Genomic DNA, 288,358 nt, shown 5'->3' on the forward strand with positions numbered 1-288,358 from the left:
ATAATAGTCATTAAATCTTTTAATGTCAAAGAAATAATCCTGAATAAGCCGTAGACAAAAATGACATAATTAATTATTTATTTTAAAGTCCATAAATAATCTATATCCAAAACAGTTAGCTTAGTTAGTAAGTCGCTTTCCAAGCAAAGGTTACTGATTTTCAAAACATAATTTCGCAAATCCGGGTTTTATTTTCTGGCAACAGTAAAGTTCCGATTAAAAATCGGAAAATGTAGCAATAATTTTCCACAGACCGCATAAAGGAAGTAACAGACCGACGCTCCTCAATCATATATTATTTCATTTACCATTGGAACGGCGGCTGCGTGCGGCCGATAAGTTTTAACGGCCTACCAAAAAGCTCGTTGCCAAAAAGCGTAAGCGCTTATTATTCATTTATGACAAAATAAACGCTATAATTTTCTGCTCTTTAAATATTGCGATAAACGTCTACTTATCGCAATATTTAAAGGCTTAAATGAGAAAAAAGATCAGAATATTATTTAAAAAATGTTTCTTTTAATATAATATAAATAAACATTATTATTAATAAGCTTATAGCGTATTCATTATTATTAAGCTTATAGCGTTATGGTTGATGGTAAACGGTAATGAAACTAAATAAATTTATTATGTTAAAAAAAAACTTTATTCAACTTTCTCGAAAATACCTTTGATTTCATATTTTGGATAAATTATTTAACAAAGCTTTACCATTTCACTGTATATGTACTAGTGTATGAATCTGGTATATTATGTATGTGACATAACATCTTAGTTTCCAAAGGTGTCAGTGTGTGTGTGGTTAAAATTTCTTACAGTGCCAATATCTATAGGCATAGTTGATCACATACCACCAAATAGAGCATCTACTAAATATATATATATATATATATATATCATAAATTAGAAGCAAGTTTAGAGCTTATTCCACCACGATACAATAACCGCATTGATGGTGGAAATTGTTACAAAATATATTTGTACTGTCTAGTGAAGCAGTTTTATATATCATCAAAATAAAGCACGAGAACCCACCAATCACGTTTTGATATTTCTTAAGGATTCGGCTTTAATGTGCACTTGAAAAATTCACCCATACAGTGATCACAGCTTTAGTGTAACGATCATGATTATAAATACTATGACATTATATAAATTGTAATGGCACGGAAAAATCATTCATCTATATTTATTCTCCCGTATCGCACCGTCATAATAAATAAACAGAATTGTTCTCAGACAGTAGACTCCATAGTTGTTACTTAAAGAATAGTATCATATTATTTTTATCACAGTCACAATAAAGTCTAGAGTACACTCAGCTAGAAAACTATTGATGTAACGTAAACACACGTAAAATCATAATATAAACACGATATTTCTTTGTTATTTTCGTATATTTATATAGTAAGTACATTTACATTACATTGAAACAAATATATTATTGATTTTAAATATAAAAATAATTTAATTTTTGATGGAAAAATACTAATATTATATTTTTATTTTATTGTATAATAAAGTATGAGACTTATAAAGAGCAAATTAAAATTAACTGCAAATGTTCTTTATAGAAGATAATTATAATCATATTGAACTGTACACAGTTCAGAGATACTTTTGAATTATATCACGACTCAAAAACAATTGCGAGTTATATTTTAGCTTCAAATTATATAGAAATCAATAATATATTATTATGCATTGACGTCATTGGGTTATACGTGTTATTATATGTATACCTGAAGCCATTGAATCCTGAGATATTCAGATATCCAACGTACATCTTGATTAATGCCTCCAGTCTCTATTGTGTAGAACGCCTACGATAATCGTGATTGTTTTAACCATTGTGTACGTACCATAATCACGATGGCGGTGCGTTAGTTTCTGCTAACAATGGCGTTGAGGGTCCTTCCGCAGGATCATCGTACCGCATAATGGAGTCGCCGCAGCCAAGAATTATTTCTGACACGCCGCAATTTTTATATCAAAAATGTACTTGCTTATTGTGTTCATTCTTTGTTTATACTTAGATTTAGTACATGATATATGCTGGCACTGTATGAAACTCGCCCTTATTAAAATACACAATTATACAAAAATATATTTCACACAGAAAAGAAGAAATCTTATTTGTGTAGAAATAACGCACCCAAACTGCTGCGAGTTTGATAAGACTTACTTAATAGTTTATTCCCTAATAAAATTGAAGAACAATTAATAAATTTTACCCTATAAAATGAAATAGTAGCTGCCAATGAAAAGATCCCAATCTAAGCCCTACGCAACATTGTCAGTTATACTTATCTAAGTAAAACACCCTTACGATACTCACAATGCACAGAAAGAACTGTAAAACGTTCCTAGACGAAAAACCTTGAAAAATAATTCAGCGTTCATTTTAAGAGAATTACTCTTTGAATGGCTCTCTACAGAAACGATGGTGCTTTTTAAAGAAGTTAATAAGGTCTAATTACTCTTTGCTGGCAAAGTGCAGTGGCAACTGAAACCGTAAAATGTTTTACGATTGTTGCATAAAAATGTTCTTTTTATTGTACTAACAAGCGTTTTCTTAGTCTGTCATATCTGTAAGAACCATAGGTGTCTGAAATTCACATACATCCTAACTAATATGATGTCACAAAATACAACAAAATATTACTTGAGAATATTATTCTTCTGCTCCTGCTACGTGTTATATTAATAAAAAAAATAACTAACTTCAAAAACATAAAAGGTTCTCAATTATTCAGCTAATTGTTTCAAGAGCACTTACAAGTCAATAATAACTTGTATATAAGATGTAACTCTATATAGGATGTAACTCTATAAATACAATTTGTGAGTTTTATATATTTTCAAATTTATTAAGCTCACTCTTTCACTCGTATGCGTGTTCATATTAAAATATAAGTAGTATAAGTTCATAATTCAGACAATATTAATCTTCATTCTCTATTTTCAATTCATTGATCCACCTAATTAATAATAAATAATAATATCCTGGGACATTTTTCACACACGGCCATCTGATCCCAAATTAAGCTTATACAAAGCTTGTGCTATGGAAACCAGACAACTGATATACTACGTATACTACTTTTCTTTTGTAAATACATACTCATATAGATAATTACACCCAGACTCAGGACAAACAGACATGTTCATGCACACAAATGTCTATCCTGGGTGGGAATCGAACCCACAACCTTCGGCGTAAAAGGCAAGTATCTACCAACTACTCCAACCAGCTCGTCGTAATTGATGGGAACTCCACGATGCGTTTGACAATCCGCGGTCTCTCCTCTAAGATTCGCCAGCGCCAACGGTCATTGGCCATTTCACTTCATTCTGCCAATTATACAAGCTTTATAGGTTACTCGTGCACTTCTCCGAAAATTGTTTTTTCAAAATTTCATCAGTCACGGGTAAATTGAGCATTGCTCGTTCCATAGCACATTGAGCGATGTTTAATTTATAGATAAATCCCGCAATTAAAGTTTATGTTTCGTATGTGCTGTTTAAAGACTGTTTCATATCTTATTAAAAAAAAAAATTATACCCTTACTTTTACTTAAAAATTTAATACTTAAATCTTAAACCACATTTAAACTCAAGTAGCGGATTCAAAGTTATAAGCAGTTAAACCGAATACTTTATAAAGAAGAAAGATTGGAACATTAACAAAATTAGCTTTATTAGAATGAGCGGGATTGTGCGTGGAATGAATTACCATTTCCCCTTTCGTCTGTAATCGTGATTCAACCGGAGTAATAAAATTTCATTATAAGAAAATTAGCTTATGTAACATGGAACCTGGATGAAATAATGGTACGTGCATGGCTTATGTGCATTAAAAAAATAATTACATATAAATTATTTTATTTCAAAGTAGTTTTGGAGCGTTTTTGAAGTGAAACATGATGAAATTAATATATCAATGTGTTATGTTTCGATAGAACGATTATGATGCAAAAAAAGAATCAATACTGTCTCATATACATTATTAACAGTAAATAGCCAACTGTGTAAGTGGTATTATAGTGCATAAGTTAGTGCGCAATCACAGGTGAACCATCTATTTCCTCACTCTTATCCATTGGGAAAGACTAACAGGATCGGAGAGAGGTCAGTCATTTTAACACCTAAATAAAAAACAATAATATCTATTTTTTAATAATTTATTTTATAGAGCGGAGTAAAGGCAACATCAATAGATATTTTTTTCGACCATAGACACTGACACTGTAAAAAACATAAGTCTTCTTACACCATCAATTTGCTGCCAACAACAGAGACTAAGATGTTACGCGCCTAAAATTATACTGGCACACTCAACCTCTTTGGATCTTGAGAGCGCAAGTGTGTACCTAACCGGAACACAGCAATAGAGACTCTTACTAATAATAGTGGTAAAAAATGTAGAGTCGTTAAAAGGTACCGTCCACACTCAGACGAGATTGCACAAAGCTTATAATAACACATATTATAATAATAATAAACTCCAATTAAAATGCATAAAGAAATCTCCACGTCCTGATTTACATATAAAGCGAGATGCATTCGACCAATTTTTCTCTTCTCATTCGCGTAGGTATGACGAGTATGGAAATGCTGCTATCAATATTCATTGACGGCAGCATCAATAATTGAGTCTTCTATCACAACCAACGTCGCCACGTAACTTAACGAATCGTATTTAAGTTTATCGTTGAACTTTTATTACAGTCAAAGTCACACTTTGTTATAAGTATAATAAATAAAACAGATACAAAAATAACTAAGTATAAAATATATGATTGTCATAAAACAGATTTATTTCAGCACATCCAAGAAAAAACATATAGATAAATAAGAACGACGCTAAACACATAAAAAGTAACAGTCAGTACATGTCCCACAGCTGGACTAAGATCCCTTACCTTAACGTTCTCTCTTTGATAAGGCTAAGAGCTTACGCTGCTCGAAAGCAGTTTCGTAAACACAAGTATAGTCATACAATATCTAATTAAAATGTACAATAAGATAATTAATCTATCATTTAATATGAAAATACGAGTAGACATAGTGCGATTAATACGTAACAGTTCATTCCATAGACTTGCTACATTAACAATTAAATTGTAGGAATGAAAAAGGACATTGGAACAATAAAGATAATAATCATCAGGTTGATCCAAGAAAGAAAAACGCATAAGAAATTCAAAAGATTAAACGAGATACTGTAAAGAATTTTCTCTTCGTGGGATGAAAAAATACTTTCGATACACATTTCGGTTATACGTTATATGTGTATTTGTTAATGTGATTATACTAGTAATATGAGCTGTGCTTACAATTCGTAAATAATAATTGTAAGCAATTGACAAATCAATTTAACATTACAGTTATACGACATATGCAAATGTGTGAGTGTAAGTTATGTGCAAATTTCCTCGATTGTTGTAGAAAGTTACGATGTGTTGTAGCAAAAACGTAATTCATAAATTCATCGATACAAAACGACTGACTGTAGTTGATAAAATTTGGTAGCAGTTTGTTTTGCTATTTATATAGTATAACTTTTATTTCATATTCATTATTGTTTGCACAATATATACATGCGGCCTGTAAGTCATTGCGATATTGACAATTAAAGCGTAAAAAGCCCCTGATGACTCCATGTGGACTTATTAATCATAACAATCAGTTTAATCACTTTTAAGTCATATAAAAATTCTTGAATATAATACAATAGTATAATAACATTATTAAACTTAGCATATCATATCATTAACAGCATCAGGTTAATATTAAAAAAACGTTATGTCTTAAAACAAAAATTTCAAAGATCGATGAGTTTAAAATTCGAATACAATTCCAAGTCCAAGGTCTTGCTCATAATGGTATTTTTTTTAATTTCATTTGAAATTTGACGAAGGAAAAATAAGTAGACAACAAAATAAAACAAAACAGAACTTCTAATAAAAGAAATGTATTTAAATTCACATTGGGTTGAAGTTTGAATTTATTTCTCCCTTTTAGTATATGGCGAACGTACACAAAATCGCAATCTTCATAAATCTTAAGGGACTTGGTATTTTGTCTTTGCCCTCTTTCCGGGGATATAAAAAATTCTTTAAAGATCTTAAAAAACTGATTCTTATACTAAGTAAATATATTTAAACTTATTTTACGTATGTGTAAGATGACGTTGAAGAAAAAAAATATCTATTAAGTAAAATTTGATGACTGATGACGACGACGGCAATCATTATGTTTATACAAATATTACAATAAAACGAATATTTATATAATAATCTATCCAAGCGTTCTATCTGTGATCTGTATTGTGCTAATACATGTTTAGCATGATCCTAATATTTGGTTATTTAATAAAGTATCTTCTATTTCTAAAACGACTAGTTTAATTGTAATATGTAAACGCCAATTTGAATTAACAGAAAATTAATTATAAATACATATATACAAATTATTCATAATGATAAATACATTGAATCATTGTTAATGGTTTCATTTCATTTATTGAAACACAATCAAATTACTCTTAAGCCGGAACATAAATATATATAACTCCGTGATCGTGAATAGCACCTTTAACATATAGAATTAATATTTATCATACCACAGACTATAAATATTCTTAGACGATCGATCGATATATTTAAAGTTTATTTTTCTCGTACGCCGCCCTTTCGCTCGCGACTCTTCGTATTTTCATCTGTCAGTGTCCGCACTGTTAAAATTATATGGCTCAAAACTTATATGATTTGATACACAATATTACAGACGCTTATATTTTAAATGACACAGGTAAATAGAATTTCACATTATCTTTATCTGACGTACTATCCAAGCGATCTATAAACAATTATTCAATATATTCATTTTCAATTTCACGTACGAAGCGAGCTTATCACTTGACGTTATAAAGCCAACAGTAAAGATATTCTATAAGAAAAAAACCAAAACTCAGCGCTAAGCATGATCTATACATTACAGTAAGTAATATGCGACATTGACTACAATAGTAAGTACATGGTTTTCAATATTTCACAAGAAAGGTTGGTACGAATATTTGTTACGGATTATCGCTTATAATAAATAAAAAATATCTCGTAGTGTAAACGCCAATTCAGAGATATGATATATATTTCGGAATATAGAATATTATATTATATTTCCATAACAAACAAACGAGAAATTTATTATTTAATATATCTTTATAAAGAATAATCTTAAAGAATAACAATTTAAAAAGCTAATACATTGCTAAAATATTTCTATTTAGAGGCCAATAAAATACAAAACGACCATCTCCTGCTTAGTTTCGTGAGCAAATCGTCCATAAAGGCATTCTTTGAGTAACCATTTCATTAAAATCTTCCAACTACGATACCCTTGACGCGCTGCTTTTTAATTAAAACAAGCAATTTTGGCACTCGCTGCCAGGCTTTAAATGACTTCAGGTTTCTTTCTATTGCTGTAATTTATTTAAGCACGATACATTCAACATGATATCATAAATTTCTAATTATATTTTTTAACAAAATTTGTAATGCTATTTAACTTATAAATTCAATTTAATTAATCGTCGAAGGTTTAAAAAACAAAATACTTCAAAATAGGTTTTTATCTCTTGTATTTTTCGGTTTAAACTATAATAAGGTTTATTTTTGAAAAAGGCACAGACTTACTTGAACTTTAGTACAACCAGAAGACAACTCTACTTTCACTTGAAAATTTAATGCGGGTATCTAACTTTGAGGAAAAAGTTTTCAGCGCAGTCACAACAAATAGATAAGTAAAGTTTTACGAGAAAACAACATTTAAGAAACGCTTGTATGCACAAGTATATATTTAATGTTTATTATATATGTATATAAAATGTTATAGATAAATTCTATGACTATTATAGCTTGCGATCTCTCCAGTACTCACTCGACCAGAACGCAATTCCTAATAATTTGTCGACCACTCACTTATTTTGTTAAGTGTTCTTTCAAATTTAAAATAATGTTATTTAAAAATGTACTCCTTTTTGTGTTCAAATACAATATACATACAAAGCAATATACATTATTATTAGTTTCTTAGCTAGCTTGATCAAAATTTTACTTAAAATCGTTATTTTTTCATTATCCCATACATGCTTTTGCATAAGTAATAGTAATAAATTAACATTCTGTGAATATCCTATTCACTTCTTAAGCTAAGCTGTCCTTTGCTCTTGAGAATAATCACAATACCTTGTGTATTGTGATTATTCCACTACAATGCTCTTATGCAGGTTGGATACAACTGAAGTATAGTTTCATCTCACACCTGCATAGGTTTCTCGAGTTGTTTTCCTTTATCACTAAATACAAGATGAAATTTAAATACAAATTAAAAATATGGAAGTTTAATATTTTGATAATAATTAAGAAATCTGTGTTATAATTATAATAAGATAATGTCCTCTAGACCTATTTCGGCCACGGCCAATCTCGAGACAGATTAGCCAACTGCGCAGGAGATATTATAGTGCACAAGTGTGTGCGCAAACATAGGTGCACTCTCTATTCCCTAACTCTTATAATCCGATGGGACGGTAATCCGACACGACCGGAAAGAGTTCAGGCGTAGGACCAACGGCTTTACGTGCTTTTCGAGGCACGGGAGTGTCCACACTTCCAAAATCCAGACTCCAGGCTGCTACTGAGAATTTTCTGACAGAAAAACCCAATGACTTTTTATTTGCCCAACCTGCAGGTCTGTGGCCTTCATCAACTGCCGATATCGAGCTATTAGACCAACGAGGCAGTCATCAGAAATCTGTCAATCAATCAACAGCCAATCGTTGTCCACTGCTGAACATAGGCCTCTCCCAAGGTGCGCCAAAGCTCCCTGTCCTCCGACTTCCGCATCCAGTTGGTGCCCGGCACCTTCTTAAGGTCGTCGGTCCACCTGGCTGGAGGGCGCCCTACGCTGTGCTTGCCGATTCACGGTCTCCACTCTAGGACTCGTCTGCTCCAACGGCCATCGGTCCTACGACATACGTGACCAGCCCACTGCCACTTCAGCCTGCTAATTTTGCAAGCTATGTCGGTGACTCCGGTTCTTTTCCGGATAATCTCATTTCTGATCTTATCCTTCAAAGATACTCCGAGCATAGCTCGCTCCATAGCACGCTGAGCGACTTTGAATTTGTGGACTAGTCCCGCAGTTAGTGTCCACGTTTCGGCACCGTATGTCATGGCAGGTAAGACGCATTGGTTGAAGACTTTCGTCTTCAAACATTGCGGTATAGACGACTTGAGGACTTGACGAAGGTTGCCAAATGCTGCCCATTCCAAGCGAATTCTTCGATCGGCTTCCTTCTCGGAGTTGTTCCTACCGACTTGTATTATCTGTCCTAGGTAGGTATATTCACTAACAATTTCGAGAGGTTTCCCCTCGACGTATATCGGTCCCGGCACGACATGCCTATTGAACATGACCTTGGTCTTGTCCAAGTTTATACCGAGACCGACACACCAGGAAGACTCGCCTAGGCTACGCAGCATTTCGGGGAGTTGTTCCAGCGACTCTGCTATGATGACGATATCGTCGGCAAATCGAAGGTGTGAGATGTACTCGCCGTTTACATTGACTCCATACCTAGTCCAATCCAGCGTCTTGAAAACGTCTTCCAACGCGTTGGTGAACAGTTTCGGGATATTACATCCCCCTGTCTCACCCCTCTGCGCAGTTGGATCGCCTTCGTCTTACAGCCCTGGATGTGGACAGTCATTGTAGCGGCGTTGTACAGACATCTCAGTACCTCGATATATCTCCAATCGATATGACATCTCTGCAATGAGTCGAGCACTGCCCAGGTTTCGATGGAGGCGAAGGCTTTCTCGTAGTCTACAAATGCCATACACAGCGGCTGATTGTACTCTTCGGTCTTCTGCACAATCTGCCGGACAGTATGGATGTGGTCCACGGTGCTGTAGCCTAATCGAAAGCCGGCTTGCTCTGGGGGCTGGAACTCGTCAAGTCGTCTGGCGAGACGATTCGTGACGACTCTTGAGAACAGCTTATACACGTGACTCAGCAGGGAGATTGGTCTGTAGTTTTTCAAGAGGGTTTTATCACCTTTCTTGAAAAACAGTACCACCTCACTCCCGCTCCACGTTTCCGGGGTCTTGCCATGTTGGATGACGGAATTAAAGAGGCTTGCTAGCTCTTTCAGGACCGGAGTCCCGCCTGCCTTAAGTAACTCTGTTGTGATTCCGTCATCTCCCGGAGCTTTGTTGTTTTTAAGCTGTTCTAGAGCCGCCCTAATCTCGCCTTGGTCATCGACTGGGAGCTCCTTGGAGTAATGGCGCATAAGAGGGGCGCGCTGGTCATCAATACTGATTACCACGGGTTTATCCGATCTTGAAGAGAACAACTGCCCATAAAACCTCTCTACTTCTCCGACAATCTCAGGCCTAGAGCTAACGACCCCACCATTTTCAGTTTTAAGTTTTGTCAGACGTGGCCTCCCAAATTTGCGAGCGAACACTTTCGATCCCCGATTTTGCTCAATTGCAGCCTTGATGGCACGGGTATTGGAGCGTCGGAGATCGCGTCGCGTCAGCATTTTTATTGTTCGATTTAAGGCCTTATCTGACAAAAACGATGGTAGTTCTCGTCGTTTTCTCATGAGCTCGAGTGTCTCAGCAAAGAGTTTTGGTGCGTTGTCTCTTCTCTGTGGCGGAAAACACTTGCGGGATGTGTTTTGCAGTATTTTGACCAGCGTGTCGGTTTTCTCATCAATACTGCTTACGGTTTCCAACGCGGTGAATTCATTTTGAAGTTCCATTTGGAACTTTTCGGAGCCTTGAGCAGCTTGGAGCATGGTAGGTCGGAGAGTAGACCTCATCATTCTCGATCTTTCGGCTTTTAAGTCGATATTTAGAGTGCCTCGAACCAAGCGGTGATCACTTCCGGTATTAAACCTGTTGATCACTGAAACATCTCTAAATATGTGCCTTTTATTCGAAATGATAAAGTCTATCTCGTTCCTTGTCACGTTATCGGGGCTTCGCCAGGTCCACCTCCTCTGAGGCTTCTTTTGAAAGAAAGAATTCATCAAAAAGAGCCCCTGCGCTTCGAGAAAGTTTACCAACATTTGCCCCCTGTGATTTCTGCAGCCCAAGCCGTAAGGTCCGACTTTCGATTCACCGCTATCTTGTACTCCCACTTTAGCATTAAAGTCTCCCATAACAACATTGTAGTGGGCCTTCGAGGTGTCGTTGAGGGCCTTTGCGATGTCCTCGTACATCGCTTCGACCACATCATCAGAGTATGTCGAAGTTGGCGCATATACCTGTACGACCTTCAGGGAGTACCTGTCGGAAAGTTTTAGGACAAGGTACGCTACCCGGTTCGACACACTACTGATTTCCACAATGCTGCTAATGAGATCCTTTTTGACTAGAAAACTGACACTACCCTGGGAGAGGTTATCACCTTCGCGGAAGTAGAGTAAGTTACCGGACTCTAGAGTTATCGTGTCCTCCCCCTGTTTTTGGACTTCAGATAACCCCATTATATGCCAGTTTATATGACTTAACTCTACTTCTAATTCGGCGATGTGATGGTCCAGCCTCATCGAACGTCCATTGTACGTTGCCATGTGCAGTCGTTTTATACGGTAGCCTGCCGTGAACCGGTGATTCTTAGCACCCCCTGCCCTGCCGATACCGCGCCGCTACCTTGGTCGGGCCTAGCGGGCTTGCCGGTAACTGGGGGCCTTTTTTTGGGCGCATCTGCCATTAAGGAGGGTTTGCCCATACTCGCCGCGCTGGGCAGGCGTGTTGGCGAGCGCAGTAGGGGGGTGAGATGTTTATGGGGGGGGGACGCTGCTGCCCATCCCCCCTTTTCCCCGTCCCTCAGTCGCCTCTTACGACACCCACGGGATGAGATTGGGGGAGTACTATTCTAAGCCGGTACTCCACGGCAACAGAAACGGCACGGCAGAAATCTGTATTAATGCTATATTTAATCATTTACGGTCTTATTTATACACGTTGTTTTTAGGGGGATTAGTTAAACAGTGCTGTAACTTCTTCTTTCGTGTGTCAAATAAATAATGTCAGAAAGACTAAAATCACTAAACAGTCGCTAAGCAACGTTTATAAATAAGACTCTCTTATCTTTTAATCTTTAGGAAATTAAGATTATAAAATATAAAAAATTAAAGCAAAATTATTCATCAAGTACATTTATAAATTAATTACTTAGCATAAAATAATAATTTAAAATAGAATTGAAATCATCAATTTGAATTCGATTAAATTTAATATAATTTGATTTCACGTTTATAATAGGCATTAAAGTTAATACGTTTGAATTTTGATATCATCTCATTTATTTTAACTATTTATTACTTCAATAAATATGTTTCAGTAATAATGTATTATAAACATTAAATAAAAACATAAATATTTGTATAGCTTAATAGTCATATCGCTTTTTATAGTAAAACTAAAAGTTATTGTTCATCTGATATGTCTAAATATGGGTATAATTCATAGCATAATTTCATAATTCGCTTTTCACATATTAAAAGTCCAATTCTTAGGTCCGTAACTATTATTAAATTTTAATAAAATTTAATGTAAAATTGGTTTTAACGTGAAACAAAATACGAATAACATACAAACTACTAATCGCAAAAGATAATTTAATAATTATAGAATACATTTAAAAAAAATAAACTCCTAAATTGCATAGATAAAAACACTCTTTCACCGTTATTCCTACAGGCTCTCAAAATAATCAAGGATAATCGCTTTTGCCGTACCTTGAAGACTTTATGTTCATCTATAGCAGTGACAACTAGAGCGCTCTTTGGTTTGAAAAATAAAGGATTTGTTTCCGAACTGCGAGTACGACGATTCTTAAGCCTTTTCATTTATTTTAGTGCACAACGTTTAATGGTGAAGAAGATGTAAACACAGATATATGACGCAGATTGCTTGACGTAATCTCAAAGTGTATGAAAAACGCGAACTTATCGAGATTTCAATGTTATTAATTTGGATAAACTAACTGCTTCGTAAATTAAAGTGGTTTTTAAATTTAAAGTTGTTTTTTTACCATCATAAACATTGGCGATGTAAGAAATATTAACCATCCGTACATTGCCAATGCGCCACCAATCTTGGAATCTAAGATGTTATGACATTGTGCCTGAAGCTAAATTACTTAATACACGTAGAAGTAACTAAAATTAGTATAAAGCATCCCTCGAATACTTGACAGTAACAGTACAGTAACAGCCTGTGAAGGTCCCACATTGTTGGGCTAAGGCCTCCTTTCCCTTTTTGAGGAGAAAGTATGGAGCTTATTCCACCACGCTGCTCCAATGCGGATTGGTTGAATACACATGTGGTAGAATTTCAGTGAAATTAGACAGATGCAGGTTTCCTCACGATGTTTTCCTTTACCGTATAGCACGAGATGATTTATCACAAATTAAGCGCATGAAAATTCAGTGGTGCTTGCCCGGACTCGAACTCACGATCATCGGTTAAGATTCACACGTTCTTACCACTATGCCATCTTGGCAACTTGAATACTTGAATAGCTAGTAAAATCAACTATAAAATGAAACCGAATTTAACGGTCAACTCCATACGATTATTCAATGAATATAGATAGATCTTTCTCAATGTCTCTGTTGGAAATTAATTTTAATTCGATGTATAAATCATTCAAAATCGAACAGACGATGATAAATTAATGAAACATATGTGTATCGCCCAGCAACTTGTATTGGTACAAATAAAATATTTTATACACATACACCTCATATGTATATAAAATATGATTGTAATTTATTTTAATACTAGCTGTTGCCGGCGACTTCTGCGTGAAAGTCGGTTTTATTATGATATATTAAGAAATGCATTTACGTATTCTGTTACAAGTTTTTTGTCGCCTACACTCGTTTTTTGATTAACAAACACACGGTTTTTACAGTTTTATTACATATATAGAAGACTAAATTAAAATTATATTGTAATGACGATAACTTTTTTCATTGTCATCCGATTTCATTGAAATAATCCTTAAATGCTGATCCAAGCTAAGCTTAATCTATCTAATAAAACCTTAACAAAATCCATTAAGTAATTAGCGTGTCCATATAGACAGACAAAAAATTAAAACATGCAATTTCGTGACCTTTTATTCTTTTTTATCGCTCACGCTGTTTTTTGAATAATTTATTTTATGTACGGACACGCGGTTTCTACTAGTTTATTATATGTAGAAATAATAAAGTTTTTATTGTTTTTTTTTTAATTATGTAGGTGTAGCATACTGAAGTAAGGCAATAGAAACATGTATCATTATACTCTGATTCATATTTTACAGAATAAAAATAAGTAACAGCCTGTAAATTTCATATTCCTGGGTTCTGGTTTCGTCTAGTTCCAAGGAGAAGGCTTTGTACTTATTTCACCACACTTCCAGTTCAGGTTGAATGACCATGTTATTAATTTAAAAAAATTTCAATGATAATTTAGAACATTAGTATCAATAGAAATAAAGACTTATTTCAATAAAATGAATGATCACATTTGTTAGTCTATGTCAATATGGGTAAGCTTCCAAGTAAAAAATTAAATAATACTTACAATTTTCATGTTCCAAGTAATTAAAGTCACATAGCTTTCTGAGAATTGTTTTCTAATAGCCCTCGGGTTTGCGGCAGCCATACGTAGAATCCAGTCTTATGCGCAAGCACACTGCAGCAGTAAGAATGTTTGACTTTCATAAACCTTTAGTGAGGCTTTAGTAGTTAAAAGGTGGTAAATATGAATAAAATGGTGCATAAAACCGATATAGTATAAAGTGTAAAAAAAATAAAAAATCCCAGATAGTATGTAAGGGTACTCCCCACCTAAAATGATCAAATCATACATCAAAATCATCATACAAAAATGGGAGTCATATATTATTTTTTATTTTTTATGAGATTTATCAGATATAAAATATATAATGAATCATTCAATTATTAAGATACAAATTATTAAATACGCAAAAAAATTTGAGAAAAAAAAGCATGATTTTAAAGTTAGCAAATAAAATAAATAAATTAAAAAAAAAATCGGTTAATACCCTTAAAATTTTATTTTTAATTCAATATTTTATAAAAAGTTAATGTTTATTATGCGTCATATCAACAACATGGAAATACGTTTGTATTTAAACCACGTACCTCAATCTAAGTTATAGCAGAAATTCAGTCAGTTAGCTCAAATTTCGATTTAAATGCTTGTTTCGGTGGACTAATATACTGAACGTAAATCTCAAACCGAGGCTTGTCAATTTGCATTCAAAACATATTACATTCATTGAACTTTTCTGTCCTCGGTCACGTTCATGGGGCGAATATGCAAATGAAACTATCAATATTCATCGATGTCAGCGCACTAATTGAGTCTTGCATATCCACCACTCGGCGTGTTAAAGGCCGGCTTTGCGCTGAAGTATCATTTTGCGTTTACTTCTGCAAAATAATTTGCGCAATTAAGCAACGTGCAAATATCCAAACACAAACATTGACTAATCTAAAAGCTAGGTTTATGAAATCGATGAATTATCAATAATTGGAATGTTTTTTCAGTTTTATTATAAGAGCCGACATGGTACTTACAGTGGTCACGTGAAACTTAACCCGAGCGCTACTAAATTTTCATATGCGTTGAAGGAAAATATCGTAAGGATACATCACACCTATATGTATCGAATTAAAATTTGGCACACAATCAACCATCTTCTCCTCAAGAGAATATTGTGTGATGTGGTGTTTTATTGTATGTGTGTGAGTAGATTTTTTATCACCAGTCGTCAATATCTTCTTACCTTTATTATATAACTTTTTTTTTAATTATCTTCATCTTAAATCACAGGCGGATTAACATTTTATTTCACATATCCCAGCTTAATATATGACTGAGATTGGGATGAAAGCCGGACAATCCTACTGGATGTTATTTATTCCTATTAACTCTGTCCGAGCGTCTCGCCTCCAACTCGTATAAAATATAAGCAACATTATTTCCCCTATACTAAGGCATTTCTGGATTAGGATTTGAAAATATTTTGCTAGGATATTGCTTTTCTAAATAATTTTGAAAAGGAACGCAGTTTGAATAATGCAAATAAATATTTTCATTTTACTTAACATGAGTAGAAAATATTATTAATTTATACAATTCTGACTGAATTGTATAAATTAATAATATTTTCTGCTAATATTACCAAATTAATGAATAACAATAAATATAATAATAAATAAAGGCAAGCGTGATGCCACTGCAAAAGTTAAACTGGCAATAATTAGAAGGATGATAGATATATATAAAAGATGATATGAAAAAAAAACATTTTATAATGAAGTTCTAATGCACATGCACAGTATGTGGCGGGTCTAGTCACCATACAATATAAAAATTAGACCATCGTAAGACGTGTGGCAGATATGAGACATTGAAATGTATGGTTATCGAAATAGATATAGATTAGAGAAAACAAAAAAATACAAAAATAGAATTTCGTTACTAGAATATGTAATTTTTTTCATAATTTTATTATAATTCTAGCTATCCGTTCCGGCTTCGCAGGGGTAGAATAATGTTACGAAAAACGTTTAACGTTAACATTTTTTTTGCTCGGAACCCTCTCCAATCTAATACACAGTTTACGAGCTCATGAAGGACAAATATACAAACATACAGAATAACTAAAAATAAAAAAAAAAATTTTTATTCATACACGTACTTCTTAAGTCCTGTGGCCATGGCTCTCCGGCGAAGGACTAATTACGTGAAAACTCGACGGGAAAACCCAATTACTTTTCATTGGTCTGCCCGGTGTCTGAATCCAAGACCTCGGCGCCTACAGCCTTATAAGATAACCAGAAGACCAACAAATCAGTTAATACTTACTGTGTATATCAAACAGTAGTTAAGCATCAGTGATCGGAACTAATACAGAATGTCATTAGACGTCCTGCTAATAGAGCCACGGGCCTGGAACAGATTACGGGATGCAATCAACCGACGCCGACTGAATTCATATCTGAAGATACCAACATAACCTCAACCTGTTCACATAATAGCAGAGCTAATTGATTATCGCTTTAATTATATTAATTAGAATGAAATTTATAAATATATATATATACATTTTTCTGTACGGTACAAATCTATGCCTTACGTTAACAACCTGTACCCAATATTTTTCGCTAGCTCATTTTCAGAATAAGCGTCAGCTTATATATGTAAGCAGAAAATAAAATATATATAGTAAAAGTTTAGAATAGCTTTTATAACCTTAATAGAATTAATTAAATGGAACCTTCAATAACTTCATTGATTCGCATTTGGTTCATTTTATTAAATTTTGACTTTGTACAGTTGTCAGCACTTGTGTGAAGGTCCAACAAAGTTATTTATTTAATTTAATATATAAAATTAAGTGTTGGTTTATCTCTTTGTGATTAATAGACTTCGAGATATATGTATTTATATGGAACTTATATGCATTAACTTTATTATTATTATTTTTATGTTATAGGCAGACGGACGAGCAAATGGGCCACCTGATTCTAGTGGTCAGAACCGCCCATAGACATTGGCGAGGTAAGAAATAATAACTATTCCTTACTTCGCCAATGCGCCGCAAACCTTGGCAACTGATATGATATGTCCTTTGTTCCTATATACCATCTGCTTTGTTGCAACTACAATATCGGAACGAATTAATTATTATTAAGATACGTGATTTATAGATAAGTACCGAGATGGCCCAGTGGAAGTACCGAGATGGCCCAATGGTAAGAAAGTGTGAATCTTAACCGATGATCGTGGGTTCAAACCCGGGCAAGCATGTTTCATGTGCTTAATTTGTGATTATAATTCATCTCGTGCTTTACGGTGAAGGAAAACATCGTGAGGAAATCTGAATGTGTCTAATTTCAATGAAATTCTGCCACATGTGTATTCTACCAAACCGTGTTGGAGCAGCGTTGTGGAATAAGCCCCAAAACCTTCTCCCCAAGAGGGAGAGGAGGCCTTAGCCCAGCAGTGGGACATTAACAGGTTGTTACTGTACAATGTAATTATATTACAGTTTAATAATAATTGACAAAATCCAAGTTATCTTCAAAGTGTTGAATTTATTTAGATTAAAATGAAACTTTTTTTTATAACATTATTTGATAAGATTCTATCTTTATTAATATTTGAAATATAGTATTAAGATTTAAAGTATAAAATCACATTTAATTCCAAGATATCTGAAGACATTAATAAATTCGTCATGAAGCGTATCAAAGCTTTAATTAAGATACGGTCGGCACCGGTTCCTCAGAGAGCAACTCAACTTGAGCAGTTTACCGTTTGTCTTGGACAACTCGGACAGTGAAGTAACTACACAAACAAATTGCTACTTCGCCTGACTATTGCCATGAGCTCAGATTTACTTAAATGAACTTGTATTAGAATAATGATTATTTATAATATTTTATTTAAGCTATTGTGTTAAATGTTAACAAATAAATGCATAGGATATTTAATAATCATGTGTCCAGAAATTAAAACGAAATAAATAGTTCTTATTATTCATAAAATGGGACTCAGTATATTGTGAACGTTATACAAAGAAATATAACATTTTATACAGAGAAGATAATAATGTTTACGGTCTCATATGTGGAGCCAACATTTACTTTTCATTACGGTAGCTACGAGTCGATTATGGGCCAAGATAAACACTCACTTAAAAATGCAACAGTTTATTTAAATATAGAACTTGTTCTTTATGAAATTTATCTTTGTTCAAATGTGAACAAATAGAACTTTTAACGCTTAATATATGAGCCGGTTAAATCGATTCAATAACTATATGCGGTAAAAAAGTGTTTGCATCATCGCCAGCAACAACTTAACTAATTCTCGAGTAAAGTTCTTTAATACTTTGCAATACTTTAACTCGCACAGAATTAATTTAAAATAGTTAAGTGAAAATAAAGTATCAGAAGGGATATTTTGTTGTAAAGGGTTCATTTCATTAAACGTTTCTTTGTGAAGTTTTGAAGTTCGTTCCACTGTGCTTGTCTAATGCGGGTTGGTTTCCTTCACCGCCAAGCACAAGATGAATTATGATCACAAACTAAACACAAGTAAACTGGTGCTTGCGTGGACTTAAAACACAATATTCAGTTAAGATTCACTTGTTCTAACCACTGGGCTATCTTAGCCCAACTTGATATAAATGCATTGTTTCATATAAAATGTTCTAAAAATATATAGAAAACTAAAACAAGTATTTCTTGTTTTAGTTTTGTCACATGAGCGCCTCTATCGATCAGCGCTACGAGTATGTAACCAGAACGCATTAGTCTTTTACTGTCAGGTGCGCCGTTGGGGACGCATTTGCGATACTATTTTTAACTTTTATATTGCAAACTTGCCTCTTATTTTTATTTAAACAAAATAACTTGTGTATTTAGTTGATGGATGTGCATTTGATGTAATGCGTTGATAAAGTCCCTTTTGTAAATAATCATGACGTCATGCATAATTCTTCATGTAATTTTTAATAGAATGAAACCCTACTTTGTTTTCACTGGTGTCAGGGGTACTGGTTTATTTGTCGCCCCTCGGAATTGAAATTACGTTTCACCGAGGAAATTCTGCTAACATTCTTGCCACCATTCCAAGCGTTCGTGATTTGTACAATAAGGATGTTGTTGTTATAAGTATATATAATAATATAATTAAAAATTACTTTTCTTTTATATTCATAAACGTCCTAAACTAAATATCCGTGCCCTTGTTTAACCTTTAAGCTAATTATTTTATAAATTGTTTGCATTTTTTAATGGAATTGAATCATTACTAGCATTAACTATAATAACCTATGTGAATGAAGTCCATTTTTAGGGAGGTTAACTGTTTAATATCGCTCCTTAAGGTTCCAACAAGCGCACTATTATGGTCTATTCCCTGGCACGTATAAATGTCGTTATAAATACTGTTTACTTTTTATCAAAAGTGAAATGATGCTGTTTTATTTCAGATCGAACCCAATATTAATTTACCAAAACAGATCTAATGTTTCTTTGTATATTATAAACTTATTCACAGTATCATTGACGTGTCTTCCGCTCTCCAAATTGAACATTTCGTACTTAAAATACACATTTGTGTGACGAAAATCGCTGTAGTACACCGCTGTTTTTATTTCATTGCAATGCAGAACATAAATTACCGACATTATTGCGGATAAAATTCATGAATTTAAAGTTTAAATTGCTTTCATTTAACTTTGCCATGTTACACGGGTAACATATGTATTCCTATGTAACCCCTTCGTGTTCTGAGCATAAACTCGAAGTAAGAAGTTCGTTCGTTCGTTGATACTAACTTATTCTGTTCGACCGAGAGTTTATCTTTATGCTAACATTTTAAGATGTTTGTTTAATTAAAACTCATTTAAATCAGTTCAATTGACTGCTACCAGCTTCACATGGTTTATTTTACATATTGAATTTCTTCATATCTTCTAGGATTCTAACTAAACATTTTTTGAATAAAAATCGAGTTACTGCTACGTAATATGCTAAACTACTCCCCGCTTCTTCATACATATAGCATGTCCTTAATCGTCCTATTGTTGGGCGAAGGCCTCCTTTTACTCTTGAGATTGTTCGATCTTGGGATGATTTCATAAAATGAATTTTAATGGTAATTTACCCTTTGGAATCATTAAATTTAGCATAAATATATATAATGTCTATTATATATATAATGTCTAGTAGTTGAAACGTGAGTCGTACGGCCTCTATTCTTTAATTGTCACAGCTATTAAATTGAAATGGTCATTATTAATTATTTTATAAGAATTTTTCGGTTTCTTGTACTTACTCAAAATATTTTTATGATTTTTTGAAATATCCCGTTTCAAAAAATTACAATTTTACATTTTTTTTTATATTTATAAAGATACAAATTTAAATGCTCCACTGCAAAACGTCACACTGTCTGCATTGACTCTGACTTAGCTATGCTTAGTTATTACAATGCTGTAACGAGATCTTATCGATTCGGTCGGTGGAGACAAATGTATTGGCTGCGTGTTTGCAGCGAGCCGTGCGCCATCTGACGTCCATATTTATGTGTTTAATCAGACACCGTATTGCCTGGCAGCACCATGCTTTAGATACCAAGATTTATGTTACTTTAACAGTACAGTTCTTAAAATTAATTAAATAAAAATAATGTTTTAACTGTTGTATATTTAAAAATAAACGATGTTATTTTTATTAACATCATATTTTAAATGTACTTTACCTTACTTGCATTCTTTAGTTATATTTTTCGAAAAAAAATATCATGTGCAGACATGATAATTTTAAAGATTTTGACGACGGCAGCCATTTTTAACGACGCCTAGAACCATGTAACCTGCGTAGGGTACATGTATGTACAGGTACAAAAACGTCTGATGGGACAGCAATCCGAAACGACTGGAGATTTTCAAGTGCAAGACCAACGGTGACAGTACGTGCTTTCCGAGGCACAGGTGTATATCAATTTCAGTTTTATAGCACGGAATTCACAGCATTTAATTTTACTTACCCGACCTGGAATTTCCTGAGACCTGTGAATTCGGGTCTTCGAGAGACATAACTATTACATAATAAACAAATTATAAATACATAACTATTACATAATAAATAAATTATATTGCTAAAATAATTGATTTCTGAAAAAAATAATCAAAGTAAGAAAAAAATAAAAGGTTTAAATAAACATTGCTTTAACATAAGTATTTGCTCGGTCCGAAATCCGTTTATTCGCCAAGTTAAATATGAAGTAAATTCGTAGTTGCCTTTACTTCGAATATAGTATTTACTTTTTTAAATTTTAAAAATATTTCACAGCTTAATTATACATATTCCGAAATAAAAAGAAAAAACAAAATTAAGGCGCTCGGAGTAAATAAACGTCACACTGCCTCGTAATTTAGATTTTTAGTACAAAAACTGTTGAGACGGTATAATTGTCTCGTACCATTGTGTATGAATACTTAAACAGAGCGCCGTCTTATACAAACACTTTATATATATTTAGATTACCGAAATTATATCTATATATGTATTTAAAAATAGTTGTTGGTTGCAGATTACTCCAGTAGATTTAAAATCGATATAGATATATACAGTAGAGTAACAGCTTGTGAATGTCCCACTGCTGGGCTAAGGTCTCCTCTCCTTTTTAAAAAAAAATATTTAAAAATAAGCCTAGATGGCCCAGTGGTTAGCACGCGTGAATCTTAAACGATTATCGTGGGTGCAAACCCATGTGTTTAATTTGTTTTTATTTCATGCTTGACGGTAAAGGAAAACATCGTGAGAAAACCTTGACGAGAGAGGATCCTTCGGCCGCACTTCCGACAAGTGTATGCGCCCCCAGATGGGCGGGGGTTTGAAGCCCGCTCATGACGCCTAGTGCGTTTTTCTTTTAGTAATTTACACCAGGCATTGTCATGCTTTGATTGACCTTCGTGAATAAGGCGTCGCCACTTGGCACGGTCCTCTGCCAGTTCCTCCCATCGATTGCTAGGGATGTTAAACGCAACCATATCACGTTTAGCGCAATCTTTGTAATGGTGCATAGGCCGCCCAACAGACCTCTTTGCATCCACAACCTCTCCCAGTAGTATTTGCCTTGGAAGACGAGTCTGCTCCATTCGATGCACGTGTCCCAGCCACCGTAACCGTTTTTTTTTTTAGAATGACCATGATGCTAGGCAGCTATGCCTGGCCTAGAACAGACTCGTTTGTCACGCGAACCTGCCATGTGATGCCCAGAATGTTCCGAAGACATCGCAAGTGAAATGTGTTTAGTCGGCGTTCTTGTTTTGCGTACGTTGTCCACGTTTCTGCTCCATACAAGAGTGTGCGTCGGACACATGATTGGTAAACAAGCATTTTCGTTTTTACCGTAAGGTGTCTGTTATCCTAAGCCTTTGTACAGAGCCTCCCGAACGTAGAGGCTGCTTTGCCGATGCGGAAGTCGATCTCTGCATCAAGCGAGAGATTGCTCGACAAATGCGACCCAAGGTAGTAAAATTTGTTAACCACCTGTAAAGGTGCGCCGTTAAGCAAGATGACTGGTTGCTTTAAACATCCTTGCGCTAAAATAAAGGTCTTCTTGCAGTTTATGGACATTGAAAAGAGGTCGCACGCTCTGGCAAATTTGTCCATTAGACTCTGGAGTTGAGCTTGGTCATGAGCAACGAAGGCAGCGTCGTCAGCGAAGAGGAGATTATCTACAAATAGGTCCTCCCTGTGGCGTTTGGACTTGAGCATTGATATGTTGTACAGCCTACCATCGGTTCGCGTGTTTAAGTGGACGCCTTGCTGTTCATCTCCAAAAGCAACCTTCAGAAGCACCGAGAAGAATATTCCGAACAAGGTGGGGGCCAGTGCACAGCCTTGACGAACACCACGGCGTACTTCGAATGGCGTGGATGTGTTGCCATTGTGCAGGACGGTGACTTCCATATCTTCGTGAAACGATTGCACTATCCTTAGGAGTTTTGGGGGGCATCCAATTCTGACAAGAACCGAATACAACCCCTCTCTGCTCACGGAGTCAAAAGCCTTGTTTAGGTCTACAAATGCAAGGACTAGGGGTGTATGTTGCTCCCTACACTTTTCTTGTAGCTGTCTGAGTGAAAATATCATGTCGACAGTTGGACAGTTGGGACCTAAAACCACAGTGTGCCTCGGTCGGCGAACCTTTGTAGTTTGCCTAAAATGGCCCTAGCAAAGGCTTTGCCGACGATGCTAAGAAGAGATATTCCGCGGTAACAGTTGCAGTCGCCACGATCGCCTTTGCCTTTATAAAGAGTGACAATGTTAGCATCTCGCATATCCTGAGGGACGTAGTTCTCTTCCCAGCACTTAGCCAGGTGGTTATGAAGGATGGGCAATAGACACTCAAGCTTGACGACTTCGGTGACAACATCGTCTTTTCCGGGGCTCTTTCCGCATTTGAGCTTCTTGACGGCCAGATAAAGTTCCTCTACTGTGGGTGCAACGTCTAGCTCGTGCCAAGTTGCCAGATTCGGGACAAGCTCCACTGCTTCTGGTTGAATATCCACTGGGCACGAGTAGAGCCCCTTGTAGTATTCTACTCATCTTGCCATCTGACGGGTTCTGTCTGTTATAACAGAACCGTCAGTTTCCTTGAGAAGTGCCGTCTTTTTTGGAGTAGGTCCAAGAGCTTTTTTGATGCCCGCGTACACCCCGCCAATATCCCCCGCGTTTGCGTACGCTTGGATGCTTTGGCTAAGCTCTGTCCAATACGCATTTACAAAGAAACGCCCCGCTACGCTGGAGTGAGGCTTTTGCCTTCGTGAGATCTTCACGCGTCGCATCGCAAGGGTTAAGACGAAAATTTAAAGCGGCTTGGCGTTTTGAGTCAATCAAAGGAAGTAAGTGCTCCTCGTTTTCCTGAAACCAGTCGTAAGATTTTGCTTTTTGATAGCCAAAAACCTTGCCTGCAGTGTCATTGAGAAGAGACTTGACTTTTTCCCATTCGACTCCCGCTGATGCCGTACTGTCCCAAGTTGCAACTTCTTCGCGGACGAGTTCCCCAAATGACTCCACTACTTCCATGTCATGAGTCTTGAAAGGATTTATCTTTTTTTGACCGAGTGGCTTGGAAGAATAGACTCTCCTAGGGACAAGTCGGACTTTAGTAGCAACGAGGCTGTGATCGGTGTCGCACTCGGCACTGTGAAACGCTCGCGTGTGGTGCGTTTCCCGTAGATCCTTCCTTCTTGTAAGGTCTTATTGGTGCCAGTGTTTAGATCGAGGGTGCGTCCACGAGACTTGCCGCATCATTTTGCCTTTAAAAAAAGTGTTGGTAACACACAGCTGGTGCCTTGAGCAAAACTCCAACAATCGTTGTCCGTTGTCGTTAAGCTTGCCTATGCCGTGTGCACCGAGGCATTCAGGCCAAGCTGATGTGCCCTGACCAACGCGGGCATTAAAGTCACCCAAAATGTGACTGTCTGTCAGTTGGATTCACCCTGCGCACTGTCTCATCAAGCTGGCCGTAGAATTGATCCTTGGTCTCGGGTTTTGAACTAAGCGTCGGTGTGTAAGCGGAAATTAGCGTGACAAAGCCGCTTTTTGTATTTAGACGCCGCTTTTTGTATTTTGTATTTAGAAGACCATAATCCGCTCAGAAACGCTTACAGGTTAAACGAACCGCGAAACCTACACCATGCTCTCTAAGGAGTGTTTCTAAGGAACTCTTGCCCTTCCAGTAAAAAGTGTAGTTAGCTTCACGCAAAGACCCTTCGTCTTCAGTTCTGGTCTCTTGTAAGGCTACAATATCGATATTGAGCCTTTTAAGCTCCACGTCGATACTGTAAGTTTTGCGCAGTTCTTGGGCGCAATCGGAGCTTCCGTAGGTGTTCGGGAAGCCTGTCCTCATCGTTCGGATATTCCATGTCGCAAAGCGCATGTAAGCAGCGTTGGTGTGGGTTTTGAGATTTTTGTTTCTTTGAGCAGGTTGTTAATGTCACAGCGTCAACGTCTAGCTGTAAGGCTTGTGTTCCGTTCACCCAGGCGGAACAAGTTAACGCTGAGGCGGATCAGTACCTTATTGATCGGGGGCTGCCCGACTTAAAGCAGGCGGTAGCTGATCAATGGATCTACGATGGATCCTCCTACTGTCAATAGTGGCCCCTGGCGTCCGCACTTACGCCTATTCGTGCTGACTTATAACCGGTGACTGCCACTCTCCGTGTTGTTTTCCATCTGCAAGACAGGTGAGCGAAGTGTCCTCTCCGTGGATGCTGCTACGCCTGGGCCAGGCGACTTTATGGCAACACGGGCTTGCCCAGTACCCATGCCACCCTCTCCTCCTCCCCAGCAGGATCCGCAGGAATGACGAGTCAATACGTGTGGTGCTGGTTTGGCCGCAGGTAACTGGCTTACGCCTAAACGGAGGCACCACTCCGGGTTTAATATTAGTTTTCCTTCTTTTTTAGAGACTCGGTGTTGACGTCTCTGCCGTTGGGACGTGGGACGTGGGAGCAAGAGCATGACGCTGGGAAAATTTTGGGAAACAGCGTATCAAGGAAAGGGGTGAGGATACTGTGATCACGGAAGATACAGGAATGTGATACTATTAGCTAGAGCAGTCCGGGGTCGCGTACCCGTAGTGATTCCAACCAGCTATCGGACAGATAACTGGTAGATCCACCCTCTGGACAAAATGTTTATTATTTTATATATAAATAAGTGGCTTGTGCACTTCAAAAGGTGTGAGTTTCAACAACAAATGTTGGAAATACCTCAACAATTTACTTACAAGATTGATTATAGAAATCGGAATTGTAGAAGCGCTCAAATTTATTCAAGAACCACAACTAATGTAACACAATTACAGTCAAACCAAGCTATTGTTTAGAATATAAAATTACGGTCAATTCTCTTGTCTTGTTTCCATTCAATTAATTGTAATCCTCTGAATCAAATTTACTTAATTTTTCTTTGCAGTGTTCAATAACATCTATTATATTTACGTCTGAAAATTTCCAAAAAGATATTATTATTGTCGGACTAACATAAGATGAGCCGAGATGGCTTGGTGGATAGAAAACATATTTTTTTACCGAAAATCACGGATTCATATTGTGTCTGTTTTCATGTGTTTTCTTTGTATTCAAAATTCATCTCATGTTTTGTGGTGAATTAATATCGTAGAGTATGTTGGATATAATTTTGTCAGTAAATCCACAGACATGCTGCGGAGCAGCAAGGTTGAATATCCTAATGACCAGCCACGTTTGGCCAGTAGTTGGACATACAAGCAATGTTACTTAATGACGTCATTTTGAATGACAACATTCTATTGGTCTATTCAGATAGGTCGGGCAGGTCAGTCTAAACTTCAAATGATATATTTAATTATTATTATTTGTTTTTGCTTGTGCAACGTATACAATATAATTATCATAAGAAGGTTTCTATCCGTTTTTAGATTATATTTCTTGCCTTTCTGCCTCGCACAAACACTGTGAAACAAGCTGTCATCGACGGTTTTTGCAATCCTACCCAAGGGCCTTTAAGTAAAAAGCTTACATAACGCACCTATAAGCTCTCCAATGTTGCAGTAGCCATGGACAGTTGTAGTCATTTTCCATGAGCGTTTGCCGCCTAAATCTTAAAATACAACATAAAATAATTAAGAATACATACTAACTATGCAATTAGAATTACGAACATTAAAAATAAGCAGTAATACTGTCTACTTTTTTTTAACTATATACAGTATAATATTTTTTATTTAAAATTGCTCTCATATACCTCTATATTTGTGTGAACACAAAGAAATATTTTTAAGAAAAAAATATTGATAGTCATGTCGAAAATAAAATGATATATCAAGCTCGTAACTTATTTTGTTGAAAGTGCTTATTTTGCGTTCAAATTTGACACGGGATAGACCTCTGTCATTTAAATGTCAAATTTTGGAAATTAAATCAGGATCCAGAACTTTAGTTTGAATATTTCGCCCGAAAAATGTTGATTGTAAAGATTATTATTTAACTAATTGAACCAGCGACGATTTTTATATTTCTTAAAATTTTTTCGTAAGCCTTACAAATAATAATAATATAAATATTTGTTGATCAACTTATTGTACATGAAATCGATTGAGTGCTGTATCTGTATATATACAAACTATGAAAAAAATATTGATAAATGAGCTTTTAGTTGGTATTCGTTGATTTTTATACAAGATATAGTATATTGTATTTGATTATTACATGTATATGATTGATGAAAACTAGTAAATATCGAGTTTCTTGCCTTTCTTTTCGTGACATTCAAATCCAGTAGCTGTACATTAAATTTAATCTTATATAATCAAGATTTAAAATTGCTTACAAGAGCTTCTTTAATAAGTATATTTTGGTCTTGTTTGTGCTTTTAATGATCCATAATCGAATTTAACGCAATTAAACAAGGTAAATATTGCGAATAAGAATGAAATGAAGTAAGTTTATTTATAATACATCATAAATACAATAAAAACGATTTTATCCGTTCAAAGGTTAAGGATTATTCCTTTTGAAGCACAACATTATAGTGGTTTTATCAGAACGCTTTCTCTGATGTACGGCTTTGAGAACCGCCCTCCACCTGTTTCATTGAACTTTAAATTCCCACCTGAATCCGCCCTTTTAATACAGTTGTATCCACAGATCGATACATATTAGAAGTAGCTTTGATCATATTTATTAATTGAACGAACTTAGTAAAAGCCAGGTACCACCAGGTTGGTAGGTACCACCCACTCTTCAGATTTTCTACAGGCACAAAGGACATAACATCTTAATTAGTATCAAAGTTGGTGACGTATTAATTATGTAAGGAATGGAATATTTCTTACATCGCTGATGTATTTGGGCGGTGGTGACCACTTACCATCAGGTAGCCCATATGATCCGCATACCTATAACATAAAAAAGAACTGAGATTCAAAATATAATAATTAGGTACACCTTTTGGTTAATTTTCATGGTATATTTTTACCACTAAGAATAAATTAAATATAAGTAACGAAAAGTATATTGAAGTACTAACACGATTGATAGTATTGAATAGAATTAATTTGGATATATATACGTGAAGTATATTGATGATATTTCTGTCTTAACTTCTGTTCTGAGACAATAGTGGAATAAATGCGATAACATCATAGTTTATCCAACATGAAATGGCAATACTGACTTGCTTAAGCTTGGTTTAATCTTAGAACGTTAAGCAAGTGTTCTGTATAAATAATACTTGAAAATTCCTTTGTTCCCACTCAGAAGGAAACCAGAACGCCAGCTGGAATGTGGAAATCACAACAATGTTAGATATTTATAATTGCTAGGACAGAACTTGAGATAAGTTCTTTTTAAGAATGAACACCGAAAGAAAATATGGAATACTTTTAATGGGGAATCTAGAGTAATAGTTGAATTGAAAACTATTGTTATAAACAATAAAGTAAAGTAAAGAATATTGTATTATAAAAAAAAAAACAACGATATGCTATAAAACTGTATAAATAAAAAATATATATTTATCATCAATATCATCAACTCAATCCTTAAAAAATAAATATATACATATGGTTTTGAAGTAAAACTTCTTTGATCAAATTTATGTCAAGCATATTTATATGTACGTTACATATTCTCGAGATAAATTTTGCAAAAAGGTTTCACTTCTGTCAAATATATTTAACACACGTAGGCGTTATTAAATTAAGCTTTGAAACATCTGAAGTTTTAATGAGAATAGACAACGGTTTCATGATGACATTCGTTGATATAAGGTACATACCGTGATACCATATATGTTATATTTTGTATAAATGCTATTGAAAAATTGGGTTATTTGCCCTGATTAAAACTAGCATTTACTTCTCAATACAATAAAATCAGCCTTTTGTCTAATATATATAAAGCCGGTTAATGCTTAATTTCACATGTCTCTGAGTCTTATATTGGACGGAAATTGCTAAGGGAAGATATCTGGCAATCTTGCAGGATCTTATTTATTTTTATTAAGTTTGTCCAAGGGTCCACGGACCCATATAAACTACGGGAGTGACAATATTCCTCGAGAACGTAAATGTTATTTACAGAAGGATTTATTGCTACGAAGTGTCGGGTTGTGAAAACTTTGTTACGGAAAATATTATTATTTTAGATATATTTTTATCTATACAGCTGTAGAAAGATATTTTTTTGGAATATGAATGCATATTTTTTGAATTCTAAACACTCGTACATAATTTTTGGCCACACCACTACTGTAATATTTTAAGGTAAGCTGACGGTGACGGTAAGCGCTCTTAAACGGTAAATCTCTTTCAAAAGTTATGAGATCTATTTTGCTTAAAGTATTTATGCTGTATATGTAACAGCCTGTGAATGTCCCATTTCTGGGCTTTGGCCTCTTCTCCTTTTTTGAGGAGAAGGTTTGGAGCTTATTCCACCACGTTGCTCCATTGCGGGTTGGTGGAATTATACACGTGTCAGAATTTCAGTGAAATTAGACACATGCAGGTTTCCTCACGATGTTTTCCTTCACCGCCAATAGATGAATTATAAAGACAAATTAAGCACATGTAAAGTGGTGCTTGCCTGGACTTGAACCCACGATCATCGTTCACGCGTTCTTTCACTAGGCCATCTCGGTTTTAAGTATTTATATAAACAACATTTTATTCGTGTCAATGCTAATGTTATGTATCGTACTTAATATTAGGTCCTTACATATGAAATTGGCGTTTTGAACGGGAGGAATATAAAGTCTTTTTTTTTTTTGTAAAATATATTTAATTAATCAAAGTATGCACCGTTGTTATCTATGCATTTTTGGCATCTCATAGGTAGTTCATTGATCCCTTTACTAAAAAAACCATGGGGGCGAGAATCAATAAACTCTTTGAAGGTGGTTTGGACTGCCGCATCGGAGTTGAATTTTTGTCATTGTAAGAAGTTGTCCAAATTCCGGAAAAATGGTAATCTGTTCGAGGATGAATGTCGCAGACATTCCAATTGTAGCTCATCTAACTTAATAGTTGTTTGTTGTGCAGTGTGTGGTCTTGCGTTGTCGTAAAGCAGCAGTGGCCTAGAGCGATTGAACATACTCGGTTGTTTTTTTGCAGTTGCTGACAACTGATATCTGCCGTAATCGTTTGGCCAGATTTTAGAAATCTGTAGTGAACGACACCGGCGCTAGTCCAATAAACACTTACAAGTAACTTTTTCTAAATAAATTTTCGTATAGGGCAGGATTTGGCTGGGTCTCCAGGGTTCAGCCATTGCGACGAGCGCTTTCGATTATCGTACAGTATCCACTTTACATCACAAGTAATAATTCGATTTAAAATCCCTTCATTATTGAGTCGGTTGAGCAAAGTGACACGGCAGTCGACGCGTGTTTGCAAGTTCGATTCACTCAATTCATCAGGTACCCAACGTTCAAATTTTTTTACTTTCCCGATTTGCTTCAAGTGGATTAATACAGTTTTATCACTTACAACGAAGCCTGCAGCTATCTCTAAAGTGCTTTGTGATGGATCCGCTTCCACAATAGCCTTTAATTCTTTATTTTCCACTTTGGTCTCCGGCCGTCCAGGGGGTTGGTTCTGAAGATCGAAATTTCCAAAACAAAAACGTTGAAACCAAAAACGTACCATGCTTTCTTTAGCGACATCATTTATCCTTCGAACTGTTTCTGTAGCACTGGTGCCACGGTAGAGCTCGTACTCTTAAATATACCGATATTTCATGTTTTCCATTGTGCGGTAATAAGCGCCACCAAAGAAAAAAATAATGAGGAAAAAACAAATAAATGACTGTTTTCAAAACTCAAATGTACCGGCTAAATGGATTTATAAATTTTAATTTGGAATTCTTAACCAAAGAGGAGATATTTCAGATCAAAGGGTCAGTACCACAAAACGCTAATTTCATATGTAAGGACCTAATATTATAAATATTAAAGTTTGTGTTTTTGCTTGCCATTCAGTCATACTCGAATGGCTGTACTGATTGTAATGGAATTTGGTAAAAACTTTAAGTTCAACGATTCTATGACATACATTTATATAATTTACGATTAATGAAGTGAATTTTATTTTTGAAAAGTCGCGATAGAAATATTCAACATTAACACATTTCTTTATATTATTAAGTATATTCTAAAATTCGTAACATTATAGTATGATAAAATTAAACAAAAAAGACCAAAACGAGCCCTAATATCGCTTAGGGCTCGTTTTGGTTATATAAGAAGGACGCAAATATTATTAAATCATCATAAACTACCAACGATTACATCAGACGCTTACTAACGAGTGAGATATTATGAATGGGTTAATTGTGTTGGTTCACCAGCTCTGAGCAGACACATTTTGAAGAGCAAGCATACAGTGATTGCCACGATCAATACCTATCAAATTAACATTTTGCCGCAATTACGTTAATGAGATACAACAACTGAAAACACAAATGTCCTTTTAATTTCATTTGCGTATTCATTGTTCGCTGTTTTGTAATGTAAAAAGTAATTTAAGGTGGATGTTATATTGGTTACTTCTTTATAACATACCTTTGTTGACTTCGTTTGACGTAAGCTATACATATACATATTAAAATCCTAACTAATAATGTGAATTTGAAAATGAGTTTGTTTGTAACGATTTCAACTACTCAACCGATCGTCATGTTATTTTGCATACACATTGTCAAGTATATGTACAGTAAAGGACATACGGTATCTAACATCTGACTTCTTTCCCTTTAACAAGCAAAGCCGCGGGTGGTACCTAGTGCTATATAAAAAATAAAATACTGAAAAAAACATTTATATTATTCGAAAATAACACGCAGAAACAAAAATCCTTTTATATGTTTTTAATAAAAAAAATTTAAAGCGAAACGTAAAGTTTACGCTTTGTTCGTGTTGTTGTTGTTCCGTTCTGGATTATTTAACGTACTTTACGCAACACAATGAAACTTAAACGGAAATGAAGTACATTTTTAGAGAATCGTATTAAAAATATACATTATGTATGAAATTAATATAAATAACAAAAATAATGTATTTTTAAAGATTATTTCGATTAACATAAAACTGTTATAAAATAAATTATACTTTCATCAAGTAGATTCTTACAACGTTCGAAGCTATTCCAGTTCGAAATGTAGATTCTACCAAGAAGAACCTGCAAACTAAGTTAATCTTTTTCATTAATCGTATTATCTTATGTATTATTCATAAATTTATATCTTATATAAAAATCAGCGAATACTAACTCATCATTTACATAATCTTGTATGGATAGTATGCTTGATTATTATTTTTTAAATAATACTAACGTATATCTGTAAATGTAAAGTAATCTGCAAGATCTTAATCATCGCCAATACTCAAATTATACGAAGGATGTATTGATTTTGCGTGTTCATAGACCTGTATTACGAGTGTATCTTTATTACTCCCTTTTTTACAATGATCAGACATTCTACCGCCAAGCAATATTTAGTATTCTCGTGTTCCTGTTTAGAGAGTGAGCCCGTATAATATTGATTAATATAAAGTGTCCTAAATAGTTTCAAATATATTTAAGACAATGTATATAGAAAGTGCAAATGCAAATACCATAGGCATACAAGCAACTACTAACCAATTGGCATACTAACAAAGTCAGGGCCGATTGCTAAATTACATAATGAATACACTAAGCTAATTGCTAATTGCGTTTGCTTGCAATAGCTTTGATTTCCATGAATCTGTTTATTTATTCTTTACTGACGAGTAAAAAATATTACATAACATTTTAAAAATTTCCGTTTTCCTACTTTTCTTTACATATACTCAATAGGCCAAAACTTTTCTATACTGCTATTGGCTCTACAGCAACTCTCAACGGCCCGGGGCGATCTGAAATTTTCAACCCACGTACGTAGTTGGAAACAAAACTCGATATTGTTCAAGTCAGTTCACGAGTTGTCCAGAGCTCTCGGTAAAAGGTGAACAGACAAAGTGAACTAAAACTTTTATGAACTGTCGACTCTTTGGTATTTAAAACTAGTGAAGGTATTTATAAATGGTTTTGACTTTTCTTTCACCTATATCTGTTTGACCAACTACCGCGAAAGTAGGTACATAATATTATGTATTAATTCATGGAGATAATTTTTTTTAATATCTATTTTGTAACTAACTAGATGGCGCTGCTTTAAAATCAACCTCTATAACGTTCAACAATCACCATGACAGTCTCTGTGTATAAGAGAGAATAACGTTTGCCGAGTTAGCTAGTTTTGGTTAGTTTTTGATAAATGTAAAAAAATGTTAAAGCGTTTTAAATTAAAATAATATCTATATTTCAAAATTGTATTCACAAAATATACACAAATACTGCGTGGAAATTGAACTTATTTAGAATGTTACAAGGAAAAAAAAAATTCTGTACCTGATTAACGGCCAAGGACCAAGTTTTTCTGTCCCAAATGATAAACATATGATGCTCTCGGGAAGGTCTTCTTACCTACACCCTTTAAAATGATTCGAATTAAACAATGTTATTAGTGAAAATGAGTTAAGAAAATTAGTAACCCTAAATAATGATAACTTTATACAAATTTAATAATACACTATACGTAAATCACTACAATATTTTTTACAGATTAGTTTATCGGTACTCGTTCCTAATTAATGAAGCATTGCCATTTTTACAAACAGCCCTGGGTTGTCTGTCTTTATAAAAACATCCGAATCGACCCAGTCACTCCTCAACCTTCTTTAAAAAGCTCAAAGGATTGTCGAAGCAATTATTTATAAGCACTATTTCACTTGAATCCCCTAGTCGTAAAAGCCAGCGCCTTTTTCTAGTAGAAACATAAGAGCCCGGTTCAAACATTTTGTGCACGTCTTGAATGATAAATACGATAAATAGAATAGCCAATGCTTTGCAGGGATGAAACCGACAGACATCAGACCAACAAAATAGCCGTTGGCGGAAATGAAGTCCCCGGTTTGAGTAGCCATGTCGATGGACGATGACCGACAACATATAAACCGAGGTGCGTTCTCGACAAAAGACACCATTAGAATGTTTAAATCCCCTTTCTTTTGACTTGGTACATTTTACAATTTTAATTTTAATTTAAAGCTATCACCGGTTTCGACTGTAGACAATACCATGAGGAACCGGTAAGAAAATCCGTAGTTACTCTTTTTAACAATTAAAAAATACGTATTATGTATCCCGTATGAATATCAAAGGACGCTAACTTCAAGCTCTTCTATCATTTATATAATAATAATAATATCGCGGGACATTATTCACACACGGCCATCTGATCCCAAACTAAGCAGAGCTTGTGCTATGGAAACCAGACAACTGATATACTACATATACTATTTTTCTTTTGTTAATACATACTTATATAGATAATTACACCCAGACTCAGGACAAACAGACATGTTCATGCACACAAATGTCTGTCCTGGGTGGGAATCGAACCCACAACCTTCGGCGTGAAAGGCAGGTATCTTAGCAACCACGCCAACCGGCTCGTCGTATATAATCCTGCACCTGTATATCAAGTCTTATTATTTTCAATTTTTTTTTGCATGAGTTTTAAAATTAGTTATAATTGGTAAAGGTAAAATGGTCTGCACAATTTTGTTATAGAATCGAATACTCTGCCCCAGGAAGGATGTATTAACTTTGTGAAGTCGAAAGCTGTTATAAATTTATTTTTAGTAAAGTAAAGTAAATTTTATCTTTAGTGCTGAAAGTTTTATCCACAAATTCCGAAAATTTATAGTTAGTATATAATAATAACGTTTCATACATATCTGTAATCAGATTATAAAGTTAAAGATATAGATTTTACTGGGTCGTCTGGTTATGTGCCATCCACTCATCGGATATTCTACCGCAAAAGAGCAGTACTTGGTATTGTTGTGTTCTAGTTGAAAGGTGAGTGAGCCAGTGCAATTAAAGTTACAAGGGACATAACACCTTAGTTCCCATGGTTGGTGGTGCATTGGCAATATAAACGATGGTTAACATTTCTTTCAATGCCAATGTCTATGGGCGGTGGTGACCACCTACCATGGCCCATTTGCTCGTCCGCCTACCTTTTGTACAAAAAAAAGATAATAATGAAATGTAAAAATATTTTATGTATGAAAGGAAATTTAAACCAGCAATGGAAATCCTTCTTTGTCCTATCCTCTACCAACCGAATGGGACAAAGACAAAACACCAACTTCCGTAAGATGAATGGAGATTGCGACTTTATATCAATGTGTGCCACATATTCTTGAGAATATATTTTATCTCAAAGTGAAACAATATGTCTTCTGAAATTTTTGCATCTTATCTCGCTTTTTAGTTGACTACAGTATAACAAAAAATAATTATGTATTTGAGCTAAGAAAACCAATATCCTTATAACTATACTAGTGGTAGAGCTTTGTGCAAGCTCGTCTGGGTACCACCCACTCATCAGATATTCTACCACAAAACAGCAGTACTTGTTATTGTTGTGTTCCGGTTTGAAGGGTGAGTGAGCCAGTAATTACAGGCACAAGGGACATAAAATCTTAGTTCCGAAGGTTGGTGGCGCATTGGCTATGTAAGCGATGATTGACATTTCTTACAATGCCAATGTCTAAGGGCGTTTGGTGACCACTTACCATCAGGTGGTCCATATGCTCGTCCACCTTCCTATTCTATAAAAAAAAAACTATATATATTTTTAGTCTTACCTGTTTTTCATGTCGAAGCTAACGTCAAGTAATAGTATGCCTGTTTAGTGCCTCATGCCGCTTACAGTTACAGTTCAAATGCAGTTTTATAATTCGAGGTTTTTGATGTCTAAATATCTGTCCGAGAATTCGAGCGTCAGATGATGTCAGCGTAAGATTTGTTTTTGTCAATGTGTGCTGGAAGTAATGTTATATAAATATATTGTCTAAATAGTAGATGTTATGTCATTCGCATTATATGTTAGCCTCGTTATTCAAGTGGCTAGATATATGGCTGCAGATCCCGAGGTCCTGGCTTCGAAAACCAGGTCGGGCCGAAAGAAAATATTGGGATTTTCTGTTGAAAATTCTCAGTAGCAACACGGAGTATGGAAATTGGAAGTGTGTACACTACCATGCCTAGGAAAGCATGTTTTAGTTTATTCATTGGTGTTATTTCATATCCCAATTGTTATTTTGAATTTAACCACCCAAACTATAATTTAAAAAATATTACAATTAATATGAATGCTATCACGACATTATCTGAGAAAAAATTTAATGAGAAATGATCTTCTATATGTTACTGAAGTGAAAAACAAATTTCAGGTTAAATTTGAGGCTTTACTAAATTAGAACGAATTAATCATTAAAATAAATATTTTATCAGATGACAGCGAGCATGGGGTTGAAATATCTGGAGTTAAAGATTAAAAATTATGTAAAATATTAAGTGCCTACATAAAAAAATAAAAAATATTTGTTCATTTATTTATTTGCTGATCGTTCACCAAAGCAAAATCGCCTCCAAGCTGGCTGTATGTATAATATACGTCCAAAAGTTTGGAAGCGCATTAATTTTCATACAAACAAAACATCGCCGACAATATGCGGTATAATTAGTAATAAAATTTAAAAAGTTCTAGGAACTTTTAGGATTTTTAACATAAAAACAAAGGGATTATCATATCGTTATATATATTATTCTAAGACCTACTTACACGTAAATGTTTGTGAAGATATTTTACTTGGACAGGATAGTTAAAATCTACAAATATAAGTTTATTTTGTTTCACTCGTTATTGAGTACCTAAACAGCATTCTGCATAAATATCAACCACCAAAATACATTAAACAAATTAAAATGTATTGAGCAATGCCTTCCAACTTGTTCATGCAGATTCCTCTGTGTCTCATGTAGCGTAAAAGAATAGTAACTGTGCAATATGGCTCTTAAAGATATTAAAATAAGGTTTAAATTTGTTTTCACTGTCTATAATAAATAGGCATAAGCCCGCATGGTGCGGTTAATCATACTGAATGTACTTGCAGGTATTATTTACGTGGCTCTGAATTCCAACTGCGCTCGTTAAGGTACTTGCAAACACTGCCTGTCTAAACAACACTAAATACCATTTAATTATAAGTAATGTTTGAATAAAGGACAAAGATGATATAGCATTATAATAATTATGATTTATATTTGGTTCCCTATTGTCGACAATTTCCTATGTATACACACTTGATTTGGTTGTTCGAAATTTAATAGACTTGGAAATGTCAATGAATTGACCTGATATGGAAAAGGGACTAGAACACGTTAATTTGAGATTAAGTTAATAAATCAAATTCAAACTTGATCAAGACTCGCTGCATTTTCATGTATGCACTGATTTGTGTTTATAGTTCGTCTCAAGTTCAGCGGCGAAGGAAAACCTATACATGTGTAGGATGAAAATATGGCACATGTATGTCTATCTATCCGCATTGGAGCAGCGTGGTGGACTAAACTTCGATACCTTCTTCTTAAGGTTAGAGAGGAGGCGTTTGACCAGCAGTAACATGTGTAGGCAGTAAATGTTAACAAACTTTATTATACTTACATATACATACCTATATATAATTGGTTTACCTGTATATAAGTGAGTCCGTCACCTATGTCAAATACCCGATATATCCTTGAATAAAGACCGAGAATTTGCTAACGTAATGTAAAGCCAACTTAAGCATCAATAAATGGAAGAAGCTGACGGACCCGACTGGATGCGGAAGGCCGTAAGCTTCGTCACATTCTGAGACAGACCTATATCCAGCCGTTGACTGCAATAACCTGTAGTGTTATTGGGTGTAAATTCAAATATTACAAATACAATATTTGTTTTAACATCATTTCATGTTTAGTTTTAAAGTTTGTAAGGATATTATCCTACTATATATGACAAGCGTTTTCATATCATTATTAGATATTATATAGTTTACTCTATTATTATTAAAAAATGCAAATTTCTACGAAAATAGCACGAGCGAGCAACACCACAACCATCGTACGTTGTAGCGCAGAAATACTAGGAATGCTGACCCTAAATAAATTAGGATAATAGTCGAAAGAACGAAGAATAAAAAAGTTATACCAATGTGGTTAAAGTCTAGTTACTGGTAAGAGAAGGTGAAAATAAGAGTTAACTTGAAATAAGGAATCCGATGAATAAACATAGCATTTACTGCTGTCCTAAAGGTACCTTATATAAATCCGATCCTCGGCTTTAGATATTATTAGGAAACTACTATTAAAATTACTTTGAAAATATTTTAGAGTACCGCAAGTAAATTTGATGTTTTAAAATTTCAATATGACCATGTTACCGTCTGAGAATATTTCATGCAGAAAACATGAAAGAATTACAACGTGTCTGCGATCTCGGCTCCGTTGATTTATGAATTTCGTTTCAGTTGAAACAAGTGTATTCAAGGTTTTCTCTTTTTCAAGCTAAATGGCATAACGAGCATCTCGGCTTGATAATGAAACAGCGGGGATTACAGTTGCATAAAGAATGGCTGCTGCAAAATTGAAATCGCAAACTTTTTAATTTAGCGAAACGCTATATTTCCTGCATTTTCGCTATTTAGTTTCTTTTGAAGGAGGTGCGATAAATGAAACTCCGATAGCGTACGTAATTTATTAAACAAGTTTTTTAACTCGTATTTTAATAACCTTGCATAGCTGGAAAATAACTAAAAGGAATGTTTTTAAATTAAATTTCATTTTCATCTTCTCAATACCATAAAACAATTACTTTACACAATATAGTATCAAAATATTAATAGAAATAATTTCTTTCTACACTTGATAACTTGATTTTCATAATTTAATTTGACATGGTCCAATATAAATATGCAGATAGTTAAAAACCACAGATTTATTCTGTTAGAATGAAATCAAAACTCAATGCAGAACTATCACGTAGTAATATTAGACATTAACGGCCGAATACTGAGTGCTAACTTTGAGCAGCTCCTAAATTTAACTGGAATTTTCAAACGTCACTTATAACTCAAAACAGCATATCACCGTAAGTCGATTTTTAACATTTTACAAGTGAAGTACAGAATAAGCTCTTACAGAATAACACTGCTCTTTTAAATGTTATATGAACAAAGTCGAACAGACTCATCTGGTGCTCTTTTGTACTGCATCCCAATTATACGTGTGTCTACATTGGGCACAGAGTGCAATAGTTCTGACATTCGTAGCGAAATTCGTAATATGCGTGCTCGAAACTGTAGGACCAACAAAGGGAACGTCAGTGTAGAAATGAATGCGTTGCCATTTATTTCTTATTTTTCATATTACTTTATTTATTAATTGATATATTTGTTTAATTGAGTAAATATATTATAACTACACAACATATTTTAATATTGTAGAGTTTATGGAAACGTTCAGTTTATATAATTATATCCAATATACGTAAACTTCTATATTCATATATATATATTCTAAATTTGAAACATATTATAAATACCTGTTATAGAAATTTGAAGTCGCATAGCAACATTACAGCCTAAAAGACAGTCTTATGTTAAGCTTTTAGGTTTCCACATAATAAGCTTTATGTTATAATAAGGAAAATTAATTATCTCATTAGCAACAACTTTCATTACAAAGAAAAAGCTTTGTTGCTTTATTTACGATTCACGCAAGGACAACAACAATAAGATTGAAGTATTGTTGGTATGAATTTTCATACTATAATTGCTTAGTTTATTTCGGTGATAAAGTAAAAGAAAAAAAATCAAATCAAACAATCCCAAAATTATAACAAATACATGGAGACTATGTACCTAATATTTGGAGATCTCTGAAATATTAGGTTTTGAAACGTCGAGCAGAATTTCATAAAAGCATTAATATGTATCCCTTAATTAATTTTTTTTTTTTGGTTTCTCCTTTTTTATATAAAATAGGAAGGCAGACGAGCATATGGGCCACCTGATGGTAAGTGGTCACCAACGCCCATAGACATTGGCATTGTAAGAAATGTTAACCATCGCTTACATCACCAATGCGCCACCAACCTTGGGAACTAAGATGTTATGTAAGGGACATAATTTTGCCTGTAATTACACTGGCTCATTCACCCTTCAAACCGGAACACAACATTACCGAGTACTGCTATTTTGCGGTTGAATATCAGATGAGTGGGTGGTCCCTACCCAGACGAGCTTGCACAAAGCTCTACCACCAGTAAGTTGTAGTTAATGATTAAGTCATATTCGATATCTTAATTTCTGTTTATCATTCACACAACAATAATCCTTATCATAATGACATAATTATTATTAATGATCCTATCCCGATTTCATACGGATGAAAGGAGAAATTTTATTTTAAGATACTTTTTAACCAATTAGCTGCCCTGTATATTATTTTATTTTACTTTGTTTTTTTTATTTATTTTTTTTATTTTTATTAGGTTTGATATGTGTGTGTGTGTTTTATTTATATATGTTAGTTTGTCTAGAGTTTATGTTTGTTAGTTTAAGCATCATCCAAACAAGCAGGCTTATGGGTTTAAAGAATAAAAATAAACATTATTATTTATATATATATACGGACTAAAAATCCCTTAATAAATTTGAAAATTAAAATAACATTTCTTGTTTTTCTCGCACCATATTTAATCAGATTAACTCTCAACTACGTTCAAAGCCAAGTCAGATTAAAATCGTGAATACCAACGCCAGAAGCGCACGACTTTAACTCTCGGACGACCAATGCAACATACCGTAGCTGCTTATTTGAAATTATTAATTCTGGAATATTTTGACCAACAATCATTACAATTATTTTTAAAGCACTTTTATAAATATGTTTATATTTATTTAGTCCAACTGTATAAATAATATTTGGGCATACTATTATGTAGTTGATTTATTATTTTAAGGAAATTAACACCTAAAATTCAATAATTTACACACCAAGCAAAACACTCTTGAAGGTTTGAAGTAAACGTGTATAAATATTTAGCATATTCAACATTTAATATCTTGAGAGCCCACTCACAGCGATCGTCTCAGATAGTAGACGAGAGCGTGTCACCTGTAAGTCCTATATTTCCTTAAGTATGACATATTTCTTATTTATGGCTCATAAGCCACATATTTATACAAAAAAAGACCAATAAGTTTTACATTATAATTACACACACGGTGATAAGAGTTTGTAAAAATTCATCTTGTTAGATACCACCCATCTTTTTTATACCGCAAATTATAATACTTTGAATTGCTGAATTCCGGTTTGGATAGTATATGAGTCAATTGTTTATGGACACAACACAAAGACAAATTATATAATATGATGTTTTTTTTTTATGTTATAGGCAGGACGAGTGAATGCGACATCACCCGATGTCGCATTCGCTCGCATAAATGGTTATAGCCGCCCATAGATATTGGCGATGAAAGAAATAATAACCATCGCCAATGAGCTGCCAACCTTGGGAACTGAGATGTTATGTACCTTGTGCCTGTAGTTAAACTGGCTCACTCACCCTTCAAACCGAAATGCAATAATATTAAGTATTGCTGCTTAGCGGCAGAATATCTGATGAGTGAGTGGTACCCAAGACAAGTGTACAAAGTCCTACTACCAGGTAAGTATTACCACCAGGTTGGTATTATTATACATATGCATATATGAATCTAAAAGCCTGTTCTAAATATAAAATCTGCCTTCATGTTCTAAATTTAAAAATAGTCAATTAGAAAATCTTAAACTATTTAATAAGTAGTAACGGACCAGAAGAGAAAAAAAAGTAGCAATGGAATAAGTAAGCAGTTTAAAAATTTGTATGATATCACTCTTATTTATACACAAAACCGGGCGCAATGTCTAGTTTTTTTTACCTGAAACTGTGCATTTTTAATGAATATTTACCTCGGTCCGCATTCGACTCGTTACAGCCGTAATGAGAAGTAAATGTTGGCTTATCATACAGTTTCGTAAACACAATTATCTTCAATGTTTCAGTTTTATTTATAAAACTTTGTTTGTGATTTAAAATGAACAATAAAATTTGCAAGAATTTTTTATATGATACTTCTTCGGTCACAATGGGCGTAAAGTTTCAAGGTCGGATTTGAGAACAATGTTCCTTTTGTTTTTATTTGGTTAAGTTTACAATGGTCCTATCGATTGACGAATATTTTTTTAGCAAAAATCAACAATGTCCCATACCAAAGAAGTTAAATTAGGCCCGTTGGGCAAAGAAAATCATCGAAATATATGATAGATTGACTTTTTGATGTCTTATCATTTGAGCTACCAGTTAGTATTAACTAAACAGGAATCGAACTAAACTAAGATAATATTTAAATAGATTTATATAAACATTTTGTTAAAACGAAATTTTTATTTGAATTGTTTTGTTTGAATATAACGTTAACAAAACAATAAACATCATTATATGATGTTTATTATGACACAAGACCAAGCCTTTGGATTCCATACTTTGGATACCAGTCGATATCGGTTTCAAATGGAATATCTCAACGCTAATCTTATAGAAACTGTTTGCCATTCCAGGATTATGGTTTGGTCTAGGAAACTTTCCACATTTCAAAAATAATTTGCATATAGTCTGCAAGGCAATATTTCCGCTGCGGACCGCATTTGAATATTGCTGACAAGAGGAAGAAAAAGATCTATCTCAATTTGATGCTTGGGATAGGGCAAACTGCAATGGGATGGGATGGTGCAGCCTTTCGCAGTTTCGAACAAATGCGATGATAGCAAATATATTTCTTCTTAAACTTAAAATTAGTTTGAGAAAATTTTCCGTTTTTATTTTACTTTCTTATTTTCTATACATATATGTACATTATATCTATAATTATTGTAAGCATGAAGATGTCAAATGTTGTCTTTTGCCGTTAAAATGTTTAAAGTTCAAGATCTCACTTAAATACATATAATTTGATGTACTTATTTATTTTAAGTTGCATAAACTTGATTAAATGTTTACTTTTTTAAATAATTTTTCAAAATTCAGATTATACATTGTAACCCCTATAAATTTTAATTTTTCAATATTTTAATTTTTATTAAAATATTATATTTATTTTACCTAATCTAACCGGCTTATAAAATAAATTACGGTTATCGAATCGGCATTCTTTATGTCATTACATTACATTACATTTCTTTATGTCATTACATTTATCATCTGTTCGGTTTGAGAAAGTTTAAAAGTTAACTTTAATAACCTCAATTGTCTAACTTATTATTTGGTTTTAATAACTTATTTTTAGGACCATCTTAGTAAGTATGTCGTTTTGTTCACAGGGAGTGTTTATTTTTTTTAATTTGATATATACTTTGTATATTACATTAAAAAGTAATATAATATTGTTCGGTGGACTCAAACGAGAAATTGTTCCTGATTTAGAGCTGTTGGAGGCTCTGCTGTTTTGTGCAGGTGAGGCTGCTTGTCCAGTGGCTTGCTGTTGCTGCTGGTACTGTTTTCTGCTTCGCACAGCTCTTATTTATTTGCTCACTTATTGTAACACTGCTTTCAGGGTCACTATCCTGCTTATCTATTTGAATCTATCACTTAATTTTAAGCGATGCCAACTCACCTACAACTACAACTCACTTATAATATTTTATTTTATTAGTGTGAACTTAATTGACCAGATATTGTCAACGGCACAACTCCTGATTTTTATGTTGTAAATTTTATAATTAAAATTTTATATGACGACTTTTATTAACATAACACGTGGTCTTGGTGGAACGATCTCCTTACACACGTGACAACATTTAAAAACAAACGCAACGAACATTTATCTGGACGGCAATGGATTTTATTTTATTTCATTTGAGAAATGTTAAGTGCTTAGAAATTTTTGGTCTTACTTATAAACGTTATTAATCGAGTGATTAGTTAGACAATGTTGTGTCTCATTAAATCATAATGACGAAAAGAGAGAAATTACACTAATAATCGTTTATAAGTGAGGCCGTTGGACGTCACCACGTATTTGTCTTATAGATAGTAATGCAGCGTACGCTAATCATTATTTACTGACTTTCGCCTAGTTATCGATAGCTTTAAGTCCAATTATTTGATAAATAATGCTAAGGCCACCAACGCACCTGCAAGCCGCCAAGGTGTTGCAGGTGTCCATGGGCGGTGGTAGTCACTTTCCATCAGGTGAGCCTCCAATTCCTGCCCTCTTACATAAAAAAAGCTTATCGAAATTAATAACGTATTAGTTTTAACCACTAACACTTACAATTTAGACTTGTTATTATATACAGATACACTTCCAAAACATTAAAAAAAAATTACTTCCAATTGCTTGAAAAACTAATAACATATGAATAATTAGTAACAACCTGTAAATGTCCCACTGCTGGGCTAAGGCCTCCTTTACTTTATTTGAGGAGAAGTTTCTTAGAAGAAGCTTATTCCACCACGCTGCTCCAATGCGGGTTGTTGAAATACACACGTGACAGAATTCAGTGAAATTAGAAACATGCAGGTTTCCTCACGATGTTTTCCTTCACCGTCAAGCACGAGATGAATTATAACACGAATTCAGTAAATGACATACACATGAAAATTCACACTGGGCCATCTTGGCTATATAAATAATATTTAAATATAAATATAATAATATAGATCCATTATAAGGAACAATGTTATTTTTAATTTAAGAATCTATGTACCGACATTTTTATAAAATACAAAATTAAAATAAAAAGAACAAAATACACATTACAAATTTAAATCAAAAACACGCCATCTAAAAGATTGTCCTGTGGCATTGTATCCAAGACGCTGGCACTTTTGCCTCTCTGCACCACTAGACTCTCAACCTTTGGGCTAAATAAGCGCGAGCCCTTGGGTCTCCAAAAGTGTGGACCAGTTTCTTAGAAAAGAAATAGATCCATTAAATATATTAATATAGAATCTAATTGAGTTTTTCATCTTTTAAATGCATTTTCGAAAGTTTTGAAGTTGGTATATATATTTTTTTATTCGTTATAAAGTGTGAATTTAAATACGACACCGCCTCCAGCATCGGAAAATTAATGAACGCATTTCCAACAAAGAGATAAGGGAAAATGTTCGTTGCTTATTTCCCTTAGCAAAATACTTAATCCAGTGGATAAAGGAACCACTCTCCTTTCTAATTCCTTTACAAACAATATTTAAATGTTTCGGCTAATGAAAATGGTCCCAGAAAAACTTGCTTAATTCTAAGTGTTTTTAAATTTGAATGATAATAAACGGTTTTTCCAACGGTATTTTTAAATAAAATGTCTATTAGGACGTTCTATATAATGTTTAAAAACAGTAGACAATTCCCATTTTATAATGAAAAATATAAACCCTGAGTGTTACGTAGTAATAAGTCCCTTTCCGAGCAACGGGATTTAAAAAATAAACACTGCCAGCTTCCAGACTGCTACTGAGAATTTCTACACTAAAAACTCAATAACAATTTACTGGCTAGACCAAGACCTCAGAATTTGCCAATGTAGCCACTAGATCAATAAGCTAGATAGAAATAGAAAACACAGACAGATGCTGAACCAAGCCATCATCAACTTTGAAAAGTAGTAATTTAAATGAATGTCTTACAAGTATTACTCGCTATATTTAGACAACATCGTTTTGTCCACAGCTAAGTTTCCTTGGCTCGCCTTTCCAACGTGATCTTATTTTTCTAAAAGAAGCAAAAACAAATATTTATTTAAAAAATATATATTATTTTAATAACTATAAGAGTTATTTATAGTAGAATTAAAGTTATAGGGAATTATGACCAATTAGTAATAATTGCAATTACTAAAAATTTCCTGATTACAAAGAAAACCTAGATAATATAGTTTATTTATGCAAGCAAAAGCAAAAGACCTTTGAGAAAATGAATCTATGTCTATTTATTCGGTACATTTTAATAAAGCTAGTTTAGTTGTAGCATAAAACGTACGTGTCTTGTTTCAACCCTAAATTGCTCTCGCGACGTCATAGTTGATAACAAAAAATGCATAAGTGCTCGCTTAATTTTTCATTCAATTTGATGCACTTAAGGTGTCTTCACTGTCTCCACATTATGTATCTTCAATAGTTATTATTATACCTAAATAACCATATGATTGAAAAATTCAATAAGAATATATAACGGCTTAAGAAGTCCACACTCAAGCTAAAGACAATTCGATAAAAAAAATGTTGGAATCAATTAAAAATCGGCGAAGATGACATGGAATTATTATACACAATTTATTATACACACGACAGGGTAAACTTCTTAAAGTATATTTCTTCAATAAAAAATAATCATCAAAATTGCTTTACAATCACTAAAATAAAAAAGACATGAACATATATTCCGCCGAATTGTAACCATTTTTTTAATCCATCTTCAAACAGATAGGTTATTCTTACGACTACGGAAAATGCTAAACCCTTAGCATACATGACAGTGACACCATGTTTAATAAAGTTAGTTCAAATCTTTTAGCAATGTTATTTGTAAAAGAATTTCTTCAGAACGTGTCCAAGCATCGGGTTTGAACTAAATCTGATCTCTAACAATCCACAAGCGAAGCCACGCTTTGTTTGTCTAGTTACTTCACCGCCCGCGTTGACCAAGACAAACGGCAAACTGCTTAACTTGAGTCGTTTTCAGGAGAACTGGTGCCTAGCGTATATTAATTAAAAATTAGGTAAAATTAAATGAAGATTTCACAAATATGTAATGATTTTTTTTACGGACAGTGACAAATAAGCTGAAATTAAAATCTAAGTTTTGTTTATTATTCCAAAATTATCAATGCAATTTTGGTTTACTTACAGGCTTTGCTTTACTTTTCATTATTTTACATACTTATTTGAACAATTTATTCTCCTAACATGATGTAAGAACGGCATATTTTAATCTCTTTGATATAAGCTGCAGGTATGTTTGAAATGTTATTAGGAAATATAATCTAACAATATTTAATGCAACAACAAGCAAATAATATATTACCAGAACAGAAATGTTAACGAATTATATAACAAATAAATTTACAAAAATTAAACAGACTTGAAAAAAAAAAATACACAAAAAAATGGACGATAATTTTATTGCTATTTTATTGAAATATTTAAATACGGTACACGTGCAATAAAGATGCCTGATAACAAATATAGCAATAACACACAACGACTGCTTCACTATTCGTTTATTTTTTAAAAGGCAAGATTTTAAACGAACCGTAGTCTCCTATTCTATTATTTGTTAATCCAAAAATCTTGGTTCACAGCTGCAAATGGACGTTTAAACAAAGATTGAAATCACTTCGTGACAAGCTCAAATCCCACCGCATCAACGTTGGGCTCGCACTCAAGCGGACTCAGACTAAGCCGAGAATACTGTAGTCCCAATATGAGCCAACCTTATGTATCCATGAAACATATACAAATTAGAATATTTTAAAATTTGAAAAATGAAGAACTTGTAATTCTCTTGACAAATTAAACCTTATTGTCTTATTTCAAAAAATATTTTATATAATTTTATTCACCGAAAGAAACGTTAAAATAATTATCGAGCCATAAAATATTACCGATCACAAAAAGCATTTCGTTAAAAACATTACGAATTGATTAAGACGGACACACTTATAATATTGTAAAGAAGTCTGCTTTTTATCTATTTGCCATTAGTCTAGAGTTTCGAAATTGAACAGACTATGTAACGTTAGGTTTAGGCTTTTTGTTGATTTTCGTTTGTGGAAATATAGCTTTGTTCAAAATTTGTTTTTGTCTTATATATTGTATATTTGTTTGCACATATTTTTATGTCCAACAACAAAATTTTTGTTTGCACAAAGCTGGGTACGTTAAAATATATGTATTTTTTTACTACAGACATCAGTCTCCCAGTAAGGTTACTGAATCATGCCGTATTTTATTAGTAACATAATCCAATAATCTTGTATCAAATATTTTTTTGAGAGAAAACAAATAAATGATTATTATTTAAATTGTAGAAGCTTCTGCCGACTTCTGTAGTGCGATCGAAACGCTGGATGGCATGAAAGTTGAAATAGTCGAAAGCACATTTTTATTTTTGTTGATTAGTCACAATGACCGTATAAATTAATAATATCTCGATTAATTATTTATTATTATCGGTGACGCTTAACATCTTTCAGTGTATAAAGATCTATCGTTGACGTAACAAACTACTAGGTGGCTTATACTGAAAGAATTAATTTACCTGCGATACTGTAACAGTGACAGCCTGTAAATGTCCCACTGCTGGGCTAAGGCCTCCTCTTCCTTTTTGTGGAGAAGGGTTGGAGCTTATGCCACCACGCTGCTTCAATGCGGGTTGGTGGAATACACATGTGGCAGAATTTCAGTTTAATTAGACACATGCAGGTTTCCTTACGATGTTTTCCTTCACCGAGAAGGACTATAATCACAAATTAAGCACATTATAAACTTCATCGGTGCTTGCCCGGGTTTAAACCCATGACCATCGGTTAAGATTCACGCGTTCTTACCACTGGGTATACCACAATACACTACCTATCACTTTCTTAAAATATTGTTCATAATAAATAATCTTACTATAACTTAATTGTACCCGTAGCATACACATACAGTAACAGCCTGTGAATGTCCCACAGCTGGGCTAAGGCCTCCTCTCCCTTTTTGAGGAGAAAGTTTGGAGCTTATTCCACCACGCTGCTCCAATGCGAGCTGGTGAAATACACATGTGGCAGAATTTCAGTGAAATTCGACACATGCAGGTTTCCTCACGATGTTTTCCTTCACCGTCAAGCACGAGATGAATTATAATAACAGATTAAGCACATGAAAATTCAGTGGTGCTTGCCCGCGTTTGAACTCACGATCATCGGTTAAGATTCACGCGTTCTTACCCCTGGGCCATCTCGGCTTTTACACATACATATAAAATATATTATATTATAAAAGCATTACAATAATTTTCTTAACTTACAAAATTATATTAATTAATCTATGCATATGTCTCAATATACGACAAATTTAATTAATATTGAATACAGTGAATGTTCACCATGAAGAGTTTATTTCGATCAGTAACACCATTTTTATTTTAGTTCATATAATTTAAACTTACTAGAAAAAATTTAATCCACTAATAATAATATCAACAATGTTAGTATGGACTATAAAAGCAGACTGTTATAAGCTTCCTATCTCAGTTTGAGTTGGCACTGTAGTAAGTTTTGCAACTAAAGTATCTTCAGCAAATATTAATTGAAGAGGTAGTTCTGCCCCCATTCGAAGACAAATACTTAGGACGTAGTTTGCGAGTGGTATTAGACTTCAAACGCTAAACTATACAATAGAATGTATAAGTTCCCATCTACATACTTAATAAACTATTACAGTATAATACAGTATAGAATAGGGCTTAGCTGATATTTTAAACGTACGAAACGTAATAACGTAAAACGTAAATTCGAAACGTTTTCTTTGCACATCATATTAAAAAGCATATTTCTAAAGTAAAATAAATTTTACTGTTTAGTAAAAACGATCATTAAAACCGTGTGTCTAAAAAAGTTTTCTAATTAATTTGGTTAATATTATAGGTTTAAGTACTACTTACTTTTATAATTGTATTATAAATAGACAAACAATAAAAATGGAAAATTTTCTATTTTACTTGACTCATAATTTTTCCCTTTTATCTAATCGAAGTTGATAATTTGCTACAAATAATTTTAGTGATATAATGTGGTACTGAGTCATTTCCTTATCTATTATCACCACATTATCTATAAATAACAGTGAATTGATTCATTCGTAGAACGAAAAAAAATCTGAATAATGATATTCTTAAGAATTTTTAATAATAAAGAATATTATTATAAGTAGAATAAATAGTAGAATATTAGCTTGTTTCTCTTTTTTCATCTAATGCTGTGTTAATTTCTATGAGCGTAATAAATATACATAAGCGCATAATGTAGATTTTAATTGAAAAGCAAGTTATAGTGGGGTACGACAGTGCAAGGACGAATACGCGAAATTAATTTTAAGACGAAAGAGAGCGCAGGAATATGATTTAAATATCGAACAGCCAAATTTTGAACTTTACCCGCGCCTCCCATACATACCTGTGTGCGATGACATTATTACGCTTCTACTACAACGAACGGCAATATTATATTTATTTATTTTTTGATGACGTTTAAATATAACATAATAATTAAGACGTAACGATTGATTTAGGACACAAGCGATGTATGACGATGTTTACAAATATAGTTAAAATCATATTTCACCGACATGACGTTTTGGCTTTAGCCGTTTTTCTTCTAATTTAATACCATTTATATTAAGGCAGGTAAAAATATTGAAATGTCGAGTCGTCTTTTAGGAAGAGGTAAAAATTTTGAAGTTAGATATTTCAATTTGCAGTTTACAAACTTATCACCTTAAAGCCATGGCGCATTTTTCTTATCTACCAAATCATTGCAGTAATATGCTTATAAATCCATAGTTTAAATGTTTTCTTTATGTAATATTTGAATTCAATATTTACAGAATATCATTGTTAGGTATGTGCACAAATTCTAAGAGAATATGAGTTTATATATGTATTCTAAAATATATTTATGGCATTTTATAATAAATTTGAAATCAAGCAGTGGAAATATTTCAATTTTCCTCAGACAAACTTTTCTTAAGACGAACTCTGAGAGTAATATAAGTATTTGCTGAAAATTTTCAAGCGGGAGTGCAATCAAGAGCTGTTCGATGGCTCAGGTTCAAGTTTCCGTCTGCGAACCCAACTTGTGACCCGTGGTCTTTTTTTCCTACACACCGAGACTTTGATGAAATTTTGAAACTTTTCGAAGGAAATTGATTCCGTATTCCGAAATGTCAATTAATTTTTAATGATGAACAATGTTATTTAGAAACGGAACAATTTTAGAATTGCATTCTTAATAAAAAGTGGGCAAATGAGCCTTGACCAAAGATATTATCATTGCAAGAAATATTAAACCTTATTAAGAACGCCAATGCACCATCAACTCTTGGATTAAATGTTATGTCCCTATTACCTGAAGTAACACTGGCTCACTCACCCTTCATACCATACACATTACATATGCCATAGCCCAGACGGGCTTGCATTTCAACAAATTAAAGAGTGCTAGTAGACAATTGCTATCCCTCAAAGTAATATATATATATATATTATATTTAGCATCATGAATTGTTTCAATCATTTAACGAGACAAATTTTTTGTAAGTAATACCATGACTTAGGCCAGGTAATATACGAAAATTATATGTCGACGTAAAATCATAAAACTCTTTCCTAAATCTTAATTATGTTGATTATTACTAAATTAATTTACAAGTTTATTTTACTAAGTAATGTTATGATTAAAATGTATGATTTGACTAGGTAATATTAAAAAGAAGATGTAATGGTTCAGTATTCTTTTAAGAGACGAACAATTACTCCTTATTTGTTAAAAAGTTAATCATTAAATTAAAAATTCAATTGTACAATTATTATCTGGATTTATAAAAAACAACACATCATTGTTTAGCTAATTTGTATACATTTAAGTAAATAAGTTGCATTATTTAAGATATCATAAAACGGCAAGTTCCGTTAAAATCGTTAGTTGTTTTTAAAGATGTTTTGCTTATTAATTTTACGTTCTAAATTAACAAAATGATTGCTAAAATTAAACTTACAATTTATAAGTAACAATGGTTATTTTTGTTAATGAATTTCTGTAACATCAAAAGTAATAGTTTTCAAATTTACTCTCAGCCGGCAAACTTTGTTTGTAGTTTTAAAATGTTGTTATTATTAGTTTTATATTCTAAAATTCTAAGCAGTGTTTAAATAATTCTTAAAAATGGTTTCATAATTTAATAAATTAAAATTGGGTTGCAATAACATTCTTAACTTTAATTTCATTATTTTAAAACTGAGTGACGGCCATCTTGAGAAAATAGTCGTCGCTGAGCGCCGCAGGCGATGGCTGCTAGAGGGGTCAACGGGAATTCGAGGATTTTACTTTCTGGGCAACCATCGTCGAGGCAAGGTGTGGATTCACTGTGTGAGTACAACTCAGATTTTATTAAAAATTGTTATACATTGTCCGTGGTTTTCATTAATTATTTTATTAAATTCTTATTTTCTTAAATTCACATTTTTATTAAATTCTCATTTTATTAAATTTATAATGGATAAAGCGGGTGAGGTTAGCTATGCTGACAGCACCGTGTCTGAAGATTCGGTTGGAGATCCTAATCCGTTATATATAATTATATAATATACAGTTAAATTTCTAATAATACAGATCAAATATTATTATTTATTCAGCAAAGTTATTTTATATTGAATTTCTATATCTATATTAAAAATGATCAGCAATTTCTTCAAATAGCGTTCCGTTATTGCAAACGATAAGTTATCATGCAACATGTATATCTAACTTAACTGTGACGCCAGATGCAACTGACATAACAATCGAGCTTATTATTCTGCCGTATTATCGGTATCTAAACTTACACAAAAGTGATCTTCAATCTTACTTATTATATTAATATGAAAGTTGTTTGTTTTGTTTGTTTGTTATGTATGGCATGAAATATATTTTTGTAGTTTTAGTAAAAATATATCTATAATTTACGACGAGGTTTTAAATAGTTATAATATATTCCAATCGAAGGAGTAAAGATAAACTAACCTTAGATTTACATATTCTATCCGATTTGATAATAGCTCGTCTATATTATGCACTTCGAACAGCTCTTGATTGATATATCTTTATTTATAATGCAACACCATACTAGTTCTTTTTCCTTTAAGTACTTCTAAAGTTTTGATAGGATCTTTACATACATTTAAGACGCCATTTTTTCGAGAATCCATAATAAAAGTCATAGATTTTATTATTCAAGATTTCAATCTCGGATAACGATATCGTGATAATTCGAATAATGAAAATATTGTTAATTTGTCTTTACTCCTCTTCCGATTGAAATAGGCTATGGCTTATAACACACCAAACCGATTGTCTCACTGCTGGGAAAAAGGATTTAAAATGTCAAAAACTCAGTATAGTAGACAATATATATTTTCCAGTTTAAGTTTCAATTGTAAGTTGCTGTAAATTGAGAACTAACAGCAAAAAAATAAAATGTGTTCACACTTCTGGGTCACCAAGAGACCCTAACTCAAAGATCAAGCCTCAAAGATCAAGCAGCGCAAAGATATAGTTGCTCCAGCGTCATACACACAATGCCACAGGACAATATTAGACAGTGTATTTTCCATAATTGGTATATGTTTCTTTTATACTCTTAAGTATATATTTGTCTTTTAAAATATCATAAATCGTAAACCAAATATAAATTTATCTTAAATGACCATTATAAAGATAAAGTACTTTAAAAAAAGACACTTCAAATATTCGATCATAAACGAATTTATACAATACGAGCACGGCAGTTGTACAGCTGTCAACTCAGTGGTCCACATTTTAACTCGCTTGGTTGCAAAATAACGTAACACAACTAAAAAGTTTTGTATAAAATAAATAAACATTTTCAAGATGACGAATTGAACCTTAAAATACATTTGCTTAAAATATATTTTTACTTTTTGTATTGTATTTACAATTGTCCTGATTTTAATGTTCAATACCTGGAAAATGTTGCTTGTTTGTTTTTTTACCAAAACTGGAAATCTTGGCTTGGCAATTGATATGGGATGTTCCCACATTCAAACACGGAGTGCCGTACTTTGTAAACATTTCAAATAGTTTGCATACTAAAGTCATGTTTGTTCTTATATTTAATTTAAGGTTAAGCGATTCTATAAATTTTAAAATCGCTACTCAGACAGGAAGCCAGATCGAAATCGTGGCGGTCTGGAGGAAATTGCTCATTCTCACGCGAACGACCTCCCTCGAGGGAATGCGCTCTAATGGAAAAAGTTAAAAAAATATACAAAACTTTTTTATTACAATGCCGACGGTTTCATCGCGGATGTAGTGTAACTATTCTGTGCCAACGAGACCGCGAGAGTTAGAGGTTTGGAATATTTTTCTGTTTTATTTTTTTAAACCGTAATTGCTTTCCCTGTTTTCACCTCTCCTAGTATTTCTGTTCAGGCATGAAACTATTGTTATATAGTATTTTTAAAATATTTATTTTTTTAATTAAATAAGAACACATAATATTTAAAATTCTCATTTTAAATATTATGCGTGAAAGTTGTATAATATGGGTTTGAAATTCTGTTTGCTTTTAGAACGATGCACGAGTTATTACAATTACACGAGTAATATCTAATATATACATACGAGTAAATATGAGTATACATATTACATGCCCCGTTGGTGTATTGGTTGTCAGATAAGGCAGAGCCGCAAATCTCGAGTTCTGCTTTAAAATAACGGGTGGGGTGTTGGCCCAGAATCTGGATTTCTGGTAGTGTTTACTTGCCTCGGATATATGTAAATCCATAGGTTCTGCCCCTGAATTATTTCCAGCTCTGTCAGATGCCGTCCCATCTAATTAGATTGAATTACTTTGATAGTTATCAAATAGAGTGCACTTTGATTTTGTAACTAATTATGGACTATAATGTAGTTTTAGTTTGTAAATTTATTTCACCTCTATCTAGAAGATGCGTGATGATGTCAACATCAACATAAGTAACGAATTATTCCATAATTAACATTTGAATAACATTTAATAATATTCATTTCGAGACAGTACTTTTGTTATATTTTACAATAATATTCTAATTATATTTCTGATGTTGTATGCCTCACTGATGACATATCATTACTTTTTATGGTTAACAGACAAAACACTTATAGTGACGATGTACACAATTTATGTTTCCAACAAATAATTTCGTCTTAAGAGAATGTGTTTTGTTTACTGAGCTACTAGCTACTAGCTAGCTACTGATTATATTGATAATACATATCTTAGTGTAACTGAATCCATAGTATTTTAAAGAATTACCAATTAAAGAATTACCAATTAAAGAATTATTAATTACTTTACTTGTAACGCTTTCACGTTCTAACTAATCAAACAATCATCATCATATATATTCGCCGGGAGGGCAAATGACTCTACTCCACCTGAGTAAACTCCAAGTGGTAGTAGAGTCCAAACGCGACGACGGCCAGTACAGACGGGAAAAACGTTCTGCACTAGCCGCCTTCGCCTTGCCGGGCCGCTAGATGCCTCTTCACGCCTCGTTTGAAGGAACCCGGGTTGTAAGAGGAGGGGAACACGTGAGCTGGTAAGGAATTCCAATTTTTTGGAAGTGCGACAAAGAAAGGAGTTGCCAAATTTCTTTGTTCGCGATGGAATTGATGTCACAGTTAGGCGGTGACATCGAGAACCAGCTCGCGTGGACTTAAGAAGGAAGGGGATATATCCTATATTGAAAGGAGCAAACATATTTTATAAAATTATTCCATGATGTAATGTACTCGTAAGTGTGTTTACTTTGTTGGAGATCCTTAATAAATAAATATACACATTGTCATGGTTACATAAAAGGACACAGGGTATCAGAAATTCCCCCCCCCCCCCTTACAGGCGGACAAAGCTGTGGACGGAAACTGGAATAAAATAAAACATAGGCTTATTATGACTAATTATATTACTTATAGTACGTTATAATGGTGGTAGGGCTTTGTGCAAGCTCGTCTGAGTAGGTACTACCCACTCATCAACTATTCTACTGCAAAACAGGTATTGTTGTGTTCCGGTTTGAAGAGTGAGTGAGCCAGTGTAATTACAGGCACAAGGGACATAACATCTTAGTTCCCAAGTTTGGTGGCGCATTGGCGATGTAAGCGATGGTTAACATTTCTTACAATTCCAATGTCTAATGTATGGGCGTTTGTTGACCACTTATTATCAGGTGGCCCATCTGCTCGTCCGCCGACCTACTGTATAGAAAAGAATACGATTATATATGTAAACGTATTTTTATCATCAATATGATTTTGTATATTAATACAAGATTATATTGATTTTATTTAATTTAGTGATACTAAAACAGGCGAGATGTATGACCATAAAACATACTCATATTAATCATACACTAGAGTGGCTGGAATCACTAAGAGATAGGTAAGGTTGCTTTTGTAACGCATCATTTGTGTCAATTAAATATCGTTGGTTGAACATGATGGATATTTATTAAAAAAACAGGAAATAAAAACACATTTCAAAATTATTTTAGGAGAAATTTAATTAAATTCTGTAAAATCATACTTCAATAAAGTTTATTCTGATTTAGACATTTTTATTCGTTATATCCACTTATATACAATAAAATAGTTGTACGTTAAATACAACAAAATAATAGTTAGTTGATTACTTAGAAAATTAAGGCAGAAAAACTCAGACGTCATATAAATAGTTATCACTTTATGTATTGCAAACAATGGGTACGTATTTGCTAAGAAAAAGTTATACCTAATATGCCACTTGATGGTAAATGGTCATCTTTGTTTATATAAATCGGTAAATTTTTTATGATGGTGGTTTTAGTTAAGACTCGAAAGCGTAACAAACAAATAAACTCACTTTCGCAATTATAAGTAAGGATAAAAAACCTTTCATTCAAATAGGCTCTTACAAGTAATTTTAAATCTTAATTATACAAGATTATCATGTCACTAACAAGTCAATCTATTACCTTCCAATTTCAATTTGGATTCTACAGAAAACAATTTGCAAGAAACTTAGCAATTACTCTTTAATACAAGCAACAGCATATCTAGTACCTAGTAACAATTAAAATGTAGCGTAGCATATCAACGAATACAAATTCCGCACTTTATATCACATCTACAATCTAATATCGAATATGTAATATTTTGAAGCGATTGCTATATTTTTTTCAACAATATTTGAGAACAATTCTGAAAATGTATAATATATATTTAAAGTTATCTAATTATTATCGCAGCTTTGATTTATAACACATTCACGTGCCTTTACATGCCAATGAAGTTATCGTGCGATATGACTAAAATTCGTTTTTTCGATCAGTCGTACAATCCTATAGTTTCCGCAAAGTGACACAACTGAAATTAAACTATTTTGTTATCAATATTTTTTTTGCACATAATGTCATCACCACTGATATGTTCCGAGATTTAAAAATATATTTATGATTATAAAATCTAGAAATATATATATATATATATATATATATATATATATATATATATATATATATTAATTAAATCCATACTAATACTAATAACATTATAAAGAGGTAAAGTTTGTGAGGTTGTAGTGGATAATCTCTGGATCTACTGAATTGATTTTGAAAAGACTTTTTAATGGTAGTGGTATTTGCAAAGTAAGTCAGATACGATGCCTTACGATGAGAGATATATGATTAAGTTCAAGAGAAAAGTTGTAGAGCTACATATAATGCCTACAAAAAAGTCAGCGACAGCATATGTCTAACTTTTCAATTTAAGTCGCAAAAAGTAGTTTTTTTATATTAAAAAAATAATTTAAATCGCTAGGTTATGTTTATTGGACATATTATCAACAATTATGAATTCTTATCAAAATAAGTAAACTTAATGTTTTAAGTGCTTAAAACAAAAGACTTTTCACTTTTACTGCACATAATTTGAACCAATGGTTAAAAGGATAATACGACATAGGTATGGTACCGCGACCGTGTCGTAATCTATTAAGTAATATTTCTATTAGATGGTTTTTTCGTATACAACACGTCAATCTTATTAAAAATAAATTGGAAATTTTATTTTGATAAAATTTATTTTTTACAGTTTGTTTTTTTTTTGCATAGTTTAAGAGTGTATGCAATATAATATCAAATACGCAACAATTTTATTAATGTTTGGCTAATCCATCACAATTTACCGCCCAACGAAGTAGGCTCGGGTCAGCTAGTATCAAATAAATTAAAAAGTATAGAAATGTTAGCAGAGTAAACAAAATAGAAGATTTTTAATTACGCAATCAACCAAAAATAAAGTTAAATATCTTTTAATATAAATATCATTCGCTCACTCGTACCAGTACCTCATCTACTTTGAGCAAAAAAAAAATACTTTAAACGCTTTTCTAGCTTTTCACCAATGGGATATTAAAATTAATCCATTGATAAAATCAAATGATAAGGACGAAAAACTTAATAGGTTCCGCAATAGCTCAATACATATATTCGGTCCGTCCAGCTAGATCATAATCGTATTCATTCTTAACAAAAACAATATTTTTATTTTGTCAAAATTAGACTGGCAATAATCATTTATATTTCTTAACATGTATTAATGCAATTACTTGGAAATATATTAATGGTAACACCATTTGTTTTATTATATAAACCAAAATAAATTCCATTCATAAAAAACACATTATTAAAAACAATAAATTTTCTGACTTACGTCAATTTTGCATGTAGATACTGTTTTCGGAATATCTCATATATTCTTATCTACCTAAACATTATTTTCAATACTCGCCAACAATTTAGTAACTCGTGAAAGGCACTAGTGATAGCACGTGACATAAATCAACTCAAAATGTGGTAAGTAATATTTAACTAAAAACAATATATTAGTCATGTTTGCATTTATACGTATCTAAACAATACAGTATACACGTTTGTTGTATTTCTAGACAATATTAACATATTTGCAATATTATATTGTAAGAGATTTGTCTTCTATCTCTTTCACTCTTATCAAGGCGACGACCTGTTTAACCGTTACTTCGGTACGTGCCGTGGGTAATGCTTTGTACCAGCTCTAAGGAAGGTCGTTTGCATTTATTTTTTTCCATCGTTTTATATTATAAATTTTACTATAAGTAACGAACCATCATATCATGCAAAAATATAACTACTATGCATTCGTTTATGTTATAATCTTAATTTTAATTCATCTCCATGTTTGAATCGATCATTTATTACTTCGCTTATATTTAATTTAAAAACAATGTAAGTATGTGAAGAAAAGTATAAGTAATCTAACATGCTATCGACATGATAATGATCATCGTTCCCATTCTTAACGGAGATAAGTCAATAGAATAGAACAAATCTGCGACTGAGAATTTTATGACAGAATTGACAGATAACTTATCAGGAATTCATTGATATATCAATCTTTCGAATCTGTAACCCCACGATTTACAGTCGTAACAAGCTAACCATTAATTAGCAGCTTACGTCATACGTGACACTAACAACATAACGGAAAATTGAAACTTAATAAAAACTATTTTCAGATTATTTTAATTTTAATAGCATTTTATACTTTCTTTATTTTAAATAGACAACAATAAAATATTAAAACAAATAAAGTAACACAAAAAATATATTATGTATCTTCTTGGTCATTTGTATATAATTATATTTGTATTTAACTCTGCGCTAACTTTTGCGAAACAATTTGCATAGTTAACGATGTGTGTAAACGGCTACTCGTGCAAATCTAGAATAACGATTTACGTTTGTTTGTATGTAATAATTTAGACTATATATATATATATAATTCTAAAATAATATAAAAATAGTTCATATTACAATATAATGTTACCAACCTTTGCAACAATTTCAACGATTGTTCTATTTTCGTATGTGATCGTCAGTATGGTAAATCTACCCATCTAAAAGTTTTAAATTGGTTAGATTAGATATTAACGCAAGCAAACTTCTAAGCTTGTACGAGCAGAACGTTGCACGCGCAAATCAATTTGTCCTAGTATGTATAAAGCTAGTTTTTTTTTAATATAAGAACAACACGTAAGGCGTAAACAAATAAATTCGATATTATTACTTGATACGTTCTATATTATTATTTGTTTGTGTGCGTTAATAATAAATTGTCTAAAACTTTTTACTTCGCTGGCGACGTCACCCTCATGTAAAGAGATGGTGTTAAACAGACTATGTCTTAAACCAGGATATAAGTCATCTTTATTAAAAATTTTATTCGAATCTATTTAACCGTTTTTATGTGATTCAGTAACAAACCTCCATCTATTTTTTATGCAACTTAGTATAGTTTATATAGAATAAACTATGTTTATCCTAATTAAACCATACCAAGTTCTTAATATGAGATTCTTGAGTATGTATTGTAGGGTCGTACAATCCCATTTCATATCTCACTCGTGAAATATTAAAAACGCTATTGTGATGACTGTATGATACCAAAAATAATATTTATTACTATGCGACATTTAAAAATCGTGATCCGCGGTTAGCTCTAGTTTATTCTTACTTCAGCGAATGATTCATGCGTTAATTATTTTTTATGCTTATAGATTTCCATTTTATGATAAAACGTGATTATAATTATGATTATGATAACTGTTACAATTGATCGAGAATAAGTCACGTGTCTTTTATCATTTCACGTGCAGTTATTAATAAAAGTATTTTCGTCGACGATAATCCCACTCCGTATCAAAATCAGATTCTAAGACATATCTGACAGCCATTCTATTTACGTTTATAGCCTGTGCAAGATATATTATTATGCTCAAGTATATCCCGTTGTGCACTCTCCGAAATTATTAGGATTATATAGATATATAGGATTTTTTGTCATTAAAATTCACAGTGGCAGCCTAGTATTAGAAATTAGCAGTATAGTAACAGCCTGTAAATGTCCCACTGCTGGGCTAAGGCCTCCTCTCCCTTTTGAGGAGAAGGTTTGGAGCTTATTCCACCACGCTGCTCCAATGCGGGTTGGTGGAATACACGTGTGGCAGAATTTCGATGAAATTAGACACATGCAGGTTTCCTCACGATGTTTTCCTTCACCGAAAAGCAGAAGATGAATTATAAACAGAAATTAAGCACATGAAAATTCAGAGGTGCTTGCCCGGGTTTGAACCCACGTTCATCGGTTAAGATTCACGCGTTCTTACCACTGGGCCATCCCGCCTTTTTTTTTTTTTTAGCAATTGCAATTAGCAGTTTTAATAATTTCAATTAGCAGTGTTGTTGGTGAATTTCCGTCGGGTTTTGAGAGGAAGGGATCACCGACATAATCTTATGAGACGGCAATCTGACACTAATAAACAGAATTCAGCCGCAACACCATTGGCTTTACGCGCTTTCCGAGGCACGAGAATATTAATACTGATCACTTCCAACGTTCGGGCTGCAGATGAAAATTAATTGACAGAAATATCCAAAAAAAATTTAACAGTCTGACCCAGGATTTGAATACAAAAGTTCAGAATCTCCGACCTCATAATGATGATAAACATTGTAAAATGTCTTGTGTTACATTTAAACATACATGATAATAATATCGTTCTGAGTTCTGATAGAGTTTCTGCCAAAGCGGCCAATCTCAAGACTAGCTATTTGTGCAAAAGATAGTATAATGCACAATTTTATATGCGAACTTAAGTGCATTATTTATTTCCAATAGTATCATAGTCCAATGAGCCGTTAAGTTGACACGACCAAACCGTTTTTTCTTAACTTGTTTACCGATTGAGATAAAGTGTAACTTAACCTCCAACACCCCAGGATAAAACTCCAGGCTGCTGCTGAGTATTACTGTACAAACCGTTAAATTAAATTATTGTCCCAATCCTGATTATAGCACGCGACCTCGAAATCAGAACAAAGTTGTCACTACCCAACACTCAAGATAACGATTATATCAAAATGCCTTGCCTAAATAAGTCCCAAAAAGTATATGATTCACACAGTTGTGACATAGTTACATATTTAAAAATTAGTTTATTCAAGTAGGCTTGGCTATAGTACAACAAGCACTTACACATCGTAACTTTTCAAGATAATACCAAAATATTGATGCAGTAGACTTACATTATATGCCATAATAAATATTGTAAATCTACCGCACAATTCGATAAAAACCGGTAACAAACTGAGTATTCACTCTTTTTTTCTGTTTGTCTTTGTGAGTGTATATTTCATATAATATATAAATTATGACTCGTGCGTGAAAATCATATACATATAAACTGAAAGCATTTATAACATTGTTTTAAAGCAACTTCGATGACCCTATAATAACCTAATACCTGGATTCGGTATAGAGTATTTCACAATTTGTCGTCACTATACCATTTTCAACTTTATCAGTTTGATAAGATAAGATATAAAGATATCATAAAGATAGATAAACATGTTAGTTTGAAAATCAATGCTAAATACTGAACATGTAATTATACATAAAATAAGTTTCAGTAGTCACTTATAACTCAATTATTTTTTTCATTTATTCTTAAATAGTTATCGATAAACTTACTTGGAAAATATTTAATTTATAATAAAATAAGACATTAATAAGGAATTAATAGTATTATTAAGTGTAGTTTTATTTTATTTTTATGCAGGTAACATTTCAAGTATGACCCTTAACTTATTAAATAAACAAGAATATTTAAAATTGATTTTAAAATAAGTAAGAATTTTTTTTCTTAAATTATAGTTAAAGCAAATAAGTATTATACAGGATTTATTGAACTTCAGTATGATTGGATCAATTATTACAACCGATTTTTTAACTGAAACTTTGCATATAGCCGCCGTGCTATTTTGTAACAACTCACTTCATTACTCAGCCGTAAAATGTTGACAATCGACTTATGGTTGATATACTATTTTGATGTCTATGTCTATGTCAATGACGCTTATCACTTTCTAACACTTCACGACCGTTTTCTGCGGTGAATTTCGAGTTTGTTCCGTCAAAAAAGCCCTACTGGTGTCAATATAGTATATTAATTGTATTCGTTTTAGTACATGTATTCAATTAATGCTGCTTTAAAAATTAATATATCGATTTTTTTTTTACATATATCTACTATTCAATTTGGTTTTCTCCTTTTTTCAGTTTATCTTGTGTCTGCAGTCTTCTATGCAAAATCATCAGTTTATTCTTTTCTTTAATAGTCATAGTGGGTATAATCCTACTTATATTGTGGGCAACAGGAGTGATCTTCAAAGAGGTAATACAATTACTTATATACAACTTTTTATTATGTAGTATAATATTGTAAATGTACGTGTCTACATAAATTCAAACTATTTATATTTAAAATGTGAACCTTATGAAGCTTACTCAACTATGTGTGTGTCGTTGGATCAGTGTGTGCCTTACTTATTAACAAAATAGCAAACAATTAAATAGTAAAAAATCGCACTTCAACATAATTGGTATTCGTTGCCTTAACAGCCTTAATACTACAATAGTGTGAATAAGCCATTAAAGTGTTTTGTGAATCGAATTTACATAAAATAAACGCTATGGCTATGTATTTTTGGAATATGGTGATGGCTATCATCATCATCAATACGATGGTTCGTTGTTTACCTTACTTTACGACACATTTGTCTATTTTTCTCCTCGATGCTTCGCCATTGCGACTGCATTATCACTCATATACGGTTTCTTAGTAAATGCACCAGCATTTTGCATGTGGAATATGTTACAATGTGACGTTTTTGAACGTATCCTTCCTATCTAGTAAATTTAGAAGCATATATATCAATGGATGGAGTACTATGTACTGTACTTTCTTCCAAATTAAATGTAAGCTCGCCTATCAAGCTCAAATAGCCCAATAGTTTTTGGGATTACATAAGTGCGGCAAAATAACACAATTCGTTTTCCCTTATTATGTTATTTGTACTTGTACCGTATTGAGTAAGTCCACCATATACAAGCCCTTATAAAACGTTCGCGCATCTAGGATCGCTGGTCATAAATAGTCTAGCGCATCAGATTAATGTGTGATGGATTAATTACATGCCGAAAGGTGTGAATATCAATAACGATTGAGTAATCTTTTGTAATCGTGGATTCCCCTGCTATAATGGCTTGTTCAAACTACTATATAATAGTTCGCAGTGGATATGGATATGCATAGTTGATCATATTTCAAAAATCTACTAATTCTAGTAGGCTAAAATATTTTGAATATTTAAATTACTTTACAAAATTATATTAAATATAAAGCTACAACCGGTTCGTAATGTTGAGTGACAGCCTGTGAATGTCCCACTGCTGGGCTAAGGCCTCCTCTCCTTTTTTTTTTGAGGAGTATTTGGAGCTTATTCCAACACGTTGCTCCAATGTGGGTTGGTGGAATATACATGTGGCAGAATTTCAGTGACATTTCAAAATTTCAGTGATCTACGTGTCCAGTGGGCGATCTAAGCTCGAAAGAAATGAATTTATGTATGCACGTTTTATTTCAAAGAAATTATTTAAGCACCTTTCTGTACTATATTATAAGCATAACTTTTAATAATTGTTTTTGTCATTATGTACATTTTACTTATTACATACCTCGAATGGGAACCGGCTTGTTAATTCTCTATAACCGCCACAAAACATAATTTTCACTAATATTTTTATATTAATAGGACGCTGATGAAAATGTGAATAATGTATTAAGAAGCACTCTTCGATTGGGAAATGGAGCATAACATACAAGAAAAAAGTACGAGATGCGTGATATACCTAATCTAAGTATTTATAATAGACTTAATATTTAATTTTAAGCGGATGTAAAATACTATTGATATGTAATCGGTGATAAAAAGTTTTCGCTGTATTAAATGAAATATAATGATAAACTAATTGCCGTCACTGTCTCTAATTAGTACAAATTAATTATAATACTAATAAAATCTTAAAACTTAATTGTTCAAGCAAACGATTACTATCAATGTAACAGATATGATTTTTTGAAAAGAAAATAGTTAATTGTGAAGGTATAAATAACGAAATGTATTTCACCGCTTAATGTCTATCTTCCAATAATCTTGATATTTCCGATACTTTTTCTTCACAATTATTTAATTATTAAACATACTACTTTTATATTGTATAAATTTAATGTATAGTAATTAATCAAATACATTTTTTTATTTTATTTTTTGTCTTAATATCCTATGTGATTTTCTGTTTTTTTAAATAATTAATTGGTTAAATTACTTGGAACAAATGTCCCAAGGAAAACCCGTTGCAAGGACATATACGTACAAATATATAGACACATAATGCTTTCTCCATAACATTGTTAAGATTAATTTCTAATACAAAATATGTTTTGAAACCAATAACCGTTCTTAGCTTCAATATTTATGAAATACCAAACATCTGTATATAAATAGGTTGTGTATTAAATACATAACACTTTTGTACCGTTTTTAAATCTATTTTCCAAATTAATTTCTTTGTTTTTTGTTTGGTAGCTAGGGATGAGCTTTAGTTTTATCTAAAAGATAAAAAAAAACATATTCTAAATATGTCCATCAAATTTTCAATAATGACTATGTTCAAATTTCGATTACTAGGCGAACAATAGTATAATATCTTTTTTTGCTTTATAGATGATAAATTATACTAACCGTAATCAATATTTTTACTCTTTATTTATTGACATGACAAGGCAATTTATTCTAAGCGATATTTGACGTAACATAAAAGAGTAATTTTCCGGCCTTTGATTACAAAAGAATTCGCCAAACATTTCAATTGAATCTTACTAACATTCAAATAAAAATATTTTCTGACTGTTTTGCAAAGAAATTTATATACATAGTTTTAGTTAATACACTTAAAATTGTTTTGACAGTGTTCTAATATAAATACGCGAACAAAGCAATACTGTAGCATCAAAATAACGCTGAACGAAATATTTAAGGTATTTCACTATTATGATTGGTGTTTTCTACACTGTTTATTTTATAAATAAGCACATAACATAGTACCAAAGTTAAACTAGTAGCTTGTTAGTGTTCTAAAAAGTGAGACTCATTTCATAATTCTTTTTTATAGGTGGGTACAGCTACAGAGCCAGGTTCACTAAACATTACCGAATATACATGGTACAAAAAGTTGCTCACGATGTCTTCCTGAGCCAATAGAAAGCGATTTTTAAAATTACTGCTTAAAAACAAACAACCGATTACTGTTATCGTTATAATCGAAAATTTTAGATATCAATTTGAGAGTTAACTACGAACAGATACAGCAGGCAAAACGCCGCAATGCGCAATGTCATCAAAATAGCTAGGTAGTAAATACTAAGCAGATCGCTACAATTGCAATTTGCAAAATACAATCTAATAATAGTCATTTTAATAATTATAATTTTTATAATTATATTACTTAGCTAACAATGTACGAGTATAGCATATAAAGCATACGGTGAGGCTTAGATTTCCAACCATTTATCTATCATATTCTTATCTATATTGATTTGTGCGTCAACGATAATACAGTTGAACCGATAACAGTAATCGATACGAACAATTAAATTAGGTTTTTTAGTTCGTTTTTTATTCGATTGTGAAGGGATATAAATAGAACAGACTAACCCAAAACGTCGGGGCTCTACGCCCATGAAGTTAAAATATATTTTATAACGCGGTACTTTTCTAATCACAAAAGCCTGTGTAACCAAATATTAATTTGATGCATTTTTTCAAAGAAAAAATTTCTTTCTCTAACATGCTTCAATCCTTGAACTAAGATAATTATACAAAACTCTTCAGTCTAACACACTGGTCAAAAGTCAAAATTGATTGATGATGATGATTAAATATATAACAGAAATTTAAATTACGATTTTCTCTTAGCAAATCTTATCTTTTACTATAATTGGTTTACAGTATTTCATACGTATCGTAAGCTTAGCTCTTGAACTTACTTTTATAATAATATTCCTAATTCACATTCAGGTGTATTGGGAACGCAGTAAAGCTGCTACTAAATAAGAAAATACATGCCTACTTGAAATTAAATGAAATATCATTATTAATTATAACATGTGGTAAGTGTTACCTTAGTATTAATTTAGTTCCATACATTCTAATCTATCCTAGTTAACATAAAATGAGTACCATTTTCAAACAAAACAGTGTTGTACACTTTATTTGGCAATACAAAAGTTTATTTTTCGTAGCCAGATTTGGCGATTATTTATCCAAGGGTACATATGTATAAGAATTTCTTCTGAAGCGGGTAGTTTTCCTCTTGATGTTTAACTTGACTGCTGAGTATTAGTTGTAAGGTTCATTATACTATGTAATAGAACTCGGCTTAATATTGATATATAATAAAACATATGTGAGATAATAACGTGTACTACTAGGCAAATCTAATAGAAGCGGAAATGGATATTGCCAATAATAAAGAACATCAGATTGATTTGCTCCAAGGCGTAAGCCATTCTCAGCAGAGACTAGCTAACTGCGCAGGCGCACTAATGTATGCACAAACGTAATGCACTGTCTATTCTCTTCTATTAAGATGGGATGTCACATGACAAAACCGGAGACAGTTCAAACTCAATACTTTATATACTTTCCGAAATGCACTATATTACTTCTGCAAAACATTTCCTTCACAAGATATAAAATAAGTTGAATCAACAAAGGTACCTAAACCTAAATACCAACTTTAATACAAATGCTATATATGTACATATATACTAAATCCGATATACTAGAGATTGTCTAATTAAACAAACTAAGTGATATTTTTTTCAGCTGTATATGTTCAGTAATTTTCCAATTTATTAGCCTTGGAATAATGATAGCTTTTTTCGCTGCCATAGTGGGCTTAATGTATTTTGTTGCTGACTATATTAACCGTAAGTATTATTAAGTTATAAGTTTTATGGATACCATAAATAAAGATCATAAAGTCAATATCTTCACAAACAATATTCAAATTGAAATCTGCAAAATGTTTTATTTGATATAGTTAAGTTCATTTAATCTTTAAAAATAATTATAGTTTTATTCAATAGTTTACAATAAGGAGAAGCCGGCGCCACCTGATAATTATGATTTTTATTATAAAAAATACTACTAAGGTAAAACTATTTGTATTATTTAATGTTCTATGTTAAGATAAATAAATATTAGAAAAATAATTTATTGATATAAACTATGTCTCGGTTCAGAGGTTCGAATGGTTCCGATTGGTGTAAGGTGAATTTATTTGTTCATTACTCAATAACTTCTTTAATATCTTTACCGTAACGACATGCAGCTTTATCGGCACTCTTCTATCGATAGCACAAGCTAAACAATCGATTCACTTAATACGGATCTTCTGCAAATCTCATCGTGATCTACGTGTCATTGTAAAAAAACCCGTCGAAATGCCCAGCTATCGTTATAGGCACAAAAGGTAATTTGAAAAGAATACCGGACCTCTACCTAAACTAACACACACATTTACTTCCCTTTCGTACTAAAGTTTAGCTTGATAACTCTCAGCTTCCCTTTATTGACTCTGCTGACGTGAGTTATCTTGACCTGAATGAAAATCTAATAAATAAACTAGATCGCCTTCTTAACGCAGTCATTTAACTTCTTTTCAATCTCCGTAAATACGACCACGTTCTTTCTTTCACTCTTAACTTTAATAGTTTTCCATTTAAATAAGCAAATAAACAACATTACTACTCTAAATTTTGTTCTCAATAATCCATTTTTCCCTAAATGACTTCCCTCAAAACTTAAATTTCTTGCTGCCTTCCATTAGATATCCATTAAACCCAGGTACTACCTGTTACTCTTTCCCATCTCATCATACCCAGTATGTATATATATTCATGGTCAATTCGTTTAACATAATACTTATAAAACAAACTAATTGTACAAGCACACGAATAGAATAATTGTCATAAATGTGCTATTTTGAAAAGTATTTTTGAAACATGCAAATTCATATATGTTTTCGTCAAAATTTTCCGTACTGATATTCGAATTCCCACCACAGGGCCAGTACTAGTTAAATAACGTCTTTAAATGTTCAAACAAGTTTGCCTAAGAATTGACAGTCATATAACGTCATTTAAAAATAAATCGATTTTAGGTATTTCTCAGCGCGTTAATTCATTCCCTTCAGATTTCGGATATTTTTTAGGGATCGGAGTAAACAGCGCGTAATCAATGACATTTCCTTTTTTCTATTCATATAAGTAGTATAGTAATTGCAATCAGGTCCAAAAAATAAGCTAAGAATTATGGTGTAAGTCACAAATCTATCGATTCTTAGGCGAATTTGGACTAATAAATTTTATAAACCACAACCAATTGACGTTTTTACTCTGTATTTGACATATTGACATGACAAGCCTATGTATTTCCTTTGAATTATTCTTAAAGATATCTGACATAACGTAAAGAGTAATTTTAAATTTTTTAAATTTTTATAATTATTATCTTTGTTAAGAACTCCGAAAACATTTCATTTGAATGTTAATAATATTAATAAAAAGATGATATTTTCTGAATATTTTGAAGAAATGTATACATAGTGTTACTAAAAATAATTAATATACTTTTAATAGTGACACAGCTTAAATACTTGAAGAAAGTAATACTTTAGTCAAAATAACGCTCAACGAATCTTAAGGTATTTCATTATCACTTTCACTGTTAACCACACTGTTAATTTTGTAAATAATTGTATGATATAGTAATGAAGTTGAACTAGCAGCTGATAAATTTCCCAGCGAGAGAGCCTAGCCCCACACCACATTGACGAACATACACATGTCGAAACTTTATATACTTTTTATACTGAACAACTTGTAAATACTTTACATATCGTGACCGCATGGAATGTTGGTAAGAATGCTAGCAGCAAATATATTAATAGTAATCATTACTTCTTTATTTCATTACAATTTCCTACACCGCTTAGGGTCAGAAAAATTACTGCTTACAAAAAAACAATAAAGCATTGAAGAAATATTAATATTATATTAAGTTAGTGAAGATTACATTAAGTTATTGAAGTAACAGTTCTTAAAGTTAAGTGTTGCATACACGGCTAAAAAGGTCACATTTTATCTAGTTAAGGATAGGATTGTAAGCTACTGCGCTGTTGCACTTCGGATTGGTGAATATACAAGACAGATAATATAAGCCCAATAGAAGTAGACTTCCTTATTCAGTTTTCTATAACTTATAACACTAACAATAAACTACCGAACTTGCCGCGATTCGAATCAAGACGGCTCAATTATATTAACTTTTTTTTGACGTCATGGAAAACCTTCAGTTATGTACGGAACCCTGATTCAGGAACCAAGTTTTGTGAGATTCCTACCCATTAAAATCTTTGCAATGCGTGTGCGGCACGGATTAGAGAGGCTACGGGATCGTGTCGATATAACGTATCCTTGCATCTCTCCACTCATATTTCTATATGCTGAGACAATTTGACTCTAAAAACCAATAATTACATTAATAATATATATTTTATAAATACTAGAGACAAATATAATAAATAACTTGTATGTAAAAAAATCGACAGTTGAGTATGAATAGATACGGCAGTTAAAACGCCGCAAGGCGCAGTTTCATCAAAACAGCTCTAGGTAGTAAATTCTAAGCACATCGCTACAATTGCAATTTTCTATGTGCAATTTCATAATTATTATTTTAACAATTAAAGTACAACATATTAAAAAGCAATCTATGTACAGCATATTGTATAGTTTGCCATACGCATTTCATTTCCAACAATAACATTTATCTATCATATTTTATCTATATTAATTTTTGCGTCATCGATAATACTGTTGGAAATGATAACTGTAATCCAAATTAGCAATTAAATTAGCCTTTCAAATTTTTATTCCATTGTAAAGGGATAAATAAAACAGATTTACACGACATTGTGACCTCTAAAGCCTCTATGACTATATTTGGTTTTTTGGTGGGTATTCCGATGTTCGGGGCGCACTCAGCGCCTTTGACACCGGTGAACCCCACATACTTCTGTTCCTCTGTTCCCGTCGGGGAAAGGCGTAATGAGTTTTTCCAGAATTTAAACAAAAAAAACAGGGACTATAGTACTGATATGTGTATTTACCTACTTGATCTAATATACTAGACATTAATTTGGTCTATTAATGCGATTGAAGGCGGGGGGGGGGGGCTTCAATCGTCAACTGCATTAATTACTTACTTAAAAGAAAAAAAATGGCCTTAACGCGACCTTAATTTTTGAAACTAGTCTTCTTCCAATAATGTGTATAAGGCACTTCAGTCTCAGTCTCTGATCAAAGTCACCTCAACTAATTTGAATTTAATGTGAAAGGTCATTGGCAGCTGGTGACGTAATACACGACGATTTGCTCATAATTGATGTATTTTGAAAATAATTAATCTATGAGAAATTGATTGTATATTATATATAATTAAAAGTGTGATTTTATTAATCATAATTAAATAAAAACAAAAAGTGCATTACAAATCTTAAAATTATGATTTTCTGTAAGCAGTAGAACATGCACATTTTTAACTTTTTAAATTCTATACTACCAAAGAATCTTAAAATTAGAACGAATGAATTCGAATGAGATAACTATGACTATCCTTCAAAATATTTGTGCAAAAATAAAATATATCGTGAACAATTTGAATACAAATTTCTTAATTGTCAAATTAAAAACTACTAGAACAATAGGTATACCCATTTAGTAATAATTAGTATTGCAGTTGAAAATATGAAATAGAAAATGTTATCTTCAATATCATAAACGGTACTTAACGAATGTCCAATGCATATTGAATCATAATATGTCACAATAGAATTAAAAATCACTTACAAAAAGCTAAACATATCTTAGGCACTTGAGTTTACTTTTATAATAATATTCATAATTCACATTCAGGTATATTGTAACACAGTAAAGCCGCTACTAAGAAAATACATGTTTACTTAAAAATAAAAACAAATATCATTATTCATACAACATGTGGTAAGTCTTTCCTTAGTCTTTATTTGCTTCCATACATTTAAATCTTATCATAGTTAAATTATATTTTTAAAAACAAAAATTCAGTGTTGTGCCGTCTTTTTGGTATTATCAAAATAAATTTTACTTTAGAACTTTCTTATGGATATACTATAGAAGAATTTCTTCATTAACAAGTAGATTTCCTCACGATTTTTATCCTGACTGAGCTGAGTGCTACACGACTTAAGTCCATATACTGTGCAATAAAACTCTGCTTAATTTTTATAGAAAATAAAGACAAGTGATATAATAATATGTACTAAAAAGTCTCTTATATCAAAATCAAATATTAACTATAAAAATGCTTTCATCAAGTTAACGTTTAATGGTTGAAGAAAATAAATAACATAACCTATACAAAACAATAGTGGACATGGATATTGTGAATAATAAAAAACATCAGAATGATTTGCTCCAACGCGTAGGACATTCTCAGCAGCGTGTGCTCATACGTAATGCACTATCTATTCTCTCGCTCATATGCAATGCGATGTCACAACCTTCAAGCCACAATACAACGTAATTGTACGTATAAAATGTATTGAGTGAATATGTCTCAAACAAGGCCCTATAGTACGGAATGGTGGCCAGCATAGGCGGGCCGACTGTCTGAGCATCACGGTAGCATGCGCAAGCGATCCCGTGGCGCTCCTCGTTAAGACGGAAAGGGTACCGCTAGTTTTTTGGTGGGTATTCCGATGTTCGGGGCGCACTCAGCGCCTTTGACACCGGTGAACCCCACATACTTCTGTTCCTCTGTTCCCGTCGGGGAAAGGCGTAATGAGTTTTTCCAGACTTTAAACAAAAAAAACAGGGACTATAGTACTGATATGTGTATTTACCTACTTGATCTAATATACTAGACATTGATACAAAAACTTTATGATATGCCAATATTAAATCTTAATCTCAATCATTTCTAATTTTGTTTTTCAGCTGTATATGTTCATTAATCTGTCAACTTATAAGCTGTGCAATAACAATGGTTTTTATCGCTGCTGTAGTACTAATAATACTGTTTGCTGGTAAATATATTAACAGTAAGTATTATTTACTTATAACTTTTTTACTACTTGTAAAGATCATAAAATCAATAACTTTCTAAAAATATTCAAATGCATATGTCAGATACATACAAAATGTCTTTTCTTTTTGGTTTTAATCTGAAATTTTTAACACAGACAATTGTACTAACCGTTCATTCTGTTTTTGTGTTTTTATCATATCGTTTTTTTTCTAGACCAATAATTCCGTTAAATTCATTTTTATATACAATTATTTTAGTTCATTTAATTGAAAAAATAATCATATTAGTTTTGTTTATTAGTTTACGATATAAATTTGAAAAGAAACTGAAGAAATAAAATAAAAAAATAAAGCGTAAGGATTTCATAAAATTTTAGTAATAACTAAATAATAAGGTAAACTATTTGTATTATTCTTTATTTTATCAAATATAAAATTAATGCTATTCATTAAATGTTTGAAACAGAATATTTTAATATAAAAATAAATACAATAATATAATAAACTGTCTATCTATGATTTAAAAAAAAACTGCCTCTTTTATAGTTAATATGGTTATTTGTGCGTTACCAAAACCAAAACAATAATTTTGTTATTTTTATCTGTCTGTCTGTTTGCCCGGGATAATCTTTAAAACGGATAAAAAATTAGAATAACGGTACCTTAAAAATTATTTTAAGGTACCGTTTAATCTTTATATCATCAAAATTAGTTGAATGTTTAAAATGTTATAAAAATTTTATTTTCATGTACGTATTTTTGGTTGTTATCATTTATATTACGGCAGCCCATAGACGGCGGTGTGCTAAAGACGTCAATTTCCGAATCGCGGTGTCCAGATTTTTCGGAGTAGTGGCCATATATATCAGCATTCAAATTTGCGTTGTCATTATTGTATCGTCTGATTGTTTATTCATTAATTCGATTATAATATTGATGATAATTATTAAATGTTTGTAGCTTTATGTTGCAATTATTATCACAGTTGTTATATTGCTCTATAAGTCTTAAGTTAATATTTTAGTTTTGAACTTTATAGATTTTAATTTTAAGGTTAACTGTTCCTTAGTTGTAGGGCTTAATAAAGTCTTTAGGCTTATCATCATTTAGTTTTAGTTTAATTAGACTAGAAGGTTTGTATTTTTTTCTGTAACTTTTAGGTTCATCTTTTATTTTTATCATTTTATGGTTATCTTTTAGTTTTGAGTTTTTATTAATAATTATTATGCATAAATTATACATTATATTAAAATTTGCATTAAATTGTTCAGTTTTAACTTTATTTATAGTTTAATTAGATAAGATGGGCTATAATTCTTTTCTATTACTTGCTGTTATTTATCCACGGGCTATCTATATGTAGCATGATTACGTGTAAGTCATGCTAAAGATATCGTTGTAGGATTAAATTACAATAATAATAATCGCAATAATATGAAAAATACGAAAGGTTTTGTATGTGAGCGAGATACGTTTTATATTATCCGATATTTTGCGGCTTTCGTCCTATACGATACTGCTGCGTTAGTATTCGAATGAGTATGCTTTAATATGGTTTTGATATTCATCTTAAATATTTAATGGGATTACACGAATAATATACTACTGATATATTATTGATAAGCAATTGCCTTATATTTGTAACTTTTTTGCAGATGAATAACATCAATTAAGAAGAAAATATCAGCTATAGCAAATTTTTAAATGGTACAAATTATTCCTGTATTTTATAGTAAAAACTACTAAAATAAATTTAATAATACGATTAAACAGTTATTAAGTTTATTTATGGAGAAACCTTATTAATAGAATCGGTCATACATCAATTATTTAAGACTTCAAGTAATTTTCAAAGATTTCTTAAATATATTCACATGTCCAAGCTGGCAAGTCACCGTGGAGGAGTTACCACCTAAATAAAAAGACAAATAGAAAAGACGAGAAAAAACAAATATATTTATAGCTAGTATTAAAATAAAATTTTAATATATATATTTGTAGAATTAAAGAATTAAGCTATGCTATTAAGTCAACAAAATAAGACATACTAGGCTCATGTGAAACTAGAAGAAAAAAGAAACATCTTAATGATTTTGTTTATATACTGAGCCAACTAACATAATAATTATAACAAAAAAAATCGACAACTACAGGAACTCCCATTATATGATACAATGCGAGCTATCCCTAGACTCAATACCAAGAAGAAGGTAAATAAAACTTGTTGATTACACGAAACGAAAGAAGAAACAAAAGAACGCTAAGCTCTAGAAGAAAAAATTAACGTCAGAAAATTATTCTAAAATGACGAAAATAGGCAATAATGTATACACAAAGTTGCGTTAGAACGTGGTTTAGAATACCCTATACAAAGAGGATTAAGACTAGACAGTCATATTTTTGGTGGTGGTCGAATGGCAAAAATATGATTGCTACACGTGGTCATTCAGAAAATAGGACGATGAAAGGATTGCTTAGCAGCGCAAAATGGAAAGAAGTGTTTGGCTTAAAGACATCGAATAATATTATTAACATAAGAATCAAAAGACTCAATTGGCATTGGGCAGGACATGTTTGTAGGATGACTATCAATAGATGGACAAAACGTTTGACAGAGTGATTAACGAAGAAGAAGAAAAGAAAGAAGTAACTAAACAAAAAATGGAGAAAATTTTTCAGCCATAGATGTGGATCTCATTGGATGCAAAGCCACGGGAAAGACATGTATGGACAGGTTTAGTCCCACGCATCAGAGGCGACTTCTACAAACATTCATTGATATTTATTTAAACATCTAAACAAATACTTATGTATTATAATTCTTTATATCCCTTTACTCAATATTATTACAATCTATGATAAGTATTCATGTAAAGAATAGTTATAGTAGAAATAAAGAACTTTTTTATTTACTTAAATCTAGTATTTTACTAATTATCGTTTAAATATTTTTTTTTAAATAATAGAATCAGTCATCTAATTCTTCTGATCCGGCAATAGCAAACCAATGACAGGTTCTCATTTATGCCTTGAATTTCTACTATCTCTAAGCAAAACGAATACATTCTAAAATATAGTTACCAAAATTACAAACTCTCCAACAGCAGGTGAGCATCTGCTAACAAATTTGAGCCAAATACCTCGGAATCTACGGCCTGATAATTTAGCCTACAAGGCTGTAAATAACTTAAAGCAATAATTATAGAAAATAATAATATATACATTTATAATTGATTAAAATACGAGTATATAGTAACTTAATAAATACTTATAGGATTCCAATTATAAATACCCTTACACAATTCCAATCAATTTGAAATAATAAAACATTTCCATAATAACGTCAGTAATTGTATATTGAAACAATCAAAATTATAGGTTATCATATTCGTATCGGTTCCATCAAACCAATAACAAAAATGAATTCGATGAACGTTATATATTCCGTCACTATTAGGAATAGATCAGTATATTTCCAACATCTAACATTCCATAACATCATTTCAAGATGTTCTACAAAAGTGATTTTGCTGTGCAATATTATGACAAAAAGCTATTTTTTGTTAATAGAAACGCATTTACAGTAACCTCAAATAATAATAAAGAAGATAAAACTATAAATCGATATTCCTTAGCGTATACCATGAAGTCTCTTTCATATTTATCATCACTGTTTGGCATGAGTTATATTAAATATAGCAAATACGGTATCAAAAAAGTTAATAAATTTAACAAAATCTATTGTTTAATTATTATAATATCGTTCATAACTTGGTATGTTATAAATAATATTCATATTATGAAAACAGGGCAACTCGTAGCAGATTTGCCTTTAATTATTATTACAAAAACTTTTGGAGTGATGGAAATTGTAGAAATTGTACATAATACGTTCATTACAACCTTTAAGAACAGTGCTTATTTCTTAAGATTGATAAAAACAATTGACAGTATTGATGACCATTTCCAAAGAACTAAAAAACATTTTATTAAAAGTCGTATATTCGCAATTGTAATGACCATATTACCCTTTCTATTTTTTTCTTTAAAATATTTGTTAGAAAATTATAAGCCATGGGCCATAATGCCCTCCTTTACATTTACATTTGAGATGGTTCAAAGCGTAAATTGTTTTTTTTACGTAACCGTCATATATTCAAGATTTTTAAATTTTAATTCAATATTTTTGAAGAAAGCTGAGGGAATGTCTTCTTCGAAAAAACTTATTTTCAAAGATAATTTGTATGCAAAAGTTATAAAGGTATGTTGTAAAATATTTGGATATAATTATTTTCAATGTCATTTAATTTTTTTTAACGAACTCTCGACGAAATAAAATGTATTCCACTCTTTTTTTTAATCATTTCTCTTGTTATTTCAGAAAATGCTCAGTGATCCGGTTCAAACCGAATTCAATAATGGCTATTGTTGGTTTGAACTCATGCAAATATATGATAAAATCTCTGAATGTATTTATCTTTTCAACAAAATTTACGCGAATCAGGTGTTTATTTTAGTTGAAATGTAAAAATTATAAGCTTTAGTAGTAGGTGTTTTAAAACTAAGTCATTTGATATATTTACAGATATTGCTTATGTTCAACACATGGCTTTTATCGTCTATGCTTGTGATTTGCAGGATTACATCTCCAACATTACAGGTAAAGTAAAACAAATGTTTCTACAAATTTAACTATAATTTAAACAAATACCGCATCATCGTTCGCTTTTACTAATACTTATTAAATAATATTTGAGCGCAGTGTTTTATTCTGTATCATGGAGTAGCGAGGTTTCCTGACATGTGTAAGTGCTAGTAGCATAGTGTCATAATCAATTGGCGCCAGTATTCATATATACCTAAACAATATATGAAACTAAAATAATAATTTTTTTATTTATACTTTGTATAGTGACGGACCTCCTGCCTGTCCGGTATCTCTCTGTGGCAATTTTGGTGCTGGGCAAATTTTTCACCACCAATATTTCCAAGAACTAAGGCACCCAATAATATTCTTAGGATATCTACAGTTCTACAGAATCCCGCAGCAGCAAAATATAAATTATATGAATATGTATTTCTCTTTGCAGTACATTGGCGCAGTTAAAGCGGATATATATTATTATTTTTTCTTAAGCATTCGACCAATTTTTGTAACTTTTATGAGCGAAAAACTTACTGACGAAAGAAGAAAAACGCGAATGATAATCGAACATATTTTAATTTACCATGATTTGAGTATGAAACTTAAATATATTTGATCATTTGAAGTAAATGCATTTAATTTTAATTAATTACATTGAGCATTATATACTTTCCCAGATCCAGAATACCGCAAACAGATGGAAATTATGATGGATTTATTAGAAACGAGAAAAACTCATTTGTCAGCAAATGTAGTTCCGATTAACTTAGACGCTATGTTAACATTCGCGGGCCTTATTCTTTCTTACGCGGTTGTATTAATACAGATATTCTACTTAAAATAAAAATAAAATATTATGCGTGTTTTTGACCGGAGACAACCTAAAGATATACTTTAGTATAAGAGACACGAATATTGACGCCATTTGCTTCCGCCTCAAAGCTGTTACCGCGTGCTGATGCTTGGGCATCTGCGTTGAGATGTTGTATCCTAGAATATGATTAGATTATATCGAAATAAGCGTGATGTGTATCGAAATGTTTAAAAATATTAAAATAAACTTTTTGTCTTCTAATCTTCTTTTTCTGTTTTGCTGTTGCTTAGTTCGCACGTGTTAATAAAAATAGCTGACAATTTAGATGTCGATGTTCTCGTAAGTACCTTTGTACTCACACCAACGTTTGACTGCCTCGTTGGTGTAGTGGCTACATGTAAGGCCGCAGACTTGGAGGTCCTGGGTTGAAATCCCTAATCAGGCCAATAAAAAGTTATTGAATTTTTCTGTCGAAAATTTTCAGTTGTAGCCCTGAGTCTGGAAGTTATAAGTGTGTACACTCCCGTGCCTCGGAAAACACGTAAAGCCGTTGGTCCTGCTTGAAGTATTTCCGGTCGTGTAGGATTGCCGTCACATCGTATTATAAGAGTTAGGGAATAGAGTGCACCTATGTTTGCGTACACACTTGTGCACTTGTTCTCTTGAGATTGGCCGCCGTGGCCGAAATTTGTCTGGAGGACATTATTATTCTCACACCATTTTCTTTTATCATTTGCAACAACTATTCTTAAAATCGTTATCTAAGATAAATTATTATCGCTGGCGATGACGTTTGACAACTCATAACAATTAGAAATTCAGCCAGTCTAATCTTGTCAACTGGCGTTGGTACAAAAATCTTATAGTTTTGTGTAATGCTTGTTGAGTTTTTGAAGAATTGCAAACAAATGCAAACTCATAAACCGATAACAGCTTCATTTTAAAGAAATGGGACTTTAAATTAAATACTAATATTATAAATGTGAAAGTGACTTGGTCAGTCTGTTACGCTTTTACGGTTAAACGACTGAGCCGATTTTGATAAAGTTTTGTATGAATCATGCTTCAAACCCAAGGAAGGACTAAAATTTATTATACCTAAACACGTCCACGTCCAGAACCCGTGGGCGAAATATTAATCTATAATTTATTATTTTATAATAATATTAAACTATGAAGTCTAAAATACGGTGCCGTAACTTTTGATATTACCTAGATAAAAGTAAAATCCCAAAGGAGTTCATCGAGTGTTTTGAAGACTCGAGAGTTTGAAGATGTAGCAACTCTTGAGACGATTGATTTCCTATCGACAGAAGAGTGCTTTGGCTGTCGGTATTATTTTTTGTTAAATAAAGAAAAGTTATTCGTAAATCTACGTAGATTTATATTTACTGTGGATAGATAGTAGATCAATGACACATTCTGTGAAATGGATCACTATTTCAAGAACTTTCAAACTTGCAAATAGAAAAAGTTATACATAGATAGAAATATAGACAACTAGCGACTCTACTGGCTTCCATTTTTTAATCACATAATTTATAGGGCTATGTCGCTTAGTCCATAAGATCGATTCAGTAGTATAATAGTCATAGTAGGTATAATAGTGGTATCAAACATAGCTACTAATATATAGTATAATATATTATTTATAGACAATATTTAAAATATAAATTAGAATATGAAATGTACTGATGATTGATACTATCAATATATATATCGTCTACTGAATAGGAATTGTGAAGTTCGTCTAAACAGGCTTATTGCTTTAAATTTTACTAAAGAAAAGAGGCGAGCAGCATACTATAATATTTTATTTGCTATTCTATTAGCTATTTAATTCTATGTTGTCATCAATCATATTCATCATATGCTGTCATCTTCGCTTATATTTAGTGTAAAAACCGTTGATACCGCTTCTGGTCACAGAAGGCTGAGTGAGCCAGTGTAACTACAAGCCCAAGAGACATAACATCTTAGTTCCTCATGTTGCTTAATATTTCTTCTTCGCCAATGTGTATGGGTGGTGGTGACCGCCTACCATCAGATGGCCCATTTGCCCGTCCGCTTACCTTACTCATAGTAGATATAAAGGTTATATCCACTTTAACTGGTACACATCAATGCAAACTATTGCAGTTTGGCGTAAGAATAACTTTAGAGTGGGAATACCGGCTCTACCACCGTTATAGTATACTAATTTCATAATTCAAATTAAAAAAATTAATAAATATTATATATTGAGATCGCTTATTATGTATTACATATGATTATAATATCGTCATTGCTTAACTGCTGTAGAGACGGTTACGACATTAATGTTAGAAAACAAAAAATTTTTTTTGAAAGCAATCATAATTTCCTTCAAACATAATCCACTGCACGGCTCTATGTGATCACATTACAGTTTAATAAGCGAATTAATTAAAAAAGCCAAGATGGCCCTGTGGTAAGAACGCGTGAATCTTAACCGATGATCGTGGGTTCAAACCCGGGCAAGCACCACTGAATTTTCATGTGCTTAATTTGTGATAATAATTCATCTCGTGCTTTACGGTGAAGGAAAACATCGTGAGGAAACCTGCATGTGTCTAATTTCACTGAAATTCTGCCACATGTGAATTCTACCAATCCGCATTGGAGCAGCGTGGTGGAATAAGCTCCAAACCTTCTCCTCAAAAAGAGGAGAGGAGGCCTTTAGCCCAGCAGTGGGACATTCACAGGCTGTTACGGAAGCGAATTAATATCGACACCACTCAATTCACATCGCCATCACACAATTAATATCGAACACCACCACTCTCGAATTAATATATACAAGCTTAATACCTAGTAGTCCTTACCATTTTTACACTAGCTGTAGGATATGTATAAAACCTAAAGGTGGAATCTGGTACATTATTTAAGTTAAGTAAAAAACGTCTTAAGGGATTTTTTCTAGCATGGATTGTTAGTTTAAAAAAAAATCATTATCAAAAAAGTACGACTAAATTATTCCTGTCTTTCAACTAGACTGGATTTTATATTATACATGTAAGAAATAAATAAAATATTTTTTATGGCTCCATCTAGTATTATTATATAAAAGTTCCAACTAAAACGTAGACATTGTTTTTCCCTATCTTATGTGATAGTTTACATAAACAACAAAAGATGGCACTCCCTGCTGAGGAAAATAAGTAAAACGGCAAAAAGTAAATTTAGGGGGCGGCAAAGATTTTTTATTAGCACACCCTTAGTGTAGCACCTCGTTAACCTTTAAAAACTCAAAAATAGCACCTCGCTAAAACCCCCTTACAAAAATTACTTCCATAGAGATTCCGATAGGTACTTAGTTTTAAAGAGTTTCGGTTTGCGGCAAGTTTCAATTTCAGATATATATTTTAAAAAATAATTTCCAGATTTTTGCACCAAATGTCAAACACATACCAAGAATAACAAACAAAACATGTTCATACCTACCCCGCTAAAATGAGAAAATATAACTGGTTTTAAATTATATTGTTAAACCAGAGTAATTTAATTGATATTAGAATATGTATTGATATTTGTATCATAATATTATTCTGAAACAATAGTAATTGATTTAATAACCAGATAAACCAAAAATCGGTATTCACATTAAACTACGTAATATAAAACATCACTACTAACTACATTGAATGCATTAAAAAATTGACAATGACATTGACATTTAAGCGACGCAAACACTCTTGTTGTAACGTTTATGTTTTAGTCATTTAGTTTTCTACTCTCATCGTAGGAGACAGAGTTTACCAATATATTAAATATATTTCAATTATTCAGTATTTTAAAATCGTTCCCAACGTGTTAAAAGAAAATTTTATCAATATTGTTAATAATTGCTTTCCTTAGTTGAATTTAAAACAATACTGACTGCATACCTGTTAACATTTGTCTAGCTTAACTGTATTTGCCCCGTTCGGCGTCAATAGATATGTCCGGATGTAAGTACGATTTGATTATATGAGTTTCCCAACTATTAAATCCTCGCTTCGTTTATTAAATTCAATATTCGTTTTATTCTTTATAAAATTAATAAATAAGGTTATATATTCTTTGGTTATTGTAAGTGTATAAACTACTTGCTGCTTTTAGTGGGTGTGTTAGATTATATCTTTTTTGACTATATTATTCAAAAATAGTTTTTTTATAAATGAAACTTAATAATTGATATGAAAAATATATAAATACAAAGGAAAAACAAACTGTTTAAAATTCATTTCTTTTTCCTCACGAATGATATAAATTTAGTGCCAGTCATTTTCGTCTTCGTCATTTTTAGTAGTAGGTATACTTTATGAGTCCATTGTGTAAATCTTTAATGGTCAAAAAATCAACAATATAATTTTACATTCCTTGACTTGAAAACATTATGTTAACATTGTGTAACATATTCAATTCAAATGATATATAGTATATGTTACAGTATGTTAGTAACTGTTGAGTCATAATTGCACAATGTTTCACTTTCAGATCCATATGGAGGTAACCCTCCCCAATATCCACCTCCCCAAAATCAAATATATCCCCAAATTTATAATCCTGCCAATGCACCACCACCTGGTCAGCCCATTCATGCAGCTCCAGGATATCCCTCAGGCCAAAATCCTCAATTTCCCTACCAGCCAGGCTTTGCCATTTACCCTACTCAACCACTACAAGCAGGACAAGCACCTCCACCTGCTGCTATGTCATATCCATCTGGTCCTACAGCTCCTCCATCTTATGGATACCAAGGATTCCCAACCGTTACTCCTCAGCCTAATTATGAAGGTAAGGTTTTTTAGAAAAAAATTACTATAATTTCATACTGATAATAATGTCCTCCAGATCGATTTCGGCCACAGTGGCCAATCTCAAGAGAGATTAGCCAACTGCGCTGGAGATATTATAGTGCACAAGTGTGTGCGCAAACACTCTCCATTTCCTATATCTCATAATTGGTTGGGATGGCAATCCGACACAACCGGAAAGAGTGCTTGAAGCACAGGACCAATGGCTTTGCGTGCTTTCCGAGGCACGGGAGTGTCCACACTTTCAATTTCCAGACTCCGGGCTGCTACTGAGAATTTTCTAATGGAAAAACCCAATAACTTTTTTTTTATTGACCTGACCTGGGAATTGCACCCAGGGCCTCTGCGTGTGCTGCCTTACATCAAGCCATTAGACCAATGAGGCAGTCAGTATCTCATACTAGGTTTTATACTTACATTAAATATAACATGATTGTTACTTTTACTCAATTGAATTTAAGTATGTGTTTATTGGAAGGTACAAATTGTTTAATTTCATAGGAAATAAGATAATACATGTTGAATATTCAAATGATTTAATATCCCTATTGAACTATCATCTTATGAAAAGTATACGCTTTTGTTGTTTGTTATACGCAAAATCTACACAAAATATATTTAAATATTTCAGCACCAGTTGAATGGATTCCTTCTACACCTAATGATGCTCATACTCTAAGCAATAGAGCAGTTGTTGCTGGATATGAGGGCTATGACCAAAGTCCACTTTGGGTCATACGAGCAAGATATGAAGGTGATATGATTCCGGGTAAACTGGCTATTAAACACAAAGCAGCCTATGTGCCCTGGGGTGGACGTGAAAATGCTGTTAACAATATTGAGGTAATTTTTATAAGACAATTCTTTTGTCATTCAACAAACCACACTTTATTTACACTTATGAAACCACAGTTGAAATAATGAGATGCTAAGACCAAAATGAATAAAGGCATGGATTGATCAATACGGAGTGTAGCATATGCGCATATGCATCACTTACTTACTCGAGCATTCACGCCCAAGCAATAGCTATATCTAATAATTATTAAAATATATGTAAGGTCTGCAGGCTATGTATACCTGCGCGACCATGGTCTCCTTGTAATGCCTGTGAGCATGCTCTATGCTGCACTTGTGCTAGATGTGTGCACATCTGTGCAATTAATTTTTAGATAGAAATTGTCACAGCTAAATAGTTTACTACTTGATATGGATACCTTTATAATAATAATAATAATATCCTGGGACATTTTTCACACAGCCAACTGATCCCAAATTAAGCTTGTACAGAGCTTGTGCTATGGAAACCAGACAACTGATATACTACATATACTACTTTTCTTTTGTTAATACATACTTATATAGATAATTACATCCAGACTCAGGACAAACAGACATGTTCATGCACACAAATGTCTGTCCTGGGTGGGAATCGAACCCACAACCTTCGGCGTGGAAGGCAAGTATCTACCAACCACGCCAACCGGCTCGTAAAATTATAAAAGTAAATTGTATTTCACCCTTGTAATTTTGCATACATTTGTTGAGAATGTCAACAGAGTATTACTTTAAAAATATATAATTATTATTATTAAATTTTATTGTACAATACTGTAAGAAAAGTATTGCAACATTGAAGAAAATATCTTCAACAATTTTTTTTATTTATATTATTTTTTATTTATATATTATATTTATATTATTTAGATAACAAAAACCGGTGTTGCATGCATCAATATGAACAATTTTGGAAATATAGATTTTACTTTTTGTGAAGGTTTGCTGCGCCCGTCCGGAGAAGGTTCGTTGGGTCGAAAGTAGAGATGGTATGATACCACAAAATGCTATTATCAGTGGCAATACTTCAGCTGGTGAACCTCTGTATATTGGAAGGGCAAGGGAACAAGGATCCCTTACTCCGGGAAAGGTAATATTTACAATATTATAATTCTAATAATTTATATATCATGTAAAAGACCTGAGAAACATACAGAGGTTTCATTGTCGTGCTGTAAGTCTTCAATATAGAAGTGTTAAATTTAAAAAAAAACAATAGCAATAAAATTTTACAAGTAATAAATAAATACATTACTTTTTAAGTATTTTTGGACTTGGCAATTGAAGGTGTTAGTTTTGAAAAATAAAACACATACTTATATTGTTTATTACATACATAGCATTCATATATTCTAAAAAAGCCTTGAATAAATTCAAGTCATTTGTATTTTTAGTAATAACATTACTATAAGAATCAGATAATTAATGTCAATTAAATATAGCTCTATGATAAGATTGCTACTATAATAAAGTTTTTTAAATTATCTTCCATTAGAATTTCTTAAAATGTTATAGTTCATAAACAGAAGTATAGTTATATCATTCAATGATTAAACCATTAAACATTAATTAACATTAAACCATTCCACTACATTAAACCATTATTTTTGGTTATTATGATTATAAATTCCCAAATTATTAACAGTATAGGTATTTTGACAAATTTTTATTATCTTCACTTGTTAGTAAAAATGGCTTAACTTTTGGTCCCTAATGACAATATAAATCTAATATTTTAAATCAAGATCAACTGAAGTTTTTGTTTTGACAAAAAATGCTATTTGTGGTTAAAAATTGACCTAAAATATCATTCTTTATGCATATGATACACATGTTGGTATAGTGTCCAGTATGTTGTACTTGTTCATATGTGTGGAGTCAAATCCTGCAACTGAATTTTAAAGCAGTTTCGAGGCATTGAGTGAGCTTTTTATCACAAACAAAATTCCACAATTCCGAATATTGAATAAATTATTAAATATCTTTTATATGGTATCAATGTATTATTCGTTTTTGTTCTAGGTACACCCGAGTCACAAAGCCATGTACTTGTCTTTTGCCGGCAAAGAAGTACCTCACAAGATATATGAAATACTATGCACAGCCTAGGAGATGTAATCTATTTTTTTTAATATAGATAATAGGCTCACTTTCATTATATTATGATTGTTATATGTTTAAGAAAATTAAACAAAATTATTTGATTCATTTCTTTCTTAAAACTTTTGAGATGTTATACATTATTTTAAGAATTTTAGATGCTATTTGTTTATTCAAATGAATTTACTAAGGTATGTTATTATTCTAACAATAAGTATACTTATTAATATTTTTTTCCTTTAGCTATATTTTGAATGATTTTTTTACGCTTGTAAGAAATATTGAAAATTGTATCTATAAGAGATGTCGAAAAAGAAACGCATTTATAAACGACAATATTTAGATACTAATAGAAATACTAAAAGAAGTGTCTTTATATTTCTCAAACGCATGATTGTTCGACATAAGTTGAAAAACTTTATTTTAAATAATAATATAAAATTAATGTTTGTATTTGTATAAGCATTGTTGCATTTTTAATAAATCGTTTGTAATAAATTATTATTTTGACTTACTTACCTAATAGAATAATATTAAAATATAAAAGAGGCCTTCCAATTCTTTAATGAAAGGACTTATATGATTTTACAGCTCTAAGGAGTAAGAACTATTTCTTCTACTATAATATAATTTCGAATAACTCGCACATTTTTGGAGTATTAAGTGTAACGTGTGTCTAATCCACTATAGCAAGATGTTAAACGTATGTTGGTATCAATGCCATTAAGTCGCAAGGTCAATTCTTTGTATTCGTTTAAAAAAACTAGCCAAGTCAGACCTAAGGCTTCGATATATTATCCTAAGTTATAAGAAGAAATGATATTTTAAGTTGTTATAAAATACTTTATGTTATTATTAATAAATTTCAGAACTGACCATTGAACTTGGCTCCCATTTAGATCTCACCTCTTTTGTCGTTGAAATCGACAACCAAGGCATATATCATAATATAGAACTTTAATCATTCAATCTATCAAACTTTCATTAATTTTTGTACAGAAATTATCTAGTAAATTTTTCAAATAATTGACCCTATTAGGAACACTTACATATAGTGCCTGTAATATAAGAATCAGCAATCAAAATTGATGAACGTGAATATATAACGAGTGGAATACCACCCTTAATTTTTTTTTATCTAAGCATATCAGTTTTAGTACTTATAACTGAGAGTACGAAAGTCGACTACTAATAAATACGAAATATTTATTACAAAAAAAAAACCTATAAAATGATAAAAATTTACTCGTTTCTGATTTATTTCTTTGTATTCATCTAACTATCTGAATGCCAAACTTTAACTTCCTAGGTCATCTGGAACAGATTTTTAATCTATAGGTCAGTCAGTGATAAAAATGACGATTTTTGGACGTTAAAATCTAAATAACCGTTTGAGGTGTATTTATTAAATTTGGAGTACATATGTATCTCAATATAGTCTCAATAATAAAAATGTAATAAAATATGTAGTCTCAATATATGAGCCAAATTTGACATGTTTATGTGAAATAGTTTTTGAACTCAAAAATATATATATAAACATGAGGGCTTCAAAAAAATTGCTCGCCAGTTCTGTTAGCTTGAACTTGGCTGGACACGCTACTGCGTGTGTAGAAAGTACATATAGTAATTTTGTTTTATTATGTGAATAAAAAAAAAAACAAAATAGAAACAAATAATTTATTTGAACTTAAGTTAGACGCCTATATTTAAAATGGTCATTTTATAAGTACTTAATAGTCATACATATTTATATCTACAACTAAAACTCTAACATAACATTTTGATAATCCAATGTATACACCATCTCTATATACATACAATATTATATAATAAAAATATCAAATAATTAATATCTTAAGTACCTTAATTTTATATTGTTGGTAATCCGAATACATAATTAGAATCACAGTGGTACTTAATATATAACAAATTGTATTATACAATAATATATAAATAATTTAATTTAATTAAATTATTAAATCCCATCACAGTCATATATGAATAACAATAATTAATAACTATCTCTTTAATATTATACATATATTAGCTTCATTAGAATTATCACAGACTTATTTTTACCTATTTCGCTTACTCAAAATTATTGTAGAATTTTTTTTTCTAGAATTTCACATAAAAATAATTGATAATGTTAAATACTTACCAACAAAATACGTTAATTTCATCAAAGAAACAAATAAAAAAATTATCAACAATCGCCTTAAAAGAGACTATGGTTTATTTGTAATTTATCAAAACACATACATATATAGTTTGATATAAACATTCTTTTTGAAGTGGTATTGAACCACAAAAATTAGTGAAATTAGGTGGGTATATTAAATGATTATAGAAGGTATAGGTAGCTAAATTACAGACATATGATATAATTTTATTATAGTAATATGAGTTTAATATTTACATAATCGGGAGATTTCCCCATTATGTAAATATTAATAAAATTTTCTTTCAGCATTATTGTAATCTGATTTTATGAAATAAAATTAATTTCAAATTATTGAGATTAAAATGCGTTCTATGCGTTTATATAACCCTTGGCATTAGAAAAACGATTGATATTGATGTCTAGGTACACTATTCCTGTCTTAGCTTGCACATATGTGTGCACAATAATAAGATTAAATATCAAATTGGATCATATTTTAGTGTCCTGTCACAATTATCATAAATTTATTTTTACAAATACCATTTTTAGTACTTACTTTTGTTAATATATATCTTGTTTTTTAGTTAAGATTAAGAAGAAATAGTTAAGATTCGTGTAATGGAAATTCATTTCTTACGACGTATTCATTCCTATTGATTTTTAAAAAGTAATAAAACTTGAGTGTTATTGCGTCTATCAAACAATTATATCTCCATATTCATTGTAATAACACTTGCAACCATTGTCCATACAATTTGTAAATAGGTACTCATATTTTATTGCCAACTGTATGACCCATTCAAGTATAGACTATACTATTCCAAACTCGGGAGCAGTAAAAACAAAAGACAACTTTGACATTAAATTGACGTTATATCATTGGTCGAGATATAAAATTTATGATCTAATTGGTTTTGTTATGGATTCGTGAAAAAATTGCCTATTGAATGCCGTTAAAATTGTTATCGGAAATTAGGAAGCAAAATTAAAGTGGATATAAGTAGGTAAGTGGAATTGGAAGTGGAAGTGGTCTTATAAAGAAAGATATATTAATCAAGAACAGTTTGTAGTGTGTAAAAAGCAAAGCTATCATCAATCGCATTATTTTTTTTAAATCTAAGGTTTGTTTATCCTTACTTATCGATTGCGATAGTCCATACAATCAGCCTTTTACGATTCGTTTTTTTAATTCCACGAGTTATATAAACTTCCTAATCTTGTGATAAATTAACAAATATAAATCTATAAAAGAAATATTTAATCTATGAGCTTTCCATTAATTAATCTATGGGCTTTGCATTAATTGTCAAATTGGTATTTTGCAATAGAATTTTGCATTTTTAGAATATTTTTGTTTAATGTATGAATTGTACGATAATTTGTGTTCCAATTCAATCTTGGTACTACGGATATTGCAAATACATTTGCGTTACTTGTCATCAACTGAAAAAACGGGATAGCTTTTTGTTTTACAGCGTTCATAATACATAAAGTGGCGCAGTTCTGTAAAGCCGTATGTCTCTGTATTTATGAATTTTACGAATACGAACTGGTTAGAAATATTTCAAAACTACAAAAAATACTAAAAATTGTCTATGATCTCATCCTAATTTCTTAGTATTAACAGCCCGCCTCAAGGCTACGTGTAAGTAAGGCCTATGTCAGTTATGTCGATGACAATTAATACAATAGACTTGTAATAACAACAAAACAGAAATATTTTCCATCCTAATGTAAGGATTAATAGTGTTTTGCAAACACATTTTATCTTTATATTTCTGGATCAGTCGTATTCTGACAAACCACAATGTTATTATCCTGTACATTTTGTCATTTACTTACAAAAACGCACCGCAATTGGGCAACTGTCTCAAAGAACTTTAGACTCAAGCAACGGTTTCTCTTTATGATGATAACCGATAAATTGACTTATATCATTTTCGATAGCAATGTTCTCTTTCTCAACTTTATAGCCAGCTTCAATCAGCTTGTTTTAATTAAGAGCCTCTTTTCACTTTTTAAAATTACTTAGAGCGCATAAGTCTCAAAACATTTCTAATCAAAACTTGGTTATACTAAAAGCAAATTAAGCAACTTCCTAGGGCATCTAATACTAGTCACGAGGACAAAATTCTTGAATCTCTATCAATATTGTGACATAAAATTATCTTATTTACGTGAACGTATTTTTAATACGGTTTGCAGCATGATAAATGTACAATATTTTTGCATAATATAAACAATGTAGAGCTGTGGAATGAAGACGAGCAGGACAGCCAAGTCGCAATCTTTACTTGTGCATCATCAGGTCGATAAATTCGGGTTAGGTAGGTATAGTATTTTTTTGTGCTACAATTTACTAGTGCACAGCATACTTTCTGTGAAGCCCATTTCGATTTGAGACTGATTGGTGCTACTGTCCACATTTTCTGATTCATTCTTATCTGTAGGATCAGTTTTATTAGGGATTTTATTTTTCTCTTCAGTTTCAAAAGCTTTATTGTCAATGCCATTTTTTTCGAGTTTTTCTTCTGGGGTGGGATTCTCTTTAGCCTTTTGTTGTGCGTTAGCATTATTATGCTTTTTATTTGCCAAATACAACCATCTGAAAATATATTAAAGGTAAGTTAACAGCCTGGGAATGTCTCACTGCATATTTTTTAAGATGAACGTTTGGAGCTTATGACACCGCCACTTTTCACCCGACACATGCAAATTTCTCACAATGTTGTTTTCCACCAAATATGAATTATTAATACTAATTAAACACATGTAAATTTAGTAGTACTAGCCCGGAGTTGAATTTGATATTATTGATTTATGTATATAAAATGTACATATATACAATTACCATTATTTAAAAAATAATAGTCAATAGTCTTATCTTTGCGTTTGATCTTTTGCACGATTTCGATTTCGAAAATATGATACCTACAAGAATATAAGTACAGCGGGCACAGTTAGCCCTCCACCCAAAAGGAAGAAAGCTCCGGGGAAAGTCTTGATAGTCGCAGTATATACTGTAGTGTACATCGGAGCGTATACCAGCGGCATCATTGCTTCTGCCACACCGAAGAACGAATTCACCTTTCCTACAAATATGAAATGATATATTATACTTGACGTTTTTTTACGCATATCTTTTGAAGTATTTTATAGTAAGTATTTCCCTTGTAATATTGAAGTCACAAGATTTTGTTTCTGTATTTTTAAAAGTATAATATCTATTGACTCAAAACCAGAACTATAACATAATACAAAACTTATTATGTTTTCTTAGATTTCGAATGATCTTTTTTTTAGATAGTATACTAGTTAAAAGTATATGAATTTTATTTCCAAGGACAGTTCAAACCTTGTTTTTTTTTAAATTAAAACTGATATATTATCCTGTTTTAAACTGTATCGCATTATAATTTCTTCTAATTGATTGAATATTGGGTTAATTAAAACGACTACTCACCTAATTCGTCTTTCTCGACCAGCTTCGACACCATCGACCTCATTGCAATAAATGACGTGCCATTAAAAATTTCAATAAGTGGAGCTAAAAAATTTCAAGATTAGGTCACAATAATTTTGTAGTGAAATAAACTGCCCCATTGCTCTAGTGGCTAGATATAAGGCCGCAGAATCCTAGATCCTGGGTTCAAGTCGAGCCAATTAAAAGTTATTGAGTTTTTCTGTCAAAGATTCTCTGTAGAACACCAGTGCTTCGGAAAAACCGTAAAGCTGATAGTCCTGCGCCTCTTTACGGTCGTGGCGGATTGCCGTCCCACCGGTTTATGAGAGTAAGGAAGTAAATAGTGCATCTGTGTTTACGCACACACTTGTGCACTATAATTATTTATATATTTATTTACTGACAAATTTTGTATTGAAACAGCTATTCAAAAAGATTCTATAAGACGACCGGTAGGAATTAATTTTTAAGCAGTTTTAAATTAAGATAAGTTCTTACCGGTTTTAAACTTCTAAAAAAACTTCAAATACATGAGAATTTTCCTACCTATATATATTTGCCAAGTTTTTGTTGAGAAGGCGTACATAAAACCAGATAATATCTTGCTCGTACAAGAGATCACTCCAATTATGGCGTCGTCAAATTTTAACAGATGGCTGAACACGCCGACGGAAAAAAGCGTCCCTGTGAAGTATGCAAACGTTCATTATTGCATTGTTATCAAGTTATAATGAATTTAAGCATTCCTTAAACGAAAAATATTAAAACAATTTTAATTTAAAATTTAATTAATTCAGTTATAAAATATGAAACCACAGTTGTGGTTTAAAATTTCGAATACCTTATAAATGTTCCTGTTTTATATTCAAAAATAAAAAGGTTCAATTTTAATTGAAAGAAAATGACTGACAGTGACGATACTAATATTTTTAATTCATTTTTCTCTTTTTTCTAATACCGAAAGGAAATTACATTTATATATCAACAAATTCAATAAAACAAACGTTTCATCTTTTGTTCATTATTTTATATCCTTACATAAGACAATTACGTCATTCGCAAACATTATAAACAACAAAACTTTGTTATAGGTATCGCAGGTTGGAGGTTAAACATTACAGTGTACACTGAAGAGTCAACAAGGAAGCGTTGTTAGAATTTCAATAGGCATAATATTATCGCAATACGTACCCACTAGGGAAGTGCACATGGCATAAGTTGAAAACATGCTAAAATCCACTTCGTTCCAGTTGAATCGGTATCGTGTAAACAAGTACATCACAGATATCTCCCCTGAAAAATTTAGAGACAAATAAAAACAGCTATCCAGTTTTATATAAAATAGTGGTGAATTGCAATTGTTTTTTTCTCAGAAAAATTGCAATTTTTCTTTTTTTTTTAATAAAAGGTTTCAACTTTTTTAGAATTTTTTTTCCCGTATATTTCAATCTCAATCACATAGACTTAAAATGTAGGTACACTGATACATATGTATTACAGACTAAAATAACAATATACAATAAGTTTGTTCAATCGTGGCTCATGAACTATACGATTTAATTTATCCACAGTAATTGAAATAATAATTATCAACTAGCAATACTTTTTTTTCATTCATGGAACTTTTTTCGTCTTTTCAATTATAGCAAAGCGTACATGAATGACGCAAGTTGCAGGTATCAATAGCAGGAAATTGTAGACTGTGGAGAGTCGCGTTACGTCGCAAAATACGAGTATGTTCAATTGATATTACAAGTTTATGTTTTTAAACGGATAGACGAGACTTTTGACATTCAAAGTGTTCATTATTATTATTAATATTATATTATTACATATACATAAATCGTATCTGTATACGAATTAAAATATTACAATAATTATTATCACAGTAAAATACTTAATAAAACTTTAACGCAAAAAAATCGTGTTCAATAATTATAGATAAATACAAAGCCACAAAAAAGACATATATAGGACATACATTTCAGTCAGTTATTACTATTAGATCGATGTTTTCCAAGCAAGTTTATGTAGAGAATATCAAATATTACATTTAAGCAACTTTCAAACGTATACCATATTTAATGAATTATTGTTTTAGGAACTCACCATATATAGGTCCAATTACAACACACAAGACAACTACAAGCATAATCACTCTTAATCTCCTGTTGTTTGGACCACGTTTGAAGGCGACCATCAGTGTATCTTTCACGTAACGCGTGTCGAAGAAATCTCGCGTCCATTCACAACAGTTATTGGTCTTTTTCTAAAAAATAAGTCATTCTGTTAGCATAATATAATAATAATAAATTTTTATTTACACCCAAAATAATCATGTACACAATTTGTTTGCAGTATTATCTAAATCTAGGGTTTTTACATTAGCAACACTGGTGGTGGACCTCTGACTCCGAAACTAATATAAATTGTATAATCAGAGTCAGCGATTCCTCAACAATTCATCGCACACTAGATTAGATTCCTAGATACTTTTAAAGGCATAGTAAATACATATAAAACAAATGAAAAATGAAAATAAAACAATAATAATATGTTTGTGCGTGTTTTTTGTATGTATATGTGTGCGTGCGTGTGTGTATGTGTGCGTGCGTGTGTGTATGTGTGCTTATGTGGATTTCTAATTGTACTCAACATGCTTAAAGTTAATTTGATTAATTTCAAAAGGTTTTTATTGTCTAAATAAGACAACTTCAACAGACAAGCAGTGGTTTTCTTTTTGACTTCGAACCTATTATCGGTATAAATAGGGGTCATCTTATGAATCCTATTGTAAAGCTTAGCAGAGAGGGAAGCAAATTGGTGCTTCGCGAATGCCGTTTTACATTTAACAGTTGGAAATATATAGCTATAAGCACGGCGTCTTGCAAGGACAGCCGAATCAAAGGGTAGCTATAAAGTTGCCTGACAGTTAAAACATGGTATTCTGGAACAGCTGAATTGTGGGGTGCCAGATATGTTTATGGGTCACTATTTTTCAAATAGTTCTTTGGGTTCTTTCTAAGCATATCAGCATTATAGTCTATCCGGCTTCACCCTAAATCGGGATGCAATAAGTCATATTTTTTTTTTATTTCTATTTTTTATTATTAAATCTTCAATTTGAAAATGCCATTTTAAGTTGAAGTCGATCTTTTTTGATTATTTACAGTTTGTAAGTTGATTGAAAGCCAGCGAGACACTATAGTAAGTGCTTCTGGAGCGTGCTATTTGGCACTCTTCCAGTTACGGTATCGTTGGCATACGCAAAGATACTACAGCAGCATAATATATTTAATAAAACTGATGATTTAATAAATTAAAAAAAAACTATTGACATTGTGTCAAGTAGGTACTTTTTTTAGAAGATGATATTTTTTTTAGAAGATGTAATGTGATCGTAATATTAATTAAATCTGTATTGAAACAAATGACGTGGACTTAATTGAAGTGTATATTTTAAGCTGATTAATAAAATTAATTGTCATATAATAATTCGTCGAATAAGTAATTATTACTAGATAGATAGCGAGGAACAATCCCACCAGTGTCAAATTCTTGTTCCTTTAGGTCCTGCATCTTTCCTTATTTTCGTAATGTGTCCTTATTTATATACATCCTGGGACATTTATAAAGATGTAGGTATAAGTTGATTAAGAACGGTTCATTGGTTCAATCGTGGTGAGGTAGCAAACAAAAGATTTTCGCATTTATAATTAGTCTGCCTATTTTTAGAATAGTCATCAAATAACTCAGTCTAAATATAAATCTCGAAATAATATAAATTTAAGAACATGGACAATTCTTATTAATAACGATTTAAAACAATTTAGAAAAAACTCTAATAAACCAGTTGATAAGTTTAAGTATAATGAATGCATTTATAACATTAAGAATGAATTGAATTACTCGTAGAACAATCGTCTAAGAATATTACTGCAATTATGTCTATCTGAGATCCTCTTGAGGTGATAAGTGGTTACGTTAGATAAGTATCTGTGACCTTTTTCTATTGTTTTTCTTAGAATGTTGAGCTCAGAAAAAAAGACTACAGAACAGATAAATAGCTTCACAAATATATAAAGAATGAGTTTTTCGTGATATCCGTACCAAGAGGACTGGTTCATATAACAGCTGGAAAACCAGATCGAGCTAGTTATAAAACTTAACCGTTACAACTAAGTAGGGAACTTTGTCGTACATACATGACTTATAGACCATATTAGTATACTTCTACTTTTCCGAGTTAGTGCTCAATCTATGTCAGATATATCGATTATATCGAGAACAAGTTTGTCTTGAAATTCAAGCTAGCCCTTCCTACTAGGTGGAGTGTTACTGAAAAACTTATGATTTTTACCATTTTATAATTGTTCCTTAAAATAAGAAAGCATCTAAAATTTCAAAACAATTTATCCAAATTATTAATTATCTAGTACACTCGTACTGTCGGTAATAATATTCATTCCCGGACCATATCATTGTACAACTGTCCTTCCCTTCAAGCGAGATTGACACCAAAGTAGGTCAAGTTGACGGACTTTTTCTATTGTTACGCTCGATGATCTGATTTAGTCATTGAACTCGTGGCCTATTATGCAACCGAAGACGCAACGCCAATTATTCATGGCCGTATCTTGTTCCTATATTATTTCTTACATTTTTTTACATATTTTATCAAAACAAATTCTTACCAAGAATCATTGTCATTATTGATTCATTTCATTTAAATATTATTGTAAGAAAATTTCAAAATGTACGTGCATTTTTAAAATAAATACACATATTGTACCACACAAAAAAACTAGATTTTCTTACATTATATTTTCTTGTGCCATAAATTTTTCTAACTACATAGTTGCTGTGAGTAGTGAAAGCTGGAACTATTTATTATATAAGAGAAACCGCAATCAACAAAATGACACAAGTGTTAAATATTCATATTAATGTTTAACGGTTTCTAGTATGACACATCGATAGGCATTTAATAATTTACATTTAACGCACGAAACATTTTCAAGTGATTTTTTTAAAGAAGAACATAAAATTATAAAATAGCTTATTTTTTCAATACATAAATCAAATTCGATTAAATTAAATTTATAAAATTATATATCACCTATAATACCATATATACGTAGTCGATGTTCTATTTTAAAATATAAAAATATACAATACGTGTTTTACTTTATTTTTAAATACGAAAAATATACATACCACATTGAGATCGGTTCTTTTGACTTCCACAATTCTATAGTATCCATATAAGAAACTCAATATGTAAATAGTAGCACTTAAAGAGAAGACACCATACAGTCCAATTTTTCGCACCAAAATTCCGCTAAGAGCTGCACCCAATGGCACTCCCACTGAATAGAATAGATTAACAATTCCAATCCGCAACGTTCTTTGTTCCTCAGTCGTAACATCCGCTATATAACTAAATACGCCCATGAACATAGTAAACCAGCCTCCAGTTAAGGCTGGGAATATTGCTTCTGTTACAGCAGCTACTTCAACCGGTAATTGGTGAAAAAAATAAGTATTAATAATAAGACCTATGCTAGTTAAGAATTCACCAACAATGGGCAAAAGCATACAAAACTTTCTTTGCCCAACTCTATCACTATATGCTCCTAGGAATATTAAAATTCCACAGGGTAAAAATGATTGTAAGACTGTTTTCCATCCAGCTACAGAAGCGACTAGAGTTTGAACTGCTTCTTCTTCAAATGTATAGTTGGCTGTTTGTCTTTTAGTCAAAGCATCACATATGTGATGATCAAAGCCCAAATTAACTCTACAAGCTTTGTCCAAATATAAATTCTGCGTAGCCAAAGCTGAAAGAACAGACGGCATAACATAGCATGCCAAAATTGGTTCCACTGTTATAAGAGACATCATAAGTTTTGCTTTTTGAAAAATATTTAGTTCTTTTAAAATTTCAGTATCTATATCATCCTTTTTAACTTTATTTTTTTCTTTACTTTTCATAAAACTATTTCTGTCAGCATCGTTTCCAATTAAGTTGTTACTTCCATTGATTTTACTTTGTTTCTCTGTGATATAATTGTTTCCATTTTCAACATTTTTCTCATCAATCGTCATGACTGTTACTTACAAATCTGCAACAAATAAATAACAATAAATAGAATTTCTAAAAAGCAATTCTCATTCGTTAAAAATGTTGTTACACTAAGCTTATGTTAGATTTCTGAGAGCAAAAAATTTAAATTGTGTCATACCTACTCTAAATGCTTCGATGACCACAAAAATTTGTACCTTTAATTGATTAATGCACTAATGTAGCTAATACCGGACGTGGTAATCATCTCATGATTACAGCATACTTATTGTTAACGTTTGAACATTGGCCAGAATTAACTTAACCTAGACGCAATGGTTTTTATCATGCATCAGCACCGTAATTTCACATTGCTCTGAAAAATATGCTTTGTGTATGTAGTTATTTAGTTCAAGCGATGTATCATCACAGGTATTGTAAATATCAACTATAGGTAGATACTAGACGGATGTTTTGAGAAAACAATGATAAAACTCTGACGTTCAATTTAATGAAATTTAATTTAATGGTTCAGTAATTTCAGCGGTTTGAAAAAATAATGAATTCATTTCCGTCTGTAAAACGTTTGTTCGTTCACTGTTTCACTATTCACTGTTGATTGATATGGAAGGAGTAATATATAATGCCAATAATTATAAACAGGATTATTGGGTACCCGTACTTGGAATAAATTTCAATTTTATAATTAAAAACCAATCAATAAAGTATTTTACTAAGTTGTAACATAAATAGACATGGGTAATATGTTAAGAAATAAAATAAGGCAAGTGACTGATTACTGTTCTATACATTTGAAATTGGTAATTAAAAACAACTATAATAAAAATCAAGAAAACGACTGCTCTGAATGAATGAATGAATTTATAGCCAGTGTCACACGGGATGATGTAAGGATTCTAATAAAACTATACATCCAAATCTGTTTCTAGGCATTTCAAAGTGAATAAAGAAACTCATACATATATACAATCACTAACCATGTAAATATTACACTCCTTTTTTAGGCAATCGTGTGACAAGAAATACTTTTATTTTTTATGATTGGGCAACTGACTTATAGTGATATACTATTTTAATGCATGTATTATTAAAATATTATATAATAATTATATTAATGTCGTCTATTATACTGTAGCCAGTTTTAATTCTTGGTATCCTAACGCAAAGCATAAGTATCATACGATACGAATATATATTTTATCATATATACGGATGTACAGAAATTATATAATGAACCTTGAAGACATCTTCACAATACGAGCCAACAAAAACTATAATATGACAATCTGAAATGGCCTCGTTTGGTCGATTCCGTGTTCCTTATCAAGGTCATTTCGGGGAATAGAATTCGTAAAATTTAAATATGAGCTTAACATTTATTCTGACTGTGGTACAAGGAAAATCCCTTTAAAATTAGAGAGAGTCTTATTTATATGCCGTAAGAAAGTACAACGTGACCCGCATATAAGTTATAAAGTTTAGAATATATATTAAATTTAAAAACCGTTTTTTTTTTGTAATTGTTTCGCGTATTTTATTTTTTCTAAATAATTAGTAATAACGGGGTGTATTGTCGAACATTTTGGCATGTGATTTGCTCTATTTCAAGCAATATGAAACGCTGAATCGATAGCGATTTAAATTCAGATCCATAAAAAACAATTTTGTTCAGTTAACTAAGGTTCTATGGCCTCCCACTTTAACTTAAAATTTCGACGTGAGGCGATACTCCGAATGAACGGGAAAGTACGGAAGCAAAAGATACATGACGACATGTTTAACTAGAAATATATAGTTTTTATTATATGTTTTTGTAACTTGTGGTCCACTGCATCTAAACTGCACTCGAATAATAAATTTTAATTGAACTACCTCACTTATCAAATTTAAACAAATCGAATTATTTGTACTCAAATGCAAATTTATCCAGAATATATATTGTCTAGCAATTATTTACTCTATTGCCAAATATCAATTATCTGATTACTACTTTCTGCAGTACCAGTATGTACTGAAATGGTACTCAACATAATGGACCACATAATATGATCTCATCATTGTATAACTTGAATATTTTTACTATAATAATATTATAATTCATACATTACTTTAGGTTTGATTTCTCAAACAATTATACTCTCTTCATACTGAAGAGATGGTATTTTATAATCAAAGTGCGGTTCTATTTCAAAGAAACAAACTGGTATTTGACTGGCTGGTAGTCGAGTGACTGTAAAAAAAAACAGAAAAAGAAAAGAAATATGTGATCGTTTGCAAATTATATTTATTTTATTATCTCTTAGTCTTCTAAAAAAATAATAGATAATATAAAATATAATTTATACACTTTATCTATTTTTAGAAACCTTTAAAGTAAACTCATAAGGAAGTTATATCTTAGCTCAGTTTCAATGTTCGTTAATGTTGTTGCAAAAAATATCAAAGAGAACCTTGACATATGAAAAAAGAGGAGTTTTTGATCTGTTATACAATAGGTTATTATTATTTTCCTTCCTTTTTCGAAGCACAATTTCGACAACATGTTTGAAATTGTTAATGCCTTGATGGGCCGCATTAAGACTGATCAAGTCCTTAAAATTGACCTGAATCCGCACTAATCACGTGGTTCGTCTGGTCTACGTTTTCTCAATTAACTTACAATGTCTCCTGTCAATGTCGTTGTTAAGCTAATTTGAATGGAACTGTGTTTAATATGACTATTAAAAAAAATAGCATAAGGAACTTTCATTCCAAAAGATAATTGCAAAAGTCACATTTATCGGTCGGTGCTTTTGTCAAATATTATAAATTCATTATTTTTATTGAAAACGTAGGCGGACGAGCACATGAGTCACCTGTTGGTAAATGGTCACCAACGCCCATAGACATTGGCAATGTAAGAAATGTTAACCATCGATTACATCACCAATGCGCCACCAGCCTCGGGAACTAAGATGTTATGTCCCTTGTGCCTATAATTACACTGGCTCACTAACCTTGAAGGGTTTGTGAGCCAGTGTACCGGAACAAAACAATATTAAGTACTGCTGTTTTGCGGTAAAATATACGATGAATGGGTGGTACCTACGACGAGCTTGCACAACGCTCTACTATCAGTAATTTAGTGTCTTATTTAATTTTATATAACAAGGCAATAGATTAATCTAATGGTTCACGTGACGGAATCGCTGTTCATGTACGATTATGTTAACTATTGAGTGAAAGCTATCCGCGATACCAATGATAAGTAGGGTGTGAATCGTATCGGATACCTGTTAAAAATTAAAATGGCGCTAATAGCGTTAATCTTTTTAGCTAGTAAGATATTAAAAAAATACTCAAGCTTACTTCACCGATATCAGACACTAAGCTTATTAGTAGCAAATTCCGTGGCTTCGCCAACGTGGAGTTCAGTCTATATCTTTCGAAATCTGTCATTTTACCGTAGATGATTATACAAGAAATGTTTGTTTTGTTTTGGTAACTCGCAAAGAGGCATATTGACTTTATTAAATAGAGCCAGTAATTTTGAAATTACAGATATACTTAAATTTTATATATAGCAGAAAATGTAAAATTTCATTTAACGTCTCAGGGTTAGGGGTTTTCGTGTGCCGTTTACCGAAACGAAATTGATCATCTATTTTAGCCTTTTGCCGTCCACTGCTGGACGAAAGCCTCCCCCATAGAACGCCAATCAAACCGATCAATAAAATTTATCATACTACTTAAATATAAAGATATAATAAATTATATGATGTCCGAAAATATTTAAATAATTTGATATTGTTACTCGCATCTGTGTTAACAATTATTGATTCAAAATAAGAGCAGACTTTCAAAATTGATTTGCATTTACAGTTCAATTAAAAATCTAATAGTAATATATTTTGTTGTTAAAAAAAAAGAAATCGTACAAAATTCGTACTAAATTATTGTTATTCAAATATTTACAATAATATACATACAAATACATTATATACATACATACATTACAAGTCTTTTCAAGATTTTTTTGGCCAATGTTCAGTCAAGATTTTTTTGAGTTTGTGTCAAAAAAGGTAAAGAAAACAAGATCTATCTTGATAGTATATTGTATTTGAATTGAATATCTATGAATAAACATATATAAAAATTGATTTGATTTACCTCGCTTTGGCAGTATAGTACATGCAGGCAATTTTATCAAGTCTGTTTTCATATTACTATTGTATGCGATACGTAAGTGTTAGTTTGTTTTTTAAAACTATCCGGTATGGTTATCGATAAGAATTCTAAGCGGGCTGCAGACTTTGGCAGGCCCGTTTAAAAGACATAAGTACAGAACCGACAAGTTTTCATTCTTATTTATCAAAACGCAGTTTGTTCATAAGATTTTTAATATGGTATTACCCTTAAGGTACCTATTCTGTTAAAAAGGACACCATGATATTAAAAAAAAACATAAATTTCATACATTGTAATACAATCGTACACCCAAAAACAGCAGTCGAATTAGCTTTACCAGGTGGTAGAGTGCAAGCCCATCTGGGCAGGTACCATCCACTTATCAGATATTTTACCGATAAGCGCGAAGGTAGGATGAGCCATTGTAACTACAGGCACTAGGCACACATCTTATTTCTCAAGGTTGGTGGAGCATTGGTGATGTAAGAAATGGGTAATATTTGTTATATCGCTAATCTATACGGGCGAGGAGGTCATCCTCATCATCAGATGACCAATTTGCCCGTCCATTTACCTATAACATAAAAAAAGCTCTGGACTTATTGTTTTATATAAGTAAAAAAGCCATAATTTGCAATCTACTAATCTCTATTGGAAGCTGTTACTGAGTAATAACAATGACCTTAACATTTGTCAAAATTGTCGAAAAAAAAACAAACCATATATATCTACCTATAGTAACTATAATTATTTATATTAACTTTGAAAGAAACAACTGAAATGACACTAAGTAGAGAACGCAAATGCTGCATAGGGCAATCCATTCACTTGAACGTCTGAAGTATCAAGAATGGCTGTGGCCTTGTCACCGTTATTTGATTACTGTAACATAACAGGCAAACCTATAAATTATAGTAATACTATATATATCAAAGTTTGTATTTTATGTATATTTTATTATTGTATAAAATTATAAATAATCGTTAAGCAAATGTACAAATATAATTGCTTCGTGATTCTAGCTAGTAGATAGGTTATACGACTGCAAATCTCGTGGCCCCAAAAGCGTTATTGGGTTTTCTAAACAATAGATAAAGGGTCGGAGTCCCCGTCGGAAAGCACTTAAAAAACACAAAACACTTAAAACTATGGGTTTGGTAGTGTTACAAATTTGTGCCTCGGGCAGCACATCAACGCACATTTACGCACACATACAGTTTTATATCTACAGCACAATTTACTAGTCTACAAGATTTGCAGCTTGGGCCGAAATTACTCAGGAAGATATTAAGCACTCATTATACTGAAAATCTGACTGAAAAAGCACATTTTACTATAAGAAATGTAAAATATTAAAGCAATTTAAAGAACTGACAATTAACTAAACTATTTAAACGACCTTTGCGGATATATTTTCTAAAAATACAAGTTCCTTAAAGAACAATTATAGAATATAATTGAAAAGTCCACGAACGAAATACCCTAACGTGACAAAGCTAAAATTATAAATAAAGTCTTGCAACGGCTAAGTCTTCAACTCTGGCATTTAAACAAGATGAAAAGGTTTATAATGCATATATTTTCAATCAACCGTAATCATTGCGGCTTCACCAAAATAACCAATAGAATCAAATAAAATTGCTCAACGATTTACAGGAAATCGCGCTGTGCATGTGTGTGCACGTTAATCGAATATATTATTTCAATCGAAGATTTCAATTTTTATTTACTCAAAACTTACTAAACAGTTTGTTTCTGCAGAGATGTGATTGCAAGAGTTCTGATGAAGCAACAAGTGTCACGGTCGATGGGACATGTCCTTGTGTGGGTTGCGATTCGTGAAGATACACCGGTAGTATCTCATACCCAGAGCACGTCTTGTAAAGCCACTGAAGCTGGTCAAATTATCAAAGTCAATTATTATTTTAAAATATTACTTTTTTTAAATTGAATAAGTATTTTAATATCCAGGTTGACAAAAAATATGCTAATTAAAATTCAGTCTAATACATTACGTAACTGTGTGTATACTATTTTTATAAAGTATCTTATAAAAAAACAATAAGTAACTAAAAGAGGCAAACATATGGATCAAAATTAGCTTTTACACTAGACACTCATACACATATGTTAAATAGTTTGCTGATTTTAGGTTCCCAATAAAAGACCGTAATCGAGAGATGAAACCACTCCTTTTAAGAACAAACCAAATGTATTATTATCATATTGAGATTCTAGTGTCGTATATCGCTCAATGGTCTATATAGTTATTTATTATTGTATCAGATTATAGATATAAGTATATACATTTTCTCAAAGACATGAAAAAAAATGTGTTGTGTAAACCTTACATTCGTAACTCTGTAACGAGGGCTTCTAGATTATTTATAACATTCTTGATTAATTGAATGCGATATTTGTATGTATGAACAACAACTATGTCGTGATCATGAAAAAAATAAAATAAAAAGGTCGCATATTAAAATAAGATGCAGTATTATAATATTTACATCCTATTGCTGGCAATAAGTACTGTAGCTTATTAATTTATTGTAAGTAAAGGAGTGTAATCCTGGAGCCGAATGTAGGTAGGTATGTCTATAGTATCGTAATTCTTGTGTGAATTAATTAGGTTTTTTATTCAATTTATGTGTTTTACTATTATTATAAACAGTCGAACCACTGACAAGGTACAATAACTGCCGTATAATTAAAGATCAATTCGGTTATTAATAAATAAACATGTTTTTTTACCTACATTAATATATTGTAAGGATTTTTTTTCTCTCAGAATAATTAATTCGCTCTTATGAATACACAGCCAAAACATGAATCACGTTCGCGTTTTTCCGTTTGTAGTATTTCTAGGAGATCAGGAATAAAAGTGATAATATAAATAAATAATGATATGACTGAACACAGTTTGCAAAATGCCTTGCCATAATTTTGGTGACTTCAAGAAAATAATGAATGGGCAATTTTCTTTTAACAACCACGCTCCTACAACTTAGATTCATCACATCAGGCGTTATTATCGTCGAGCGCTATTCCATTTTCATTGTTAAAAAATTTGATTACATCTATTATTATTTTTAACAAAAATAGTGTACCTATGACGTCATTCTGTTGGCAGGAAAAACAGAACTTTTTTTACAAGATTATAAATAAAATCTCTCGTTTTTGATTGGTAGATTCGTTTGCTTGCGAATACAAATTTAAACATACAAAACATACAATATGCTGTGGTCAAGCATATTCGTTCATCAATGTTAACTTATTAATTTACCTTGACTTACCAGAAAACACGATAGCAGCAAAGTTTTTGTTAACATTTTTTTTTACTATAGGATCTTAATGTATTAGTTAACATATAATAAATCCTTGTCAGGATTTTCCCATACGAAACAAAAACAAATAAAACTACGCCAAATATCTTTCATAAAATAATTTTGGTACATTTGTTTCTAACTGATTGACGTTTAGATTTTCTATGTGCATGTACACAATTAAGGTGTTAGGATTTTATCTTTAACTAGTTAAAAAGTAATAATTATGTATGGGATAATCTCAATATCTTTAATTAGGTATGTATTATCTATTTGACAGAAAGTTATGATGATTAGACTCTGTGATGAATACAGTGTTAGAGACTATAGGAATAATAGTTATCTATATTACAGAAGGAACTCCAATTCACGCGTGATACCTTGATAAACGAATTACGATCCTTCTTCCTTTAAATGTTATTTAATATGAATGTCACATATCACTTAACGATTCAACGATCGTTTTCTTCGGTGAATTTCTTTGTTTGTTGTTATAGATAAATTCTATTATTTAAATATTAATCTAAGTGGCATGTATCTCAGGCGTTATTAGCTTTAAAGTTTGTTGACCTTCAAAAAATCGATCCGGCAACAAATATGATTGCAAGTCAACTGGAAATAGAAATTTCTTCACCAACTAGTTTTGTATGTCTAGTTTGTGTGTAGTTTTTATTAGTACATACAGCTGTGGCCGATAAAACAGAATACTGCTAGAGTACACATAACAATATTGCTTATGCATTATATATTTGCAGTGCCAAAAACATTTCAGCTTATCTGGTTGTCACAATATATTAGAATACTAATAAAATGCCTACCTGTACACTACAGCTTAAAAAAAGCCTTTAGGTTTGAAATAGTTATTGAAAGCATTTGTAATTGAAGAAAAAAAAATATAAATATTTTTCCTTATCATTATAATAACACTAGCTAATCGTCCCAGCTTCTCACGGATAGATAAGAAGAAAAATGTATTTTATATATGATTTGCGTAAAATCGCGTTCTTAGTGAGCGTCTATGTCAGGTAAGGAGTAACTGTGTGTAAATTTCAAGTCAATCGGGCGCATAGTTTAGGAGATCTCGTGACGAGTGATATTTCGCTAATAATGTAATAAATAAACTATATACTTGTATATAGTACCAGGACGACAAGTATATAGTATAAGGACCACGCACACGTAACTGAATAGAAAGCGGCGTCGAAGAGAACAGCATAATACGAGTCGTTCTATCCCCCGCCACCTAAGTGCCTAGGCGTGCCAATTAGACGTTTCACAACAAACATAGAATAAACAAAGATACAAACATTCTATTAACTTTCGAAGTCAGCCAAAGCCTTTTTTCCTTTGACTTCCCATTACTAACAATGACCTGATCAATAATAATGGCCAAATTCATTCTCTTTTTTGAAATCGAATTAAAATTGAATGTAAAAAAATGCAGTTTCCTACACGAAATACACTAAGCTATATCTTGGACTTATGAAGTATTATTCATTTAATTGTATATATTATAATGTCCTCCAAACCGATTTCGGCCACGGCGGTCGCGCAGGACATATTATAGTGTACAAGGTGAAAACACAGGTGCACTCTCTATTGTCTAACTCTCATAATCCGATAGGACGGCAATTCGACAAGACCGGAAAGAGTTCAGGCGCAGGACCAACGGTTTTACGTGCTTTCCAAGGCACGGGAGTGTATACACATCCAACTTCCAAACTCGCTGTTCCAAACGGACTGTTATTGAGAATTTTCGACATAGAAACTCAAAAACTTTTTATTAGCCCGTCCTGGGACTTGAACTCAGGACCTTCAAATCGGCGACCTTATAAGCGGCTACTAGACCTACGAGGCTGTTTTATATAATATTAATAAATTGATGATTGATACTTGCGCTAGTTAATGTTTTGAATTTCTCCAACACAAAATCCTTCACATATACGATACGACTAATATTTTGCATTCGGTCTATATTTTTTATAATTTTTCTTACTTTTTGTTTATGAATGGCCATATTCATCTATGCATTTGTCATAAAACGAGTGTCAAATGAAGATTTTTCTTCAATATACATATTATTTTTTTAAGCATGGAGTTCATTTTTATTTCGTCCAACTAAACACTTTGCACATTTTTTATGATTTTATCTATCACCGTTACGTATACTGTATAAAGAATATTAGGTTTAATAATTCTCTCGGACTTCCCCGTTGCTTGTGTACAAATAACTTTTCGCACAAGAAGCGTAAACACTTTGCAAGTATTAAAAGTAATATGTCGTGCTATCATAATAGTATTCAATCGTTCAAAGTCTTTTTTATTAGGAATATGTCTGTGTAAGTTTTGTCCTTTTATTTAGTTTTTCTTTGTCTCCAATTTGGCCTTGACAACCAAACTGTACAGTAAGTCAACCACACAAGAGATATAAACGGGTAACGTATTTTTAGGCCTTATATTCCGACGAACCGAGTACACATCAGTCGTGCACTATAGCTTTATGAAATGTACAAATATATAATATAATAAACTGCTGATTGTTGGAATATTGGTTAGCAAAGGCAGCATAAAGATGCTGCAGATACGATGACTTTCAAAAGCATCTCGGCTAAGACAGTTACTAGCTACAACCGAATACTCGAAAAGTTTTTATATTTTTTACCTAAATATGTATTTACGAGTATACAAATCGTGTAATTGTATGTAACTATTTACTATAATTACGAACCAATGACAATGCATTAATTAATTAATAGCTAGTTCTCAAATATATTTATCATATATAAGTGTGGTGATCTTTTTATTTTTACTTTCATTTTTATATTCATTAAACACTAACAAATATAATAAGTTCTAAGACTTATAATTTAAAGTCGGCGCCAAACCGTTTAAGTCTTTTGTACAGTAGTTGGTCAACGTATCACAGAATAGGTACTGAATTTAATATAACATTCGGAATTAAATAAGTTACTTGTATAGTTCAGTTAAACATATATGTATGTCTGGACTTTGCACCGACTTCGGTGAATTTATATATGTTTTTATTGCATTTAATAAAAACCAAAATGATATTTCTTTAGAGTCCTTTACTTAACGTTTACTTTAATTTTTTTTTAAATTTATTGCTTTTTTTAGTTATTTATATGTTCATGCGATTTAATTTGCCTACATAGCAACTTCCAAATTACAGACATATTTCACCCAAATTTTGCTCTTTAATGAAAACTAAATGAGCTACTGGTGCTTTATACTGTGACTTATCGGTAAAAAAGAAACTTGAACTCGATATTCGAGTTACTAAAACATTAATAAATATTAATACATATTTACGTGCACATAGATAAACCTAACCTATACATAATCAAATTTTGTGTTTTTTAGCAAATGAAAATCATTAAAATTTGACTTACTAATTGGTTGTAATCAATAAGTTAAATATAATAACCGATAAAATAATAAGGACATTACAATATTACATTATAATTAATTAATTATGTATTTATATTTCAAAGACAATTATTTGCTTAATGACCTTTAGTTAATATTTCAAAGAAGGTGATCATCATAACAATATCAACTTATCGGAACTGATAATATACTTCTATTATACAAAGAAATAATGAACAGATCCATAATAATACATGACTTTTTCGTATCAAATATAAATTTATATACAATTAGAACAAAACGTGAAGGATATTGTAAATCGAAAATAAATATCCGCGCGATATAATATAAAACAAACCCTATAAAATAACATAAAATATATAACCATTATATTTTATATGTGGTTTTATTACGACCACAATTGCATCGAGTTAAGTTCCATAATATTTGAAATTAAAGTTCCTATTTCAAAATTTGAACAAATAATTTATAACATTATATGTGATTATATTATGAGTCAGTTGAACCGTTGTATTATAGTACGGACGTCTCATGATTATATACATACATTCATCTTCAAAACAAACATGGAGGCGAGAAAGTACTTATACTCGTAGACAGTTAAAATACAATAAATGTTGGCATTTGTTAAAAATATAATAAAATCGTTAATGACGTTGAGAATTATTATATTATAATTATATAATTAATACATGACATATACATATTTAACAATGTCTTGGATTTCTTGCGTTTCGGTAAACATTGATATAAGACACTTTGATTTGTATGAATGTCAGCTGAACCAAGAAACAAAGAATGTATATTAAATCATTTAATTATATTATAATACGTTTAAACAGCTATATGAATAATTCAAATTAAATAAACTATGTATTTATTTAATTTTTCATTTAATTTAATTAATATCCTGGGACATTATTCACACACGGCCATCTGATCCCAAACTAAACAGAGCTTGTACTATGGAAACCAGACAACTGATGTATGAAGTATACATTAACTTTTTCTTTTGTAAATACATACTTATATAGATAATTAATAAAATAAAAGCCGAGATGGCCCAGTGGTAAGAACGCGTGAATCTTAACCGATGATCGTAGGTTCAAACCCGGGCAATAATTTGTGTTTATAATTCATCACGTGCTTGACGGTGAAGGAAAACATCCTGAGGAAACCTGCATGTGTCTAATTTCATTGAAATTCTGCCACATGTATATTCTACAAACCCGCATTGGAGCAGCGTGGTGGAATAAGCTCCAAACCTTCTCCTCAAAATGGAGAGGAGGCCTTAGCCCAGCAGTGGGACATTAATAGGCTGTTACTGTTACTGTAGATAATTACACCCAGACTCAGGACAAACAGACATGTTCATGCACACAAATGTCTATCCTGGGTGGGAATCGAACGCACAACCTTCGGCGTGAAAGGCAAGTATCTACTAAACACGCCAACCTGCCTCAAATGTATATGATTATGCTAATGTTTTTTCTAATCAATGATATTTAATCAGATTTAAGTCTGTCGATGATACGTTCTTATAAATTTTAGACATACACAATTTACCAAAATTAAATCATATATTTACTATTCATTGTATCAAGTAACAAATGATATTTAGATAATGTAATAACATAAACCAAATCCATATTTATCGATAGCTAAAATAATAATAATAATAACCGCCTAAGTTTAGAGGTTGCAAAATGAAATCAATAATATCATTATTTTGAGCCATCGTTATTTAAAGCCCTACATTTATTCTTTGTTGCATTATAACAGGCTTACAATTATATGCTTACAAAGTACTATGTACTAATAAATCTTCATATAATATTGAATGATAAATCAGGACATTTTTAACAAAGTATATGCGGATAAATAAAGAGACAGCGCGAATTTTGTTAGTTTGTATATATGCGGGAAGTAACTTCCGTAGTTAAAAAATCTTTTACCATTTGAAAGGTACATTATTTTGGTTGTAGTTATCATTAACTCACTGTACACATATAATTGTTAAATAAAATGAACAAGTACTGTAGTTTAATTTAAATGTCAAAAAGTTAATTTCTTATTAAAACAAACATCATATTATTTTAAACGCTTCGTGTAGATAACTTTTTTTTCTGACTAGATTTTTACAGTTCGAACCGTAGAAATATTACGAAATATTTTAATAAATGTGTCATGCATGAAAAAATACGCAGAATGTGTTATATGATGCCTTAGCCCTTAACACTGTATGTACAAATCGATCGTTTGGCGAATGTTTATATCTCATTGATTAAAAAAGTGCACGGGATAAAATCCTATTTTACTCGTTCGAAATCGGGGCTGGCAGTACTTTATAAATTAAATGAGACAGTCACGAAAATACGAAACCAAAATTGATTTCGATTTAGATTTGTAAAAAAATATTTGTTGAAGTTCTCGATAGTTATATTTATTAAATACATGGTTCATAAGCCGCTTGAAATAACTTATGTATGCGTACGATAAGATGTATTAGCGCTGGGCAGGCTGGATAGTGGACAGCTCGCTTCGCGCATTATAAATTTTATTTAACTTGCTTATATTACTAAGTATATATATAAAACAAGAACTCGCTAAAATAAATAATCGTAAACGAATCGTACTTTATAGTGCTAAAATAAATAAGTATAATCAAAGCTTACATAATGTTTTTCCTATTATAATGGATGACTTAATGAAAACTGGGAAAACTAAAAAAAAAGTTTGCTTATAAAAAATGTACACGTTACGACCGTGCGTTCATGGCTCGCTGCACGCAATTAATCTGACATTAAGCTTGTCTTGAGATTATAATTTACGTTGAAAATCGTAAGGAATCAAGTAACATTGCATATCTGAATAATGTAATACGGGGACATTTGATTGTGCTTGTGGTAAAAGAATGAGTAAGGACTACTTAAATACCATCTTAATCAAATTGAGTTAAACTATTTGTTGCTGTCAAAAATATTTAATATTTGATTACCTTTTTTTTTCATAAAATAATCGGTTTGTTGTTTATGTACTGCTATATGTAATATTAGTTTTGTGTATATACTGGTGGTAGAGCTTTGTCCAAGCTCGTCTGGGTAGGTACCACCCACTCATCAGATATTCTACCGCAAAACAGCAGTACTTGGTATTGTTGTGTTCCGGTTTGAAGGGTGAGTGAGCCAGTGTAATTACAGACACAAGGGACATAACATCTTAGTTCCCAAGGTTGGTGGCGCATTGGTGATGTAAGCGATGGTTAACATTTCTTACAATGCCAATGTCTAAGGGCGTTTGGTGACCACTTAGCATCAAATGGCCCATATGCTCGTCCGCCTTCCTATTCTATAAAAAAAAAATATATAAATAGTATTTTTATAGCAATTTTTAAACCAAAAATACTTTTAAAAAAAAAGCGATGTAAGTAACAACAGTTTTTTTTTTTACTTTAGCTATATAATGTAGGTCCCTTATAAATTTTCCTTTGACGTAATTTTAAGGTTTTGTTTAAGTGAATGAAGGGTTTTTTTTTTTAAAAAAAAACGACGTAAAAGCTAAGCAATAAAAAAACATTAAAATCCCTTGACAACCGGCATAACTATCGAACAAAGGTCAGTCAAATTAAGGATCTGCTTCTTTTTTTAATTCGGCTAAAATACTTAGTTACAAAAAATAATGAAAGTATGACGATAATTTATATCCAAATATTATGATTATGTATTTTTAAATATAAAAGTGAAGAAAATGAATAGGACGACATATTACTGAACAACGCTCACAAAATCGACAATCGCTCGAAAATAATTATATTAATTAGATTACCTATTCAGAAATTAACTTTTTGTAACAATATTTATAGAGGTTTTCGTTAGTGTTTTTTATTGAAACCTTATAGATAAAGTAAAAATTAGGTACAAAATTTGACTCAAAATATAGTATATAAAATTAAGAAAGAAACGGCAACCAGAAATTGACATGCAACAATCGATTGATATTTTTTCTTGCAAATCGACTTATTTATATAACAATTTAAAGTAGGTTTTTAGCACACAAACTTTAAATAAACTTTTACTTTCGCTGATCATTAAATTTGAATTTAAACAAAGAATTTTGAAATAAGTTAGGCATGTTTTATTACGAATAACAATATAGCTATTAAAATTTTGTAGCATGTTTGCAACTTACCTTAAAATTTTTAAATTCTATTCACAACCAAGTTTCATCACAAACACTTAAAAAAAAGGTTTATTTTAAAATGTTTATTATTAAAGTCTAATTGTATCTATTAATTTTTTTGACCAGAGTTCGTTTTTTAATCTACACTAAAATAAAATTTGCATTCGAATTTCGATTTGCAAATCGCGCGCGGCGTCAGTTTCGCGAGCCGGTTCGCAGTGTGTGCGTTAGCTGCAAGTGGTAACCGTCGGATGATTGCAGTGGTTCTGACTGGCTCGTACTCTTAACTATTTGGACAGGTCGCCATTTAGCGGATGTCCATATTGATGTTAGTCGTCCATAACTGCCTTTGCGTACGCAATGTTTGATTAGAATAATATGATTTAAAATTTCGTAAATTTGTGTGTTTAAAACCAGAATTTTGTATTTGACAATGTTATGATATGGTGATATATATCCGTCAGTCCCTTAATAATTGATGACCTTGGCAAACTTTTTTTCATATGTCATGAAGATTACATTTAAATGAATTTTAGGTTCAGCTATAAAATGTAGAATTGGAACAAACAAAAAAACTCACTTTTATATTTGCAATATCCATATTATAGCGTATTTAAGTGGTCGAGAGGACAAGTAAATATATTTTTTAATATTATCTATGCTTATACTTATTATATATGTCAAATTTACTCTGTCTGTCAGCTTGTCTCAGTTCCACGATTTATTCCGGCCCGGATAAAAACATGGGCAAGAAACAAGTTGACGAGGTTGAAGTCGTAGTGAACATGTAGTGTTTTATCGCAAGTAATAATTATTAATAGTTTTTTTCAATAAATACTAAATTGCCATTTTAATGTTTTGTTTAAGATTATTTCATTTTTTTTAAATAAATATTTCTTTCCAAAAGTTCGTATGACGTCAAGGTGGTAAGCCCGGACGATAGCATTGGTTTTTTATGACAACAATATTATTTTCTTTAATACTTTTATCTTATTAAAATCATTTAATATATTTACCGCCATTTCAATAGATAACCTTTTACGCGAAGAACCTTTGACAGCAACAGACCGTGACATATTATTTATTACTATTCCATCCCGAGGTTTTTTATTTGTTTATTTATTGATACTCAAACAAACTGCCTCATTGATATAAGGGCTAGATTGTGAGGCCTCGGATCGCGAAGTCTTAGGTTCAAATCCCGAAACGAACTATAATAAGGTATTGGGTTTTTCTGTCAAGATATTCTCAGTAGCAGAACGGAGTTTGGAAGTTGAGTATAAAGAGGGGTGGCAGTTAAAACTGCTCGTCCTGGGCTAGAATTCTATCCGGTTGTGTGAAATCTAGTTTAATTTGTAAATGAAGACAGAAAACATGATCTAATAAAATTTCAACTTTTATAGTTGAAATGTACGTGAGAAATTTTATGATTTGAATTTCTCTAATTAAATTAGTCAAGAATAACATCAAATGAGCATGACAAGTTTCAAATCCGTCTCGGATTCAAATGCAGACAAATATCAAGCAGCTCATCTCGTGCTCGGCGTCGTTCTTCTCCACATGTGTATCTACCTACTGCAATTGCTTTGCCCAGCTATTAGAAAACTTACGGTTTGTTACTTCAACATAAAATATGATTTTAAATATTTGGTATGATAAATTAAACTAGAGAGTAAAAATAAAAGTTTATTGAATGTTAATTGCAATTAACTTTTAAGAATTTCAACATATATATTCAGTTATTGCAATTATAATTGGGAATGGTAACCGAAAAAGATTAATTTTAATTTAAACATTTATATAAATGAACAATCAGCGTTATAAATATCTATCTATAATTCACAACTTGGCTTCACTTACTCCAACGGCGCTCTCATTGGTCTTACATTGCGAGAGCTCATTCGTAGCTATGTCTAATGAACCATTTTTACTTAATCCACATAGAGAAAATAATCTACTAGCTGCATCTCTTTTCTTCACACAGTATAGTATGAACATAAATAACGTTAAAATAACAACAATAATTCCAACAATAATGGGAGCACTCGAGTCCATATCTTCTTCGGCCCTTACTAGTTTAGCGGTTTCGTCCTTGAGAAAAACATTAAGTCCTGAGAAATACTCTATAATACCTCTTGAAGAAAGTTCATTTTCTCCTGTCATAGTATGCAACACCGTTCGCCAATCTTCGCTAGCTCCGAGAGACATTCCATCGCTAAAACGAAAAATAATTTATCGAGACAGTTGTAACGATTTCAGTAAACATTAAATCACCATAAGTAATGTTTGAAAGTTTGGAAAAACCTAAAACGCGTTTATAACCTAAAATACATTTATGTCAATGTGTGAATTGATTTGGAAAACTCTGTAATTTTATATTTTCCGTGACCACACGGTCGAAGAACTATAATAGATATTCACGCAAATTGATTTAACTAAAATATCAGATGTTTTGTTTTATCGTCGTTCATATAAATATGTACATTGATGGCAGATGCACAAAGCCCTACAGCTATATATATTCGGTGAACAGTTTAGTTTAATAAAACCTGCTTGAATTTAATAATATTTTAATTTATAATTTGTATATGTTATTGTTATCAATAAAATACATATCTTACAAAACTATATCAAAACTTTTTGGTCATAAAGATGATAATGAAACTTTTGTTTTTTTATTGTTTCGCTAAGTGATGGCTTTGATTTTTTTTTTTTTTTTATAGAATAGGAAGGCGGACGAGCATATGGGCCACCTGATGGTAAGTGGTCACCAACGCTCTTAGACATTGGCATTGTAAGAAATGTCAACCATCGCTTACATATCCAATGCGCCACCAACCTTGGGAACTAAGATTTTATGTCCCTTGTGCCTGTAATTACACTGGCTCACTCACCCTTCAAACCGGAACACAACAATATCAAGTATTGCTGTTTTGCGGTAGAATATCTGATGAGTGGGTGGTACCTACCCAGACGAGCTTGCACAAAGCCCTACCACCAGTAAAATTGATATATTTTTATAATTAATAAAGCAGTTTTATACTTTCTCATTGATTTTTTAAATATGCCGTGACCTCAAACACAACTCAAACCTATGTAAAAAGCAAATTATATAAAAAAATAACCTTCACCATTGTCAAAACATGTTACGAAGATAAATATAAAGGAAGTCATATTTTTATTTTCATTGTTATATTAATATATACATCATTATTAATGTCATTAAAATAAGATTCTTCCTCTTTTACCTCAAGGAAGTAGTAAGTACCTCAATAGTTTTCCTGCTTCCTTATCGCCATATATGGAGCATTCGTGTAGAGGTCCTGTGTGATTTGCTTTCTTGCATAGTGATAATAATACTTGAAACTCCAGAATATGAGAAATGAAGTATCTAAAAAATATTTTTTGTTAGAAATTATAATTATATACAATAAGTGATTTTGTTTATTTTTATCCCTATACAAATATAAAATTGCATTGTCTGTCTGTAAATTCAAAATAAGTCTCTTTTTAAGTTAATATGGCTATTTACGAGTTACTAAAAATAAAACAATTTTTTTTTTGTTTGTCTGCCTCTCTGGGATAATCTTTATAACGGCTTCAAATTATTAATCCAAAAAACTGATTTATTATAAGAAGTAGGTATTCTAAGGTACCGTTTAATCGCTATTTCATTAAAAATCGGTTAAGTTTATCAAAAGTTATAACAACTTTAATATGAACTTTAAGCCTGAAATAAGGTATTTTAGGCTTGACGTTAAAATGGCAGATAGAGGATTTTCGTCCCAAATTGATTTAAAACACAAAAAACTTACATATTTTAATGACACACTTTTAAAAAATTCACTACTTATAACTTCATTTTATTTTTAATATATTATATCGAATTAGATGCAATATATATAAAGAGCCGCAATCTATAAATATTCTACAGATTTTTGAATGAAAGCTGAATAGGAGGATTTGTATGTCTAATGAAAACATTTTTTTTTTATAAAATCGTTTTGTGAATAAAACGAACATGTACCGAGCGAAGTCTGCAGGTATCGCTTATTAATACACGATTACATACAATATATATTTCTTTTGTTATAATCGTATTTAATATTTAATTATACAGTTCGATGCAAATTTAAATAATTTATTCGCAAAGCTGAAAGAAATCATACGTCAAATTTAATAAATACGCCATAAATCTTACTTCGCAGAGTGAATTGAAGATTGTGATGTTTTAATTAATAAATCAATTATTACTGAAACAATTTAAGAATGTAAACTCAATATGTCACGCCTAGCACGCTCGAGTAGGAATTAATAGATTATAATCATCAACTAGCTATAATTATTATTAACTATTAAATGTTCACATTAGCTATCTATGTTATTTATTTTTTAACTGTGCCTATTAGTAAATTTAAATCTTATGTTAGAAAAATATTAATCGAAAACGCTACTTTACTCAATACAAGGATATATAAAAAAGCGTGTTCTTGAATAACATGCGCGACGTATTAAATTCTATTTAATTGTACATAATTATATGGATGACTTTTTATTTTATTAATATTTTTAAAAGCGTAACTACTGAATTTTTTGCCGGTTACCCTCGGTAGAATTACATTCCAGACTAGTTTGTAGCTTTACGTTCAATTTAGTTCTGTAACATGACATTAAAAGTGCTTATAAGGGCCTACTTTAATAAAAATATTTTGATTTTATTTAAAGTAATAATATTTAAGTAGCGAGCCAATGGTACTGGAATCAGTTTCGTAAATAGACTAAGGATAATATTTATTTGTAAGAACCTACATAAAAAAGTAACACACCTTTAATGTATTCATTATTTAAACTATCTCTAATTATATGAATATTCAGTAACAAATTAAAAAAAACCCGGGCGTTATTTGGTTTCCTAATTCACACTATCGTCGTCTTTATTATCAGCACCGGTTGATGGTATCTCAAGGTACCAGGTAAGGGAGGTAAGGCTTAAGTTCCCGGTTTTTCGGCTTTCGTACTAGTTGGATAACTACCTTCTTGAGGTTATTGTTTTACCCCGCAGCGTTTGCCAGTCTGATCTCCATTCTAGTACTCATCTGCTCTATCGGTAACTCGTCGGTACCTCGACATACGTGATCACTGCCACTTTAATCTACTAATTTTGCAACCTATGCCAGAAATTCTGGCTGTTCTTCGAATAATCTAGTTTTGCCCATCCCAAAGGAATTCTTCGATCGGCTTCCTAATTTTACCAGGTTACTACGTGGTATAAGACAAATTACTTATTAAAAACTTTATAGCAGTATATTAAAAACAGAACAAAAACAAAGGTGTGACGATTAATATTAATGAAACTCAAAGGGATAGCTTATATCTGGGATTAACATTTAAAAGTATTTTTACCACAGATAAAGTGATAACTGTATACCCATACAAGAGAGTCCAGTACCACGTGACATGACACACAAACAAACTTGTAAAAAATTAGCGCAGATCAGGACAATGACCGAATATAAATGTCACATAATACACCGGTTGGTCTGATTATTAATTCTTATGTAGATAAAAAATGAAAGAAAAATATATTGCCACATAAACACGGGCATATAAAGACTGTTTTCGACAAAAACTTTTACATTTTTAAATTTAAAAAAATAAAGCTTTTACTACGCATACGCATTATTTATGTTATAAATAAATGAAATACTTAAGTTAGCTTGACTAGGATATGTCTCGGATCGATTTTTATTATTAAAAGTATATTTTGTTAGAATTAATTTCTTATTAATTATTTATTTACTTATATCAAACAAACCATAACGTAAGGTTCTTGAATCATTTTTATAAAAACTACTCGTTCCAACTTCTTCTGCGTATAATTACAACATATATATATATAAATTTAAGATATAATAATGATAAGAAAAATATAATATTAAAATGCATTGTACCTACGCTGACTTTTTTTCAATGAACGATAAATTGAATTTCGAATTAGTCGTTTTTTACTATCTTATAATGAAAAAAAAATTTACCTACAATAAAATTAAGTATTAGGTCCTTACATATGAAATTAGCGTTTTGTCATACTGACCACTTTGATCTGAAATATCTCCTCTTTGGTTAATAATTACAAATTCAACTTTATAAATTCATTTTAATTTGAGTTTTGAAAACAGTCATTTATTTGTTTTTTCCTATTTTCGTATTTACGAGTACGAGTTATACCGTGGCACCAGTGCTCCAGAAACAGCTCGTAGGATTAATGATGTGTAGGGTGCTGGTGTCGCAAAAAAAGCACGATACGTTTTTGGTTTCAACATTTTCGTTCTGGAAATTTCGACCTTCAGAACCAAACCCGTGGACGGCTGGAGACCAAAGTGGAAAATGAAGAATTAAAGGCTATTGTGGAAGCGAATCCATTACAAAGCACTTCAGAGATAGCTGCAGGCTTCGGGGTAAGTGATAAAACTGTATTAATCCACTTGAAGCAAATCGGAAAAATTAAAAAAACTTGAACGATGGGTAACGAATACGGCAGATATCTATTGTCAGCAACTGCAAACTATGAAGGAAGAACTAGCTGCTAAACAAACGAGATTGGTCAATCGCTTTAAGCCACTGCTACTTCACGAAAACGCAAGACCACACACTGCACAACAAACAACCACTAAGTTAGATGAGCTACAATTGGTATGTCTGCGACATCCACCGTGCTCCCCGGACCTTGCTCCAACAAATTACCATTTTTTCCGGCATTTGGAAAACTTCTTACAAGGAAAAAATTCAACTCCGATGCGGCAGTCCTAACCGCCTTCAAAGAGTTTATTGATTCTCGCCCTCATGGTTTTTTTAGTAAAGGGATCAATGAACTACCTATGAGTAAAAAATTTAGTTTATATTCCTCCCGTACAAAACGCCAATTTCATATGTAAGGACCTAATAAATTAACTTACGTAATATATTGAACGTGAGATACCACATGGTACTTGGCAGCAGGATCCAAGTCTCTTTCATTGCGCGGAATAGGAGACGATATACCAGTCTCTTTTACCCTGAAATAAATAATATGTTATTATTATATTTATTCAAACTAAAAAGCCGAGATGGCCTAGTGGTTAGAACGCGTGAATCTTAACCGATGATCGTGGGTTCAAACCCGGGCAAGCACCACTGAATTTTCATGTGCTTAATTTGTGTTTATAATTCATCTCGTGCTTGACGGTGAAGGAAAACATCGTGAGGAAACCTGCATGTGTCTAATTTCATTGAAATTCTGCCACATGTGTATTCTACCAACCCGCACTGGAGCAGCGTGGTAGAATAAGCTCCAAACCTTCTCCTTAAAAGGGAGTGGAGGCCTTAGCCCAGCAGTGGGACATTAACAGGCTGTTACTGTTACTATTCAAACTAAACGGAGAGCAAGCTGCAACTGAGTACATTTAACTATTATAGTTTAAAGGGAATTAAAAGGAATCTCTCGTAGATCTAGTTGTACTGTGCTTAAACAAAGGATCGAATTAATAAAAATTAATTCGTTTTTCTTTCGAGAAATTGACAGTAGCAGCCTAGGGACCAGTTCCACTAACAAATTGTCATTTTATCGCAATCGATTCGAAGCGTGATCGTAGCCGTTTATCCGTTTTTCATAAAGGTGTCATGAAGCCATGGTAGTTTATACAGGTATTATCAATTAATTTTTAGTGTATATTTGTTAAAATTTCTTTCCATTTTCAATAATATTACTATGTTTAGCTTATTTGTATTGTTATAGCTTAATAAGACAAAACAAAACTATCCCATACTTACTATGAGATCATCATTATATTATTGTATTTTATTACATTTTGCATTTTTTGCATTCATGTTAAAAAAATATCTTAGATAAAATTATTATGAAATAGGCAAACAAAGAAAAACATAACTACGTGTTGTATCTCGTACGAACATCTTAAATATATTGTAATTACAAAGAAAAATACTGAAACATCTTATAATAGAACTGAACCAACAAGTCTACGATAACGGCAACAAGAATTCTTGCAATTTTCCTTATATCATTAATTTATTTCATTGACTTTCAATTTCATGGTATCCATGATACATAGAGAGATACTTTTTTATATTCATATTTCAATATCTTCAAAAATATATATATGTATGTATTAAATTACCATATCATGCTAGATTTCTATAAGTGTGTAACGAAAAATGTATATAAATATTGGGGTACAAAATATTAAAAATCTAACAATTCCAAATATTATAAGGACAAATTAATGATGATGATAATTTATTTCTTGTACATACTCAAATAAATTACTAAACGCTTATATACGCTTTTTAATGCAGTTATTATTCAGTCAATAAGCATTTGTTATGCTAATGTAACTTTTGACAAAACATGTTTCTTCAGTCAATATAAACGCCAAGAAACTATAGTTATATAAAAGTTAGAAGTTATATGAAAATGAAAGCTACAGATAAACAATCGTCTTATATATTATAAAACAAAGTCCTCCGTCGCTTCTATGTGTCTGTCTGTCTTAACGCGATCTACTTAAATACTAACGAACTGATTTTAATATGGTTTTCACCAATAAACGGAGTGATTCACCAGGAAAGTTTAGGTGTACAATGATTTTAGTTTTGTGTAGATTGACTGAAACATAACGAGGAATGTTGGAGATGGCGTAAAAAAACATGCCGACTAGGAACTTTACTGGCTTGCGCCGCGTATACCGATTAGAGTTAACCTTATTTTACCCGTTCGAAGCCGGGACGGGTAGAATATAAATTAGTATAGGCTACGCTTCTAAAACTGCTTATTTTTTTTTAAGATGTTGGAAATATATTAACTGGCAGCTCAGTTAGTTTTCAGTCTTATTTTATTTATTATTTTATTTAGGAAAAATAATTTTAAAGTTAAAAAAATACCAAATAGAAAAATAACTCGATTAATTTTATATATGTATGTAAGCATTATTAAGCCGTGTAAAATAACGCTAACACTATCCCTTCCAACTCTGCGCATCTTAATCATACTGTATTTCGTATACACTTACCCAGTTTGTATAGAATATGAGTTTTTATCACACAAAAAAACAACAACTTTCATATAAAAATAATATTTATTGGTGTCCGCCTAAAAGTGTAAGTTTTCGTTGCGAGAAAATTTTTAATGAACCCGCTTAATAATTTTTGGGGTAAATCCCGTAAAAATACATAATACAAGTTTAATGTTATGATTCACATACATAATACTTTTTAGTACCAGTACTATAATCTGTAAGTAATATCTGTAATACAGGTCTTTGAGCCTAGCTCAGAAATCAGGGACTTCATTATACTTTGCAACTTTTTTATGTGAATAAAGATTATTTATTATTATTTACTATATAAAATTGTATTTACCTGAGATCCCACCAGTGCTTATTCCAGTTTTTCATGCTATTATTAGCAAAGATATCCCATCGCCATTTATCAAGAACATACGCGTATGCCATCAACGGGAATTTCTCGAGTGCAAGCCAAAACAAGTGGTTGATCGTAGATTCGACACCGGTCGTCACCTTCACGAAGCTCAAGGTTTGCAAATTCTTCGGCGAGGTTAGCTGCACCGCTACGATGTCGGAGATTGCATCGTGGAAGGCTAAAATAAAGCTTGTTGATCACGTGACTTGATATGTGACCTTTATATTTATCGATAATTGACGCTTAAATTTTAAGACGATACTAATAAATTACTCTCAAAAGATTTATTATTCATTAATATAAACGATCCTCGATTACAATTTCGATTTAGTAACCACATAAAAATATGTATTTGAACAAACATAGAACCAGTAAAAGATAAAAAAAGAAGCAAGACTTGGTTCAATTAGAAGTTGTCTCCTGTTGAGATAGTAAGTATTCTTATAATAACAACAATCGTCGCCTTTGGTAGTGCCCATTATCAGTGCGGTTTGTATATATCAATTGTTATATAAATACTATAATACTAAACAGAAAGGTAAGTAGCAACCAAAGTAATATTTTAGGTAGTTAAGCAATTAAGCAGCGCGGAGACATAGGAAGTAATCTGAATGTGAACATGAATTTATAATAGACTTTTTTACAATGTGGACTACATATGTAAGGCTTTTTACACACGGTGTCGCAATAGGACCTTTTATATTGTTTAAAACCTTTAATTATTTGAATTTGTAAACAGGCGTTCATATAGCCAACTAATTGTACTAAAAACTGGTGAAACTGGTGAAGCCTTCACCAGCGAGCGGCGCTGCTGCTTTTTTTAACAAATATTCAATAGTTAACGGACACAAAGCAGAGTTTATCGTGGATGCCGATAATCAGTGTCACTACAGCTCCATGTTTGTATAAACATCCTAGTAAATATAGACTAGAGCATTTACTTGTAACAGAACAACGAGCCAAATTTACACTCTAGCGTATCACTGTTTTACGAACCGAATTTTAAATTCCTCTATAAACGTTTTGATGCAACCCTATTTAACAAACCAATTCATTTATTTTTCTTGTAATTACCAGTTAATTCCTGAGATTTTAAGTTTAACATTAATTGCGAACCTCCCAAAGCATGTCTATTATTGTAAATATTTATTTGCCATTGTCTTCTATTTCTATTCATAGCATACGCGACTTTTTTGCAGTTTCAACCAAAAAGATAGTTACGGGTAAACGCTCACTTGCCGTGAGCATTACGTCAAACACAGCATTTAGCATTCGGAGGAACGTTACATTACATGTAAAAGCTCGAGAAAAGCTTTAGTGTAAGCTCACCTTAAGTTGTTATATAATGTGACATTTCTAGTTCTTGATATTTACAGTCCGATTCAAATAAAAAGCATAATTACATACATCAATTTTAAGCAAAAAATGTTGGAAAAATATTTTTGTTTTCGCCTATGCTTCTCAGGTCTCGTATGCCGTACCGATAGTTGATTTTTGAACGTCAATAAGCAAGTTTAATGCATAATTATTTAAATAATAAAATTAAGTAAGGATTCAAATAAAATTAAGCAAGGATTTGAGCTTTAATATGACCAGATGAATTACAAACTCATATGTTAACAATTTAAAAAACATTATTAAATGACTCTCGTAAAGATTAAATGTAATAATACATACTTTGAACTTTAAAAAACATACATGTTTTAAGTTTCGACGTACATGGATATAATGATTTCCTATATGAGACATGAGTATTATTTGGTTTTAGTTTTATTCTGAGATTAAAACAAAACTTAGCTTAAGAGTTTATTGCCTCTTGCCATTATCGAAAACGGTAATGGCAAGAGTATACCTTGGTAATTTAAAGCTTCAACAGAAGTGAATGTTTGATTTTTAACAAGTTAGCATACAGCGAAGGCCTTCATTGAGACAATAAAATGTACACTTGACCGATTTTGTTAGGATTTAGGCACTGGAACTAATTCTAAGGTTTCTATTAGATATATTTTTTACTTTAGAAAGAGGTTGATTTTGATATTTTTGCTCAATATATATTTATAAATCACATAGGAAGGCAGGCAAATGTTCCACCCACCAACAGTTTTTCACATAGATATTGGCATTGCTCATAGTATTAATCTTTATATATGATGGCAACCACTTTATCTAATCTGTTATAAATATAATTACACTGATACATTTCCATTAAAGGCAATTTTCTATAAAATTTCTATGAAAAAACTGATATATGAATATATAATAAAATGTTTCGTTTTGATGAAAAATAATAAATAATTAGTGTAGTTCATACCAGGATTTGGTCCGTCTCTGTAGAGTGGTTGGAGATTCCGATAGTGCTTAAAATATTGAATATGTCCCAGAAGTCTGGCTGCTCTTGACAGTTCTACGGTTATATCAAATACCTTCTCACCACACCATTTTATCCTGTAATAGTAAATAACTTTTTATATGTAGTCAATGTTTAAGTGTGTGTGTAATTGATAGCAAGAAAATTAATGACACAAAACCAATTTATTTCAGTATGAGAACGATCCAATTTCATTTGAATTAAATATACCATTCAATGTCAGTTTTTACAGCTTTACGTTTGTATATGCTTTTTTACTTGCAACGGTAACTAAAGTAGTCACAATGGATCTTCAAATTAAGTTATAATTGAATAGCTTACGCTTTGAATTATAGAATGCAATGAAAAACGTTCAATGCAATTAAACAATTCAACAATAAGCCTAGTCTTTTTTATGTTATAGGACGGGCAAGTGGGCCACCTGATGGTAAGTGATAACAACCGCCCATAAACATTGGCGACGTAAGAAATAATGTAAGGAATGGTTATTCCTTACATCGTCCCACTTTGGAACCTAAGATGTTATGTATTTTGTATCTGTAGTTACACTGGCTCAATCGCCCTTCTAACCGGAACGCAACAATACTAAGTATTGCCGTTTATCGTTTAGAATATCTGATGAGTGATTGCTACCTACTCAGACGGACTTGCAAAAAGCCTACTACCACCGAGCAAGGCTTTTCGTAAATGGATATTATATTCTTTTTACATACATGTAATAAATCTTTACCGATTTGGTAAAAATAATTCTTGTAATATCTACCTGTATTTGTACGTTACAATAACTATTATATATATTAGATATCTTACTTGTAGTTAACACCGTCACACATATCATGGCTAGACGGTAAGCAATTGACAGTAGGTATAGGCTCTTTAATATTTTCATATGTATCTTTTGAACTATCAAAACCAAGCGATTGATGAAAATCATCAACTGCATTAAAAAGATCATTTGATAGTATAGTATCGTTTTCATCGACTGACGCTCTTGCAACGTCAGGATATGGCGCTACTTTCGTATAAGTCGCCTGCCATTCTTGAGCCCACAAATTACCTAAAAATAGAAAAACTTCTTTGCTTTATTTATTTTAAAAGGCGCAATTCAAAACATGGGTTCATACTATCATGATGGCTGTTTTAACATTTGTATATGACACTGGAAATGGTATGCCGCTGGAAATAGGCTTCGCATAATTGTTGACTCTCAAACGGGTTCTAGGTCTTTGTATTTAGCGTTTTCCTACTAATTCAACTAATTAGGTATTTTTAATATTTACAATAAGTAAGTTTTTAGCTGAAATACACATACATGGAGGTGAACCTTAGAAGTGGGATTTTTATTTTATGTATTTTTTGTGATATTAGTTTTGATTAATTGTGGATAATTTAATTATTTAAGTTAAAATATTTTACACGTTAACATAGACATATAACAAAGTCATTTTTTTTTAAGTCAAATCTAAAATAGTCCCTTCCGATTCCCACCCGACGCAAAGCTGCCAATAATGCAGGCCACATTTCCGCGCTGTTCGGCAATGGACAACCTCTGTGCCAAGTAGGAGTTAGGACCCGGAGTGACTGTATTATTTTATTTAAAAAAAAAAATTCTGCCATATAAAAATTGAATTGAAAAACAGAATATCACAACCAAATTTATACCTAAAATATGAGCTGGAATTAGCTTGTTTTCATCTTTTAACTCTTTCTTGTAGTATGTCTTTAGTTTAGCTCTAACATAACTATGCAAATTGTCATAATAAGGTTTAATTTCTCTCCAAAGTCTGTCAACAGTCCCAATAAAGTCTTCATCCTCAAATGCATATCGCCACATTTCACCTGCATCGGTGAAATTTTCTGCAGTCGCAACTTCATTCATTTTTGCTACATAATCTCTAAAGATGGGCTGGATTTTTCTTCCAGTTGCGTCTCGGTAGGCTTTCCAATAATATACCAGTTCTTTGGTATCGTTACCTGTTTTAAATATTGAAATGATATCTGGAAACATAAAATGTGCATAACAACAAATTGTTTTTTATTTCACTTCGGTGGTACGTGCATTAATCTTGTATTCTTTTATCACTTTATAAAAATAATTAATAACAAAATCAATTTTTGTGTAAGTAGACACTTACACACCGTAAGAAAAAAATTATATAACTTGGCATAAAATATGCAGAAACTGTAAATTATTAATTAGTATTATGGTATAAAAAGTAATATTATTTTGCCTTATAACTAACCGCTCATTGTTCGAGTAGCATTCTCGTTGTCACAAACAGTCGCATTGAAGGCGCATACCGTACTCCGACTCCAAATACGCTGCATTGTATCTATTTCCTCTCTTTGCTGAAATTACAAGTATATGCTATTACTTAGATATTATTATAAACGAAACACGAAACATTGTGTTCGTTCTTGTAGACATTGGAAATGAACTAAACTTTTAATAATTTTCTGGATTAATGTTGAATTACTAGAGCTTCTTTTGTACCCGACTTTAAAAAAGGAAGAGGTTGTATTATGTTTGTTACGTCAGAATTCTGTCATGTAAGAACGATTTAAAAAAATATTTTTTGTTTGGGAAGGTAAACTTCCCGTTTGAACGCATTTAAATTAAAAATAAATCACAAATGTCGTCGTTATGGGCTCGTATTTTATTTAAAATCGGTTTTGTTTTTTAAACAGATAGAATTAATTTAATTTAATTCATGGTGCTTGCTTCCAAAATTTCTATTCATTTTTGTGGTTCTTGGTTATTTATATACATCTTTATAAATAACTCCACACTATGTGTAGTTACGGCATAAAATAAGTTTAGACATTCAATTTTATACAACAATTGTGTATTTGTTTTTACAATATCTAAAATACAATGTATTTATTTAAATTACAAATACCATAATAACCGTTAATAGAAATCAAAGTAAAATTATAATACTTTATATTATATTGATAATTATTTTGATATTACAACTTTAATATCTGTGTATTAGTAATAGCGGGATGGAAAGCGACTTTTTTGGGCCACCTGATTATAGCAACTATAAAGTAGATTATAAACTGTTCCTTACACCACGTTTTGTGGAATAAACTCCAACCCAGCCCAGCAATGGAAGATTTATAGTATGTTACTATGGTTCAAAACAGAACACAGCAGAAAGTATTGACGGTAGAATATTGATTAGTGGAACTGCATGTGCTTACTAAAAGACTAGTTTGCTAAAAGTTTAGGCGATAACACCTAATAAATATAAAATTAAATTGAGATTATTCCTGGGCATATCTTGGGCCATAATAATGAGTAATGTAGGCTTTCCACTTCCAATACTTGTTCCAGTCAACTCGTTTAGTTGTTTGTCAACATATATCTGTCGTAAATGGAATTGTCAACATAAAGAGAAATCACAAGAAAATTAAAAAGCACCAAGAAACATAAGTAAGTGAGTATGTTAATATGTCGTGGAAGAAATTGATTCGTTTAAATTCATAATGAGGCGATTATCTGAAAAGTTAGTGATTTAGTTTATGTTTATAGCGAGTGAGTGAAATCTCTGATGCTTACTATAGTTTGCGGCATTTGAACATTAGTACCACGTTCTTTAATAATTCTAAATTTTCTTTTTAATTTTAAATCATTTGCAAATCTCTGATCGTCTACATATTTTTTCTTTAATATCATCCAATACTTTTTCTTGATTTCATCTTCTGCTGCAGCTATACGAATCTAAAATTTCACAAAATGTACTGATTTTGTAACAAACGGCAGGAAAATTCAAAATTTCTACAAATTGTTACCATTTTTCTCTTCTTATAGTCACTACTAATATCTGTAACGAAAGCCCATAAAGATTCTTGTGATGCTTTGCATACTTCTAAGCTAAGCTTATCCATTTCTTCGATAAATATTTCTAAAGTAGTATTTTCTTTATCTATTTCGTCTACTTGAACTTTGAAATTGTCAACTATATCGTCATTTTTTATAATTACTGTTGCAGGATCTAAAACTGCTTTCATGGCATCATCTAAAAATTTCTTATTATCTTCAACATCAATTTCCATTTCATGACCACTCTCATTTGATTGTTCGCTTTTTTTATTTTCTCCTAAAAACAATCTTTCATCAGCCGACATTGCTGAAGTTGGATTGTTTGGAAATTGAACTGCCACTGCAGCGGTAAATAATAATATGAATTTTATTACGTTCTGAAATTTAGAAAGATATGATATAAAGCTTAAAATATTTTTACGAGAAATATCCAAAAAAATACTGCAAAGTATGGCTGGTTGAACTACAACTTAAATATATTTTTGTTTTAAGTTTTAGTCAAAACTTTAATTTTATTTTACTATTATTTACACAAACTTTACGTAAGTGTATATTTATAGAGATACTCTGAATGTAAATTATCAGTTTTTGCTTTGAAAGATAATTCTCTAAAGACCTACAATTTCATAGATATACAGGACAATTATTTTGTATGATAGCTCCGAACCAGTACGATGTTATGAAACTAAATTATGTACTTTTGTAGGCAGATAGTGTTTTAGATCTAATGACGTATGATAAACAAAGGGTCAAGTTTAGTGATTAAATAATGATTACATCCTTTATGCATTTGTTGTTTGCATGTATCTGACATTGAAATATTTTCTCGCCTTTTATATTTAAGCAACCAACATCATAAAATAGTTTCAAGCTATTTTTCTTAATAATTCATTATCATCTCTCTAAAATGTTCTCGTTTATTTATAAATATAGTTGCTCTTTAAATTTAAATATCGTATATAAAATTATTATTAATCCTATATATTTAAAATAAATACCTACTTTGTTCAGCATTATGTTACTCGAACACAATCCAGATGTAAACTTTAATATCACAACGAAACACAACACCAACTACATTTTTTCAATTATACGTATGTGAAGAAAACTATCGCGTTACTACAGCAATTGTTGACACGCCGTTCACGGGCGGAATTTAGCCACGATGTTTGTGAATATTGCCTTATGTTTGTTCGCTTTGTAGTGATTTTTTTAATTGAAACAATCGACCGTCGGTTATGTTTTGAAAACTTTGGCACGTTACAAGCGCGGTGCGACTCGTCCGCGATCGCCAGCGCATTGTTCTGTGACAGAGATGCCCACCTCAATTCAAACTGTCAACATGTTCACGTGAGACCGGAAACTTTATTACTACTAACACATTATTATCTCATTGTTAGCATCATCTGATTAATTAAAAGGGCCTCGTTCCTAATTTATTATAATCGATAATCTTTACCGTACTTCAAATAATTTGACCAACCGCAAATTCTGCATACTGAGTAATACGAACAGCTGATAAGGAAAATAATAAAATGGTTCGTGTGGTAACGTTTTTATTGCGTATACTAGTAATGAAATTAACAATAAAATAATTTTAGTATTTATTCTTTTTTCAAGAATGATGCAAGAATGTTTGCACCCGCTTGATCTATTTCTGCATAGCCATAAGGTTCGAGAGTTTTTTTCGTTCTCTCAAACCATTTTGCGACGTTTTCATGAGCACTGTAGTCAAATCCAAAGGCCTGTAAAATTTAAATTAACATTTTTTATTACAGACTTTTTAATGGTATTTGTTATTCAACATTCCAGAAGATTATGTTACATAATTGTTTTCCTTGTGTTAATTCGATTATGTTTCTATTGGCTATATTTATCAGAACGACACCAATTAATTTATCTTAGAGACTTGGGAGGGGAATACTGACAGACAATTGTATCTTAAAATAGATCATTTCCATGGACAGTTACGTCATATATATTATATGTGTATAATTCATATTGTACTGGATTTTTCGAAATAACAATTTTAAACAATTAGTAAATATTATAATGACGCCTTTTTTTCTTTTGTTTATCTAAATTATTTGAATAAATATTTTATTAGTTGCTAGAAACGGTTTTTCTATTGTGTTTAAGCACAGCCATTTAGAATGACACATTTATTGTAATATCAGTATAGCAATGAACTTTACCAATGATCAAAGTACTAAAACTTTTATACTTTGAACACTCTAATTAATTTTGTTTATATTAAAAATATTGCATATGCGTCATATTATGTTCAAATTATAATCCAAATACAAAATATCAGAGATGCTTTTTCTTTTAAGCTATGTAAATTTTAGTTTCGAGAGCTCACTTTGGCCTAAGATAATACTCGAAGTATACGGAAGCTGATGCAGCGTATTCAATTTTACACCTGCGTCGTGCTTAAATTGTTTCATCCTCTTTATCATCATGGTACTTATGAGCCAACATGATTTATAGATTCGTTTATAGTCAGAATACGCTAATAGATTAGGAAACGAATAAAATAGAATTGTTTGTACTTTATGCCATTGTCACCAGGAACAAGGCTCATCTTACCTAATCATTCTGTTACAACTGCTTAAAATACATTTTGAAATATTCGCCTACACATACTAATCCAAGTCCTTTAAAATGGTTAGACATAGTAACAAGTAAAGTTGAATAAAACCTTTTAATTTAACTCGTATTAAGTCAAATACTTTCAATTTTCTTAAAAAACATCTATTTTGCTACCAAAATTTACATTATGTTCCTGTATGTTTATTACTAGTAACAACACATTTACACTCTTCTGCTATAAATATAATGTAGGCGATATCGTCTCTACATATTATTCAATTATTCGTATTTTAGTAAGGATTTATTCGAGTTTGGTATAAACGGAAGGATCAATTCAAAAGACTGGATTCTATCCGAAAAATACATTTTATGGTAAATATAAACATTTGTGCATCGTATTATAAATTGGCAATTAATTAATTTATTTAATTTTCAAAGGGAATAGTGTCCTGTCCATAGAGTCAAGCATTAAGAAAGGATTTTTGAAAAATTTCAACTTCAAGTGTAACATTGTATGAATTTTACCTCTACGTATTCGGGACGGGTAGTTATTAAATTATCAATAAAGTATTATAATAACATCTAACATGAACTTGATTATTATTTATAAAAGTGAATTTTCAAGGTAATATAAATGTGTTTACTTTAATTTTAGTGTAATATCTCGTCACCTAAATTACCTACCTCTAAATTAGAAAGAGTGACGACTATAGATATATCGGCGATGGTGAGGTTGTCTCCAGCAACGAATGTGCGGCCTTCTAACATGATATTCAACCAATCCAAAGCTTCGTTTAACTTCTCGGCAGCCTCGTCATTATATGCCTCACCTTTAAACAACATTGGAACCTGGAAACAATAATACAAGTTAATAATTTTTATACATTCACCACGTTGTATTCATGTGGTCACGTTTATCAATGGATAAAATTAAAAATAGTTCTCCCATATATTCCTAGACAGCTCAGCGGTTAAAACACGTACATCTTAAACGACAATCGTGGGTTAAATTTCAAAAAAGCGCCACTGAATTTTCATGTGCTTAACTTGTGTTTATTCATCTCGTGCTCAGCGAAGAAGCATAACATCGCGAGGAAGCCTGTATATGACGGATGGAATACCGCCACGTGTGTATTCATCAAACCGCGTCGGAACACTGGTTTGGAATAAGTTCAATCCTGCCCCTCATAAGAATAGAAGGAGCGCGTAACATTAACTGATTATTTACTTTTAATTGTAAAAAAATGGCCTGTGATAGTGCATTTGGATTGATATCTTTGTTTAATACCTTCAGGGACTTCTAGTGTAGTACTAGAGACAATAACAAAGTAATTGTTACGAAGTCTGTAGACGTTTACTGTCCTTGAAAGTGTTAAATTAGTTCAAGCACTTCCAATCTTGATTTTAAATATTTTCTTTCTGTTATCTACATTTCCGTTATGTATAAATCGTCTTGTTTATGTATAGATACTTACGTAAAGGTCCATGTATCGCTTAAACAATGTACCTAGATCAAAATTAAGCCTTTGATCAACAAGTGCTCTCTGACGTGGATTTCTTGGATACAAAGAGTCATCACGTCCATATGCATTAACCAAATAAGACATGATAGCGCGACTGAGAATAAAAAGATGAATCATTCAGTAATTAAAGCAAACAAATTAGACTTAAATCACAATGTTAAATTAATTATAAACTGATTCAATTTCAGTTTTATTATATTTATCGAGAAATGCTCGACACTTTTCGGGAATACTAGGAACTTCGGTGACGTAATTTCGACGTTGAGGATGATGATGGGAACCATCGTCCTCAAAAATATATCGAATTTTTCTCGACAAATGTATAATGTAATGTATATAAGTAATGTATGAAATGTTATATATGAATAAGTTAAAACCGGATTACATAATATTGAAAATTTTACTATTAAGCCGCAAGAGTTATGAACTCTTAATAAAATTAAAACTTTGTTGACATTGAAACCACTTTGTGTTTAAATATTTAAATTTCACGATACATGTATTATTATTTATAGTTAATTATAAGTATAATAATTTATCAACAGTAAATATATCAACCAGCTACACAATAAATATATTTTATATTTAATTAATTGTCAGTTCTAACTAAAATACCTTTCCCATAATATAAAACCGTTGTCATCCATTGTTGGTATCGTGTGTTGTGGATTCATCTAGAAAGAAATATACTTGAATATAAATATTGTTTCAAATGTTTTACACAGATTAAATAAATAGTGACATAAAGTATAATGGCGGCTCAAAAATATGTTCTGTAATTTACTAATAGATTGGTATTAGTAAATAGTACTAAATCAGGCTATAAGAGAAACACTTAGGGCCAAGTTTGAAATTTTAATATTTTTATACTTTATATACCACGGAGTTAAACTAAAGAACTAAAAAAACCTCTGTGTGACCAATCAGGTGATAGATAGCCAATGTGTTAAGACTCTGGCTTAATCTATATAAGCTATCTTTATTCCAATATATCTACAATAAATCCGTCTAACAGCTTGAACATTCAAATTTTCAAATTTCTAATTATAGAAGTAGGATGTTTAGCGCTAAAGGTACTTTATACGGTCTTATGTTTAGGAACATACCTTCAAAAATTCTGGTGTTTTATGTTGGCCTTCCATAATATTCGTGAGCACAAGATCCAGGTCTATATCCAATGCTCTGGCCGTCATCATCACTGAACGGCATGGAGGCGACGGTGGTAGGTAGTACAATTTTATAGGTTGAGCCGGCATCCTGTTGCCTTTAGATCTTGCCGCGGCGTTGCTAAGAGAAATCATTTGTATTATTATTTATTGTTTACAAATATACACCGCAAGATGAAATACAAAAATTTTGTGATTATCGGATACTGTATAATAATAATATATGTTTTGGTCGAACGAGTTGTTTATAATGTTTTGTTATCTTATGTAACCTGTCTTAAATAAGCGTCATACAATATTAATACTTTACGATTATTTATTTTAAGTGTAAAACATTGTAATAAAGTAACAATTGCCTTCAGATCGTTCCAAAGTTTAATAATAATTATAATTGTAACATTTTTTTTTAATTGGACCATCCTGGTGGAATAAGCTGTTACTTTGGTTAACTATTCATTTAAAAATAAAGGTATTTCTTTCCAAACCGGTGATAAATTTTGAGAATCAATAAGCAACTTTAATGTATTTTTGTTAAATAAAGATTTGCATATGAATTATATAGAGAATTTAGAAATCGGTTCGCTGTTAATGACTATGAAAAAAACGTAAATATATTTGAATCGAATCTGAACACGGTAAAAATCTATTGATTGGAACATAGGATTATTATTTCATAGAAAAAACTAATTGTGGTTTCTTTTGTTATTTTTTTTGAATGCTTGTATTTTTTATGTCTAGTTTGATCATTGAAGTTTTTGAGTATTGAAGATCAATACTACAAGGAAAAAAACCGAGTCGTACATACATACTATTTATGACATAATATTTTTTCAGTTATTAAAAATAAGTATGCAAAAATATATTTTTAACCATTTTGCATCAACCATTGTTAGTCACATCAAATCCCTATCATATTATGTTGTAATTGAAAAAAAAAACAGTTAAAAAATTGTTCTTTATTTAAAAAAAAATATGATATTGTCTATGAAACACAATTTACGTGATTGAACACACACTACTAATAATTTATATGGTGCAATATATAAATTGATTACGTGTAAAGGATTACGTGTATATATATGTACATAATTAAAATTAATGATTTAAAGTGCAAACATTAGTACAATATTAAGATTTATCTAAGTTTTTTTTAATATAAAAAAATATATTATTGTTTATATTCAATAGTGTTTTCCATCACCCGCAGTGAACACACATAATTGGAATAACTTACCATTTTATATGAAATACTAGAAACGATGTAATTATTGCGAACAATATATTCATTTTAAATGTTCTTAAAAACAACTGTTTAAAATAAAATTCTGAGGTAGATAAAAACAATTAAGTTATTTATAGATAACTTTTTTTATTATTTATTATTTGTTTTAAGAAGAAGTCTGACTCAGTGCTATTTGTGATAAGACGTCAAGTTCAAAAGTACCTACTTACTTCAAAGACAAAGATAAAAATATCAAGAATTAAACAATAATAGTTAACATTGTTAATGTTAGCTTAGTGACTGTCAACTTCTTCGGAAAACAAAACTAAGTTTTATCGCAAATCAACCGAGACAAAGAGCGAAAAAAAAGCTCTTCCCGATTCGAATTTTGAATTTTGTGACTCACTTTGCCGCCTTTATCTTTTCCACAACAGTTTTATCCATACATTGCCCCAGTTTGACTGACTTTTAAGAACTCTATGTTACACAAGAAATACAGATCTAATGATGTTCAGACAATGCAAAATATAAAAAATAATTTATTTATAATAATAAAATTTAAGTCGAGCTTTGAAGTTTTTGAAACTTGAAAATTATTATTATAAGTGTATTGTAATTTGTTTTTAAAATACGTTTCTTACAACGCTGTTTCAAGCACAAGTATCACTAAGTTGGAAATATTCCTGTCACTTCGACGATCAGTTAAGTTATGAATACAACTTGTTTTATACCCATGTATTATTACGGTGTTATGATTACGGGGACTATGGAAACGATGGGTCGAACAAATGACCAGTCAGAATGACGGCGCAAGTCACTCAATATCCATGGTCATTCGTGATGTTCGTTTTTTTCAATAACGTACGCGTGACCAATAAAGAATCGCTGCCTTAATTTGGTACCACGAAAAAGTACAAATGAACTCAATGTTTATAATTATTGCATGAAGAGTGGAACTTGTACGTATTGACTTTCAGGCAGGATAGGTATATATATATAGGTTTTATTTTTTATAATATAATTTAATTGTATATATATAATTGTATTTTTTGACACTAACATTGCTTCTTCTCAGTAGAATCTACCAATATTCAAAACCGGTGGTAGCTTAATTTAATATATTCTGGAAAATAACATTCCAAAATTTCTTGTAAAAGCCTATTACATGAAGAATATTTTGGTTTTGTTATGTAACATAGATGTTGATGATGTTACACAAAATCAAAAACAAAATATTACTGCAGTCAAGTAGACAAGCACTTCGCCGTCGAACTCGAGAAAAACTGTTACTCATAATTTTTTATGGGAAAAACTGTTTCCAGACCAAACCTACGAATTGGAATTTGACTTCTGGATCCATATACGCTAGCCATTAAGTACACCAGAGAAGTTATAACAATTTTATTTTATTATTATACATGGTTATACACATTAGAGCATCTGCAAAGATCCGGTTAATGCGCTGATCTGAAAATTTTGGCTTAGTTATACCTAATCTTTGTTTGAACACAAAACATTTTTCAAAGTACCAACTAACAAAATTAAAGTAATTAAGTTAAATCATATTGCGTGAGTGACATAATCAAGTGTATTAGATGAAGAGATCATCTATTATTGAGTTAATGACTCAGAATAATGAGGCCTCTCTATACCTAACCAATTACTAACGTTGAACACTAAACTTCAAGCGGTTATGCTTAAAGGCCTACCGATTAAAGTAAATTATATGACAATGGCGATTATGCGTTGATAGCTCTTGTTTGTATAATGAGATATATAATTTCATTCAAGGTTCTTACTTCCTTGCAATCAATATTGCAATAATGTACAAAGGTCGATGGAAAGTCAGATACACTATCAGCTAGAACGAGTTATGCAATGATAAAAATTTCTATTAAAATTCCTGAGAGATCCATGCCATAACGAGCGCATTATATATATTATTAAGCCATTTTTATACGTTTATATACGAATTTACGATGCATTATACATGAGCTAATTTAAAGTTATAGAGAATTTGTCATACTTTAATCATAATACACCTTTACATTAGTAATATTATTCGAGTGAGTAATAAAAAATGGCCTTTATCATAATGTTAGAAGTGTTTTATCCTACTTTTATTGAATCTAATAAAACGGCACACATTATTGTTCAGAACGTTTACGAACATTAATACTACCTAAGTCAATTTATGTCACAATAAGACACTATATACTTAAGACTGATTTTCAATCGTCATATAGTTTTATTGAAAGAATATATTTGAAGTTTTGAAAAAAAAATCTATAACAGACTCTCTGTCAAATAATATATCATAAAAGTTAACTGGAAATTGTCAATTTTGAAATATTCTTAAATATTATGAACAATCTTGTATATATAGCCCTGGCTTACACTTTATACTTTAAATATCCTATACCCTTTTAGTCGACGAAGACTATTTTTTTTATATTCCAATAAAACAATTTTGGAGATAAATGAGTATATTTATAAAACCATTACATTAAAGTATTTACCAAAATGTATAAAATAGTAACCTAATCGGAGATTGCAGTGGTTTAACATATAGTAACTGATGTTTGGCACTAATTCACTTATCATCTAAAACTTCAACAGTCGACGCGCTGCTCGCGTTGTCGTTACACTTCTCTTCCATTTGTTCAGCAATAGTCTCAACTTCACCGCTTTTCTTAACATTAACGTTGGGAGACTCAGTCTTAATAGAATTGATGCGTTCACGATTTTCTTCACTTTGTTGCGTTTCACTTTGGTTAATTTTCATTTTTTTACTCTTCGAGTTCCCCATTTTGTGTCCTTAATGGAGCTGATCTCATGTGTGACTGGTTGTTGATATTATGATGCGCTTCTCTATCCGCAAAGATAAAATCGTGATAACGCTCAAATCTTTGTAATTAACAATTCTCCGTGGACCGGTGACGTTATTTTGATAAGAGGTAAACGGTAAGTGTACCGCGGACTCACAACGCAAAATTGCAACTGATGTAAATATTTAGTAAAAACATGTGGTATCGCACTGCTCACAAGATAAGACGACAATGACACAGCCCGTATAAATGTAACATTGACCGTTTATTTATTTTAATTCCATTGTCATTTAAATAACTTGTTTATTATCTTTAACTTTTTTTTACATATATACTGAACAACGCTTTAACAAACACGGCTTACGACGCTTGCAAGTTCGAATCGTTTAAAGTTTAACAACCTTATTATGGAACGCACAAAGAGAATTGCATTACAGAAATGATTTTGTCCTTTTCCAACTTATTCAAATAACGTAAGTGAACGTTATATCAGTAGTTTTTATAAATACATTGACGTACTAGTAGGGAAAATTAACATATTCTATATCAATTTAAGATGATATTGGGAAACATTGTCGACAATTTTGCATTCAATTCAGCAGACTTATTTAAATTCATGTGCCAGTCTGGCGTTATTGTGTTATCTCGTGACTCACTAGGACGAAAATAATTCTTTACTGAATGACATCACATTCATACAGCAAGGCTATTTAAACTCGAGTTTTAACATATGTTACTTGAAAATTCAATTGCTACTTACATCTTTGTTATTAGAATCAACGGTTTTAATAACCTTGTGTTTGTTTCTTATCAAGCTCAATAACAAGAAAAACGACTTGAAATCTTTGCATGCATGGAAATATTACAATGTTTAATATATTTATTTAGGACTAGCGGTTCACCAGCGGCTTCGCTTGCGTCATAATCAAAAATCCAGTAAAACGGGATAAAAATATTTTAATTATGTCATATTTTATCTGTGAAAAAACGTGAAGAAGTAACAAATATACACATCACACACGTATCATACACACACGTACCTTTTGTACTTACGATATGAATGCGATTATTATTATTCTAGTAATTAAAGATGGTTTTTCTGAATTATTGTAATGTCTCCTTATATACCATAATATGTTAGGCCTTAAATAAATACAAATAAAATTTAAAATATTTTAGGTGTTATATTTCCATTTGCTAGAACAACGGTATCATTTGCATAACTTACACGTAAACATGCCACATATAGTTGCCCAGCAGCAAATAATAGAAAAAATTACAACCCTTCTAATCTTATAATTTCCTTATATAAAGTTAAAACTAAGCAATTTAATGAAAACTTTAATAAATTCTATAACTTATGCAAGCTAACTATTAATGAAAATTCAAAATTAAAAGATTACCTTATAACAAATTATAAAAATAAAAGATGTACTAAAAAGTTATAGAAAAAAAAATTGTAACTTTCAATAGAATGAACCGATTTTATGAAATAAAGACTAAACGGTGCCTCGAAATACTTCTTAAAATAATTTAGTTATTTCAATTTGTAATTAGCCTTTTTAAGGATTATTCCGGACAAACATACACACAGACAGAATAAACAAATGATGTTTTGGTTTTGGTAACTCGCAAAGAGCCATATCAACTTTAAAAGAGGCAGTTATTTTGAAACACAGACAGACTCTTCAATTTTATTTATTTATATAGATTCTAAAATATTCAGATTCAACAAAACTATTTAACTCACTGAAAACATTATTTATAATTAATAATCCTAGGACCTCTTTTTAAAAGACTTGCGGTGTTTCCTTTTGGGACTAAAATTACTAAGTTACTCGCAGCGCTTACTCTGGAGCACGCAATATAAAACTGTCCATGTGAGAACAGTACTCACTTAAATCAATGCCAGTCATATTCAATGACTGGCCTTGAGACTTATTGATTGTCATGGCGAAGCACACATTAAGAGGGAAATATATTCTTTGAAATTCGAAAGAATATTCTGATGGATGGTATTCTTAGAATGAAATCCTACCACTCCCCGAGCACACCCTACAGTAAATGTATAAGAATTGCGAGTCGTGTTGACGTAAAGTTTCGAGACTACCAAATAAGTGGCCCTGGCCTTGCATTTTGAAAGTGCGCATAAGTTCATCTTCTATAATTTGATGATGAAATTACAAGGTTCTGAGCCATGATCAAGCTATCAAGCGGTCCAGGTAGAGGCAAATGTAGCCGAGATGACCTAGTGGCTTGAAAGCGTCGTGAGTCCTATTTCAGACGGCCCTGAGGAGGACGGCAGCCGGGATGGCCTCGTGTTGCCGCACGCACTAGCAAGGAGTGCGGAGGGGCGAGATTACCTTCGCCCCCTAATGAGAGATCCGCCGAGCCACGAGCGGAGCACAGCACGGGAGAGGCCGCGGATACGTTATATCAACACGATCCCGCAAAATGCACTTTACCAGCACTACTTCACTTTTTATCGAAGTTTTGTATAAAGAAACGTATTTCTTGTACCTTCCTAGAAGATATGTATTTTGGGACATTGTGTATTTTGCAAATCATTATTTGCACCCAGAAGAAGAAGTATATATAAGAATTTTTTTAGCGAATTTGTATAAAAAACATTCTAATCATTTCAACATTGATAAAAACAATGATAAAAAAACTATGTAATACATCTTTATCAATTCATTCAAGAAACACAAACGGTAAACTTCAAGCAGATTAGACCACTTTTAATATTAATGTTTTCACCCCATATTTCCTATTTGGGGTAGAATTTCCAATAATTAAATACGTATGCATTTATTTTTGCTCAGAAACTTTAGTATTGAACTAAACTGTATTAAACTTTATTATACTTTACTTCTTCTAACTTCAAAAATGACGGGAATCCGCATATAAACTTTCAACACCTATTTCACTGTCTTAGGTGAATTTTGATAAATACTGATTTACGAATTTATTGATTTCCAACCATGCATGCATATGAAATTTCATGCTGCAACTTTGAAAATCACGAGTTTCCATACAACGGTTCATTCCTTATTTGACTCCTTTAGGGGTGGAATTTCCAAAAATTCTAAGCGTGTGTTTTCATCATAAAATGCATCAACTGTAAAAATTTCAAGTCTTCAACCCCTGTGGTTTAGGCTCTGCGTAGCGATGAGTCAGTCAGGACAAGATAATTACCAAAACATATACATTTAATAATAATTACGCAGCAATTTACAGCTTACAGATAAGAATTATTTTGATTACCTTGAAGAAATATTGAAAAAGTCATTTAAATATTTACAATACTCAAACAAGAAATCAGTTACTTTTCGTTATTTATATCTTGCTGATCGATAAATACATTAGTCAACTGCGTAGGTGATATTGTGCAATCTAATAGTCCAATAGGAAAGCAATTCGATACTACCGGAGAGAGATCAAGCACAAGATCGGTTTTACATACATACTTTTCAAGGCACGAGACTGTAAGCTTACTATAACTTTGTAACTCCTGACTTACACTGAGAATTTCTTAACAGTAAGACCCATGCAACCAATGATTTTATAGGCCCAACCTGGGATGCAGAATACAATCAATTGAAGCATTTTTGACAGATATATATTGTGATAGAGCGTTTACAATACGGTTATTGCTAATAATAAATAAGAGTTCTTAGTAGCAGTTCATACATAGAATGCAGATATTTTTGTACAATGCGTATAACCTGTCTTAAAATTAATTATTATGAACCGTATAAAGACAAAAGCTTGAGGCAATTGGATACATCATCAATTAATTATTATTTGTAGTACTAAATTGATGTATATCTCTAATTAATACAATAAATAATATTGTAACTTATATATACATTATTAAAAGTAAATATACTGTGATTTAAATCAATTCAATATAATGAGTGGTGCAAAAATAAGGAAAAAAAAAGAAAATTTCAGTCTATTCACATAAAGTATAATTCTGTTATAAATTAATGTCAATTTAGGTAAAAAAATATATGAAATAAGCTAACTATAAAATGATAAATAAAAACGCACTAGTTAATTAAAAAACAATGAACAATTAAACAGTTATCGCCAGTAAAATATCATAATTGATTATCGAGATAAAATATACGATCAATATATTACATGCAATTTCCATTTTCCGATAATGTTAATTTTGCTAATTGTTTTGATATGAAGATCGAATAGGTATTCTTTTCGTACAACCGATAAAATTACACGTAATCATTAAATCAAATTGAATACTTAAGTAGAAAATCGACATAGATACGTTAAGTACATTCTCCGTCGCGAATTTGCTCAACTATCATTAACCAATGAGATATATAAATAGTCACCAACCCTTTATTATGTTTATGCATAATCCAAAAGAAATAAGCGCGTTTTTTATTTCAAAATTGTTGTTTCGAATTTTAAAATTGGAGAAGGAAATAGTAATCTATATAAACGTTTAAAATTAATGTTAATTATTTTGATAAGTATTTTATAACAGTTCAAATCAAACAAGTATGTATATCGTTAATTTATCTTCTACGATGTGCGCTGCGTAAATTATTAAAATTGCGCGAAAATAATGTAGCCAAATTATAATTTTTTAAAAAAAATTCTAGAGAAATTCCGTGATAGCATATATATACATATTAGTATAGGTTACTTCTTTATTTAGAACAACGTTCCTACTTTATAGCACGTTACATTACAGATAAAATAAATTATTTAAAATTATACCAATTATCTTTATGACGTAGACACTTACTAAGAACGGATTTTACGCAAATCCTATCCGAAAAAACATTTTTCCCCTTATCTACCTGTGCGAAGCCGGAACGCTGTAGGTATATGTATATATTTATATTATAACGCCATCTCACTAAGCCGGATGAATTCAATAATATTTAGCATAAAAAATGATTGTCACCGAAAAGGATTTGGATTACTTTTATAAATTATTAAAATTACAAACAATAACTATAACTCAATAACAAAGTTTATTCAAATGCTAGAAAAACAAACAGATTATATCTAGATTAATATAAATTATAATATTAAACAGATTTCAATCTATTAATTTGTGTTTCAATGTTTGTAGACGCTCTTTTCAGACGTTTTAAGGTCACAGAACTTAAATCTGTGACCTTAGGTAAAACGTCAAAGTCATAATGCTTGCTCGATGATGACAGATTCTTAGCTGCTGTACTAAAAAAACTAAACATAATCGTGGTAATGTTGATGACGGCTTTCATTATAAATCTTTTCACGGAACCGGCGAATAGCTGGAAACAAAAATAATAACTTTTGTTAAATAACAAGTCATCAAGTTAATATTATTAGTAATTAGAATAAGCTGCAAGTTTTTAATGATGGTATCACTAACTCATTAATTATTAAGCAATTACTCTAATATTTTGTATCGCTGTATTCCGGTATGAAACAAATTTTAATAATGGCAAAGGAATATAAAAAACAAAATTCCTGCCTTTAAAATGTATGCAAATAAATGAGCGAAGGCAATTATGTACCACCAAGCAACCTTAATAGGATATAAACTAGTAAATACTAGTTTACTATAGAACTCTAAACGAAAAATAATAGTCTGTAATACTTCAATTGAGGACTGATGTAGTTACAGCGACCATACCATTTCATTTTACAATTTTGTTTTAAAAATAGTGTATTGGTCAACTACCTATCAATAAAAAAAGTATATGATAAATTTTATTTTATAAGATAAAAACTTATATATACATAATTTTTTTACACTTACTGATACTATGGGGTAAATAGTTCCTATGGACGAAGGACTTGGTTCTAAAGGCGATGGGCTTGGTCTTATGGGCGATGGACTTGTTGCTATGGGTAATGGACTTGATTCTATGGTTGATGGACTTGGTTCTATGGGCAATGGACTCGGTTCTATGGGTGATGGGCTTGGTTCTATGGGCAGTGGACTTGGTTCTATGGGCGGTGTACTCGATTCTATGGGTGATGGACTTGTTGCTATGGGTGATGGACTTGATTCTATGGTTGATGGACTTGGTTCTATGGGCAGTGGACTCGGTTCTATGGGTGATGGGCTTGGTTCTATGGGTAATGGACTCGGTTCTATGGGTGATGGGCTTTGTTCTATGGGCAGTGGACTTGGTTCTATGGGCAGTGGACTCGGTTCTATGGGTGATGGACTTGTTGCTATGGGTAATGGACTTGATTCTATGGTTGATGGACTTGGTTCTATGGGCAATGGACTCGGTTCTATGGGTGATGGGCTTGGTTCTATGGGCAGTGGACTTGGTTCTATGGGCAGTGTACTCGATTCTATGGGTGATGGACTTGTTGCTATGGGTGATGGACTTGGTTCTATGGTTGATGGACTTGGTTCTATGGGCAGTGGACTCGGTTCTATGGGTGATGGGCTTGGTTCTATGGGCAATGGACTCGGTTCTATGGGTGATGGGCTTTGTTCTATGGGCAGTGGACTTGGTTCTATGGGCAGTGGACTCGGTTCTATGGGTGATAGACTTGTTGCTATGGGTGATGGACTTGATTCTATGGTTGATGGACTTGGTTCTATGGGCAGTGGACTCGGTTCTATGGGTGACGGGCTTGGTTCTATGGGCAGTGGACTTGGTTCTATGGGCAGTGGACTCGATTCTATGGGTAATGGGCTTGGTTCTATGGGCTGTGGACTTAGTTCTATGGGTGATGTACTTGGTTCTATGGATGATGGACTTGGTTCTATGGGCATCGGACTTGATCCTAGGGGTGATGGACTTGGTTCTATGGGCAGTGGACTCGGTTCTATGGGCAGTGGACTTGGTCCTTTGGGCGAAGGTAGTTCTTCTTCTGTCTCTGCTTTTACCGTCGATGTTGATACGAGTACATCTGAATTTTGAACACCGTCAACATTTTCAAAATCCCGTGAACGTTTTTCGATTTTCATTATTTTGGGTACTCCGTAAGGAAGTGGTAATGAGATTGTCTAAAATAAAAATAAACAAAATATATTTAAGTTGTTCGTAAAGTCTCAATCCATTAATATAGAGTAATGATTATGAGTTGATGAGTATGAGTTTTCATAACTATCCTAATATAACATATGTTCAAATTATGCCCATTTCAGGGCAAAATTGTTATTTATTTTTCAGCACATCTATAGAACAGAACATTTCGTTACACGTAATATAAATATTATAGCAAATTAATAAGTATATTAAGTAGTAAATAGGCCAATAAAATTTTCCTTCAAGACATATATTTATATTTTTTTACAAAACGATCTTCAAGTGAAGTCTCACTTGAAGATTCTACCAAGATAATATTGTCGAAAAAGGATATGTATACAATATTTAATAAATTCTTATAAATGAAATTGATACTCGTTTGATGCGTCTAGGTGAAATATATCCTATAACATTTCTAATGTACTATGTTCTGAAACAGGTATTATTACACTCATTACAAAATTGACATGACACTTGAGTTGTATAAGCGATTATGGAAAACGCCAATCAGTCGCAGTAATTTTCATGAGTAACGACTGGAAACGACAACTCTATAATATTATTGTATTTACATTAATTATAATTTCATCAAGGTTTTATTATAACATATTTACATTGTCATATTTATTTTATAGTCCAGTGTAATATTGTGTACAATAAGAGTAGATAATGGATTTTTGTATGAGGATCGACATATTGACTGATGGCAATCAGTAATGCGCAATGAAATTAATTTCTAGCAATAATTTTAATATTGATATTGAGAGTAAAGATGTTCTAATCATACGGTAATATTATCTGAAGTTGATGGTTTCGAACCCGGCCGAGCAGCACTGAATTTTGATTTGTTAAAATTATTTTTATAATTTATCTCGGTTGAAAATCTATCACAAGAATACCTATCCACTCATCCACCCGTGGTTGAATAATAAGCTCCAAATGTTCTTCTCAAAAGAGAAGGAGGCCTTAATTCAGAATTGGGACATCTACGGAATACTACTTTTACAAACAAAACAATAAATAAGCCCAAATATGATACGATAATTTCACTTACTTGTGTTGGTCTATCTTCGTATTCAAAAATCTTATTATCAATATAAGCGTATCTGGTTCCACAGACAGCGGTTAAAATTGAAGCAACTGTTACAATTTTTAATATCTGTAAAATGACAAAACTTGTTAATTTGTAATTCACTCAAAATATTTTTTCACAATATTAAATATATTACTAACCTCCATCATTTAATGAATTTAAAAAAAAGTAATATAATCCTCTTACTGGTAACTTCAAGAATGGCTCATTAAATTTTTAGACTTTGTATAAATACGAAATATTTTTAACTAATTTGTTAATTAGTAATGATGTCGATTTATTGTTATTTTCATAATCATTAAAGATACGAATTATGCAATATTACTAATTCTATTTTCAAATTTAAAAGTATTCGAACTAAAAAACCATACCGTACCGTAACAGCCTGTGAATGTCCCACTGCTGGGCTAAAGGCCTCCTCTCCTCTTTTTGAGGAGAAGGTTTTGGAGCTTATTCCACCACGCTGCTCCAATGCGGGTTGGTAGAATTCACATGTGGCAGAATTTCAGTGAAATTAGACACATGCAGGTTTCTTCACGATGTTTTCCTTCACCGTAAAGCACGAGATGAATTATAATCACAAATTAAGCACATGAAAATTCAGTGGTGCTTGCCCGGGTTTGAACCCACGATCATCGGTTAAGATTCACGCGTTCTTACCACAGGGCCATCTCGGCTTATAAAAAACCATGAAAGTGACATTTTTTATCTTTTTTATTTCAAACTTACTGTAAATTTACACGGCGTCTACCGTATAAATTTGAAGCAGTCACAACAGTTAAGTTTGATTATAGTAAAGTTTTTTTATTCAATCTTTGTTCATATAGAGATGTAATGTTGTAGGACATAATTACCTATAACTTTATTTACCCTGGATAAAAAAAGGTAAACCTGCTCCCGCACATTGTTATAATAATAATTAATTATAATTTAATATACTTGAATGTAATATTAATTATAATATTACATTAACTTTTTTTTATTGTGAACAAAATTGACGTAATTTATTTCAAATTAATTTTCTTAATTAGACATTACTCAATAAACGCCTAAAGAGTTCATTATCTTTAATCACTTTTAAGTCTTTTTAGCTAACTTTAATGTTTTTATTGAATAAACACAAAATAATAAGTTTATACTATGAAATATTATTGAATTACTTAAGTTAGAAAGTAACTATAAACCTTCTCCTAAAAAGGAAGACGAATCCTTAGCCGAACTGTGGGACATTTACATAAAAGCTGTTACTTTATATACCTTTCGTTCGCTAGTAAGCTTTCGCCTTATTTCTTAATTAAATATTTCAAAAGCGTTATAAATGTATATCGATTGATTAATTTAAATAATTCTCTTATCGTCAAAAAATTACATCATGTGTCTTATATACCTGTTCTATATGTTAGGACACTGATTATTCCATTATTCCATTCCATAGAATTATTAAGGCAATATACCTACACATATATTATTATAGTTATAGACAATGTTGTGTTATTACTAACGTCTTATTATTTTAAGATTACACGTATTATTCTCTTTCATTGTCTTTATTACAGTAATAAATTTATTCTAGAACTTGTTACCTTACTCAGCAATATCGTATACATATGTTTGAGAAAAGTAATGTATTATAATATTTATATTATTTAGAAACAAAAATACAAAAATAATAAAGTAGATATTTATTTATTTGAATACATTTTAATAGACAATTGAACGACGCTTCCTTGTGCCCGGTTCGGGTACACGTTGAATTGTTTGATATTTATTGATTGCAGTTTTTACAAAGTCAGCCGCATTACTAATTTTTTCCAAGCGCTCTGGTGTTATTAGGGACCTCATCTCTTCATGGATTGGACCAACGCCGGTCAACGTAATCTTGCATAGATCAGTGTAGGTACAAAGTCCAATAGTAAGGAAAGAACCGAGCATTAAGACGAAAATGCTACTGAACACCCAACTAACAGTCCTACCAGCGTAGTTCACCAATGTCTAAAAAAGAAAGCAGATTAAAAATTTGGGAATTATGAATCAAGTTATTCGGCACACTTTAAAATAAATGTGTTTATGTATAAACAGAATGAAACATAGCATACTACATGTTTGCTTACTCATATTTAATAAAATTGTTCTTATTTTAACACATATTTTTATGTAAAGTAATTGCTTCTTATAAATACAACAGTAATAGACAGTTAATACTAAGGTAATGAAAAAATAACCTAACTCCTTTGGTGATAATAATAATTAATAATAACTTCCAAATAAAAACACGTCAGATATTAGATATATATAAATTACATGCAAAATAATTGTTAAATAAATAAAATTTAAATACCCTTGAATCAGGTACTTGGCTCCAAAGCAGTCCAAAAGATGAAGTATCTGGTTCCATAAACTCATCACTATTTCCATAAACGTCATAGCTGTAACAAAATTTGTTTGAAAAATATACTTACTAGAAAATAAATAAGGGACGATAATAATATTAAGCGATATATATAAACAAATTATTTTTTTGCTATATTAGAGCACTACCACCCAAAGCTATTACCAATGCTTCGCATTCGAAGTAAGCAACATAAACTCAAGTAAATATAAAGATATATAAATAAAACTTACTTATTTTGTCCAGCATATCCGTGTCTATATCCATAGGCTGGAGCGTACGGGATATCAGGATAGGCCACTTCCATCGGTCCCGAGAAACCATAATTATTATCCTGCAATTTTATCGAAACTGTAAAAATTATTCTACTTTAAATATTGTTTTTATAGCAAAAAAATGGCATTGTAAAGTTAAAATTAGCAATTATTTTTTGTTTCTTATGCTAAAGTGTAGTTAAACAAGGCATTGCTATTTAATCAATAAATTTCTGTAAGTGATTATTTTTAACCCAAAGCCTTACCAAGAGTTTATCCAAGGCCTAATACATTGTAATGACTGTACTCACGTTTCTATTAACGTCTGAAGATGGTGCTGCGACAGGTTCATCAGCTAACATGTCATGTTTAATTATAGGCCCTCTAGGCCTCACTGGCTCTATTCTTGCTCGACCTCCATCACTATGTTCCTCTGATCTATATACAGGATAATGTTCTTGTCCAGAATTTGATATTTTATTATTAATGGAATGGGTTTCAATTGCTTCCTCAATTTCTGGTTTAAATGTGTCCTCCTTATTTAGTATCCCGGGCGATGGTATTTCAGCCGATAATACTGATACTATTACTATGAAGAAAACTAAAAGCTTAAACATCTGAAACAAAATAAATTGTAAACAACATATTTTTATCAATAATAATATAACATATATTTAATATGTTAAGGATGAAAATCTAAGAGTCAAATTGTACTTACTTTCACGTTGTTTTCTTGACTATCCAAAATTTGAGACAGAAATGATGAAGTTCGACACTTTTTTAAAGTATTTATACGTAGAACATTTGAAAGAGACGAAAATTCTTCTATGAACTTATCGCCAGGACATTGTTTTGCAACAATAAGGGTGACTCGGTTATATCAGGTAGATAAGAAATTTGTCAAACCTTTGCAGTCTGGAATGTTTTTTTTTATCAAACTATTTTCTACGACTCATTGTTAATCTTTGTTTTTGGTAGAATATCTGATGAGTAGATGATACCTACCCAGAAGACCTTGCACGAAGCTCTACCAAGTACATAAAAAATAAACATTTGATATTGAGTAGATCCAAAAAAAATAGGAAATGTTTCGAAAAACGGTCAGAAGGAAAGAAAGAGGCTAACAAATATTTGAACCTACAATTAATTATCTAATAACAAAAGAATTCAAATTTTATTGCATCAAAAATAATCAATTTGACCCTAATTTGTACTTAATTAATAGATATTATGTTTTTACTTATATTTGTATATCTACATACACATATTATTTATTTTATAAGGATTACGAGACATATTGTGTCGTCCAAATCATCGTAATTGTATTGTAATGTAGCGCAAGCGCTTAGAGTTTAAAAATATATTATTTTTTCCTATTTATTGATTGACTGATATGATAATTAAAATTATAATGTAACATAATGTCTGTCTTTTTTTATACTCAGAAACTGTCAAGGCCGTTTTTGGTAAGTTATCAATAAAATATTTTTTTTGTCTACTTCTTTCACATACGATTAAAATTATTATATCAAGAAATTATCTTGAATTATTATAAAAATCATTAAAAATTAAATGAGTAAGTATTTAAAAACCTTATTAATTATTTATAATTAAAAAAATATACATATAAGTATTTTTAACTACAGATTTTTTTACATTAAGGACGCAAACTATTTATCATATTTCAAGAATTAGTCACCAATGATGCTTTATCAGATATTGCCAGGAAATATGCAGGGCCATACATATTCTAAAAAAATTAAATACGGCCACTCAATCATATCAACGTTCACTTACCCAATTCCTTTGTATGTAAAAGTTAAGATAATAATGAATGGAAGCTAGAATAAAAGACGCTACTTTGTCCATCTTAAAATTAAATTGTTTGTTCATTATTTTTTTTATGTATGTATGTAGGTTTGTATTTTCCAAGTAACGATGCAATCGGTTTTTATTTATGTTTTGAAAATAAAAAAAATTAAATTTTGCGTTAAATACGTTTAGCTTATATATATTTGATAAGAGTGGGTGTTATGAAATGAAATTAGTTGAATTCTGCTTCGAAGAAAGTACGATGAAACGGGTGATCGTTTAAGAAATCGTTACTTAAAGGACCTTAAAATCTTAGAGATAGATTATTTTGGAGCGGACCCCCGTTGCATATTCGGATAAAAGGTAATCATTATAAATCGGTCCCTGGTCGACAAAGATATCGTATAACATTAGAACCTCGATGCCTAGTTGCTAAAGCTTAGAAATATTAAAATTATATGTGCGAATTTGTGGGCTTGGTGGTGAAGGAAGTTGAAGAATCCATGAGGAAAACTGCATGTTCAAATTCTGTCATATTTGTAACTTGAAACATGGTGGAATATGCATAAATTAAAAAAAAACTGGCGAACATGCACAATAATGCAGCATTCATAATCGGCGCATGAGTTCTAAAACGCCAAATACGAAGTAGAATAAATATAATTATTTTTGAAATGTGATGACATTTACAATATTTAACTAGAACGTTCTACGAACGAAATTCACTGTAGGTGTATACTAAATAATTATTAAAAATATAAATATTTTATGTTTTTTTTTAATGTATAGGCTAGCGCTTGACTGTTATCACACCTGATGGAAAGTGAGATACAGTCTAAGATGGATGTACTTAACTAATATAAAATATTTTAATATCGTTAGCTATAGAAAGTTGTAACGCTAGAAATAGGTAAATATGAATCACTGTGCCTTATTACTTACTACCGTAACTAATAATTTTAGTGTGACACCTCGTGCGTCAATAGACAACATTTTGAGTTGTATTTATAATCGGTAAACAAAATAACGTGCACACAAAATACTTCTTCACTAAACTTACCGTTTCACATACTCCCAAAACAATTTGATTTCCTCCTCCAAAGAAACATTCATCATATGTAAAACCGACAAATAACTTTCATTTAATGACATTGAACTAAAAGCACTTTAATGTATTTGTTCATTTAAACAAACTATAAATAAATGCTATTTGAAGTTAAATTAACTAAATATGATACGAATAAATTGATCGGACCATTTAAAATGTCTATAATATATTTCTTGATAACGTAGCGTTCAAATGTTTCATACTATGACTATTGAATGTTCAAACACTGCTTCAGCCCCTTTACGAGTTCAGGGTTGAAACGGAAATCGATGACCATTAGTAAAGACGTATCGTGTATGAAGTATTAATGTTCTATTTCTTTTTCAAATATTGATTGATTTGGGGTAAGAATACCTTTACCGACGTTATTGGAACGACATTTAATAAAGGAAACCACATTTTATTTACATACGCGTATTGCATATTAAGTATGAATATTTATTGTATTACAATATTATAAAAATATAGTTATCTCAGAATAATTAATATAATAAAAGCGAAAATGTGTTCGTTAATTTGCCTTACTTTTACGCAATATCCAGGACTAATAAAAACAGGAATTTGGAAAGGCCTATTAAAAAAAAATCAATGATAAATACATATTTTTAAAACAGAATATATTTTTATAGGTGGCTTCAAACTTTAAATCCAAGTTTTCGCTTTGTGAGCATTGGTCGCCATCTTGGATAAAGTATTTTGACCATTTTGACAAATATCACTCTTTGGTTTAGGTAAAATATTATAAGAAACATTTTTTTAGCTAAATTTCTTGAACTACAAAGGAACGATTTATTTGGAGAGATAGTTTGTAAAAAAGATAAGATAACACACCGACATCCCTGTAAGGCTGTAAACATGCACGCAATATATTTTAATAACTTGACTGATATCAACTTGCTATTTTAACTATCTATTGAAGACTAGAAAGTTATAATTTTACAGTTTATACATAAAAAAAATTTAACAGTCCGTATAAGCGACAGCCTACAGCTGCGAAAAGGCCTCCTTGCCTCTTAGAGTTGTTTTGGGAATCCAAAGCTAGTTATAGCACAGCACAAAACCATTAGTCTAAAATAATAGGATAGAATTAGGTTCTTTTAAATATATTAAGAGATATAAAGAGTTACAGAGTGTAGTTAAGTACTAAAACCTAGTCCTTGTTTTTAAAGCTTACAATATAAACTAGCATTTAGCTGATTGTAAATTACTGGCATGGCAGGTGATAACTTCAAATTCGATATCAAGTGATATTATAGTCTTTGTTCGGTATTAAAGTAAACATTTAAAAAAAAAGTAAGTTACATACTACCTTAACAAAAATTGAAATTTAGTTAAAAAGTTAACGAAATGAGTAATTTGTTTCATATATAGATATTATAATAATAGTAGTAGGTACAGACAGTTGATGAGTTACGTTTGCATAATATGTATATACTGGGCACATTTTAATTCTTCAAGATATTTAAAATCAAATATTTTAATAAAAACATAATTACGATTTTATTTTTAATCACAAAATTTCCATGACTGAGATATAACTGTATACTTACATTCAATAATATTAAATATTTTATCGATGTCGATGTTTAATAATTATATTTTAATATAACTTTTTTTCCTACTATTTTAAAATATTATTAGTATCTTAAATTGAAAACCGAATAATTAGCTTTTAAAACAAAAAACAATGATCACAATTCATGAAAAAAAATGGCGTCATTAAAGAAATTATCTAATCGTAATCAAAACCTTTTATGTGCTTCGTCATATTATATAAACAGCTTCAAAAGAGTCGTCGAAGAATTGGTAATTAATAAAAAGTGAAATTAATTCATTCTATGGCTACTTATTTAAACAATCTACATAATTGACCTATATTTTGTAGGTTTATAACTCACTTGATGCTGACTCTACTTCAATAGCAATTAGAGTCTGCATAGAAAATAAATATATACAAGTACTGGATAATGGTATAGGTATTATAAAAGATAATTTTAGGCTTTTAGGAGACAAATATGTTACAAACAAATTCATAGACGACAGTTCTCTAAAATCTACATCGAATAAATATGGGTATAAAGGAATTTATCTAGCAAGCATAATAGAAGTTTCTGAAAATGTTAAAATATCCTCAAAATTTAAAAACTCGCAAGAAACTTGGATGAAGGTTTTTTGTAAAGGTAGTGTAGAAGACTTTAATTTAACTTCATCGAGGCCATCAAAAGGAACAACTGTAAGTACCTAAATAAAAACATTCTTTGGTTTATTTGGTTGATAACTAGGTAACAATGTTTTTAGGTAGAAATTTCAGGATTTCTTTATAATCATAATATTCAACAAAAATCTATAGATTTATTAAATGAAATAAACAGTATCAAATTGGTTCTAGAACAGCTATCACTAGTGCATTGTAATGTTTCATTTAGCCTCAGAGATGATTCTAAGAATGAAATTATTTTTAAAATTCACAAAAATAGAAACATATACCAGACATTGTTGTCTCTTTTTGAAATAAGTATGAATGATTTAAAAGATCTACAAGTAGAAAAAAATCAATATAAAGTGAAAGCATACATTGGTAAAAATTGCTTGGTACCAAAGAAGTATCAATGGGTTTTTTTAAATGGACGATTTATTTCTAAAACTTTTCTACATTTAAAACTAAATGAAAATCTTACTAAAAAAAGTTTTGAAATAACAAAAAGTAAATTAAAAGTAAAGGTAACTATTTGTTTTTTCAATAAATTTCATATATTTTTTACACTATCTTTATTATTATTTATATACAAGTTTGCAGATGAATACAATTTTAATTGTAAAACTCCATTTTACTTTATTTTTATATCATGTTCTAACTTTGATATTGATATTATTTATAATCACAAGCAAACTATTGTGGAATTTAAAAACTGCGAAGCAGTTAATAAACTTATTGAAAAATTAATCAACTTATACTATGGAGACATTAAAGGAAAGCCAATAATTGTTAGAAAAGAAATAAATCAAGATAATAATAATGATACAAGAAGAAAGGTCAAGGAAATTATGGACAAAATATTAAATAAAAATGAGGTAAAAGCCAATATGATGCAACTACAGAATGGTATAATAGGTATCCATCGTTTAATTTTAATTTTTTGTTTTTTAATAAAAAAAAACATATCAACTCGATATTCAAACTAGGTATTTTTTTAGGTAAAAACGTTAAAAGGAAATTAAAAAAAAGGAATATGAATGATAACCAACAAAATATTTTAGAAAAAGAAACAGAATATAACAGTTTATGCAAAATTAAGGAATCTGCAAACTTTATTGAAAGGGACAAAAAACATGGTATTAATGAATTGTCTGAGTCACATAAATCAGTACATAATTTGTTAAAAAATAATAGACTCAAAAACAAATACTTCAACAATAACAACAACAATAATAACAGAAACTTGCTAAAAGCAAAAAATTATAGAAGAACAAAAAAGAACATAGAATTCAAAATTAAAACAAATGCTTCCATTGAACCTCTCATACAAAAATTTGAACACAAAACAGAAACTGTTCAAAAGAGGTGTCAAAAATTATCAGTTGAAGCGCAGACTATTCTAAATAGAAAATATTTCAATAATATTAAAATACTCAAAGCTAACGGAAAGCACGGCAAAGATTTTAAAATAGATAGCCCAAAAGAAAAATATATAAAATCTAACAATGTAGAACATTTAAGCACCAAACAAGTTAAAACAACGTATGACTTATTAAAAATTAATGAAAATAAGGAAAAGTTTCCCATTAATGTATTCACAGATACTCAAAATACTGTCATCGCAGAAAGTATCGTATCGGGTAAGAAGTTTTTATTTAATATTAGCTCGTACATTTTGTATAAATATTATGTTAGTGAGCATTATTTAAATATATTATGATAAAGTGTCTCTTGTCATTCAAAGATTATTTTTAGTATCTTGTCATTTTTTTTTGACATTAGCAGCGATTTTTTTACGCCTTAGCTACAAGTGTTTTGAGTGAGCCAATATGTGAAGGTTAGCTTGAATCACTGTATTCTAATGTGTGACAATTATGTCACATATTAATGTGACTCGATAGATGCTTATCCTTAATTACTCTTTTAGATAAAAAAATATTATCTACTTTTAATAGCCATGAAATAAATAAAAGAATAATTCCGAAATGTTCTATTCACCCATCAAAAAAATACTTACCTAATTTGAATCCGATGTTATATGAATATAGCTACACGGAAAAAAATCAACCTAATAACAGATTAAATTTATGGAAATCTCCATTTTTAAAAGAATGTTATAATAATTACGATAGCTATAATCTTCATTATAAGAGTAACAACGTAATAAGACATAACTTTACTTATAATGAATATGACAATTTTCATAATATAGGAAATTGCTCAAGTAGTAAAATTTCCTTGGACAATACGAATTTAAAATTTGAAAATACTTTTACGATAAACATTTTAAATTCATTATGTGTCAATGATGGAGTTAATAAAACATACTCAGTACAAATGTCAACTAATTTGAGTTTAAGTAATCATATTAAAAAGACGTCACCTTCAATTGAGGATGCAGTAACAAGTAAAGATACACACACAAACATTGAAAATGATATATCAATTTTTAAACCTAAATCGCAATACAGTGATGAAATAGAACCTTTAAAATTTTGTGAATCAATATTAAATAGCACCGAAATGCGAAATATTGAACAGGAATTTAACAAGAGCTTTTTTCATAATGAGAAAAGTAATTTAATCATGACATCTGATAATAATTTTACTCGAGTTTATAATAATTTTGACAATTTTGGTAAAAACGAATTTGTTAATATTTTCAAGGACAAAAACCAGAAAGATCAATTCATATATAACACTGTGCAAAGAGAAACATCGAATATTGAATTGTATGAAAAGAGTAGACTAGATAAAAAACAACCTTCATTGCCAATATTCAGTAGTCAGGCTCATAACACGGAGGATTTTAAACTAAAAGGTCGTCATCGGTTTGTACCCAAAGGTAATGTAGAAACTATACGATTGAAATCCATTCTATTATTAATAAGGTTTTCGCAATTCATAATGTATTTAACAAAAGTAAAATTTTAGGTATGTCTCAAATTTTTGAGGGTCATTTTAAAAAAAATTCTGATTATAATAATGACGAAGAATATTATGAAGACGTAAGATTTGTAAACGAATTTGTATTTTTGTTGGTAATGTTTGTTTAAGTACTAATAGATATTGATTATTTTTTAGGCTATTTACAACCATTTTGCAGAAGATGTTCGTGATAAATTTGAAATATTTGAACCGTGTGTTAAAAATGTCAAAGACATTTTTTCTAAGGACTTAAATAAAATTAATTATAGAACCGATAAAGATAATGCAGATTTAATATTTAATTCTGAATCGTTAAAGCAAGCTCAAGTAGGCATATTCTTCATTATACAAAATATATTTTTTTAAACGGTTTTATATAAGCTTACTTTTTTCGTTTTAGATATTAGGACAGGTAGATAAAAAATTTATAGCGGCTAGAATACAAAGTAGATGTTCTAGCGATGGAAAATCATCTTATTTTTTAACTTTATTTGATCAACATGCCGTGGATGAGAGAGTAAGACTTGAAAGAAATTTATCAGGTACGTAGCTTTTGTTCGCGATTTCCGTAATGAAAGTCCATCTAACTCTATATTTTAAGAGTAAGCAATTCATGTATATCATATATTCTTTTATATAATACGAATTTTGACTTGCCTAGATTATTTCGATGGAATCAAATGGAAAAGCGTTGCATTCGAGACATTTCAATTGAAACTTAGTCGTGATGATTATTTTTATCTTTACAATTATAAAGACAAATTTACTCAATTTGGACTACAATGGACATTTGCAGAAAAACATGTACTGATTCATGCTATACCAGAAGCTATTCTTGGTAAAAATCCTAGAAAGGTAAGGTAGTCTAGAACAGCATTTACGTGTTCTCGGATTCACTGGTACGTTTTCCTTGTAATGTCCAATATTTAATAATCAATTGAAATTAATAATATATTGTATATCAAAATAATCTTAATTCGAGTAAGCCCTTACAATGCGCTTTCCTTTGGTTGGTTGGTTCATCTTGATTCATTTTACAAGATCAAATTTAATAATATAAAGATACCACTATAGCATTGTATATACAGCTAAAGCAATATGTATATATTACAGGCGGAAACCATTATTACAGCTATCAAGAACTTCATCTCTGAACAGATTGAGATAATAAAATCTATCAGAGGTAATGTTTATTCATACCCAAAGTGTATAATGGAACTTGTCTTTAGTGAGGTAAGTAATAACTTTAATAATTAATTATTGCCTAGTGGTTAGAACGCGTGAATCTTAATCGACGATCGTGGGTTCAAAACCCGGGCAAGCACCACTGAATTATCATGTGCTTAATTTGTGATTATAATTCATCTCGTGCTTGACGGTGAAGGAAAACATCGTGAGGAAACCTGCATGTGTCTAATTTCATTGAAATTTCATTGTATATACAGCTAAAGCAATATGTATATATTACAGGCGGAAACCATTATTGAAATTTCATTGAAATTAGACATGTGTATTCCACCAACCCGCATTGGAGCAGCGTGGTGGAATAAGCTCCAAACCCTCTCCTCAAAAGGGAGAGGAGGCCTTAGCTCAGCAGTGGGACATTCACAGGCTGTTACTGTTACTGTACTGTTATGGCCAATCGAAAAATATATAAAGATAAACAAACCTTCAATTTACATATGCCATTTACAAATAGCTCTTCACTACAAACAGTTTTAGATTACTATATATTTATTTATAATACACTAGAACTATTAAACTTAAATACTTATATCAGCTTTAGTTTTATTTCCAAATATCCGATATAAACTTCACTGCCATTCAAAACGTAATTTTTTCGCAAATTTATAATGGATATATAGATTATTAAAGATCTCGAGGAAAGATATCACGTCGATTCAATGAAAAAGTCGTTTTTTGTTTTAACTGTACTCCTCTTATTCGTATTATTGGAAAATACGACTGCATCGTTCGTTTTAAGTCCGCGAATCCACAGAAACTTTGCTCCGGTTTCGATCTTGTCGAATTTGCGTACCCATTAGATTATGAAAGTAAGAAAGAGTGCATTATGCGTATAAGTAATATTGCGGATGGATGCGCAATTAGCTATTCTCCTTTCAGAATGGCTTCCGTGAACAAACTTGACATTGTCATCTTTAATTACAAGAATAATAATAATCACACTCATAATTATGAATAATGTATCGTGTGTTGTGAACATTTGTCACTTTTTCACGCTTTATCACATCTATACAATTAAATAAAATTGAATTGTATCTGACTATGGATTTCAAAATAGCTGCCGCTTTTAAAGTTAATACGGCTATTTGCGCGTTACCAAAACCAAAACATATTTGTTATTTCTTCAAACTTTATCACAGCAAAAATATGACATAATTAATTGATTTTGGCCTTTTAATCCCGTTTAAATGGAATTTTGATTATGAAGCTGGCAAAGGTGCGGTTGAACCGCTAGTCGTACATAAAATAAATAAAACCAAATAAAATAAAATAGCAAACAATTTTTAGAACCTGTTAATATTGAATAACTAACAATAATTGTGTCTTAATTTATTAAAACAAGTGTAACAAAAATCACTTAAATATTTTTAGATACATTTTTTTAGTCTTATCTTGAAAATTAATTCGTTAATGGTGTTAATATATTTTTTTATAATTAGGCTTGCAGATATGCAATTAAGTTTGGTGATCATTTGTCTAAAGATGACTGTGTGAATATAATTGGTGCTCTTGCGGACTGCAAGACTCCTTTTCAATGCGCACATGGCCGACCTGTTATGGCGATTATGATGGAAATACCGAATAATAATTATATTTATAAGGTACATTTTTTATTTCAATATAAAGACAACAGTTCTTTTTGAATTTCGTTGAATAAATTATGAAATTTAATTTAATTTAATTTTTACAGGTAAACATAAGCCGTCTAAAGGAATTTAAAAAAATAATGTCTTAATCGTTTATATCGTATCGTAAAAACAATTTAACCAATATAGTAGGTAATTAAATGTTTACATAATAAAAAACCTAAGTTTGTTTTTATCACCACTCTTAAAGTGAATATTTCAGTATTGAGACCTGTCATTTCATTTATGAGATACTTTTGTTTTTGTGTAGTCGCAATAACTACAAACTTTTTTATCTATTATTTTACGAATCCATTTCACGTGTGGTGATATTCTTGTATGCACGTCTGGGAAACCAACAGCACAGGGTATCCCCCATGAAACTATTCCGACCAATTTATTATCCTTTGTTAATGGTCCTCCGGAATCTCCCTAGAAATATAAATTGTAGTGTAAACAAATAAATACATACTCACATGTATGTATGTATTAATAAGTAACTAACAAATGCAGTCATCTTATCATACTTTCGTAAATTATACTACGCTAATGTTTCCTTTTTTATCCATTGTTCTTTCTTATCGAGGACACATTATTATAAAACATTTATAAATCTCCTTAATCACTAATTAATTATATATTTGATATATATTTTACTGGTGGTAGGGCTTTGTGCAAGCTCGTCTGGGTAGGTACCACCCACTCATCAGATATTCTACCGAAAAACAGCAATACTTGATATTGTTGTATTCCGGATAGAAGGGTGAGTGAGCCAGTGTAATTACAGGCACAAGGGACGTAAAATCTTAGTGGCGCATTGGCTATAAACGATGGTTGACATTTCTTACAATGCCAATGTCTAAGGGCGTTTATATATATATATATATATATATATATATATATATATATATATATATATATATATATATATATATATATATATATATATATAGAAATCATAATTTAGATTTATCAATGATATAAATACTGACTGTCGTAGAATTTATAAAGTCAGTTATTGTAATTTGTAAATATATTTTTTTTAAATTTAAAACTTACATGACAAGTTCCTTGGCCAATTTTTGTAAATGTGCAAAACATACTGTTGTAAACTTTTCGCGTGTAACGCATGGCGTATTGACAAATCTTCTGATCAAATACTGTTAAATTCAGGGCGTGCATTCTCCGGCTTGACTCTCCGTAAGCCTGTTAACCATTTTCAAATTAATATTTTTATACATATACGTGTAAATCCCAAATTTCTCAAGAATACGATACCTTTTGAGCTCCGAAACCTGTTAACTGAACAATTTCCCCCTCTTTTACATAATTTTCGTCAAGTTTAATCATTTCTACTTTTCGTAAGTCAAATAATCCTTTTATTGTTATTATTGCTATATCGTTTAATTTCAGGGTGTAATTATAACAATCATGAACGTGTACTGATTCCACGTTATATTTTAACCCTTTATAGTCCAGATCAGTGGTTCCAACTACAACTTTTATATATTTCGCTTTCGCTCTGAAATAATTAAAAAATTTACATTACACAACAGCAATATTATTTTGATTTGTGTTACACCTCTGACTTTTGTACCCATATACGCAGTGTGCAGCAGTTGCCAAATGTCTATGTGAAATAATAGCACCTCCACAAACATGATGCCCTGTAATATTTTGTAGTGATACACTGAATTTCCCAAATTCTGGAGGAGCTTTTGCGCCACCTACAATTCTTAATTTCCCTGCAAAAAATAAATAATAAAAGTAAGAAATTGCCTGCACATAAGTCAACCTAATAAAGATAATATCATCACCTTTATCGTTAGATAATGTCTTCACCTCCAACGCGTCGAAAAAAAAACTACATAAAAATAAAAATATTATATACATTTTTTACGTTATAATGTTGTTTACACGGCTGTTTTGATTATTTTAATAATTACAAATTCATTATATTCCAATTTACTCGATATCTTAAAAATCTTAATAATCAGATAAAAGCTGGGGAAATCTCAGATTATCGCAACACAATTAATTGATATTATATTGATAAAATACCTACATGCATAATTTTCGAAAACTAATTGTACCTTACGACTTTGTTCTAAAACTGAGGAAATGAGAAACCCTTATGCATTTGTTCTTCTATTATACGTACATATTTAATGTCTTCCAAAATTTGCAATTTAAGATCCATGACCAAAAAGTTGCTATTTTACTTTTTACCTTAGAAGTTATTGTTAAATACAGGTTGTCTGTAGTGTCCGTGGACCGTGTAAATATTTAATACAACATACATATAGACAAAAGCGTAGGAAATTTTATAGCTTAAAAATAATTATATTTCAGTTTATCACTAGAAATAAAATATATATGTACTTATATATTATTTGATATCATTATCACTTTTACAGCGAATATAGTAGCGTAATTTTTTGTGATTTCAAACATATCGTTTTGCTACTTAAATATGTCTTCCGATGATAATTTTACTCAGTAAATTATCGTCTATTAATATTAAAGAATATATCTAGTGTTTTGTTTTTGTAAGGCTTTGTGTATAAGACTTAAGAGTAGATATTGAGCCTTGTGCAAGTCCGTCTGGCTGGGTGGGCACTCATCATATTAGATTCTACCACCAAACAGCAATACTTAGCATTGTCATTGTTGTTCCGGTTTGATTGTTGAGTGAGCCAGTTAGCTACAGAGTCAGATTGTTGTTCAATTAATATGTTTATATATTATAGATGACTCTACTGTACAATAAGTTGGTACCATCGAGCTAATCTAATAATGGGAATCTGAGGTAGATATAGTGGTACTTTTGGGAGTAGCTCAATAATAATTAAAGACCATTTTTATTTAAATATTATACTCTAGGTAAATTTATTATCTAAATCTTTTTTTACCCTTAACGAATTATTTCAAAATTCTAACATTGCAATTATTAAGTATTTCAACCTCTCTCGGGGAATGGGAAGTTGTTTGCCGATAAATATTTAGAAATATATCACGATAACCATAGACAGTTTTTAGTACTTTTTATTGTTTTGACATATTATTACAATGGGTAAGTATTTTCGAACAACCTACCCAAGTTGTTTGAAAATACTCATACATACATACGTATACGTATTTATTTTCAGATTGTAAATAACTTTGTAAGTTAAAGTTTTAGGTTAGGTAGGTATTTCGTTTCTTTGCCGCATTTATATTTTTCTCATGGTTTTGTTAAATTTATACTTAGTCGGTTCGACAAGTGCAGTAAAACGTTAAACATATACAAATAAAAATTTAAAATTGTTAAAAATATTACAAATTGTAACCGCGTGGAATTTTCTGCTATCATTCTTGCCACGAATGATAGCAGCATTTCTCCTTTGAATCGCAATTCCGATTCTCAGGGCGATAAATGAAGCAGTTATTCGGTTAGTTGATAATAAATATTTATTTAAAAAAAAAACAGATTTACGTTTAAATTTTAAAACGACACAAATTCCTGTGAAGTTCTCAGTCACAATAAATGAAGTAGAGGGAAAGACATTCAAGTATGTCGGAATAGATTTAAGGGAATGATGTTTTTCTCATGGCCAATTGTATGTTGCCCTATCTAGATCCGGGTGCAGCGAAAACCAATAAATACGAATATCCCACGAAAATAAAACTAAACATGTTGTATATACTGAAATATTATAAGTTTTCTCTTAGTAATTTCTTTATGTTACACGCAGGTGAAACCGCGCGCATTTTACCGGTGTACTTATTAGGTACAATTGACTAAATCTATTGTTTCCATCAATGATACATATAAAAAACCAGATATATTACTAGAGTGACCAATTGAAAGACTCGAATACGTCCCTATTGGGACGTTCTGCTATTAGTCGCTTATCACCATAACGATACTAATAAACTAAAACGCCATCGTGTGAATACAGAAAGAGTACCAATTATGAAGCTAAATAAATAAAAAACAAGACATCCCATACCATATGTAAATATTATGTATTTATATTTAGAGACGGAAAATATTTTCGTTCCGAGGGACACATCCAAACATAGAATATAAAGTGCGAATATAAAATAAATTCGATACTTCGTATTCGTATTTTTTCATTTCTATCATGTTTTATTTTTGTGTATAATATCAATTTTCTATCGGTTTTCACTAAACAATGGTGATAGTGAAATGTACAGCAAGCGTCAAGTAGGTTTATGTCAATTAGTTAGTGTTGCAAGATGTACAATTTAAGTCGTATTCATACGACTATTTATATACTTTATACAAGTACGATCAAAAGATATAAAGTGCATGTGATACATACGCTTTTTCCGTATGCCAAATTTACGCATCATACGACTGCCAATTCAAAAGGTCTGGCAACATTGCCACTTGTCAAATTGATTGTCAATTACAATTAGTCAATAACTTAAAAAGTGGTATAAAATTATTGCACTTTATGCTAATTTATTGCCTAAACAAACGAAAGCTTAAATTCCAGCTGTGTTTTTCGCGATATATATTATCTTTTTCTTAATCGGTGAATTTTAATATTATATTCTCTTAGTTCATAGTTTACTATGTGCTAAACGACGTAAACAATAACATACGGGACTTCCAGTCGATTCTAAGGCAAAAGTTGAAAATTATATTTATCTTTCCCATAATATAATCTCAGAGTTTTCGCTCAATTTTAATCGGCATATATTTTGATCCAATTATGGATATTCTTAAAGCTGAAATAGCCAAAAAACGAAAACTTTTAGAAGAAAAAAATATTTTGGTATGTGTATTACAGATGATAATTTTAATTTATCTTAGACGTCTTGATGTATCTAATATGTATTTTTTTTTATAAATTATAGAACCCAACAAAGAAATATTTCAAAAGAGGTGATCTTCTTGCTAAGGAACAGGAAGAATATTTTAAAAAGTATCATTCAAATAACACTGAAGCAGATAAGAGTGAGGAAAAAAAAGATGTTGAAAAAGGTTTGGACTGTTACAAATCTTGTACTGAATTTTGTAGTATGGCCACCTGCCAAGTATAGCCTGACTCATTTTCTAGAAACATAACTACAATTAAACTAAGTATACTATATTTTCTTCTAAGAACCAATCTCAACTAAAACAAGTTGCAAAGTTACAAGCTTTAAAAAGTGTTAAATTTTTGTTGCTAAACTATATATGGTAATTATATAAGTATATAAATATATACTGAAATTTCAATTTAATTTTTGACACCTTCATAGCCATTGTATCATGTATCATTTCAGTCAATAAGGTCGAAAATGAAAAAGAACAAACAGAAAGTGTATCTCTACCCAGATTTGAAGTAATTAAAAGATTAAGAGAAAGGGGACATCCAATTGCATTGTTTGGTGAAAGTGAACTTCAATCCTTTAAGCGGTTACGAAGAATTGAAATTCAAGAACCTGAAGCAAATAGGGTATTTTATTCATATTATTACCTTCACTGTCCGAATATTATCAGATGTTGATTATCATGGAACTTGATACTTAATTGTTCATTTACGATATTCATAATTTAGTGATATTGTAAACTTGAATGTTACTTGGTAAAAAAAGAAACTATAGTTCAAGTGTAACTAAGCATAAAATGTTTTTAGTATGTAGTAGTTTAAATTATCATTAAAAATAATATAAATAAAAAGCAAATAAATTTATAAAATAACATTAAAATTATAGAATTTATATGAATAAATGTTAATTTATATATTGTTTTAGGGTTTCAGAAATGACTTCCAAGAAGCTATGGAAAAAGTGGATCAAGCATATCTAAATGAAATTTTAGCACTGGGTACACAGGTAATATCTGAATTTTTTAAAGTTGTGTTTACTTAATAATAATGGTATCATATTAAGTACAATCATAAATGTAATAACATTTTATTTTGTAGAATGACAGTGAAAAATCTCAGAAGGATGATGAATTTGATGATTCCGTAACCTATGACTTGATCCAAGAGATGGCTAAAACTATGGGTCAAGGTGATAGAAATCATGATATGAATGTAATAATGACATTATTACAAGTAAGTGCAAGTGGAACAGTTCATGATTTTCTTATATTTAATTATAAAATGTTCCTTATAAGTCGAGATGGCCTAGGGGTTAGAACGCATGAATTTTAACCGATGATTGTGGGTTCAAGCCCACGCAAGCACCACTGAATTTTCATGTGCTTAATTTGTGTTTATAATTAATCTCGTGCTTGATTGGGAAGGAATACATCGTGAGGAAACCTGCATGTATCTGATTTCATTCTGCCACATGTGTATTCTACCAACCCGCATTGGAGCAGCATGGTGGAATAAGCTCCAAACCTTCTCCAAAAGGGAGAGGAGGCCTTAGCCCAGCAATGGGACATTAACAGGCTGTTACTCTGTTACTGTTATGTTCCTTATATTATTTTTCATGAGTTCTTATGTCTTTAGTCTGATAAATTATTTTGAAAATAAATATGTATGTTATTAAAATAAAACAGTACCTTTTTTTCAAGATTATTAATATATATTTTTTTGTCAATCTAACTTTTAACGTAAATCGACATTAGTCAATTTAATAGTACAAATTAATTTTACAGTTTCTCCTTAAATTGTGGGGACAACAGCTCAATTCTGCAAATGCCTCAGAAAAAACTGCAACTAAGCACAAAATGGTGCGAGCAACATATACACAGACACAAGTATATCTAAAACCATTAATGAGAAAATTGAAAAAGAAAACTCTCCCTGAAGACATTTGTGACAGTCTTATGGAAATAACTAAACATTTATTAGAAAGAAATTACATAATGGTAAGTTGGTAACAAGATAAAACCAAATCATAAAAAATCAAAGAACCTGACAAATAAGGCACATAATCAAATGTAGTTTATGCACCTTCTTCTTTACATAAAAACTGTAGGATTTTATATTAAACTTTCCACTCTTTTGGTATTCTCCCTTAAGTGTTTTCTTTGATGTATTATTTTTTTCTATAGCTTTTTTTTCCTTATTATTTTTAAATTCTTCTTTATCATCATTATCAATATATATTTTTTTACATTGTTAACAGGCAAGCGATGCATATCTTCAAATGGCAATAGGTAATGCTCCATGGCCCATTGGTGTAACTATGGTTGGTATTCACGCTCGTACAGGTCGTGAAAAAATTTTCTCCAAAAATGTCGCCCATGTAATGAATGATGAAACACAGAGAAAATATATACAGGCTCTGAAGAGGCTTATGACAAAATGCCAAGAATATTTCCCAACAGATCCATCTCGATGTGTAGAATATAGTACTACAAGATAAATAAATAAATTCAAATTATTGAAAAACAATGTTTTGCTTTTACAAATTCCCTTTAATTTATTTACAAATGACACAATATTTTTTTGTTTAATGTATTGCAATATTTGTTCAATATGTCCACATTTCTACCAATATATTTTAGTACATTTATTTCAAAGTAGTTTGGTAAAATGCGTAAGGTCCCTTACTTTTTAACATATCAAATGCATCTCTGAGGCGCCGTTTTATCAAAACAAATATTAAAATCGAGGATAATATTACTGAGGACAAACTAAAAAATCGGTGCCAACTTTTTGAAAGGTAAAAAAAACGGTATTAAGTCTGTATATCTCATATGTAGAATGAAAATTTAAAAAAATATTATTTTTAAAACCCAAATAAATTTTTCACATTCTATATAATAACTTTGATAATTATGTTACATTACTTTATAGGCGATCCAAAGAGTTTAAAAAAACTTTTAGAGTGATCTATTATAATGTCTCCACTCTCTTTGTCATTGTCAAAAATAAGTGTCAATTGTCGATTACACTGTACACACTTGACACTATATACAAGTCAAAATATTCTATCAAAATACCCAAAAAGTTGTCGAGTATCTTCAACTTAGTTTCGACGTAGTTTGTACCAATCATTTATATTATTTAATGTATATAATTTATGCCTATCTAGCATATGCCTGTCAGCAAAGATTATAATAATCAATAAATGAAATAAAAATTTGGAGGAATACATTTATATAGAATTTAAAACATTTAAGTTTAATTGTTTAGTTAAGAATAATGTGAAAAATTAATGTATTAATAAAACGAGAGTACGGATACGGATTACGCTGTCAGAAAAATATAATTATTAACAATGATTATTGAATATCTCACAACTTTTCATTTACAAGACTGCGTAAATATACTATCAGAACATGACATTTTGGGATATTACAGCATCAAAATAGAGTAAGGTTTTATGATTTTATCGTAAATAGGTATATATTTAATGATTTATTACGTGTTCTTATATAAGATTTTTTTGTTATAGTTTTTTAAAACTTTTCGAAACTTATCCTGATGTTGGCGAAAAAGTGCTTTGTAGTCCTGTTAATACGATACCTGTTTGTAATAAAGATATAATAAAAGTTCAACAAAATATTTTAGAAAGAGAAGAATACAAATCTATACTTTTAAAGTTGCCTTTCCATAACTTAAAAAGGAATGTACATGCAAGATTTTTTGGGTTACCGGTTTGTCCTGAGTTACACAGGACAATATTTCCTAAAAATGTTGATTTAGGATGCTTTGTAAAAGTCACAGGTAATACTATTTTAAATGAACTTTATTAGTAGGATTTTAACTTATTTAATTCAATTGTTAAACATTTTAAAAAAACAAAGTTATAGTTTACCATTACTGTATTTAACATATTGTTAAATAATATATTTTCATGGATTTTATATATTTAAGGCACTGTGGTGCGTGTAACACAGGCAAAGATGCTTGAATATCAAAGAATATATGTGTGTATGAAATGCAAATATGAAAATTCTGTGGAAGCAGATTTTGAATACCGTTACATATTAAAAGCACCATCAAAGTGTGGGAATACTGAAACAAGATGCAAATGCTCCACATTTACACAAGTTAATCTTGTTTCTAGAGAGCATTGTAAAGATTATCAAGAAATTAAAATACAAGTAAGTATTGATTATAGTTAAATTCAATATACAATAAATGCATACACAAAATTCATTCTTAGCTAAATAATAATAAGTGAAGGCTAGATCAAGGCTAGCTAAAACTAAAAACACTGTGCTTTGTAACATCCAAATATGTGTTTGATCAATCTTGACTTTGTTGTAATAGTTAAACATTGCCATGTCTTCTTTTAAATGTTAAATCAATAATAACAAAAAAAAAAGCCAGTGTTTAATTAATCAATTGATAAGTTTATAAGTAACGTGTTTAGTTTTTAGACATTTTTGGTTCTGATATTTAGCAAATCATTTAAAAAGCCCTCATCATCATATTCATTTTCAATGACTAATGGCCATACACATAAACATCGTATAACATTTTAAAGGTTCACTAATCACCCCTAAACAATATTTATCACATGTGTATCTTCAATTTTCAATCACAGTATTAATTAATCATATTGTGATAGGAGCAAGTAAATAAACTCAGTATTGGAACAATACCTGGATCTATGTGGGTTATTCTGGAAGATGATTTAGTAGACTGTTGTAAGCCAGGTGATGATATAATTATTTGGTGAGTGTAATAAAATTTTAAAGTGTAAAAAAATGGCACAATTTAAAACAAAATGATATCTATTGCTTGTTGATGTTCGAAGACAAAATCCATTTTTGTATTTACAGTGGTACAGTACGCCGACGATGGCGTCCTTCACTACAAAATAAAAAATCAGAGGTGGAACTTGTTTTGCAAGCTAATTATGTGGAAGTTATAAATGCTCAAAGATCAGAAGTCATAGCTATGGCTCCTGACATTAAGGACTGTTTTGATGATTATTGGAGAAAGTACGAACAGTGTCCATTGAAAGGCAGGGATCAAATACTTTCATCTGTTTGTCCTCAGGTCTGTTGCAAACGATTGAACAATATGTATATTAAGTATAGTATTTTTTTTATATTGTATACATAATCTATATCATAATGTTCCTATTTCAATATTTTTGTCAAGTTAAGTCAATGTGTTAGTATTACTTTTTTTATGTTATTTGGAATAATAATTATCTTAATTTCGTTTATTGAATATTGTTGATACGGTTTTGTATCTGTTTAAAACAATTTTTTATATTTTAGGTTTATGGTCTCTATTTAGTAAAGCTGGCTGTTTTACTGACTGTTATAACAGGTTCGGATCATAAGGTAGAAAATGAAGGTAATCAAACCAAGTCCGATGAGAAACTCAAAACACATGTTCGAGGACAATGCCATTTGTTACTTGTTGGTGATCCTGGTATGGTAAACATTTCGATTAATTTAATTTTTTTTACTTGTTAACAATAAAATGTTGTGCATAGTCTTTTTCAATCCCAGAAGGAGTAGAGATAACAAACCTTATATTAACATATTTCACGTGATTTGTGAATAGTTATGCACTAAAAATTGGTCTTGGTTAATATATGTTTATTTATAATACAAGACTATCCAACTAAATTACTTATATCCATATTAATTTAACTGACAAAGTTCCGAAAGCAACTTCAAAGCGGCATTTTTCACGAATCCATACTGAATATCACAAAATATAAATAAGATAGAAGATAGTCAATTTGCTTATTTTTCTTTACTACTCCCATGATGCTAGGAGCGTAATCATTTTGTATCATCAGTTGATAATAATGATACAATCTTTTGTACTCTCATTTTCGACCCATTGGATTCTTATTTCAGGTACTGGAAAATCACAATTATTAAAGGCTGGTGCCGAGTTAACACCCCGATCAGTGTTTACGTCAGGAGCTGGCAGTACAAGAGCCGGACTGACATGTGCTGCTCTTAGAGTAGGTGTGATATTGAAAGCTTCACAAAATTAATATTTACATACTAATTACTTATTTACTTAATGCTTTTTATTATTACTTCATAATAAAAACACATTGTTTAATATTATTAGGAGGAAGGTGAGTGGCAATTAGAAGCTGGTGCATTAGTATTATCTGATGGTGGTGTTTGCTGTATAGATGAGATATCACATTTAAGAGATCATGACAGAACTGCTATACATGAAGCTATGGAACAACAGACTATATCAGTCGCAAAGGCAATTCATTATTATAATTAATTATATTAAGAATAATGTGTAAATTAAATTGTGACAAAATAGCTAATGATATATACACTATTGATACAAAAGCTAACAGTTATGGCTATGTGAATCAATTTTTTTTGTCATTATCATCATTAATTTCATAATTTATATATTCAAAATAACATATTGCATAAAGTTTTGAGCATGAAATGAAAATTCAGTTATGAAAAAGCGTATTTCAATCAAACTCAAATCAAATATGAATAGAAATATATCTATAAATATCTAAAAAGCCTAATAGGAATAATAAGAATAACCTAATATGTCATTGTAAATAAAATTACAGGCTGGAATAGTATGCAAGCTGAACACCCGGTGTGCTGTCATAGCTGCATGTAATCCAAAAGGGCAGTATCAAAAAGATGAGCCACTTAGTGTCAATGTATCCTTGGGAACCCCATTGTTAAGTAGGTAAATAATATTCTGTATAAGTACATAACAAAAAATAAGTTAATATATTCATTACATCTCATATAAGTTTTAACTAATTCTTTCTGGTCAATAATCTTTTACATACTTAGTTGTAGATGATATCAACAAATACTTCTATTAAAAAACATGTTCAAATTTAAATTTGAAAAAATATAACCAACTATTAGTGGTATATTGGAAACATATATTAAATAAAAAATAAAAATAAATGAAAGTATTCTTTTTCACCCGTGCATTTCGTGATAGATATAAAATTATTAAGTCTATGTCCTTCCTTGAGGTTCAAGCTTCATTCATGCCATAATTCATTTTCATTATAATCGGTTTAGTAGTTTAGCTGTGAATGTGTAACAAGCAAGAGTTACATTTACATTAGTATAATATATAAATTTAAATTTATTAACATTCTTGCAGGTTTGATTTGATATTTATTTTGCTGGATTCAAAAAACAAAACATGGGACAAATTAGTGTCATCCTACATACTTTTTGGTGATGCTAAACAAAAAGAGGCAAAAAAGAAATGGAGTATTGAAAAGCTACAGGTAAATTGATTTAACATACAAACTGCTAAAATATTCATTAAATTAATATGGTAAAAAAACGTTATCAGATACATGTCACAGTTGTAGAGTTCAACATTGTTGGAAAATCTCATTGAGATAATTAAATAATTGCGAAAAAAATTCTTTGTTTGTCCTTATATTGTCCCAACAATAGAACAGAAAGTCACTAATTTATTAAAAAACGTGCATATTTTTATACTCATACTCTAATACTCATACTTTAATACTCATACTCTAATACTCATACTCTAATGTAAATAAAAATATACTGTAAATTGTATAAGCAAATATTTTTCTAGATGTATATAGGCTTAATAGGGCCAAGACATACTCAAATGACAAAATCAGCAAATACAATATTACAGTGTTATTACATGATGCAGAGGAAATCAGAATACAGAGATCCATCTAGAACTACTGTCAGAATGCTTGATAGTTTAATTAGGTAAAAGTAATGCTTTGAATTAAATAATACTATGTTTTGAGTTATTACAATTTAAAAATGAAGTTGATTTTAATTACTAAAATTCCTTTTGCAGATTATCACAAGCTCATTGTCGCCTTATGTATAGAACTACTATATTACCAATAGATGCTATAATAGCTATTTCCTTAGTTGACTTATCAATGCAAGACTGTACATTAGATGACACAGTAGACGCTTTACATTCTACTTTTGTAGAGTATCCAGATTTTAATTATTTGTGCATAGCAAAGAAATTGTTGATTAGAATGAATTTATTTCACATTTGGAAAGAAGAGTTGCTTTACTATGGAAAATTGCTACAAGTAGATCATAAAACCTTAGAAACTTATATTGATAGTGAAAACTTTAAAATATTTGTCAAATATGATGATGTCACAGATGATAATATACCGCTATCTGCTTCAATTGTAACTAGTTCATACTTTAACAAGAAAAATCCTAATTGTGATGGTGAAAGATATGACAACAAACATAAAAATAACAAAGAAAATTCAAATGATAAAGTTATTCATGATAAATTGGCAGCAACTTTGAAGAAACATGCTACTTTAAACAAAGTTGAAAAAGAACTCCCTCATGTTGGCAAAAAGAAAAAAGCTACTAAACGAAAACGAAAAGAAGTAACAATTGATACTAGTTTTTTTGGAAATAAAAAACAAAAAAGTAAAAGGAAGAATAAAAAAATGGAATCCAACGGTAATCTGTCTGATAGTATTGTTTGTAACGAAAATGAAATTTTAAAAGCAGTACCAAGTGTAAATGATGTATTTACAGAACTGGATATTGATTTTAAAATCCTCAATAATTCTTACTGTGATACAGATACAAGTGATATAAACAATAAAAATTCACAAACTGAAATTGATGCAGAAAAAGAAAAACAGTCATGTATCAACAATATAGAAATCAAGTTAAAACTTAATGATAAGAAACTGTTAGATACAACAGCAAATAAACTAAAACAATTTGAATTTACGGCGAAACACGATTTCAACAAATTTTATGGTGAAAATTCTAAAATTAATAATATAGCTAAAACGGAAACAACAGTTAAATTATTGAATACTGAAGATAAAAATGTATTTCAAAAGCCATCACGATTAAGTTCCCAAATATCAATTTTCGAAAGTACCGACTGTGATATTGATTTAGATATATAGAAAAAAAAATTAAATTATTTTATCATGGTTGAAAAAAAAGCCTAATATTAATGTATAAAGTTTTATTATTTTTAGTTATATTTATACTGTTTTCTAAGTTAATAAATAAAAAATGCTATATACTATTTTTATTGATCTTCATTTGATGTAGATGGTTTGTATGGATCATTTTCATAGTTTTCTATAAGGAGTGTTTTAAATCTTCTTGCTGTCACCAAGATGCTCTCTTCTTTTGCTGTTATATTCAATATTTCAACTCTCGATATATACAAATGGTCTGAATTTTTTGGACTAACACTTTTAATTACGTCTAATTCGTAGTCCACTTTTACCTTTAAATATTATAATTATAGTTAATAAAATTAAAGAAAAAGATTGTTAGAAACTACATTATATAAATATACTTACAGGCATACTTTTTTTCAAAATCTTTTTACCATTAACTCTAATTTTGCTTTCATAAAATAATTTTTCAATTTTGCTGAAAGAGGTAAATTATTTTATTTTACTAAGAGCCCAACAGTGGATTATCATGACAATGAATTTCGATGTCTTCAATACAAGTATTTGAAATTATTAAGCTTATTTGGGACATTATTACTTACTTTCTTGCTATTCCTAAAGCAGACTTAAGGACAACATCAGCTCTCAAAGATGTTGTGGTAATTTTAACAACTTTTGAGTCCCTTGATAACGATATATCATCATCAAAAACATCGGATTCATCGTCAGAATCTAGGTCTGTTTGCTACAAAAGAAAATTGTGTATGTTGCTTAATTGGTCCAAGAGTAGTAATAAATAAAACTTACGATACATTTATAAACATGAGTTTTACCTTTTGGGATTTCGAACGACTTACGTCATAGAAATAACTTATTGGTTTCAAGTTGTCAAATTTAAAACTATTTAAAATTTTACTACAGTGAGAATAATTAATAAGTTGAGGTTTTGTTCTTATTTCATTTATGATTACACGAAATACATTACTCATAATTTGGCTAGGTCTCCTTAAAATATTCATTTTGCTTATTCTGTTTGGTATAACTTATGTATTTTTAATTATAAATTGTTTTTTAATAATGTATGGTCTTACATTTTTGATTTTTGAAAAGAAAAATGATATGATAACTGACAACCTAATGTCAATAACAAGAAATTGACACTGACATAAAGGTTATGTCAGTTGTGACTACGGAATGATATACCTATGAATTAGTCAATACCGCAATTGAATTTGCCGCGTGAGGCGCGAGTGTAGTGTAGAGAATATTCACTTATTATACATGTCTTATTTTTAATTTATTTTGTTTGCTAGTATATACAGATATTTTTATAAAATACAAAATTAAAATAAAAAGAACAAAATACACATTACAAATTTAAAGCAGAAACACGCCGTCTAAAAGATTGTCCTGTGGCATGTGTCATACCCAAGACGCTGGTATTGTTGCCTCTCTGCACCGCTAGACTCAGCCTTTGGGCTAGATAAGCGCCAGCTCTTGGGTCACCAGAAGTGTGGACCAGTTTCTTAGAAATATCTTTTATGATTATTTTTGTATCGGACGACCCAATGTTTCAAAACCCAGCCCCGCAAATTCATATTCGTTGGATAAAAGTGAATATTTGCGGCCCTTGAGTATTTGAGCAGCTTCAGCGGCTGCACTGGCCTTACGAGACGTATTGTATAATAATATTTATATTATTGTTTTTTAATAATGTATGGTCTTGCATATTATTTTGATTTTTGAAAAGAAAAATGATAAGTGATAACTTATAAATTAAATTATTTACATTTACATTACATCTCTTAACAATCTTCGACCGAATGTATCAGTTCCTTGTGCCAGAATATATTTTAAAAAAAAGAAAAGTGCGTCGTCGCCGTCATAGAATAAGAATATCTTTTTTGGCGCGAAGTTTAGGTGCTTCGAACATACAATTATTTGAATTGTAATTTTTAGTTGAAAGAAGAAACACAAACTAGAAGAAACACTTTTTTTCTTAGGGAACGGATAAAAAAAGGAGAATTCCCTTTTTCGGAACAAAACAGGACTGCCCAACTCCCTCAGAGTTGACTCCCTCACATTCAATATTTTATTTATTTCGTTGTTTTCTATTATTCAAAATAAAATGAAATTTGTTGGCCCTGCTACTAACATATTTTTTTAATGGAAATGATTTTTATCAGAAATTATAACCGCCATTCTGATAAGAAGCTGCCAAGTGCCGACTATTTTTAACACGACTGTCCCAAAAAAAAAGTGTTTTCTTTATTCCGCCATAAATTTTAAATACCTGTACAAAATTTATGTATGTATTTTTGCAATTCATACATCATTCCTAGTAACACTGGCTGGATTTTTTTACTTCTTAGTTCGTTTTTTTGCGTAGACAGAGAAACTAGAGCAAGGGGCCGCGATTAAGAGAGATAGTTTGTCAATGTGTGCATATAATGTTGCTATAGTAACTGCATTCCCTTTTTTGAGATAAATAATTTTCAGGATTTAATTAAAACAAAACGAGGTTATTAAATTTTATTATATATTTTTTAAATTAAAATATGTTTTTGTTTTCCAACTACACCCATAAACCGTTGCATTATTTGTTTTTGTTTCCGCTATCAATAGTACTTCAGCATCTTTATATGGTACTGGATTAGCATTCTCCTGAGATGTTGATATCCACTCAATTAAATTATTAATAAAGAAAAGATGCCACATTTCTATGTTAACCTCTTGACTTGGAATGTAATAATATTATAAATTCAAGAAGAACGTTAAATAATGCTGTCATTAGAAAATTATAAACAGGAGAAAGAATAAATTAAAATAACATATTTATATATACTGAAACACTAAGCTATTATTAGACGCCGTATTTATTTGTTTACATTGTCGACGAGTCGATATTTTTTATCTAAAATCGGGACATTTTTTTAACTGACGCTGACAGCCCTTACATTATAAATTATTATAGGTAATAACTGGAATATCTTATTATTTTAGGGATTTTAATGCGATATAAGGTTCTGTCATGCTATGGGATAAATATTAGTCACTGAGAAACAAACAAAACCGTCAAGTCAACTGTCAAGTTAGTTTTAGCTACTTGAGTAGGGCAACAAACACTAAAACTGGTTACGCGATAAGGGACAAAAGATTTGATAATTCTATCTCTATATAAACCATTTGTAACGTAATTTTCGTTCTCTTTCTTGTGTATGAGAGAAGGAAATCATCGTTGCGTCTATTAGTTTTCTGTATACGGTTTTTTGGCATCGTCATTATCGTGCAATTATTGAGTTAAATAGCTATAATTAACGTTTAAATTACTATAAACAATCAATTAGATGCTTATAAGTTTTATTACAACAGAAATATATTTAAGTAATTGTTTTTTATTCAACAAAAAATTAATTATGCGGTCATGATTTGTACAGTCACTAGTTCTATCTGTCAAAAAGTAAATACCTTAATGGTTATGTTGTAAGAGTAAGTCAGATTGTGATATATAATATTGGATGTGATACGAATTGGTATTAAATGTTGCTGGAGAGTATCTGTCATTTTTTATTTTAATTAATAATAATCTACATTTTTAATCTGGCAATAAGAACATTGACAGATACTCTTTATGGCGGGAAACAGATAGACTTGAATTCTCTTGACAAGCATTGCGGATTTCGTGTTGAGATCTAGTTTTTACAATGTATAGTAATTATAAGGACTCTACACCAGATTACTGGTGGTAGGGCTTTGTGCAAGGTCGTCTGGGTAGGTACCACCCCCTAATCAGATATTCTACCGCAAAACAGCAATATTTGATAGTGTTGTGTTCCGGTTTGAAGGGTGAGTGAGCCAGTGTAATTTTTTTTTTTTTTATATTTGCTGGGAGGGCAAATGACTACTCCACCTGATGATAAGTGGTAGTAGAGACCAAACGCGACGACGGCCAGTACAGATTACAGGCACAAGGGACACAACATCTTAGTTACTAAGGTTGGTGGCGCATTGGCGATGTAAGCAATCATTAAAATTTCTTACAATGCCAATGTCTATGGGCGTTGGCCTACCTATACTATAATTAAAAAAAAGTCCTTAAACATGAATTGTTCATTGAATTTGCATTCTGTAGACGTTAATTATTAATAGATAAGGAAAATTGTAGTCTCAGTATATATTATTAATTACTCAATCATGTTTCATGTTATTAAATTAAAAATAATATTTTTGATGCAACTTATAACATGCCGAATCGGTAGTGGCAATCCATATCTGTCACATTTTGAACTGTCGTCTTAGAAGATTAAATCAAAGGAAAAGCTATGGAAAGAAACGCTAAGAAAGTCATTAGTTACTTAATTAAACTCCAATTACTATTTTTTTTAATGAAATAAATTAATTTAGATATAATAATTTATTTTGTAATATTAACTTATTATTATTATAAGATTCATTATTATTAAATATCACCGAAAAGTGTCTGTAATTTTTTATATTAAATAATAATAATTTATATTTTTAATCTGGCAACAAGAATATTGAGAGATACTCTTCATGGCGGGAAACTGATCGATTTTGAATGCTTTTTTACGAGTATGTAACGAATGTTATGAATTTTATATAACGAATTGTACAAGAATTATAGCTTTTAACGGAAAACATATTAAAACATAATTAATAGTCATAAAATATTATTTAGTATAAATATGTATGTGTATAGCACACTTAAAAAAAGCAAAGCGTACTAAACAATTAATTTAAAAAAATGGTATGTAACGATTTATTAATAGACCAGTGTTTATGCTTACCATAACAATATTATAGACGGAATACTCGAGTGGATGGTAAACACCCCTTCCCTTTGTTTACAATATCACATTTGGTTCACGTAACAGCTATAATGGACGCCTTCTGACCATCACTCATTTATGGAATACTTACTTAGCTTTAGAGGTTACAAGTTTTCCTATTAATTATTTCGTATCTTAGGCAAAGATAAAAAAAACAAAGAATGCTTAGAAAATTAGGCATAAAACGTTTTATAGCAATTTAAAACATATTTTGGAAATAATGTTATAGTTGCCTTTAATATATTGTAATAAACATACTCACTAGTTACTACTCATACTTTGAAAAACTTAAATTCACTGCGCTGCATCAGGAGCTTTCACTTTTGATTGCATATAAGTGTTTGTTTTGGGATTCTAATGTCTTATTATACCTAATTAAATTAACGAAAATTTGATCAATTAAAAGCTCATTAGTGAAGGTCATGAGTGCCCTTTAATATCTCTCGTCTCGTGATTTAAATGATACGCGTTTTATTTTTTAAATATATTGGTACAGAAATGAGACAATTAGTTTGCAGGTCTGTCGCCTTTTTGTTTTGCAACCTTGATGTGGTCGATAGGTACTATTTGGATAGCTTACCGGCAATAGCGAATAACTAACGTGACGTCGATACTACATGAATCGCTCCTTGTGCCTATCTGATCAGCAGATTGTACCTACTGTGTAAGGGGCCTTGGTAACCAAGTAGTTTTGTTGGGCAACAAGAACGGCTTCGCTTTGCACTTACCCTTCTACAGAGCGAATACCATAGTCCTCTGAATCACTATAGCTACATTCACATGACTTACAGCTTCGTGGATTGACACCGAGGAGGAGGAGGAGGAAGAACAAAAACAAGGCGTTTTTGTTGAAGCGCTTGGTATTTTCTTGGATAAATATCTAATTAATAAACTGAATATTAATATAATATTTGGTTTATGTTAGCGACAACACAATTAGGTACTTTACAACACTGAAGTTTGATTTGAATCCTGTTTTAAGAGGGTGTCAATATCTATATCATTTTAGGGTGTGCGCCGTGCATGTCGAGGACGTGGGAGCGTTCCTGGTTCGTGTGTACTAGTTACGTACGTGTACATCAAACCATCAATATTATGCATTGTACGAGTACTTTGTTTTGCTAATAAGACACGTATAGTTTTGAGATAGAGTTATAAATTATGTGTAGTGCATTTAGGGGGATGAGCTATACAAATGCACTGTTTGTATATCGGTTATCTTGACTCGGCGACGGGAAGACGCTCCATAGTAAACCATCCACAGTAAACACTGGAGACATCTCCGATAGTGTAATTTTAAATGTTTTTGGCAATAAATTTTCGTTTAATGTTTATGCTTTATGTTATGATATGATTCCTAATCTATACTTATATTACAGTAACAGCCTGTAAATGTCCCACTGCTGGGCTAAGGCCTCCTCTCCCTTTTTTTTTTGAGGAGAAGGTTTGGAGCTTATTCCACCACGCTGCTCCAGTGCGGGTTGGTAGAATACACATGTGGCAGAATTTCGATGAAATTAGACACATGCAGGTTTCCTCACGATGTTTTCCTTCACCGAAAAGCACGAGATGAATTTTATACAGAAATTAAGCACATGTAAATTCAGAGGTGCTTGCCCGGGTTTGAACCCACGTTCATCGGTTAAGATTCACGCGTTCTTACCACTGGGCCATCTCGACTTTTACTATTACTTATACTTATATTATATATGACTTATACTTATATTATAAATGCGAAAACAATTCTGTCTGCCTGTTACGCTTTCAAGACTAAACCGCCGAACCAGTATTGATAGAATTTAGTAAGAAGCAAACTGGAGCTTCAAGGACGGACAAAGACCCTCTCCCTCTAAAACGTGGGCGAAGCCGTGTGCTAGTACTAGTATCTTATAACATTTATTTTTCCATTATTTACCTAATCCACTGTTTGATTGTTATAAGAGTTTTTTCTTTGTTTAAATCTATACTCATATTTTATGTAGTTAAAACTAACGTACGTTATTGACAATATAATGTTCCTCGCTTAGTTTCCTAAGCTGTCATTATTTTTTATTAAGCTGCTTCCATTTAAAATGAAGATAAAAGAACTATTAGAAAAACAATCACGATCTATTTCAAAACATCCAAGAGTTTTTAAGTCAGCACTATGCGGTGTAAAAATAAGAGCAAGATCTCAAAATACGGTAATTAAAAGCCGTCTCAACGGTACGGAGCTATAGTTTATCACATTATACACGGTTTGTCTCTTAGTAACATGTGGACACATGTCTCGAATTCGTAACGATCTTTTTATTTTAGTATACGATTATGTTCACGGCGGGTTCAAAGGGTTTTTTAATTTGACACAGTTTATAGCTTTGTCCCGTTTGATGGTTCATGGCTGTGGGTGGAATAGATACGCAACTGGATGGTATTCATTAAAAACGCATCGCTTTTAATATTACTTTCTGATGCTACTGAATGTTAACGTTTATAACAATAATTAATTTGATGAAAAATTAAGTGAGCAGCAACTTAGCTATATTTTTTTATATTATTATAATCTTAGAAATACCAAAAAGTGTTACTCAAGGTATGACCGTCATACGTACATATTTCTTTTCAAGCTTCTTTATTATGAATGCAAGGACGGCTTTCAGACTAACCACTTAAAAAGTTCATTGCCGTCTATGCCTTTGCATTTTGCAAAGTAACGACTTGCGGGTAGAGCGGTTTCCTTAAATTTACAGCCGTTTAAAAGAGTCTTAAACGTACAGTTTTATCAGTATTTTGAGTAATAACTTACACTTTGCACATAATCAAGAAGTTTATATTAAACTAAAACCTTATGAAGTCAAACTATGATACAAAATATATAAATAATGATGCCTGTAATTCTAAAGTTTTAACTAAGGCTGCATATATTTGAAGCGCTTTTAAATTAAATATTTACAAATAATAATAACGATTCAATTAATTGGCGGTGTGTGTATTATTTTTTTATTTCTATACGTTTGTGATTACACGAGTAATTCGCTTAAATGCTAATATGGTTATACCCTTTTCATACCCACACACGAGGAAGTGAACAGTCCGCTAATTCAGCCGTCATTTGCCTTTTAATTGCATAATGCTTAATCAGTCTAAAGCCAGATGCGTGACTTGCTTACCATAGCTGTTGTCCATAGAAATTAAACAATACCTACCAATGAATGCGCAAAGCAAATGTTTTGCTGTCGTTAAGACTTTAAAACGAATTTTGTGAAAAGGGTGGCCAAAAATAAGTAAGTAAATTAAATTTAAAAGTCCGTTTGTGTCTCACAATAGGTCAAAGTGCGACATTTATTTTAAGAAAAGTCTTGGAACTTATTCCTTCACAATATTCAATTGTGATATATACATGTGGCTTAAATTAAATTTGAAGATAACAGATTTGCTGCCTAATGGTCACCTCCGCCGATAGACACTTACACAGTAAGAACTACTTGTTACACCAACAATGCACCGTCAACCATAGTATCTTAAATTGTATATCTCATACATTTAATTAAATTAGCTCACTCACCTTTCAAACCGGTATTCAGCAAAACTTAGGTAAATATTGCTGTTTGGCTGCTTTCGAAGCACGATTTGCTCGTAGACATTCATCCATTCATTCATTCATCCGAATGTGATGAAACTGGTGAGTTGTTCTGCGTATACCCAAGGATGTTCATAGCCAAATACATGAATCATGTATGTTTTTTCTTCGACACTAAACGTTTAAAGTAGTCCCGTGTGAAGCCAGGAATTATAAGTGATATAAAATTTTGGAATAAAAAATTATTACATATTTAATTTTTGTTGAAATCTGGAGAATGATAGACGAATTATATTGTTCATATGTTTTTAAGTAAATATTTCATTTTGACTAAAATAATTATTTTAGATAATGAATATTTTTAGTGCAGTAAATACAGTACTCTACGTTTGGCTAAGGGCAGCATTATGATTTGATCTTAGGTATAGGTATTCGTTATCCTTATCAAAGGCGAATGATATCATTGTTCCTATTCTACTCAGTTACACGATGAAGTTACATTATTAAAATCACATTCTTGAACAATGCAAGTTTACGATGCTTTATGCCCGTCGACGACGGAAGTTATGAATACATCGGTATTCATGTTGCCTTGTTATATGTTGTAAAACAAATATAAACACTGCATCCAATTTTAAACCTTAATATGAATGTTTAAAAAACTAATAATATCCCTAAAATTTAAATGAGAGAGTATCTTATACAATCAAAAATTAAAATAATTTAAAAAGTTAACAGTATGGTTAATGAATAGTTAGAATAGCAGTCAAGTTAAAGTTAATGATTTTTGTTTTGGTATTTTTAATTGTAATCTAGCACTAACTGAGGGCGAAATGCACATGCAAAATTAATAAATTTTACCACTTTAGCGTTCTACGTGCTTATTATCAAAAATATGTATCACTATATGTATTTGCCTTTGTTTGCTTAAAAATATTGAGATTTCGGACAGGAGTACTACTAATAAAGTAGAAAATAAAGCCTAAAATCATTTGTGCTATACAATACAAAACGATTTTGTCGTTCCTCAAAGTTACTGTAATATTAAAAGTGGAATGACAATTATTAGTTATTTAGGAATTAGTCCTTTTATATAAATACATATTATGTTTAAATATACACAGTTAGAACAAAGCTTACGTAATATAAAATTAATATCTTCCTCATCTTACGCAACTAGTTATTCGATAAAGGAAGTAAGTCGAGAATTAGATTTCTCATTTGCCGCGCGAGGTGGCATATCGTTTATCATCCGGAGGTGACACCTCATCATGTCACGGTGCCCGGTCTGCTTTGTGTAACCATTGGACTGTAAAACGGCTGACAGCCAAGAAGCCGAAACGTATGATGTAAAATAACCGTCCAATTACGAATGATGGCCGTTGATGTCGATATTTTAAATGTTATCATTAAATTGATTGAATTTCATCGGTAATTGGTTGTTATTTTGATTGAATGAAGATAACTTTTTTTATATGACAGGAATTGTATTTCGTGTGTGAATATGAAGTATAGAATAATATATTTATATAAACAAATGAATTTGCATGTTGAGTGTCATACTGGAATTCGTCGTAGTATTTGAACATAAAATAAAATGTATAGTATTAATAATGGAAGAGAGTTTTTATTTGCCTACTATGTAATAATGAGTATTATGTAATATGTATGTACTTAATTAACCAAAATATGACGTATATTACTGAAGTTATAAGTTGGTATAGCTTAAGTAGAACATACAAATCTGCATGGAATAGATATGAATATACAGTAATAATTTAAATGTTTGTAATTGTACAGGTACACGCTATGATACATATAAAATAATATTTAAAACAAAAACAAGAATTATGTTCGTAATATAAACTCAGGCAGGTATATATAAAAATTTTTACGGATTTAAATAGAATTTATGGTACGAATTTATGAGTGAACCACATGGAGTATGGGACATCACAAACAGCCTCACTAATGTAAGTTTTACGAGTAATTTCATGGTTATTCATTCGCCTCGCAGGGGGCGATCTTTGGGCGTTAACGGAATTCGTCGCACCCTGTGTTTTCGCTTTCAGTCATCTTAATTCTATATTTAGAAACGATCTCATATCGACCCCTTTTTATGTCAATGAACCAGTAAAAGTGCCCTTAATCATCGTTTTCAATAGTAAAAAGGTTTTATGTAAGCTCATAAAATGATTGTCAAGTGATAATATATTAGAGTATGGTGGAATTTCACATTATAAAATATATTGAACTATATGTATAAAATTTAAATTACTTTATAACCCACAATTTGCTTATTTACTATCTAATACTAAGACGCGAAGATACCTAGTTAATGTTTATTATGAGTAAAGGCTCGTTTGCGTAGATAACATCCGTATACGATGTATGCCATTATAAGCTCATTTTGTCAGCTAACAGGGTGATGTGAGCTTAATTAAAATTCTCCACCATCCATCATTGGATTATTGATTTTGTGTCACGTGCATTTGGCGCGTTGCCTGTCCGTTATCAATTAGTTATGAACCGTTGACACTGGTATTCTTGGCAAATGCTATCAAAATTAATTGATGCGATTTACGAATTTAATTGTTTTCATTTCGAATCGTGTACATACTGACAATTATTAAAGATCTAAATAAAGTAGATACTTAAGTAACTTTAACTGTAGTAGCTTAATCAAAGGAAGTTTAATGCTTTTGAAATTGTTCAGTTTATCATAACGCCCTACGGAAAGTAAGATAATGTAACAAACGGAGTGACTTAATACGATAAACGGCTTAAGGCCAATAAAACTAAACAAGTTAAACGACTCCGGGCAATAAACCACCGCCTCTGTATGACGGTCCCGTAATGATATTTAAGTTACCTCCTTCATGTTAACCGAAAGACAAATTGGGCGCATTAAGGACATGAATAATATCGATGCAGACAGATCTGTAATTGACATGCGGTTTGAACAGAATATTGTTTACCGACTCTCGTGATTCATACTAAGCTGCAATATTAACTCGGCTTAAGCGGGAATATTGTGCGGAATACATTCCAGTAAATCCGGTATATTTTTAAAGTTTTATGACTATTGCATGTTTGCCAATAAGAGGTTATGTTAAATTTTATATTCTAATTTGAATTTTTAAACCAGACCAGCTTCGTTGAATTCTTAATATAACTTTAATCTTTAATATTTCTTTGCGATCTCATTTAAAAGATTTCTTGAATGTATATTTTTATATACAATTTCGTTTCTGGATTGTGGCCAAAGCATAACAACTGCATTGCGGGAGGTACAGCACTTAAAATTGACTCTGTACAATCTGGAAAATCCATTTCAGATTTGCTCGACCAGGAATCGCTATCAAATGTGTATTGGCGTGTAGATGTAAATACCGCTCGTGAGTTTACGATTTAAGTTAATATTTTTGCCAATACTACTTTGACACGGATAATTCAAATGATTGTGTATACCTCTCTGCTATATATAGATTTGTTTCATACAGTAAATATTTTTTGTTCTAAGCAATGACATATTATAATTTATGGTTAAATTATGACGTGGAATTGTAATTCTCATTTGTAATCCTTCACAGGTAAACTTAGCCTTACAGCAGTGGTACGTGCAGTTAAGAATGTAAGACAGCTACCTGACATTGATATGATTGGTATGGTTTGATTATTTGTATCATGTCTTATAAATATTAGATTTAACAACTATGATCAATCCTCAAACAATACCTTTCGTGCTATTGTAATCTTAGAGCAAGAGACTCACTTCGAGGTGGTTTTATCAAAGTCGGAATACTAACCGTAGCATCACAATGCCATGTATATACATAACGATTTTGATTACTTTTATGAAACTTTTATAGAAGCAGACACTGTATAAACGTGAGAATTAAAACGTGTAACACCAAGTTTTCGAATCGAATTCATTACATCCTTCCCGGGACGGCATTAGTCCCAGTATAATGAGGATTCATTTCATTATACTAGGACCATTTTCGTGAGGGTCATATAAATTTATTTTACACGATTAATACATGTATTTAGTGACTAGGATTGATGAAAAAAGAAACTGAGCTCCAGACATTAAGAATCTATATTTCAAATCGTTGGTAGCTTTATATTTCATTTATTTTGTAAAATCACGTTTTAAAAGTAGCCTACTAAAGCCTACTTGAGTATCCTTGCAACCTACAAACCTTGGTAACTAAGCTGTTATGTCGCTGTTGCCTGTAGTTACAGTGGTACTCACTCGCCCTTCAAGCCGGAACACAACAATACTGGGTACTGCTGCTTAGATAGAACATGTAATAATAATCTGGATAAGTACCATCCGCCCAGGATGGTACTTACCCAGACGAGCTAGCATAGCTAGCATAAAAACCATCAAGTTTTGTTATCAACTATATTCGTGTTTTAATTTAATTGCCCGACGCTTCGATATAGTTGCAAATAACAATATAAAATAGATAATATACTATACAATAATAATGAAGTATATTTACTTCATTATTATTGCAATGAGTACAATTATAATATAATATTTCCAATAATATTTTAAGCAATAAATTAGAAACGAAGAAAACAACAACTGCAAACAGATTAGAGAATTGTTTATAGCTCGGGGTCCGTAGATGCCAATAAAGTTTAAGATGGAGGGCGGAGGTCAGGATATCATGAGTGTCATGTCGTAGGCGGGTTTACTGCACACTAAAATAAAACTGGCTCTGAATGTCCTCAGCGTCATTGTTGTGCGCATCGCCATCTTTATGAACCATTCCGTTGAACTGTTTAACGCTTATGGTTATTATGGCTGATGCCGATTGGGTTCTATTGTCGCTTTTATTAAATTATAATTGAATTGTTTTTGAAACAGATTAAAGATTATATTGTTATATAAAATATTTTATTTATTAAACAAAAAAACACTTAATTGAACACTCAAAAATGTACAGGTTTTGAATGAAAATAACTTGGTAAATGGCATTTTAAATTATATTTATAGATTTAGATAAGTTTTTCTTAAAGAATATATTTGAACAACAACAGAAGCAACAAGTACTTTAATGGCTATATTCTCGAACTAATTAAAGCTTTAGTAGCTACAGAAATGTTTTTGTTCAAATAGATGTGTGTGTGTGACTTGTTTTCATTGTGACATTGTAAGGAATGGTTAATATTTCTTACAAAAGAAAAAAATATACATAATATTTGTTGTAGTGACACTTACCATCAGGTGGTCTCTTAAATGCTCTGCCTTTTCCAATTAAAGAAAGAACGTTTTTTTCGTGTTGCTAATCATATGTACAAATGATGATCTTAATATAAAACTAATATTATTGAACAGATAATCATCTATGTAACAACAAGAAATTTAGCTAAGAAGATTTAATTTAAATTTAGAACATGAGGCAAATAGAATCAGATTTCCATTGAAAAAAACAGCTTATTTATGTATAAAAACTCAAAACTGTTTTAAGTATTTTTAATTGTAAAGTCAATACGACAAACCCCCATCTTATTAATTCAACTCAAGTGACTTGTTACAGTTGATAATTTAATAAAAACCAACGGTTACTTGTAAAACTCATCGTGACGTTTCTCGGTTCCTGCTTAATGTTTGAGTTAATTCAATTTTCACTCTTGAGTGGCATTTATTTTGCTATTGTTGCTCCGAGGGGACAAATCTGCGGGTAGAACGACCATAAGATATTTATCTGAAACTATAATTTATTCCTCAGGGGCTAGTATGGTCTAATATATATTTTTTTCTTATTGTCAACCTTGTGCTTTTGTACATAAGGTCTAGAAATAATATTGTGATAGTGCATATTTTACACCTATATCAATGTCATGAAGGGATAGAATGCGTTTCTCTCCATTATTTTCGGTGTCATGTCACACACGACAACTATAAAAAAATCATCCAAACAAAACATGTTTGGATGATTTTTTTTTATCTATCTATTAAACAAAAAATATGTTACGTTGAATTTGGCCACAATGTTTTAGTAAAATAATGACGATGGCTGTATAAATCATATTTTATTGTCGAAAATACATTGCTTTATTTTAATAATTTTTTAAAGAATTAACTTACCTTAGAACCTGACCTGAGAAGAATCGCCGGTTCTTCTGAGGACAGGTTTTTTTCTGAATCGATGACAGTTTTTACTTTGACTTTCAATAAGTAAAGCTAAAATATTGAATAAATAGATTTGAATGAGTAAGTACCACCCAATCATTAAATATTCGACTGCCAAACAGTAATACTTAGGATTGTTGTGTTGAAGCGTCAGTGATCCAGACGTAAGGGACATAATGCCAAAGATTGTCAGATTGTAAGGAATGGTTAATAATTTTTCAGTGCTAAATTTTATGGACGGTGGTGACCACTTAACCTCAGGTGGGACATTTGCCCGTCCGCCTATTTATTTAGTAAAATAAATAATATAATCCAGTAATTATCATATCATTCACGGTGGAGATTAGTTCATTAGGCATGACGTTTCTGAATAAGAACAATTGTATGGGTGTATAATGGTGATAATAACCACTCCCATTACCCGCATGGCGTAAATTCTAACGCAACCAATTATAATGGATTGGAATTTTGTGGTTTACATTTATTTAAATTTTTGATGGATCTTTTATGTGGGTCTTAGAAATGACATTCTTTGTATTTATATTTTTACTAAGTATTATTAAAATGTAATGCTATTTTAGTTTTATTACCGAAATGTTGACTTTGTTGTACAGTTAATCGCTGTATTTATTATTAAATTATTTGAGTCTTTTTTCATGCAGAACGGCAACTCAAATGATCTCAAAATGCAGTTATATTGTAAATTGTTTTATTAAGTTAAGTATAAGTTAGTAAAACTTAATCTAATCATCGCAGATTAGATTAAGTTTTACTTGATATTATAATTATGTTTTTTAATTGTTTAAAAATGCTTTTGGTTTTCAATTGTATAATTAATAAAATGTTGAAAAGAATGTTGTTTACTGGTGATAGGGCTTTGTGCAAGCTCGTCTGGGTAGGTACCACCCCCTCATCAGATATTCTACCGCAAAACAGCAGTACTTGTTATTGTTGTGTTCCGGTTTGAAGGGTGAGTGAGCCAGTGTAATTACAGGCACAAGGGATATAACATCTTAGTTCCCAAAGTGGGTGGCGCATTGGCTATGTAAGCGATGGTTGACATTTCCTACAATGCCATTGTCTAAGGGTGTTTGGTGACCACTTACCATCAGGTGGCCCATATGCTCGTCCACCTTCCTCTTCTATAAAAAAAAAAGAAATAGATTATGTATATTTTATGTTCAAGGCAAATTTAGCTACTTAGAAATGCGCAGCGTTTGTTCACAACACCAGTTTTTTTAAATAAAGAATCATTTATTGTACGTCGTTAATCAATACAATTTGTTTATATTTAATCGTGCACGTACGCTCCGTGACTAGATTTTTTTAACGATAAGAAATCTAATCTTTTACTCCCCTAGTTTGTAGTACGAAGTCCATTAAATGAGTCCCTTAGTTTTCGCTAAATAATACACCGCCGAGGCTCCGAGGGGCTAAACAAAAAGTACCGGAACTAAGCATAGTAATGTACTATAGGGAGTAGGTGTTCAGGCTATGTAGTATGTAGCTGTGATGCACATTAAATATACAAATGTGTAATATATTAAATTAAATTTTCTATGTATTTTTTGCGATAATTATGTACAGCTATAAACAAATAACTAATTTTAATGATACAATGCGTTTTTTTTTCCTATCATTTCAATGAATTTATTGCTAAATATTAAATTTTATTTATTCATACGTGTGATATAATTAAAATATGACTTAAAATATGACATAAAATATAACCAAAAAATCGATTTGATTAAATATTATTTTTTATTCTTTTCTTTTTTTTAGTGGCAATGCAACAATTGAGCCGAATTATATTAGATAACGCAACTTAATAAATAAATTAATAGAACCATTTAAAAAATAAAGCGTTATTTTAATTTTTACAATTTATTATTAGTTTTTAACACATTACTTATATATCTAAATCATATTATAAGTTAAAAATAAACCTTTCGATTTCGTTAATATTTTAGTGAAATGTTAATGATTAAAAAGTCTATTAACAATTTTCTACAGATTTAATACAATAACATACCCTGAAGCGTCATACCAGTGCGTTACGCAGCAGATGTGCGCCCGCCCGAATGACTCACGACGACTCAATTACACATTCGATAGTTTTGTGGTACCCTCCTCGATTTGAAAACTATTACGCTTTATGCGGACATTGAACTATGAATCTTGTCTCATTAAATTACACGGCCAAACAAAATACATGCAAAACAGTACCGAAATCGGATATTTATGCTGTATATCTAAGTTTAATGGTAATGAATTATTTATTGGTGCATCGGCATAAAAGGTTTGTCTATAATAAAGGTATGGATTACGGGTCTATTAAAATTTGTACGTTATCGTATTGGTTATGTAGTCGAATGGTACTCTAGAGATATTCTGTTAGAATAATATCGAAACTATGCTCAGAACATGATCGTGAAATGTCAGAAAGCGATATGCGACATTTAATATAATAATTAATTATAACATTTGCAGGATACACGCATCAAAAAAGCGTATCACCGTTAGTCTGTTTGAACATTTCACGAGTGAGCAACGAGGTGACTTCATACCGAATAGCATTGCTGAATATTTCAAATATTTTTTTTAAAATATGATACGTTATTTTAAAGGATACAAACAAACGTAACGAACTCATGTTGAAATTAATTGTGATAAAGGAGAAATAACTGGAATTCCTCTATTCATAGTATAACACTAGATATTAATGTAATTCGTTATGTAAAGTAACACAAGTTTGAATGAAAAAATATTTTTGTATAAAAAACGAATGTTATATACGTGCAATTTTATAGTTTTTAGAAGTAGATGTATAATATAAAATTACTCGTATATCTTATGTTACTCTTAAATTCGCAAGTAATGCAGAAAAATCGTGCATGTAAATAAAAATAAAGTGAGTATGTACAGGTCTGTGAATAGTAATACTTTAAAATAAAACGATCCCAAATACTCATAACAGTCGCGACCTTCCGCCCGGATTTAAAATTATTACCATAATATAGCTCGTCTCTGTCGACTAAAACTTATCTAACAGAACCTTGTTTTGTCTTACACGGCTCCGCCGCTAAAAGGAAATACTTGTACAAATAAATAAAGCGGCTCTTAAGCGGTTGTCATTGTCAATCCGTGCGCTGATCCTGTGGTCTTTTTATAGATGGTGTACGTTGCAAGTTCTGGAAATCGTCCCTTATCTCTGTCAATTTTTTTGTCGCACATGTTTCGGATTAGCGGTTTAGAGAACGTTCTGTACGACCTACCGCAGAACTGTGTCATAACTTTCAGTCTAATCCCACGTTATTCATTGATGCGTTCGCTTTGAAATTTCATAGAACTTTGCAGCTATTCTAAAACTGTTACAAATTATGTTATGTTATGTTCTGTTCTTTTTGATATTATTTCGTAGTTTCTTAATTTAGTTATAAGTAAACTATAATTATATTGTTTCAAAAGCAAACATATTTTAAAACATTATACCCCTGTGTTAGTAGTAGTACTCAACATATGAGTACTACCTGTAACTATTATTTATTAGAGATCCTAAAGATAATAAAATAAAAGAAGAATGAAAAAGATTGCAGGAAAATATATATTAAAAAAATTCATATAATTTAAATAATATGTATGTAAAAATTACATACTTAAATTGTTACTTACTACTCTAGTAAGGTATAATATTGACTTTTATGACTCCTAAGCTTGGTTGAGAAACTTGCTATATTTGTTTGATGGAGACAAAAATTATCACTGAATGATATTAGCGCCTCGTCCGGTCCGACAGGTGTCAACTGTTAGCACTGTCAACATTGTTTTCAAAATTCCAGGCGTATAAAAACAGGCAGTTTGGACGTTTCGATATGTTCCATACCTATTATGGATAGAAACAATGCTTGTTTTGTCTATTTGTCTGTTAACGTTATACATGCCGCGGCTCGCGTGTCGTTCGTATGTCGCGACATTTATATTGTACAGCTATCCTTTACTCTTTAACTTCTATTTTGTAGCTCACATTCTATCACAATTAAATTTTAAATTTAAATCTGAACTTTTTTCGACATAATGTTAAAAATTCCCACAACAGCCTTGCTTATAAATTTATACATTATTTGAAGTTTTTAATTTATGAGGGTTCTTATAAAATAAACGAATTCAAAATAAATTGGAGAAACACAACAAGCCACAAAAGTTTATTTAAGAGTAAAGCAACTATTTTTTTGGTCCCATCAAAACAGTATCGCAGACATTTGTTTGCACAATGATCGCGTGTATTTCTTTTTAATCTGTGACGAGGCGCAGCTGTACTCTGTAGGCAGCAACAGCTGTGGCGGAGGGCCCTTGAGACTCTCAAGTCAAGCACTACATTATTGAAGCAATGCCTCGCTCTTATGCAAACTTCAAGTTTCTCAGCATTTAGGACTTTGACACACAAATTGTTGCTGCATTTGTGAGCCACAAAAGCCTAGACGGTTAAATGAAGTTGTTCATTGTTTAAATAAAATGTTATTTCATTTTAATGTACCGGAATTTCTTTTGTGGTTTTGTTTAAAATTATTCGAATGTGGAGAACTTAATAATGTGTACACATTTAACAGTTAATATCTTTAGCTGCGTTAGTTATTGTAAAAAAATGTTAAAGAATTTAATCACATTATTTACTGAAATGAAGCCATGCTCTTATTAATATTTTCATACCTACAAGTTATTCTGCAGGCATGAGCCGAAATGGCCCAGTGGTTAGAACGCGTGAATTCTAATCGTCGATTGCGGGTTCAACCACAAACAATCACAATCAAAATTCATCTTGAGCTCGGGGGTGAAGTATACTGGTGGTAGGTCTTTGTGAAAGCTCGTCTTCGTAGGTACCATCCACTCATCAGATATTCTACCGCAAAACAGCAGTACTTGGTATTGTTGTGTTTCGTGTTTGAAGGGTGAGTGAGCCAGTGTAATTACAGGCACAAAGGACATCTTAGTTCCCAAGGTTGGTGGCGCATTGGCAATGTAAGCGATGGTTAACATTTCTTACAATGCCAATGTCTATGGGCGTTGGTGACCACTTACCATCAGGTGGCCCATATTATGCTCGTCCGCCTACCGATACTATAAAAAAACGTCGAGAGAATACTGGTATGTGTCATATTCACCTGAAATTCTGTTTCTTTCTGTCAATCCGCTTGGATCAGCGTGGTGGATTAAGCTTCTTCATTCAGCTTCGACATTCACAGACAATTACATAACGTACTTTAAATTAAGCTAAATAGCATTACTTAAGAGAAAGTATTATATAATATATATATTACAATTAAATATTATACCTTACCATACAGACACACGGTTTCTACTGTTTTATTATATGTATAGAAGACAAATTTTTATTGTCATCCAATTTCAATGAAACAAAGCCTATATAGAGCCTATATAGAGATATATGCAGCCTCGGTTCCATTAGTTTTATTTTGTTTGTGTGTGTGTTGGATGGTAAGGCGAATAACATATCACACAGATATTTGTTTTGAGAACTTTCTGTGCTTAGATCTGTTTTTATAAAAATTAAAAATGAAAGTACTAGGCACCGTTTCCTTAGTTTTTTTCGGCTATCAAACACAATTTGTATTTGTATTTTTGTATTTCTTCGTGAATATAATGAAATAACAAGTACTATATATGATGATGCCTTATTTTTCATTACTATAGCATCGAATGAAGTATTAATACAAATGAAGCAGATAAAAATTCATAAATGTCTTGTGCGGATTTGAATCCGTTATCTTCAGTTAATATCCACATGTTCTAACCACTGGACTATTTCTCTCAAATCCTTTGTCTTTTATCTATAATACAACTTACGAGTCTATTTCGGTGTATCGAGTTTTCGGCGCGTTGATCAATTCTCTTTCAATTTCGTGTAAATAGTCACTTAAATCGAATCGATTTAATTCGGGCTCGAATTCGAGTTCTCATGGCAAGTGGCGTTGGAATCGACATATCAATAACAATCGACCTGATGTACAACACTCGTAGTATCCTCATACCGTGCAGTTGTTTCGAGTACCTTTCGTCCCCTCGATATGTGCTGCGTACACATCAGACGAGCAACATATCACATAAATCTAAAATAATATTATAAATGCGAAAGTAATTCTATTTGTTACGCTTTCAAGGCTAAACTATTGAACTGATTTCGATAAAATCGTTACGAACAAACATGACGGGCGGACATGGGGTGCTTTTTATCTAATACCCGCTCCTTTCCCTAAAACACGTGGATGAAGCCGCAGGCGATTACTAGTACGCTATAAACATACCATAAGTAAACTTTGATACGTAATAAATGTACAAGGTTAATATGCTTTTTAACGATATCTTAAAACGCTCGATAAGTACGAGTATTCGTTATAATATTTATTTCTAGCTCTGAAAATGAGAAATTAAAATTCCTGTAGATATGTGTGATGTATATTAGAGTATATAATAATTTTGATTGTATAATTAGTGGTTGGTTTCGCTTCCAATATTATATATTGAAGAAAACGCCTATACATTTAGATCAAGATTAAAACAATACAGTAAGCATTTACTTTATTTAATGTCAGTAATACAAAAAAATATCATTTAATCAACAATCAAACTTTTTTTAATCGATTAAAAAAAGAGGATACATAACATAACAAAGGATGGCAAGGCAAAACTATTTATGAATGAATTCAACGTATTTTCGATGTTTCAATGACAATCATTTATAAAAATTTCTTGTATGTAATTAAATATTATTTTGAATACTTACTTTTTGTGTACGCATGTAGATTTTTGGAGGCGATTTTAATTTATTTTGTAAAATTGTTCGTTTTTAATATTTAAACTGTAACTCGTGTGATGCGAACGCAGCTTTACACTGTGGCTGCATGGTCCATGAAGCTTAACGAGCAATTACCGACCCTAGTTCCTATACTGCTTTAATGTTACTGGTGTCCTGATGATAGCAATGCTTAGGTTCTGTATTAAGATTAAAAGCTTCTGACGAAAGGGGATCACAATAGTGTAATGGAACGGAATATTTCTTTCGGTAATATGTCCTAATGATTATTTATTATTAGTTAAATCTTATTGATATGTAATCTTAGCGCTCGATACATTAGGGACTAACTGAGACTTAGACCGTCAGATAAGTAAGTGTAAGATTTCGACTGTCAGATGACGTCAGCGTAAGATTTCAAGCGTCAGATGATGTCATCGTAAGATTTGTTATTTACACTTTTTTTAATAATAATAATAGTGTGTCCTCTAAACTATTATTCGAATATGAAGAAAATTTGGTAAGCTATTCTTGGTCTAAAATAGGATTTCTTTTTTGTATGTTCTTCCAGAAATGTTTTATGTAGCGAGCGAAGTTGGGACGGGTAGCTAGTGCGTTATGTTATCATATATTTATTTATAATGATAAAACTGATAGTACTGATTTATTTCAGAATTCAAAAATAGCTTATTAGAAAGAGTTTGTATGCAGCGATTTATGAAACGTTAATAAAAATACTTTCACGTTGTACTTAAATACAGTGGATGTATGAAGAAAAAACCCATAAAAAACACAATAAAAGTAACCTGCTTATAAATTTGTAATTTATTTTTAATTCTTTGTATTATATCAACAAATTTTGTATTCAATGTTCATTATTTACATACACGGCGCCAACACGCTTAAGATATAAAAATATTTTCACGTGACACGATGGGCTAACATAAAAACAATTGCATTGTCATATTACACGGAAAATATTTTAACGGGACCCATAAACGGGCTCTCGTAACAACTTGTATTGAGTTATTTTATTGTTTTAATTCGGATTAAACATCGGACGGGTTCGGGGAAAATTTCAAACAATCCGGGATGCTAGGCTTACCGCAGGGGCGTTGCTATGGCAACGAATTCTGATGCCCAGAGGTAACAAAATGCTACCCGATACAAAACAATGCAGTGAAATTTTACTTCAAATTGTAGCATTTAGTGTACATCAGGGAATGTTTGTTACATTTGATATTGTTATTTCTAGGGTTTCTGATAAACAAATTTTACAGGCTTTCAATTATAGTGTTGCTAATAATACACATATACTGATACAGTGTTATTTAAAAAAATAAAATTTCGATTAATCGATAATGAAAAAAAAAACTAAAAAACGTTTCATTGTATTTCATAAGACAAAAAAAATATGAAAGCAATAAAGGTTATTTTTGTTTGTTTGCTCAATACCATTGGCTTTAACCTTTACGTCGAAACATGCGTGCATAATTAAGTCATCTTTTATGCACAGTCGCTCGCCAGACCTGGTTTTATGTTATTTTTACATGCACCTAATTAATGTTTTAAATCTTAAGCGATAACTTTCCTAAGAACTTATTTAAATAAAATTAAATATGGGATAAACAATATTAAAATACATTATCTTATTATTATTCTGTTAATGGAAGTAGGCTGTCGTCCAGCCAGCTTAATGTAAAGAAGTATTGGCATATATGAACAGAACAACTAAACTTCGATTTGAATACATCACATGTATTGCAGACACAATATACGTATTTAGTGATAACTTACGTATTAAATAAAAATAAAACGAAATGATCAATAAAACAAACATACAATTTAAGTGTCAACAACAGCAAGTAAAGAAAAAAAACCAATGTATTCATAAATAACACACAACCGTGATTATGAAATAATATATTACGAGATTTATTTATTTCATGACTAGCTATATAATACATCCTTTTCGTTCGGTAAATGAAACTTTAATAACAACTTTAAAACTTTCCAGTGTCCTATTCAACGATGTAATCATGATTACTATTTAGCAACTTTAATTAAAATCCATTCATTCGTAGTATAATTTAGTAATAAACCTTTCGCATTTGTAAAGATAGTCACAATAGGATCCATCTTTAAAAGAAAACAATGTTCCAGTTTTAAAAATAGAATATTGTTTATGCAATATAAAAAAATTTTAGAGGAAATCGTCAATTGAATTAATTAAAACTAGTTGTACAACACGAATACTATTACTGCAAATTTCTTAGTGTTTAAATTATACAAATTAAAACAGGTACAAGATTATTCTAATCGTGTTTGATTCTTGCACGTACAACGTTTAATTGGATAGTAGAAACTATATTTAAATAACCATAATTATGATTCAGAAAATTAAATATTTATATACATTAATTAATAAATTGACAAATTACCTTATAAAGGTTTATGGTGGTATGTCTCACAACGAGCTCAGCGCAGTTGACAACGTTTTCTTCCTAATGACAGGGTCCACATCATCCCAAAATATGTCGAGAAATCCTCGATAGTAACATTAGTGCCACCACGTTGTATGTTAAAAATGTTCAGGAACGTTTGTGTGCAAAAGATTACGGCGGTAGCTTCAATATAAATAAAAAAAATATTGATTTTTATAAAAAAGAGATATACTTTTTGCTTTAATTTTTTTTTAATTTACTAGTCATATAATTTCACCAAGAAGTAACATGTTTACGATATTCTGTTAAATTAATCTTTGCTTCGTGTTTCTTATCAATTGCATAGCTTCAAAAACATGTATGTAACCTATGTGAGTAATCTTGACCCTATGTTATTCCAATAGCGCATGTCTATGGGAGTGCATCTTGAATAATTATCTGAATAGTCTGCCTTTAGAATTGCACAGTATTTACAGTCACAAGGAGATTAACGGTTCGATTCGAGTTTGCTCTCAACCTCAATGCGTTCGATCCGTGAGCGCTTAATTCGAGTGCCCTTACCCGAGAGATTGTACGAGTAAACTAAATTGTCGTTCGATCAACGTTAGTCAGATGAGATTTCTAATTTATTTTGATTGAAAGGATTGAACGCCTTAATACATTTTGAAACGAAAAAGTTTTTATATATTTATAGTATACTATTGTTATATATGGAAATTCGTTTTTGGTTTGTAATAGAATGTAAGTGTAACGATTTATATTATTGAATTAAGCTCTTTGGGAGCGATGAGAGTAGGATTGCTACAACGCTTCTATGTGTAACGTTTGAGTGAAATATTATTAACGTAAAGTTCACGCTCTATATATTTTTTTATGAACATTCCATTTCAATTGAAACAGATATCAAGAGCTTCAAGAATTTTCAATTTCTACAAATTAAATTGAAAGAAAACGTTTGAATCTACTCAGTTAACCACGGTATTATAATAGTATTTTTATCACGCAACTGGAGGAAACTTGTACCTACAAGTCCGAAGCGGCTTAAAACGAAACGAAAAAGTTTAAATAGGAAAAAGTGAGTGCAGTTGGGAGATAGTGAAAAAGAAGCGAACAATTTAAACTTTTACACGAGTCGATGAGGGAGACCGCTTCTTTTAAGTTCTTCTAAGGTCGGCCCACAAAAAATTAGATGACGTGCCATCTCTTAAACTTTCCCTGTATTAAAATTGACTGAGCATAAAAAAAACAAAACTCGTTAACAGGATAACAATTTTATACAAAATTTAATACTCGTAAAATATTTAAAAAAATATTTGTCTCATGCTATTTTGACAACTTTTTTTATGTATAAATGCAATGCATTGTTTTTTGATCTACAATATGCTCCCAAGCGCTTCTAATTAATCTATGTGTCCAAAAAACAAGGGAAATATTTTCCGCTTGTAATAAACAGAAAGTTCGAGAAATAACAATAATTATGGCGTGCGAGCGAACAATGCAGCATTTTAATTTTCTACCCAACAATGGAGTTGTAATATTCTATAGTTGAGACTGTTCGATCATCTACGCTAAACAATACCTGCATGAACTTGCACCATCACCGACCTAATGGGCTTCGTCTCTAAAATGAAAACTTGTAGCTGGATGATAAATGCGTTTGTTTTCCCACGTTTAAAAGGGTGTTTATGGTAATTCGGTATTGTATTGATAATATTTTGTTGTAAAACATTGCTTAAGCGACAGCCATTTACATGTTTTGGGAGACATGTACTTCATTATTAATGAATTCTGGAATATGTTAGAGATAAAGTACAAACTTTGCATTATATGTACAGAAAAAAAGTGTTACTAACTGAAAAAACTTATTAGTAAAATATTTAATTACATCATTACAAGTTCGTGTATTGATTGTTTATGTTATTATAGAATATAAATTAAATTCATATGAATATTGGAGACTGTTGATGTTGAAACATTTGCGTTCAATAGCCGTGCTATCCTACCTATCTTAATAAACTACGAAACTACCTAGATCTTAATGGAATAGCGATTTATCACGCGTTGCTTTTAAGCTAAGTGACATCAAGTTATCTCTAGCACTGATTAGTTACGACTTTCACACGTTAGTTGCGCAAACGTCTTGCGTTTTCCGCTCAGTACTTTTGTTGATTTATTTAGAAAAAACATTTAGTTAGTCCCAATGCTTCCGCCTACGTTAAGGGCATTACCATGAACCGTTATTGTGCTCAATAAATAATTAAATGTCTCGTTAGAATGGATAGGTGAATTTAAATTAAATGTAACTGAAAAATTAAAATATCCCCTTATTTAAAAAGATTGCGTCGCTGTGCAAACGAATTTAGCGTTCATGAAAGGGAACTCATTTGCAAGCTAGTGCAATAATGTATTTTCATATACATACACATAAGTATATACAGTTTCTTTTAAATTATTACTAAATGAATGCGGTTCGTTTTATGTAGTATTAACTTCTAATTCTAAATATATTGATGCATTAGTTTGAAATTTACATATATATATATATATTATTAATTCATTTTTGATTTACAAGTTCAGTAAGATTAAGTGATTCGCTAAGAACGTATTACTAGCAATTCGAACACTGAAATAATTGATCACATACTAATGAAAAAAATACAATGTGTTGTAATTCGCCGTTGTCAAGATAAAGTATATTTAACAACATATCTCGATCGCTTCGCTCAAAACACAGTCCAAGTAAAAAAGTACCAAAGTTTGTTTAGCAATTACCATGTATTCGAAATATGAATACAAGAACATTGTATGTATATTTTATACTGCTGCATATTTTATTAATGTGTATAATTAGATTCCACTTTTTGCTTATTTATACACTAAAATATAGTAACCAAAAATCCTGCATTTAAAGCAACTAAATCTTGGATTGGATTCCCGCTATGATTTCGGTTGGGGTATTGCGCTCGTGTCGTCTTACCGTCTCGAAAGAATGTTAAGACGTCTGTCCTGTATAATATCTGACGATAAAAGTTAACTCCTTGTTCAAAAAAAAGTATAATCTAATGACTTACTGATTAATCTCTAATTCTTGTAGAGGTTACATGCTAGTCGCCTTTTGAAAAAACTTTAACCTGTCAAAATGAATTAATTCAATACAAAAAGTTTTTCGACGTTGAGAAGTATACTTAAGAAATTTATTGATTTTGTATTTTATTATGTTAAGATTTTGTAATAATTTATATATATATATATATATATATATATATATATATATAATATGTAATTTATATATATATTTTTAAAATATATAATATATTTTAACCTTCCTTTTTTCCTTGCCGTGGAGTACCGGCTTAGAATAGTACTCCCCCAATCTCATCCCGTGGGTGTCGTAAGAGGCGACTGAGGGACGGGGAAAAGGGGGGATGGGCAGCAGCGTCCCCCCTCCCATAAACATCTTACCCCCTACTGCGCTCGCCAACACGCCTGCCCAGCGCGGCGAGTATGGGCAAACCCCTCCCTTAATGGCAGATGCGCCCAAAAAAAGGCCCCCAGTTACCGGCAAGCCCGCTAGGCCCGACCAAGGTAGCGGTCGCGGTATCGGCAGGGCAGGGGGTGCTAAGAATCACCGGTTCACGGCAGGCTACCGTATAAAACGACTGAAAATGGCAACGTATAATGGACGCTCGATGAGGCTGGACCATCACCTCGCCGAATTAGAAGTAGAGTTAAGTCATATAAACTGGCATATACTGGGGTTATCTGAAGTCCGAAGACAGGGGGAGGACACGATAACTCTAGAGTCCGGTAACTTACTCTACTTCCGCGAAGGTGATAACCTCTCCCAGGGTGGTGTCGGTTTTCTAGTCAAAAAGGATCTCATTAGCAGCATTGTGGAAATCAGTAGTGTGTCGAACCGGGTAGCGTACCTTGTCCTAAAACTTTCCGACAGGTACTCCCTGAAGGTTGTACAGGTATATGCGCCAACTTCGACATACTCTGATGATGTGGTCGAAGCGATGTACGAGGACATCGCAAAGGCCCTCAACGACACCTCGAGGGCCCACTACAATGTTGTTATGGGAGACTTTAATGCTAAAGTGGGAGTACAAGATAGCGGTGAATCGAAAGTCGGACCTTACGGCTTGGGCTGCAGAAATCACAGGGGGCAAATGCTGGTAAACTTTCTCGAAGCGCAGGGGCTTTTTTTGATGAATTCTTTCTTTCAAAAAAAGCCTCAGAGGAGGTGGACCTGGCGAAGCCCCGATAACGTGACAAGGAACGAGATAGACTTTATCATTTCGAATAAAAGGCACATATTTAGAGATGTTTCAGTGATCAACAAGTTTAATACCGGAAGTGATCACCGCTTGGTTCGAGGCACTCTAAATATCAACTTAAAAGCCGAAAGATCGAGAATGATGAGGTCTACTCTCCGACCTACCATGCTCCAAGCTGCTCAAGGCTCCGAAAAGTTCCAAATGGAACTTCAAAATCAATTCACCGCGTTGGAAACCATAAGCAGCATTGATGAGAGAACCGACACGCTGGTCAAAATACTGCAAAACACATCCCGTAAGTGTTTTCCGCCACAGAGAAGAGACAACGCACCAAAACTCTCTGCTGAGACACTCGAGCTCATGAGAAAACGACGAGAACTACCATCGTTTTTGTCAGATAAGGCCTTAAACCGAACAATAAAAATGCTGATCTGATCTCCGACGCTCCAATACCCGTGCCATCAAGGCTGCGATTGAGCAAAATCGGGGATCGAAAGTGTTCGCTCGCAAGTTTGGGAGGCCGCGTCTGACAAAACTTAAAACTGAAAATGGTGGGGTCGTTACCTCTAGGCCTGAGATTATCGGAGAAGTAGAGAGGTTTTATGGGCAGTTGTTCTCTTCAAGATCGGATAAACCCCTGGGAATCAGTATTGATGACCAGCGCGCCCCTCTTATGCGCCATTACTCCGAGGAGCTCCCGGTCGTTGACCAAGGAGAGATTAGGGCGGCTCTAGAACAGCTTAAAAACAACAAAGCTCCGGGAGATGACGGAATCACAACAGAGTTGCTTAAGGCAGGCGGGACTCCGGTCCTGAAAGAGCTAGCAAGCCTCTTTAATTCCGTCATCCAACATGGCAAGACCCCGGAAACGTGGAGCGGGAGTGAGGTGGTACTGTTTTTCAAGAAAGGTGATAAAACCCTCTTGAAAAACTACAGACCAATCTCCCTCCTGAGTCACGTGTATAAGCTGTTCTCAAGAGTCGTCACGAACCGTCTCGCCAGACGACTTGACGAGTTCCAGCCCCCAGAGCAAGCCGGCTTTCGATCAGGCTACAGCACCGTGGACCACATCCATACTGTTCGGCAGATTGTGCAGAAGACCGAAGAGTACAATCAGCCGCTGTGTATGGCATTTGTGGACTACGAGAAAGCCTTCGACTCCATCGAAACCTGGGCAGTGCTCGACTCATTGCAGAGATGTCATATCGATTGGAGATATATCGAGGTACTGAGATGTCTGTACAACGCCGCTACAATGACTGTCCACATCCAGGACTGTAAGACGAAGGCGATCCAACTGCGCAGAGGGGTGAGACAGGGGGATGTAATATCCCCGAAACTGTTCACCAACGCGTTGGAAGACGTTTTCAAAACGCTGGATTGGACTAGGTATGGAGTCAATGTAAACGGCGAGTACATCTCACACCTTCGATTTGCCGACGATATCGTCATCATAGCAGAGTCGCTGGAACAACTCACCGAAATGCTGCGTAGCCTAGGCGAGTCTTCCCGGTGTGTCGGTCTCGGTATGAACTTGGACAAGACCAAGGTCATGTTCAATAGGCATGTCGTGCCGGGACCGATATACGTCGAGGGGAAACCTCTCGAAGTTGTTAGTGAATATACCTACCTAGGACAAATAATACAAGTCGGTAGGAACAACTTCGAGAAGGAAGCTGATCGAAGAATTCGCTTGGGATGGGCAGCATTTGGCAACCTTCGTCAAGTCCTCAAGTCGTCTATACCGCAATGTTTGAAGACGAAAGTCTTCAACCAATGCGTCTTACCTGCCATGACATACGGTGCCGAAACGTGGACACTAACTGCGGGACTAGTCCACAAATTCAAAGTCGCTCAGCGTGCTATGGAGCGAGCTATGCTCGGAGTATCTTTGAAGGATAAGATCAGAAATGAGATTATCCGGAAAAGAACCGGAGTCACCGACATAGCTTGCAAAATTAGCAGGCTGAAGTGGCAGTGGGCTGGTCACGTATGTCGTAGGACCGATGGCCGTTGGAGCAGACGAGTCCTAGAGTGGAGACCGCGAATCGGCAAGCGCAGCGTAGGGCGCCCTCCAGCCAGGTGGACCGACGACCTTAAGAAGGTGGCGGGCACCAACTGGATGCGGAAGGTGGAGGACAGGGAGCTTTGGCGCACCTTGGGAGAGGCCTATGTTCAGCAGTGGACAACGATTGGCTGTTGATTGATTCCTTTTTTAGCTTTATTTTTTATATTAATTAGTAAAGTAGTATTTACGACATGGTTGTCTTAAATTAATTTTAAATATTATTTCGTTACTTTGTTGAATATTTTATTTTAACATCGAGATAATATTTATAAAAATATTGTACGATTGTAACTAGTCTACTAGTTGGTCTTTCTTGTTAGAGTTTTATAAATGAATATATTCATTGTGATTAAAGTATATAAAATTAAATATGATAATTTCAACTAAAAATACAAAAAAAAAATACTGCAACTAAGACCTTCTTATTAACCTCTAGATGGAAATCTGGATGTTTTCGTAATCGGTTCGACTTTTAAAAATCTTAATATTTGAAAATCGTTCTCTAGTTATCGGAGTATAGACAAATAAGAAATTTTGACATTGAATTAACATAGTATCTACGGTCGAAATTTTGATTAATCTGTAGTATTCATTAGACTTTGTAAAAAAATGGCGATTCAAAGTTAATATAATATGTAGTTAAGTGCAATCGTGTTGTATTACAAATCAATCAAGAACTATTGCAGAGGTAGTAAATCGCATGGAGTTTGTAAATATTAAGGCTTGTTTATCTCCAGTCCTTCTTCGATTAGAAAAAACAGTTCGTCTGTTCGTAAGAGTATATTTCGTCTAAGAGAAAAAATAATGGTATGACTTCAAATTAATAACATCCGACGCATTATTGCACATTAATCCACAATTAAAATTAAATAAATATTATCTGTAAAGGCTTACCGGTGTACATTTGTCATGATTTTAAGTTACAAATTATTAAACTACTTAATTTTTTTAAAGCCGTCATCGTTGGGGATTACGCTTGTTTACAATGCATACTTAGCTTAACATTTTTTTACAAAGTTATTTTTTTTTTAAATAAATGACTCGCAAATCAAAGGCAGACGAGTAAACAAACCTTATATACAATTAATCGTTTTTACACATAGACACATTGTTAGTAGTATATACCACACCTTCAATGCGAAACTAACAATGGGATCTAACATATTATGACTCTTTCGCCTGTCAATAAGTGTGCTAAATGAAATTATGCTTAAACCATTCTTGTGGCAGACTTTGATAACAACTTTTTTTAATACTCTATTCTATTCTATTTATTTTTATAAAAAGGATTATTTCTGTCCATTTTAAAGGATTACTAATAGTCCTAATCACCCCTCCAATAAACCGTAAAGCTTAAAACGTGTGGGGAATGGGGAGGTTAATATCGAATTTGCTACTTTTACATCGCTAGGCACACTGTGAACCATTGCGCTATTGAATTTGTAAAATTAACTGTTACCTTATTATTATCATTGCGTATTTAACAAACTGCGTCAATAATTTCATTTTCAAATATTCGTACTTACTGCAACTATTCAAAAAGTGAAAACTGATGATTTGAATGATGTGTCGAATAAGACCAGGACCATTCTACGAGGAGGATGATGATAATGATCCTATGGAATCTTCGAAATTTTCCAGCAGTTTTGATACACCATCGCATTAAATATAGTGTGGACGGACCTCACCCAGACCTATTCTTAATTTTATTACAATATCCCATCAAAATGTAAATTCGATAGTGTTATCGATACCACTGTATACGATTCTAAAACGAAACTCTAAAACTTTTTAACAGCTTCGATGACAGCATTTCAGAAACGGCGCTTAGTTTTATAAACGTATTCACAATCACCACGGTCATAAAACTGTCCGTGCGTCATCGGAGGCGGGTCGTAGAAGTTTTATGGCGCGAGTAAAGACTAACGCGCTGCTTATTCGATTATAGTATTTTTAGTGTATTAAAATCTTAACATTATTCATTATCTGCATATTATATTTAATCTAATGTAACAGAGTGACCCAATTTTTTTTTTAAATTTCATTATTGCTACAATGGATCAAAGACTGTATTATATAGTACATACAGATAAAATAAATGATAAAACAAAAAAATACGCAAAGGAATCAGGACATAGTCTTAAAAAAGATATTTAATGTAAAATAATTACAAAATACTTACCATAAAATAAATTTACAATTGCAGAATTGTACCGGATTTATATTCATTTAATATAAATTATAATCAACATTCGTTAAAACCTTTTAAAACTTTAATTAAGACTTAATTTGTTTATTTCGTTCTTAATAATTATATTTAATTTTATTACATTATTAAAAAGATAAATTTAATGAATTCCCATTAATATGTTATTTGTTATTCAGATAAGGATATCTTTGTGAAATGCGTTTTTGTAAAGTTGTTCTATCACGTATTGATATAAAAACTTTTTATTACATTTTAAAATACACTTTCCAATATTAATGATTGTTCTGACATTTATTAAAGCTACTACAATGAGGATTATTGAAAAATATTTGAACAGTTTTGAATAATTTACTTTCATACTTCCTCTATTCCTTCGCTTATCGTTAGAAAAAAAAAAAGTGAGGGCAACGGCCAACGATAACAGTAATAAATCACTTTAGTAATTGTTTTTTTTTTTCATTTCCCATTAACTGGGGAACTTTATTAATTATGTAACTACGACCGGACGTTACTGTGTGCTGCTTGTATTAAAAACGTGCCTTTACCGAACAGAAAAATCATTACGTTCTAATTGTATCTATATGTAGTTCTACCTACTTACGTCAATTTGTCTGTTATATTAATATTGTAAACGGGTGTGTTTTATTTGATTGTTTTTTTTTTAAACAAAATTTATAAATCGAATAAGAGGTTGTAGTTTCAGGACGGATATAATTTATTAAGAACAGCTCGTAAATGTCCTATTACTGGGCAATAACTTTCTCTTTTAAGTATGTAGACGGATTAATATTGAAATTTTATATAATATGGTATAAAATGTTAATAAATTGTATTTATTTATTGTTTTACTTAAAAAAAGAAAACTCGAAACAATAACTATAAATTTTATATTTTTTTTATTTATAGTAGGTAGGTGGACTAGTGATCACCGCCAATGGATGTTGTACGAAATATTAACCATCCTTGGGATGTCTTTGGGATTGGGATTACTCGCATGTCCTTTGTGCTTATAATTATACTGGCTCAGTCACCTTTTGAACCGGAATACAATAACAGTATCGCTATTAGGCGGTCGAATAAATGCGGTCACAGTAACACAGTTCTTGAAAAAAATTATTTTAGACAAAAGATTCGGGTCCTCCAATAAGATGTATTATCGTGAGCACGGGCAACGAGATTGCCTTGCGTGATACTGATCGTATAATAACATTTGTCCATATATCTTTATGTAAAATAAATATCTTGGGTTAAACCCTTTATCGCACATGTCCGAAGTCAGCGCGAGTACTAGTATCATAAAATAAATTGTAGCAAGGCAATCTATTCAAAAATGTTATTTTAATATGATAAGAAATCATCCTAGTACGACTTCGACATACGTAGTAGCACAATAGGAAATGTAGAATATTATATTTATCGTGTTTCTTGTACAATAGGCAAACAGAAATAATACAATCTATTATAAAACTTCAAAAAACTAAACAAAGATCTGTAAAATTTCTATTTATAGATGTGTTGACATATTTTTAATTTTTTTTTTATTCTATTGAATTTATGTGGTTACACTTATTTTAAAAAAAATTTTGCTAATTTTTTTTTGGATGAATGTAATTATAAATATTTCAATACAATGAAAAGCTTGGAATATTATTTACATCCTTTAGATATAAATACTTTCTAAATGCATTGACATATACATTAATAATTAAGGCATAGAAGGCACGTAAATTTTCATACGCCAGTTGCTGCCTCGGAGATAATTGCACACTTGTAGGATTTAGTCGACGAATAAATTATTTCTAAGTTGTGAGAAATGTATCAAGATGAACTGGGATGTCGTTGTCCTATTTTATATATATACGCAAGTTAATTGTAAAATCATGTGTGAAAATTAATTTGTATAATAATTTAAAACAATTTTAAAATGTGACGAGCCGATTGCGTGATTGGTAGATACGAGTACTTGCCTTTCACGCCGAAGGTTGTGGGTTCGATTCCCACCCAGGGCAGACATTTGTGTGCATGAACATGCCTGTTTGTCTTAAGTCTGGCTGTAATTATCTATATAAGTATGTATTTACAAAACAAAAGTAGTATATGTAGTATATCAGTTGTCTTTTTTTTTTTTTTTTTATAGAATAGGAAGTCGGACGAGCATATGGGCCACCTGATGGTAAGTGGTCACCAACGCTCTTAGACATTGGCATTGTAAGAAATGTCAACCATCGCTTACATATCCAATGCGCTACCAACCTTGGGAACTAAGATTTTATGTCCCTTGTGCCTGTAATTACACTGGCTCACTCACCCTTCAAACCGGAACACAACAATATCAAGTATTGCTGTTTTGCGGTAGAATATCTGATGAGTGGGTGGTACCTACCCAGACGAGCTTGCACAAAGCCCTACCACCAGTATACTGTCTGGTTTCCACAGTACAAACTCTGCTTAATTTGGGTTAAGATGGCCGTGTGTGAATAATGTCCCAGGATATTATTGACCAGTCATCACCAATATTAGCCCAGTCAAGCATTTTAATTTAATTTCAGATGAATCAATTTTTACATAACTTAGTTTAAGGCATATAGAACATGAAAAGATTCGATTTTACTTAAAATATATACATAAAATTAAACATAAAAAAATAAACCGTATTTTTTGCACACTTTCAAAACTAACAAAGTTAGGGAGCCAGTTAGTTCAAATTTAAATCAAAAAGTTTAATTGATTGGACTCAATATAATAAACAATAACTTAATTTAAATGATTTAGGCGTTTTGCTTATTAGAAGAGAAGTTTATGCTTTATAAGAAGAAATTTATATGATAATATGAGTAGATTAATTAACTCAAGTAGAAAATTAAAAGTACGTACTCCAATGAAAAAATTCAAATATATTCTGAGATTAAATTTAGCTTCTACGTTTGTGAACCAAAACTGGAATAGTAAACTTAACTTCATTTGCTCGTTCTGAAGCCATGATTCTAAATTAATCCGAGATAAACCTTCGCAACCCATAACATCTCATATATATATTTTTGGAACGTGAAATTAGGCTTCCATTTGGATAATCACATCTCTCTATCTGTAAACAGTATAATTTTTGTGATAAACTTAAATTTAATTCTAGAAAAGCTTTTGATTTGAAAAAAGAATTTATCGAATTCCAAAACCAAATTTTTGCTTTAACAGTTTTACCTTAATAATCATGACTGGTATATCGTCTTTTATGTTAAAGTCTGCGCCCTTCGTGTGGTTAACCCCCAGTTAGGTATAATTGGATTTAGATTGGATCGAATTAGAAATTTTCTTCAGTGTTTTTTGTTACGAAACGACTTTTTGATGAGAGGTATCAAAATCAAATTTACCGTGGCATCCCCCTGTTCTTATTTTCTCGGAGTGGAAAATCGAATGCTCTTATAGGAAAAGTTTGATCAGCAGAAGTTTTTATTTTGTCCAATTTTTCCTTTGTTAACCAAAACAACAATTTTACCTTCATTCTAATAACGATGTTGTTTCGGCTAACGAATGGAGGAGATTAAGGAAATTGCGTCAAAACATAACGAAGGCTTATCTCACAAAAAGGGTTATAACAAAGCTCTGTAGTTTAATACTCTTGCTTTGCGTAGCAAATTAAATTAAACTGTTTCCACGACATTCGTGATTACGTGTCGTTAAAAAAGAACTAAATTATTATTACTTTTCTTGCCATTTAAGGGAGAAAAGGCTTAATTAGGGTTGTTATTTATTTGATACCAGTTCGTTGCTATCGGCGAATAGAACACCGAGATGGAATTACGTAGCAGTCCTTGTTATTTATTATTTTAAAATTATTCCTTACAAAATTATATTTCATTATAAAATTGTGACATCCAAATATATATATATATAACTTAATACTCGCTGTATTAAATAAACACGATCTCATCCTTATTAATAAATACATTACACCCTTATCTTAAATACATTGCCATAGATACTTTATTTAATTTATTCATTAATATAAAAGGATAATCACTTTTCAGATTTTAGATTATTTCAAAATGTATTTAGTACAAGTCTTTGCTTTTTGTTTGTTTGGCTTTTCTATTTTAAATGTGTTTTGTCTTTAATAACATTTTGCTGTATCTACCGAACAAAGTTTTCACTACCTGATGTCAGTTACCAATATCAAAAGTGCACTAGCGCGGGCTATATGGCGTGCAATGACGCCATAGAGGTTTCATTCCATACGTTCTTATTATACGCGAGCCACTAAACTTCTATGTAATATTTATTTACATTTCGTATGTACGTACCACAAGAGAGCTCTATGAAATATTGTCGCAAAACAACATAATTTAAAAAAGTCTTGAAAATATGCAAGCGACTGTAAAACTGGCGTGGTCGTAAATATCTGGCATATTGCGCATGAATTACGTTATGTGCACTTTATTGGTCTTCTGATATGACTTCTATGTCATCTTCTTTATTTATGCAACTTACGTAACCAGAGGAAATAGAGAAGGTAAATATTCTTTTGAAGATTTTTTTATATTCACACAGTTGAATATTTTTATTTATTCTAATATAGTTATTTTTTAATAATACAGTTTTGCTGTTTGCAATGTAAGTACTTGAGTTTTGAAGTAATAATGCAAAATTTTCAACTTGATAATTTATCACAATGTGTTAATATGACTGATGACGTTATGGTTCGTTTTTTACCAAGAGAAACGCGATTACAAAAAAAAAACCTTAGAAAAATATTCTATGAATTTAATAGAGGTATTAAATAAAGACTTTGGTTATTTATTGTATAAAGAATACAATATTTTCAACTTTTACAATATAAAAAATTCAATATTTTCAACTTTTATAGTATTTTTAAAATCCTATCTACATAATGCAGAATGTTGCTTGTAAAATATCGTTTATATTTTATTTAAAAAATATTTGTTACAATTTACATACTGTATACAATCATGATATTTTTTATTCAAGTAAACATCAACATCCAACAAGACAATCAAATAAACCTCCTCATGAAACAAAATAACGAAATTGTAAGTTACAGTAACATACGAAATTGAAAAATTAACTTATTCAGTAATATTGAATACATAATCTATACAATAAGTAGTATTTTTCACTGTTAAAATATTTTAATTTTATATTATTTCTATCAGTCTGACGGGAAACGAACATTTTAACAATTTTCCAACATAAATCTTTAAGCACGGGTAAGCTTTTAACGTCCTTTCACATGGAGCGTTCTTGCGAATTCTGTATTTCAAATTGATTTTAACTGGAAATTTTACGGAATAAAATGTTTGTAGTACGAGTATACAAATTTATGTATTTAAATTCTATTAGTTAGAGAAAATACTTATTACTTTATACTGACTTTTTAAGTATAAGGACGAGTGCGTTTAAACTTAAAATAGGCAAGATAACTGGCAGATTAGCCACCTAAGTAAGTAGTAAACACTACCACAGACATAGTCAATAAAGATTATAAACCATCCCTTACATTGCCAATGCGCCACTGGGGACTAAGATGTTATCAGTAGTACCGGTAGTCACGCTGGCTCAGTCTTCCTTTAAGTCTTAGCACAAGAATATAATTTGCAGCTTATCAGTAGAATACGTGATGAGTACCAGAGGTGCTCACGGAAAGCTCTACCACCAACTAAGCACTAACGATGAACGCTCTGTAAACTATAATATAACCATAAAATATGTCTTTAATATAAATATAATATTTAAAAAAAATCCCTAAAAATACATAAAAAAATGTCGTCTAAACTTTTTAATTGGATCACACGTTAAAGGTATTTAAGGGAATAAATGCGTAGACTTCGTTTGTATCACTTATTTTATAACTATGTATTTAAAATATTACTATCTTGGAATTATATTCATTAACAAAATAATAACAAAAAATAACTTTTCTATGCAATATTAACATGTATATCACAAATTTTACTAATTCCGATTGTACGAAGTCATTGCGAGTAGTTAGTATAAATTAAACGAAATAGCAGTGAAAATATACGCACGAATATATAAAACTACACTAAACTATATTCTAGTAATCCGTGTTATTCGTGGTGTGCATTACGGAGTCATGTCCATGTTTTATTTATTCGTCTGCGTCTGGGAAAGCCGGCATTAGTGCCGAATTTTCACCCATACACAGTAGTGGCTTCATAAGGATTATTTGCTTTTCCATTTTATAAATATGATACGAGAACAAAGCTTATATTACTTTATTTAAGAGATTTATATAATATTAATTTTCAATGAAAAATTCAAGTGCATTAAGAATGCAGACAATGCATGCAATGTGTGTTACGAATGTATTTATGGAATTTTTTCATTAATTAATTGCATATGAAATAAAATCCTAGCTAATTAGTCGGACCTGGCTACGACAATTTGGTTTTTATGACATATTTCATATCCAACATCGTTTAAATTTCATGCTATTCTGCTCGTAAAAATCCACATCAAGCATGCATTAATTATACAATTATGGTAATGGTGGTATCGGTTACATAAAAGTAATATCAAACGGCGAATTAATTACACCATCAATTAGCATAATAAATTGGATACGTGAAGTAACCACCAACGGAGTCAAATTAAATTAGTAGTATTAAGGTAATTCGATGAAATTGAAATAAGCGCTTGCTTTTTGATCCCTGGATAAATTGTAAAAGGCGAATGGCGCCCTGCTGGACGGTACACAGATTTATGTTACAAGATGGGGCTGCTAAGTACTTTTGTATTTTAACGAAAATTCAGTTGTCGTGCCAGGTAAAATGTATTGGATGTATACAAATATTATGAACTATCCTTCTTGTAATGTGACATATTCCTTTACATTATATTGCTATGTTTCATTATAAAGGCTAAACAAGCCAACACGAGTACAGACGGAAGGAAACGAAATAATTAACCATGATTGACTTTGCACGGGTAAAGGTATAAAATTAAATTGTATATAAGTCGTAACACAATTAACACATTCGCGATGTATATTATCCACTTTTTATTTTACAATCCACGTTTAGTATCATATATTTTTTATTTTGGCCGATGTTTCGTCAGAATTGCCTATAAATAAACCTATTATGGGTTTATTATTCGTGATATAATTTTAAGGAATGGTCAAGCGTGCACACTATAATTTACCACATTCGGTAGTTATATATTCGTGTTCGCCATCTCCGGGGTGCCCTGGCCACGGGCTAAACTAATTAGGCCCCCTGCTCTGTCAATGTTGTGCACGCGGCTCGGTTTAATGCGTGTGTCTCCATTAGCCGCCCTCAGTTTAAACACCCTGTGTACACTGACACTGACAATTCGCTAAAATTGATTTGTGCTTGAGGGGTTTCGGCAATGATGTCTATTTACAGACTAATGTTCTGTTTAGTTTTCGCGGCTAACAAAATATGGTAGGTATTAGTCTTTTCTTTGTGTTTTTTTTTATTTTGTATTAAATTCTTTCTTTACAGACTTGTGCCCGGGTCTTGTACAGTTTCGTTTTTGTATTACATATACATCTCCGTTACTTCTCTTATAATATACTTTTTACTGTAAGATATATAAAATATAGACGATATTAGATAGATAGTTAATGTTTAAGATTAAAAAATTAAAAAAAAACCATAATGCTTTATTATTAGCAATATTTCATAAGGAACATAAGTCATTAAAATAATTTTAATATTTTTCGTATATTTTTATTTTTTACGCCATACAATAAAAATATCTCATGTTATAAGACGAAGATAACACTGGACAATTTTCTTGTTTATATTTTAAAATCTTATAAGATTATCACACATTAAATACCGATAGTATCAAAAAATATATTTATTTTAAATTAGCTATTATTACTGAATATCAGTATTAGATAGTTGAGACCTTCTCCTCTCGCGCTCTTTAAGTGTAATGTGACGTGTGTTGAACCCACGCCGCCGGCGGTGACCGTCACTTCCGCCTCTGACCGAGAGAGGTCACGGGCAATGATGCCCTGGAATGACACAATTAGTTAAGACATTTGTCTATTTAAAACCATTAACCATTTTTGAACACCGATGAAAGTAAGATTATATTTTTTATCTGTATTGTAATCGGTAGATGAACATTCAGTAAAATTATTAAATCTGACTTTCCTCATCGTGTCAGAAACTGGCTTAAAATACACTCTAAAATGTTGATGCTGTTTGTACGCGATTTCTTAAAAAAGTTATTATAATTTGAACGTAAAATTGTTACGAACATTTTAAGCCCAGCAGGGTTGAGATGATAAGAAACAGATTGTAACATTTTTAAATCAAATTAGTTTAGTTTATCATACGTATTTATAATTTAAAATTAAAACTGTTTATATAAAGTAAGAATATTATGACAAGTTTTATATTGTATCTAACCCGTTATATAGTAGTAAAATTTTGCAAAAGAGTTTTAAAATAATCAATAATAATAAAGTAACCAATTGAGTTAAAATTTGTTAAGCACTTTTGGTGCAGGTGACACTGCGATCTAGTAAGTTTTACAAAATACATATAAAAAGGAGGTAACATTAAAAAAAAACAGTTTCTTTTTTTATACATACACATATTGTACTGCATTTATATTTATAATATATACTTAAAAAACATAAAAAAAATATTAATTTCAACATTAAAAAAAACGCTTATTACCTTTATAATTCTTTGTTTTGTATCCGTATAAGTGTAATCCTTCTCTCGCTTTATTAATGGAATATTCTTATAAACGACTTTTTCCGTCGATACTAACAAATTGTTGATTCTTGAACCGAGAACGAGGTCTTTAGATATCACTGAATGTGCAAATAACACTAACAATATCACTAATGTAATTTGCTTCATTTTGTCGTCTTTGTGTCGAAAAATGTGTCATTTTACGTCAAGAAGACGATTAGAACTGAGTCGTTTATCGTGTATTCAAGGAAAACAAATGCAAAACATATTTAACCTTGACTCCTATTTATATTGTTAATGAGACGATGAATAAATATTGACGAGGTTATCATATTGTTTCGTGATATTTAAATATTAATATAATTGTATTCAATTAATGTAACCAATGGTTTCTGTTGGTTTCTTTCGGTAGATATTCCGAACCGGTAGTAGCTTTAGTTTTAATCAATACTGTTTCCGCGTTATACCCGCTTTTAAGGGGGAACAGGTGTTAAGTTTAGAAAAGTAGCCTGTCTTTTCTTGGGGTTCAGCTTGCTTACTTTAACTGTGAAAGTAGGTATACAGACAACGTCAAAGGCATAAATCTTTATTTAATATAGAACACTTACTTATTGATTGTCATAAATCTACCACCGCTTTGGAAAACACACTTTAGACCTGAGAAGAACCGGTAAAAGAAACTCAGCGAAAGTTAGAAAACAGAGACAAAGAGAAGAAGACAGAGACAGTTACTTTCGCATTGAGAATATAAGTATGTATACAGATGACAATTTAGAACTGACTTAAAAAATATATTACAATTTTTAGACTTTTCTATCTTAGACGTTAGTCTACGAAATAAAAGTTAGGTACTAATACTTCATAAGCTGTCATAGTAGATCCGTTATGATTATTTATTAACTAAGTTTAATCATATTACTTATATAATAAATAAACGTGACATTATTATACAATAAAAAATAATTGTTAAATAAAAATCCTTGTAAAATATTCTTAGCTTTTATAAATATTTTATGAAAATCCATTTAAATGTTTTATAGAATGTCAACAACGTAATGTCTTAGATCCATGCAGCATTATTAATGCAGTGCCGCTGGCGACAGACGGTCAGTTCATGGCTCAAGCTACCAGAGCCGTAGTAGATGGATCGTCTTCGTAAAACCCTCGTTTATTATTTACGGTTATTTGAATGAAAACGTTTTGCATAAATACAAGGTCATTGTACTCTTATATAGTTATATATTTATGTTTTACACATTAATAGAAAATAATGTTTCTATCTGAAATCGTATGATATTGAAATAATTGTTGTAAATTTTTAATGAATTCAAAATAATAGTTAAGCTCAAAAAGGTAGTTGTTAAGATATGTTATGGCTTAGCAATTTCAATTGATGTTTTTTTTTTTAATTTTATTTTTTGTTGAAATATTATAATATTATTATGTTATAATAAGTTTCATGGGAGCTTTTTATTATTAATCAAATTAAAAATGTCTCACAAGATAAAAAAAAACTTTAATAAAAGCCTGTTTGCTACTTTTGTTTTATAAATCTGATTAGCAGCAAAATATCTGATGAGCGGGTGGTACCCACACAGACGGTAAATAAATAAATTTTATTTTGTTTTATTATTTATTTTATTATTTTTACGTAATCCTCGTCTAATTACCTCTACAGGTGACGGAAGAGCTGGTTCATTTTTTGCACAGAGGATTGGAATTGCGATTCAAATGGGGTCCGAATGCTACTAGCATTCTTGCCTCCATTCCACGCAGTCATTATTTGTACAGTAGTTATTATAATATAATTATTAATATTTAAATATTATTATTATATAGGTTTCATAAGTAACTGGTATATATTTTGTGATAGGCCAAAGAAATGTTTTGAAAGAAATTAATTGAAACATCAAAGGAAAAAATATTTTTTTTTTTTTATAGAATAGGAAGGCGGACGAGCATATGGGCCACCTGATGGTAAGTGGTCACCAACGCTCTTAGACATTAGCATTGTAAGAAATGTCAACCATCGCTTACATATCCAATGCGCCACCAACCTTGGGAACTAAGATTTTATGTCCCTTGTGCCTGTAATTACACTGGCTCACTCACCCTTCAAACCGGAACACAACAATATCAAGTATTGCTGTTTTGCGGTAGAATATCTGATGAGTGGGTGGTACCTACCCAGACGAGCTTGCACAAAGCCCTACCACCAGTAAATACATTAGTCTTTTGAGCTATTTAAGCTCAACGGTACATGTTACTTAGCAACATGAAAGTCGTGGGTTCGGTCATACCCCTTATATTATTGCCGTACTCACACATAACACAAGCTTAACATTTAATTAGAGAAATATAGAGGAAATATATTATGTAAATCTTTAGTAATAATACATGAGCCGGCACTGATAATGATCTTAATACCATATCAAATTTTATATTTAATATTCTATGAATATAAGTAATAATCAAGATCTCAAGATAGTCTCGTGGAAAAATAATTAAAAAACATCATAATTACAAGCAAACTAAGCTGATAGTTACAAATGACATTATATATTTCATTTCATCGCACCTTCCTTCAGTGGTTTGACATTTAATAAGTGTTATTGTGCGTAATAAACATTTGCAAATGTCGCTAATAAGCACCGTCATTTATTTTATTGTCGACGCAACAGTATTAATTTTAGAGTCGTAGTCTTAAAACGTTCCATTGAATAATGATTGGTGGAATAAAGACATAAATTTGTACGAGTGTACGTTACGAGAATGTAAGATCGGTATAAACTTTCATGACGAGAAATGTTTAACTACTGCATTGTCACCGCATTTATGCTAACTACATGGAAATTACTTCGAAGTATAAAGCATTTATTTAGTAATGAAGATATTCGAAAACAATTTTCTTTTCTTCTTCAAAGTACAAAGAGGAATGTCTGTTTATTGGGAATTTATGTTAAAGGTTCGAAGAGCATTGTATTTGAAACAGATCAGACGGTGTAAATGTCGTAATAAATTCGCGGTTTCGCATGTTTGCTCTTGAGTGCATTTAGCTGGATGTTATTCCAGACTTCGCCGCGTCACCCGCTTTGATCTCATCGCGACTTTTTGCCGAGCACTTGTTTAATGTGACGACAAATAACTCAAACAGGAACGCGACTTTTTTTGATTTTATCAGACAGAGTACAACGTGTTTTAGCGTTTTAAATGTGTATACACTTCATCATTAGTGAGATCATCTGACGATTGCAGGATGTTTTAAAGAGATATGGAATTCTTTTACGGGCCATTTTAACACTTTTATTTTCGTCTCTTATTTCCATATCTCGGAATAATACTACATTCAAATATTTGCTTAATCTTGCTTTAACTTAAAAGAAATGGAAATAAAGATAAGGATAATGAAGGTTAATACGTCTTTTGTGTTTAGGATGTGTAATAATCGTTTGATAATCTGACGCTGGAAATAAAAATGTCTTTTATAAGCTTTCCGTTACCAATTTAACACTTATTATTATCAATAGTATAGTTTAGGAACAGTCATCGTAAGGTATCTAATATCTACATTTTTTTTGGTTACAGTTACAGTATCTATTATAAACGTATATAACAATAATGTATAATAATTTTATCTACAGTAAATGCATTTTTTATCATGTTATCGTAACTGATTTTAGCGACGGCATTCACAAGGACTAAATCACTGTACATATATTATTATATTATACCGCACAATTAGGTGCATTAGAATAGATGCACTCTCTAAACCCTCACTCTTATAGAACATGTTTGATGCTGACAATATACTGATAATTTTTTATTGTGTTGTGTTTAATTGTGTTCACTCCCGTGCCTCGGAAAGCACGTAAAGCCGTTGGTCCTGCGCCTGAACTCTTTCCGGTCGTGTCGGATTGTCGTCTCATCGGATTATGAGAGTTAGGGAATAGAGAGTGCACCTATGCTTGCGCACACACTTGTGCATTATAATATCTCCTGCGTAGTCGATTAATCTCTCTTGAGATTGGCCGCCGCGGCCGAAAACTGTCTGGAGGACATTATTATTATTATTATAGTAATAAAATAAATAACAACCAACTTACATATTTTATTGTGCCACACCGTGAAGTGAACTCAGGATCTCTGGATCTTATAGCCTTATGAGCTAGTTACTATAAAATCGAGACAGTTAAAAAATACACAACCCAAGGAGTGGTGCTGGTAACGTTGTGACTTATAAAATGTTATGTATTAATATGCGAATCGCTATCGCTGCGAATTTAATTGCCGTTATAATAAAATAAATAAAAGTAGTTATTCATTGTATCACTGCACACGCAATATAGGTATAATTGAGTCAAACGAGCTCGTCAGCTACGCCGAACGAATCATATCATCCAATTCCCAGTTGCGCAGAGATATAATCAACCTGAACTCTTATTACTATAATTATAAAGATTATAATCCTCTGGAAACATTTATCATTATGTGTGGTCATCCATACAAGCGAATTGATATTTCCTCTTTCCGACGAATATATAGTTAATTGCGTTTCCGGGGGTCTGTCATTGTTTGTGAGACGATCACTGTATGTGATGCATTAGCGTTGAGTTATCAGATTACTGTAGAATTTGATATAATTGTTTAAATTTTTATTTAATCTATTAGTTATATAAGTATAGTGAAGGATCAATTTATAAATATCCTACTGCTGGATTAAGGCAGTTTCTCCCCTTAAGAAGAAGTTTTGATGTTTATTTCACAACGCTGCTCTATTTAGGGTTGATAGATATATGTGGAAGAATTTCATTCATCTATTTAAAAATATTAAAAAAATACAAACTACGAGTTGTCGCAAATTTGCATTGATTAATTATTTTTTAAGCGAGTAGTTAATTGTTACTAAAATGAAATTTTGTGTAAAATGAAATGAAAAATGTTTATCCTTTACGCATAATACTTTACGTATAAAAGGAACGGTGTAATAACAGGGTTCAGTGACATTGAGTGACGTACTTAATCTTTTTGCTTGACAGCGTGACACGAGGAAGCCTTTGTTTTTTCCTGCGAAGAGAGGCTTTCTATGCCTCTGCGTATTCAGTAGTCATACCGACGCAGTCATCGCACTGTGAACTGTGAACACAGTTGAGACTTGAGACAGGTAGCAGACTTCAAGACACTTAGAACACAGTATTACATAGCTGATGTTTCTTGTATTCCTACATCGAGGTATTTTCAATACAATACTATAAAAATACAATTATTATATTCTATCACAATTGTGTATCACTTAAAACATTCACAAGCTTTTCGTTAATTTTAATATATTTAGTAAATATATTTATAGACTATATAAACCAAGTAAAATAACATATTATAAATATGTCCCTAAATACTATAAAAATGTGCCAAAATGGCTCATTTCCTTTTAAGTAGATCGATTGGTATGGGTACACGTAATTTTCATCCAACGCATGAAAGTTCCATAAGATGATTAATAATCACCAGCACATGAATGTTCAACTGTGATATCCCGGTTTGGAACCCACAATCTTCAGTTAAGATTCAGGTATTCTAATCTGATTCATCTCATCATATTACAATTAAGTTTTAATAAGTAGAAAGCAAACATTTGATCTCATTGTTAAGTCGACCTAGATTCCTACTATCTAGTACAAGAGCCCTAAAAGAAAACTGGAGCATTTCACATCTGACATTTCAGTCAGATATTAAAGTGCAGGGCTTTTAGTTTTTTTGATCTCTTTTGTACACCGACCATTGTTGACAACGTATAAATAGGACGAGTTTTAAAATGTTTTAAATAAATTTCATTGTTTTTTTAGACAACGATATTTCGAGACTTGACAAGATATTAGCAATATTTTGTTTTTTTTTTTTAAATAATATTTTATATTATTCACGCTCTAAATAAGGGTGGCTAGAAAAAATCTCTTATAGAATTAACCTTTCAATTGTAACACAATAAAACAGCGACCCTTTGCAATATAATAATTGTGAACGAATATATAATTTGTTTAGAGGCAAAGGAAAATATGGTGAGGATGAAGGAATTTGTGAAATCAGGTTCTTAAGTCAGATTAAATTTTGCCACTTGTACGATATTTGTCAATCCCCAGTAAAATATCACAGTCATGTAAGTTCCAAGTCATTTTTTTAAGGATAAAGGACCAAGGAGATAATGATCTAGCAATGAGGCATTTACAAGGCACTATACTAAACATATTTACATCAATTAGCATGCTTAAAGTAGTTAAAATATAAGGAATGGATTCACCTTTTTGTGTAGCACTCGTTTAATTATTTTTTTAAGGTTTTAATTATGAAAAATAACAGAACTATTCTCTAAACAAATATAATAATTTAAATAAAAATAACAGCCGATTTTATTTATATAATTTCAAAATATATTACAACGTGTAACGTGAGACAATAAAGGTTGTTATTTATAACATCGCGTGATGACATTTTATGTGGAAAAACTAATTTTATTTTCACTAAAGCAACGTGTTCGCGATACGTAAACCCAGTAAATTATACTCTTAATTATAATATAACAGTGTTTTATATTTAACGAGTACGACGAAAATTGTAATAAAAATCAATAGCCGGTAACCAATTCATGTGTAACAACCATTCCGGATAAGAAAAAAATACCAAAGCAAAAACAAGTACCTCTATATACATAAATCCTTTTTTCTCGATATTGTGGAAAGTTCTCTAATTAGCAGTACAATAAGTAACACGCGAAGCAAACGTATCAACGTTTGCTTCATACAAAAAAATATTTTAGGCTTTAAGTGGCTTAGTATAAGAAGAGAAGAAGACTAATAAAATAATCAGTTATAAGTTTTTATAAAATCCTTACCTCCTTGTATGCACCTAACTAATAAAAAAATATATCGAAAAACGTCACATTGAAATTGTGGATTAAAAGTTAAAGTGCTATTCGGTAAGAGCCAGTTTTAGGATACTGTAAGATAAAAACGAAATATGTAACTACTATACTCATCATTTTCACTTTTATCTTTGAAATTATGATTATTTATTTATGTAGTTACAATGTTAGAGACTTCGATGGAAGTCGAAAGCAATATATTAGTGTGAAATAACTAATATAAGTTATTTAAAATTATAATGAGGTGCAAACATAAAGTTCTTTCATTCAGATATTAAGCTGTTTCGCTTATTACAACAGTTTATTCCGCTATTGTGGAAGGATTAAAGTTCTGTAACTAGTAGTACAATGAAGAACACGCAAAGCATTGATACGTTTGCTTCACACAAACAAAATGTTATAAGCTCAAAATCATTCAAATGAACTTCAATTCATAGACTTATATAATAAAGCTCATCTTTCTTTGCAATTATATTTTTGGCGTGTATTGATAGTTCGTGTACAGTTTGCGTGTCTGTCAGCCATAGTGACACGTAAACTGGGAATATCATTTCTAATAATTACAGTATAGACATTATGTTTTAAATACTCTATTTAGTACCTTCATATACTACAAGATAACTAAGCAATCAGAAAGATATGAAAAATTTTAATAATAGTCATTTAACAAGTACCTGAATGCTGAAGATAAATTGCGCGTTTATGTTCATGTAAATTGAATGTTTAAAAATACTAAGATAAGCTATGAAAAACATACCTACAAACAGACTTACATATATCAGTATGTTGCTAAATGAGGTTTTATTGATTACCTTCTAGAACTGAACTCTAAAAAATCTATTAATTAAAACAAGAAAATGTCATTATTGTTTTTATAAATAAAGCACCCATTTGCGCACTCCATGACACGTATGGATTTAACAAGCATACCATATGCAACTAAAACTTTCCGCCCTCTAAGCAAAGAAACACCATTAAAACTCACGTGGGACCATACCCTGTCCCTGCGGGTACCGCGTAACGTGGTTCCGCTGCATTTTTATTTTACCACTAATTGGTGCATTTCGGGGGTAAAGGCGAAACCCCAGAGGCCCCTAAGGGATAAGATACAAACACGGCTTTTTCAATGTCACTTTATTTGTACTTAATGAATGTGGTGTCGTGCGAGATAAGTCAATTTATTCAAACAGTTTTATCCTGTATTTTAGCATTAAAAATAAATGAATGACTGAATATTTTTGTTTGAGTTTTATAAGGTTGAAATGATTTATTTTTTAAAATAATCGCTAAAATAGAAAATGTTCATTTATTATTATAATTATTACATAAAGTATTACTTAACTGTTGTCACAAATCAATGTAACGAAAACCCATGTATGTATTATGTTACACGAAAAAAAAACTCATCTCGTTTTAAATCTGAATTGATTAAAAAACCGGTTCTATTCGGTTTCGAAGCGGGGAGGATAACAAAAGACGAACCTTAATATTATCGGATGATCCTTTACTCATTGCAACGTTGCTACCGAATTTCACGCACCCTTTGTAATAATATGTGCACGAGAGGTTCTTATCTACCCTCTCCATGATGATATGAAGTCTCCAATACCGATAAAGGCTGTATATCATATTGGCACTTTTTGTGGATCATAGTCATCATCACTTCTTAACGAATAATGGTAAAGCTTTCTACGTTGACAGGGTTCAATTGATGGAGGTTCCGTTGAACATTAAATATGGGCTTAGATATCAGTCCAGTATTTACAATAAAGAATAACATTATATTTGTTCGTGTTATATTTTTCTATTAATTTAGCATGCGTTAGAAAAGTAAATATAAAATATATTACGATCAGGGCTAGTCCACTAATCGCTTATGTATAAAATGTAAACAAAACAATGACTCGCTAATTCACCGCCCCCGCCCTGAGGTCATCGAGGTGCGGTCCTGGCGCTGCTTGATTATAATGAGAACCAGTTTTTGTATTTATTTCGATCTCTGGATTATTATTATTACTATCTTATTTGTTATTGTTATTTATATAATTAAATAAGAATAATTATATAACGTACTGTTGTTAACCAGAATCTAGAAACCCATGAAGACCAAAAACACCATTTCAAAGAAGACAAATCTGTTCTAAGATCTAGATCAATAAAATCTGAAACAAAAAAATAACACCAAAGACACTAAAAGACACAATGACAGAAGACAAAACACTCAAATAGGTAATATTTGACAATGATTCTGCTTGGAAATAAAAACATGCATGCATATCAAATATAAACTCATCAAAATAATAAAATTATGTACCAAAGGCACGGACAATACGTCTGTGGAGATTTGTCTGTTTAAAAAATCATATACTTTTTTATAATATACATTGCTTTAAATCTCTTCAAAAAGCTATTCTGATGTCATGAGCTAATTATATTTTACTTCAGTTGATTTCTTTTATTTGGTATTTCAGCTTCAATTTGGTAAGCCCGTCTTGGTAGGTACCACCCACTCATCACATATTCTACCGGATTATATGAATACTCAGTATTGTTGTGTTCCGGCGGAAATTTCATGTAAATTTTTTTTTTTTTTTATAGTATAGGAAGGCGGACGAGCATATGGGCCACCTGATGGTAAGTGGTCACCAAACGCCCTTAGACATTGGCAATGTAAGAAATGTTAACCATCGCTTACATCACCAATGCGCCACCAACCTTGGGAACTAAGATGTTATGTCCCTTGTGCCTGTAATTACACTGGCTCACTCACCCTTCAAACCGGAACACAACAATACCAAGTACTGCTGTTTTGCGGTAAAATATCTGATGAGTGGGTGGTACCTACCCAGACGAGCTTGCACAAAGCTCTACCACCAGTAACTATTAGTAAATTCTCTATTTACTAACTAAGCACAAGACCACAACGCTACGACACGACTAGAGAAGGTTCAGGAGTAGCACTAAAGGTTATAAACACTGCCTTAGTACGTAACTACTTAGAACTTCTTAAGAGAAAAGCCCCTTTAATTGGCCTGACAGAGAAGACGTGGTTCTTGGGAACTGCAGCTTTGTATGCTTACCACAAGATCAACGAGACAAATAATAATAATTATTATGGTTAAGTGTTAGTACTTATAAAAAGTATATTGTAATTATAATATTAACAGTATGTGTCAATTAGTCAATATGTATTTAATCGTAGCTTTAAAAAATTGCTTTAGCTTTTGAATTAATTCATATTTAAAACTAAATAAAATTTTTTGTCAATAATATTCTCGTCCTATTTACATTCGTGAACCGACAGTATATTACGTTGATTTAATACTTTACAAAGTTAACACGGTTTTATAAGCGTTGAGATAAGAAGTGTGTGTAAGATTAATTGCTATAAAGACAGATTACATTTCATGGTACAGGTACTTAAGTAAATAAATTTCGTATCTATCATTAATCTTTTGAATTTATTGGCTAGTTGCTAGTTGGTAAAACATTTCACTGCAGTGCGAGGGCGGAAGACATATTTATAGTTGTTAAGATAAAAGAGATGAAAGTGTCACTATTTTTTTTAACGTTTTGGGGAAAGTTATAAGAACTAAACGTCTTTTTCTTTTTATCTAGATGATTGCGCTGAGTGAAATAATCGTGACTCTGTCTGGGTTATTTATTACGTGTCTGAAAAGTTTATAGTCAGCGTTATAGATAACTCTTTATAGTAAAGTTTAGTTTAATTTAAAACTGTTGAAATTACTAAATAAAACAGTTTAAATTAATGAGTTTAAAATTTTAGGTCGGTAGTTTTTACTGGAGAGTGCAGAGGTTAGGTCTACGTTTATTCTTATAACATATCACGATCGCTCTTCGACTTCGTTCCGGACACATTCCATTAAATAACTTTGGTTTCCTTATGGGTAAAACACCCTCACCTAATTGCAGTATATGTAATATCATAGAAGACACGTATCATGTAATAATGGAGTGTGCTCGAAACGAAGCAGATAGAATATTTTTTTTACGTTTAATTAATTATTGCGGAGAGGTGGGGGCAACAGTGTCGTCGCTGACCCTACATCAGAACCAGCGAAAGTTTTGTACAAGCTAGTGAATGATCTTATTAAGAATAGAATAGCAATGTGTAAAGTTTAATGTTCTGTAAGCACTATGAGGGTGGCATTTTCTTAAAGAGAAAACTCTCTTTAAAATAAAAAACATAAACTGCTCTACGACTTTGACTATAATAATTATAATATTTAAAGTAAATTAAAATAGTGTATCACAAGTAAGCCTGTTTTCAACATTTCGCGAATGAGATATGAGGTGAGTTTACACAGGTCTAAGGTATTTTTTTCAATTAAAATGAATTCTTATGAAAATTAATATATGTATATATATAATGAAAACGACCAGGCTGGTATGATCTAGTTGACGATGAAACTAAATTCATAATTTTATCAATTATGTTATATTAAATGCAATACTTAAAATTGTTAAGAAATCTAAACAATAATAATAGAGCTTATTAATATGAGATAATATAAAAATGAATTATTTAAACTAAATTAGTAAATGAATTAAAAAAAATTAACCTATGGTTGCGGATTCAAACCCGGACAAGCACCACCGAGTTTTCATGCGCTTAATTTTCGTTTATAATTCATTTCGTGCTCGGCGGTGAAAGAAAACATCGTAACGAAAACTACATGCGTCAAATTACATTCTGTCAATTATATATTCACCGACCCTGCATCGGACAGCGTTGTGGAAAAAGCTTTAAAACGGTCTCCTTAATAAGAGAAAGACTTTTGCCCAGCAATGTGACGTTTCTTCTTCTTCGTGTGCTTCATTACTGAAGGTCATGCTTGTCCTGAAATGCTGTCCTCGGCTTGTCTCAGGGCAATCGGAATATTGAGTCCCGTTATATTTTGGATCTGGTCGGACCAGTGGGTAGGTAATCGCCCGCGTGATCTTTTGCCTTCGACCTTCTTTACTACAACTAGTTTATCCAGATTGTCTGATTGTCTCCGGGCAATCTAGCCAAAATAACTTAGGACTCGTTGGTAGCATATAGTTGATAGTCTTGTAGTAATCTTCAGTTGGTCTAGAATAGACTTGTTGGTTCCTTTTGCTGTCCACGGTATACGCAATATTCTTCTATAACACCACATTTTGAAAATCTCGATTTTCTTTTGGTCAGCTGCACGGATTGACCATGATTTGGACCGTACAAAAAAAACTGAGAATACCAAAGTTCGCACGAGTCTGGTCTTGGTGGTATTCGAAACCTTTCTGTGTGACGTTTACAGGCTGTTAATTAACTATACTTTATTATTATTTGAAAATAACTGGTTTATATATTATTAATTCAATTGTATTTTATATTACATTAACAAGATCATTTTTCGAAACGATAATTATGTTAGCATAATTTAATTACGTAAAATAAGTAACGTTTATCTATAGTGAGTAGAAATGTGACGAAATATAAAACAAAATAATACATGTTTAAAGGACATCGAATAGTAGGTGCAGACATAGTCGATGTCCAACACATCAAACCCGAATCGAAGTATTGTGTCGTTGTACCGGCGGCTTTACCACACTCAGGGGAAATCCGCTGATCCTGACGTAAAACACTGTCCAGAGTTCCCGACAGAATGTACCCATTGCTTTAACAAACAAATGGATAGCGTTACATAAAATCATTGACTACATTTTTTATGTGGACGTCTGAACTTATTGAAGTTAAACCTCTTTTCGCGCACCGTATTTGTTAGCAATATTTCTGTAAAGTTTATGTAAAACTTTTCATAGCAAAAATGTTAGTAAGATACTATTAATAGCGTGCCTAAAGTTAGCAAAATTTCAGATTTCAACCGCCCCTTACACGTTTCTCTCGAGTCTCGATCGAATTTTTATGCATTTTATATTTACAACGACTGGTAATATGTGATTATTTTATGAAAAATTTACGTTTTTATGTTGTTAATCAGACATAACCCTTAAAATATAATGTACACATACAGTATTTTACTTTTAACTTTAAAATGGATTTATAGTTGCACAATCATATTAAATTTACTTGGTGGTAGGGCTTTGTTTAAGCCTGTCTGGGTAGGTACCATCCACTACTCACATATTTTTATTTTATATTTTATCGCCAAGCATTAATACTTAGTATTGTTGTGTTGAGGTTTGAAGGGTGAGTAAGCCAGTGTCATAGCCACATGGGACATTCCATCTTAGTTCCCAAGTGTGGTGGCGCATCCCGTCCTTTCCGGGATGAGTGTGTTATGCTACATACATCATCGCCCGGCCCGCCTGGCTGAGGTCAGAGCGTTGCTCACGGTAGACCGTAACATTATTAATCTTATTATAGTCATTAAAATACTTATTTTTAATTCTTACTTCTTACTTTTACTCATAACTAATATTATATATATATTATTGTACTACTTATGTTCTACGAGAGCCCTCCTGTAACACATAAATAGTACATGGTTTATTTTTCACCCAGAGAATCGGAATTGCGGTTCAAAGAGGAAATGCTGCTAGCATTCTTGCCACCATTCCACGCGGTCACGATTTATACAGTAACTATTTTTAATTTTTATTGGTATTTATTTAAGGCCTTAATGTAAATAATTACATAATAAATTTTTGTATATATGTAAATAGATTGCATATTTTTTTTCGCATTTATATGATGATTATGGGTAACATTTAATTTATTTAAAATCTAAGTGTTTGCTAAATTATTCGTCAGTATGATTTGTTATTAAAGTATTTCAGTAAAGTAAAAGTTGTTAAGTGTCAAATTAATTTTATTAAATACTAGTCACCACCCGAGGCTTCGCTCGCGTATCAAACGATATCAAGAAACGATACTTGAGGTGTAACGTCTATCGTCCTTTTCTGTAGTCTCGTCAAAGTGTATGCATTTCATCATAATCGGTTGAGTAGTTAAACATGAAATCCTAACAAACAAATAAACAATCTCACTTTTGTATTATAATATTAGTAAGGCTGATCTTAGCTTAAGAGACAATCCTGTGTATCAATGTTTTTTGTTCTCTGAGATATATTTGGTATCTTTTATAAAAAAAATATTATAATAAAATGACAAATATTAAATTAAATACCAACCTTTAATATTATTGAATAGTATAAGGGCGGACAACGATATTTGAAACATGTAAACATAAGCATATAAAATTCAAAAGACTTATATTAATTTATAAACTCCTGTATTTTCATATAAATATATATATAGAATATTTATGATACCAAATATCAATTGAAGTCAATAGCAATAAATAAGTCATGTTCGATTGTACCCCGCATGTTTATTTTTCTGAACTAAGTTTTTGGTCGCTCTGCGGGGGTTAGCATTACGTTTCATACATATCCTGGTCTCGATTCAATCTGGCGAGTGCTCGTATAACCACATGTGGCTCATTGGATAAGTGAATTATATGTCCTCAGTTGAAAGCATCGGTGTATGAATGCTATTCACGTCATTGTCGTTTTATTTAGGGATATGTTGATTTTGATATTAGAAGCCTTTTTATAAAATTTCTTGTATAGCGCTCTTTTTTAACAGTTAACCAGTGTAAAGTTTATAGTACTCCTTTCAAATATTAACTTTAGATTTATACTGCACGTTTTGTTACTACTTATCTAAATTTATTCTTTTTTATGTTTAGTTTGGAATAAATGTCATATCAATATTTTTTATTGAATAAGAGAAAAATGTTATATTAATATTTATAGCAAAGTTGAGGTCAGGATTTTTAATTGCAGTATAGTAATATATTTGTGGTGTAAAATAGTCGTGCTAAACATCAGTGCGGTGTAGATAATTCTGTGGTTGCTCCACTCGCTTAAATATTATTTTGCAATTACAGATAATGTTTTTAATTTAGGCGATTACGAGTTAGAGTTATCATACGGCAATTTTTGTAGGCGGTTAGTTTTCGCGACCTTGATTTTTATGTATTTAAATATTTATATTTTAAAGCTTTGTTTTATTTTTAGTAATTCTAAAAATCATGTATCTTGAATAACTACTATTCTATACTTTAATAACATTATTACAATATTTTTATTTTGAAAGTAAAACATTTTAAGCATAATTAAACTAAGTTTTTTAAACTAATATGATAATCCTTTATATTTGTTTCTTAAATTAGTCGCTGCGGTGCCGCTGAGACGAGGACTATGGAAAAATAATACAGCGCTTTGTTTTATTTACATTATTATAATTAAAAGACCTATACTATATGCTACAATAATTAATTTGTAAAATATTAGCAACACTACGACTACGATGGTCGTTGTAAATAGAAAAAATGCGATCACGTATCGAGAGTGCACTTACGTGCGGGTGAAATCTTAAATTTCGCTGACTTTAGACGCGCTCTTAAGTAGCTGAAGCTCTTAACAGCTAATCAAACCTTAATGACACCTTTATTTATTGTTTAATTTTTTATATATTTTTTGTTTATTCTAAATTTAAAATTTTTAAATTTCGAATACAATTTATTATAGATTTAAAAGATAAAAATATGTGTTTCTTTTTTTACCTTTGTAGAGGGTATACTGAAATAATTATAACATAATAATTGTTCAATTTATAACTCATTTACTGTTACTTTAAGCGTTGCAGGGGTCCTTTTACAAGCTGACAGGTTTTGCTGGTAACCCGTTGTGAGCTGTCTTGAAAGACTACCTAATTTTATTAATAAGACACTATTATAAATGGGATGTATATAAAACAATTTAAATGCGTTACAGATGGCCTAGTGACTAGAATAAATAGGTTTGAACCGAGGGTAGCAGGTTTAAACGCCACCAAGCACTTTTTTAATTGTTTTATGCTCAACGATAAAGAAATAGTTGTGTGTTAAACTTCATGTGACCAAATTCTGACAGGTGATTGGTAATTGATAAACGTAGTATTCATCAACTGTCAATCATTTGTGAACTACGAGGTGGACTGCTCCTCGTGAATCTTAAATTTCTTTCTAGATAATGTCTCCTCTCTTACCTCTTTTTAGGTTTAAAAACTAATGTTTTAATAAAGTCGATTAAAACATCGTAAGAATTTTAATACATAAATAAATACAATTTAAATGTTAAATGTAATTCTAAAGTTAAACTACTTCACTCAAGTTAAACATATATTTGTCATAAATACAACCACGGAAAGGCTAGAAAATGTTATCGCAAGCATATGAATAAAATTTCAAATTTCACAACGTTTCCAACGTGTTCTATACAATTCCGTTCCTAGTTTTAAAACTCACGTCTATCAAGCATTCTAGTCGCAAACGACCCGACTTTATGCCGGTTCGTTGGTTCACACTACACTAAAATTTTCGAGGATACTGCGATGTTATTACGTGAGGTGCTGGCGTCCTCGTCGGGCGTTGGATGAATTCAACTAGGAAGGCAATTTCCTCTTTATGACGTGCCTTGGAGAGCAAGCGTATTAGACGGTTACTGTGGCCATGAATTTTCTGATTGAGAAATTGAACTGATGTTATCGGCTTGCCCTTTTAAGAAGTAATCTTAAATTAAAAATGTTGAACCAAACAAAAAGCTGAGATGGCCTAGTGGTTAGAACGCGTGAATCTTAATTGTTGATCGTGGATTCAAACTTGGGCAAGCACCACTGAATTTTCATGTGCTTAATTTGTGTTTATAATTCATCTTGTGCTTGACGGTGAAGGAAAATCGTGAGGAAACCTGCATGTGTAATTTCATCGAAATTCTGCATTCTACATGTGTATTCTACCAACCCGCATTGGAGCAGTGTGGTGGAATAAGCTCCAAACCTTCTCCTCAAAAGGGAGAGGAGGCCTTAGCCCAGCAGCGGGACATTAACAGGCTGTCACTGAACCAAGAAATAGATTAGCTATTTCGATATTTGATTTTCAGCATAAACAATATAATTTCCACTAATATATTTATACTTTCCACAAAGGAAATGTATAATTATTTAAAATGAATAATTTTAACACAAAATATATGATGCGTACTCAAAAAATACACAAATACAAATCGATATATAATTTTGTACCTAACACATTCGTAACTTATTACTAAATACGATTGAATTAGGCCTAAACTTTGATGGAAATGACTACTCCATTTTGCCAAAATAATATCATCATAATGAAATTAATGTCTTTATTTACAAAAAGAAATGAACTCGTAATAAAAATAACGCGAATAAAGAAAGAAGTATATAAAAGATAATAAATTCAAAGTATGGTTACAGGCCATGAGATTAAATTTTTCTTATTCGCGTCAGGTTCATGAAAAACCTTGTCTTGACGAGGATTGTATTTTCACACGGCTATTACAGATGTCAGGTTTGTTTAATTATAAAATATTTTTATCAAAGAATATAAAATTATGATATACGGTTAGATGATATTTGAAGTGTCGTTTTATTTCTATCGTTCTTGATTATTAATGGCGATATGATTTTCCGTTTGCTTAACTTACTATACTAAGTATATATAATACTAATTAATATATATGAGTAAGAATTATAGTTAGAAAACTTAATGACACTTAAAAAATATAATTATTTATTCATTTATGAAATTTTTATTTTTTTAAACCAAAAACTTTTTCCAATATAACTTTGATTATTTCTATTGAATGCCGCTCTAAAAATATAGATCTTTTATTTACGGAACTATTTTATCTTTGCCTTTATTTTCCTCATCTTAGGAATACAATTCAATTTAAATTTAATCCTGTCGTAACTGCGGGCTGTAAGTATGACGTAGCTTCCTCCTATTCTAGAACTCCACTCCTCTAAATTCCGTTGGAACGAATTTTGACGGTGCCTGTGATCAAATTAAGGAGCCAATTTAGGAAACGCTCTCTTACTTTATTCCGTTTTGTCAGATTTCACGATTGGACGGGTCGCTTTATACCTCGTACCTGGTGGAATGTTATCTGAAATTGTATGAAAATTTTGTACTTAGTAGTAAAAATATGTTTTTATGAGATGATATATGAATAAGTGATGAATCGACAGACACTTTTTTAATTTACAACGCGGTTTACGAAATTTTCAATATACATACATATGATATTAAGAATTGAATTTATTTGTTTGTTTTGGTTTTAAGCAAAATGGAAAAGTACAATTTTGTTTAATAAAACAAAACAAAACACGAAAACAAATATGTCATATAGATTATATGTATATAACATTTTTCTAAATATTATGAAATTATGATATAACAATACAAACATAATCGTAAGTTAAGGGCAGAGCGCTTTTATTCGGTGATAAATAGATAAGATAAGACGCTAAGACGGTCACCTCTGAACATAACGTGAACATATTTGTTTTCATATTCCTTCCCCCTTTGTTATTATTTGCCAGGTGTCTTCAAAGGCTTCGTTTATAGCCGGTGAGTTGTATTAATCCGGAAATATATAGTGCAGGCGGTGTGGGGTATTTTTAGTATCTGCTTATTGTAAGATATATTCATATATGGTTAAGTGAATTCAGATATTTAAATTGTAAAAAAATTTGCGTAGTAAATAGTTCATGAATTGTAATGTAATCTTTGGAATTTATTAAGGACTAATTGGTTACGTGATGGGATTAGTCAACATTACTTATTAAAAAAATTCATGCTATCAACAGTATAGAATATTTATAAAGTATTATTGTTTAGTATGTGATGAGTAAATTGTATCGACCCATGTGATTGCATGGAACTCTACCACAAATGAGTTTCAAGTTAAAAAAAAAATATTTTCATGTATTAGATTTATTTTGATACATACATATATTAGAATTAAAGATGAGTTTATTATTGTTTAATAACAATTTCATATATCCACAAATAGTCTTATTGTAATATACAAGAATCGTCTAAGTATAAAAAATAAATGAATAACTACAAAAATATTCATAACAATGACACAAGGTCCATTAGTTCCACAACATTTCTTCAACAATATAAGTAAGCGATCAACTTATATATTTATATCAAAAGAAATACTCCCATGTTCGAAGTGGCTTTGTCAGGAAAAACTTTGGAATTTTGCGACCTTTTCCTCTTTACGCTGACCCGTCACGTTTCTCAAGATTCAGTTTGACAAATAATCGAATATCTGGTTATTATATGATTTGGTCGGTACAATCGGAAACAATAACGTTATTAACAAAAAAAAATGAAGTATATCAAAAGTAATTACAATTTCAGCGACATTTCTTCCATGGGGTTGGTGAACGTATATGCTGCAGAATTTTATTGCATATGTGTAACTTGTATCACTACGGTTTTTTTACCACCTTATGACCTAGCACGATATGAATTAATGAATTTGGTTTAAACCAATGATCCTTGGTTAACATTCACATACTCTACCTCCTTGGCAATCTCGGTCTCAAATAAACACTTAGCACTATACTGCATACGTAGAAATTGTAAAATAATTGCAGCTGCAATCAAAACAAAAACTTACAATATGAGAGCTCATTAGTCGAACCGGACAATTACGGTTAAATGCAGACACGTTTAATTTCTCCCGGAGTTTCATACCCAGCATACATATTACCTGATATTGCCGGACAGTACCAATATTTGCTCAGAAAAGGGAGTTTTAGGGAACGACAACTGTTCAATCCAATAACAACGATCCTCTTCAAAACCAAAAAGTATTTTATTTATATCTAAAAATAATACTAAAATTTGAAATTATTATTAAGGTAAGTTTACAGGGGTTTTAAATAACATAATTATACCAGTCACCCGATACGGCTCTAACCTTTTTTCAAAATTGTTTGAAAGAAACATTTCGTTGTAGTTTCGCCATAAATTATTTTCGTATAACTTTATCAATTTACAAAGACGAACGTCATGAAAGCTCTTACATACAAAGGGAGAGTACGAATACATAGACAAACGTGCGACTATTATAATTTGTAAATAGATATAGATATTTAAATAGGGTAAAACTATAAAAGTATTCGAAGATTGAAATCTTTCTCAAATTTTGTTGATTTTTAGTGAAAGATATCCCAACCCATAACTAACCTGAAAATTAAGTTAAAGGGAATTAAATTGTACACTGACCTAGATCGCCTATATTAAAGCAACTATGACCACTATAAATTGACCTACATGTTTTCTTATTAATAGTTCATTTATTTTCTCTCATAAAATCCATGTTATTGTATGTTAATTACAATAATAGTTATGATAAATGAAATAAAATAATCTACTGTAGTTATACCAAAGACTATTCATTATTTGTACCAAAAATTATACATGTACATTGTATAAGAAGATACAAATATAAAACATCCGTTTCCATTTAAAAAATGTTCCAACATTTTATTATTTCACGTTTTATCTTTAAGCCGATAATTTTTCAATATTCGGTAAAACTGGCCGAATATAAGAGAGGTTCGGGAACAATAAAATATAAAATTAGCAATAAATTCAGACGTTCCTATGCCCACACCTGCGCTTCGCGGTCGCGGTCCTCGTAATTCAGTGGAATTGCACCCGTAGGTCGTATACCCAACAAAACAAATCCATTGCTTAATGCTGCGAAATTCATTTATTGGCCAAGGGTTTTATGGTGTGAGTGTTTACTGTTTATAAGTATTATATATGTATTTTAATTGTAATAGAATGGAATTTTTTATAATAAAGTGTGTTATTTTTCTCTGTTGATAATATATATTTTTCTTAGAAGATTAGTTGGATTATAATGATTAAAATGAAAAGTATTTGTAGAAGATCACATAACATACCTACTAATTCAAGTACACGTGTTTTTTTTTACAAAAGTGATCTATTTGTTTTATTTGAAGTCATATAGGTATCTCAATATTTTATATTTTTATTACATTTCCAGTCTGATATGTTATAAAACTAATGGATGTACCATTAGAAAACTTTCTATTCAGTTTTCTTTGTCACAATACTTTTTGGTTCATTTACTTGTAAAACTTTTTGCTTATATACTCGTAAATTCAAAATTGAGATGAAAAAAGAAACGACACAAAAATGTTTTAAACAGAGAATAACGAATTCGATATGATATTTGTAGCTGCTGACATAATATCAAATATGCATATCACATAAATCTTTCAATATTCCTGTAACTTTAAAATCGACAATTTCGTACCAGAAGTACAAAATTTTCTCCGCTAAAAGGCAAACTGTGAGAAATTTAACACGAAACATTAATCAACGTGACATGGTCTTACAGCGATTGGCGCCGTAGCGTCTGGCGTCACGGGGATGTGTTGTCTGAAATCGAATTTCGAATAAAGTCGATTTGAGACAGAAGTTTAAATTAAGAACACTTTTTCTTTAAATTTATCTTCTTATATGCATCCATGATATTCACAATTTTACTATCCCAACGGGCGTCTGGTGCTTGAGACAGGTTTATCGCTCATGACCCAAGTGTGCAAGAGGTGTTAAAAGTAGTCGTATTTTCCTGCTTTAAAATGTGTCGTTGAAACTATGATAGCCTATAAATTTTAATAAAAACTCTTTTAACTTTTAAATATTATAAAAATGGAAATTTTTTCAATAAAACATATTAAACACATTATGACATCATATTATATGGTAATAAGCGCATAAAACAAATTAATCGGAATTTTATTTTAAATAATGTTAATGAAAGTGTACATTATCTCAGATTTGTATTTAAGGTAATTTTACACTTTAATTACTGTAATCTTTTCCGCGGGAAGGCAGTGCGTGAGGATTGAATTAAGTTTATCGTTTTTAATAAGAGACTTTTATCAGAATGTATGTCCTGCTTCAATTTACATCGACTAAGAGATATCTAATTAAAGCGTCTAATCATTATTTATGTAATCTCGCTGCTTAGTTAAAGTTATTTAAATCTGCAAGTCGATTGTAAAATGTACATTATAATATGTATATCATGGATACTTACTGTTGGCAATATCGAGAAAATAATTTGAATAAAACATTCCGTAATAAAGCTTAACAAGGTGTAAACGTCAACGGCATAACAATTTAATCTTTAACCGAGTTTCACATTAAAATTATTACTGAGACGCCATAAAAGTATCATTAAATCGCACTTTCGACACCTCAGGCTACTAGCGCTGGTAGATATCGTGATATTTATGTTGTAGATAAAGGACCAGAAGTTGTTCGTTTCTCCATTATCCTTAATAAGTATGGATTAGTAAGGGCGAGGTTTCAGACCGCACCATAAATTAGAGGAAGACGGTATTTTATAATGGGTCTTGATTATCTCTTTTATGAACCAACTTTTGCTTGTGTGCTCTGTGATAAGTGTTCTTTACGACTTATATATTTGAAGAAGTTAATTGGAGCCTAGATGCACTTAATGCGGTTTGAGCATTTCCATAAATAGTTTATTGTGTGCTTTATCAAGTTGATAGCCTTGAGATGCCTTCTGTGGAAGCCTTATTCCAGCCGAATATGGAGTTGAACGATTTGAAATACAATATCGACTGTATTTGTTGAAGTAGACCATAGGTATATTAAAAAATAATTATGTACTTTTTAATATTAGTATTTTTCTAAAGATTTTTTTTGAGTCATTTTTGACTATATTTGTGTGTATGTGTGTTTTTGTGAGTGTTAATTACTACATAAGTATAATTTGGATTATTGTTATATATTATCTACAAACAGTTTTCTACTAATTTGTAATTGTATAAAATCACGTAACAATATTTTTTAATAAAATAGGTATGCGGACTGTCACCAACTAATTGCCTATAGATATTGGCGATATAAGAGATATTATTTATACCGTGCATCGCCAATGCACCACCAGCCCTTGGGTTCCTTCAAACGAGGCGTGAAGAGGCATCTTGCGGGCCGGCAAGGCGGGGGCGGTTAGTGCAGAACATTCTTCCCGACTGTACTGGCCGTCGTCGCGTTTGGACTCTACTACCACTTACCATCAGGTGGAGTAGAGTCATTTGCTCTCCCGGCAAATATATAAAAAAAGCTAAGTTTAAGTCCCTTGTGCCTGAAGTTACACTGGTCCACTCACACTTCAAATCGATACACAATAACACTAAACATTGCTGTTCAGTGGTAGAATATCTGATGAGTACTTACCCAGACGGGCTTGCATAAAGCCCTGCCACCAACTGAATACATTGTTATTACTGAACGTAGATATATTAATACATTTTATTTAATAAATGAAGTATATTCTAAAATTCTAATCCATTATAGACACTTAACCTATAAATTACAAAGGGTATGAAGGGTCATAGCAATAACAAAAGTGTTTCAATTTCATCCCATTCTATTCCATTATAGTCACTTGGTTGCGACGAGATTTTCGCAATGCGTCGTGTGCGGAGAGACGTGAAATTTCTTATAAGTTCCTAATTTGATCATGGTATAATCCAATTTTTCCTCCCCGCTGCAAGAACGACGACGCCCATTCATCTTATACAATAGAACATGTCAGTTTCTACATTCTTGTGCCAATAAAGTGTCAAAGTAATTCTTAGTAAGTGCATCTTATAGGTGTTGGTTGAATCCTTACTTCTTGCTAATATTATAAATACGAATGTGAGTATGTTGGTTTGTCTGTTATGCTTTCATGGCTAAGCCATGTAGTCAATTTTCATGAAATTTAGGCTTTTTTATATCTAGGTGGAGGACACCACCTAACAATTTCTGTGCTCATAATGTCAAATCTTTCACCAATTCATAACATAAAATATAATTTTGAATTAAAGAGAAACAATTCATCTCTTTTAAAGTATAAAGCCTTATAACAGAACACTCATCTTATTTGTGTCCGACATTTTTTGAGCATTTAAAATATCCCTAGAAAGAAGACGTCACAACAATTATTATTTTTATATGAAGATTCAATATAATATGACCAAATAAAATATAATATAAAGTACAGTTAGGTATAATATATCGATTCTAAGATCGTAATTTTAATACGGGCAAGCATATTTGAGTTTCATTTATCCTCTATTTGTGTTTATAAAACATTTCATAAAGAAAATTATTATAACTTACTTGCAAACTCTGTCACATTTTATCCATCTCACACTGGAGCAGCATGGTGGTGTTCTTTCGAATCACAAAGGAGGCTTTTGCAGACCACAGAGTAACATATACAGTCCGTTACAGTGCTGTTTTGCGTATTTTTTTTTCCTTTTTTTATGCAAATGAGCCGGATGCTCACCTGATAGAAAGCGACTACCACCACCCATGGACATCTACAACATCCGAGGGCTTGCAGGTGTGTTGCCGGCCTTTGAGAAATGAGTAGGCTCTTTTCTTGAAGGTTTCTATGATTCAAAGTTAGCGATAAAGTGATTGATGTCAATGACTGGCAAATGAAACATAGACGACGATCGGCATTCATCGTAAGACTGGATCAATAACGCAGCCCCTTGAACCGATTGTCAGTTCTTATTAGACGTATAAAAATAAATGGTACGCCTGATAGGGGAAGTCACGAAGTTGGTAAGAAAATTTTCCTCATTCATTTCCTTAATTGGCTACTCATAATAAGCATTCGCAAAGAAGCGTTCGTTTAATACTTTTGAAAGCGCTTACAAGATATCGCTCTGTTAATTGGATTAAGCGTGATATTAGATTCAGCTGCTACAGCTAAGACATGAAGCAATTATCTGTCGGACGAAATGACATTTTATCGCTAGACACGCTATGTTCGTACAATATGAAGTTAAAATCTTACATCGATTCATAATTTGTTTTGATTTTTTTCAATATTCGCCTACGGAATTTGAATCCTGAAAAAATATTTTGAGATATGTTTATTGCGATTATGGCGTAATATGTTTGAAATACATAAATACCCGCGTAAATAAGTTCCCGCGGCTTCACCCTCTTGTCCTTTACAAGATATTTGTTAAAAAGTTAAATATATCAAAGTTTATAATATTAGAATCTATTTCATATAATATAATTTATTTTTCTAAATTTTTCTTTTTCTATTAGTATATGACAAAATTGGTATTAAAATTTCATAAAAAAAATTAATAACAATATTGTCATATATTGTCATATAGTCGAGATGGCCTAGTGGTTAGAACGCGTGAATCTTAACCGATGATCGTGGGTTCAAACCGGGGCAAGCACCACTGAATTTTCATGTGCTTAATTTGTGTTTATAATTCATCTCGTGCTTGACGGTGAAGGAAAACATCGTGAGGAAACCTGCATGTGTCTAATTTCATTGAAATTCTGTCACATGTGTATTCTACCAACCCGCATTGGAGCAGCGTGGTAGAATAAGCTCCAAACCAGCAGTGGGACATTAACAGGCTGTTACTGTTACTGTATTGTCATATACTAATAGAAAAAGAATTAACCCCCTGGTCTTAATCGCCATCTCACCTTTATTTATTTCACCCGACATTTCTACAGAGTTGCACCTGTCGTTGTCATAAACTGATTAGAAGCTCCGTGCGCCTTTCGACTCAGAAAACACTCGTGCATCGCGAAAGATTAAAGTGTACGTATTATATTAGTAACTCACCATTATTAATACATGAAGAGCAACAAATATCTTTTTTTAAATTTCTTTCTTTAAATGAGCTTGTTTAGAATAACTATGTAACATAAGTTTATTTATTTATTTATTTAACACTTGTTACACAACATATGAATAAGATTAGAGAAGTGGGAAACAATCAAAGAAAAAGAAAAATAAAAAATGGTGTGCAAAGGCGGTCTTATCACTTATAGCGATCTCTTACAGACAACCTTTGGTGAAAGAATTTTTGTAAGAGCATTTACATATAAAAAGGAAATATTAAATATTTAATAAACTACACATATCTACATCCCACTAACCACATATAATAATACATATATATACATATACATATTATATATAATTATAGAATATCATAATATATATATATAGATAATTATAAACTACATACTATTTCATACATACATACATTCATGTCTTATTTGGAAATGGACAAATAATAGCTTTTCAAGCGGTATTTAAAAATGCTTAACAAATTCGACTGCCGAATATCTGTAGGTAGTGCATTCCATAGTTTGATGGTTTTTGCAGTAAAAGAGCTACTGTAGGTTTGTGTCCGGTTGCTGGAGGTAACTAGTTTATTATCATCCGAAGAACGCAGGTTGTGTGCGCTGTCGCAACCAATAAATTTAAAGCGTTCTTTAAGGTAAGATGGTGTGTGATCGATACAAAGAATAGAGCAAATAAGAGATAAGGCGTGAGATTTCTTCGAAGTCTGATTGGCAGCCACTTTAACTGAGACCGATACTCAGAAACATGATCAAACTTTTGAAGACCAAAAATAAATTTTATGGCTATATTTTGCAGCCGTTCTAATTTATTTAGGAGGTCTTCAGTTAAATCCATCCAAGTTTTTAACCGTTAGATTACTTAACGAAAAATGCGGTTTAATTAAATCGGTGTCGCAGCGCGTGTCGCATCGTAAGAGGGTAGGTAATGTGACGTCACATTGGTTTTTCACATTTAGACGTCCTGTGTATTGTGTTCGTCGCTTACTCTATTTAAACTTATTACAAATCACTGTAATATATTATTCGTACTACTTGGGGACGTCATAGACTGTGATTATTTTTCATTAATTGCGGATCACATATAAAGATTTTTGGTGCTTATAGTATTTTGTTTGACAAAAAATCGGAACCACTTATGAAGCTCTTAAATGTATCTACCCGTTTTGATCGTCGAATTTTTATAGGTACTTGTAGCTAGGTTGTAGCTAGGTTTCCCATTCGCACGTGTACACAGACGTATTTTGATTTAGGAGGTTAAATTTCAAAGGGAAATTAGAAAATTCAAACTAAAAAAAACAAATGAAAACTTATAATATGTTAGAAAATAATAAGTGTGTGTATCTCGTAACTAATGTCGCACTTGCCCGTTTATGTACAAAAAAAAAGTTATCAGAGGACTTAGTATATTATAACATTCCAAATTACACTCAATATTAAAATGTTCACACATTCTATGTCTCATATAACGAGTTCAGCCGTCAGATTTGAAATTCATTATGGTTATTATGGTTGAAACTATGTAATAATAATACGTTATACTAATAATTCAGTTTAGATTTATGTGTGTGATTACCATGTGGAGAATAACTCCATTATATCATAAAGTAATAGTCTTATAACTTTCTTGTAGTTTAAAACTGTTTTTAAACTACAAACTATAGTGTATTAAACTCTTAAAAAAACATTTGGTAGATAAAAACATTGAGCTAAGAACACTGTAGTGCTCTTCTAAAAGAAGTATTTAAGTAAATTTGTGCTTACTTTTTATCTTGTTTTCATCTGCGGTCCAAGAAAACATTTTAAGAAACATTTCTAGAAGTTTCGTTAGAGATTCTCAGACATGTTTCCAATAATAGACATACAATACAATCATAAATACTTTATAGTCAACCAACAAAAAATGATTATTATAAACTATTCTGAATATATACCATATATAATTTTTTTCATAGTTTTTAACTGTAATATGATAATTTATAAAAAGCACTGTCCTTTTTTTTTTCGTAGTCCTCTCGTTTCAACAGCGCTGCAGCGTCAGATTTAACACAAATATATGTTTGAAGTATGACATGCGACAGGAGATGTTGTTTTTCAGAAAATGTAAATGTAGTAAAGCGCCACAAGTTTTTAATTGTTATAAAAATAAAATAATGGTTTTTTTTTAATCCCGAGAGGCAGCCCTCGGCCTTAATGGTAACCCTTTAAGGATGTATAAATCACTCCCTACACCTGAGGGATAAGCCGACTACTGGCTACCATGGTATCTAAAATGTTAGCCCTTCTGCCTGTTAGTACACTAGCGAACTTATCCTTTAAACTTAAACATGCAAGCAATGCAACGTATTGCTGTGTGGTATAACAAGCAATGTGTTTAATTTTAATTAACTTTAATATACTCTTACTAATATCTATTACTGAACAAAAATCATAATAAAAAATTTGAAAGAAAGTAAAGTGAAATAATAATAATAGTTTGTAATATCCCAATGATGATTTACGGCCTCTTCTCCTTTGAGAACAAGGGTTTAGAGCATATTCAAAAACATTGTTTACATTCGTTTTGGTAGATAAGGTTTAGTAGCATATTTTCAGTGAAATTAGGCAAGTTTTCTCACTATTTTTTCCTTCATCGCCAAACACGAGATTAATAAGCACATGAAAAATCAGTGTTGCTCGCTTGCGTTTAAACAACAACAACCTACAATCATACGGTTTAATATTCACGCGTTCTAACCACTAGTAAACTAAAATTCAAACGTACGTCAATGTACAAGTATATCCAAGCCATATCGACCGCAGCTATCTGACTCTAAATTATTAATATCGTCTATTGTTGCGTACCCACTACCTGGACAACAATGTGTCATAAGATCCTCACCCTGTCGGTTGTTAGTTTATAATTTATGATTCCCCGCATGCTACCGACCGCTATCAAAGCAATATGTCAAACACATCCGCTAGGAAAACCGCGGCTACGTCACCTGCAGATATTTGTCAAAACTCTACGAAACAAATTTATATTTACATATTAACATTTAAAAACATAGCATTTTGATCCGTATTGCTAGCACAATAAAATTTACAAAAAATTTTTGGAACTCAAATTGGAATGTTTCGAAATGTTCTCCGAATATTGTGCCGATATGTATTAGGCTGTCAAATATGGTCGCACGGGACGTCGGAAGCGGGCAGATTTATTGCCAAACTTCAATGCGTAAACAAACGTCCCTTTTAAATCGATTCGATAACACATATCTCCAACACATAAATGACACACACTAATCATAAGTTCCGAATATGAAAATTGCAGATTGTGAAGGAAATACTGTGGAAATATTATATAACCAAATATAAATGCATTTATTTGTATAGTTATGATAGGCTCATTTTATTTGTTTAAAATAAAAAATCATCTTGAATTAGAATAAATTTTTTAACAAACAAAATATCATTTCATACAAATTATATAGATAAGACTTCTCATATGTACAAATACATATGTTTAAGTCACTACAGTTGACATAATATAAAAATTAGTTCCGTATCTAGAGTACAAAATTATGATATATCAGACAGGCTTTGTATAAAACCTCATTCGAACTAGCATGTAAATAGTGTGCACCTTAAACCACAATTGGATCACGTAGTCAGTTCATTTCCTAGTATCCTCGCAGCGTTTCGAAGTACAGTACCTGCCCCCGAGGGTGTCAGGGTAATTTACGAGCCGAGATAACGAGGGCTCGCTGCCTTATCGACTTCCCTTGTTCTTTTTTCCGCGCTCTCTAGTGCCTTTTTTCACTAGCAAATCGACTATTACAAGAAGCGTTATCGACCAAAGACAATCGCGAAGTCGAACTGGAACGTCGGAAGCGTTTTCTTGCAGTTCATTTATGGAAGACAATTGTCTTTTGTATAAAGCTACGATACCGTTTATAGTTCTACTTGCGGTTGGTTTCTTAAGTATTTCTTAAGTAGAAAACTTGTACTAATAAATGTTCTATAAGGTAAAAAGTATAAATATGTATTTATATAGTTAAAGTTATAACCAATGAAATATGAAGTAGACATGAAATGTGTTGGACCTTAATAACTCTATATAAAAGAAAAGTAAAACAAAATATATCCTATGTAAAAAAAAATTAATATATTTTTTTAAATTAGAGTCAAATCACTTGCGTAGCAATTTTATTTACAAATATATAATTGATATTTCTAGCGGACTGGGATTCATTTTCTTCAAAAGCCTCCTCTTTTATGTAGATATCATATTTCTAAGGCGAGTGTCACGTTCCTACAGACATTGAGTACACCTGTCGACTCCAGTTTTATAGCTCTTTCCTGAAATGCAAACTCGTTTCTTGAAGTATGCTCCAAGTCGATTCAAACGATAAATTCCTTAGAGCTAGCACAAGTACGTTTTAAAAATGCATGTCGTTTTTTCAGTTTGCGCGATTAAACAAACATTTCGTCACGGAAAACGAAATATCTAAATGTAAAAAACTTGGCTTCTTCTTCCGAAAGATTTACGAAATAAAACAAACGCTTTTGTTCTTTTTTCGGAGGCGCCAAACAGTTCGCGTCTGAGGAATAGCCGTCTATTTCCTGAATCCATTTCTTTGCTTCCGTTCAAACATTATTATAACTCACTACCATTATTTAACGTAACCATTGCTTTTAGCGTGTTTTGTTTTATTTATAACATTGAATATTTTAAATTTAAATAAAGTGCTTATCATAAACAACGTCCACAAACAAACGTCCCAAATGACATTCTATTAATCAATCAGAGCGATAACTGTAATCAAAAACCGTATTTAATTTACGATCGGTCCAGGTAAAGGGAACCAATGTTTTTAATCCTAATGAAATTCGAAAGATCGTGTTTAAAACACGAAATGAGATTTGTCCCCTTAGGATATAATTTAGAAGATTTTGCCATAAAACGGCAGCTGGTTGGCGTGGCGGTGTTCATTATATTTAGATCTGCGCAGAGATTACTAAGAAGAGATGTTTGATATACAGCCCACTTATCAATTCGCCAGAGGCGTGATTGGTTGAAGTAATATAAATTTTGTTATGCTAACCCTATTGATGTTATGTTGTGTGTTAGGTTTGTGTTTCTGCTGACGCTCCCAACGTTACACGGAATTAACGCAATAAGTCATTGTTGATTTTAAGGCCATCATAGATTCAATAAACGTATTAATTCCTCGTAATGAAAAACTGTATATAACCATTTTCAGTAATAGCGTTGGTTGAATATAATGACAGATTTTTTAATTTAGCTTAATATAATATGCAAATATTAACATTTAAATATTTAAATGAGATGAAATTTAACAAAATAATAAAATGTTTGTTCGTCGCGTTTACGTAAACAATAATTGAAAATCCAATTAATGGAAATTCGTGCGCATCGGAAAACATAACGAGCATTGAATTTGAGTAAAACCACGAATAGATATTGAATGAAATACGATTTTCATACGAAATAGAATTGTTTTATCTGATATGAGGCCTACAATATTATATGGTTAATGATTGTTATTTGAAATACCCATTTGTCATTTGAATTTATAATTGATAATGAACACAGTATGTAATATATTTTTTTTAAATATTTATTTACGGTGATAATTAAAAAATAAAATACAATAACAGCCTGTGACTGTCCCACTGCTGGGCTAAGGCCTTCTCTGCTTTTTTGAGAAGAAGGTTTGGAGCTTATTCCACTACGCTGCCCCAAGACGAGTTGATGAAATACAAATGTGGCAGAATTTCAGTAAAATTAGACACATGCAGGTTTCCTCACGATGTTTTATTTCACCGCCAAGCACGAGATGAATTATAAACACATGAAAATTCAGTGGTGCTTGCCCGGTGTTAAACCCACGATCACCGGTTAATGACGCGTTCTAACCACAGGGCATATCATAAAAATAATGACTTTTACATTTATTTAAATAGGTTCTATTGTTTCAAGATAATAATAAAATGGTTAAAATCTTAAGTAGTTCATTTGAAAAGAGCCCTAATGACAAAAAGGGCATAGTGGATTAAAAACGTGGATCTTTTCCGACGATCGCCGATTCAAATCCGGGCAAACATAACTGTGTTGTCGTATGTCTTATTTTTGTATATTATTGTAAATACTGCGAGTTCATGAATCTATTAACATGTATTAGTGCATCGCGGTGGACTAAGCTTTAAGCCTTCTTAACAAGAAAGACGGTCTGTCTTCAGCAGTGTGATAATTATTCAACAATTATAAACACACTGTCCAGGAAATAAATGCTTTGAAAACTGTACTAAATAACAGTAAACTTAATAAAAAACTTAGTTTATTTAAATATATTTTTATGTAGAAAATATAAAATAAAACGAGTGTGTATAAAATTGCTGATTGTAACGTAAGCGTATTTGGAGCCAACTTCGCGAAATCGGGTTTACATCAAACCTCGAGTGAAGGGTCCCCATTTATCATTTGGGCTTCGCGCCAAAACGCCTTTCATAAAAATATATTAAAAGTTTCCGTTTCGCCATCCACGTATTTTCACGCTTCGTATGTTAATTTTATCCCATAAAGCCTTGATATCCGCTTTTTTATGTCACTAGACTAATTCGGTGTGTCGTGTATCGGGCGAGTGTATCGCTATTTTGAATTTTATCAAAATTATCTTAGAGGCATAATTTCTTATCTACTATTTTTTTTATTATGAATAATATTTATGTATTAAAAAGATAAGCATGTATATGTTTTAAATTACAACCGTACTTAGAGATTAAAGGTCAACATATATTAATATTATTAGGAAGTTAGTTTTTTTTTTTTTTTTTTTTTTTTTTTTTTTTTTTTTTTTTTTTTTTTTTTTTTTTTTTTTTTTTTTTTTTAAAAATGCCGAGATGGCCTAGTGGTTAGAACGCGTGAATCTTAACCGATGATCGTGGGTTCAAGCCCGGGCAAGCACCACTGAATTTTCATGTGCTTAATTTGTGTTTATAATTCATCTCGTGCTTGACGGTGAAGGAAAACATCGTGAGGAAACCTGCATGTGTCTAATTTCATTGAAATTATGCCACATGTGTATTCTACCAACCCGCATTGGAGCAGCGTGGTGGAATAAGCTCCAAACCTTCTCCTCAAAAGGGAGAGGAGGCCTTAGCCCAGCAGTGGGACATTAACAGGCTGTTACTGTAGGAAGTTAGTAATGATTGAAAATCATATAACGATTAAATTTATTCCTAACTTGCTATGTCTTACGGTTTCATCCTTGTTAAATATTAAATTATAAATCCCTGTTTGATACCCATGATGTCATTATTCACTATATTATAACAATACTTGAAGATTACATACATTTATGGTTACTTCTCCTCACTTTAGGCTCGTATTGTCAAGTGATATCTAATAACCTTTCTCAATAAATAGTCTATTAAGAAATGTCTTATCAAATCAGACTGTTAGTCCTGTGATTAGCACGATTAATCATACACATTCCTCAGCTTTGTAAGCCATTTTAGAAGTCACAATAATAAATGTTTTTCGGCTAAAAATATTGATTTAAATCCCTCTGGTTGAATCTCGACCTTGTTTGTGACTTCAACAAATTAATTTTTCCATTGGGAATTACTAAGGCAAATTGTTTTTTTTTATGTTATGTTACTTTAACATAAAATATTCTGACAATGTAAGGTAAACTGCTACATTAAGTTTTCGTACTATGAAGATAACATTCAGACATAACATTCATTATTGTTTGATTAATGTTTTTTTTTCTATTGCATATAACAAGTTTTATTACTGAAATATATTGTACAAAAAAGTTTTCATAATTGTATCTTTCGTGTTTCATTTAATATATTTTCAATTTTCTTTTATACACAGGTAAGGATTCAGCAAACGTAATAACTACGGAACTCGTTTCACGCTTGCGTTCCTACATTGGAACTTTGAATATTATCTTAAGAATTACTTTGAATAATTTTTGATATTATCATGTAAGAGTATCAAATATCAAAGTATCATACGTAATTACTATTAATTTTTTTTCTACCTTAATATTTTGCACGGTTATAATTTGGATCTTACCTTCATACAGTTAACATAATATTATATTAATGTAAATAAAATCTTACCTAAATCATTACATTCTAAACGGTTCTTTGTATCACGAGTTTTTCATTCCTTATACATATTACAGGAAACACTGAATTGTTTCCATACGTTTATTAATATTCCAAACAAATTATGTTGAAAGTTAAAAAAGAGGCAATGTTGACTTAATAAGTCCTCTGTTAATCGATTACATCCATGGCGGCCATTGTTTAGTCAACTGCGCAGGTGATATTATAGTGCAAAAGTACTTGCAAAGACAAACACAGGCCCAATATTTATTACTTAATTCGTATTGCTCGATATGACATCATACCCAACTCTCTCTTAGTCGACTTCTTAAGTTCGGGCTTCGACTAAAAATGTTTTGACGGTAAAACCAATATATTGGAACTATCTGGGATTTGAGCTTTGAACTCTATTAACTAAAGTCGCAAAATTTTGCTAGATCAACGATGCAAATTGTCTCTATAATAATAGTCTGATAGTACCTTAATATATTATTAGAATCTTATATTAAACGCTAACAATTGAATTACGGCTTGGGACCGTATTGCAATAAAGACCGTACAACCATCTGACAAATGTCCTCTGCGACGCGGCTTTCTAAATATATTGGTATCATTAATCCCGACACACGTAAGTAATCGCAACAAGCTAAAAGGCCCCAAGAGAAAAATCAACTCAGCTCACATATTTCGACGATTTTTCTTCTTCTCATTTGTTACGTCCTAACTTTTGGGTTACGTGTGGAAAATTCCTCCAATTTCCTACAATGTATAGAAGATTACTGCAGAGAATTTTTTATAAATTTATATGATATGAACTTGGCTTGCCGCACGATTTTAGATTACCTTTGTTTCAGATATCGTATATTCAGCAGACGCGTTTATGCGCAATGGGTGAACAATACCGATGTTGTTAGAGCAAGTTTCTGCACGTATATGTGGAACAATTTAGTTACTTTTTTATATTTATCTTGTTTCTCACTTACCTGGCGTCTAACTGGAATATCTGTTTTTACTATTACGAAACAATTACGTTCTTAGGTAGAAGATATGAAGTTCATTATTCGAAAAGCTATATAAATTAAATAGGTAGGCCAGCTGGCAAACAGGCCAACTCATAGTAAGTGGTCACCAACGCTCATTTATATTGGCCCTATAAGAAATATTAGCCATTCCTTACATCGCTGATATGGCACAAACCCTGCGAATTAAGATGTTATGTCGTTGTGCTGGTACTTATCCTCCAAACTGGATCATAAAAATGTTGAGTATTGCTGGTTGGCAGTACAATTTGAGATGAACGGGTAGTACCTACCCAGATATGCTTGCATATTGTCCTTCCACTAAGTTAAATTAATAGTATACCACCACCAAGTTTATACTATTTATACAAAATGTACTTGTTACAAGCATTTAACAAACTGTTCTTGCCATTAATCAGTAAACACAGTAATATTATTACTGTCATGTATTTTAAATATTTAAACACTTCACCGGGAAAAAGTACCGATGTGTTTACTGATACGCAAAAAAATCATTTTAAAATAATAAAGAAATACACACAAAAAAATGCTGCTCTATATGAAAATGCCCGTTATTTCAATATAAAATAATTCTGCTGATTATGTTGAAATGATCATGAATGTAAAGAATGATAATATTATAAATTTATACACGATTTTATACTCGAGTTTTTTGAGATATAATCAAAACGAACAGCATCATCGAACGTCTACGTCATAAACGCGCTGAGTCAGGATCATAAGATATTTTTCCCCATCCTCATTTATAGTCTGTGAGCATCAGCACATGACCATTCTTCCGATGCGTTCTCGTGTATACGGGCCATCTTGACCAAGTTACGATCTACGCGGCCCGTTTCATTGTCTCAGCTGGCCATCCACTGATTATTACCTCTGTTATGTGATAAGAATCCTCAACAATCGAACACGAATCGATTCTTTTGAGCATCGGTCGTTAAATGTCTGTCTTTTGTATACGGTTTTATCCTGAATGAATAAAAAATCCGGCGCCGTTTACATAAACCCACGGACTACGACAATGTTTTATTTAAATTTTTTTTTTGGTTGATGTCGACGTAAACCATTTATTACTACACTGGTTTTTTATCTCTTTTACGATACGTATACAATGAAACGATAAGAATATCGAGATACTATCGTTTTTTTTATTATACTTCATCTATTCATGCATACTATTTAAAAAACAATGCATTGGATGTCTTCAGTTTAAGGTATATGTAATAACTTATATATATATACTTTATATTCTCTGTACTAAACTTTATTCCATTTAAAACTATTCATGTCGAATAAATATCGTTTGCAATAACCATATTGAATTAGTAATCACTTTATTTAATTTTGATTTTTAAATTAAAAACACTGGTTGAATTTATTCTCAAGAATGTTTGAAGTATAAAGTATTAGGAGTAAGAAAGTCTGTTAAACTTGATTTTACTTTAAAATCTTGAATCTCTATAAAATACTTTTAATTAAAAAGAAAAGTCAGAGAAGTTGGGGGAGTGAGTTGCAAATCCGGCTCGGCTTACACAGGGATATTAAGGATACAACTTTTACGAATAAAAACAGTCTTCATTTCACATTTCTTATAAATAATGCTTGATGCAAAATTGATAAAATAAAAACAAGAACTTTTCCAGTATCTATGATAATTGCATTGGATTGATAATGTAAATTTAAATACCTCACTGTCGGGTAACAGACTTCAAAATACTTAATTATGTAAAGTATTATATTATAAAGTAGATGCTGTAGATAGTAAACTGATTATACAGTTATTATAAGATAACAAAGTTGCGATTTACTTAATCGTGAGATTAGTAGGTATGAGGCGGGCTCCTGACCACCGTGAAATGAGTTGCCTCAGGGTGCTCCCAGAGTTCAATATAGACTCTACTTAGTAAACTGCTTTGTACTAAAGTGAATAAATTAGAAGTTGGTTACTGAGAATATTTTCTTTCGCTTTTCTATTTTCTGTGTTGCTTTTAATTTAATTGTATTGTTTAACATTTTCTTTATAAAACTCATATAAAGACACACATTGCTATCAAACACGCGTATTAACTATTGTTTGTGATTATTTAAAGCTGTTTTAAAATGAATAACTATTTTATTTACGATCATAAAGTAATAAACTGTTAAGGTAATAAAATTAATTGAGCCGTGATGGCTCAGTGGTTAGAAGACAAGAATCTTAGCGTACCATTTTGGTCTTAAATTATTTTCATAATGATATTTTAATTCGAATTGAGCTTCAAGTAAGAGAGCAATGAGTGAAAGTACAAAAAACTATTTTGCATAATTATTTGAATTAAGATACATAAAAATAATATAATTAATCATAATTCAAAGTATGTTACGGAACAAGATGTTTTATTTCGATGGTTAGACTAATATAGTTCTGAAACACAAACACAATTTTGCCCACACGAGTTTTTATATATTTGTGTATTTGATAAACATTAAACATAAAGTTCTTTTTATTCCGAAAGTGCCACAGTTATGTTAAAATTTCAAATAGAGCTGACAATAGACAATAGACTCAGAAAAAATTAAATATATTTATTTTAAAATTATAGTTTAATGTGTTATATTAAACTTATATATTAATTTTACTGTATATTAAACAATTTAATTTCGTTGTTAGACATTCAGAAAATTAAAGCGAAATGACTAAACAAATATATACATTTATTTAAAAAGTATAAATCAATGATATTATATTATTATGTTACCTCTTTTTCATAATATTATATAACGACATTGGAAGAAAATAATGTTTAATGACAGGGTTCTTTTGTTTACAACGCGATGTAAGCGATCATTACGCTTTAAGTTATTTTTACAATATTTCTTTTTCGTGTATGTTTATCATTTTATTGTATGCAGCAGTAAATTTTATAAACTCGTATGATACAGCTATGCCTCAATAGAACTATGTTACTAATAAAAGGAAAAATTAAGTATCTTTCAGAATAACTGAGAGGGAATTAATTCAAATACAAATAAGTTAACTTTATCGAAACCCATGGAAATTGAGAAGTACTTGAGATGTCTTTGAGAAAAAAAAATTTGTATTTGAATTTAGAAGAATTTAATATTAATTATGTCGAGAAAAGCTGGTATTTTATTATGACTGATATAAATTATATATGCCTTGGGTAGGAAGCGATGTCTCACGTACTAGGATACTAATAAATAGGCATTCCAGCTTACGTTACATGAGGCTCATTGTATTGTAGGCTACGTATTGTTCGAAAGAGATAAATTATGATCATCATTGTACTGTAATTGCTTAATTTATTTGCAGTGGTATGTATTGATTTGGTCTTTAAATTCTAAATATAATACATTAGTTTAATTGAAAATATAAATATTTACTTATATAGGTATATTTGTACGAATAATTATATTCTTTTTTTTATATAGGCGGATTTATATGTAGGCGGACGAGCATATGGGCCACCTGATGATAAGTGGTCACCAACGCACATTGACATTGACATTGTAAAAATGTTAATCATCGCTTACATAACCAATGCACCACCAATCTTGGGAACTAAGATGTTATGTCACTTTTGCCTGTAATTAAACGAATTACTAAGGAATTTGTAATATTTGGTTACTATAGTTTATGCCATGCAAATAAATATGAATAATTAACCTATAGAAATATAGACTAACTGCCATTGTAAGAAATGTAAGCCATCACTTACATCGCTAATGCGCCATCAACCTTGGGAACTAAGATGTTATGACTCTTGGGCCTGCAATTACACTGGCTCACTCGCCCTTCAAATCGGCTCACAATAATACTTATTACTGCTGCTTTGCGTTAGAATAGCTGATGAGTGGGTGGTACCTATCTAGACGAGCTTGCACAAAGTCCTACCACCAGTAGATCGTTTTGATCATGGCTTTGAACAAATACTAGCAATTTATTTAGTTCTCGTGTCTGTATGTGTTCCGATACTGTGCGTCCCCCACACACCCTCTACAAACTCGTAGTTATTATCTTTATATACTAATATAGTGGTGACTGTTAAATTTTATAATTTAATTAATATATTTAAATTTAACATTATGCTTCTAAAGTATATGCCATTTAGAGGTATGTTAAAAAGAACATAATTTTTAAAGGGTGACTTAATGTTCAGACATTAAAGTGGACAAAATAGGGGTTTAGAGTAATGTCCAAATGCCGCTATAAAAAATATATTTTATTTCCGACACGTGCGAAGTACTCTACGTTTTTTCTGGAAAGGCGAGCGAGGAAAATTAAAATGAAGCTTTAAACTCGGATACAAGTTTTAGTACGGCTGCGAGGTCGGGCTTCATAAAAGACCAGCCTCGACGTATTGCGACGCTTTATTTCTATAGTATTTCATAAAATGTAAACAAAAAGAAAACTTTCTGCATCTTTCTTAAAAAGGACAGCAAAAAGTATAACGGTAAGTAATACGCTTTTTCGAGACAATCACAAAACGAGCTGAGACTAACAGCGTCGTTACATAAATTGCTCCATTTATTATATTTTTTCTTAAGTATTATTATTGTGTTGAAAATTGCTACGAAAATTTTTTAGTTAGTTTTATGAGAATGTAAGGAAAGAACTTTATAAAGAATTTAAACGCCGAAATTTATTTTTAAATAACAACAAAAAAAAACAAAAATATATTCGTTTTTGTAAATAATTTCGAAGACGCTTTAAAATTGAACAAGATTCTTGAAATATTTTAAAATATGGGAGGGCTTAATATTTATGATAAAATGTTTATGTGGTTTTGATCAAGCGTTTCTAGGTTTACTTTCCTCATAAAACATCTGTTTCAACTACTTTCTGTAAGCACGAAAGTCTTAAACTTAATGCCATAGAATCTTTAGTGCTTATAAACGCATGTAGCTACGGGTCTTGTATTAAACCGTTACACTACCCACGCTTGTTAAACTATAAGACGTCTTATATTTTGCGGTTGAGCGGTGAAAAATAACCCAAGGCTAATCTATCTATAATCTACATATTGGAGTTAAACTATTTGTTGAACCAATTTGCAGAACATTTATGTACGATTTTGACCGTCTGCTATTGGCGTAAACTGATATTTATAATAAAATAGGCCAAGAATAATATCATGAGCAAGCACAGGTACAATCATCATAGTTCGATGAGAAGACAATTAGACTCGGCAGGAAAATTAGTTGAAGAAGCAAATGTTTATAGTTTGGAGCTGCGACTAATTTTGTTTTAAAAGATCAAACCAGCCACGAAACCCAAAAGCTGTTAGGAGTAAATATCTCATGAATCGGTGGACTGGTTGATTGAAAAATATTTCTTTTAACTTTTCAACCATCACTCGGAAATACGCTTAATTCTTTTTACTTACATCATACACGCAAGCTGTTTTTCGAGCTATTAGCAAGTTGCAAATTATTCGCGGCCGAAACAGTATGTGGGCGGTGAGCCTACGCGGCTCTCTTTAACATCACTGAGCTATAAGTTATTGGAAAGAAATTATCTTGAAGGAGAAAATGAACAGTATTTTACTTTTTAGCCTTTGATGTTAGTTCAAAGTCATTTAAAATATTTGGAGAGAAAAATTTACATAAGCAATCTTAGAATTTATGCAGCTATTCATTTTAGTTTATTTATCTTTCTTACTTAATTAGAATGTCTTTGATTTTTTATAAAACGTCTTCTTAATTAGACACAGCTTACGGTGCCTTTTATCTAGGTGGTTCGATGAGCTGACGAAAGTAGCGGGATCCGATTGAATGGGGAATGCATGAACCGGAAGTTCCTATGTGTAACTATTACAAAAATAATAACTTGTAATAATTGATTGCTTGTGTGGTACAATAATACACAGGCCGATAAAATCCGTTCAAAACATTTTAAGCTATAGTCACCAATACTTGATGTTATTATTAAATACACCAACGATTCGAAACAATTTATTTCAATACGAAGAGGAAATATATCATTCCATTTCAAAGTTAAAAGGACTTGACTTTCAAATCCTCACTTCCTTCCATACGCAGCGGAGCGCACATCCAGTATCGTCTAATAGGTGGCGTTGGTTGTCATTAATCAACTTGGCAGACGGGTTAAGCGAAGGAAATGCCCGTAAATAGATAAATGCAAAACACGGCAGTTGTCCTCTCCATCAATCAATGATGTTCACTTAGTGTTATGTTGACGGGCGTTTAAAACGCTTAAATTTTTAAATTAACAAAAAAATATATATTATCCTTGATATTTTTAATCAAATTTGGAATAAAGGACAGACACAGTTCTGCCTAATAATAATATTATAAAACGAATTGGTTGTTATTATGGCAATACATTATTATACACCTACCTACACAAAACTGCTAATGGTTTTCTTATAAATCCATAAGTGCCTGTTGTATCAGTCAATGGGAAAAGACGCTCATAATATTGATAAGGAAAAACTATAGATCCATTTTGATTAATATCGTATAGCAAGTGGTTGCTTGTTAGTTATTTTTAATTGCTTAAGCATTTAAGGTAGTACATATGTATGTGCTAACATCTAATATTATCAACAAAACACAATTCGAAATTGGTGTTTGTTTTAAACCAATCATAGTTTTAGTTACTATAGTTTACCTACGAGTTGTTAAGAAATACTTTTATCTTGGAATGTTATCTGTATCCTATACTAAATGAGTTTTTTTTGTTTTTAAATGATTAACTAACTTACAAGACACACAAAACCAATGGTTCTTAATTAATTTACTACTTAACTGTTACTGACTACAACGATAATGATTTTACTTTTTATGGTATTGGTAGGTGTACGTACAAATGAGCCATCTGATGTTAAGTAGACATAAACATTGGCGATGTAAGAAATATTAACCATTCCTTACATCGCCAATGCACCACCAACCTTGGGAACGAAGTTGTTAAACCCTTTAAATCGGAACGCAATACTATGTATTTCTGTTTAGCGGTAGAATATCTGATGAGTGGGTGGTACCAACCCAGACGAACTTGCACAAAGCCCTACCACCGTGTAAAATAATATTTTAGTTATTTAATACAGATGCTTTAGACTTCTTAAGTAAACGCACGTTTGTTGCGTTAGAACGCCATATTTAAATTTCTCTATTCTTAATTAAATTCACAAGCTGTTTCTTTGGATAACTTAATTATTTGTTAGAATAATGACGATACTAGTTATTTAATAGTGATGTTAAAATTAGTTTTTTTTATCTAAAACGAATTATTCTGATTTTAAAATTAATAAGACTTAATATATGATTTTTATGTTTCAAATTGTTCCATTTTACATTTCTATTTTACTCGGCAAATTATAGTTCAGCGAATAAAGTATTTAAATGAATGTTTGCGCTAACTGGTTACATTTTTGACATCTTAGTTTTTAGGACAGCGGTTCAAAAGACCACTAATGGATAGAAAAAATAGTCAATGTAATATTATTTTATATTTTTAGGGGAATACGCTTCTCTTGAGAAGAGGGCTTGGAGCTTTTTCTACTACGCTGCTTCAATAAATCTACACGTGCATGTATCCTCACGATGTTATCCTCTACTGCCGAACACGGGTTGAATTATAAAGACAAATTAAGCACTTGAGAATCAGTGGTGATTGTTTCAGCTTGAACCCGCAATGGACTGTAATAAATCCTATTTCAGTAGACACCGATACATTAATGACTTAAAGTGAAAAATTTTGAGAACATTCTGCAATAATTGCACAGGGTTTTATTAGGAGTAAAGTCTACTACTACTCCTGTAGTAGGAGGAATAAAGTAGGATGTTGAAAGGATATTTAGTGGTAGGGCTTTGTGCAAGTCCGTCTGGTTAGTTACCACCCACTCATCATCTATTCTACCGACAAGCAGTAATACTCAGTATTGTTGTGTTCTGCTTGAAGGGGGCGCATTGGTGATGTTGAGAGTGTTTGTTATATTTCGTAGCGCTGATGTCTATACAGCGGTGACTTATTACCATCAGCGGCCTATTTACCAGTCTGCCTAGCTAATACAAAAAATATATAACAAGAAGCGGTCCCCTTTGTATTATGGTTTATGTAAGATTTTTTTATGTTTAAAAATGTTAATCCAAAGAGCATTATTACGTAAAAATTAAATTTCTTAACTCATCAAACGCAATAAAAGTAACTTTACTGGTATTTTTTAGGTGTCGATCATAGAGATAACAGTGTTTATTTGATACTTGCGGCATGTCTTAAATATTCTATGGTCAGTACGTTTTATGGATTTTCTGGTAGACAATAAAATTGTGGCATACCAGTGTAACGAGGGCTTTCGCTACTATTCTTGAAGTTTATTCATATAAAGGACTCTCCGTTATAGGCCAAACTTTAGTGGTCGGTTCTCATTGAGATTGCAGGCACGTATCAAGTGGCACATCCTTGTGACTTCTGGTTTCCACACTGATTACAAATACTGAATTTATTTCCTGCACTATTTCATGCTATAAATCAGTTCGTTTGTACATTTACGATTTACCGCGTTGACTGATTGAGTGTACTTTTGTATCTGTGGAATTTGAAATATAAAACGTCAGTAGAAAACGATATAGGCCGTGAAAAAATTTCAAATGTTTACATGAAATGATGAAGACCAACCGAGGTGGTCCTGGGATAGAACAAGTAGCGGGTCTAAACAAAACACTTGAGTTTTTTTATTTACTTAATCTGTGCTTATAATTCATATTGTACCCGAATGTAAAGGAAAACGTAAGGAAACCTACACGTATTGGATGAAATTCTGCTACATATATACCCAACAACTCTCTGTGGAGCAACCCTTCCCCTTAGGAAAGGATGCCATTATCCAACAGTATGTCATTTACGGAATGTTACTTTTTTATGAAATAAATTCAGCAAAATTAAAATGTTCTTAGTTCTTCTTTAAAAGTATTTTAAGATTCAAATATTCCTTTTTATTTATAATGAGTAAACGGACTGGCAAATGGTGTATCTAATGGTTAATGGCATATGTACAATGGTGTGGTATATATTTGGGAATCGAAAAATGGTGGCCCTGAATAAGCTTAGCAGTACAAATTGTGTTACAATAAAAATAATTTTACAATGTTTTGTTCTTAAAACAAAAATAGTACCAGTTAATACATAATATAAAAATATAACGAGATGAAATTCAGTTTTTTATGTAAAACGAAAAGGGTATTTTTATGTAAAAAAAATTAATAACTCATATTGTGCAGTATCCTCTTACTTAGGCTTCACGTTGCCTTCTTTTAATTCCGGTCCTGAACTGAACAATAATACGAAAAACTTGTTAATTTTAGTGCAAATATAAATATTCCTTAAAGAGACAGCTTCGCTAATATAATTATTCTTTAAATTTTACGACTGCACTGTTTTACTTCTCTTTAATTTCTTCAAGAAAGCTTAAAACTTAATCTTTCAATTAAGAATATTGACCTTATCGCTTAAATGTAGAAACTTTAAATTAATTCAGTATACTTATTACCAGTCCCGTAAGGATAAGATAATGTTAAACATTATGTACTAATTAAAACCTTTGCTGTTCGTAATTATAATATCGGTTTAAGCGATTTACATATCAACGATTAATAAAATTCTCTTGGTATTATAAAAAAATTCTCAATGATAGTAGAAGGCTTATATGAAACTTGAGTAAGAATTTATAATCAATCGATAGGAAACATTACGCATGTCAATCTTTTTGTGTTAAATATGAATACGGCTTAAGGCAATTATCTTTTAATCTCCGCTGTCCTGGGCCGGGATGCCTTTAAAATGTAAATTGAATGACCCCATAGTACCTTTGCTTCCGTTATACTTCAGTTGATAGCTTTGTTTTGTACGAGTACTTGTAGAAATAAATTAAATGAGAAATTTCAATTATCCCATACTGATTGACTTTTGATGTCGTGTATGTTTATTTAAATTAATTTAATTTTGAATAAATTTTAATTATAGATACAATTATATAAACATTTAAAAACACCGGATTAATATTGGTAATTAAGTTGAATTAGTTAAAAGAAGAATATTTTACTAAAGAGGTTATATGTTTGTATAAATTAATTTTGGTCTCCATATTTTTTATGGAGCAAAAAAAAATTAGGCAAAAGTAATTATAAATAAATTAATATATAAACTGTTTTTTTTTATAATTTTCTAAATCTTTTACATTCTCAATCAAATCAATCTTTTACTTGTACTTACGAAAATACGCTATTTTTTGCGTTTTCGGCTATCACGGCACTAAGTCATTAGTTGCGGGACAAAAAATTTAAAAGTATGTTTGCGAATTTTTACTGCCATTAGGGGAATGTTGTTTAAGCCATATATAATATTCAATTCGTTTTGTCCATTACCATATTAAGAATTACAAAGGAGCAGAATGAGATACGAGGAACGCGTTAATTTAAGGCCGCGTATTCTTTTATTTACTGGAGTTGTTACAGGACGATGTTAATGCATCTCTCACGTTCTTTCTTCGGAGTTAAGGCATTAGCCCTGCGGTTTATGGCACCCCTCAAAACAGAATTTATGATTAAAAAGTCCAATAAGGGCTCGAACGCGGCCAGCCTCGCCTATTAGCAGTTCAATGTATAGCTTCTATTGTGCGAACTGTGAATGACCTCTTCAGCATAATAATGGACGAAGGGATGCGCAGGAGCGCGTGCGGCAGAGGGGCGACCGGTTTGAAATTAGAACGTTTTTTATTTGAGCAGAGCGCCTTTGTCGGCGCCCGCCCGGTGCGCATGCGCTAACTCGACAAATACGTCGAATGAAATAAGCCGTATTTTATTTCGTTTCCTTTTTTGAATGGTCTTTTAAATTTTTTGTTTAACCTCGAGCGAAATATTTGGGGTTGTTACCGGGTCAATAGTTTCTAAAACGCTGCACAAATCTTTATGTACGCAGCAAGATTTGTTATAAGATGTTAATACAAATACATCGAGGCGTATTTAAGTGCATACATTGAGGTAATTATTAAGTTTTGTTAAGGCACACTTTTGAATTGATTTTATTATAGGGCGTATTTTTAAAATAAAAATAATTAATGTGGTTCAAATAATAATTGTTTACGTAAGCTTATTCCAACAAACATATGGGAAATATTTTTTATATCATTTTATATTTATGGCAATGTTGAATTGATGTGTACATAATGTACATTTTTTTTGTAGTTAGGCGGACAAGCAAATGATCTACCTGATGGTAAGTGGTTACAAATACCCAGACATTGGCAATGTAAGAAATGTTAACCATCCCTTACATCGCCAATGCGCCACCAACCTTGGGAACTGAGATGTTATGTTATGAAAATAATTCCTTATGAACCTATAACTATTAATTATTCGAGTTAAAATATAAATTAAATAAGAGAGTCGTCATTAATTAAAATCAAACAGCCATAAATATAACTTTCATTTGGTATCAAGCAGGAGTGATAGTGATTTATAGATCGAAGCGCCACAATTAAGCGATCTCTTTAATGTATGACGTTGCATCACAGTTCATGGCACTCTTAGTTTATTTACAATGGGTCAAACAGTTGTAATATCCCATTAGATCAGCGCACGGCGCCTTTGGTTCCCCCCATTTTGGAGAGAGTAAACAGATGAGGGAGGGAGGTAATAGTACGACACACGACTCGAAGCCAAGCGGTCGCGTCACAGACTATATCGAACGTTCCCGCGCTATGCTTATGCGTGTTGATACCAAACTTTTTAGGCGCGCGTTCGAAATTTAAAAATGAAATTTTAAATACAATATAAAATATATCGGTGAATTAGAACTTTTTTTAAAACATGTAATTGGCAGTGAAGTGGTGTAACTCGGTGGCAGTATGGTGGATGCCGGTGGTAATGAGTGTGATAGCACCATAAATGGGAGGAACCAATTTGTGTTTTTAGTTTTTGTTCATTTATTACTCATTGGACTGAATGGAACTAATGGTAAATATAATTTAAATAAAACTCAATATTAGTGACATAAATGACAAGATATGTATGTAGAGGTGTTTTAATATTATTTGTCTTATATAAAAAAAAATATCGTTTTCTATTTAATTTCGATTTAAATTTTAAACACATATATTTATTTATATATTTGTAAATATAATTCCTATAAGTCTTGTATAGTACAAGACTCTCTTTCGTTTAATTATTTATGGCTTAACTTTTATAACGCTTATAATAAAACCATTAGGTGTTAGATTTAATTAACGATGCCCGTACGTGTAACTGATTTATTACTTATGTAATAAAACCATATTTAATTTGTTTCCAAATATTGGATACCTATATTAACATATTTATTATACAAATTTACAAAATAATTTATCGTTTCAACGTAAGGGAAAGTTATTTTAATAGCTGTGATATTATAAAAATATTTCAAACTGTTTTTTTTTTTAAGATTTTATGTATTTTATTTTAAATATTCATTACATTTTTTTATGATTCCGAAACCGAAACCGAAACAGCCTGTGAATGTCCCACTGCTGGGCTAAAGGCCTCCTCTCCTCATTTTGAGGAGAAGGTTTGGAGCTTATTCCACCACGCTGCTCCAATGCGGGTTGGTGGTTGGTTATGATTCATTTCTATTAAATTATAAGCGCTCCAGGTTTAGTATACAGTTAAAAATAAGATTGCAGTATTAAAATTTAATGGTTGGCTGCGTTTTGCCATACGTACCGTACGTATACGTAAAATAAAGATTATAAAATTATATTTTTGCCAGTATCATTACAGTTTAGATCGATCGTACAATGGGCAGCGTAATGACATTAGTTAAAGCGTACAGAGTACTGTATGAAAAACTACTTAACTCACTCTTCTTGGCAATAGGGTTATGGGCAAACCCTCCTGGTTGGGTAACGCCCACTGATTATTTATACCACAACTAAATATCATTATTTAGTAGTATTTCGGATTGAAGGGTGAGCAAGCCGGTGTAATTTCAGGCACAAGAAACATAAGTTATGTTGCTTAGTTATTTAGGTTGGTAGCGGTAGTATTAAGTATTTCTTACAGCTTCAATGTATTTGGGTGATGGTGACCATCAGATGGATCATTTGTCAATCCGTTTATTTATTACAAATAAATAAATAAAATACTCGTAAATTATGAATATTGGGCATTATGGTGCCATACTTTTGCCTTTTCTACAAATCAAAAATAAAAAAGCAAATAATCTGTGTGTAATAATAAATAGTCTGTGATGCGTCAATCCCGTCAATCGTCGTCTTGTTGATAACACTAACCTAATGGGTGGTGCACTTTATATCGTTATCACAAGCTTTCGTATTTCGTAACCATGCGTCTGTCAAAGTTATCTCTTGCCAGTCAATACTATTTTATTTCAACGGTTAATAGCTTAAGACTTCGCTTTATGTACGAGTTTCATATTATTTATGCTCTATACATTTATTGTTTCTACTTTTAATCTTACTAGACAGTGTGACCATAGTAAAAATAGATACTGTTAATATCTAATAGGAACACTGATGCTCAAAATGGGATTTAATCAATATAACTATCAGAATTCCCGGGGTTATCTGAATCTACTCATGAAATAAAAAAAAAAAAACAACACATGGAATATATGTAGGTATATATATATATACGTGAACACTGTTAATAATAAGCTAAATATTCACAAGCAATTTTTTTATTGTAGCATAATACTTTACCGATTACATAATTAATAATAATGATAATTTAATTTTAATGTTTACTTAATGGAAGTATATAATGTGTATAAAGTATATTATGTTTTTGCATATGACTGGCGTTTATTCCAGAGTTATTTTTTTGTGAACAAACTTTAACTACATCTTATGAGAATTATTTTTGGTATAATATGCCGACAGAAAAATCATATGTATTTTAAAAATAAGTCCTAAGATACAAAGCTGGCAATTCATAATTCACAAGTTGTCTTGCTTTGTGCAAATACAAAGTAGTATAAACATGAAATATCATATGATATCTCTGATAACTTCTCTATATATCTTGAGTTTGGTAGAGAACAAAAACATAGTAAAAATGCTGCATCTATCCGAATGAATTCTGATTCATAGATCCGTTCATTCTGCAACTAAGCTAAGATTGTTGAGCTCTGTTATTTCATAAATTAATTTGAGTTTGACTGACGAAAAATAAGTCTCTTGATTGAACATTGATTATAATAAAAATCACGTCTTACAACATCAACACACCGCTAGCCATTTGATCCATTAATGCCGGAAAATGAATTCCGAACATAGTTATACATAGTATTATTATTTGGCTTTAGGTCTTAGCGAAAAGTTATTCTACAGCGTGTCTCATAGGCAAGAGATCGGACATGGATCCTGTTGTTGGCATAGCGTTTAAATTATAAGCGATATGTTAATTTTTGGGAAGCGTTATTCAAGCGAATATGTTTAAAATCCTCTCCCCAAAATGAGAAAATGCTAAAGCTCATCTATATAAGCCACAACCAGTAATTGCCAATAAGCCACGCAATTACATGCTATAAATTTATATCTCTTACGAAGCCAGTGTCTATGATTAGAGGTAATCGTTTATGAAGAATAACATTTTATTAACACCGAATTAACTTTAATTGTATAAATAAATAAAATATTCATATATTGTATTTTATTTCTATTAGTGGCTATTGTAATTTCATATCTTCAACTTGATCACATGTGAACTAGTTTCTTTGTATAGTATCTTATCTATCTTCGAGTAGATATAACTTTTTTATTTGACAAATATCCTTAAATCGATCTGCTTGAAGCATCGTAGTGGAATAAGTTCTAAACCTTCTAAAGTAGCCCTTTCATCATTGGTTCTAAAGTATCTTAATTATATATAAATGATCACATAAAATTATTTTCAGGTGCATATTTTATTTTACCTTTTAAATTAAGTTATCGATAATGATATATTCGATTGCTTATTTGAATTTTTCTTATTTATATTTCTCGTGTAAAATTTATCGTATTAGAAATTTGTATGAACATAACTCCCAATTAAAATAAAATATAAGTATTCTTTAATATAAAACGTTTAAAATCTTAAATATAAAAATGAATGCTTGCTTGCGTCCGTTTTCTATGCGTTCACGCATCGTTCATCTTATTAAGCTGAATCTTTGTACAGAACAGCTGTGCCACCGACATACCCTTTAGGTGGCGCGTGTTTTATCCGAAAACACAGAGACAGTGCAACGAATACATAATTAACTAGTTGATATAAAATATTGATTTCTATAAAAAAGTAATACATTTCCAATTTAAGCTCGTGTAATCAATTTCAATTAGGACTCTACATAAATTAATGATGAGTTGTCATTTTGATAATAATAATCATGTCTCAAAATATACACACGATTAACGTTCTTATTAATTTTTCGTAAATATTAAAATTGCATGTTCAAATTTCCAACTTTTATACCGTTGTTACCAATGTACAATACATTGAGTAATTAAAAGTAGCTTGAAGCCAATTAACAAAATGTAGTTTTGTAAAAGTGTTACGTTAACGAAACAATGGACTCTTTGTTTTTTAATTTCGGCCTTAATTAGACTTCGTGGGTTGTTACAGACTTATATTTTTATATCGTTTTCGCGTATACCTGCCGTTATATTTATTAGTTGTTAAAGTTTTTTTAAATAGTTTTTTTTATTTTGTACGTTCCTTTAACATCAAGGAAAGTAAGTAAAATATTTTATCCAGAATTAAGACATTTTTTAACAAAGGTACAGGTTTTAGCTTTACTATAAGTATTTAGTAATGAATTGTAATTATTATTATATCTCTATTGATTACATTTAATTTGAAAAAAAAAAATTAAACGATTTTAATTCGAAATTTTACTTTTGTTACGTCAAAAGGCGTTCGTTCATGCGACATAACAAGCAGACGTCATTGTTTACCCTGTCTACTTTACATTGTGTACGAAAAGACAGCCGCGTCAAGATAATGCGTACATTGTACGCTTATCACGACAGTGACAAGTATTAATAAAGGACAACTACCGCGCTTGACCGCAAGGGATGTCAAAAAATAAATAAAGCTGTTTACAAAAGTCCAACTTCCAACACGCGTGTTGTCTTGGCAGTCTAATTCATCTATATTGGCACGTTTTCATTTTACTAACAGACATCGTATTGTATTATAAGTAAGCAATTAACTTTTATGTATGGTAGCGCGTTGGAAATGTAAGGAATGATTAATATATCTTACAGTGCCAATGTTTATGGGCGGTGGTGACCGCTTACCATCAAGTGGACCTTTTGCCCGTCCGCTTCATTATTACATATATATATATATTATATATTATATACCAAGCCTATTTTATCATTCTAAATGAGAATATAAAAAAGATACATGTGTTAAATCGTTTGAAACATGATCTTAAGATTACGATCTAATGTTATTTTGTCGTAAGATTGTAATATGCCTTAATAAGAAATTATTACAATATGCCGCGTGTCAGTTTATCTGAGTATCGATCTGAATGCAGCGGGTCAGACAATGCGGAGGCAAAGATCATTGAGACATTAATAGATATCTTTTTTAGCTTTGTATCTACTCGTAAAATCTGAGCTCTTAAAAGCATAAAAAATAAGATATATTGACTGTATCAAAAAGTATTATATAGAAAAAATATTAATGCTCTATAAAATTAAAAGAGTGCTAGTCATCCTTGACACGCTTTATGCATCAATTTATGTTTATTGTTTATTTAATTTCCTTGATATTTATAGATTATTAGAAAAAAAACCCGTCTGGTTTTACAATTTTTTAATTTATGTTCTGTGAGACTTAAACTTAGAAAAACGTTAATTTCACCTCTCATGATTTAATTAGCGTAAGTCATGACTGTAAGCGCTTAAAGTTCTTTAACGACTTAATTAGAAAACAGCGGAATTCATCTGTTTCTTTTATTACATATAATATGAATTTATTAAATGATGTAAGAGATTGCATAAATAATTGGTAAACTCGCATATGAATGGTGTCGTTCACAGCGGACAGCGTTCAGCGACGATGTTTTAAATATATTTAATAATTTAAAAGTATGTTTGTTCAATGTTGGATTAGTTCAGAGCATTCTTTCAGATCCTTTATCAGAATCTGCCAGGATGCTCCTGGAATTTTATCTAATAGCAATAAATAATAAGTGATGTTACAAAATATAGAAGGGGCAATGGAAGTGACGTGCCTGTGTAGGACAAAAGTCCCTAAATTAAATAAAGAAAAAAAAAGAGATTGCATAAATAATTGGTAAACTCGCATATGAATTGTGTCGTTCACAGCGGACAGCGTTCAGAGACGATATTTTAAATTATTTGAAGATTGATTAGTAATTTTAACCGTTAAAAATACAATTTCGTAAGATAATAAATAAAAATAGTTTTATTAGTTTTTACTTGTATGTTGATATTTACTTAAGGTATATCAAGAATACATATGTATATAACTATTGTTATAACTATTATATAATTGACACAACATTTGCTGTATGCATTTATTCCATGCATGTATTGTCAAACTGTATAATCAATAAGCTTTCACTTACCCTTAAAATGAGAGTCGGCCGTAGTCCAGCAGTGGGATATTCACAGACTATTACTTATGTATGTACATTTCTTAGCACAAAATCGAGCTCCACGAATCAAAGAACATCCTTCGAATTCTGTCTCTGGCCGCAGCGAGCCAGCAACGTTAAGATGTGTGGTAGAAGGTCGACCGAAACCCACAGTGCAGTGGTTCAAGGATGGATCTCCTTTGCCCCCAGCTGAAGATGGGCACAGGGTATTGTTGGAGGATGGTCTGCTATTTTTAAGGTATGTAAATAAAACATTCTTATTCATTATATACAAAATTGGCTTTTTTTCAACTAAAAGCTTCACACTTCAAAAACTTATATATTTTTTTCGATGATAGTGAACAGTTTTTTTTTAATAAGATTGTTAGATTGACAAAAACATCGAAACGTCGTCGAGAACCCATATTCACTGAAAATTTAAAAATAATATTTTTGATTAAGTTTGTAATTTTATAATTTATAAATTTTATAAAATTCTTATAAGGAGAAAATAAAAAAATATTGTCATTTGAATAGTCACAATGAATAGTTAAGTTTAATATTATAATTATTACTGATAATAATAATTATTAATAATAATAATTATAATATTTTATTTATCACTGTTTTTCTTTCCCTTAATATGGAAAAAATAATGACATTTTCTATGATATACAATGTTCATTAAAACAACCTAATAAAAATATTCTTGGATTACTTTAGACAAGTCTAATAATTTCTTATATCAACGTAGGGTAAATCGAGGGAAGAAAGAGAGTGATGAGGGGATTTATTGGTGTGTGGCTCGCAATATAGCTGGGGAGGCTGTAAGCCAGAACGCTTCATTAAATGTCGCTGGTAAGAGAAAACTTTTAGTTTTATGATAATGTTCCAACAATAAAATTAGACTACATTGACTAATTCTAACATTGACTAAAAGGAGGCCACATTATCCCCGTGGGTAGTGAACGTGAATCTTATCCAAAGACTGCGAGCTTAGGCAGGAGCAAGCATCATTAAAAATTTAATAATGCATGTGATTAATTTGTGTATATAATCCATCTTATGCTCGGTAGTTAAGGAAACACTATATAAGAAAATACATGTGTTTTCTTACCTCCTCAAAGGCACAGGTGGCCTTACCTTAATTTTAGGTCATTTAAATTATCTTTTAATATATAATATTATGGATATTTATATAATATCTTATATAAATATCTATTAAATGTCAAAATTGGACAAATAAGTTTTAATTTACTGTAGCAAAATATTTTAAAGTGAAAGTACTTGTTTATAGTAAAACATTTTTAAAAATACGCAAAATTTATGTTTACGTATATTTTTATTCTTTAAATATTAAGTTTGAAATGTTATTATACTATTTTAGTTTTGCGAGATGACTTTAGAGTTGAGCCAAGAGATGTTCAAGTGGCTGCTGGAGAACCGGCATTGCTGGAATGTGTGCCTCCTCGAGGCGTTCCAGAACCATCAGTGCATTGGTCAAAAGATGGTCAAAATTATGACGTTGAAGTTAACGGAAGGTAATAGGAATAACTTTGACTACTATCTGATATTAAGGGCAATATACTTGTTTTTCTATATTAAAAAATTACAGAATATTGAATGTTTTTTTTTGTAAATTAAGAAAATTTGAATTTAATTTTTAAATTTCGAATACTGAAAATTAGACAATTAATATTAATATTTTAGAGTGACAGTTACGGAAACGGGTAGTTTAAAAATACTCGAAACCCTACCAAATGATAGTGGACTATTTCGATGTGTTGCTTCCAACATTGCTGGGGAGAGGCAATCGAGAGCGGCCGCGTTAATTGTTTTGAGGAGACCGCACTTTGTGATAAAACCCAATAACGTTACAGCGTTAGTTGGTCAAAACGTTGAATTCAATTGTCAGGTAATTTGTCAATATAAATTTAATACAACTATTACTTATAATTAATAGTGCTTAAAAATGTCGCATTATATAAGGCCCAAATTAAAAGCTGTAATTTATTTATAGAGTTATGATACAAGTGTAAAAATAACATGGGTAAAGGAAGATGGTGTGTTGCCTTCACACGCAACAATAATCCGGGGACTATTACGGTTGGAACAGGTGTCCGCATCCGATGCGGGTATCTATTCCTGCCGAGCCGATAGCCATGCTGGCACAAGTATAACCAGCGCATCTCTAACTGTATATTGTGAGTTCCATTTTATTATTCGGTTTGATTTTATTGCATGTTTATTTTTGATATCTGTTTAGAGCTATTTTAATACGGGCCATCTGTTGCAGCTTTACCGCACTTCACGCAGATACCGTCCAATTTGACCGCATGGGAGGGCGATGTGGTGTCAATTCCCTGTGAAGCAAAAGGTCTACCAACACCTACTACTTTTTGGATTTTAGAAAGTACCGAAGATTCTCTTCTATTTCCCGAATGCACCAGAAGTAATTCGAGCTTATTGTATCTGGATGGAGCGAAAGTGGAACACGGCGGAAGGGTTATCTGTATAGCCGTAAATGCGGCTGGCAGCGTTATGCAAGAAGCTTATCTAAATGTGTTAAAGAAAACCAATAATCCATTGAAAGTACATTCCAGTGACAAAAACTTTGGTAATAATTACGATCACGAGGTTCGTATGACAGAATACGAGTTTCTTCAGGCGAGGAAGTATTTGCAACAAAATGTTTTAGTCCTAAGAAGGGTGGAAACTTTGTCATCAACTTCGCTAAAAGTTGTATGGGACGTGAGTGCTAGTTGTATTAATGTTATAAATTAAACATTTGATATTTATTTATTAATATAGAATTCGCTAATTTCTTGTAAATATATTTTAGGTGTTGACAGATTATAATGAATATTTGGAAGGTGTTAAAATCTGGTATAATGGTACATCTATGAATTGGCGTAATAGTAGTGAGGAAATTATACTTTTTAACGCAACACAAATAGAATCGTGCTCTAATGGTTCCCTCACAATTGTTGATAACAGTGGTTCATCGAGCTATGTTTTATCTGGGCTGTTAGCATATATGCAGTACGATATATTTCTTATGCCATTTTATAAAATGCTACTGGGAAAGCCATCTAATTCGATGATGGGCAATACTGATGAAGATTGTAAGTTCTTTTACACTTTGTTCTATGATGGCTTAGAACAATAGTTATTTAAAGTAAATTATTATTGTAGTGCCATCTGCTCCACCCCAAAGTGTGACAGCGGGTGTAATTAACGCAACCTCTGCATGGATACGTTGGGAACCACCACCTGCGAGCACATGGAACGGGGAACTAACGGGATACCTGGTAAGTTCATAAATTCTTAAGTTATAGGGTTTTATTTTCAAAGGATTTTTACCTTTAATGAATAAACAATAGTATTTATTTGTGTGTATCTTGTGTATATCTTTGATACAGTTTAAAATATAACAACAATTATCATGTATATGAATGTAATTTAAATTGTTGTATTAAGTAACGAGATAAAAACAAAAAATAAATGATTCATTTATATTGTAGCAAAGATAAACAGCGAAGAATTATTGTAGATGGATAAATAGTGTTCCCTAAGTTCATACACTATAGTTATATATATTATTTAATAATATAAACTGCATGTCCTATAAATAGCTATTTGTTTTGCTAATTGTCTAAGTTTTGTGATCCTATCGAGGTTGACCAAGTTAACTTCTTCTTTTTCTACGAGTACAATTTGAGTGTGGATAATGAGGCTAAATAGATCTTATAGGCTCGGCTGTCTTGTTTATTATAGTAGAAGGGGTGCCCCCCATACAATCATTTTAGTAATGAATCGAGATAAACAAAAAGTTTTGTATTTTATCCATAACATTTATTTATTAATTGAAATATCAGTTATCAATTGCATAGGGGTTTTATCATAAATGATTTTAATAGTGGCGTAATCTGTAATTATTGATTTATATCAATAATTTTCCAAAAAAAATCATATTCAATTTTAATTTCTTATCTATTTGACTTTGTTTATTGTGGTTACAATACGTTTAAAGAAACAATTCAAATATTATCCGACGTATTTAGTAGTGAGGGTCAAATTTGACCCGTCGGGCTAATGAAATATAAATTGTTTATAATATATGTTTTCAAAGTACGGATGTGTGTGGTCCTCGCAATCAATTAGGTCAAACTGAGGAATAGCGAGGACTGGCGCTGGCAGTCAAGTCAAAAATATTGATGATTTTATTCTTTCCGGGCCAAATTTGATCTATTTTGATTAGGTTGAGATTATTGTATTTTTATATGATTGTGAAAGTATTTATATACAATTTTAAAAAACAGTCATTTTTATAAAATACAAAATTAAAATAAAAAGAACAAAATACTTATTACAAATTTAAAGTAAAATCACGCCGTCTAAAAGATTGTCCTGTTGTATTGTACCCAAGATGCTGGCAATATTGCCTCTGCACCGCTAGACTCAGCTTATGAGATTTAATAATTATTGATTATGAAAGTTAATAAATGAATAGAATATATACGTCATAAAATATAAGTGGTGTTTATCGATCAGATCGAAATACGGGTGGGTGGTGGTAGCAACGGTCGCGTTGTGGGGCAGATGTCTTTGGGTGCACGTACTCGCGCGGCAGCAGCTAGCTCTCTGCGCGCGGGCGGCCGCTACAGCGCGCGCGCTGCCGCTGTCACTCGCAGAGGTCACGGCCCTTTCAGCGCGCCGGCACAAATACATATGATACCAACGCACTCGCAGAGACATTATGTTCAGTAAGTATTTAATTAAGACTCTCAACGAATTATAATAATTATTTTACTGACAATTAAACTCAAGTTATTTAAATGCTTATTTCGTTTTTTTATGTCGTGATGTTTTTATGTTGATTGGTTTGAATAGTAAAGTAGTGCAAACTTGATATATACATCATGACTTTCTAATATGATTAACCCACGATTTACATGAGTGGTCATGAGAATGATATCAAATCAAAGGCACTGATATCAAATAACATTCATCAAATGAAAAAGTTCCTGGTCTTATCACAATTTCCTTTGACATTATATATTAAGAACCGCATAGACCACATTAAATGATCTATAATTTTATTTTAATAAAATTAATCAATCTATCCTGCATTTTAATACAAATATAACTTTCTAGGACTGAACCACCAAATGATGGAACTATTCCGCACTTATTACAAGAAACATGGTTGCTGGCGTTGGCCCTAACTTTATTCTCTGTAATTGTGATTGGTATAGTTAGTATTTATTACATAAAGCGTCGCAATAATATACAGAGAAAAAAGTCAACTGGTAAGTCATATCTACCATTTATCAATTTGTTAACCTCTCTAAGATGAGTGTTATTGAAGTGTTGATCTCGATTGTAGGTCAATCTATTGTAACGGCCCAGCAGTGTCTATTGAATAAAGACACTATTTGGCTTAGAGATCGTCCTGTGTTTGCCCCTCCTGATTCTGCGTTAGATGTTAGCGGATGTCATCAAAGTCTTTTACAAGGTATTATTAGTAATTATTTAAGCATATTATACTTTAAAGGTACTGGACTTACACATATGTATTTAAAAAAAAAATATTTTTAGGCGGCCAGTCACCTAACATTTTGAATATCGAGCCAGAATACTGTCTGCCACAGAATTCAATCCAAGGTTTGGATGCTTCGAGTGTAGACAGAATAAAAAGGGGACCACCGGAACCTTACGCCTCCAGTGCTATTTACACTGAACTCAATTTCAAGGTACTTCAAGATAAGCATTATGAGAATTTATTTGTTGATCTTAGATAAGCAGACATATTTGATTTGCGCATAACACTATCATATTTCAAACATGGATATAAAGTGATTTATGCATTAAATAAATTTTCTCACAGGACAATGCCGACATCGGAGATGAACGAAGTTGTCCCGAAAGACGATCACACAACAATAGCATAGTAAGATCGTGCAACGGTAGCATTCAATATTCCAATGGCGAATGTTCCACTTGTTGCCATAGCACTTCCAGTAGATCTACAAAGGATTACAGGGAATTGAGACACGAGAACATTCATACTGACTGTAATACGGTTGAGGATGATTGTGCGTCTTGTCACACAAACAGATCGGGATCGAGGAGTAGACAGGACAAAAGTAAAGTTTGTCCGACGAGTGATTTAGAATATGACTACCCTCAATGGCATTGGTTGGGGAGAGAGAATAGTTTCAAAATTCCCATTCAGTCAGGTAGACATTCGAATGTGGCGCGGTCCGAGCAGGGCTGTCAAATAAATCTGAATGACATACTGCCCCCACCGCCGTATGAGGTGAGCAATATAATTGTAAACTCTTATTAATTACTTTTATTACATTGATAGATAATTAACTTACTTTTTGATATACAGCTTATATGATTAAACAACTTTTAAATATAGAACACATAAATTATTCCTATATTAATGTTGAATTGTTTTTACAGAGTCCCGAAAACAAGAGTCAGATTAAATAATTAAATTAATTTAAATCAATTAGTAGCGATTTAAAAGGAAACGCAAAGCAATAATCAATATCATCAATTCCATAGGTCTTAGATCAAGTGAGTTTAACAATTTTAGATAAATGTCTATCTATTTATAATAGTATGTTAGTGTTAAAAAAGATCTTGTAATAATCGGCAATCTTATGAAGCTAAAGGGTATTTAGCAATACTGACGTATTTAAATAAAAACAAATGTTACGTAATTTCTACATAAGATTTACGAGTGTAGTTAAATCTGTTAGACCTGTATTGTCAATGTTATTAGCAGTTATATATGTGTAGTGTGTATTTCAATTTATAGAATACTAAATAAATTAAGAATTAAATGTCTTTGTATTAAGCAAATCGACTTTGATACTCCTCAGTATTATAAAGTACATTTTTGATAAACATTCGTGAAATGTCGTAAATTATATCTGGGGTACCATTTGGTAAACTATTTGGTTGCTAAACATATTATGTCATAGAAAAAACTTTTGTAGTGCTTAAAATTATAACGATTAAATGAAGTTAATCAGAATATTAGACGAATAAAAATAGCACTTGTAATATGTAGCTACCAAAATAGTAATAACTGTATATCGTAATTTATTCCTAATTCTAGTCACAGTATTTAGACTAGCTTCACATTTTCATATTATCGTATAAATATTTCTCTTAATATTTAATCAAGTCCATATGCTGTTTAAAGACAAGATTCGTTTTATCACATGGGTATTATAATGTATCCTAACATACACTGCCATTTAGATTTAGTGCTTTAGTTGTATAATCTTTGACTGTGATATTTATATTAAATTCGTGTATTAGAAATTATTGTATAATTGTATTGTATAAAGTGTATCGAGCTCCACTATTTCAAAATTTTAACTGTGTATAAACTGACTTTTTTCTGATCCCTTTTAATCAATCGATTTGTTTTTTGCAATCCAAATATTTTCAGAGCCAGTTGTGTTATTTAAAATATAGAAATATAGGAATTTTATATTATAATGTATTTTATTTACCTTTATATTTGATACGCACTTTAGTTGATATTTATTATTTATAATTTACACAATATGACAAAATATTTCAAACATTATGATGATCCTCCTGATTGAGAGATTAACCAACTGCGTAGAGCATAATTTTATGGTGCACAAGTGTGTGCGCCAATACATATGCACTTTCTGTTCTCTAACTATCATAATCCGGTGGGACAGCAATCCAACGCTACCGGAAAGAGTTCAGGTCCAGGACTAACGACTTTATGTGATTTCCTATTCATGGGAATGTACACACTTTCAACTTTTAGACTCCGAGCTTCTATTGAGAGTCTACGACAGAAAAACTTAATAACATTTTATTGGTTTGAACACAGAACTTTGGGATCTGCGGTCTTACATTAAGCCACTAACGAGGCAATCCTTATATATACAATATATTAAAATGTTATAATTATATACCTATTAAGAAGGTATAAAGCAAAAATGGATGTCAGCCCAATCGATAATTTTTATTTTATCGTTAAAATCCAGTTCAAATATAACAATAAAACTGTCAAGAAGTTAGAAAAAATGTCCTCTTACATTTATATTTGTTAAATTTTACAATACGCATAATGCTAAATAATAAAAAATAAAAACATCAGTTATTGACACAAAAACTGGAAAATGAATTATACTTACAAATAATAATCGAGGCCTCTCGGGATTATGTATTAAACCCTTCCGTTTTATTTTTTAACAATACAAAACTTTTAACGTTTATTATATTTTTTTTTCGCAAAAAATAACATCTGTCGCGTGTCACCCATACTTCCAAAATATATAAGTTGTTTCTTAAATCAGTCGCTGCGGCCCTCTTGAGACGAGAGGACAACGGATATTTTTTTGACAGCGCTTTGTATTATAAGTAATACAATAAGTTATATTTTATTTAAAAGAAAGATATCTTATTTTTCAGAATAATTAAAGTAGTGTTTGCTATATAAAAAAAATCAATAATGCCGTGTCCCTCACGGCATTATTGTTTTTTTTTTTCGCGCGGGTGAAATATCAAATTTTGCTAAATTTAGGCGCACTCTTAAGTTTGCGCGAATAAACTTTTGTTTCATTTTGATTTAATTTGTCATAAAGATTTTAAAATAGGAAAAGAAAATTGAAGACAAAATGTAAGACTAAGTTAAATCAATTAATCATTTAGTAAGCTAATTTCACATTTAAATAGTACTAATTTCACGCATATTACCGTAACAGCCTGTGAATGTCCCACTGCTGGGCTAAAGGCCTCCTCTCCTCTTTTTGAGGAGAAGGTTTGGAGCTTATTCCACCACGCTGCTCCAATGCGGGTTGGTAGAATTCACATGTGGCAGAATTTCAGTGAAATTAGACACATGCAGGTTTCCTCACGATGTTTTCCTTCACCGTAAAGCACGAGATGAATTATAATCACAAATTAAGCACATGAAAATTCAGTGGTGCTTGCCCGGGTTTGAACCCACGATCATCGGTTAAGATTCACGCGTTCTTACCACAGGGCCATCTCGGCTATTTCATATATCACGCATATAGTAGAATTTAAATAATGCGTGTATAGAACTAGTCATTCGTAATACAGGTGCAAAGTGAAGAAAATATAGTTGGAATCAAGGATTGGTTTCAAAAACTTTTATAATCTTGATTATAAGGTCAAAATACTTAAATTTAAATTGGTTAATAGTGTTATACTTCTTATTAAATTAAATTTATAATTTAATCAATCATTATTTATTCGAAATATTCCTTTTTAATACATAGAGTTGGTTACGACGTTTATTCAAATTATATTAACGCAAATGTTTAAAAAAATATTTGGGTAAGTAAAACAAAATTTCTAGTTAATGCTTTTACTTTCTTTTGTATTGAAACTAAACAAAAGGAGTATAAAAGTTGAACAAAGACAGAAATGAATTAAATTTTAAGATTTATTGTCAAACGCTCTCAACTCGAAATCTCATATTGTGGTTGCTGGAAATTACATTTTCCTCATTGCATTCGACACGAACATTAATAAGAGTTGTCAACTAAGATTTTAAACTCTTAAATAAACTGAAGTTCCGTTTTTTGTTTTTTAATTATTTGTAGTGCTTGTAGAAAACAAATTGAAGTTGTTCAATTCTTAAGTAACAGTCATTCGACATTCTGATCTAGATGTGTTTTTTAAGTTCTACATTTAGTTTAGGATTTTCATGTCATTTTTTATGGTGAGACAATTCGTCCATAGCAGACCGAGATCTGAAAGTATATATGTGCGTCAAACCACAGAGGTCAATGAACTCAGCAACTGATCTTTTCATTTTGACTAAGAGTAAGCTGTTTCTTTTATTACAAATGATTATTTTTAATAACAAATATTGCTTAAGCTTGCACTGTTACGAGCTACTACTAAATTGCACAGTTTTTTCAGTAGATATGTATTGTCTTTAAGATGACTACAAAAAATATTGGCTTGTAATTTTTTTAAAAGACCTCAATTAATTTGTTTTCTATAAAAATTAACAAAATGAAAAAAACAACCTGCAAATATAAAAACTGTACTGTGTAACTATGCTCTTAGATAAATGAACACGTCCGTTATCAGTTTTAGGGACAACTTCTTGTCTGTCTTGACTTTTGAAATGTCTTTAGCAAGTACGTGTAGATTTTTAGGTTTGCATCCTTTTTCATGACGTGCTGAATCTTACGAAATAATTTAATGTATTGTATTACAGACACAAACTGAACAGAATTAATATACATAATTTTAAAACGATTTTTGATTAAACAGTTGACAAAACATTTACATATATATATATATATATATATATATATATATATATGTAAATGTTAAATATATATATATATATATATATATATATATATATATATATTTGTTCTCAATATATAGGAAATCTTAGTTATCATCGTATTTTCTTGTATTTACAATAGATAAAGAATTAAAACTACATATACAAATCACATTTGGTACCATTCGCTTTGTTTTAAATTTTTCTAATCGATATTATAACGACACGTAGGTATATCTAAAGGATTAGACTTAATATGAGTGCCAATCACTCGTATTAAGTTACCTGATAATGTCTTCCTGGCCTATTTCAGGCATAGTGGCATTTCCAAGGGAGATTAGCCAACAGTACATATTATAGTGCACATGTGTGAGCGCAAACACACACTCCCATAATCCGATGGGACGGCAAATCCGGCACAATTATGAAGAGTTCAGGTGCAAGAACAATGGGTTTACGTATTTTCAAAGACAAAGACGGGACTGTTAAAATTGCTAAAATTCAATATTACTGCAGCTACTGAAAAAATCTTTATAAAAAATCAAATATGTCTTCATTGGCCCGTCCCGGGATTAAACCCAGGATTTTCGGGTCTAAGACCCGAAAGACAGCTTGTACAACGAGGCAGTTACCTGGTAACTGACAAGAATTTTGTTTGTTAGCTCATCTTAAGTCATAATTATTTGAACCTAAACTTCTAACTTTATTAAAGTTAAAAAGGAAAAAAATACAACCAAACAATATGATATATTAAAACTCTTTTATTTAAATATATTTTTAATATCTTTATTCTTGAAGGTTTTAATACAGATGATATAAATTGAGTTATATTATCTGTAAACTTTAAGGTATCTTATCGTACTCTTGTTGTTTCCAATTTATTTAACGATCTCCATTAAATTTGAAATTCATAGCTCCTGGTAAAGCGTCGCGTTTAGGACAATATTGAAGTCCTTAGTATTTATAGCTTCCATTATATTATTCTTAGAAATACATCCACACGGCTGAAGTCGTAGACAACTGCTTGACCATAAATACGATTAAATTATTATACACACGTTAGACTCGTTAAACGTTCAGCTATTGCGAAATGCATGATCACAAAATCATTCCTTTATATCTAATTTTATATTAGAGCCGAGTGACGCTCGGTCGCCCAGGTACTACATTTTTATGTAATACATTCATTATATATTAATATACAGTTGAAAGTAGCTAACATCTGAGACATCTGAAAGTGTAATAGGTACATACATATACTTAACGACGGAACTATTTTTAAAAGGTCAACGGTAAACAAAATATGTATGTAGATTGTAGATGGACGATTGGTGTGATACATGTATAATTTTCATTGTTATCTAAATATATCTGTGTATAAATGAAACTAGTGATAAGAGAAATATTTATTTTGACATGGCGCTGTAAGAAATATTTACCATCCCTTAGATTGCCAATGCGCAACTTATTTAGCTACAGCGGCTCACTCACTATTTAAGCCGGAAAATAACAATACTTAGTATTACTGTTTGGCGGTAGAATATCTGGTGAGTAGACAGTATACACAAACATGCCCAAGGACCAAACACCAAGTAAAGTTCATCCTAATATGTCCTATTTTTTTTTGTTGTTAATTTATATATAGTGCTACATGCATTCTCTGATATCACATCACACCATATTATAAATGCATGCAATGCACTTAATAAACTAAGAAGTTCTTTCCAGATTTGGAACGTGCAATCCTCAATCCATATTTTTACCAACTAAGTTCAGCTCGGCTCGGCGAGGAGCCAAGATAGTTTTTTAATTTTCATTAGTTTGTTTGACTCTAGTTGTGTCACGTTATAAATATACTTAAGCGAAAATGGTTTTATTTGCTAGCATTTATATTTTATATACAGCATTTGTATTTCATATGGTATATAATATTCATTATGAATTTTTAACTTGGTGGTAGGGCTTTGCGACAACTTTACCTGGGTAGGTGCCACCCATTCCTCACTTATTCTACCGCTAAACAGCCCTACCTGTATTATTGTTGAATTCTGGTTTGAAGGGTGAGTGAGCCTGAATAATTACATATTTTCCAATATAGTGTTCTCTACCACATCGTTTTAAAAAAACAAAATCGTTATTGTATTGTCATAATTTTAAATACCTCGTTAATCTAATGGCTAGTTTATAAGAATGCAAACGCCGAGTTTCTGGGTTCACCAAACTCGAATTATTATTTAGCTAAATCAAAGGCACAAACAACAAGTCTGTGAACAGTAATGACAAAAAAACAATACGCGCAAAACTATGGAGCATAGGTAGTTATTAATATTGATGATGAGAAACGGCTCCCTCATAAGACATATCTATTTATTCAAATTTAAAAGACACATACATACAGTACAATAAAACTGATCTCATAGATACTTAGTAACACATTTACAAAATCGTAACCGATGCTGATAACATTGAAAATATTCAAATATGTAAACGAAAATGCAAATAAATTGAAATCGTTCATCTGATAATTCTATTTTCGCTTTTGAAATTGTGTCTTAGGTACTTTAGTACCAAGACTGAAGAACTACTTCTTGTCATTGTATTCGTTTCCAAGTACATATATATATATAATATATATATATATAAGTACATACATATATATATATATATATATATATATATATATATATATATATATATATATATATATATATATACTTGGAAATCAACTAATATCAGCTGAAATCTGGGTACCATTGATTTATAATCCATTCATAATGAAGGATTAAAGAAAGGAAGAAGGAAGTAAAGGAAATCCTCGTGAGGAAAACTGCACGTCTTTCATGAAATTTTGCCACGTGCATAATTGTCAACAAACAACAACGCGGTGGAATGAACTCCCAACGTTTTTGTCCAGTTGTGGGATATTTACTTGTTGTTACTTATTAACTTTTTTGTATTTATTTAGAATTGTGCGAATGGTAATGCTAATAATGAAATGGGAATGGTAATAATAATTCCTTATTTAAGGCCGATTACCCTTCGGTCATATTATATGGTTTTGTTATGAACATACTATGACTTGGAATACAACTTAAGCTGTTGCTATAACAGTCGTTAAGCTTAAGAGAGTTGGCAAGATGTTAGGTAAGATTATTAATACATAATCATGTTAGGTTAGGTGACAATTACTCTGGCAAGTTACGAGTAACTTGACAAACAAAAAATCACTGAGTTGAATAAGGCAAATCTGATAAAATGTTAAGAAAATGCAATTCCTCAATCGACTTTAGCAATCACTAATCCATTAGACACACATGAAATATTAAAAGAGGTCAATAAAACAGTAAGACAGGTAGAAGCGACCCTATATTGGGGTGCAACCCTGCACTTTTACGTGCGAATAAAATGTTTATTAATGGTCCATACATTTACCGAAATAGCTACATTTTACCGAAATCATATTCGACTTTAGTAACCAAAATTATAACATAACATAAAGTAAAGGAAAGTAATTTATTTTATTTGTATTTTTTATATATATGTTTATATTTTATATGTTACTTTGTTTTTACATATTCGTAAATAGCATGAATTTTTTAAAATTTCCCTGAGACATGGAAGTTTAACTTTTTGGTTCAAAGTTATTATTTTTATAAATCATTATCGAAAATATCTTTGATTATATATATATAAATATATAAAGCGTATAAATATATTATAGCTTAAATTAATAAGACTTGTAAGTTTTTTCTTTCGACCAAATAAGGATAAAATACAATTTTTGTTTACTTAAGGCGCTCCTTGGTATAGATTTTACAAGCCAAATATTTTATATTTTTTTAATTATATGAACCATATTTTTAGCATCATATAGATCTCTTCTTATTCCTTCAACCTTAACGAACTTATTCGGACACGAATCGTTAATAAACTGGTTTAGAAACGTATCGAGTGACATGGCCGTTACAATTAACCTGTCCTAATTAAACTCGTCTGAAATATACATTAATAAACATTTTGTAAGGGAAAATATTTTAATTGGTTTTATCTGATCCGTGGAAAATTGCTTAGCGATGAATAATTTATTACGGGCGTGAAACGGTGGTCCAAATTTAATTGTTGTTGACGTTAAGACATAAATCTTGGCGAATCTGAGCGGAAGCAATTTACATAAATGCTGCCATCGCCGGTTTTATGTCTTCCTGTATTAGTATCTAAGATTTATAAGCTCGACTTGTTGATGTATTTCTTATCAAGATATTTCGTTATGTAATCGTGTTTTTTTGCCTACCATTCGTCGATAAAACAAAAAATGATTTAACAAATACATATTTTACTGAAATCAATACAAGTCCTAAATGACCGTTCACCGTTCATCCGCCGGTACTGAAATACAGGCCGCATATTTCTGCACGCCCGAGTCTTTTTTCATACTTATTCAGATATCACTATCATATCTTACTAGACTAATTGCATATGGCAAAAATTTGAAATGAATATGATATTTAGTCACAAATATGTGTCACAAATAAATTAAACTAAAGTTATCGGTTTTTGTTTCCCTTTTATTCTTAAAAATGTTTATTGATCGTTTCAGACTTTCTGTTCAGGAATTAAGGTTTTAATTAATTTGTTATCAGAATTTATACTAAAAATTTAATTATTATTAATTTTAATTTTAAATTACAACATTGCAACCGGTGACCTATGGAAGGCGTATAAATAGGACGACCGAAGACACGTACAGGGCCCAGTCTACGTGACCTAGTTGGTGCCGTTGAAGGTAGGTAGCTTTTTCAATTCCTTATTGTACTTACCTCCTTATACATACATTACATACTATGTTGTACAATAATCTGGTCTAATTATTAGAGTTTATTAATCGTAGACTATATAAGCACTCTAAAAAATATTATTTTTAATCGGCTTGTTTATACAACACGAAATTATTTAATATTATCATCAAATCTATATGTATTAGTTATTAAAACATCACGTCAATTACCTATCTAATGGTTAAAAGTACAAAAATTATAATTTGGAAAAGGTTATCGTATAAAATAAAACAAATGTGACAAGCAACTTTGTTTTATTCATACTTTAAGACTTTTGATGAATTTTAACATTTACAGATCGAAATGTAATGAGGCGTAAAAGTTCTGGTAAGTGAGGTCACAATTAGACGGAACGCTTAATTACGAAATTCGTCGTAAGAATGAGGCTTCGCTATCCGTCTTTCATAGGATTCTTGTCCGATGGAAGGTCACAGTGCATACTTTAAAGCGAGAAGCGGTTTTGTAGATAGTTATTTAGTGTATATTTTTGGAGTTGATGAACTTTTTATTTGAGACCGATACTTTAATTTAACATATTTAATAAGGAAATGCTCCATAAAAATCAAATAATTGCATAATTACTGTATCTATTTTTGGCTTCAATAATGCTTCGATTGTTAATGTTAATATGAACTACATACAAATATTTTATTAATAATGTGTCATTATTCTTCTGAATTTAACGACATTTTTATCATATAATATTTTAAAAAACGCAAAGCACTTTATTGTACAATTGTCTATAAGACAGTATTTACTGTATATTATTGAAGAAGACATACAGTAATTATAAGTTAATAACTAGCACATATTTTAAAAAACACAAAAATCCAAGTCTCCATATTGTTAAAAACACAAATATAAGCGCACGTAGATAATTAATTGAGCAAGTGAGAATGTATGTTAACCAAAGATAATTCAAATTAATTTAGGACAATAAAATAAAACACTGATGATAAATTATTAACAGAAAAAAACTACAATTACTTTTTATTTTTAATTGTACTTCTAAATATATTAAATGGCAGCGAAAATAAAACAATAATTTGTTTATATTATCGCTATTCGCCAACGCCTGTGGTTTACTAACCTCTTCAGAAAGCATCTAACATAACTAAGGGTTGCTGTCACACGATATTGGTATTATCAAACTTAATTGTTACCGAACACGTTGCGATGGCTTACAGGTTCGGTTTAAGGGCTGTGGTATTTGTTACTATGAAATATTACACTAGATACACCTATTTAATCCGTTTCGGGGAAATATTATGCCAAATGAAATATTTCACTTTACTATTTTTATATTTCCAGCCAACCAATTTTGTGTAATATTTAACTTAATTTATTTATCGTTAAAAAACCGTGTTCAACGTGTTTTACGTCAATAGTGTAATTTAAAGCGGGTGAAAATGCGCAACCTTTTCCGAAACGCGCTTCATCTTCACATGGTATAAGTTTAATATATTTTGTAGTTTTCAGTTAGAAAAAAATCAGTCCAAAAAAACGTCTCATTAATTAATACAGATAGTTTGACTATAGCGCACTTTCTCTAAGATATTTTATGCGTTTTGCGAAAATCTTCCTACGAAATGTCACATACTAACGGCTAATTAGTTTGACATTTCAAAATAATCCGCGTATAAAAGGTAAATTAATATTATTAAAAAATTGAGTCAAAACCTTTCTGCGACGCCTTTTACTAAAAATCCGGACGAGCTGTACGTTGTGAATGGCAAGACACCAACTCGCAATGTAGACACTGACTGAACAACACGCAATGGACTAATTATGGTCTAAATGAGAGCAATAATGATCTGAATATAAAATATCTCAGTTCTTTTTAATAAAAGATTCAATTGTGAGATATTCTTACAATAATAATGAGAAAAAATATAAATAAATTTAATGTCCTTAATAATGATAATAAGAACATTATAGACTAAAGGAATAAATGTAACAATAAAAACATAAGAACGCAAGCTCACCTAAATGCCATGTCGTATACAGCGCTGATTTTCAGCCTACTCCTTACGTGGGCAAAACAAAACATCATCGATATATTTAAAAAAGAAACAAATTAACAATAAAAGAAAGAGTAAAAATATCTAAAAATAAAAATGAGTTAAATTTGTATGCACAGACCGCGGAATAGATGATTAATAATATTAATTATGTATAAAAGTTATTTAGGTCGTAGATCTCATCCTAAACATAGAATGTATATGTATATCCTAAAAATGTTCAATTAAATTATTAATAACAAATGTTACTTCAATAATGTCACGTGGAATGAAGTAAATACGAAAGATTGATGGGTATTAATGAGAATGCAAACTCAATTAAAGTAGGATGGCGAGTTCCCATATAGTTGACCCAGATTTAAGACCCACGCTCACAAATAACACCTCTAGTACATTTCATTGTATCTATGACACTTAGTATTAGCATACCCTAAGCTTAACATTTATAAGCTTTGAAAAAATATACTAGGAATTGCAAATGAAGTGACTATGCAAAAGAGTCATATGTAATTAATAGAAATACTTCTTTTGAAATCAAAAACAAGATTTCGAAGTTCTCTATCAAATATTAAATTAATAAAAATCAAAAACAAAAGATGTAACAATGTAAGCTATAAAAATAAAATCATTAATATTTGTTATCGATTGCGAATACATTAGTTATAATCATTTTGTTAATTCGATTAGCTAATATTAGCCATTATAATATTATTACACTATCGAATATATATAGATATTGCAATAATATTGTAGTTATTATATTAAACTTAATTATAATAAAATATAACTACACATATATACAGTAAATTTTAATTAAAATAATCTCAATTGCATCATAAAAAACATATTTAAAGACGAAATAAAAACGATTAACTCACCTCAGCCAGCTATCAAATTTAAATACCAAGATACATTCTAGGTTGAATATGAATTACGAGCATAATACAACTAATTACACGATAAACGTTTCGATAGAGCAATATCAAAAACACGTTTCTTAAATCGAAAAAGCTGTTATTTTAATAACATTAAATTGCTAAACTGATAGAATAAACACAAAATTGCTTTTTAATAAACGCCCTCATGGGCGTTGCAGCGAAGCCCTATTATTATGTACCGGTTTTATTTTGTTATGGTCATTTAATTCCGACAGCATAACAACTGTAATATAAGAGATGGTCCATAAAATTTTACAAGAGACGAATATATGGCGCGAATTTTGTCAAAAATATAATTGATGTATGTAAAGTTGCATAATTTATAACCTTACTCGCGCAGTGTGATTTTTTTCTTTTTTTTATAATTTATCATCGTAATATTTTTTTTTATTTTATTATTTGCATCAATCTCAGACTTGTTGTGTTAAAGGTGGGTCCTACATTAGTTTATTGCGCAAATATATAAAATACTGTGTCTATAATTTTTTCCAATTATAATTGCGTTTTATAATTATATTAGATACATAATCAATCTAAAATTAAATATTGGTGACACTAACTTATTTAGAATGAACACGATTTTAATAAGTAATAAAATTATTTTATTTCTTTCCAATTTTTAAATAACATTTTTAATTGGACATAAAATGATCCATTTTTGAATTTGTATTGAAAAATTAAGAATATCAAGACAAACTACACAAAACATAATTAAATATTTACAATGTTTCATTTATATCGCAGTTTCAATAAAACCCAAATAAATTTACGATGCTATCAATGTTTTTCATTACAGACTGCATCTAGAAAAAGGACCTTTTATAATCCTTAAATTACAACCAATAAAAGGGATATTCAATTAATAAATGTCGCAGGCGTGTAAATCGGCTTTTTTTTTTCAATAACGTATATTTCTTTGAATAACATGATATAACCTTAAGTTTATGAGGCATTAAGGGCTGCCTTGAACTTTTTACAGAATTCAAGTCGTATTTCTTTTTATCAGAAGTAAAGACGAGTAACAAATTATCACTTAAAGATACCGTCGCAGCCGCCTCTTATCTATTCCTCGCCCACTTTCGAAGTTACGGCTTGCTATTATCTCTCACAACATTCGTTTCGCTCAAAATAAACTGCTCGACAATCCTTGCCTTATCCGTTTTGAAATATTTTAAATTGAATTTAACAAAAATTAGAATGCGATATTCGTTAAGTCGAACAATACTGCAAGTGACCAAATAAAGGATACGTGTAGATCGTTCCCGAAAGTATTCAGTTAGTGGACGGGACTGAAATATCGTTCGCAAAAAGAGAATGCTACATCAAAGCATTCGAGCGATCTTGCCAGTGCGACGTGATATGGTTTAGAAATAACCACGGTAGTCGGTACACGAGCTGTCGACGCGAAGACAGTTCTGGTTTTCGCCCACGAAGCAATGTTCACGCAGAACTGATGGTGAATTATTTTCATCGACCTATTCGACGTTCTATACCTTTTTGGGTATATTTTACCTTAGTCGATTAATTATTGCTTTTGCCTCTTCAATATAATTTGTATACAAACTTAAAAGGAGTCAATATTCTCTAACTGAATATAATTAAATTTCTCCTTAATGATAACTAGTAAAGTAAAATATAATTTAAATGATTATGTGTAAAATATGGGCATTAGATATATAAAAATATCGACTGTTAACATCAAATGAAGAAAGTTATCAGCTGTAATGTAAAATCATTTAACGTTTCTTAGCGTATATGTGTTAAAACTTGTTTTAATTTAGTCAAGTTCCTTCGTGCATATAAATGCGTTGTGGTTGTGCTATTGACGCCCTTTCCGAAATAATTACATGTTAGCAGTTCCGAAAATTACGAGTTCCCCTAGGTACGCGTTACGAGTGGGAATGGCTCGTTAAACTTGATGAGCGTCGCTGTTTCGCCGCCTTGTACAGTATCCCACACAAACAGGTAAATATGGCATTGAAATATAATCCTTATTTCAATGCGCATAAGAATGAGCAAGTTATGCTTGTTTCAAATCGTAGCTTTCTGTAGTTATTCTTCCTACACCGTAAAACAAGTTTCGATCCTTGCGAAACGCCGCTGTCAGCGCGTTACCTTACCAAATTGCTATCAAGAGCAAGTATCGAGTCACCATCTACACAATATAAAACTGAGTGCGATATATAAATGATAGTTCGCTATCAACTTTATGATACTAAAATGTTCTCTATGATTTTCAAATGCTTAGAGAAATAGTAATATCATAAAACATAAAATATTCCAATGCAAATAGCGATGAAGTATGTATCTAAAAGAATTTAGAGAAGGAATTGTGAAAGTGATTTTCGCTTCGTAAAAGTCAGTGATATAATAAATGTGGCATCAAAATATCACAGGCGGCAAGCGATGCAAAGCAGGGTCTCACCGTTGCCGCTAATTATATCTTACTGTACCGCTGTACACTGAGACATTAAAATTAACTGTACCATCCGTTTGATCTTTCCATTAGAGCATCACTATAAATAATCTATTAAAACGACTTACGAGTAGGTATGAGTCAATACTGTTCGAAAACAAGACTTTGTCAACGATTCAATGTACATTTTTTTTTAATTCCATTGATGAATAAGTTTCAGTAAATTTACGTGAGTTCACTTGCATTCTTGTTTACTTAAATCAGAAATTATTTTGTAAACTCTAAAGAATTTAACAATACTAAAAATGACATGAAACAAAGCTTATCAATCATATT

At 31.4% G+C, this 288,358-nt stretch overlaps 14 protein-coding genes and 1 long non-coding RNA gene across 19 annotated transcripts; 7 read left to right on the forward strand and 8 right to left on the reverse strand.

Annotated features, from left to right (window-relative positions):
- Positions 1-59,214: 59,214 nt before the first annotated feature.
- On the forward strand, positions 59,215-65,635 carry LOC126772893 (uncharacterized). The gene is made up of 3 exons (XR_007669699.1): positions 59,215-59,350; positions 63,654-63,768; positions 65,189-65,635. It is a non-coding gene; the product is annotated as an uncharacterized LOC126772893 (long non-coding RNA).
- Positions 65,636-72,852: 7,217 nt separating this feature from the next.
- Positions 72,853-79,139, forward strand: LOC126772832 (uncharacterized). Its single transcript, XM_050493432.1, has 7 exons — positions 72,853-73,289; positions 73,540-73,643; positions 75,285-77,890; positions 78,011-78,133; positions 78,215-78,289; positions 78,720-78,867; positions 78,952-79,139. The coding sequence occupies exons 3-7, from the start codon at positions 77,138-77,140 to the stop codon at positions 79,116-79,118; spliced, it is 1,266 nt and encodes a 421-aa protein (XP_050349389.1). The 5' UTR covers positions 72,853-73,289; positions 73,540-73,643; positions 75,285-77,137; the 3' UTR covers positions 79,119-79,139.
- Positions 79,140-83,024: 3,885 nt separating this feature from the next.
- LOC126772889 (annexin A7-like) lies at positions 83,025-87,320 on the forward strand. Its single transcript, XM_050493495.1, has 5 exons — positions 83,025-83,056; positions 83,586-83,885; positions 84,537-84,748; positions 85,683-85,832; positions 86,765-87,320. The coding sequence occupies exons 1-5, from the start codon at positions 83,047-83,049 to the stop codon at positions 86,849-86,851; spliced, it is 759 nt and encodes a 252-aa protein (XP_050349452.1). The 5' UTR covers positions 83,025-83,046; the 3' UTR covers positions 86,852-87,320.
- A 1,245-nt stretch (positions 87,321-88,565) lies between these two features.
- On the reverse strand, positions 88,566-113,882 carry LOC126772806 (solute carrier family 46 member 3-like). Of its 2 annotated transcripts, none has more exons than XM_050493396.1 (8): positions 112,134-112,159; positions 97,690-98,597; positions 94,582-94,741; positions 93,664-93,765; positions 93,019-93,156; positions 92,473-92,556; positions 91,945-92,101; positions 88,566-91,614 (listed from the first exon to the last, which is right to left on the reverse strand). In XM_050493396.1, exons 2-8 carry the CDS (start codon positions 98,578-98,580, stop codon positions 91,359-91,361), a joined length of 1,788 nt encoding a protein of 595 aa, XP_050349353.1. In that variant the 5' UTR covers positions 98,581-98,597; positions 112,134-112,159; the 3' UTR covers positions 88,566-91,358. The 2 variants fall into 2 exon arrangements, with proteins under 2 accessions (XP_050349353.1, XP_050349352.1); XM_050493395.1 differs by lacking the exon at positions 112,134-112,159 and adding an exon at positions 113,647-113,882 and having other exon boundaries at positions 88,567-91,614.
- A 1,421-nt stretch (positions 113,883-115,303) lies between these two features.
- LOC126772795 (angiotensin-converting enzyme-like) lies at positions 115,304-130,780 on the reverse strand. The gene is made up of 11 exons (XM_050493376.1): positions 130,311-130,780; positions 129,278-129,685; positions 129,045-129,206; positions 127,723-127,828; positions 127,142-127,477; positions 126,290-126,536; positions 125,423-125,556; positions 123,052-123,289; positions 120,594-120,692; positions 116,906-117,028; positions 115,304-115,852 (listed from the first exon to the last, which is right to left on the reverse strand). Exons 1-11 carry the CDS (start codon positions 130,320-130,322, stop codon positions 115,477-115,479), a joined length of 2,241 nt encoding a protein of 746 aa, XP_050349333.1. The 5' UTR covers positions 130,323-130,780; the 3' UTR covers positions 115,304-115,476.
- Positions 130,781-130,847: 67 nt separating this feature from the next.
- LOC126772856 (glutathione S-transferase 1-like) lies at positions 130,848-152,315 on the reverse strand. 4 transcript variants are annotated; one of them, XM_050493464.1, is made up of 7 exons: positions 136,453-136,474; positions 135,824-135,914; positions 134,530-134,710; positions 134,039-134,097; positions 133,376-133,517; positions 132,585-132,749; positions 130,848-131,053 (listed from the first exon to the last, which is right to left on the reverse strand). In XM_050493464.1, the coding sequence occupies exons 2-7, from the start codon at positions 135,874-135,876 to the stop codon at positions 130,913-130,915; spliced, it is 741 nt and encodes a 246-aa protein (XP_050349421.1). In that variant the 5' UTR covers positions 135,877-135,914; positions 136,453-136,474; the 3' UTR covers positions 130,848-130,912. The 4 variants fall into 4 exon arrangements, with proteins under 4 accessions (XP_050349421.1, XP_050349420.1, XP_050349423.1 ...); XM_050493463.1 differs by lacking the exons at positions 135,824-135,914; positions 136,453-136,474 and adding an exon at positions 152,270-152,315; XM_050493466.1 differs by lacking the exon at positions 135,824-135,914 and having other exon boundaries at positions 136,453-136,655.
- LOC126772951 (uncharacterized) lies at positions 143,709-146,900 on the reverse strand. Its single transcript, XM_050493559.1, has 4 exons — positions 146,895-146,900; positions 146,716-146,820; positions 144,428-145,639; positions 143,709-143,936 (listed from the first exon to the last, which is right to left on the reverse strand). Exons 1-4 carry the CDS (start codon positions 146,898-146,900, stop codon positions 143,709-143,711), a joined length of 1,551 nt encoding a protein of 516 aa, XP_050349516.1.
- On the reverse strand, positions 148,456-150,339 carry LOC126772855 (uncharacterized). The gene is made up of 5 exons (XM_050493462.1): positions 150,116-150,339; positions 149,709-150,014; positions 149,377-149,477; positions 149,093-149,180; positions 148,456-148,746 (listed from the first exon to the last, which is right to left on the reverse strand). Exons 2-5 carry the CDS (start codon positions 150,012-150,014, stop codon positions 148,456-148,458), a joined length of 786 nt encoding a protein of 261 aa, XP_050349419.1. The 5' UTR covers positions 150,116-150,339.
- Positions 152,316-154,027: 1,712 nt separating the features above from the next.
- LOC126772952 (metacaspase-3-like) lies at positions 154,028-160,469 on the forward strand. Its single transcript, XM_050493560.1, has 14 exons — positions 154,028-154,123; positions 154,203-154,550; positions 154,616-154,948; positions 155,204-155,429; positions 155,513-156,154; positions 156,442-156,627; positions 156,847-157,359; positions 157,449-157,522; positions 157,599-157,769; positions 157,843-157,984; positions 158,104-158,297; positions 158,556-158,675; positions 160,127-160,288; positions 160,378-160,469. The coding sequence occupies exons 1-14, from the start codon at positions 154,028-154,030 to the stop codon at positions 160,420-160,422; spliced, it is 3,252 nt and encodes a 1,083-aa protein (XP_050349517.1). The 3' UTR covers positions 160,423-160,469.
- LOC126772953 (chymotrypsin-1-like) lies at positions 160,385-162,512 on the reverse strand. The gene is made up of 5 exons (XM_050493561.1): positions 162,443-162,512; positions 161,910-162,057; positions 161,591-161,834; positions 161,372-161,518; positions 160,385-160,744 (listed from the first exon to the last, which is right to left on the reverse strand). Exons 1-5 carry the CDS (start codon positions 162,510-162,512, stop codon positions 160,553-160,555), a joined length of 801 nt encoding a protein of 266 aa, XP_050349518.1. The 3' UTR covers positions 160,385-160,552.
- Positions 162,513-164,735: 2,223 nt separating this feature from the next.
- Positions 164,736-167,655, forward strand: LOC126772846 (pre-mRNA-splicing factor 18). Its single transcript, XM_050493451.1, has 7 exons — positions 164,736-165,099; positions 165,182-165,308; positions 165,593-165,765; positions 166,064-166,144; positions 166,237-166,371; positions 166,923-167,135; positions 167,396-167,655. Exons 1-7 carry the CDS (start codon positions 165,037-165,039, stop codon positions 167,633-167,635), a joined length of 1,032 nt encoding a protein of 343 aa, XP_050349408.1. The 5' UTR covers positions 164,736-165,036; the 3' UTR covers positions 167,636-167,655.
- Positions 167,656-168,185: 530 nt separating this feature from the next.
- Positions 168,186-174,227, forward strand: LOC126772785 (DNA helicase MCM9-like). The gene is made up of 12 exons (XM_050493362.1): positions 168,186-168,588; positions 168,671-168,942; positions 169,093-169,322; positions 169,793-169,899; positions 170,007-170,226; positions 170,454-170,610; positions 171,048-171,157; positions 171,271-171,417; positions 171,752-171,876; positions 172,312-172,441; positions 172,762-172,907; positions 173,002-174,227. The coding sequence occupies exons 1-12, from the start codon at positions 168,494-168,496 to the stop codon at positions 174,107-174,109; spliced, it is 2,847 nt and encodes a 948-aa protein (XP_050349319.1). The 5' UTR covers positions 168,186-168,493; the 3' UTR covers positions 174,110-174,227.
- LOC126772872 (mitochondrial transcription rescue factor 1) lies at positions 174,171-175,220 on the reverse strand. The gene is made up of 4 exons (XM_050493479.1): positions 174,946-175,220; positions 174,715-174,857; positions 174,518-174,590; positions 174,171-174,441 (listed from the first exon to the last, which is right to left on the reverse strand). Exons 1-4 carry the CDS (start codon positions 175,129-175,131, stop codon positions 174,238-174,240), a joined length of 606 nt encoding a protein of 201 aa, XP_050349436.1. The 5' UTR covers positions 175,132-175,220; the 3' UTR covers positions 174,171-174,237.
- A 39,106-nt stretch (positions 175,221-214,326) lies between these two features.
- LOC126772882 (probable salivary secreted peptide) lies at positions 214,327-215,432 on the reverse strand. The gene is made up of 2 exons (XM_050493488.1): positions 215,178-215,432; positions 214,327-214,504 (listed from the first exon to the last, which is right to left on the reverse strand). The coding sequence occupies exons 1-2, from the start codon at positions 215,364-215,366 to the stop codon at positions 214,355-214,357; spliced, it is 339 nt and encodes a 112-aa protein (XP_050349445.1). The 5' UTR covers positions 215,367-215,432; the 3' UTR covers positions 214,327-214,354.
- A 46,140-nt stretch (positions 215,433-261,572) lies between these two features.
- On the forward strand, positions 261,573-274,946 carry LOC126772784 (roundabout homolog 2-like). Its single transcript, XM_050493361.1, has 15 exons — positions 261,573-261,838; positions 267,537-267,729; positions 268,225-268,328; positions 268,858-269,011; positions 269,181-269,385; positions 269,491-269,674; positions 269,767-270,221; positions 270,313-270,595; positions 270,666-270,781; positions 272,025-272,236; positions 272,628-272,782; positions 272,860-272,988; positions 273,072-273,226; positions 273,361-273,792; positions 273,945-274,946. The coding sequence occupies exons 1-15, from the start codon at positions 261,730-261,732 to the stop codon at positions 273,972-273,974; spliced, it is 2,916 nt and encodes a 971-aa protein (XP_050349318.1). The 5' UTR covers positions 261,573-261,729; the 3' UTR covers positions 273,975-274,946.
- Positions 274,947-288,358: the final 13,412 nt, after the last annotated feature.

This window comes from Nymphalis io, chromosome 13, assembly GCF_905147045.1.
Source record: "Nymphalis io chromosome 13, ilAglIoxx1.1, whole genome shotgun sequence".
In the NCBI taxonomy this organism is placed as follows: domain Eukaryota; kingdom Metazoa; phylum Arthropoda; class Insecta; order Lepidoptera; family Nymphalidae; genus Nymphalis; species Nymphalis io.

Bases quoted from the DNA above. Each gene is read 5' to 3' on its own strand.
- LOC126772872 (XM_050493479.1), bottom strand. From the start codon at position 175,131: ATGAATATTTTAAGGAGACCTAGCCAAATTATGAGTAATGTATTTCGT. The intron at 174,591-174,714 runs GTAAGTAATAAT...TACCTCTTTCAG, and splicing joins GCTTTAGGAATAGCAAGAAA to CAAAATTGAAAAATTATTTT. The intron at 174,442-174,517 runs GTAAGTATATTT...TAATATTTAAAG, and splicing joins TTTTGAAAAAAAGTATGCCT to GTAAAAGTGGACTACGAATT.
- LOC126772785 (XM_050493362.1), top strand. From the start codon at position 168,494: ATGATTATTGAATATCTCACAACTTTTCATTTACAAGACTGCGTAAAT. The intron at 168,589-168,670 runs GTAAGGTTTTAT...TTTTTGTTATAG, and splicing joins TATTACAGCATCAAAATAGA to TTTTTTAAAACTTTTCGAAA. The intron at 169,323-169,792 runs GTAAGTATTGAT...ATATTGTGATAG, and splicing joins ATCAAGAAATTAAAATACAA to GAGCAAGTAAATAAACTCAG.
- LOC126772952 (XM_050493560.1), top strand. From the start codon at position 154,028: ATGGCGTCATTAAAGAAATTATCTAATCGTAATCAAAACCTTTTATGT. The intron at 154,551-154,615 runs GTAAGTACCTAA...CAATGTTTTTAG, and splicing joins GGCCATCAAAAGGAACAACT to GTAGAAATTTCAGGATTTCT. The intron at 157,360-157,448 runs GTAATGTAGAAA...GTAAAATTTTAG, and splicing joins TCATCGGTTTGTACCCAAAG to GTATGTCTCAAATTTTTGAG.
- LOC126772951 (XM_050493559.1), bottom strand. The intron at 145,640-146,715 runs GTAAGTGAAATT...TTTTTATTTTAG, and splicing joins ACGAAGATAGACCAACACAA to ACAATCTCATTACCACTTCC. The intron at 143,937-144,427 runs GTAAGTGTAAAA...TTTTGTTTCCAG, and splicing joins CTATTTACCCCATAGTATCA to CTATTCGCCGGTTCCGTGAA.
- LOC126772806 (XM_050493396.1), bottom strand. From the start codon at position 98,580: ATGACGATTGATGAGAAAAATGTTGAAAATGGAAACAATTATATCACA. The intron at 94,742-97,689 runs GTATGTATATTT...CTTATTTTTTAG, and splicing joins AAAGAACCGATCTCAATGTG to AAAAAGACCAATAACTGTTG. The intron at 92,557-93,018 runs GTAGGAAAATTC...GAAATTTTTTAG, and splicing joins AACTTGGCAAATATATATAG to CTCCACTTATTGAAATTTTT.
- LOC126772795 (XM_050493376.1), bottom strand. The intron at 127,829-129,044 runs GTAAGCATCAGA...TTGTAATTTCAG, and splicing joins TTCAAATGCCGCAAACTATA to CAAAGAGAGGAAATAGATAC. The intron at 125,557-126,289 runs GTAAGATATCTA...TTACTATTACAG, and splicing joins TGTGACGGTGTTAACTACAA to GATAAAATGGTGTGGTGAGA.
- LOC126772953 (XM_050493561.1), bottom strand. From the start codon at position 162,512: ATGGATCTTAAATTGCAAATTTTGGAAGACATTAAATATGTACGTATA. The intron at 161,835-161,909 runs GTACAAAAGTCA...TAATTATTTCAG, and splicing joins GCTGCACACTGCGTATATGG to AGCGAAAGCGAAATATATAA. The intron at 160,745-161,371 runs GTAAGTTTTAAA...TTATATTTCTAG, and splicing joins TTGGCCAAGGAACTTGTCAT to GGAGATTCCGGAGGACCATT.
- LOC126772889 (XM_050493495.1), top strand. The intron at 83,886-84,536 runs GTAAGGTTTTTT...TAAATATTTCAG, and splicing joins TCCTCAGCCTAATTATGAAG to CACCAGTTGAATGGATTCCT. The intron at 84,749-85,682 runs GTAATTTTTATA...CTTTTTGTGAAG, and splicing joins ATGCTGTTAACAATATTGAG to GTTTGCTGCGCCCGTCCGGA.
- LOC126772846 (XM_050493451.1), top strand. From the start codon at position 165,037: ATGGATATTCTTAAAGCTGAAATAGCCAAAAAACGAAAACTTTTAGAA. The intron at 165,766-166,063 runs GTATTTTATTCA...ATATTGTTTTAG, and splicing joins AAGAACCTGAAGCAAATAGG to GGTTTCAGAAATGACTTCCA. The intron at 166,372-166,922 runs GTAAGTGCAAGT...TTAATTTTACAG, and splicing joins TAATAATGACATTATTACAA to TTTCTCCTTAAATTGTGGGG.
- LOC126772832 (XM_050493432.1), top strand. From the start codon at position 77,138: ATGTTCTACAAAAGTGATTTTGCTGTGCAATATTATGACAAAAAGCTA. The intron at 77,891-78,010 runs GTATGTTGTAAA...TTGTTATTTCAG, and splicing joins TGTATGCAAAAGTTATAAAG to AAAATGCTCAGTGATCCGGT. The intron at 78,134-78,214 runs GTGTTTATTTTA...ATATATTTACAG, and splicing joins ACAAAATTTACGCGAATCAG to ATATTGCTTATGTTCAACAC.
- LOC126772784 (XM_050493361.1), top strand. From the start codon at position 261,730: ATGGTGGATGCCGGTGGTAATGAGTGTGATAGCACCATAAATGGGAGG. The intron at 269,675-269,766 runs GTGAGTTCCATT...CATCTGTTGCAG, and splicing joins CGCATCTCTAACTGTATATT to CTTTACCGCACTTCACGCAG. The intron at 272,237-272,627 runs GTAAGTATTTAA...ATAACTTTCTAG, and splicing joins TCGCAGAGACATTATGTTCA to GACTGAACCACCAAATGATG.
- LOC126772882 (XM_050493488.1), bottom strand. From the start codon at position 215,366: ATGAAGCAAATTACATTAGTGATATTGTTAGTGTTATTTGCACATTCA. The intron at 214,505-215,177 runs GTAATAAGCGTT...GTGTCATTCCAG, and splicing joins CAAAACAAAGAATTATAAAG to GGCATCATTGCCCGTGACCT.
- LOC126772856 (XM_050493464.1), bottom strand. From the start codon at position 135,876: ATGAATATATTGTTCGCAATAATTACATCGTTTCTAGTATTTCATATA. The intron at 134,098-134,529 runs GTATGTTCCTAA...ATTTCTTTCTAG, and splicing joins AAACACCAGAATTTTTGAAG to ATGAATCCACAACACACGAT. The intron at 132,750-133,375 runs GTAAGTATCTAT...TATTGTTTCCAG, and splicing joins AGCGATACATGGACCTTTAC to GTTCCAATGTTGTTTAAAGG.
- LOC126772855 (XM_050493462.1), bottom strand. From the start codon at position 150,014: ATGTTTAAGCTTTTAGTTTTCTTCATAGTAATAGTATCAGTATTATCG. The intron at 149,478-149,708 runs GTGAGTACAGTC...ATAAAATTGCAG, and splicing joins CTTCAGACGTTAATAGAAAC to GATAATAATTATGGTTTCTC. The intron at 149,181-149,376 runs GTAAGTTTTATT...ATTTTGTTACAG, and splicing joins GGATATGCTGGACAAAATAA to CTATGACGTTTATGGAAATA.